Here is a 234,703-nt window from a genome sequence, read left to right on the forward strand (position 1 = left end):
TTCTTTCACTTCTTTTAGCTTTCATTTCTACTAGTCAGAAGTAATAGGATTAAACTGGAACAGGATGTGCTGCAATTTGTATATACCCACAGCAAATTATCATTTCAGTAGAGGAAGCAGCAGAAATCTCACGACTTAGCAGGGCATCTGAGGCACAATACCTACAAAAGATATTATTGAGATGACAGGGCTCAAATACCACTCCTTGTTCAAAAATCCCCCTGATCATTTTAATTCCCCCTTTCGTGCAGAGCTCAAGATCGAGTGCTGTCTTCCGACCCAAGCCTTTTCTCACTTATGTTGCTGTCAAGCAAACGACCTAACTGTCTATACGTATATGAACAGCCGTGTGGGGGCTGGCAAAGGAAGCTCATTTGCATACATACAGTCACACATGCAATCGCATCTAGGTATCAGGCCCTGTGCAGCCCTTGCCATCTTTATATGAAGAAAATTTCTGCACAAAGTTTAATTTAAAGCCAGTTAGAAGCAAGCAAGCTCTGTTAATCTCCTTTGTTATTTTCTTCTTAGGACACATCATTTCAGCCGCAGACCTGACCGTGCATATACACTGCTTGCCACATCCAGCAGTAGGCTTTAGACGGATCACTTGCCGGGTGACACATCTGCCACTTCCTCTCAAGGTTAGCCTCCAGTGACTCTTTTGATCAATTAAACTCAACTTTAGAAAATGATCTTGTTACAGGGCTGATTCATGTTTGGCCTCTTTATGTGGGTCTCTGATACCCATGTAATCAAATTTCCCAAGAGCCTCCTGAGTAGGTGTTGCATCAGTCTGGTCTGAACCACTGCCTGGAGTTCAGCAGATCCCAAGCAAATGTTACTTTATTTCTGTATCAGTCGTGGTTTCCATCACGCAATTTTTGCTAACTGCTTCTTTTACAACACATCATGTTTCACAACATATTGAAGGGGAGGATTGCCTCTGCTGCAAGCACAAAACCACACATCGCCGAAGTCCTCCCAGACATGCCAAATCTTCTGAGAGGAGCCTCATCAGCGCTGCAATATTGGGGAGATGCAAAACCCACCGCTTCGCTGCAGCAGCGAGCCCCGACTGCTGCTTCAGCTGGGAGCCGAGGGAGAAACCATCCCCCTCGCTATCGCCTCCTGCCCATACATGCGGCTGGAACGGGAGATCTCTCCCTTCGCCTCTCATCTCCGGACACTTCGGCTCCCCGCGGCCCTTCCACAACCCGGTCTCCCGGGGCGGGGAGCCGACCTCAGACCCAGCCACCGCCGCTTCCCGCCGCCCGGGCTCAGCCCTCGCCTCACCCCGCGCCGCGGAGGCAGGTGAGGGAAGCCACCCGCCTCAACCGCCCCTCCCGCCCGCGCGGCGCTGCGCATGCCCAGCCCGCTCCCAGGCATGCTCACTGGCGGGGGCGGGGGGGGAGCGGGACGCGGTGGCGCGGCGCTGCCCGGCTCGCCTCGCCTCGCCTCGCCTCGCCTCGGCTCGCACCATGCGGCGGGCGGCCGCGTGCCTCCGGGCGCTGTGCCTCCTGCTCCACCTCCGCGCCGCAGGTGAGCGGGGGCGGCCGGGGCCGGGCGGTGGGGCGGAGAAGGCGGCGGGCGCCCGCTCGCTTTGCGCCCGGCGTCGCACCTGTTGTGGCGGCGAGGGGGGGGGAAGGCGGCCCCGCAGGGGGGGGAGCTCGGCGCGCGCGCGAGGTAACGGCTGGCCGGAGTCCGGCGGCCGCCAGCCCCGGGCGGGCAGCGGCGGGCGGCGCGAGCGCCTTTCAGCACCGCGGACAGCGGGCGGCCGCGGCGAGGCGGGCGGCGGGCGAGCCCCGCGCCACGCGCCCCGCGCCCCGCGCCCCGCGGAGCGGCCGCCCGCCCTCCGGCCCCGGATCGCGTGGACCTGGCCGGGGCTTGGGGCAGCGAAAGAAAATCGCGCGTCTTTATCCCTTTTCCTTCTCTCTCTTTTTTTTTTTTTTTTTTAAAATTACTGGGGAGGGAGGCGTTGCTACTTGTATTTGCTCGTGGCAGCAGGGTTTTTAGAAAGGAAAATTTCAGCTGCGACAGCAGGCGTTTCGGCTGTAGCGGTGTAGCGGTAATAATAAATCCTCTCTCTGCTTTGCTAGCAAAACGTGTGCCTCATTCAGAAACGCGGTGAACGATGAGCGCCCTAGTACATACTTGAAGTTCCACTGCCAGTTTCGTTCTGGAAGTCCTAGCTTATATTTCTGCCGTAAATCTCAGGCTTCTTTTAAATCGTGAAAAACTGCTTCTCTTTCAGTCTCTCTCTCTCCTGTGCAGATGTAAGCATATATCTTCTTAGGAAGGAAATAAAATCTGGGGTAACTGTATAATTGAATTAAGTTCTCAATTAGTAACGTTGAAGAGTTTCTTTGTTTTATCATTTATGGCAAGCATAGCTACTTCTGAAGTAGTAAATGGCTGTTGCATCCTGCTTTTAACTTCACTGAAGTTTAATTAAGAACAACAATTAAATGCACAGGTACTGATTCTTTTGCTCCCGGGAATGTTGTTTTTAGGAGAGATTTTTAAGATGCAACTAATTTGCATTGTTTTATTGCAGAATCATTAAAAGTAATAACTGAACTTTATGTCTCTTTTAATGTGAAAGCAGTGCATGAACATGTATGCCCCCCCCCCCCAATAAGCTGTGTTATGAAAATAGTCGTTTATATGGATACATCAGGAAGCGGGCACTGCATTCTTTTGTTTGCTGTTGTCAGGAGAAGTGGTTTGCCTCGATTATTGGTATTTTATTGCCCTGGAATATTAGGCTACACTTCATAAAATCTCAGGAAGCTCTTTTCTGTGTATCTATAGTTAGGAAGCTCATGCTGTTATGCCTTATATTCATATGTGCAAGAGATTATTGACTGAAAGATAGGGAGCATTTTGTGATCCATTTTAATAAAAGCCTTAAGCTGCTTTTAGAGTGTTCTTTTACCACGCGTGTTAAAATGATCATCTGTACAAAATTAGTGTACAGCCTCTATTTGACATAACATGCCTTCTAATCTCAATGTCTCCTCTATTAATAGTGGATTTCGCATTAGTTTTGATGTGCTTCATTTTTCTATCCTACTAATGGAAACTGGGTTTATATCCTGCCAGTAAGCCATTTACTTTCCTTACTAAGTTTTACTTGTTTCATTAAGTTACTGGGAATGTTTACAAACAACGCTTGGCCTTTGTTATGAAGCTGTCTCTAATCGTGAGAAAAAGAGAGGAAAATAGATGTTTATATGGTGTTACTTTGTTCCCTGGGCAATCCTGGAAAATAATTGTTTCAGAGAAGGCAACGGAGAGGATGGACAGGAGCTGAATTCAACCTCTGCGTGTTGGGCATGGCTCCCATTGAGTGCAAGAGCTGTGCTTCCTCTATGGCAGGGCTGCATACAACTTGCTCTTGTTGGAAGTCATTGAAGATGTCACAACAATGAAATCATATAGCAAGCTTAAACTGCTAAGATTTCTCTGTTTCATCTGATGCAAGTAGAAAATTTGGTCTTACACAGGCTACCACTACGGACATCTTTTATGTATTGCCTAAACTTATGAATTATTGACGGTGATTTTGCAGCTTTGGTTCATGTGGAATCACAAAATGCATTCCACTTGCCACTAGTGCTAGGTCACAAATTATATCCCGAATGTCAATTTTTTTGTAATGTGATGGAAACTGCTTGGCTTTTTTGTTCAGTGGCTGAATTTATATGAGGCATGTTTCTAGGGAATGCTGAAGACACTGTCAGCAGATATTAACAAAATCTCCCTTGATATCAGTTGGTGATAATAGATTTTAGAGAAAACATAAGTCTACATTTACTTGAGCTAATGCTACAGCAAAAAGAATTAATTCTCTAATGTGTTTAAATAGCGCTTTTTAATGGAAAGGTAATGCATGCCATATAGCAAATCTGGTTTCCTAGGGAAAGACGGTTCTACTACAGTTGTGTTACAGTAGCCACATATGTATTCATACAAAAAATGGAAAATATTCTTGTCAAAAATATGATCAGGAATTTTCATGTGCTTAAAAGGGTATGGTTTTACTAGGTTAATTTAGATACCGAATCCAATAAAGCATGACAGCTGTGTAAACAGAAAATTAAATCCAATTGTGCTGTTGATGTACCCATATATTGCTTGCTGAAATCAAAGACACTTGTGTGTGCATCTCTGCAAACAGAATTAGGCCCTTCTGCTGAGTGCAGCAGGTGAAGTAATCAACCTATATAGAGCTTGCTGTTGGGTGAAGACCTAAATCTGTAGCAACTGATTACAGGTCAGCATGAACCTTCAACTTACATTATGTGTTGCATGAGAGAGTGCATGACAGCGCAGGTTATACTCTTTTTTGGTAGGTATGATCTAATACATGTTCTTGCAATAAAAAACTAATGTCTCCCAAGATGACTAGGAAGCATTGTTTCCTTGTAAAAGAATGGCAGGTGGTAGCAAAAACACGAAGTGATGCATTAGACTAACTTGTAATTAGAGAGCCATTTGAGTCATCCAGATTACTCAAATAATTAACTATTTCACCTCATTTTCTTTTTCAACAAATCTCATGAACAGAATTAAAATATATGATGAAATAAATATCCAGTCACTGGAAATAGGCTAGGAAAATCAACTAGACTAGAAAAAAACTTACTTAGTTAACAATCACCATATCAACCCGCCACCTGCCTTACGTTAAAAATCTCTCTTTAAGAGAGCATTTTTGCAGAATTTGCTTTTAAGATGAACAAACCCTGGTCCTGGAAAAGCAAAGAGTTAACAACTGAAGATTTGGTCAGGTCATCTAAGTCATGGTTTCTTGAGCAAAGGCCTTACACTAGCTTGCTAAGTGCTTCTATCACCTCATTTTATTATTCTCTTCATCAGTGAAGAGATGCATTGACAACCTTAAGTCAGTATGGACCAATACTTCCCTACTAGCCTTTTCAGAGAGGAAGCATGTAGATCCTTGTCTCGACCTCTTGATGGAACCATTCCCCAAGCCTGTCAGCTGAATCAGGTAAAATTCAAGGTAGGAAATAGTGGCGTTTTATCTTCTTGGGGCAATGCTGTAATAACATGAGGATTGCTTATATCAAAACCGAAATTTCTTTGACCACAGACTAACACTCCTTTGGGTAGAATTCACTAGGTGTAGAAACATATGTTATAAATATGCTAGACGGGTTCTCAGTTAATTGCTACCAAAGTCCACAGGGTGATTTTACTAAGTTCTGCTGAGCAGAAACTAGTACTTCAGCTTTCCTGGTCAAACATGCGCTGCGTGGTACTCTCATGGTTGGAAATGTCTTGAGAGGACTGTGGTTTCTACTTAAGTCTTGGGGGGCCTATTTTCTATAAAATGCACAAGCTCTGTCACAAAAATAAGAAAATCTTGGCACTGTACTTCTAGGGTTGAGGTGAGAACGGCACAAAATGTATCCACAATCAGATCCATTTCAGTAACCTCATACTAATGAGTGAATAATGCTATCTTCTAAATACATTTAGAGTGAATGTGGAGCTATTGATTTAAAAAATGTATTGGAATTCTGCTTCATTACACTAACAAAATCTAAATGAAGCTGGTACTTATAATTGCCTTCTTTAGAAAACATATTGCTGGCCATGAGTGGGTGTTTTTACTAGAATAGACATTTGTACCTTTTATTAGTAGACTCATGGATAATCAGAGGGTAGTCATCTGTCTCTTTAAAGGTTCTGTTGGGGAGAAATAGTTTTATAATTCAGTATCTGACTTCGTATTTTTGAGGAAGCATTTAGTTGGAAAAGAGGCTCTTGTCATGTTTTTACATGTGGAAATTCTTACTATTCATAATTTTGAAAGACATCATCTTCTACGAGAGGTTTATGTTCAGTACATCCGTTACGAAATTATTAAGGTTTGTGATCTTGGAATCCCTGCCTAATTTCATTTGGTGTATTATGAGAAGACTGAAACATCTTAGACAGCAAAGGCTGGTTCCAGCTTCTCTGGAGAGTGAAGCAGGAGACTTGCTGAAAAAACATGGATTGGGCTCTTGGGGGAGTGTGTCTCTCTAGAAGGAGGCTAATGAGATAACAGTGGGTGGCCATGTTTGGTGGTGGTCCCCCTCCATGGGGATGTTATGAGGCTTGATGTGGGGGACTAGAAGAAGGGGTAAGACTCTTACTCCATAAAGTACAGTCATTGTCCTGTAGGATTTTCAGCATGGCTTCAGAATAAGTACTTGGAGAAGCTTAATAAGCTCTGCTCAGAAATCCTCAGTGTGATTTCCTGGAGCAGTATTACTGCAAAAAAACCCAGCCAAAACTTGAAGACTGAACTTGACTTCCCTTCATACCATCTACTGATTGCCGTGAACATACTATATATTTCTTGGAGATACTATATATTTACATCCACGTTATGCAGAGCAGAACTTAGCCACAACCTTCATTTGGAAAATGACAGTAATCACAAAATTAGCAAATTGATGCAGCACTTTCTCACACCTTCTGGAAAAAAAGTCTGATGTGAGACTATACGGTACATTAGTGCCAGGGCATAAGTATGGCAGAATACTTAAGTGCCTTTGGGACCAATGGCTCATCTCTTAATTCACATGAGTAGACCTAGTGAAATCAATGGTCTGTGGTATCCAGTTTCATTATTGACATATCAGGCAACAGGCCCATACAACGAGACACAAAGTGTCTTTTTGAAAAAGATACCTCTTGTGTTTAATTGAAATTCACTGTAGCTGTGGATATTTTTGGCCAGAGCATTTTTTTTTTTTCATACTGAAAAGGACAAATTCAGCAAAAATGAATTTGCAGTTGTTTCTATTCTCAGCAGATTGCTTATTAGAAAAGGAAAAAAATTCCTAGCAATCATGTCTCTCTCCCTCTCCCTCTCTTGTGTGTACTCCCTCCCTCTCTGAGGGGGGCTCTTGCAGTCTCTCGTGCGTGTGTGTGTGCGTGCGCTTACTCGCTCTCACACACAAACACACACAGAAAAACCAATTGTACATACACCTGCACACACACATACATACATTTTGTACGAATTGGTTTTGTCTGAATTTTTTGTTTTGGTCAAAAGTTCTGAGCATTTTGTTTAAGGGCAAATAAAAATATTTTTCCAAATTTTTACAATTGTCCTGTTATGTGCTTGCTTAGCTCTGGTGTAGGTTACTTGCTCTGAAATTACTGGACCTAGCTAGGAAAGTGCAGAACCTTTTCTATGAAGGACTGTGACCTTGTAGCCCTGTAATATGGTGTTGCCATTGCTAGTAACAAAGTTGTAAGCTTTGTACGGAGTTTACAAGGCCTCATGACTGGGGCTTGTCAGGCCTGCTCTGCCCAAACTTTCCTTGACCTACCTGTTTTACTTGGTTTAACTCTGACAGCAATTTCTCTAATTGACCAAGCATCTATATCTGTTTTAAATTTGTTTATCTTTGCGTGGTACAACTCTAGTTTATACAGGTAGCAGTAACACAGGCTTGGTAGAACAGCAGAGGCACTGAGAGTGGAGGCACAGGATGCGGCGTAGAGGAGCGCAGGCGCAGGATGACAAGAGATGGGGTACAGGCTTGGCACTGAAGATCCCATGCTATAAAAAGCTCAGTAATAGGTAAGAATGCAGACCTGGAGCGTGAGAAAACTGGTTTTAGGGGTTAACAAAGAGAACAAAGAAATAGTATCTAACATATGTACATGGCACCATTTATATTAAATTCAGATGTAACCTGAAGCTGCAGACCAATTGAAGAAAGAGAAAGGTGTAAATGCATGTTAGCAAACAAATATATGCATGGCCCTAAGAGGAAGGAAGAAGAGAGGAGGAAGAAGAATCCATCAGCACAAACATCATATTCCTCCTGGCGAAGGACTCCAGATGCTGACAACTCCTCATAAAATCCCCCCATTGCCAACACCAGTGTAAAACCACCGACCTTAGGAGCCAGAGAAGCAGTGGAGGGGTGACCGTAACACCAGGGAAAGGCATAGACAATTTTAATTGTATTATTGCTATTATTGTGACTTCTTCTGTATTATTATTCTTTGTTTTTCTATAAAAATTAGGTCTAGACTAACCATGCTTCTTGAATTAGATTGTTAAGATTTTCATTATGCTAACAATAAACTCTCGGCTTTACTTACGTGTATAATACTCGTATATACTTATGTGCTTCATCTTTGTTCACGAACAAGACTTTGAATGTTAACAGGGCTGAGAAAGTCTTCTAGCTGAGAGCTAGAAGAAGCTATGCAGGAGCGTGCCCAATGAAAGATCATTAGGTCTAGCAGCCTACTTTGGGTAGGGAATAGCTTCATTTGTATTGCTCTAACAAGTTTTGTCTTAAGAGGAAGCTGCAGTGTGAAGGAAGGATCTGATCAGGCTTTGTGTTTTGGCATTATTCTCTGAATGATGGAAACAGTTACAGCGTGCAAGTCCCTCTGCTACAAGGACTGTTACATGCGGGAAAGTATTTTCCCAGGTGAATTCTTTTGTCAGTTCCCAAACTTCCAATGTGTTGCTTCATGCATGTGCTACCAGACCAGCAAATGGATTCAAATTTTTTCCTTTTCAGGTTTGCCTGGTTAGCCTCACAAAAGCACTTTTGAAAGTATGTTCTGTTGTCCAGCTAATGGTGAAGTCATATTTTAGGCACTGTTTAACTGCGTTTTATTGGTAATAAATTTTGGTCCATCTTGCTAAAGTTGAACAGTAGTTTGTGTTTGGCTAAAACCACGTAGCCTATCCTAATGAGATTTAGATTTGATTGATGTACTACTTCACTGACATTAAGACATACTGTTAACTAGACGGTACAGATGCAAGGTATATTGCCTCCAGACAGCTTTTCTTTTCATTCGTGCTTTCAACATTATTTAAAACATTTTTATTTCCCACCAGATATGTTGACTCCTCTTGATATGTTTTGGGGTTTTTTTCCTGGTAAGATAGATGAAACAGGGATAAAGCAATAGATTCTGCATCTTTTAAAGTCACAGCCAAAGGAAGGTCCTGTTGCCTGCACCAGAAGGGACAAACTTTACAGCCCAGAGAAGACAGAAGTCTTTTAAACCTATAGTAGTGTTTATCCTATGTCTAGAAATTACCAGTATTTAGCATTTCCCTTAGTATCTTTGTCTTTGGGACTCCTGAGAGTTAGACCCATGCTCAGAAATGGCTAGCATGATATTAAGCATTTTAACACAGATGCTAAGAGAGATTTTTTTTTCCCCTTTGGGCCAACATCTGCTTGGCCCTTTTATAGACAAGAGAGAACCGCAAACTTTGCTCTGCAGGGTGTGAGTCCATTTCCATCTCAATGGACTAAAAAAAGGCAGGCAATGAATCTCCTAGCTGTAGGAACACTGGCATTATTGGAGAGGATTGATCAATGGTCTAAGTAAGTACATTGACCTGCCTCTCACAGTGACTCTGGGTGGCTGTTCAAGAAGAGATGAACCATTGTGCAAGAGGTGATAAAGACTGAGCCTCTCCGAAGCCTGAGGCTGGTTTATAGGGTGTGAAGAAAGGTTGTGTGGGACAAAGCATCTTTCAGAACGGTGAGCTAAACAGAAAGGAAAAAAGCATGGGGAGCTCAGGATACAAAATTTAATTACCAAAGTTTAGTAAGTGTTTTTACTGAAAATGAGAAATTATTTGGCAACAGCAATAAGTACTGTAACTCAAATTGCATTTGAGTTAAATTTATCTTTTAAACCAATGAGTCAAGTTTCAGCATGTTTTTCCCTTATGAAATGACTCTACATTTTCTGTCTTTTTTCCTCCAATTTCCAGCTTGTTAGCATGAAAATCTCAAGCTGTGTAATATACCAAGATATCTGTAACTATAGAGACTTCAGTGTTATTATAGTGCTAGTTATAGTATTGTGTGAGTTTTAAAACGTGCACTATGTGTCTGTATTCACTGGTGCATTTTACTTACTAATCAGGTATAGCACAGCAGTTCTGTCGATGGATTTGGGGTGACTGCACTACTTACAAGTAGTAAATATACCATATACATCTCATTACAGAAAATGGGAATGTTCAGGAACATACCTTATTATGAATGTAATTTGTTCAGATTAAAACAAATAATAAGCCTTAAGACAATTGTTTTTCCAGACACACATCAACACTTTAGACACCATTATCTTGATCCTATCAAGTTTACAAAAGAATGTTACGTCCCACTGGGACTCTCCTTTTCCGGTTGAATAAAGTTCTGGTTTCTGGCTGTAGAGTATGTGAGATAAAAAAATCTGTAAAGCTGTGATGTCTTTATGTTTTAAAAAGAGAAAACTGTGCTACTGTGTTACTGGCTTATTAATGGATCTTGACTATCTTGAAGTTTTTTATCGGTCTATTTTAGAGAAAGTGAAGGTATTTGGGAATTGGGAGTCTAACAATTTTCTGGCAGGTTCCTTTACAATAAAATGTCAACTGTCTGAGACTATTCAGGGAGTCAAGACAGTCTAGAGAAATCTTGGGATTTCTCTATTAAGCAGAGGCCAACTGGGGCAGTCAAAAGTGCACACAACATCTTTCACATCAGATTTACTATTTATTATAGGCTTTCATTTCTGCATATGTAATACGAATTTGCAGTGTAAGACAGGCTCAGCAGCATGTGCTATCTAGCATTCTTGTGATTTACCCATCTATTATTGTGAGAAAATTTTGTGCTTCCCATATACTGGGACCATGTGGGTATCTCACATGGACTTCTACTGACCCATCCGTCATTCTTCTGTAGATTGGATTTTTTTTTTCTTTTTAATTCAGGACAGAAATTGTTTTTTCTTGTATGTTTCTGCAGACAACTAAGAAAATCAAGTGAATACATAGTCTGAACGAGCAAGCAGAACAGTTGGAACCAGCAGAACAGGGAGTTTCATAGGGATTTTTCCAATTTTCCTTTCAGGAAGGATGATGAAGACAAAGATGGCAATTGGTGGCAACAGTGGAAATACTGAAGTTAGTACAAGAAGTGAAGATGTTCAGGTGTAGAAAGTGTGCATTCTACATCACCCTGGAGCTTCTTGTTGCATTTTAATAGATGAAATGTTTCAGTTGGTAGAGGTTCTAGAAGCAAAGCTCCAGGGATTGGAAATGCAACTAAAGATAATCTGAGATTTTGAGGAAGGAGAATACTGTTGTACAGGAGAAGCTAAATTAAAGAGGAGGGTTACAGTGGAGGAACATGAAAGCAAGATCAAGACAGGCTTTCTTGTTAAAAAAAAATTCTAAGGAAAAGCAGCAGCAGCAGGTGAGGAGTTGCAAGGAAGAAGGAAAAGTCAACCAGTAGGTAAAGAACAGAAGTAGCAATATTCATCAGGAGCCGAAGCCTAAGAAAAAGAGTGGTGACCAATCACTACCTCGTACAGACAGAAGAACTGGAAGTCGGAATCAACAGATCATACCAGTATAAAGTCACAGTGCAGCATCTGTTACTAAAGGGAATAGGAATGGTTATTACGTGAGATGATCTAGATGAAGGAAGGGTAGGCTGTCTTCCAGGAGCAAAGATAGATCCAAACCTGCTGCTAAAACAAGTTCTGATATGAGTTTGAAAGTAACCATTGATTATTGTTCATTTTGGAACAAACAATGAAATAACATTTTCCATTGACATAAAAGTAGCTATACTTAGCTGAGAAATAAGTGAAGTCTCAGCGTCTTTTTGATTAGAAGAAATAGCATGGAATCACAATCTGAACATGTAGTCTGTTCTCCTCAATGCCAAGGCAGAATAAAATATAATTCTTTGTAAATACACTTGAGAGGAGGGAATTTTAGGAGAAGGAATAAAATTATTTTAGTTGAAGGGTGATATCAGCACTGGGTGAATATTACAAGTCAGTCACGAATAACTCTACATTCTGAAGTAGAGTTCAAACAGAGCAGTGTGAGCAGAATATCAAAACTCACTTTAGGATCAAGTTTGCTAAGCTTATGGAAGAGATACCTCTAGGAATTCTATTTTTTGAGCCTTGTCCTAAGCCCCATTTTCTGAATTTCTGTGTGTGTTGGGGTATCTGAAGCTTAAAAGGCACCAAAATCACTTTTTTGCTATCATACTTCAGTTCTTCATAGCTTCTGATGGTTTCCCTGGGGGTCACAAAGGAGCATTTGCTTTTTATGTATAGGTACAGAACTTGATACAGGAATCCCAGTCTTCTCTCTCTTAAGGGCTCAAGACCGGCAATATTTAAAGGTGAAGTGTAGCAGAAGTGCTGGTGTTTCTAATGACTCACTTCTCCAAGTATCTCATTGGTGCATACTGCTTATGTTCAGAGCTGAAGCCTGGGGGATCAGGAATGAGTATTTTCCCCCTTCATCAGATTAAGAGGAAGCTTTAGATTCCCCTATAGTATCAAGGGTGGCCCACTTCTTAGGGTCACCTGAGGCATCCGTAGCAGTCTGGGAGCCAAAGTCTGACTGTGGTTAGGGCCTTATCCACAGTCTGCTAAGATCAATGAAGTTCTTCACATGGGGCACTGTAAATGCATGTAAGCTACTTAAGCTACTGGGGCTGTGTGGACTTCTCAGAAAACCAAATTCAGCCTAATAATTTTCTTGGAACATATTTGAACTTCTGCACTGTCAGATGGTAAAAATAGATCTGTGTGAGTGCAAAGAGTATGTTGTGTAATTAGACTTGTTAATTTCTCATTTCTACAGGTTGGGCCATTACTAAAATATATTTTGTTGTCCATCTTGAAAATCTGCTGCAATGGACCATGTGTCGAATCTGCTGCAGACACCTGTGTTACTGACGTGATTTTTAGCATTGTAATGGAAGCGAGCCTGCTGGGATTTAGTGGGAAATGGTGATACTGCTGTTGAAAAGTACTGAGATTCATGAGCAGGCAAGCTTTTCAGGGAGTTCCTTTAACTATTGTTTTATCAAAAATAAGACGACCATTCAGGTTTTTCTGTGTTACTCTGGATTCAGTCAGGATTAACTCTGAAGTCATACTTGGGATTTACCTTAATATTATTCAGAGAAGAATTTAGGCTAGTACTTAATATTATTTTTTCTGCTTCTTTCAGTAAAAATAAATGAAATAAAAGGAGAATTTGGAATATTAAAGTGGGTAGGAAATGCAATATAAAGAATTCCAGGAGAATCACAGTGGTTTTGATTCCCTCAGAAACAAAGGAGTAGGAATGAAGGAAGCAAAGAGGAACCATAGACACCAAATATGTCTGTAGTTACATTCCTGTATATTATCTATGATCAGTTTTGGAATACTGGTTCTCTGTGAAGGAGACATGAAAATAAATCCAGCAAAGAGGTGACTGTGAGAAGTAGGTGACTGTGAGAAGTTCTGATGTTTCTTTGTTTTTATTTTGCCATTAACACAACTCTAAATTGCTAGGTAAGACCGGCCCTCAGGATTTTATCAATGAAACCGGCCCCCACAAAGCTTAATGAGATCCCAGCAAGCTTAACAAGCTTTGAAATTCAGTTATCTTTAAGGCTATACTCTGCAGTTTCTCTTTTTTTTTTTTTTTTTCCTTCTCCTGGTCTCAGTCATCTTCCCAATCAAAACCTGACAACAGCCGTACACGTGACCTCAGTGGTCATCTAGGAAATTGTCAGTGTTTCTTTTTGCCATTTAAAAGAGTAGCCTTAGGTTTAGCATCATACTTTATAGTAGGAGGATCTCTAAGTGTACTGCAAAATGTACTGGATTCAATGCAGGATTCTGTGTTCTGTCTTCTTCCTATTGACTTTCTGCTCATGTATGTTATGAATTGCTTCACTGCCTACTGACATGGACCCACTTTTGGCAGAGAATGCATTTCCCAATGGTGCATAGCAATACTATAGCACAGATAAAGTATTGTCCTTGATTTTCCTAACTGAAATTTCATGAGGAAATTAGGCCAACAGAATGTAATTACCTACACTGAAATGTCCTAAGGGCACTGGGTAGAGCTGTGCAAATGACTGATTATTTTGATTTGCTTACAGAAGCAAAAAAATCAGAGGCAAAAATCAGTCTGAATAGAACAAAATGATTTCTTGTTCAACCTAAATTGAAACATGTTGTTGGTTCTGAGCTGATCTTCACAGCTCATGAGAATTAAAATAACATTGATTTTATATTTTTTTTTAACTAAAAATCAGCACACAAATTCAACATTGCCATTAACTCCAACAGCTTCTGAAGAGGAAATTCCAGGATGATCAGAACGAGCTCTCTGGGTTCACTTCTCTTAGAACACAAAGTCCCTTTTGTACCACAGTGAGTTTCTTAGAGCCCTCTTCCAGGAGGTGACTAATGCAGCTTCAGTTACTTTTTATCTATGAGGGAGCTGACCCTTGCCTATTTTTCTGCTCAGAGGGACAGCCTGTCTTCCAGACTGGGAGCTGAACTGGGCTGTTGTAGCTGCTCTGTTCTTCATAAAGGCACTGAAGATTCACTACGTTTCATCCATTAAAAAAAAAAAATCAAATAAAACTTTAGTTCTGGTTCTTTTTATAAAGACATCATTAGGAAGAATTTTGACTATCAAAAGAAAACTTATTTTTTACTAATACATAGTTTATTAAAACTATGTAATCGAAAAGAGTTCTTTGTGCCCAACACCAAGGTATGCAAGGTATGGCTAAATCCACACACCTGTATCTCCTCTGCAGAGAGCCAGGTGCTCCGTTGGCTGGCCAGGCAGTGCTTGAGTGAAGGTTGGGTCATAACAAGAGTTGGCACAAGGGACTATAAGGCCTCCTGATTTAAGCAGCTGAACAAGGAATGCAGAACTATGATTATGGACTCAGGCATCTGAACTTTACCTTTCTGCTCTTTCTTACATGTTTAAGTCTGATTTTTCGATCTGGTTCTTGGCCTTTTCTCCTCAAGTCCCCGTATATAAAAGACGATCACAGCAATTCTCATCTTTGGTATTACTGGGTGATTAAATACATCAGAAAGTGGACTGCATGTGTTTTCCTGTGGGAGTTGATATGGATACAAAAGTTGGACTCGGCTCAGCAGGGGCTCTGCTCTTGCACATCATTTTTTAAATGTAACCCTGGCTGGAAGTATAAATAACATTTTAAAAAGCCCTGTAAAAATGAATTTAAGAATGTGATACCTTTCACATACTTAGTAGACTCTCTGTAGTGTTGTTAAGCTATTGCTATAGAAATTGCGTTGTGGGATTTTAAGGGAATTTTTGTATTCCACAAATACTCTTTCCAAATCTTGCAGAACCCAAAGATCTCATCAGATTTCCAGTGCTGTCTACAGAATATCCAAGAGAGACATTCTAAACTTATTCTTCTCTTTCTACAGGCTGCTTTTCTGGAGACAATGACCACTTTTTGGCAATTCATCAGCGAAAGAGTGGAAAACCTGTGTTTATTTATCACCATGTGCAGAGTGTGGAGAAAAGTCTGGATACAGACAGTTATAAGAATTCCAAACAAAATTTCCATTCTTCTTCCCACACCAAAATAAGCAAGCTGCACCCTGCAATAATTGTTAAATCAACCTTCCCCAGACCTGCCTACGACCCATCCCTCAATCTGCTAGCTATGACTGGTCAAGATTTGGAAGTGGAAAATCTTCCCATTCCTGCAATGAATGTGATTGTTGTGGTAAGTGCCTTTTTCTGGGTTCTGGAGGTTTTTTATGAATAAATATGCCTGTAGATAAATACAGACAGATTGTAATGTGGGGTATCCAAAGTTCATATTTCACTGCCTGGCTGATCATCTAAATCTAAATAATGACCACACGTCTTGAATCTCTTCACTTTAGTGGAATTTGCATTCATATAGCCTCACCGTGATCAACAAGCAATCTGATGAATCAGAGTAGAATATAGCCTCTCTGTAGGTAAAGAACTTACCTTTGCTTCAAATGCTGTTAATCCTCTTGTCTTGATTGATGTTTGCACTGCTTTTACTGGATGGGTTTTAAACTTATTCTGTATAGGGCACAAGAAAATGTACTTCAGGGAACAATTCTACAGAGGCAAGGAGATTTTAAAAGGCTGACACAAAGGTTTTGTTCACTTCTATTTCTCCAGTAAATCCACCATTATGCTTACATAGCTGTTTGAAAACAAGCCTGTTTCTTGCAAAGAATAAGAACTATGTTTTTGTTGGTGTAAGCCATATGCGCTCCGTCTGGGACATATGGACTGGGACCCTCCTGGTTTCAGTTAACTGTGTGTGATCTTTCCCATTCTCAAAAAAGTGATGACAGTGCTCCCTCCTGCAGTGGAGAGCATGTCAGTGGAACCGTATACTGATGCCACCGTGCTGCATCCTCACCCTTCATGCCAGTGGAGCAGCATACTGTCAGTAGAGCTGTCCTCTGTGGAGTGCACAGCACAGTCTGTATATGTTCCGCACAGACACTGCTCTGCCTCACCCTGGTGCGTAGGTAGCCCTGCTTGATTATGGAGAAGAGCATTGGGCTCATCCTTCTCCTTCCTGGAGGGAAGAACAACCATTCATAATGGCTCATGCACTCATTAGAGTGAACTAATAAAGATTAAACTGAAACAATGTGACTAATTACAATCAGCAACTATTTGCCTAATTCCATAAATTACTCTGTACAGAAGATGCTGGATTAAAAGAGAATGGCCTTTACAGACAAGGAAAGAAGATAGAGCATGGAACACTAGGGCACGTTAGCGCACAAAGTGCTTCAGAATTGCGTACAAGTTCCTAGTACTGTTGGTACCTCTAGAGATCAGCCCTCATGAATGCACCAAATGCAATAAAGGCTAGTGACACAGGAAAGAATAATCAGGAAAAAAAAAGGGGTAGTAATTTTATTAATCTAACATTAAAGTTTTAGCAGTTAAAAAATACTATCAGGGAACTAGGCTCAAACAGCTGTGCTCTGGACTTGTTGCATCCCACATGAACAAGACCTCCTAATCTGAGGTTAGGTGGCTAGCATAGTCAGTGGCCTAGGCTTGGTTGTATCTGAGTGTCCATATCAGAGCACAATAAGGTACTGACAGCCTTGCTTCACTGGGGACATGCCAACTGTACACAGAGTCACAATACTGAATGGTACTGATCAGGAGGAGGAGATGCCAAGCAAGCTGGATACATCTATGCCCCAAGCTAGCCTAAGCCAGCAGGGCCAGCTCCACAGTAAAGGTACCTGCTCTCTTTTTTCCATAGCAAGCATTATTTCACCTCCTGTGAAGGTGAAACCTTTCTGTTAGTGCAAGGAACTCAGAATATGCATGGCCCCTCATTTTTTCATTAAATGACACTGTTACCTATGGTCTGTTATTTTAGTAGGGCTTTGCACACTTTTGGAGACCCACAGTCCTCAACTTGGAATGGAAGAATCCTGCAAAATATTCTGGGACTACCCTGTTTTTAGCTGACTGGCTCTGTGCCTGCATTAAAAGCTAAATGAGGCAAATTTTCGATTGGCAGTCACATAAAAAAAGATCTATTAAATCTACATTAAGTTCTCATTAAGTGACTTCGGTCTGAAGCTTTGCTACTGCATTTATAGGATGGAGCTGCTGCTCTGAAGCCTTCTGTTCTGGCTGAGAACCATATGTGCTTTTAGGGGGGCATAACAGCATGAGCTAATCATGACATGAAAGCTGTTTGTTGCTTGGGATCTTCAGCTATCTCTGGATGTGTTGAAGGACAGTGGTTTTGGTTTGTTTTTTAATGTCATCCTTTCAGAAAAACCCTTTGGGGAAGCATAATTTTTAAAGCCAAAGTGCTGAGAGTCAGACAGCTCGTTGGACTAATCCCACCATAAGAAATTTTGAAGGTGTCTTCCTCCAAAGGGCAGCTGTTCCACAGCAGGGTGGTTGCCATAATCCAAGCACAGCCCTGCTCCTTCCAGGTCTCTGCACTTCAACGTTTTGTTTCTCCCTCTTGAATGTCACCTGAAGTAGATTCTGAAGTTAATGTAATTGCCAAGGGAGTCTGTTTTGTTTTGAATGCACGAATATCGCTCCCTCTTTGTTTCGAACTAGCACTTACTGCTTGTTGCTGCTTTTTGGTTTTTATCATATAGGGCAAGCGGCAACATTTGTTGTTTTGCCCTGGCTGACGCTTTTTGTTCCAGCCTTTAGCAACGTTGTTGGTTGCTCAACTTGAAAGGGCAATTGCTAGTGTTAATGCCTCCTGTAATCCAGTTACGTGATTAGTGCACATTGTGATTTAGTATGAAAGCCAGCAAAGGGGGTTATTTTTTAAAATAAATCAATGCTGTTGCGGCTCTGCAGAGGGGAGGAAACTGAATTCAATCTAATTTCAGTGACTTGAGGTCCATTTTCTCCATGATCGAGGTGGAAATGTAGGGTGAATGGATGCCTAATGTAGAACTATTATAGGGTTACATTCTGTGCCAAGGACTAGACCATCTGACAAGCAAAATGTTGCCAATGCATAGCAGAGTGCTATGAAGCCAAGAATTCTGCAGGTATTGCGTGAAAAAGTGATGTTTTGTGACTCTATCAATAAAGAACGCATGTTAAGAAGTAATTTTACTGAACCTGGGGAAGTTGTAGTGCTTGTTTGCCTAAGGGAGGAAGAGGAGGGATTTATTTTCTGGGAGTGAGTTTTATATAACTGAAGGCTTTCCATCACGTTACCCAATATTAAGTTCCTGTCAGGTTTTTTTTGTGTGTGTGTGTTCAGTGCGCATTGTTTGTTGAGGGAAGTGAGGACAATCCAGAGCTCTTAGAAGCATTTTAACTGTTCTATAAATGCCTTAGTGCTTTCCCATATGTTCTGTTTAGCTGTCTTGCTAAATGACGTGAGACCAACTCATCTGAAAATTGCTTGGTTAACATACGGAATTACATAATTTTTTGTAATACTTGAGAGTTTTCTATTTGTATGGGTTTATTTTGGATCTCAGAAACTGTACACTCATCAAACATATTAAAGAGTTAGCAGTGAAATGAACAAGTTCTCCAAATGTTTATTTGTGTTTGTTCCAAGTCTTTCCAATACTGAATCTGAGCACCACCAAGGTCAAGGCAGTACATGGAAAGTAGAAATAGTCTGTGGATAACCACTTATGATTAAAAATGTTCCTGTCTAACACACTTGTTAAAAAACCCAAACATACATACATACATATATATAGTTAGGGCTGAATTTGAGAGAAAAGCAGAAGGACTTGTAGTAAAGGTTACAGCTCAGACTAGGTCTAAAGTATCACCTCATGGAGGTGCTAAAGCATCATCCCTTGTAACGTGATACAGTTTGGTCTGTCCAAAGTCTCCTTCAGGCACACAAGTGTGTTGTACTAAGATTGGACCAAGCTCCTCAGATGCTTTTTTCACTTGTATTCTGTGAAATGTTTCAGAAATGTAAAGGTAATAAACTTGCTCAATATATCAAGATTTTCCCTTTCACACCTCGCTATTACTATACAACTTCTTATACGAATGTGAAAATCTGTCTCTTTTTCTGTTGCTTAGAAAGGTCACAGCACTGTACAGTAGCCTAAAATTCAGTGCATCTCTTCAGTTTTGTTTGGTTTACATGAGTGTTACTGAACTGAGTTGATTTAATTGGAGTTTCTCTCAGCTCATGTCAGAAGGACATAAGATTCACAGAGAGCCACACAGAGCTTCTCTTTGCCTTTTCCATGGCATTTTGTGTAAGGCTGAATGCCTCAGAGCTATAGCTGTGCCATACTTTTACATCTATTTTGTCACCAATGTTTGAATCATCTACCTTCAAGCACACCGAAGAGCACAAGGAAGAGCTTCAGGTGCTAGTGCTTTGAGAGAGGATTCAATGGAAGAGTAAAGCACACGAATGTATGTATCTATAAGTAGATATCCAGGTGTGAACTAGATATTCAAGCTTCAGTATAGGCACTGGAAATCTAGCCTATTGGTAGTCTATTAAGCTATCTAGCACTTTCGTAAACAATTTCTGGATAATTAGGGAGTTAATATAGGTCAGGGACCTTATCCAATAGTCAGACTGGATGTGATCATCGTGCTTTGGAGATTAGTACTGACACGGGCCATGTCCACATCAGTTTTCTCACTGCCAGGGAACAGTACCAGACGCATTTAATCTACTAGTAGAACGTAGGCTTGATGTCTGCTTCAGGGTGAGCTGAGTATCTCTCTAATCCCAAACGGCTGTAGTGACAAGATTTCTATTGATGATAGTGGGTGCTTAAGCACCAACTGCACACTGACTGCTTAGGAATTTATATATATTCACACATGCACACAGACATGTACATTTAGTGCTATCTTAATCTGGAGCTGATCCAGATTGTGTTAAACAACACATTTTATATTGAAATAATGTGGAAATCCTTTCCAAATCTAGGCACAGTTCAAGTAGGTGGGATGCTTCTGGGTGGCTTTGGGTAGCTGAAAACCATGAGGCTGTGAAACCACAGCAGAACTGTTTTTACACTTATGTCAAGTTCATCCCACACGTACTGCTATATCCTCTTGTCTAACTTTGCTCATACTACATACTCAGAGAAGATGCATCTTTTGCTTGCTTACTGACATGGCCTTGCATATGTAAGTTTGTTCCTCCATCAGTTCCCCATTTCCTGATGCATCAGGTTTAATTACCAGTGTCAAGGCCCAGAGCTCATCTACCTAATTTGTTCCTATATTTTATTTCATTATTCCCACCACTTTTTTTCTGCTGGAAATGTCTATTTTTCTAATTCTTTGTACTTTCTGTGAAGTCATGGTTTCCATGTGGAATGTCATCTCTAAGTTCCTCTAGTAACACACAGGATGTCCTACTCTCTCCTCCTTCGTGTATCCACTCAAGACTTACTTTTGATGCATGACTTGCTTCTTCCTTTTAAAGATCAGCCAAACAAAGGGAACCAGACTACAAAATATCCTTTCTTCTGAACATTGAAATTGCCTCTACTGACTGGCTTTGTTGGAGTGCCATAAGAAGAACTGTATGAGGAGAGCTTGATAAAAAGGTGGGGGCATCCAATCCTTCCAATAATTTTCAGTCCAAAAAAATGTTTTCCCTATAGGTACATTTTTGTGAAGATATTTAATATAATTTTCATAAAAATGGAACAATGTCTGTGGAATTTGCTTTTTACTTTTCTTTAAATGAAAAATGCATGTTTCTTCTCACTGGTATTTTGGTAATATAAGATGCCCTGTTTTTCAAGGCTAAGTCATAGAGTTTTACTGAATGAGAGGAGTAGGATACAGAGAGCCCTCTGAGTCACAGCACCAAGCTGTGTGTGATCTTTCTGCATACCAGAAGGTAAATGGCCTTCTGAGAATCCCAAGAAGAGAAGATGCTCTGATAGTGTTTTTTCACTAATAACCTGTTTCAGCTTTCCCCAGCTGTCCACTCCACGGAGGGACTGTTTTTCCATAATCTCTTACTACTGTTTTACCTGATGTTTAATACCTTGCCTTGATATAAGCTAAAGTCTCTTCCTTTTTTCAGTTCTTGTTGTTAGGAACTCTTCTGTCTTTCAAATACTATGGCAGCCTCTGCTAGCACAGCATACACCCAGTTAACTGGCTCAGTAAGGCCATGGTGAACAATCTGTAAAGTTATATTTAAATGTTTCTGTCTCAGTCTGATAAAAATGCATAGAAGTCTGTGAGACACTTTGATAGCTGAGTGTGATCCATTAGACCAGAAATTTAGGACTGCTTTTAGGAGACGACAGACCAAATGTCATTCTTCATTTGGGAGGGAGAGGAGGGGAGAGGAATGGATAAGGCTGGGGATGTTCTTACAACAGAACAGCCAGGGTTTCTGAAGCAAGTGGTTTGTTGTTTCTCAAGCACTGTCTGCCTTCCATCATATGTTGTGTGATACGTTATACTACAGTTAGTTCAGAAGTTATTCAAAATGGTAATTTTATCTTCCTATTACACCCTGTACAGTAAAGTCCTAATTGCCACTGGGATAGAAGTAGATGTATGTATATGTAGTTCTGTCTAGAGCTAGATGTAGTTATACTGTATTGTAATAACAGAAGTGACTAAGGAGCTGCCTGTTGAATACTGCATGAACCTGGGGTCTCAGCCTCGAGTCTGTCAGATTCTGACTCCAAAGGCCATTTACCTTCTGGTGCACAGAAAGACCACACGCAGCTTGGTGCTGGGACTGAGAGGGCTCTCTGTATCCTACTCCTCCCGTTCAGTAAAAGTACCCTAAGCTCACTCTCTCTGTAGGCCTTGTGAAGAGGCGGTCAAAATACTTTTGAAAGTATATTAAGCTACAAAATGGGGCAAGAATAAGGCAAAAAATATGAGGAGAACAAGTAGTCCATAAAGTGGCAGATCAACCAGTGCTGGGGCAAACAGCCAAGCTAACTGTCTATGAAACGTAACAAAAAGTCAGATGTCACTTTTTGTCACTTAACATCTGTTATTGCCAGCCTAAGAGAGGGATTGGCACTGGGCCAGGTAGAGGAGGCATAAATAGAAAATCGTGTCTCTACAGTGACTTCTCAAAGGAGTCTTCTGAGGAGTAAGATCTCAAAATCCAGTAAGGTATCAACTGTGTCCCTCTCCATTTCCAGGTCATGTGTTTGTCTGATGCTTGGAACAAGAGGACAAGTGCCATGTTGATAGACAGTGAAGTTTTAAGACCTTATTGTAACTACAGTGCTGAATTGCTAACAACCTCTAAATGTTAGTCGCACATTACAAGAGTGGGCAATATCAGTCAGTACCCTTAGTGTCATTGTTATAATCACTGTTGTGTCCCTTTGCACTTTACATCATGACCCTGAACATCAGGTTTTCCCAGTATTTCGCTTCTAGACTCAAGTCCACCTTCTAATAAGAGATTGATGCTCACCATTATCTTAAATAAGTATTCTAGACATAACATATCTGCAGCAAGCCTTGCAAATAGACCTAGTAGCCTGCAGCTCTGTCATTCTGGATTTTGTTTGCACAAAGAAATCCAGAGAGTCTGCATTAGTTGGCCTCATTTGCTTTCTGCCTCCTTCTGTGCACTTCAGCAGGGATAATTGCATGCTGAACCATTATCATGGTATTGTGTTTGCTGTCAGTCTTTGTGGAAAACAGGAAAGATTGCATTAGGTTGTAACATGCGCTAAAACCTCCTTAAGGCACTTTTTTGTCATCTGACTTGCAAAATGTTAAAAGAATGTTAGTGGGATATTCAGCAACCCATTGCTTTAATTGATTAGCTTACTGCTGTCAACTTTGGGGTTATTTTCTGTAACATTCAGTGGGATGCTGAACTTGCACAAAAGCTAGTCATATCTTTAACAAATTGCGCAGATCCTCTTTGGTCACAAAGTTTTCCTTTTCCTGCATTTTTTACTGAAGGGAAGATGTTTCTTGAAGTAATTTAGTTTTCTTCATAAGCTGCACAGTTTAAATGAAAACTGGATTTCAGGGGCAGGCGTGTTATATGTTTTTAAGCTAAAGCTTAAAGTTTCATTGACACTTAGCATTGTGCAGCTCATCTGTAAGAAGGTAGTGTCAGCTGTTCCATACTTCTTCTTTCAGCTGTATATTCCTATAACTGGCCAGTCCCAGCTATGAAGTAGATACTTGTGTGTAGCAGAACGAAATCTGCCTATGTTTTTCCATTCTTCAAATTGTTGGGTTTTCTCCTCCAGGAAAATATTTATTAATTGGTGGTTTTTTTTTTTTTTTTGGCAAAACAGAGATTTTCCATGAAATTGGGTTGAATTCAGCCACAGCTGCAGCCAAATCAAAGATCTTCACTTTTGCTTAAGCATTTTCAAGATACCTCGAAGGTGCAGGGGAACTCAAATGTGAGAGAAAGCCTATATACCCAAATGTGGGAGACCTGGCTCAAAGCCTTGCTCTAAAGGAGGTAGAGGAGAAAACTGAACCTGCGTCTTTCTCATTTCACATGATCTAGTCACTGAGCTAAGGGGTACAGAGTACCACTTATCTCATACTCACAGGTGAAATGATTTGTTTGACCCAAAACACATTTCAGCCAACTGAAAATTTGGAGAAGTGTTGATCTTGGGCTGATCCAGTACAAATTTCTTGTATGTGTTTTGATTTGGTCTCTGAAATAGGGAAAAAGCCCACAAACAAACAAACAAACAAACAAGCCCTCCTGCTGCCTCCTTATTACTTACATGGCCCCATTTATTCCTTTGATTGAAACAGGCTTCTGTACCATTTCTGTGCCGTGCTGTACTGAATTCCAGGAGAAAAGACCCAGAGATATAGACAACAGCGGATTTTCCATCCCTGCTCTTTGTTTGGCTTCTTTATGACAATGCCCAAACTGCACTTTGGGTTTTTCAGCATTCGGCTTTGGAGGTAGCCTTGCACTCCTTACTGGTTGGAACTGCGCTGACTCCATTACCCTGAACAGTACAGACAGGCTTGTATTTTAGCAGGAGTTCAGGAGATTGCTATACCTCTATCAATGTTCTATTTTCCTTTTGCACGTGAGCTGAAACCTATTACTGCCTAAATTTGAATAAGGAAAGGGAAAAGTTTCCTGGCATGCAGAGTTCCAGGTGCCATCACTGGAATCACACATGCTTGACATCCAAAATCATAAATTAACAAAATGGCCCTACTGGGGTCATGAGACCCACCAATAAACAAATCAGTCACTACTTCCCACAATAAATCTATGCGTTGTGTTGATAATGTTCAGGAATAAAGACTGAAGAAGCACTTTTTCTTCTTTTTTTTAAATTGTTTTAGCGCCCTCAGAGAGCTGTCTTTGTGAAAACCCAAGTCCCCTACAGTAACATTTAAAAGGCAGATAAAGGGCACTCAGATAAAAAGACAGCAAGACAGCATGTGTTTCCTTATCATGTTTTGTTGGATCTGGCAGTTCAGCCTCTGAAATAATCCTTTTGGTTCTTCACTACTGACATTGTTGTTAGGAAAAGCGACAGCTTCTATAAAGTTCCTCAATAGATGATTCATAATGTGTTCTTGTATGTAACCCCTTAAATATTAAGCCTTATAAAAATTGCTTTTGAAAAAGAAAACCAATATTTTTTCAGTATCATCACTACATTAATATGTGATATTTTTAAAACACAGTGACATTTTGAATCAAACAAACATTATTAGGGAGCAGAAGATGATCTTTTGAACACACTCTTTAAAATGCTTCGTAGATCAAGTATTACTGCACTTTGGCATCTCTTCTGCAAAAAATAGATACTTAATTCTGAAATGAAATGCACAGGCTGGGATGATATTGGAGTTTGAAAGTGATCACATAGCTGTCAACTGAATGATTTTTTTTCAGTCACCTCAGTATCGAAATGGTTCATGGAAAGGGGAATAACCCAGGGAGGTAAGCAGAGAGGTACAAAGTCTTTGTCTGTCTTTGTTGTTGTTGTTAGAAGCATTTAGGTGATGTTTTGCTTTCCTTCCTTTGAAGGTCAGTCTTGACTGACAATTCATAATGGAGCTAATTCTTATTTGGCTCTGCATCACAATAAACTGGTGGAAAATACTTTTAGTGGATACAGTGCTTTGAATCAAGTATATGGTAGAAGCATCATGAAAAGTGTTGGGGGTGTATATCAAGCCTGCTAATATAATAGCGTTGAATAGTGTAGGAAAGTGGTTGACTGCATATGTTATATCTATGTTTGTTTAAACATGAATTGAAACAGATTTACATTTCAGCCTTTATTAGCTGTTGGAGAATAATAGTGGAATGTCTGCTTTGTACAGATTTGGCTGAGGATACACATTCTCCTTGGGAATGGCCATTGTGTAATAAACTGTAGCATAGCAATCAATGACAATATAAATCAAGATTTTTACATTTACAATATGCTAAAGTAAATTTTGCTTGATTTACACAATGTCATTGATTGAATTTAATTTCATTTTTTTGCCTATTTTCCTGTTGGTGTTTTTAGGATAAGAGGTTATCTTGTTGCTGGTACTAATTGTATTAGTAATCTTGTTTTCTTTTTGAAAACACACTGAAAGAAATAAGGATCACTTCTGTTACAGTCCTGTGGTGTTCTGGCAACACTTACAGCTTTCTGCACTGTTTAGCCAAATTGTTGCTGATATGCTTTCTTCGTGCAACACATAATGTATCGTCTAATTAAGAACACAGCTCTGGAGGCTAACCTTTACAAATAGATATGATATTTCAATTTCATGTAATAAAAATTATGTCATGTTATAACAGTTTAATTTCAGGTCCTGTACTATGTAGTTCTATAGTAGTGCAGTCTTCTGAGCTGACAGGTCATTAAAACACAAATGTTTTGGGTTAGCGGAAGAATGACCTTAAATACTGCAGTCTTAGAGCCTTTGCATTCTTTAGGCAAAGTAAAGCTAAAACAGTATAGAAACTATATTCCTTGTCTTAAGGTGACGATGAAAAATAAGCATGAAGTAAAACCTCTCCCATAGGCTTTCTCTGGAATGGTGCTACAGGATGCTGTGGCTCTGCCTAATTAGCTACAGTAAAAGTGTATACAGGCAATAGAAATTAACTTGAAAATTGAAAATTAAAAATACTCACTCTCTTTCTCCCACTCTTTTCTGTTTAAACTATAGCTACACTAGTTAAAGACCTCTCCCCTTTGTCCATTGCCTACTGTGATATAAACTTAGTTTTAAGGGTTTCTAGATTAGATTGACTCTGGTAGAAATACTCTGTTAAAGGATGGCTGGGCTGGGAGGAGGGAAGGTGATTATTAGCTGTAGGAACACCTCTCTGGTATGCTGTATACATACTTTTGTGGTTGGAACAAGAGACTGTTGACTGGAGTTGGGAGAACAAGGAAACACAAACTGCAAATTTAAAAGACCACCCAGATAATGAAATAGCAAGAAACCTGTTGAATGTTGACCAAGAAAATGATAAAAAAACCCCCAACAACAACTGACCCCTCTAGAAATAGGTAATAGGACAATAATTAAATAGATAGATAATTTGAAATCCATACACTCAATTAAAAATTTGATTGTAGCTTTAATTTTTAAATATGCTTCCTAAGAATCTGCCTGAAAATTGATATAACCTTTAATGAAATAACTGTAATGTGAGGCTTTCAGTAATGAATGAATTAGAAAACCATATGGATGCATTAAGTAGAATAATAAATGTACCATACACAAAAGTAGGACATCCATAAATCATTTATGATGTCCCTTCTCATCAGTTCTTGGCTCTTTGAGTCATAATTGAAAGCCAGAGTAGCTGGATATTAGAAAAACTAGATTTGTTAGTCAGATAACAGACAACTTTCATTAAAGCATTAATTGATTTTAGAAGGCTGAGGGCCTGATACATTAAAAATACTTGCAGAGCAGTGCTACTTTAGTCATGTTTTTTTCTATTTTAATTACTGTCTTCCTCTGGTCAATGAAAGTTATTCGCATTCTACTTTAACTTGCTCAGCAAGCATGATGGGATACTATTGTGTTTATAGAATTAAGTATTGTCTTGCCCAAACAATTCCAAATGCTTCAAATGGCTGCATGGTAGAGTAACAAAAGTGAGATGGCTATTCTTACAGTAACTGTGAATGAGCTTGTTTCCTCTTTCAAAGGCAGAGGTTTAGAGGACCTGTGTTAGGCAGTTAATTCTATGCACAGTCCTTCATGCCAGTAGAGACAAGGGAACACTGCAGAAAATACCTTTTTTCTTTTTTTCTTTTCACTTTTCTTGTATTTAAACATACTCATTTAAACTCTCTTTTTATCACCTTTAATAGTTTCCTTCCTGGAATCTAATTTAATTAAGAAGATGGCCAAAATAAACATTTTGCATCACTCTTATAAAATGAGAGCACAACATACATGCTGAAATTAATGTGAGACTTAAGCTACAAGCTTACTCTGCCAAAGAGGTACATGTCTGTGCCAAAATGATCAGAGTTGTTTTAATAAAATACTTCAGAAAAAATTTTAACAAATAACTGGATTTACAATATTGGTTCTAAAAATACAGAAGATTCAGTCTGACAATAATATTATTTAGTATGAATAGCACATCCTTGTGGTGGTGATAAATATGCTAAGAAAAAGTAGAGATAGGCAGCTTATTTTCAAGGATCATATTTATTTCTGTCCAGGTGTTAAGAGTAGGATGTTTTTATACTTAATTCTCCATTATTCAAAGTGAGGGACTAAGGGATGTTGTAGATAATGAAAAAAACCCTGATGAGGTAATGTAACAATATAACACAGTAAGATCATGATGTAGATGTATTGGGCACAGAGTTAGCTCACATCTATCAGGGCTTGCTAGCCAAGGCCTAGCATCAATGCACAGAGCTGGCCACCTCTAACCAAAAAGTCCCTTGGAGTCCCAGCACCGGCGAATGTGTTGCGGAACATGAGGAGCATCAGTATCAGCACTGAGTTACAGTATCCTCCTGACTCTGAGCCACCACTGCTTAAGGGCAGCTTTGGTGTTTCCACATTCATGTGCCATTAAACTGAAATCCAAGGGCAAGTGAGCACTGACTGTATTTCTAGTCCAGGGACTGTATTTCTAGGCCAGACTCAGGTGTTCCCAACTGTCCTAGCCACAGCCAAACCCTTTCTCTCGTTCTCATGTAATTGATCTTTCTTCTCCTGTAATGCTACCAGTTTGGCTGGCTGGCCAGCCAGGTGTGTTCAATGGTTGGCAATGCTTTCTCTTGGCTCACATCAAATTCACTTTTGCTTTCTACCATTATCTTTCAGTGGACTGTAAAATCGGCTTGGCTTACAGCTGTAGCCTTTCCTAGGGGCTAGCCAAAATTTCCTTGCGTGCCCTGTTTGACTCATGGGCTGCCAGTTGACCAGTCCTCATCTGTTATGAGCACAGCCCTATAAATTCTTTTCATTAAAGGTAAGAGACTTTAAATGAAGAATCCAGTGCTTTTGGCATGCTGCATATTCATCTCTTTTGATCAATCACTGAAGAAATTAAATACTTCAGAAATACGTATCTGCTGCTTGAAAGGACTGTTCAATCACTGTGGCCTCATTAATGTCTTGTGTATTGCCAATCCCAGTGATCCCAGCCTTTGCCAAACACAGTTGTATAAGTTTGGCAAAGGCTGCTAGCTTTTCTTTGTCTTAATGTTGTTATAATCCTCTCCATCCATTGCTCCACTGCTATTGATCTTTGCTCTCTTGGCCATGTTACTACTATTGTAGTTTCTTCGGTTGTAATAGAAAGGCATTGACTATAATCTTTGTCTCCAATACATAGTAATTTATTCTCTTGGCTTGTCTACTTTAACATATAAGCTACATCTTTGCTTTCTTAAATCTTATTCTGCCTGGAAGCTGACTGAGCCTGCCTCTATCTTTGGCTTTCTTTTTCTTTCCGTTGTCTCTAATTGTGGACTTCTTTCAAAATTACTTTGAGGCTGATGCAATACAAAAATACCTTCACTTTGATATCACATCAGCTGCCAACTAGCTCTCTAACAGCTTATTAGTTATGGAGTGGATCACCCATTCCTTGTAGCAATTGAGCTGTACAGAAGGCTGATCAAGAACCACTGAAATGAAGTCTTCCAAGTCAAAAACTCAAGGCAGAGGTATCCTGAAAACAAAGTTCCTTTTTAAAGAATTTTGAGGTTTGAGGTAAATTTTTGAGGTAAAAAAAAATTTAACTGGGATAAAATGGAACTATTTAGACCCTTTAATTGGGAAGTAAGGAGGAAGTGAGAGTCATGCATCACAAAATGGCCAAGATCCCAGAGCTCAAGGCATAGAGCTACAATGGACGCTCAGGTTCCAGTGCCTCTTTTGCCACATCCTGGTAGGAGCCAAGAGTCACAAGGAGAAAATTAGTTAAATCATCCAAGTCAGGTTATTTGGTGTCTTTGTTTGCATTTTAGGATAGACCTGAGACAGGCTCATGCAGGGGGTATTTTCAGTGCTCTTGAGATTGGTCTTGCCTTCAATATATGGGAGTTCCAGAAGGCCAAGTCTCTTTTAGACACTGAAATGCTTTGTTCCCCTTTCCAGATCAATTTTTATTTAATTATTTGGACTGAGTGGAATCTATGGTGTTGGTGGAAAAAGATTTGTCTGGAAGTCTAGTCATTCAATTAATCATGTGGCATACGGAGGATAAAGCAGTAATTCTTTATTCTGTAGCATGTTCTTTTGCTAACAGCCTGTACTGTTAGCAGTGTACAGGCTGTGTATCGGCACGAGTCTCAACACAGATTATCCTGATAAGGTTATACTCAGTTCCTCATACAACCTAGATAGCAGGGAGTTTCTGCATCCTTGCTAGAGAAAAAAGTTGAAGGAAACACTATGAAGTAAAAATGCAGACAAGTATTTATGTACAGGGAGATAAGACCACACGCAGTTCATGTGCTTTATCTGGTAAAGTGGGAAGGCAGAGTTGGTTTTCAGAGGCAATACCAGACAGGTTACATAAACAGAAAGGAATGAATAAAACTTTAGTGTGGTGAATCTAGCACATTCCATTATTCTCTGTTTAGAAAGATCACTTATCATCCATGGAAGCCTTTTAAAAATTCTCCATGTATAATTGGGAGTCATTTAGTTAAAATCATAATGTCAACTAGACAATCATTTCAGCCAAACTTGCACTACATTACTTCTGCATTGTTCAGTCTTTCCTGAATTATATTTTCTACTGGGACTTACAACCTAATACTACTGATGTGAATTGATGTGAAACTTATGAGAATAAGAGTCCTAACTGCTTGATACGTTTTATGTTGCCTAGTATAAAACTTGTATTTCTCTCCATTTAATCAGGCATGTAATGTATTCAAAAGCATAGATTCAGAAGAACATTGCTGCAGTTTTCATACCTCCTTCCTTTTTTTTCATCCTTTTCTGTTTTGGCTAACCATTCGATGCTTACCATGCAATATTCTCTACCCTTTTTTATCCTTCTCTTTCATTCCTCTAATAGGGTTGCTGGAGTTCTTGCCCCCAAAATACCTAGTCTGTAGTGCCTACTTAAGACATTTGTCTCACCATCCATTCAAACAGTCCCCGATGCTTCTGTTCTTTCATCTGCTCACTCTCTGACTCTGCTGTGTACGAGTCATATAAATCCTTTAATCCTTTCCTCATCCAACCCTTGTCTTGTCTTTTTTTTTAACATGTGTTTGGGTTTCAGGCTATGATAGGGCAAATATCTAATCTTACCCAAAATCTTTCATAATAAATTCAAACTTGGAAAAATACTTTAAATAGCACATTCATCTTCCTTGATCATGCTCCCATATAGCTGCTGGAAGTGAAGCTCTGCTTTCCTCCTTGGGGTGTTGCATTGGTCTTCTGCACACTTCTGCCTGTGCACTCATCCCTTCTTCTCAGACCTTCTGATTCTTCTCATGCTCTACTGTTCTACCCTCCTTTTTGCATCTCTTCAGTGCTACGCCTTACCCCAAGCTACTACCAGGGTCGTGGCTTGCCTTTGTTTTTTAGTCACTTTCACCTTTGTCTTTCTTTTCCCCTTTGTCTTCTGCTCCTTCCTTTAGTCTTGTAGCCTCAAACCATTTTACTGATCTCTTTTTACTCTCCATTTTTACAGATTTCTTAGCCCACGCTTCTCTCTGCTTCCCTTTATAGTCTTTCCCTCTGCTGTGCATGTTCCTTTTTTGCCCAGGGCCTTTCTGTTACCAGGTCTCTGACAATGTGGTGGATATGCAGACACTTTCTTGAACTGTAATGTGCATCTTCTCATCATATATTGTGACAGCATGGCAGGTGTTCTCAACTCTGGTTTTAGTTAGATGTTTTGGTCGGGGGGGGGGGTTGATTATTTATTTTATTAATGGCAAATAACTGCTGTGGTTCACTGTGAGTATTCCTAAACCTATTCGCTTATTTGCTTGTGTTAAGCTAGGAAAAACCAACTAGAGAATATTCCTGCTGTTGGTATAGGGTTACCTTGCTTTTGCTGTGCTCCACAAACTTCTGGATTCCAGGTGCTGTGGGGATTATTGTGAAGCATGTACACCCATGTACTTACAGACCTGGAATTAAATTATGATATAAGTGATTTCTGAAAATCCCATTTAAACTCGGGACCAAAATATACTTTGAAGTCCAAGATTAAATTTTGCTATTTTTGATGAAGTGTTGTAGAAAAAAAATATATTTTCACTTTGAAAAGGTTCACGTTTGCCACATGAGTGGTGACTAAAAGAAACTAAATTAATGTCTGCTCAAAGACAATAAAAAAGTTATCTCACCTGAAGTAAATATTCATTTAAGATTAATTTATTGTAAGGTGTACCTGTCAAAGGTCACTTAGCAGTATAAAAATAGGCAGTATTTTTAAGTGTAGGCCATTGAATAGATTGATTTTATACTCTGTGGAGTTTGGGAGGAAAATGTCTAGTGAAAATACGCAGAAAAATATCAAATAACAATATCATCCACCAGATGTCCCTGTACTCATAGGTGGTAATGAACAATATTCATTCAACTGTCTAATTGCTTTTATTAAAGGCAATTTACACACAGTGTATGTATTACCCAAGTCTCTGTTAACGACTGTGTAATAAGATCATGAATAAATGGCAATTACATTAACAGTATTTGAGAGGTGTAGTTATGAAAATAAATCACAAGAATTCACTGTTAAGTTTCTACTTGCCATCTCAGTTTTGTGTGCTTTTCCTTCTCTTGGGAAACAGTCCAAACAAGACTGTTTCTCTTGGGAAACAAGTCTGCATGCATTGCGTGGCAGAAGTGAGAAATATTGATCTTTTATATTTATAATTTATATAAATTTATATATGTAAGTATAATTAGTCATATAAATATTACCAATCAATATGTTCTTATCTACCTACCTATCTATAAAAGACTAAGTTACTAGAACTGACGGAACTAGTGAGTTGAAGGAATGTGGCTTTTGTGGAGATTTCTTTTAACTGTGGTAGCTATTGGAGGAGACTCTAGTCATGGTACCTGCATTCATGCAGGGTGTTTCGTTTCTGTCAACTGCTCCCTTAGCTTGCCATGCAGCATGCTCCAGCCGAATGCTCGGCTGTCAGCCATCCATGCATGTTTAGGGGCTACAGCAGGACTGTGAAGTATCTCTTCTTGAGTAGGGACTTAGGCTACTGCCCTCAAATCTGCAGATAACCATATACCTGAACATACCCAGTGGGAACTGGGCAGGTCTGCCAACATGTGTGCCCTTTAAGCATCGTGGCCAATTTGAAGACACAACCTGACTTTTTAGTGATGCCATGACACAGGCAGGACATCTTGTCCTCCTTTTCCCTGGGATGACTAAGCTGCCAGAAGATCATCTGAATCCCTGCTGGGAGCAAGGCCCTGGCATCACTGAGAGATCCCACCCCACGCATTCACTCTGGCAGGTCTGCATTAGTGTCTGTCCTTGGAGAGAGAGCCAGCAAACAGTGGTGGCAGGCCATTTGGTCACAGGACCCATGTCCAAGCCTTCCTTTCATTTTCTGTGTGAGTGCCACCGTGGCATAGCCCAGGTTGGCGATGTGCAGTCCTGGCAAGCTCTGCGGACCTTCCCTACCTGTGTGCTGTTGCATATCTTGACAGCTACTACACATGGCCAAGGCCCAACTAACCACAGGGGCTGCCTGGCCTCCTACCCCATCTCTGCAGAGGGGCTAGCACTGCCGACAGCTAGCATGCTTAGGTACAGACACCCATAGGCAGGGAGCAGCACTTTGGCTTGGAGCGGCCTCCTTTAGGGCACAAAGGAGGTACACCTCTTGGGAAAGGCCACGTGCCTAGTGCTCTGACGGCTGCCCTGGGTCATTTTTTCCTCTATTTTTTGCTACAAGGAGCTGGTGGATGATGACAGGAATCAAAGAGGGCTTCTTGGGTAGGACTGTGTGGGAAGGGCACAAGACGTTTGTGTTAGAAGGGCCTGGGACAGACACTCAGCAGACCCAAGCACTCCCTGCAGTGTTGACATACCTAAGCTGATCTGAGGTGCCTTGGGAGCTGTCGTGTAGATCTTGCTTTGGGCCTGAGGTATTCTTGCAAGAATCCAAACAAATGAGCGTGGACAAACTACAGGTTTACAGAGCCAAAACTTGTGTACCTGCTAAACAATACACATGTGGAAATCCCATCTCGAACAGGAGCCATCTATTTATTCTCAAGAGTAGTCCTGTTCTATGGAATTATGCTGGTGCTGAATGCATATTCGCAAGAATGCATCCTGTATTTAGTCCTGATAAGTTAACTTAAAAGTGTGGACAGAATTACAATTTTGTAATTGTAGTTGTGACTCTCCAGATGTCTCTATGTTTGACAATGTATTACTTGATTAGAATGTTTGGCTTTAATAATGGTTTTATAACTAATCTGCTGCTTTTTAATCATAGTTACAAAGTTATGCAAGATGCATAGCCTTGAAGATTTCTGTTGAATGTGTATGAATTTATTTATGGACATTTCTGTTGTCTTCTGCCTTTTTAAAAAATTAAACAGTACCTAAAAAATTCTTATTAAAACCAGGTAAACGTTTATTGCCCATTGATAGTGCCTTCTGATAATGATGATAGAGCAAATGATACAGTTTCTGTTGTTTTTCAATGCGTTTGTGATTCTGTCTTTTAGTATATGCATGTGACTTTCCTGATCAGTGAGCACTTATGTAAGTTTTCGTACTAGATACATAGATTGATTCATCAGTAGGAATTGTGTCTTAATAAGACGACTGCCTTCTGGTGTCTAAGCACTGTAAGCTTGATTAAGTAAGGGGAAATCAGTGGGAGCCAAAGGAGGCAGGAAGTGAGTGAGAACAAATTTCTTACCTAATTTGGAGAAAATAAGCCACTTCTGAAAGCAGCAGACAACCTTATCTTGGTGGATGTGCTAAGAGTTTGCCTTTCCTAAATTAAGATATCAACTAACACTTTATATTTATTACATAAAAATATACCTTCTATTTATGTATATTTGTGTGTATGTATTTCAAAATGGCATATTGCATGGAAAGTTAAGTGTTTTCTTTTGACTTTTTGGTTGCAAAGTTTTCTGTTTCCACAAGGCATTATTGTCTCTCAAGAACAGCTATCGAACAAAATAATAACAAAAAATGTTTACTGCCATAGCCCAGTAAACAACGCATGAAACGTTATTCCAAGTCTGAGTATTAGAAAATGCTGCTCATATTTTCAAATCCATAGACCAATACAGAAGTAATTTATTTTTTAAATCTTTTTTTTCTCCTAAATATATTTATTTTTAAGTATTTTCAGTTTGTGATATACCATGATGTTAAGGTAAAGAAGCTTTCAGGAAGAATATTTAGTGGAAGTAAAAGGTTTTATGTGCATTTTAGCCCAACAGAGTGAACTAAATTCATTTCAGTCCACTGAGCTAACTATATAACTTAATCCTGTTATTTTATTTGCAGTTTCCTGGATTATCTCTAGCTCTTTAATCTCATAAAGTACCGTGTTTATTAAACTGCTTGCATGTGTTGAGGAAGGGCATTGGCTGAAAAAGAAATAGACATCAAAATTTCTTGCACAGCTTTCTTAATTTGAATGTAGGAATGTACACCATCTACTGTAAAGGCAGTAATGAAGTCTGATTATGTAAGTACTTGTAATTTTTAAATAGATTTTGTGCTTTAACCTGGAAGGAGTGGTATAAAATAGGCAAAGGTATAATAACCAAGTTGTGACTTAGATCTATTTTAGCCGTATGTTGCTAATGCTGCAATAAAAGGGCTCTTGTCTGTAGTTACTTGAAAATGCTCATTACGTCTTGTGCTTTTAATGAGCTAAATTTCAGTTTACAGACCAATCTAGCACTGATTAATTCTACAATGATGGTAGTTGTGAAATATTACAATACTTGTGCTAATCTTCTATAAAACGTATATCATACAAACATGGACAAGTTTTGGTCAGCAATGGCCTTTTTTTATAAAATTGCTTCCATAACACTCTTTTTAGAGGAGTTAAAATCCTCTTACTGTGACTTCTTAGAATTGTGTTTACTGACAGTGAGTGTAACACCTGTCTTTAGTCTGGTAGAGCTTTATGAGGAGAGTTGACAGTGGATTTTTGAAGTGAGGGAAAAATATAGGCAATAGAGGAACTGTTTTAAATAACTATTATCTATATACATTTGGTTAACAGTAGTTTATATGCTGTTGTAAAGTCAAAACATAGCTAGAAAAAATGTGGAACAACTCAGCAACTCTGAATATTATCTATGTGATGCCTCTACCATGGAAAAAAGGTCTGGGATAATATATATGCTATTATTTCTTTAATTCTTTTCTTTCATGGTTAATGTACCTCCATGCCTGTGTGTTTTTCTATTACCTTGGTGTGGCTTACAATATGTAGGTGTATGAAAAATACTTGTGGGTACTTCGGGCCTGTAGATGTTTCTGTCCCAAGTTCTAGCCACATCTAGTTTGTGTCTCTGGGGATCCGTTCAAACGCTGGGGCATCTATTTGCCTGTGTCTTACTGGGGGAAGGGAGCCAAAGGTCCCATCCTACGGACACTTGCTCAAAATGACTGCGCCTCAGATAAATAGCTGCACAGGACATGGTACTGTGTTAATTTCTACTTTGATGATAAAAGAAATGGCTCAAGTTCACTGGTAGTTTCTGCCTAGACAGGACTGAGATCTCAGTACACAGGAAAATGAAAGCTACAGGCCAGCAGTGAGTGCAGTATTGCAGCACAGCAGATGAACGAGGAACGCGGAAGGGACTGAACGAGCTCTGTCTGCTTATACATTGTCATTTTAAGTCTTATGAATATGACCATAAGTATGTCATCTTGAAGCTCTCAGATTTCAGTGAGCATGGACAGCTACCTTTTTTTTGTTTTGAACAGCTGTCGGGATTATATCTGTGGTTCCATAATACCTTTCTGATAGCTACAATACTTGCAGTTGATCAGTGTGACACTGAACTCTGCCTGAGAGCTCCCTGCCAAAGTCTTCAGACCACTAGAGCTGCCCAGAATGCAACTATCCTTCATTTCTTGTCTTGTCCTTTCTTTCTTCCCATAAGGGCTAATAGCACTCATGGCATGCTTTTTTGAGGACAAACCTAACGCCTGATTTTCAGTGAACTAATCTGTTTACATTTGGCTTGGCTCCATCAACAACAAAAAATACTAAGTCTATTGAATAGCATCCTGGTATTTTAGAGCATTTGTGCATAAGTTTTGCAAAACAGTGCTTGAAGGTTGTTTACACAATGAAAAAGGCAATTTTCCTAACTTAGCGTATTAATTATTTCTCATAACATTTGGATTGCAGTCCAGGATAGAATTAATATATTCACAAAGGCAAAGATCCAGGAAAAACCTTTCCTTCAGCAGAGTAGCTGAAATGAACAAAATGTTCCTGGTTCTTTAATTGCTTTTCTTTCTATCCATATCCATATCCATTCTATCTATCCAGATCTGCCATATCACATAATAACACGAAATAAAACAAAAGTGCATCTATCTAATCTTGTAGCACTCATTCAAGCTGAACTCCCACGTACTTCAATTTTAACCTCTTCCTTTTGGTTGTGCTCCTCTTGCTACAATAATAGAGGTGAAATACCTGTGACAGAAGTGGTACCAGAGAGGGTAGCACGTGGGAGAACAGTAGTTTACCTGGATAACCATGGCCTTGTCAAACAGCTTGTTTGATTCAATTTTGTGGAGGAGGTTGCGAGATGAATGATCTGAGGTCAGATCTCTGCCCCAGAGCCTGCTGCCTTTGGAGCAGGGTGGCTTCCCAACACACATTTCTTCTGACTACAACCATAAATCTGTCAAGATACACTCATGTTTAAGAAACTACCACACTCTTAGACATTTTAGCCAAGCACCTCCATATTTTCAGCCTCTATAAAGATCATTCTCATGAGCATCTGCTTGCTGGTTTGATCATGTAGCCCCCTTAGAAGCCAGAGTAGCAAATAAGGACATATTTATGGTGTGTATTGCAAAGAGCTAGCTCTAAATGAGCCAGATCAGGTACTGGAAGCAGTGTGGCCATCATCACATGGTAGCCATAGCCGTGGTTAACTTGTAAGTTTCAGGAAGCTATTTGGGTTTCTCTACACTGCGCCTCAAAATGCCGTGACTCAGCAGGTGGCATCTGCGGACATTTGATGCACAGGAAAGGACCATGTGGCCATAAAATCTCTTTTCTTCTGGTTCTTCAGCATGAGTGTGAATGGTGCCACTGAATGTCCTCTGAGGTGCAAGATCATAAAATAGTTAGCAAAATAAGGCCTCTGTCATAAACAGGGTATCAAATTTGGTGCATGATTATATATATGGTAAATAGTATATGTTTATTAATAACGATGCATAAGACGAAAATTCAAGATGGAATGAAATTTTGTTCAGGAACTTCAGCATAAAATGAGATGAGGTACTCAGTGGGAGATGTTGCTTTATTGCTTATAAATTAAAAATGAGTACTTTTTGTATGAGTTTCGTTATTATTTTCTAAGAAAGAATTGCTAATTGTTAGTAACTAAGTAAAAAATACCAAATACTGGTATGATTAAATATTTACTGGATAAAAAACAGGGAACAGAATCCAGGACTTGCCGCCTTCTGTGCCTAAAGCAGTCACTAAATTGCAGAGTCATAGTCACATTTGTTCTTTATCTGTTCCCTCAAAAACCTGGGCTTCTTATCTATACACTGAAGTGGCTTCAAAAGGATGGATGGAGAATGCTGGAAGTCCTAGAATAACCTCAGGCTTGTTAGACAACACTCATTCTTGGGAAATGTGGTTTGAGGTCTCCTTGTAAAAGGGAGAATATTGGACCCACATCTTTTTTACTTTGGATTACATCCCTAATCCCTAAATTACTAGAAGGAAGGAATAAGGGTACAATAACTCACATACTGTATTGGGCGTAGAAATGGGCTAAGCATAAACAAGCAAGCAGAGTCCTCCCCGCGAGCTCTAGGTATGAATCCTTCTGATGTGGAATAGGATTTAAACCATGTAACTCTCCACAATGATCTTAGTTTGGTCACCAGCTACAGCACAGATTTTATGCATGACCTGATTGTTTATGCCTCGGTTTCCCCTCCATTCAGGTAGGTTATTATTTGATTTTGCCACATGCAGAGGTAGCTGCAAATATACATTCATTAACCATTTGTGAGTTTCTCAAATACAACAGTAATGACTTTAGAAAGGAAAAAGCCTTCGAAAAATTAAGAAAAGTATACAAATATGTCTGAAAAGGTGCTTCTAAAGTGAATTTTCTCACACTAACAGCCAGGAAAATCTGTACTACCTGAGTTTCATGGAGAAAAGATATTGATTGAATTGTCTAGCTTTCTGGGTTCTTATAGTTTCAGTTTACAATGGGTTTATATGACATGGTTGAGTTCAGTAGCAAGAAACTTGATCCAGAAATATGGTAGGCGTTTCCTAATCCTGTATTATCTGAAATCAGGTAATTCTTAGTCCACAGCTAAAAGCATAGACTGGTTTTCAGTGCAAACTTTTAGAAATTAATTCAGTGTGTTTAGATTTGAGAAAAATCACACACAGTTTGCATTAAAATCAGAGTTCTAGGAAACTCATTTCTTTTAATACTTGGTACTGTAGAAGATCCAAAGAATAGAAATTTTATATGCAGGATATCTCCTTAAAGCTGTAACACTTGAAATGAAAATCACAATACAGGCTTGTTGGTATTATGTCACAGGTAACACATTCAGTAGGTTGGATCTGGCTTTACCTAATGAAGATGGATCATTGGTTATGAATCCATCTCTTACAAAAACCATGGTGTTAATATAACAGTAAAAAATCTGACATGATGAGATATGCCTCTAGTAGAAACAATTCTACATTTGCTTCTATGACAATTTAAGGAAAGCTTTTTAGTGAAACTATCGGTAAAACTGTGAATCAGACTATAAATACGTTTATTTTTTTTTGAGTGAAAGGCTTAATTTGCAGAGGAGGTGCTGCATGCAGATGCTGCAGGTAAGGCAAAAGCAGGGCATGAAATTACAGGCTGCTATCTGTTTTAACAAATTAATTTTTCAGTTCTGCCAGTCAAAATTTAAAATTCATGGTTAATTCATGGTGCTCAGTTTGAAGCTGTTGGAATGACGGACTGTTCAGCACTGAATTCTACTACAGCTAACAAGGCAGATCAGGGAGGTCAAAGCTTATTTCTTGTCATCTTACACAGGCAAGGAAATCCTTCTCCTCATCCTTAGTATCTTGATTTCAGAAAGCTCGCATCATCTACAATATGTTTTCTTGGAAAAGGGAAGGCTATGAGAAAGAGATGATTGGTAAGACTCTATTCATGTTATTACATGTCTTTCAGTATTTTGCAGAGGTTGGTGGTTAACACTGTAGATAATCATCCTAAACCAGAGAAACTCTGTAAGCAGTAGTGATTATAAATTGTAACAATTCTCTCACAAAGGATATTAATTATAAAGGTAATGGGCCATGCTTGTAAGCTCCTGTATATCTTTCCTTTTTTTTTTTTCTTTTTAAAGGAAAACCTTTGAAATTTTTTTCTTGTATTTTTGTCCAACGTTGTGGATATTCCATAGAAAATTATATACATTTATTAGATCAAAATTCACTTTCATAATTTTCAACCCCACCCCCCAATTTTACTATTTCTTCTTCTTTTCTCTTTTGCTGTTATGTAATTCAGTAGAATTAATTGTACGTGTACTTTTTTCAGGGTTGTTTTTTATTCATCTTTTTTGCATTTTGCATTCTGTAATTCTCAACAACTTGAAACGATTTGGATAAGTTAAATAAGCAGTAACAAAAAAATACAAAGCACAAAGAGAAAAATAGGAAAACTGGAAAGGAAATGAAAATAAATGGCAAAGCTGGAAATAATTTCTTCTATTCCAGTTGATGGCAAAAAGCTTGGACTGGGGATGAAGAATGAGAGGGGAAAAAGATGTATCATAGTTTTTGTTTTCTAAAACTAAATCAATGTAGGAATTCCAACTGGAATAAGGTCAAGTTTGCCAATTTGTTTGTTGGGGTTTTTTAACTTATAAATTTCATATTAAAAACATTCAAAGGTTGGGGTTTTTTGGTAAAAAGTAAGACCAGGTTATTTTTCAATGGGAAAACTTTCAGACAGAATATGTCATCCAGCTCTTCTGGGGCTGACGGCTTTTTTGCTCTTGTGGATTACAATCATGATTTGGAAAAGTTTAGGAGCTGTTCTGTTTGCAGTGATCTGAGAAGCATCCCCAAGCTGCCAGGTACCAAGCTGCAGTTCTGGCACAGACATCAGTGCCAACAGTCTATTGATCACCAGCTCCATCAGCTAAATCAGCTGGGCAAAAGGAATTTCTAGGTTTCATTTGCACTGTTGTGCACTGTCCCTTATTTGACATAATGATATTGTATGTGGATGATGCATAGTTAAGGAAGAAAAATTAAATCTACACTAGGAAGAAAATATTGTCATCTCTATCAAACTTTCAAATATTAGACTTTGTATGCTTTCTCAAATGAAAGAAAGCAAGCTACAAGAAAAAACACTTTAAATTATAGCTCATCTTGCAGAGTTTGTTGTGGAGAAACCAGTGAAGTTCTAGGTCTCCCAAGTGCTCCTGGAGGTTTCTACCTTTCCCAAGAACTGTTAATTATATCTCCCATGTTGTCAACTCTACATCCTTGCAGTGGCAATACTGAGGTGAAGAAGGGCAGTACAAGCATGAGGTTTTACAGACAACAGGGTAGTGTTCTGCAGTTACAATCAAAGACTAGTGTGTGGCCTCTGAAGAAAGTGCACTGGCAGATCGTGTACTTGGGGGATTGCTCTGCAGAGCGGCTTCACATGAATGATTCAGGTCAATATTTCTTGGGCAAAAAGTTTGCAGTGGAAAGACATTTGTGATTTAACAAAAAACCATACTTACGTTTTTCAGATTAGCAGACCTTCTCATTATTATTTTTGAAATTTTTGTTAATGACCTTGTGATCCTGTTTCAAATTTTCTAACAGCATGGTAAGAACTTAAAAATGGATTCAATTAAAAATACTTGTATCTTTCAGAGAAAATAATTCCCTCAGAAACAGAGGAAGTCACGTTATCTTGCTTAACTCCCGGCCTTGCCTTGGTAACTGGATAAAAGAACTTGAATCAAAGCTAGTCTTCACACAATGTGTTCTCTACTTCAGAGTTTCTCTAGCTTACAAATTATACCAAATGTATTTAAGGCTTTCAAAGCATGCAGTTTCTTTCTAATTCTAACTGTGCATGTGCGTGTGGATCTGATTTACAGCATAGTCACTTCAGGATGGAATAGAATAATTAGAAAAGACTGGTATGTACGAAAACCACGTATCTACCAGCATGCTGGAATTATGAAAGTACAATTTCCAGCATTGTAGGGAAAAGACGTGATCATTCAAAGCAATACAGCCAATATTTAATACATTCTGTCTCTTGTATGCTTGCATATGTGTGTGTGTGTGTGTGTGCATGGTATCATTCAGTGGTATCATCCATTTTGAAACTGTTCTCCAAAGCAGTTTCCCATGTATGTGGTTTGCCAGCACATTTTCCTCAAAGTAGCACAAAGTCTCCTTGCACAAAATAGCACCTAATTGCCTTGTCCTATGTAACTCCCTATATATACATGTATGTATGTATAGCTATACACATTTTATATATATATTATATGTATGTATTTTTTACAGTCAGTGATATATATCATAGTTAGGTATGGTTGTTATGGTACAAGTCCCTAAATGCTTAATAAACTTAATTTTCATAAAACAAGTCTGTCAAATTAGATTTCAAACACCCCAATTATTTTGGGGTAGAGAATTTTACGGCCACAATGCTCAACAAGTAGTAATTTTTTAAAAACCTGTTACTGTTTCTATGCTTCAAATGTACACTGCAGATTTGCACTGAAGTAAAAAACTAAGATGTTTCTAGGTTGCTCTTCATTTATCATATTAAAAACCATGGTGTATTCTTCCCTGGATGCACACATGTAATTCCCATTAGCATTACAGTATCACACAAGCACTGAGGAGATAGAATAGTTCCCCAAGGCCTTTATGTTATCCTCCATGCATTAAATCATGTGGAGCAGAACAAAATAATCTGAAAATATGAAGGCTTTTGAACTAGGGCTATTGAACTGTATTATCCTTGCTGCACTAATTCCACAGAATCGGCAGCAGCAGCAGAACTGATATAGACAGAGCCCCCCCAAAAAAGCATACAGATATTTTTCTAGCCTTCTGGAAGGCAGTGAGGGACAAAAGGCTGCTCTGCTCTTGTAGATATAGTTGGTAAGTTAAGTTGCAGAAAAACTGCAAATTATTGGATGTAAGGAAGAAATTTTGTAGAACTTTTCTTTTTAAAGTGCTTTCTCATTCAATACTGCCTTTTATCTGTGTATAGGTAGTATACAGGTATTGATCACTAAGGTCTCTCAATAGGTCATTAAAGATAAAATTATTAGTGTTCTTCAGCCTTAAAGCTGGTGGAAACATGAAATTTTCATTCTGAATAAAGCATTATGTCTTTATAATATTAAAGAATTTAGATAATTTGGGGGGAAAAAAATCTAGTAAAGCAACATATTCTACTGAAACAGCCTTTTATAATAATAACTTATTCTGTCAGAGAGTTTTGACCAAGTTTTTAGATTGCTTTTTGAGCAAAACTAGGACAAAAACGTAGCCAAAGCTTTTAGCCAGTGGCTAAATGAGCTCTAAAGATAATAACGTTAGTGTGCAGTTTCCATCCTCCAAGATGTGTCAAACTATTCTTTTAAATGTGACCTCACTCAGAAATATCAGTTATTCTTTGTGGAAAATTTAGAGAAAACTAAAAATTCTAATGAAAATGTTTCTTGGAAACAATTAATTTCTTTGGATTTTTAAAAAATCTTTGGGGTATACTGCATATACATTTATGGAAGATATGCTTAGAATTTTCCTAGCGTATTCTGAATGAAATTAACAGCCTGGTCGGTAATTTAGTTCTATTAATATATAACCTCCGTTACCATGCCTTTATCTGTTTAAAGTTCATATGTCTTCCTGGCTGTAATCATGAACTCTTATGCAGTAACCATAGCTTGCAAATATTTGTTCACTTATTGCTGGTTGTTGTCCTTCTTACCTGTAATAAAGCTAAGTAAACAGCTACAGGCACCATATGCTTATCTCATTGGTAGGCTGCAAAATGATGAATCAAAGTGAATAATTATTTGGAAAATAGACCGCTTCAGAGCAAAGAAAGCCACCCACCTTGTGTCATCTTAGGAACTTTTAAATATATTGGGAGAATATTGGCTAGGAAGGCCAGACTGATCCAAATTAGTAGGATGTTAACATTTCTTTGTAATGTAAAGAGACAGAGTAAAAGGTCACAGAAAAATTTCATTACTGTAAATCTGCCAAAGATGTAGCTTCCCCCTGATATGGGACAAACTGTTCTGTAAAAGAAGTGTGTTCACAAATCTCATTTTTATAGGACTTATTTCATTACTGTCTGAATTCAGTGGCAAATGTCCTGATGGTATTAATGGCGTACAGCTACTTTCCTGCAAGGTGCGCTCATCTCTTGCACCTTCAGGATTTTATTCAGCAATTAATCCCTCCACTGATGTTTGAGGAGGTCATACTCTCATTGGGTTGTCTCAGTACTGGGATACAACGCTGGTATGAGAGGTTACATGTAAGGTGAGAACTGGTGTTGGGGCAGCTACTGCAGGAAAGAAGCTATGTGACAGTACTGGGTAAGAAGTAACGGAAGGAAAAAAAAAAACAAACCACTTCAGGAACATGAGATTTCTTGTTTGGCTTCTTTACTGAAGATCAGGTGGTATGAGTTTAGCTGTTTTTGCATTACACATTGGTGACTAAAGGTCACTTCTTTCTAGTCCTTTTCTATCATTTCCTTCCCATGTTACATTTCATCACGTTTTTTACGCTGCCTCATTTCCTTTCTCTTTTCTACTCATTTCATCCCTAGATAGGGAATGGGAGAGGGGGAAAGGCAATAGTGGCTATCTCTAATAGTATTTCTTCTTGACATTAGATTTATTCATGTGACTCAACTATACTGCTTCCCTAATGAATACTACTGAATTTCTTGACCTTCCACTTCACCACACAGATTGACAGCTGACAGAGACCAGTAGATGAGTGGAAGTTGCCAGTCCATCCACATCCTCCTTTTCCAAAGGTCACTCATTAAGTCCCTCCTGTCTTCTCTCCAGAGGACCTTTTCTGAGGAAACTTGCTGCTTCCTTCTCTGACACCACAGGAGGCTATGTTAGAGAAATGTAGTCTTCAGTCTTCCCCATTTACCCCTGTGAAAAAGCTGCTTAACTATAAAGATTTTAATCTATATTTCTATTCAAAGACATTCTTCGTTTTGGATCTTCTTCAGGCCTTACACTACTGTGTTATACCACCGTGTACTGCCTTTCCATTTTTGCCATATATTCCGTAGAAAATCACTAGGAAATCTTCCAGTATCCTCCCAAATCATGTCATGATTGGATTGCCTGTCCTTTCCATCAAATGTTGTGTATCATCCTATTCAAAAGTGTTGTCCTGCACCCGTCATGGTGTTATCTGTATACCTTTTTCATAGCAATTTGGTAAGCATCTGTCAGATGAATTACTTCAGTGCTCCCATGTAAGTATGTGTGTATCCTAAAGCTATGTGAAAGCAGACAGTCAAGGAGGTCCACATGAAGAATCACTTTGAAACAATTTCTGTGTTTTTCTCTATTCTTCTTCCCACTCAGTTCTCTAGTGAGCTGGGGAAAATGTTTCTGCAAAATGGTTTAATTTTTTATGAAGCTATAGAAAGGTGCAAAAGTTATATTACCTGCTGAGAAAAGAAAGCCCAAGTGGGCACATAACATTATTATTTGAACCTGTCTGCTTTACCAGGAAAACATGTATTGCATACATTTAAAAAGTTGTCTTGGCCTCCCAGGGTGAGCTGAGCTGTTCTCACTTGTTACTAAATTTAGCATGACTGCACGGAAACAGAAAGAAAAAAAGCAAATAAACCTTGAATCTTCACTTCCATTAATAGTTAATTGTTAACTGCATAATGTCTTACTTATGAGATGATATTGGACAGATATTCTTCCTTATTACCAGTGCTGTGATATTATTAGAGACAGGAAAAAATCATGGAAAAAAATCTGCAAATAAATGTGGTCCTCAGAGAAATAAAACCTGAGATTTTTGTTCCTCTTACAAAACACTTAAGCTGGCCATCAGACTCTACCAATGAGTACATCTGGGAAAGTAAATCAATGGTAATGTTTCATAAAAAAAAAAAAAAGGAGCTCAGATGCTCTTTAAAGGTTTTGTGGTTCTGTATTGGTTGTGTTAATGAAGTTCATATCTCTGTAGATATAACTGCACATGCTAATGCTTCCTGCATTAGTGAATGAATTCCGTTTTCTCTTATGGCAGGGCAAGTCTCTGGTGAGAAGCTGAATTCATGACAAGATATAGGTCAGTATCTCCCATCTGACTAGGGCAATCCTCCCACCAGCCTGCAGAGAATGTGGGTGGTAATGAGAAGGGTGCAGGTATTAGCAGAGATTAAAATAAATGAAATGAGCTCTGCTTGTCAGCAAAATTATCAGTTATTCTAGTCTTGCAGACCTGTTGTTAAAATGAGTAATAGGAACATCTCTGATGATACAGGATAAAATGGAAAGTGGAGAAGCAAAAAAGTCATCAGCTTTTCTGCTTTGGCACATAATTCATGCTATGCCTGAGAGTGTTAAACAGAAAGCAACCTTCCTTTAAGTGAGGATGCCCATTTCCTGACTTGCTTGTGGCCTTCTGGCTCTCCCAGAACTGACAGCTTCAAAAAGCAGAAGAGAATACAAATGAACTAGTGTCAGTAAGTTGCTGGTTAGGCTGGTGCCAGTAATGGCAAAGGTGATCCCATGCAGAAGGAAACATCAGGCACTCAACTATAATTATATCATGTTTGAGATGATGGCGAGCAAAAACAGATATGTCGATGAGAAGCAGAGGTTGTGATTACCCTTCACAACATCATCCAGCTCTGAGAGAGTGGCCTTAAACTGCCTCTCCTTCAACAGGTGATTTGATTTTTATTATAGCAGTAGTTTCTAAACCTGATTCCTACTGAGAATATAAAGGAAGGATTTAAGCATTTCCAAGGACTCTCTAAATTTGCATGAATCAAGAGTTGTGAGAAAAAAAATTTAAGGTATGGAACTTTAAACGGTGATCCCTTCTTAGCAGTGACAAGATTATTCGTATGTGAATAGTTTATTTCCTAGGGCTCTTCAGTAAAATAAGTAATATGGATAAATGCTCTAACACACACTTTCATTGCCAGCAAAGAATAGTTACTTCACCAAGCTCTGAAGAGCTATGATGAGATGCTGCATAGAGATACATTTACTATTAGAGTGCCTCTTTGCATGTTCAATAACGGGCAATGCCCACTGTATAACTGATCAGTTACCTCACACCCTCTTTAGTGTTGACGTGACTTGCTGCAACCCAACTGTCACAGTGTGTTTCAATTAGGCTTGATTCCCTTACCTAAAAAGGTCTGAAAAGCTAATTGGCACAGAAGTACTTTTGTCTCCCAGTTGCAGGGAAAGATACAATTATGCAGCAGACAGGGGAGAGGGAATACACAGGGCAATGATGTTTCCTACTGTCATTAAAATATTAGGTAAATCTGGAAGAGTAGGGATCATTGTAGCTAGAGATAAAAGGAGAAAGTGGTTAAATTTCTCCTTGACAGGGACAGGGCTTTATATTTCATAAGACAATCTCAAAAATTAAAAATACCCTGTCATAAGCAGAAGAGCAGTGCTATGATACATTCAGGTATTTTGGAAACTGTTATTACCAGTGAGCAGCTGATGATAATATACTTATTTAAATGTTACGTTTAGAAGAATTGATATATTATCCTTCTTCTTAAATACAAACATTTTGAAAAATATATGGAGGATTCATGGAAAGCTTTCACTTCTGATGCTTGTAAATAATTAATTAGTAGGGATAATTTACTGCTTTATGTTAGAAAGGGTTTAAAAAAATCCACCCTTCTGCTTTTTGCCAGTGGAAAGTAAATGCTAGATGAGTGGCTATGCTCATTTTCCAGTCTTATATCTTCCTATTCAGGACTATAGAGAGAACTATTTTTTCATGCACTGCCGCTACCATCTAGTGTCATGAAAAATGCTAAACAGGTTTATTGTGTGTACTGAATTAATATCCCGGGGTACTTCAGCATAGTTTCTATAACAGAAGACACAGCCATTCAGTTACAGTATTTGTTGTTACAGATTTCTGGTTTTGTGACAGGAGAGAGGGAAATAACCAAAAATAGTTTCAGGGCAGATCTTCTGATTTGCAACTACACCATATGCCCACCACGCACAATATGTCTGATTATTCCAAAAACTGAAGTGTAGATGGTAAAACATGATGAATGAAATATATGGCTGGTATAGCACTACTGACTTCAGAGAAATTCCACTAGCAACAAATCTAGCCCAATGACCTAACAGGTACATCTATTTTCAGGCACCTACCTGTAGCTCTTTATCATTTCAGTACAGTTCAGTGTCATATCAGTGTAATTGAGAGGTTCTCTTCCACTCCTAGAGAGCTTCCAAACTGATTCTGAAACTAATTGAAAAATCACTCCTCTGTTTTTTGCTCTCAGTTTATGAAGAAATTGAGCCTGTCTGGTGTATGTCCCTTTCATAACAGCATCCTCTGTGGGGTTTTAATCGAATCTGCATTCTAGCAAGATGTTCTAAATTTCTGCTTGCTCTCTTACAAGTAAAAGCGTCCTTGTGTTCTCAGGGACACTGTTTTTATTAGATCACTGTTAAGGGTATTAAAGAAAAAACTCTAGAAATAGTCTCTCACCATCCCTCTAAAAAGTTACATATCTGATTTATATGTTATATATGAAACCACTGCACACAGTCCACCCCATTAGGCTATGTGAGGACATGTAGCATAATATCGTCCACCAGCAGGCTGTTACTTATTCCGTAGTTCATAAACTAATAGACTTTAGGAGGCTTATGCAGAAGTGATTTAAATCCTAACGTTACAGCTGTCGATAAACAATCCCCCCGCCAAGAAGTAGCCCACAGAAGTGGCAGGTTGCGACAGGGGCTTGCATCTGAAAAAGGAGGGATGTCTAAAGGTATTAGGAACAGACCAGAGAGGAGATGCACAGTGAAGAGCTTTGACAGAGGTAAATGACACCTTGTGAATGGTTTTTTTGGCTTTTTCTCTGACAGAGAAATAGCAGTTTTCCTACTGTCACATTTGCTTACTTAGTACAAGCCTACCCCAAATCCATCAGCATAAAAGGAAAGATTCTGACTGAATTCAGGCAGCTTTGGTTCCAGATTTTTAACAGGTCTGTACTTTGTGCTTTGTTTGCCTAATTCTCTTCTCTTTATTGCTGCTGGAGGAACACCACAGCTCCTTTGTCCTCCTCTCATAAGCTGAATACTTGACCTTAGCAGAGTCTAGTTGGAAAAAAGAAATCTATAGCTTGTGTCTGGTTGTCAGAAAGATTAGCATGAAAATCAGTTATTCAAGGACCCATGTTTGACCTTGCCATACTTGTCAAATCTTTCACCTGTTCCTTTAGAACTCTGCCTGATCTTCTTTTTTATGCCTTTTATTAAATCAGCACTAATAGATTTGATTATGAAGATGTCTAGAACAAAGAAAAACAAGTGCCTTCACTCACTGACCTAAAACTAGTTTTTAGAGTCTAGATGAAGGAGAGAAGCAGTGTGGGGCACTGAGATGGTCTCTGCTTTAGCACGACTGAAGAACAATAAATCCCCTGGAAGTGTAAATCAGCAAACCCTGATCAATGGCTCCATGTATACTTTCACCACCCAAAGATCTGGCCAAATGACATGAGCAGATTAAACAAATCTTGGAGGAAAGTGTCGTCCCCCCCCCTCCCCCCCCTCCATCTTTCAAACTCAATATAGCCAAAGTGGCAGATACTGTGTGGCAAGCCAGTGGCAAGGTCAGGTTCTGCGTCACTTCATTACAACAGCAAGCAGACAACTCTGTAGCTGTTCCCCTGGATTTCTTAAGGTTCATTTTTCTTCCATAAGGATGAAATGACCATCACAGTGCCATCTCTGTTGTTCTCATTTGATATTTCTTTCTGTTTAAGTCATTCTCATTTTTATATGGAGAAATTCAAGACTGTTGTATAGACTTTTCTGGGAGGTTATGGGTCAGCTAGGGAGCAGAATGGGTTTTGGCATCTAAAAAGTATACAGGAACATGGGCTTGTTGGCTTAAGTAGATTAGCAAGAAAGTGAAAATTTTAGCAGTGCTTAATGATATCAACAATGACATTTTCAGCCAGTGTCCTAGAAAGACAGATGTAGCAGTTAATGCTTCCCAAAGAAATAGTAGAGACTGTTTGCAAAGCTCAGGAAGACAACTTGGCATGATTTGAAGTTCATTCATGTTTGAGGAGGATTATTCTTGACCTTGTAAGTCCAGAAAGCATATTTTTAAAAACAAAGTCAAAAGTGATGGAATAATTGCAGGAGGTGGTTTTAATGCACAGACAACTAAGGAAATCTTGGGGTTTTAGCACAGTCACTATTTTAAGAGACTCTTCTTTGACATCCCCAGAATTTCCCAGGCTAATAATTAAAGTGAGCCAGGCAATTAAAGATAATAGATAAAAGTATATCTTTGTGATATACGCAAATATAAAGGAACATTTCTTGCTGAGATAATAACGGGAATAATTAACTGTGAAAGTCAAGTAACAGTGCAGAACTCAATATATTCCAGCTCCAGATTTTATTCAGAGCCATTTTACTTTCATCCTCTGGTTTCACCTGCGGGGAGTATACAAGTTAGCAGCACTATCTTGAACTGAAGTAGAAAGTTCATAGCAAAAGTTAGTTTTAAAATGCAGATCTTTCCTTTTTTCTGAAAGTTCAGTTCCATTAATATAAAATTGATTTGTGTTCTAGAATAGAGTATTTTTAAATTAGTGCCTCTTATTCTGATTTATTTAAGGAAATGCATTCTTCTACCAGCAGGTTTCAGAAAGACTCCTCTGGCTGAGGAAGTGATCAGTGGAGAAATAAAAATCTGTGCATTCCCCGTGTCTTCTGACCAATTCACACTTCACAGGACAAAATGGTAATGAGAAGACGAATTCTTAGCTGTATCGACATTGCTAAGGCTAATATGGATGTCCGGAAATTAATTTTCTTTTGGACAGATTTGTTTTTAACCCACGTCAAATGAGCCAGAATCAGTAAAGCTGACTCAAGTATTTTTGGTAAGCAATAAATTTGTCACCAAAAAGTCATCCCAAAGAGAGTTCGCATTCAGGTCTAATTCGGTAAGTAGCTTTCACTGAAAAAACGAGCTAGTGGGAAGGGCAAAGAAGAGGACACAGAAAATCCCCTCTATGCAGCAGCTGAGTCTCTAGAAAACTTCCCAGGGTATGGAGACCCTTCCTCATCTTCAGTGGATTTTGAACTTAGTTTCTGGACTATCTGCTTTTCTGCATTAGATGCTTTCATTGTCTTCCCTTGACAATTTTTTACCCAATGTGAGCTGATTGGAGATTTACTAGAAAAGTAGCTGTAGCATTCAAGCACTGTTGGTGTCCTAAGCACCAGGCTAGACTAACTTTCTCTACTGTTTACTGACTGAATGTGCTTTATTTAAAATGGAGGAGTTTCTGAAAGAGAAATCAGGATTTCCTTCGCCAAGGGTGCTAACTGACTCTGTGGGTGTTACTTTCTCCTGGGGGCCCGGAGATGAAAATTAAGATCCCCCTGCCACAAGCGCGGCAGAGTGGTGGACCTTACGTCTTGCATTTCCCGTGGGAGACTTCTGACTGCTTTGCTCTTTCAGCATAGATGGTAACATCGATCAAATCTAACTTTTCCTTGTCTTTATTTTTTCTGTAAGTGCCCAAAAGTGAAATGCCAAATGGAAAATGTCAGTTAGTAGGAAATGCTTTTTTTGGTTCCTCATTTCAGTGGGAAGTCAAAATTTGTAGTTTTGCTTCATTTATGCAGTTTGTCGGATGGATGAAAGCATTCAGTATTTCTGCAACCCTACAGTCAGCGAGGGCCAGAACAGAAATGCTGAGCTCCAAAATGCACACCTCTTCCACCTGAGCAGGAAGGATAACTGCTCTCATGGTATCAATAACAGCAGGCATCCGTTATTCGGTGGCAGACAAGCAAAGTGGGGGGATGTGGCAAACATTTTGCCATTTATTACATGTAATGTGTCAGAAAAGAGGGCAGCTCTTAGGCCTGCTGAGCTCTGTCTTGCAGAAGTTAAACTGCCTGCCTTTATTGCAGGTCATTATTCACCATGACCATTAGAAAAAGAGGAAGATTCGCTGGAAACATACAGTGTGGGTCTGTGGGGACAGGGGTGATAGAGCACGTACTCTGTATTTCCTGCCTTCATTACTTGTTCTGTTTCTCCCACTGATAGCTGGATTTCTGTGAAAAATGGCAGCATTGTGTATAATTAATACTGTGTATAGTTTGTAAATCAGTTCGTAATGTACTTAGACATCCTTTTAGATGAAAGGTACTCACTGTTATCTCTGTGAATCACAGGCTCCTGTCTTGTCAGGAGATACAGTAAGGCATAAACTTTTTGCCACAAATCACATTCCTCCCACGCCTTGCAGTTTTAGAAAAACAAGGCATCTCAGGAGTTCCATGTTTCATTTTTATATCATTAAACCAAATCTTTACCTCTCACTCTTTTAATAATTTCCCTTGTCTTTCTTTTCCTCACCCTGCATCAATCATGTTAATTTAAATAGTGGAAGGTCTGTACAACCGCTAAAAAAAGAACATCTCAGCTCCTCTCCCTGTCCAATTCATATTTTGTGATTCAATCAACTGCTCAAGGTATTAATTGTTAAAATAAAATAATGGCACCCATGAACATTGTATCTGGATCTTTTAAAAAGTTCGCTAGTAGTTCAGATATTCATTACATATAGAAAGCTACTCAAAAAAGTGATGATACACCAGTAAATGACATGAATCTTTTAAAGCGTGCTTTGAGTGGGAGAAATATTGTAACACACTGATTGTATTTGGATTAATATGGTTAATCACTATGCACAATTTACGATGTTTTTCCATATAGTAGTTTTTTGGAGATCAGTGGTCTCGCTGGAGAAGAGGGGCGGAGTAGACTGTGTGGAGTAGTAACGTCACAACTGTACTGCCCCACCCCAGCCTGCAAATTCTCTGGACCCCGTTTGCCAGAGCTCTTCCGTGTCATATGCCATATTTTGAACCTTTTTTCCAGAGCCACAATGTATCTGTTATTGCTAGAGTTTTTCTGTGGAAACAAGCATACTGTTCAGCTGGTGCTCGTCCAGGTTAGGAAGGTCGTTACATTTTTAGAACTTAAATTGCTATTTAGCATTGATTGCTTGGATGAGGGCTTTTGAATAATGAATATTGCTTAATTGTTGCCTCAGATTGGAGGCAAGTTATTGTTTTCTGACATCAGTTTCTGAAGCTTGTCTCTCTGAAACCTTGATTTTCTCCCACCAAGATATTGACAGATGGAAAAAAACACATTTGTTATGGAGATTAATTTGTTAGTATATGTTCTGTGTACCTTATACAGAGAGACAGCTGAGCAGTAGGAGTTAAGTGATAGTAAGTCCATAACAAAGATACATGCTAACAGTGGAGAGCTGTTATCGTACACAATCAAAACAAAGAGATTTTTGTCATTACTTTTATTTGTGTGGAACAAGATAATATACATTTTAGCCAGCTCTTTTTGTGCTATTTTTGCAAAGATGTTGATATAGTTATGAATAATTTTCTATGAGCTTAAAGCACAAGAGTGATTTCCCACAGTAATCACAGCAACATTACCCTGATAAATTGTCACGATAGGCAAAGTACTCTGTAGGCCTCAGCCCTAGTGAATGAAGTCATTTAATGGTCTTATATTTTATTTTACATCATTTAAAGTTTATTTATTCAGCACTGAATGACTGACAAAACTTTTATCAGGCCCTGATACTGCAAAGACACCATGTCATTGTGGACATAGGGTGGTTGTCATCTTTATGTCTCTGAACTAGTTTGCAGTTACGTGAAAATGTGGATAATTAAATTGTACATGAAAACTTTGTATCCTTTTCTAAGGACTCTGTGCATTCAAGGTCAGTGCATGGGTAATTTTCAAATTATTCTAAATATACAGAAATGTACTTTTGAAAGATGTCTTTTTCTTATGCCATTAGAGGCTGTGAAGGACGTGGAGGGGAAGGATAGGCAACATCACAAGACACAGCTCTGTTATCATCTCTTTTATCATCTCCTAGCTGCGATTTTCCATTCCATTGTGCCATTTCTCAATCTCTGCAATGGCTGCTAATCAAATTCTAACAATGTGGTTGACTTGATCAGTTGAATGACTAAAGTGACTGTTTTTCTGGATATCATGTTGTCATATGTTTGAATTGCTCTATTCTTAACTTGATGGGGGGGGTTGTATATGTGAAATGATTTGGATGCGTTTCACATACAGAAGAATAACAGCTGGTGAGGGGGCGAGGAAGAGTAAGCTGTAGCTACCAGAAAAAGGGGATCGCTTTTATCATACACCATTATGTAGAGAGTTCTTGTCTTCAAACCACATCCTATGCAACTCTTCATCCTTTGTCTAAAAGATCTGCATGCCTAAATGTGTCCTTTCCAGAAGGCAAAAAAAAAATCTGTTAGTGTCCTGCTTTGCAATGATAGTAATTCTGCTGAAATGAAGTAGAGTTAATCCTAGTGTAATGATTGAATTAGAACAAGCACCAGCTCAAACAATTGTCTTTGGCATCCTGGGTCTAAGTTCGATCTCATATTCCGTGAACTATAGAGGGAAAGGACTGTGGTCAGAAATGATCAAGCAGAAAATCTCTCTGAAACCATGTACTTGCATGGCACCTTTATGGCCCTGCATCAAAAACACTGGGCAGGTGAGAAGGCAGGAAACTGGGTAAACTTCAAATCATATTTAGGCTTAGAAGCTTATCCCAATCTGACAGCTTCTGCAGAGCGCTTTGATCTCTAGCAAGTTCTAAGCAGAAAAAAGAGGGGGTTTTAATGTCAATACCTAAGGAGATAGCCTTCCTGCAGCTTCCGTATGCTCTCCTGCTATGCTCCTAATGAATGAAGCAAAATCTAGGGTTGAAACCTGTATTACAGAAGCTATTGGGGGCACTGCTATTGAGTTCAGTAACTGCAAACTCATGCTTACATAATTTATTTAATTATCACCACTTTCTAAAGAGAAAGAGAGTTTTAAGTGGCTTTCTTCAAACTGTTTAGAACCTCTTACACATGACAAAATTTCTCTTTTGAAAAAAATGTCAGAATTTTGCAACTGTTTATGACAAGAATTAATTCATCGACAAAATGCTTTTATGGTTGAGAAACGATCCTAAAAGAAAGCACATAGAAAAGAAAATACGAAATATTGCAGTAGTTAATTGTAAAAGGGTTTTTTTGAAACCAGATGAAGAAAACTTGCTTGAAGCACAGTAGAGCATGTGGAGCATATAATGTCAGAGCATGTTCCGAGGTTTTTTGGGGGAAATCAGAATTTTGTAGTATTAGCACAGCCTAGAGCAGCTCTGTAGCCTAACCTGTGCACTCAGTGCCCCAACTCACATCATGGGAATGGCTGCACTGTGGTGTTGCCTCCTCTTCACGTGACGGCTTTATCCATCTCAGAAGGAGCTAGGTTCAGATCAGATGATGAAGGTGGTTCTCCAGACAGCAAGCAGTAGATCTTACCCAGTGTTGCTGTGGGCACAAGAAGTTTGCTCAGGTTCACAGAAGGAACTTTGAAGAGAGATCTGTGGAAGGTTATTATTATGGCAAACTACAGTAGGCTCAGAAAATCCCCCAAGCCAAAAGTGGTTTGACACAGGATTAGTAGCAGGGGAGAGATTTCATATGCTTGCCCTGTCCTTACTCTTCCCTTCATGTCTACTTATGGCTGTGCACGAGACATAGTATTGGGACAGCTGGACATTTGGTCAGAACGAGTAGGGCTGTGTGCTTCTGTTGTTGTAAAATGTAAGCGCTGGCACAGTATAAGTAATGTTTTGATTTTATTTCCTGAGAGCTATTTTAAGATTTTATGCCAATTTATGCACAACTAAGCATGAAATAGAACACATATTTCAGAAAATTTTATGCTGTGAAGTGATATGAAGGAGGTGCCTTCCTCCTTGAAGTGTTACATGCATAACAGATTTGTGAATAGTGATGGAGGCCGTCGTTGTATACCATGCACTGTCCATGATCCAATTATAAGTGTTCTATAAAATGCAAAGGCTAATAAGCAGCAAGGCAGCAAAATGCTGAAGCATAATGCTGAATATGTGAATAATTTTCTGGAAGTTAATAGGAGCACTCATATTCCTTGAACAATCATAACAGCTGCTCTGGAAAACGATTGCAAAATGCCACTCTTGTTCTTGGCAGGTCTGTGCCCTGTGTTTATTCATAAACACAGATGTTTAATATTAGATACAAAAGTACGTTTCTCATTGTTTTATTGTTGTCAGCCCTGTAGCTTTGGGAAAGTGATCTGTATGAAGCACTTAAACAGCGAGCAAGAGAGTTTCTTACCAAAAGAAAGAAATATTTTTTTAACTTTCTTACTTTACTGATTTTACTTTTTCCCTTTGGAAAAAGTCTGTGTCATTTCCCCTTACAGAATTACTTCTAAATTTTTGTTATGGGAGAGAAGTTGCTGTAAGTCTGCACTACAGGTACAATGCGCAGAACAAAACCACTGATTCTGGCTAATATTTAATGTCGTGTTTGATTTCTTATCATAGAATGGTTGAGACTGGAAGGAGCCTCTGGTGATTGTGTAGTCCAACCCCCTGCCCAAAGCAGGGTCCCTCAGACCTGCAGGTTGCTCAGGACCTTTTCCATTTGGGTTTTGAATATCTCCTAGGATGGAGACTCCACAGCCTCTGTGCACAACCTGTGCCAGTGTTTGACCACTCTCACTGTAAAAAAGTGTTTCCTTCTATGTAAATGAAACCTCCTGTGTTTCAGTTTGTGCCTATTGCCTCCCTGTCTTGTCACTGGGCACCACGGAGAAGAGCCTGGCGCCATCTTCTTTACTCCCTCCCATCAGATATTTATACACAGTGACAAGCTCCCGCCTGTACCTTCTCCTCTCCAGGCTAAGCAGTCCCTTTTCAGGAGCTCCCATCAAGTTCCAGCAACTGCTTTGGAGCTGTTGTCATCACGGAGGTGAAGTACTGTTGACTTTGGTGCTTGTGTGAACAGCAGTGGGTCCCAGATTGCAGCTCTCCGTGTATTTGGAGTTCATCAGGAATAACGATCCCTTTCATTCACAGCCATAGTCTTTCCAGTTCAACAGAAGCCTAGAGCTATTGCCTGAATCAAACCTCTGCCACTGCCAAAGGCATCTGCACTTCTCCCCCAGCTCTGGCTTACTTCAGGCTCAACAGAAACCTGGAGCACTTGCTGATTTACAGTGTCTAGCCTCTGTAAGGTGTAAGGCCAGGAGCTAACCTGAGAAACTCAGTTTTCCTCATTTTGATGACAGAGAAGGCAGTATAGTCCTGTAGGCATAGACCTGGCTCCTAGACTTTTTATGTTGCATGACCATAGGATTCAAAAGAGAGCTTTTTCTGGCATAGATATTCACTTCAGTATGCAGGGTTATGCGTTTATGGACTATGCCTAAAAGCTCTGGACCAGGGACTGTGAAGCACCTGTTAGTTGCAGGCAGGTGAAACAGGATCCAAAGTAAAACAGGGACATTAAAGCCCTGAGTAACCATTGAACACCTTACCCTCTTCAGTGTACATCTACGTAGAGTAGCAAAAAGAGTAAATAGTGCTCCCAAGGCCTAACTCACTTCTAGTTCATTTCTCCATGCACACTCTGCATCTTTACACTGTTCTGTAGGAAAACACACTCTGAGATTTCCCCAGAGGAGAACAGTTTTTATTAGATTGTTATATCTGTCTGCTGACCCTAGACAGAAGTAGGAATTACCATTTAATGTGAGGAACTGTTAAGCTTATCCAGCAGAGACACAGCATAAAAAAATGTTTTGCTTACGTTATTTTTGTACTTCAAAATCATTTATCCTTGGCATGTAATTTAGAAAATAGGGTTTGATGACTGTTGGTAATTGCCTGTATTTTCTGTGATCAGTGTGTGTAGTGTTCAGAATTGATGTTGCTAATTAAATAACAGAAACAGGAACCAAGAGTTAATTGCAGTCTGTGCAGGTTGCCCCTCAGGTGTTTTGTGTCACCTGGTAAGGCTCAGCTCATTAGCAGAAACAAAGACAATAAGTGTTTACAGAACGGGAAGCAGCTGGAGAATTAGAAAATCACCATGTCCCATAGAAGCTGTGTGCATGTGAATGTGTGTGGTCAGGGTCTTGGTCATGCTCCTGATCACCAGCATGAGCGAGACATTAATGAATTGAGAAGCAGTAGAAATTGACAGCCTGCGTGTAGTTCTCTCTGTTGATTACCAAGATACAAGATAAAATAACTGAATTTTACCACCTCTCTGATGTGGCTATACAGCTTCCAGTCGATTCAGAGGTTGAGTAGGGATTGTATTCACATAACCTTAGCCTGCATGTTGTCCTGGGAGTATCTGTTGACTTGGTTATGAGATATAAACCTTGACTCACTGAGTCACTACTTTTAATAATATATTTCTTTGCAGGTGAACTACATACGCTTTTCCAAGATTTGTATTGTCTTGAGTTTAGCCATATTAAGTACATGATGTTCAGGTGAACTTCACCTGAATCACTCGGTGCATCTGACCTACCTTATTGTTTATCCCGTGTTCCCTGATTCTGAGTTACCTTCAATCTTCTGTGTTATCTTCAAGCTTCTGTATGACTTTGTGTGGCTCAACAGACCTCTAATAAGGGTGTTGATTAGCACAGAGCTAGGAGCAACTTTCTGAAGAAGGTCGTCTGTTCCAGCGTATTTACAGGTTTACCCTTCTACTTGCTCTTTCAGCATCCAATGTGATTACTTCTGGAACAGAACATATACAATATACATCACATTACTATCACCCCTTGATTTCTTATCCCTCAAAAGATCTCTAGAAGTGGTTCCTTCTTTCTTTTCTCTATCATTATGAAAATTTTGCCATCTCAATGTGTATCCCTGTTGATATTTAAACAAAAAAGCTTAAGTAGACTTAGGTCTACTGGCCCTAGATATCCATTGATAGTTTTTCTTCCTTTAGCCATTGCCAGCAATTCATGTAGACTGTTTTTTCCCCATTACAGTATTTACATGGTTATCTAAAGGGATAAAAATTAGCCTTCTTCACAGAAACATAATTTCTATTATTCTATTTCTAGTCTTTTCACAAGCTTTGCAGTTTTCTTCATGAAGAAGCACTTTGGGTTTTCATAAATGGGGAATCTCTAGATGTCAGCACTCTCTGGATTTGAAAGTAGTGCAGCAGGCATTCCTAGAGGGACAGCGCATATTTGTAGCTCACGAAGTATTTTTCTGTCTCTCCTAAAGGGGCTTTTTAATTGTGGCCATACTCAGCAGAACCATTTACAAGTTAGAGCTGTCACGGGCAGACTATCTTTTCCAGATCTGTGGAATATGTGAGACAAGAGCCTTAGGCTGGGGTAGCACTGCCACTGCCACGGTCACTGTTTTCAGAATTCAAAGCAGCCCACAACTGGGTTTGCACTGCGGATAGATGGGCAGCCCCAGCCTGAGGTCATGTTCATTATGAGGCTCTTTAGGAAACCCTGATTTACAACCTTTTTATAGAGAGGGAACTCATATCCAGAAAGACAAAATTAATGGCACTACAGAAGTGCAAATATCACTAATGGTGTGAAATTATTCCTTTCATCGAGTTTATTTAATGAAATTTGAATGTTGGAGGAAAAGATGAGTGTAGAATTCCCACTAGGGAAGCAAACTGGATTGATAACATTAAATCTGAATTCCCAGTTCTCTTTCTGCTTTTCCAAGTTTCTAAGCCAGTCTGTTATCACTTCTTAGTACCAGCTCTCATCACCTACCTTCCCATTATTTCAGCTCTGAAGCAAGAATGGCACTGCTGCTTCTCTTTACATCCAGATGTAATACTTCTTCAGTCTAAAGTAAACAACCACATGCTCTACTAGTAATTAAAGCTCTACATGTGTTCTGTTGTACTTGAAGTTTGAATACACAGGTATGCATAAATATCTTAAGGATATGGCCTTAACAAGTCTCATATATCCAAATAATCATCTTCCATAAGGATGGAAGCAGCTTCTTTCTTGCACAAAAGTTTTGTGAAAAACATCTTTAAATGACAAAAATTGTCAGCTTTCTTATGTAGGTGTATATTCTACTTTCTTTTACTAAATCATCTCAAAAATATTAAAATTAAAAAGGTTTGAGTCACTGCATGAAGATTCAGTTTTTTGACTTACATAAATTGCAAAATAGTTGTTCAAGTAGAAGATTAAGTCTATTTGGACTCCTACAAAATGGAAAGAAATTATTTATTCATTGCATTTTGCAAAATATTTTTGCAAATGCATTTTTCTCATTTGTGAGCTGCTCTATGATCTGTCTAGTCTATATATGAACTGTTAGTGCGGAAGATGGAGGAGAAGCCACAGAATACAGAATTACAATGAAATTTAAGAACTTCACAGTTAGTTGCAAGATTACAGCTTAGACTCTCTAATCACAGTCTAGCTTTAAAAGACCGATGAGTCATAAATATGTTTTCAAATTATATTAGGTAAAAAAAGACACCATTCAGCTGACATGACAAAGTTCCCATCTTATTCAGGTTATGCAAATAATTTAAATGCTTGTCTTGTATTTTGCATATTAGTTATGTAATATATTATAATATCAATTAACTGCAAAAATTGTTCTTAAAACAGAAGAATCTTTAATGGTATACAATACAGGCTTCAAACAGAAAAGAACATGATGAAGTACATAAAAGTAACTCAGGATGAAGTACATAAAAAGAACTTAGATTCAGTGATCTTTGTAAATGATATATGGGAAGTCCTCTGTTTCTGTACTTTAAAATCTATGTAAATCTTAAAATTTTGGACCTTTGTTAGGGTTAGAATACTAACATTTTCTGACATAAAGTATAAAGAATAACCCCAAAACTTGGAAAATGAGATGGCGAGGGATGTTGGCTGGAATTGTGTGTTAGATGTCAAAATCTTCGTTTTTACTCATAGCATTGACATTACATACCTTCTTCACGTTTGTAAGATAAGCACTTTGCCGTGATGCACTGCTGTTTCTTCAGACCTAATGAATATTCTTAATCCCCGTTGTTAGATCCTTTGGTGTGCCCACATGAAAAGAACTACAAATGTAAGCTGAGAATTATTATTTATTACTAAAGTGTTCTTTCTGTCACCCAGCATGACATAAATCCTCACTGTGTGTTTGAAATTGTTTAGGAAGAATACAAGCAATTCTGCATTTAACAGAGGAGACACCATACTGGACCATGTTATACCTGCCTGACAAAAAAGACCTGACCCAGGAAATACGATGTATACAATAGTAAGGGAAGAAATAAAATTACCATATAGATGACCAAAAGATGTTAATACAAATAACAACAATACCATCTATTACAAACTCATGCTGTTGGTTAGATCAATGTTGCAGCTGTCTAAAATACCTCTCAGGAAATGCATACCAAGTAATTCGGCAGGAGCTGCTTCAATCTTCGTGAGGCTAGTGAGCTCTTGTTGAACATAGGTCCTGCTCTTTGCCTCACTTGCGTAACATAACTTTATGTACCTGTTTGCACGGACCTGTAATGACGATGAAAGCATCCCTTTTGTACAGTCCTGTTCTAGCAGGACACAGGAAGAGCCGCTGCCCACCTGCAGTGTCTTCCCAGGGGAATGCACCTCAGGAGGTCTGGGGCTGCTTATGTACCTGCAGGGCTAGCTGGCAGTGAATGAATGGGATTTGCTTTCCTTTCAGCTGGCTTGCTTACAAACATCCCTGATTAACGCAGACGAAAATGAGATGCCTAAAGTCATGCACATGAATGTGACCCTGGCAGCAGAGGCTGATCAGCTCTCAGAAAAGTAAAAGATACCAGAGAAAGTTATTGAGAGACAGACATAGGTCTGTTCAATATGACAGGCTGTGTTGATGAGAGGATAAAATGCCTTGTGTGTAGACGGACGGAGATGAGTTTTACTGAGTAGGTTTTGTCTAACATGGCAAATATGAAGCATATGCTTATGGAGTTGAACAAAGAATTCTCCCTCATACATTCCTGTATTCTGTGACAAGAGGTAGATGAAGAGTTGAGGGCAAAGGGGTCTCAGCTATGACATTCAGCTTCACTGATTTTATTTCTCTCATTTCTTGCAGTACCAATTTGTGGAAAAATCACAACTGAAAAAAAAATCACATTTTTAAAACCTTTTTGCTACAACAACAGAGAATATTTAAGAATGTTTACTTTCCTCTTGCTGTTTTCTTTGCTTAAAACACTCAGATTTCTTTAGAAAATGGTAATTTTGATTTTTTTTTTAAATTTTATTTTCCTCTTTTCCCTCCAGTCATTTAATTATGCAATTTCTGGAAGGTTTTCTGAGAATGTTATATTTAATGGGAAAAAGATCATAGAAATGAGAAGCTGTAAAAGCCATTTAGTTAATCTTATGTTTCTTTGTTCATCCCAGTGTAGGGTGGTTCTGTTTTATCATCCATTATTTTTGTTCAGCTTTGTTTCAGCTAGTGAAATGAGCATTCCTCCAGTACTATAGATGAAATCTAATTATGAAGCTGGAAAGGCAAGTTTGTTGGTTTTAGTTCTAACTCAGAAAAAAGGCAGAGGAGGGATTAATTGACAGACTGAGGATGAGCCCTGCCAACCCTAATGACCTTGGCAATCAGCTACCATGCTAGCAGTAAACTACCACATTTTTCATTGAGGTAGCACGCTACCCTGCTGCTTTGGTCAAGTAGTAATAATGGTTTCTGGATGTCCAGAAATCCTGTGAGCACATATATAGAGCAATTGTATTGCTCTTGCACAACTGATCCAGCTTGTTCTGGTGAAGCTGAACTTGCTGCTGCTGTATGCAAAGCCATGATAGCAATGTTATGGTAGAAATGGGGCTGAGGCCCTTGCTGTACACCTCTGGTGCTGGGTCATGTAGTGGGACTACACGCTCATGTTGAGTTGTATGATAGGGGCTGTGCTGTGCAGGGCTGACAAGAGAGGGGGTGAATGGATATCATATATACATTCAGACTGCTGCACAACACTGTGGCTTCTCTGTCTTTGGAGGAGTGAGAAATGGGACATGAGAGCACTCCAAAATATATGATTTGCCAGCACTGCACGAAGAGAAGGGAAAACACAGCAGGGAAGTGGAAAGTGAGGGCAGCGCAGGAAATACAACTCTTTCAAGCTCTCCAGTAAATTTACATCTGCATCTTAGAGAGTATAGTGCATGTTTAGTCCGGCAGTGATGGGATCCATTGAGTTTGCTCCTGTGCACTGACCAGTAGTTGTGCAGGCCTGGCACGTCTGTGTTTAGCTGGGTGCAGAGCTGCCCTGGGGGCAGCCTGCATCTCCCAAGTAGTCATATGAATTTCAGTGGGATAATGTCAGTGGATTTTCTTCCCAGAAGCATTTGCTGGTTAGGACCCCTTGCAAAATGGATTTCTGTCTTATCACAGCTAAAAGGAACAAGACCTTGTAAATGATAGATCATTGAGATATTTTCTCAAAATAAGCTAAAAGTCAGTTGCTCCCATTAGATTTTGTGTATTAAAAATAGACAACAATAGCCACAGTCTCCAATGAAATTCCTGTCTTTCTTGCATGACACTGTCAAAAAAAGTGTAACATATAAATATGCAAATTTAAATCATGTTCCTCCACTTTTCCTGAGGCTTTGTAGCTTTTTGTTTTGTTTTGCTTTTACACTTAACTTCTGAACTTGTTTAAGTAGACACACCTCCACTGATAAATTTAGGCCCTAAGTTTTAGCTGTAAAGCAACTGAGATAGAAGCCATACAATCTTTTATTAACAGGCATAGATGCTATCGCTGTGTCTCTTCTCTGGGGAATAAGGTAGGTGTCCTGGGTTTTTTTATGAAGTCTACGAGCCCTCTTGCCATCATTTGCAGGACTTGTGTTTTGATATGACAGGTATAACACAGATATTGCTCTGGATCGGCGCCATACACTTGGTTTCTGAGAAGCTGAGTATTTCTTCCCGAGTGTCTCTTCCTGCCTGCACAGAGCAGCAGCCGCAGAACCACTGGGAACCTCCTGGGTTTCCAGGGTGCAGGAAAGAGGCAGGAGATGTGCATAAGGTTCACTCACTGCATTTGTACAGAGGAGCAGTACCTCTCAAACACAAATGGCACTGTTTGTGGTCACTTGGGGAAATCTGGAAGATTACTTCTTGTGTGTTTAAAGAATATTGTTAAAAAATAAGAAAGGAAAAAAAAAAAAGGAAAAGGAAACCTCACCCACCAAATTTGCAATTGCTATTTCTCACTGAAAGGATTATGAATTATTTTGCTTTTGTGTATGTGTGAGAATGAGAGAACCGCATGCAAATATTTTTTAATATTCTCTCTTAAGGGTGATCAATTCTGAGTATAAAAGGTGAAAAAATGCATTTTTCTCATTCTAAACATCTGAGGTTGGCTTTGACAGCTGTGTTGCCTGTTTAAAAAAAAATGAACACAGAATGCTCTTCTGATCCTAAACATAAAAGACAGAAATTGAAGATCCATGAACTGGGCTCTGTCTCCCAGTCATTTTAGAGCAGTAATATCCCATAATGCAAGGCAGCACAGCTTCTTCATCTTTGACCTCACAAGTGGAGTCATGTCTAAAGAAAAGTCCCCCAAATTACCCTGAAAGCCATTTTCTAAAACTTCTTCCCTAATGGTTGAGTCAGAGAACTTGTCCTATATTAGGACATTTGGGACAGTATATGTGTTGCGTTTCCAAAGCCAGAAACCCGAATCTTGAGCCACTGGTCAAAAATACAATATTGTTATTAGCATTAACAGGAATCATTGAGGTAAAACTCTCCTTAAATCTTTGAAGATTTGATGTTAATGTTTCCCTTAAGCTGTGCCTTCTCTGTTCAGTACTAGACAGAAGAGGAAAATCCTTCATCTGCCCAGCTGCTCAGGAGAAAGGGAATTTGTACCTCGTAGCCTCTGAAATACATTTTGTATTAGCAGCCTCAGGAGGTCAAAGATCCTGAGACAGCTGCCAAAATCATGAGATTGTCTTTTCACCTACTTTCTTGTTTCTGAGCTTATAGGACTCACACACAATCATTAATGGTTTTGTTAAAACTTTGAGACAAAGGGACATATCCAGTCACATGAATCCATGACAGGATAAAACCCAAAGTAATGCAAATTTTGTCTAAGAAAAAATGCAGGTCCCCAAGGGTTTTGCTTGATTTTGCTTAACTTTGTTTCAAGTTCATAATAGTAAAAGGAACGTAAGGCAGAAATTACAAGGGTGCCTTGTATTGTCTGCACTCGGTTCATGTGGATTTGGAGTGCTAAAGTAGGTAGGGGAAAGTCAGTGATACAAGTTTTATTCCAATAATTTGTGATTACGGTGACAATAATGGCTATAAACAAACTTCAGTGGGCTAAAAGGCTGAAAGCAGATAAAGACTCAAAACATACTGGTGAATTTCATCACACTAAAGAGCCCTTGTTGTTGGACATTTGTTTCCTGAAAACGGGATCCTGGTCTCTCAAGAGCTGAGGTGTAAGAATCGCTTCTTTGAAAGTCTTGGCTGTGTTGGACAAATAATCCAGACTGTCCTGGGACACCAGCTGTACTCAGGAATCGCACAAGAACAGTCTTTCATGTAAATATTTTTATTTCAGTTGAGCCAAATGTATTTTAAGACTTTTTTTTTTTTCAGATGTATTTCGAATTTTCTTCTTCATATGCCCAGGAACGGCAGAGAACTATGATTATGTGAAAAAAGGGAAAGCCTCTTTCTACAATATTCCCATTGTATGTGTTCAAGCAGATTTTGCTCATCTGAAACTACCAATAAAAATTGTTTCTGAAAATAAATGCATAAGAAAGCTAGGGCATCAGGTGTACTGAAATCTTACTTTGATTTTCAAAGCAAAGTGATAGGTTACTAAGGAGAGTAAGTCAGTGGGAGTCTTTTGGCCACATCAGTTCCTGAAAGATGTGGAAGTTGCTATATTGTCTTAGGTTTCTAGTTTTGTTCTTCATTAGTTTGTAAGGTTACATACATATATATATATATATTTGTCTGCTACAAACTAAATTTAAAATTCTGAAGATAAAAAGAAAATGATGATTTTGGGTTAGTTTTTTATGTCTGACATTTTTCTGGAAGGCATTTTGATGTACTGAAGACCATTTTACAAAGTCATAACAGGAATTTAAACTTCAGTAACTAAGAATTGTTTGAAACATAAAACTAGCTGAAATGAGGGTTTTACAAAAGGAGCAAGGAGAAACAATACTGGTTTTCTGGCATTTAGAGCTTTACGCTGGCTCTACCTAGAGATTTAATAATTGGACCGAAAAAACAAACTTATAAAGCGCTGTGCTGAACAGGCTCAAAAGGGTCTGTTTGCTCTGAGGATTACAGCTGGCTTTGGGATGATGAAATAGGATGTGACTGGTACAATCATGCTGTGCATAAAAGTTGTACCGGACATAATAGCACCATGCATTTCTTTTGTAATGGAAGGAATAATTTTTTTGCTAATATTGAATAAGGACAGATAGGACAATTTTATGGAGCTCATTATACATGCTTCTCAAAGAACAAAGAGGTTGAAATAGTGTTCAGCTGAGCTCTTCCAGCTCTCCTTGTGTTTCCATCTCTCTGTATTGTCTTGTGCTTTTCCACCATCTTGTCCTTTTCAACTGTCTACCGTAAGGGAGGAGGGCAGGGAGAGGTGGATGGAGGAAAGAAAAAGCCTAAAAAACTATCAGAGCTTTGAAATGAACTTCAGCTGTTATTTTAAGAAAACTGAAATACATTGTGATGAAGTAAATCCCAGTCCTTGAAGAAATGCGGCACCAAATTAAAAAGACAGGAATTAACTTTTGGGGGCAATGTTAAAATTATCTGTGAAAGAAGTTGAAAAGTTCCATCCTACGTATCTGCCCCCCCTCTTCTTACTAAAATGTGTAAAATCCTGTGAAACAGTCAAATACTGTTGTCCCCATTTTATAGACATAGAACTGAGGCAGATTAACTGAGGCAGATTTGCTAAGGCCAGAGGCACAGCAAAATTTCAGCCTCTCATCCCTACTGGTAATCAATTTGCAGTAATTGCAAATGCTCCCAGCTTAGTACTCTTTAAAATAGATGTAATATCATTGTGACCAATTTTTAAAAGAGAAATAATATACTTCCACACGCGGGAGAAAACTGTCTCCTTCCATCACTAGGTACTTAAGTTCCACAAGGTGATGAAGCAGAAAGTTCCCTCTGTCCCAAAGAAGCTTTAGAAAATCAGCGACGAAGTCCAACAGAACTACTGCAGCCTCCTGCCCCTCTCCTTCCCCCTTCCAAAGGGCTCCCGCAGTAGAGAGTCTTTCTGGGACTGGTATTATTTAATGACAAGGCTGCGTCGAAATTGTGTCCCAGGGACAACACATAACCTTCCCTTCCCCTGTCTTACACCCCCTCAGAAATGACAAGCGTGCATCCCATGGGCATTTAGGATATGGGATTCTGCAATCCTCTGACTCAGAAAAAGTCCTATTAACTTTACTTGGCTCTGGATAAGGTTATTCCCCTACTGACGTGGGGCTGTGGGATAGTAGTTTCATACAATCTATAGTAGATTAGGTATTTGGAAGCTGTACATACTTTCTGACTTCCAAATATATAATGCATGATTAATGTGTTAATGATACCATAGGAAAGAGGTAAAGGGAAATGAGTACAATGAGAGGACAAGTTTAACCCACACTCTCAGACTGTCACTCCACTAACTACTACAGGAATGACCCACACGACTCAGAAGCCAGGAGAATGAAATAACCTACCTTCTGAGATTTCCTTTAGAAGAGAGAAGACTATTCTGTGTCTTCTCATTAAATGTGATCAGTAAATCCCCATTGCCTTGTGACATAATGGTGTCAAATGACACTGAAAGAGCTGACCCTTGTCTTTGCTAGGAGATCGCAAGCCCAGAGATTAATGCAAAGCATAGGACTGATAGAAATCAAAGTGTGCCTCTTGAAGACAGGCATTAACAAACCTTATCCTTAATGGGCTGAATGCATTCTCATACGCTTTAATCATCCGTGAAGGTCATAGAGACTTTCTATAGCTGACTGACTCACTGCCCAAGTGCATGTAAAAGCTCAGCAAGGGAATCTTGGACAAAAGCCAGACCTCACAGATGGAGCATTTCTCACTCTTGTGTTGGTGCTTCCTACAGAAGTGGTCAAATCAGCCCCAAATCAGCTGATCTCATTTGAGAAATTAGTTCTTCTCCCTGCAAAAAGAAGTGTAAATCTGTCGCATAGCTAAGACAAGCCAGTTTAGTCATATCACCCACCCACCTCCAGAGTAGCTTTGCCAGTCTGAACTGTGGATGCCAGCGGAGTGCCCTGGCCTCACCTCAACACCTAGTACAGCATCTTCATCCTGTGCGATGCAGCAGTCTCTAGGATCATCCTCATGTGCACCCACACGTGCAAACAGGACTCGTATGAAACCCAGGATCTAGTCCAGGATGATGGCCAGCACTCAAACCTTTTGACAGCAAACTGAGAAACTTATCCTTTTATTGCACTAGGGTTTGTCTTGGTTTCTGATAGTTAGAGGTTTGGCTTCAACTGTATGACAAGGTTTATAGTTTCTCTTCTGTACAGTTTTCAGGGACACTAGTGACTTTCAATATCCATCTAAGTATCCAGCCCTTTTTCTGCCTCTTGTTCAGTTTTTGGCCTCAGCAACTTCCTGTGGTAAAAAGGTCTGTGGTTTAATTGCATTGTGTGAAAGACCGCTTCCTTTTATAAATTTTGATTTTCTCATATTTTAATGAACATTCACTTGAAAATCAGTATGGGGGGAGACCATACAGCTGTCTTAACTAATTAGATTAACCCTACATTTCCCATTAGTGTTACTTATGTCTTTGATTTCTTTCAGAGAGCTCATAACATGCATAAATATTTAAATGTATATGCTTTCATGAAAAATTGATCAAGAGCCAAAATTGTTCTTTAATGCTATATGAGAAATGCATAAATCCAGGAAATATTATACTTACTTTAAACAAAGATTTTCCGTAAAAGATGTGGGGTTTTTTTCTCGAGCAAAAATGTGAGTGAAGTTGTACAATGTTACATCTTGAAAAGCAGCATCCAAATATACAAAACCTCCCAGGACTGAAACAATCAAAATATCTCATTCCTATCACTTTTTCCTAATGTTTATACAGAACTGATTTAGAGTTCTTCTCATCACCCAAATACTCTTTGGACAAGGACACTTAAATATTCGCAGGCTACATGTGAAATTTGGAACTGTTTGGCAGATTTGCGTATTCTGCAGCCTCGGTGTCTCCTCATTAGAAAATGGGTTACTTAGAAGCATGTTCCAGGTCCAGAGCATTTCTCAATGCTTTTCACTGGTTCTTGTAAACTCAAACGTAGGCCTGTAATTTTTCTACTATTTCAGGTGATTTTCACTACACTTTTGTAGAATAGCCAAGACTCCCCCTCACAATTTTTCAGTAATTGCTCCCTGACCTTAGAAGTATTTAAATGTCCCAAGATTTATATTTCTAGTCACATTGTGTTTTAGCAGCAATATATTATGTATGAAAGTTTGAGTAGGTCACTGCAGGCAACTGCTAATACATAGAAACATGAAGCTTTTTAATTAATCACCAAGAATAATTGATTTTATACTCAGGAGAATTTTATCTTAGTTTACAGACATGATTCAAAGTTTAATGTGGACTTCATAAAAGGGCAAGTTTCTCCTCTTGGAGAAAATAACATTGTAGAGGGAGAGGTAAACGGGAGAGGAGGAAATGCGACCTTGGACACCAGTTTGGTTTAAGGCAAAGTGCCTTCGGAGTGGCACTTGTCTTGGCAAAATGCTTTGTTCTAGTTGCATAATGCTGGCTGAGGACATGCTGGCTCCCGTGCGATTCATGGACTACGTGAGACACTAAACTTGCTGTGACACATGACACACATAATATTATAAAAGCCAAAATCTTCTGTGGGTGTGTATTAGGCACCTGAGCCAGCCAAAGGGGCTAACCTGATGCCCAGTGCAGCTGCGATCTCAAATCACTGAACGGCAACAGGAAGGCAAATCTAACGTGTTTAGGTGAAGAAAAGAGAAAATGCAGATATTTTCACAATTTGTTGCCAGATTTTTTGTAGTCCTGTATTCAAACTGTACAAATACAGCTGCAACACTTTCACCTTCACTACTGATAAATACATCCTTTTTTGGTTGTACCGCTGAGGCTGTCTGCTGAGGGTGACAAGATGAAACACAGTGACACTAATTAACTGTAGACACTGTCACTGTGCAAGCAGCAGAGCAGGGTGCTCAGATGGAGGGACCCACCCACAGCCTGGCCACAGTCCAGTATTTGCTTTAGCGCAAAAAACATTTTATAGCATTTTTGGTGGCTTTCTTAAAACATAAATAAAAAAGTGGAGCACAGGCAGGTAAGACAACTCTTTTCTCAGCTTTCTCTTTTGTTTGGCCTAAGTAAATAGGGGTGATTATTTTTATTTTCATTTTTAGAGTTGGCTTTCTTTGGTTTTAGCACAAAATAGAACTTACTACCCAATGGCCCTTAAGTATGTAAAATTCCTAGTACGTATAATTTGTTGATTTACTTTTAATCTTTGTTCATAAAAGTATTGTGAAGACTTATACTGTAACCTTTAACCTTCTTCATCCTTGATTATTTTTCTTCCTGTATATTCAGGTTAGCTGGAGGTTTGAGAAAACACCTGTGATGGTAAGGTCAGAAGGAGTTTAGAGGGGAGTAACCAATGTATAGAAAAGGAACGGTATATTTGATGCTCATTGCAGAAAGAATATCACTGATGATAAAGCAAATATAAGAAAGGGAGGCATCTCTGAATTTTTCTTGAGAAGCAGAACTTGACTTGGCAAATTATAATTTATTGTAATATCCTAAAAATATTATTTCGGAAACTGTGTTATACAGTCATCCCTTTCATGTTGGTTTTTTTTTTTCTTTAACATGAAAATCTTTATCAAAAAGCCCCTGTAGGATCTCAGTTGTGAATGGTCTTTGGTGTTTTTCTGTGCTGAGTTTCCTTTTCTGGAACTCGGTCTTCCCAAGTTTTCCGCTATAAGCAGAAAACTCCTTCCCTTCAAACTACCTGTTTTGCTTGGATCAGATAAACCTAGAAACTGTCGCTGCAGTTGCAATATCCAGGTCGGAAATTGCTCAGGGAAATGAGTCCTCCAGGGTGTTTGCCTCTAGGCTCAACAAGTCGCTATTGCCAACAGTGGTAGCGGATTCAAAATTGTAAACTCCTTGGGGAGTAGCTTGCAATCCATGATAAACACTGCAGATGAGCAAAGGGTAAATGATTAGTGCTGTCTAACTGGGATGCTTCAGCCCTTTCTTTTCCAAAGCAAAAGGAGCAACTAGAGGAACACAGTAAGACATAACTTGTGTATCTACGCTAACACTTTATTTATTTCTATGGATTTACTTTACAGGGGTTATTTTCACGTTTTATTACGGGTGGTGTTAGAATGCATAATGATTTTGTCTGTGTAATTATAACCTGTAAATGGCTGGACAGGTTTCCATTCTAGGAGTGATTCTCTTAATGACAGTTTATATTGTTTGTCTAACGTACAGGTATTGCTGCATTTGTAGTTCATCCATTATCAGTCTTCTATCCTAATCTCTTACTATAGTCAACACAGTATCTAGGCATGCCATCAGAATGGCACAATAATATTAAAATAGTAACATTTTAATAATGTTTTAGAAATTTTCTACTGATAGGAATAGTTAGAACTTTGTTTTTTCTTTCTTTTCTCTATCTTCCTTTTTTCTTTTTCTTTTGTTTTTTCTTTCTCTGACCAACTTTTCTCAAGAAAAATTGTCATAGTTAAGAATTTGCGGAAAGGCAATTTTGTACCAGACCCTCAAGTCAGACTTAAATTTCAGTCACCTTCGGGAGGGCACATGCCAGAGTTGAGAATATAATGCCCCGAAGTGTTGCCTCCATCCCAGATCTTGATAGTGTCAGTATGGGTTATTGTATGATAACATTCATGCAATTGAGGAGACCCATTGCCTTTTAGTGCTGAGTAGGCATAAATTCGCCTGGATCTTGTCAGAAGGAACTTGAGAAAAGAGTATAATCTTGCCCTGTTCCTATCATTTTCCATAAGCATCCAGAGTTGGCCACAGGATACTGAACTTGATGTGTCTCCAGTCTGGTCGACTCTTGCTTTATCCAGTACAAACAAGGGGGTAATAGAGAGCACAGAGCACATTTGTGATGTGCTGCTTACTCTAAAGCAGGTGCTTTCAGGGTCCCATCGACCATTACTATACATTATCTTTCACTGATCGAGTTAGAAATCCCATTCCTGAAGTGGCAGATTCTGGATCACTAACTTTCCTCTTGATAGGAAGAGGCAAATGCACTCTCTCGTGCTGCCTGATGTAGAAAAAGGCGGCCTATGTTACTCTTTCTTAATTTTTACTATAATTGCCAAGGAACTAAGCTTCACACTGACACTAGCAGTTGAGAAGCAGAGTCCTTCAATGGACAGCAAGGCAAGGTTCTTATAAAAAATGTGAGCTTTTTCTTCCTCAGATACTTCTTGGGGGTTTTTTGGATGAATAGTCACAAAAAAATCTTTATTGCTGCACAAGAAGCACCCTGAGATGAGGCTTAAGGACAAATTTCTTCCCACCCACTTATGAGACTTCCTAAAAGGGTCCTGAAATCTCCAGCTGCAAGGCCAAGTGACCTTTTTAAGCAGGCTGACGTTAGACCAACAGAGTGAGTGCTGTGGTCTTCAGGCTTCCCCCAGAACCACCAAGGACAGTACAGCTGTTACAGAGACACACACACACTGTGCAGCCTTTTATGACTATTTGTTACAGGACACGGTGGACCAAATTCAGACCTGGTAGAAGGAAATGTGACTCTCCTGAAGATAATGGAGTTTCAACACATTTTATTGTCCCTGGATATGATGAACCACAATCCCAGTATACTAAATCTATAAGAATTTGTTACCTCCTTATAGGCTCTTTAAGATCTTCTGTTTCATCTGAAGCTAGGTATTTTTCTGGCTGTTTCATTTCTGTGTCTTTATCAGTGAGCTCTTAACACATTATTTAACATCTGTATTAATGTGATCTGATCCCACACTCATGTTTAAAGTATGTTTAAATGAATGTATTTTGATTTTATGCCTGCTAATTTTGCTCAGTAACAACAGTTAGCATTATCCCCGTAACTCAGGGTCACTGACTTAGACAAGCAGTTTTGCACTCTTCATACCATCCTGATGGATCTCTAGAGACCCTCACGACAGCCTTCGTATTTCAGCAACAACTCCCTTTCTCATTTACCCAGGATCCTCAGACCAGGCTGTCGACTTTCAGTGTAGTGATGGCTTCACAGCTCCAAACCAATTCTCGTCTGCTGTATTGCTCAGGTGCGCCGTGGCTGGAGCAAGCCAGTCTGAGGAACAGAAATGGTGCTCAGATCTGTTAGATCTCCATATGTCCCCTCTCAAGACATTTCTCTGTTTCAATGACAAAGCTGGAGCAGTTTTGTAATCACTCAGGATGTCTGTCTAATTCAAGAAGAAGCAAAGAGAAGAAGATTTTGCATTTTGAAAATGCCAGGGTAGAAAGGGTAATTTAAATTGAAGAATCCTATAATACTTCCAGCTGAATTAAAGCTCAGCTGTGTGGTAAAAGCAGATCTCAGCTGATGTGTCAAGACCTGACAATCCCATTAGTGTAAAAAAATGAGAAAAAGGGGAAAAAAAATGAAAAACACTCAGTACTGATGGAAAAATCAAGTTGACAGTGGAAAAGGAAAGCAAATATTTTATGGTTTTACATCATAACTTGTAAATACTTACTGATAAATAAAGAACAACAGTCAAAATATGTGATGCTGTTTTTCTTTGAGAGAAAAGTTGCCTTTCTTTCTAGACCATAACCATGTTCCCAGTGTGATGTCTGACCCATGGATATTTAATTCTCTTTATGCAGCTCTGGTTAGGAAGGAAGAATACTTGCTTGGATCCTCAGAGCAGCAAGGTGGCCTATGGCTCTAAATAGGAAGTTTAAAATAAAAAATCTTTTTCAGCTCAAGTCAACTGGCTCAGTCAGAACTCACTAACTTCCTAAGTCAGAAGTTGCCAGAAACATTGGAAGCCTTCTGGGACTGTCTGACATACTCCTCTTCCTTCTCTTCTCCAATACATATTGTTTGCAAAGGAGACATGGAAGCGAAGAAAGGGACCCCAAAGTACCACAGGGAAGTATTGGCCACCAGGCATCATGTGAAGACCCCATATCTGGGTCTTCCTGGAAACAGAAGATTTGAACCTAAATTATTTCCTGGGTAAAATTCCACTGACTTCACAGGAAGGATTTGAACTTGAGGAAAGATTTAAATTTCACTATGATTCTAACACAGAGAAAGAAAATTGCTTCAATGATCTAGTTGGTCTCTGCTGAGAATTATAGCGTTCTCTGACTCACATGAGCAAGTTTTAGGAAATTCAAGCATGTGGAATATATCCAGAATGTTTCTTTTTTGATCTCAGAAACAGCTAATCAAAATTAAAATTGTATAATTTCACTATGTCTGACACATTCTTCACCTGCAGGGAGAAATGCTAAGATAATATTCAAAGCAAATCTTCATTGTGCAAATCCAACATCTCATTCTTTAAAGGTGAATTGATGTTTAATGCTTAACTTTCATTTTTAATGTAGTAATTGTGTTATCTGGAACACTGTGACTTGTCCAAGGAATTTAGCCAAAAACCTCTGGAACCTATCTTGAATGTAGTTGAGGAAAGATGGTACTTTGCTAACGAGCAGCATTTAAGATGCTTAAATTTTCCTTTGGATTTATTCTTTATTGCGATGCAAGTAGATTGCACAGATTATCATTCTGGGAAAAAAACAATTAGCAAGGAGTCCCAGAGATCAGTCATCCTGAGAACTGAACGTGTTGAGCAAGGGGTTCATTTGAACTGGTTTTGTTTTTCAGACACTGCAAATGGATGTAAACAAGCTGAATATCACATTGCTTCGGATATTTCGCCAAGGAGTGGCAGCAGCACTGGGACTGTTACCTCAGCAAGTTCATATCAACAGACTCATTGTAAGTAACAAAGGGCTGTGTATAATAAAATGTACCTGGTTATTTTGAATTCTCTTAAATTTATTCTCCTGTCACTATGGAAAAGTACAATAAAATAGGACAAAGAAATACTTTTTTTCCAATTTTTTTTTAAACTGCACTACAGAAAAATAGATCTCCATTACAAAATGATTTAAATTTTCTTTTCAAAGGAAATCATTCTCAGTTACGGTCTAAAGAAAAATTAAGTCAGATAAATCTCTTTTGTGTCCTGTTCAGAAGCAGATTGCTTATCCCTTAGTTTTCATTCCAATGCAGTTCTACATCACATTCATTAAGAAACACTTATTCATGTTTTGTTTCTCAGGAGTGGAATATTGCTCAAAAAATACATGTGATTCTGCCTTTTAAAGGCATCTTCACAATTTATCCTCAGACTTTCCATTAGTAAATTAAATGTCTTCTCACATATTAATATTCATGTTCTTCTATTCAGCTATAACAATCTATACTCAGAAATGATCTTGTAGACTATGGTATCATATTTGCAAAAGGTGATGACAAATTTTCTTCTAGCAACAAAGACTTTTTAAAAGCAATTGTCATTGTATGGTTTTCTGTGTATGGTTAAGAGCATACATTCTTAACACTGTTGTCTTTTTATGGCAGTTTTGCCATGAAGCAAAAAAACCCAGCATCATGTGTGTATTGCTAACATTCAATTCACACTGAAGAGGGAAGAAGGGTTATTTTATTTTATTCTACATGCTGGTTGAATATTAGGGAAGAAAACCGACAGGTTCAGCATAAAAGTATTTCCTGCCTTGATAGCTTGATAGGATTGTATACATCAAAAAGCATTATAAAACTCCTTCAAATAATGTCTCTGTGAGAAAGGATCACACAAGAAGTACAGCGGAAAAGATCAATAGGAATGCAATGCAGCCCTTTTCATGTTCGCCAGGGATGTCACTCATTCGTGACAAGTGATGCTAAATCTCCTTTGTCCCCTGCATTAACCAGAATGAAAGGCTGAAAGATATATTCAGAGAAAAGCACAGTTAAATGAGAAATGTTCCAGAGTTTGGGATGTGTATTTCGACATACTAAGTCACTTAGTAGCTTTCTCACTATGCTCTGTGGAAATTATGTAACTAAGCAGAAGAAATATGGTGTTTATTTTCCCACTGGCTCCATAGCTTTTCCCTTTCTCCTCTCATTTGTGATCTAAGGGAAGAGGTAATGTCATTTGGCACCTGCATACAGCTCAGAATACAGTAAGTACTATTAATTAATTAGTCTTCTCAACATCTGTGAAAGTCTGCTATGAGTTAATATTTTAGTGATATAAGAAAGAAAGCAAACTTTTGCCCTATTTGCTCTAAAAATCACACACAGTCAAAATTCACAAGGAAGAAAAATACGTTATTCCCACTTTGTATCCTTCTAATATGAGACAGTTCCTCTCATGCATAGTGCTGGCAAGCAAGCAGGGCACATCAAAATTCATCTCACCTCACTTCAGCCTAGTCTAAGCTACTCATCTAGGCTCCCTGTAAAAGCAATATAGAGAAGGGTGACTGGAGGAGGAGAGGCATTGAGATCCCAATTATTTTAGGATGGATTAAATCATTCTCTAGATATGCCAGTCTCTCTCTGCTGACTTTGGAGGTAGTTTAGATGACTGAAGTGAGGTAAGCTGACTCCCTCCCAAGTGAGCAGCTCTCAGAAGTGATCAGGAGCCTAGCAGCCAGGATGTGGTTGGGCACACGGAGAGCAGGGGGCCTGCTAGCCTCTTACATATAACAACACATAGTGTGCCAGGAAACAATGACTGGGCATTTCCAGTGTCTCCTTAACCTTACCAGTAAATCCTCCTCCCATAAAGGCCTTTTAATGGTCAGAGGAACTCCTAAACAGAGGAGACACGAAACACTGGGAATGCTGTGTCCCCACCAAGCCTTGCCTTGTGCCTGCCACCTACACCCAGAACCAGCCACCTACCCATGTCAGAGACCAAGTAGGACTGCAGCTCTCAAATCAGCTTCTTCAGCTTGACAAAAGTCTCTGCCTTGAACTGACGCTTCAGACCTGTAGGTCTGTCTTCACTCCTTATAACCCTGCTGATCTGAATAGTCCCACTGAAAAATGCCCAGTCCCACCAGTAGCCAATGTCCTTACCAATCTTATCAAGCAGATGGACCAGCAGCACATGTGAGAGCACAGAGGGCAGATTTAGGGTAAACATGTTTGAAAGCATCCCTTTCTGTGCAGCTCTACTTCTGAATGCAAAACTAGATATTTTAAGAATAGCAAAAGATGTCTTTTTCTTCACTTCAGTAAAGATAATGATGCACATTCAAGGTGAGGGGAAGGAATCGGGAAAAATCAGAATTATCCCAGTTTGAACTGATCTCTCCCATCACATAACGATGAATAGCAAATAACCAGACTGGTGAGGTTCTTGCCTGTGCAGGCAGCAATGCAGGTAGTAGCTCCACGCTTACCTTGGGTGTGTGGAACCCCCCAGGTCTGGACTTTACATCACAGCCTCAGCCAAATTGGCCATAGCCCCGGGGAACCCGGGTTCCCACACCCTGTTTGGACATCAACATTGTCTGGAGCGCAGGTCTCAGGTGCTGTTCTAGTCTGTGACAACCAAAGGAACCCTCTGGCAGTCTCTCCTTTTGCTCCCTTGTGACAGAGTAAACATCATTGACATCTCTAATGCAGCACCCCTTGGGCTACCAGGACTGCATCAAAGACACCAGGGCAGGAATTAATAGAGGGGAGAGTAGTCATTCTTAGCTTACCCATTAAATGTAAACAAATGGGTCCTTTCATTTTGTTGTGCCATTTTAAGGAGCTGCACTGCAGTCAACTAGAAGGACTTTATACCTCATTGTGGTATGTGTCTGCAATATGTTGACACAGGATTAGAAAGCAGTGCCAAAATACCACAGCATTATACTAAGCATTCCTGTTTAAGGACCACCTTCTAAAACAGGGCTGCATTTCAGCTCAGATCAGTTGAACTATCTGCTAAAATCCCTGCTGGCACTTTGCCCTTGACCCCATCCCATGGCTCCTCCCCTCACCATGTTACATTGACCTGTCTTGTTTAATGGTAGTAGACTCACGAAGAGGGTACCTTGTCAATAGTGAACGAGACGAAGCACACATGCCCACGTACGGTATTTGCATTTTCTTGCACAGTCAGCTGGGATTTAAGGACTCAAGGAATAGGTATACTTTCCTCACAGAGCAGGTTGCAGCCTTTATATTCCATGCTTTTGGTTTTGGAATTATAGTTACAATCTATAGACAGCAGAGATTATCTAACCTCAGACACTTCCTGTGATTCTGCATTTTTTTTATTTTCCTAGGGGAAGAAGAACTGTGTGGAACTGTTTGTGTCCCCACTGAACCGAAAGCCAGGAATTTCTGAGGCGCTCCCATCTGAAGAAGTGCTGCGTTCCCTTAATATCAACATTTTGCATCAGAGTTTATCCCAGTTTGGAATAACAGAGGTCTCCCCTGAGGTTGGTTATCAATTTTCTAATCTGTAGTTTGTTACAGATTTGGCAGTTATTACATCCCTGGTAGTTTTCAGGCTGAGGTTCTCAAACATGAGGCAGGAAATGTATAAGCTAAGATGGCATTACTGCTATAAGGCAATACAGCTAGCTCTGTTAAATTACTTTAGTAGTGCTTCATTAAGCTATTTAAGGATTAATATCCAGGTCCTCCTCACACAGCTGGGCTACCATTGAAATCAGAGATTAGATCCTAAGCATGCATCAATTGTCTTAAAGGAAGTGGGCCCAAGGACTTTTTGTCTATTAATGCAGGTCGGCAGATATAACAATTTCGGTAGAGAGATAAAGGAAATGCAGATGTCAGCTGTGAGCATTACTACCTGTGTAACTTGTGTCTGACATGATTTTGAAAAACTGAATTTGTATGTTGTACCCGTGCTTCTTTCTATTCTCAGAAGTGAGAGATTTATTTTGTTTACCTGCTCCAAAAAGAGGACAAAAATAAAACTTGTAGCTATTATTTGTATGACTACATCCATTTTTTGGAAAAAAAAAGATCTATTTCAAATCAGAGACTGCACTGCCATCTCCACAGTGACCCAGATATTACCAGTGAGATGGACATCTAATTCTGGGCTGACCACTTGAGCTATGCATAGCAAATGAAAAAAACCAAAGGTCTTTAGGAAAGGAAATCACTGAGCTCATGGACATGGTCACATCACATTGCATTTTATTTAGTGTCTTAGAAGCCCCTGAGGGTCTAAAGACCCTCAGAATTCAGTGCAAGGTCCGAATAACTTCAAACATGTTATCAAGAATCAGCATTTTCCATGGAAGCTCCCATTTTGACAGAGGAGATGTCTATGTCCAAAAAGGTGGAAAAAAAGGAGAGGTTCTGATGATCTGTGTTTCCCCCTATGGGTAAAGAGTTCCTGTATTTTTTACATCCAAACCTATGTTTGAGCCATTGCTGAGTTAGTACTGGCTGTTATGTTCACCTGCATTTCTACTGATTAGAAATGCTTTTGTTCATTTTAAGTATTCTAAGTCTGTTTAAGAATCTGGAAGATGTCTTTGGTACAAAAAATGAAATATAAAAACAAGGCCAGTTTAATGCAATTTTACATGCTCTACTACAGCAGCCTGCCACTATGAAAATGAGCGGATTCTCAGGTTTTAGCTGTTCTAATACAAAACGAAGCCAAACAGTGCTGTCCAGACATCAAATCAGGTCTTTGTATCACCCATCAGCAACCTGAGCTGAGCTTCCTTTAGGTCAGAATTTCCTTTGTTACTGAAGCATATGAGTCTGATGGTTGTGATAGATGCAATTATCTGTTCCAAGTACTTCAGTTTCAAATAACACTTCAGGTAGACATGGGACAAGAACATATATGAATAATAGATGAATGGAGAAATGTCATCAAGCTATGAAGAAATGCTGGAAAAAAACACAGCGCTGAACTCAAGATCTGATCTTGAGTTAGATACATTTCAATAATCTGGAGTGCTCAGATATTCGAATTTTCTCTCTGGAAAAAAAGTGTAGACAACCAGATGGAATCATTTAGAAAAGGATTATTAGAGTGAAAGTTGTGCAGACTCTAACTCCTTCTAATACTGTTGGAGAAACAAGAGATTATTTTAATATTTCAGTTGCTAGCAGATTATACAGCTAAGGCCCTGATCCTGGAAAAATCATGCAGCTTTACACTAATAGGTATTCCTTTTGGATCTCAATAAATCATTTACATGTGTAAGACTTCACAGAAAACAGCAGCTAAAAGACAACAACATATAATCTTTACTTGCTCAGCTACTAACCCGTTATTTACTCTTCTCTCAACTTGCTCTGAGAACAAATCTTGTCAAACAAAGTAACAGCAAAGAAAATCAAAACAGGGAAAACTTTGAAGGAAGATATAGTTATACAAAGCTTTACATAGCTTTGACACATTATTTTACCCATTGTGTGTGTGTATTCCTGAGCTATCAATCCTAATTAAATCATGAGCTAATAAACTGTACACTCTTCCACCAAAAAGTCTGAATGCTTCACAACCAGTATTGTATATGCACTATCATTGTATCTGTACAGAAAGGAAACATTGTCCACATCTTTCTAGGTGGATGGCTGACACAGAGGTGTTAGGGCTGGAATTTGCCTCTTTTTTTAGCTGCTTATTTCAGTATGAGCTGTGTAAGGCTTGAAAGTCTACTGGCTCTCTCTACAGTAAACAGAAAGAAAGAGATACGTTCAGCAGGCAGTTCACCCCATCTCTGAGATACCTCTCCTGAGATTGCTTGGTTGACTCTTCCTAACAAGGCTTAGCTTAAACTAGACCCCTAGCTGTAGGGGGTTAATGGTGGGGGAGATTACCCTGTCCTCAGAAACTTTACCAAGATTATGTAGGAAAACCCAAGTGGAAGACTGAAGCTCTCTGCTTAAAGTCTCAGCCCATGCCATACCATAAACAGCAAAAGTCTCAGTGGATGTAGGTGACTGGAACTACATTTCCATTCATTCCAGTAATAATTTGTGAGTTCACATCTGCTGATGCATTAATCACTGATTGATCTATTTTCAACTAAATTGCCTGTCTCAAAATTCATATCCTAGTTTCTTATTCTGCAGTAGCTGAAAGAGCAGATTTCCTATCTGCCTTTGCTGTAGGAACCACTGGAGTCCTTTGCTGCCTGATGTAGAACGGGATATGTACCTGTGGGAATGTGAAAATTTAATTTAATGGAGTCATTGCCATTTCAGGGGTCCAGGGCAATGGCAATACCTTCCATACCTTTCTCTTCGAATGGCCTATTGTCGTTGTAGCATGTGCTCTTTTATTATGGTCTAAAGTTTGTATCTGAAGCGGGATTTAGGATTGTGTTCTGCTCCATGGTATGTATCAGGGCCAGGAGCAGACTTCCCCAGAACAAACTACCGAATTGGTGCTTGTTGGTGGGACTAAATTCAATGACTCGGGCAGTCCATGTTATTATGGTGTGGGAATCCTGACTTCCCACACCATAATATGTCTTTAAATTGTGCTCAGAGAAAAAAAGAAAATACTACTGGATTTCAGAGCTTAGCAGAGTAGAAGAGAACTTGAAGTGGTTTTGAATGACAGAATAACTGAAGTTACAGTAAATAAAATAAGGGTTACTGTCTTTTGAGAGATAAGCTAACTGCCAGCTGGGAGATGTGGCACTAAAGGAGAAATTTCCAGAGTTCATGCCAAAATTATCCAATCCCAAAATGTACCATTACAGCCTCCTTGCACAAGGCTTCTCTTGGTTGCCTTTGAAGTGTTTGATATTAACTTCTTAGAGAAGAAATCAAAGGAAGCAACCATGCACTTAATGCATACAGAAACCATAAGCCATTTTAAGGACAAGTGATCAAAACCAATAGCTTAGAAATTACAACAGCCTAGACCGACAGAGGTGCCTGGGAACAAAGCAGAGCACAAGGACATACTCCTGTGATCCGGCAAGGCAGACGTAGTGTTACACCTGCACGGGCGCACCCAGAGCACCGCAACAGGGACAGGAGCCCTGCAGGCCTGCCAGCTTTGTCATGAAATCACAACACTTTATCGCACATGGTAGAGTCTTTGGGGAGGCTTTGTCATGGGAGACGGTAAGTGGCTCCAGTGTCCTGGGAGTCTGAAAGGTCACCCACGTTCCTGCATGTTTTCACTAGGAGTGGAAGTCATTTCTTGGCAGACTTTCCTAACCTGTGTTAGCTAACATAGTTCAAATAGCAGAAAAAAAAAGCAACTCGGTGTGAACTTCGATGAACCCTTTTTGATCTTAAGTTCGATTCCCAGCTCTCTGTAAGCTTTCCTCTGAGCTCAGAACTACAGCTTGCCGTGCTTTCATTAGTGTTTCAGCCCAAGGAACTAACCGGGGTTAACTGACCCAATTTGCAAATTCACCTGTTTTCCAGTGAAGACTTATCTTTCCCGGCAGCTCCTGATACGTTGGCAGGATCTTTCAGTCACAGATTTTACAGTGACTACTTCAGGTCAATGTCTCTCCTGTTATTATCAAAAGCTGGCTGCTCACTTTACCTGTTTGTAGAAATATATCCACTAGTTTTCCATAATAAGACCAGAAAGGCCAGAGTGGATTTTTAATGTCTTTTTAAAAAAAACAAGTTTATAAAAAATCATTTTTCTAAACAGATTTGTTCTAGTTCAGAGCAAAGCAGATACCTGTGCAGGCACTCTTCAGTAAGGTTAGCGATAGCACGGGATTGTTAAGAATACATTGATTTTTCCCCACCTTGAATTATGCTGAATTTAAACTGTTTAAATTAACCTGGCTAATTCTGCCTGAATGACTCACCTGAGTGTGGAGACTCCTTAGGGAATGGAGTCAAACATTGGGGGATGATGCTTTTGATGATGTACATGTTGATGAGCCTTCCTCCCTGTAGCCAGGTTTGCTCTGGGACCTGATGGTGCCTGAGCTACTGGAACTCCCCTGCTGTCCGACCTGCTCTGGTATTCCCCTGCCTTTATCAGCTGTGGCTTTTTGCAGCTTAGTTTGAGTTTATCTTCCTTCCCTCTGATGGCAGTGGTACATTCTCACTCCTCAAAAACTATCCAAAAGTCTTAGCGGATTCTCAGGCAGGAAAAGGTTCCCAACTGAGTGAGAGAAATGTGGAGTAACGTCAGTCAATTGAGACACAGCACATCTCTGTGCAGGAGACTCATTGCCTGTGGTCGTGGACAGAAGTCCTCTCTTTTTTGCTTTTTCCCTAGCATTTGGCCATCCTGCGAGCTTGTTTCCTGGGCGTCAACAATTTGTAGTGAGCGTGGCAGTTGCCGTCCCTCTTATCAGTTCTCCCAGACCAAGGAACAAAGTTCTGAATGAGCAGCACTGACGTTTCAGAAAGCAATTCCTTATCGTGGGCGTGAGATGACTCAGTTACTGTAGGTCACAGCCTCTTCTGTCATTAGGGAGCAGCTTAAGCAATGATTCTGCTGTCCTGCAGTTAGATCCAGGGGAGAGATTTCCTTGGTTAGGTGAAGATACTACTAAAGTGTTTCAAAATGGTGTGTCAGATATGTTTAAGTTGTGGCATACATTTTTTTACCCTTTTTACAGCATTTGTTAACATTGTTTGAACTTTTTTTTTAGAAAGACAAATCAGGGAAAGACGTATCCTGAACACACATACCATTAGACATCATAGAGATAAATTCTCTTAGACTCAGTTATGTATACGAAGTCTATTATAAAATATTTTAAAAGATTTGTGACACTAATGAATTACAGTTAATTTAAGTCTCTCACCCATTGAGTCAAAAAATCCTATTAGCTCTTCATTTACTTTTTAGTGTATTTGTCCTTTCAGTGAGGAGGTACAAAAAAAGCCCGTTTACTCACTTACAAAAGGTCAGCACAGCCAATTCTCCTTCAGCTCCTGCTTTTTATCTAGATTTCCTCCTGAGAGATCTGAAACACCGGAAAGCCATCAGGTAACCCACCCAGGGTCAAACAGTTTATAGCTAATGGGCCAGAGCTGCAGCTGCTGCTGTCGCCATGGGATTCCCATGGAGCTCAACAGGAGCAGTCCCGAGCACGGAGCAGCTGCAGATTTGGGCTCTGAGCCAGTACTGGGACTTGAGTCCTGTGCCGTGAGCACAGCAGAATAACCTTGCTGTGCTGAGGTGGCAGATTGCACGGAGAGCTGCACCCTGTTAGAGTGGCAACGCTGTTTGAATATGTCTAGGAACAATTTTTGCAGAAATATTTGGCAAGATTTCCAGCTTATCTTTGAAAGCCCTGTTTTTTAAGTTGCTCACTGAACACCAGACTGACACTTATAAACCTTGTTAAACTGTCAATACCTGCAATACTTTTAAGCCCAGATCATGAAACACTGTGTGATTACACACCCCCACACAAATACACTAATTTTACAAGGTCTGTTTCCGTAGTTTAGCAGAAGAGGGTACAGGTTTTCCATTCTGGTCCCTAGGGCTATGACTTCCAAAGGAAAACTCTTCTTTATTATGCTTTCAGTTCCAAAGCAGTCAACTCCCGGTTATACACATGCATTTTTTTAGCAAGCAAGTCTCTGTAAATTAACCATGCTACCAAATACTTCTCTAAATGTTTGCATTTTGTGGCAGTATGATCTGTGAATTGTCTTGCATCTGCATTGACTTTAACCTGCATTGCCCTGGCCCTTTTCAAAGCAAGCAGGGCACAAACCTGTGCTGAAAGGAGGACCATGAAAACTATATTGGGATCCAGCATGCAGCAGGTTTTTGGCAGCTTGTCCTCTCTTCCGCAGGCCACGATCTCCTCCTCCTCAGCAAGCCTTTCCACATGAATTCAACTTCACCAGGGCTTTCTATGTTTGGGAGGCTGATGGACACAAGGAGTTTGCTTGATATATTAACTGTTCAAAAGAGCAGGCTAATCGGTGGCTAAGCAGACTTTGGAGCATGAAGTACCCATGTAAAGTGCTAGAGGGTCCCTGCAGTTACACAGGTCCAGTGAGCAGCCACTCATCTTTGAACAGAACTCTTTCCTCTGTGGAAAACTGGCAGTCCTCTTACACAATGTCCCCAGAGAGGAAAAAAGACCACCTTGAGATGGGAAGACAACTCACTAGTTAAACGAGAAGTTTAATTAAAGCCATTAGGGAATTTCAGCAAAAGGGAAACACCAAGACCTGGAACATTTACAGTGGAAACCAGAATTTAAGAGAGTCGTTTTTACTCAGTCTGAGAACTGTACTGAAAATACACAATTAAGAAAAGCAAAGCAAGTAGCTGAAAATTGGGAGAGCAATATCTACTGAACTGCAGTCACGGAAACACAAGATGACATACTGTATTCTAAATAATATATTGCAGTTAGACTGAGGGTACATGTGCCCTGTTTCTACTACCAAATCTCTATTTCGAAACAGTAAAATTCTGGTAATTTAATAGCCCAGCCAAGTCCCCACACTGCAATAAAGCCAAAAATAAATGCTTTTACAATTATTATTACTTCATAATCCCCAGGAGTTCCCCGGGAGTTCTGGAAATTTTAGTGTGCACAGCTGTTTTAGAAATGTACTGTCAGCAGGAACCCAAAGATAATGAGATTACTTTAAGCATAATCAGAATTATAGATAGACGGATAATGAGATTACTTTCAGCATAATCAAAATTTTTTACATATGCACATGTATGTGTGTGTGTACTCTAAAGGTGACAGTGTCAGGGCTTCCCAGCTCACGAAGGCAAACTGGCAAGTCACCTGCTCTTTGCTCCTGTGTCAAGTGTAAACAGTCCCGAGGCTGGCACGTGGGTGCTGGGGCCGGAGATAAGCACTGGGGAGAAAGAGGCAGGGCGAGCGGTTCCCGCAGCCCACGCAGGAGCGCTGCCCTTTTACTTGATGAGCCAGGTAGTTTCCAAGAAAGACCACAGGTCTTGTTTGCTTACCTTCAACCAGCCCATGACTCCTGGTGGAGGATTATCTCAGCAGGCACGGAGAAGGTCCTAGATCATCTCGTGTAGCGTTGGGACCCCTGGGTCGCACGCACGCACACAGACACACAGTGCAGGCGGGGTGCGTAGCTAAGGTGGGTATGCAAATAGCAGCGTTCAAAGTGAGTGCCATATTCTGTGGAATGTGAATTGTGACAAAGCTGAGGAGGGTGATTAATGCCTGACGAGAGCTCTTTAATCTGCGCACGCTACTGTGTAACTTTTTTTCTCTTCCTCTTTCTGTTTTATTGCTTAAAAAGAAAAACGTTTTGCAAGGCCAGCATGAAGCAGACAAAATCTGGAGCAAGGAAGGATTTTATGCAGTTGTCATATTTCTCAGCATCTTTGTCATTCTAGTCACTTGTTTAATGGTAAGTTTCCTTTTTACCTTTTTTTGCTGTTCTTTACTTCATGCTTTTCTCAGTCTGAAGGATAGAGTCACATATTCTTTACATGGGAGGTGTTTTCTCAAAGCTATTAAAAACTCAGCTACAAGGTAAGAGTTGGTCACTCTCATAATGCTGTGAAGCCAAAGTTTGAAGAACCACATTTCTTGATATATTCGAGTCCAATTGAAGACTGTAACTAGAAGGAAGCTGAAGAAATAAATAATGGGCTCTTAAATCTGCAGAGTAACTGTGTAGTGACGTGAGTGATGACTTCTCAACCTTCTTACTAAGGTCCCAGGATCCCTGAACTCATGTTAGCTGCCTGTATTTCAGTTTTATTGGATAGTAAAAACACCACCACATTGATACAATATTGTCAATGCACAGTTGTTAGTGTGTCGATATTCATGTATCGAATATACAAATTTTAAACTGAAATGACTAGTAAGTACATGAAGGAGTGATCATATTTTTTAACAACTTTGCCATTCACATTGTATGAGTTCAGTGGCCAGGTTTCTGGGCATTAGACATACTTCTAATACACTGAATATGAGATGTGCAAGGGTCACACAGAAGATGAACAACACTATGCCACCACTGACTTTCATAGGGTAATTTTTGAATTTTTTTCAATATTGTTTCTCACATGTTTTCCTTCTCTGAATTGTATATTTCTTCTGTGGTGCATAAATATAAGGGTTTACTGAATTCTATGACAATTCTCAGGATTTATGAACACATAGTACCTTGGAGTCTTTTGAGATATTTTGCTTTCAAACACATTTAATTTTCTTTAACCTAAATGGATTTCCCACTTGCAACCTTAAGATGGAAGGAATGTTTAAACTAAAGATATTAATGAATTATCACATTTATAACAAAATCTTATTTAAGCCTTTAAAGTCTCCTTAAGGTTTGAAAAGCACTTATTTTCTCACAAAAAAAATTGTTGCTTTATATGATTTCTACTTCTTAGTCATCTCCATTTCTCCATGCCATCTCACTCAAAAATAGGAGGGTAACTCTAGAAGTACTAACTTTTACTCAAATTTTTTACTTTGGAGAAGCAGATATTTTGGTCATTACTGACTGTTTAACTGGAAGGGTATAGAAAATGCTGTCTGTCCTTGTCCTGGTACTACATAATATTTTCATTAATTATTTGGAATGCGTAGGCGGTATTGGGAATTGTAAGCATTGTGGAGGACAGTATCAGAACTTAAAATATTCTTAAGGTGCTAGAGAAAAGATGGGAAGTAACAAGAATGCTGCTTGGCAGGGACAAGAGCTCTAATCATGTGCATCAATACAACATAGGAAATATGTGGCAAAGCAACAGTTCCGTAGGAAAGGTTCCAGCAGTACTGCAGAGCACACACTGAAGTAAATGAATAACATCACATTGTTGCAAAAAATACACATCTTGCCCTGGGATGTATAAATGAGGATGTGATCTCTAACATCTGCATTCAACTTGGCTCTGGTAATAATTTGGGTATAGTATCGTGTCTTACTCATTCTCTGTGGTCTCTTTCGGGTACCACACTTGTGAAAAATGTCAGGCAATTATAGTAGGGAGGAGATACAAGAGTGATCAGAAATACAGAAGACATGAAATAATTTGGTTTATTTATGACAGAGGAAAGAAGAGCAAGGAGAAACATGATAGTTCTCAAACATGGAAAGATTTCAAAGGCTGTGGTAAGGAAGAAGATAATATTTTCTCCACTGGGGATTGGACAAGAAGCAATTTTTTGTAAGGGTGATTTGGCTGACTCATTAGAAAGAACTTTGTTATTGCATGGGTCACTAGACTCTGGAGTGCATTGCTTGGGGAAGCTCGGGAGTTTTCACCCATTAAGGTTTTAGGCAAGCATCTGTCAGGAATAGTTTGGGTGTAGCTGATCTGGAGTTAGGGCAGAGGTGAATACTAGTAGACTCCTTGAACTCCCTTCCAGATGGATTTACTGTGATGCTGTGGTCTTTTCTGCAGGCGTTCCCCTTTCTGTCCCCTCCTAGGTCCAACCTATATCTTTACGTGTGCTACTGTTTAGACTGTGTAAATGGACAATCTCTCAGATTTTGCCAGGACCTGCTGATACCTGGAGTATGTGCAATCTATAAAGCTATCAAACAGCTCACATTGTTTTTCATCCCACTTTATGTGTGTCAGAGTAGCAGATTTATGAAAAGTAGGCATTCATTATTTCAAATTCAGCCATTGCAGTCTATCAGACCATTCAGCTTTAGCGTAAGGCATTAGGGCTCATCCTAAGTAGCTTTGGCTGTAGCAACTATATGAGACCACCAAAAAGCGGCCTCTTTTTTAAAGTTGCAGGGTAGGCACCTCTTTGTCCATAGGTGGTTGTTTGTACTTTAGAGGGTCCGAAAGCAGAAAGCTTAGCCTGCATCTGTAGATGACATGGAAGTATCCTTTAAAGTGTGGAGTAAGAAGTGCTTTAAGTGATGATTATGATGCTCAACAGTGCTCAGTATAAGGCAGCTGAATTGTCAGTGTTATTGCTTTGTTCTGTGTAATTTCTACAGAAATTGTAAGACGTGCAGCCTTGTCTCTTAACTGGGTTTTACAAATCATGATGCTTCCCTGTGCTGAGAACGCACTGTGCATTAACAGCTTTTAGGCTTCTTCATATTTGGCTGGAATTTAACAAATATCTGGCCTCTATACATGAAAATCTACAGTGCAGAGTATTGCTAAGCAGTGTAATACAGCAGCACATGAGCTAAATTCGAACTTGTAAATTGTACCTCTGAGATTATTTTATGTATTTACTCAGCTAGTCCTTGTTGTCGTGGTATGGGAACCTCTTGCATCCCAGGAGCGATTCATCATATGTGGAAGCCAACACACAGCTCATGGCTATCCTTATGATGAGCTGACCATGGGCTCACTTCCACTGGGAACATTGTACATCATTTATAAAAGTGCTAAGTAAGAATAAATATTTTTAGAACTCCTATGTGTAAAACGGGTCTCTATTTTTTATTTTACATAGATAGAGAAATAACTGAGCCATCACCAAATTTACTAAATAACACAATATTTGACAGTGGGTTAAATTATTTGCTGTCATATTTCATACTAATTTTGCCTGTTCTAATAAACCAGTATGTTTGTATATCCTTTTTTTTTTTTTTTTAAATATGTACATATAAGTATCTGTTGAGTAGTCTGGAGGTATCACCTTCAGATTACGAAATATTTGTAGCTAGTTGTGATAAGAGGGTTTTCTAAATGTTTTTCTTTTTCCCACTAAAACCAAAAAAAATCAAAAAGTAGGACTTTTTTCATTTAAAATAATGACAGACATGAACTTTGAGCAACCTGACCCGTGAAAGATGTCCCTGCTTATGGCAGAGGGGTTGGACTTGGTAATCTTTAAAGGTCCCTTCTGACCCAAACTGTTCTATGAATCTATAATTCCATGAACTTTGCCTTGTCAACAAATTGTGAGGATCTAAATTTTTACTACCGTCTCCAGTGTTTTATGAGTTATGAACAGTTATTTGATGTTTTGGGGAGATAGTTACTTAAAGGACAAATATTTTTTCAGCTTCATGGTTGTATTTTGGAATTTCTGTAACAAGAAGAATATTGAATAACAACAAAATGCATTCCAGCATCAAATTTTCACATGACCTATCTCTTGTTCTTAAACTTACAAGTTTCAGGATTCATAAAGTGGTGCAGGACTTCTGAAAGCACTGTATAGAATATATACAACTAACTAATATCAGCCTATCAACTTCATCTTCTACCAGTTTAAAGATTTAAATCAAAATTAACGGTATGTATTTTTGTCATACTACAAGAGTGTTTAAGCCAACTTGAAATCAGGGGATTTGTCTATAAACTAGTCCTAGATTGTCTGAGTTCTTTTATTCTGCTTCTATAGAACTTTTTATAGTGCGTTCAAATCATGCTATCCAGTTGCCTCCCAGTAATGCATCAAACAACATGACTAACATCTGTCACATTTTTGTTCTTTCATCCCTTCCCCAGGGTTTGAGAGAAATTTTGTTAGCTGATTTTCTTATGTATACACATGCACAATAGCTCTGCTCATGCAGAGACACACACACAGCCTCACACACATGTTGATAAGTGCTTGTTAGAGAGAACACTTTTAATTGGAGTGGACTGTCTTATTTTCCATGGTTTCTGGGAGATTTTACTATAAAGTCCTGGGTGCCCTAAATATCTCTAGGCAGATGAGTTTTCGTATCACTGCTCCACATAACCATTGCCAAGATCTTCATTCTGGAGACATAGTTATCTCGTTGGGATTTCCTGTCGATCTCTGAAGATGAAAAAAACCAGTTTCCACTGGTATTTTGAATGGGTGGGTAGGAGGTACTGGCCAAGCTAGGGCGTAACATGTCAGCTTTCCTTTGCAGAAATCTGAGCAGATATATAAAGAGTGAATGTCATGCTGTCAGCACCCTGTCATTCTTCTATATAAACTGAGTCAAAGAGGAGGCAGAAAGAAGAGTTACTTTCCTTTTGGACTGTGACTTTGAACCCTAGGCTTAATATATGAAAAAATTACAGGTGACCTTCGTGGTGTTCAGTTGCTCCATGCCTCTTGATTATCCTCACAATGAATTTTCTGGGGTATCAGTAAAATGTCAGTTTTCCTAATTTAGGAGCTTCATAGCTGTTTCCATCCGTGCTGACAGATATGTTTAAACTGATTTGAAATATGAGTACAACTAAGTTGTTCCCTTTGCAGAGCTTGGTGATTGGGTTGATCACTGTCTTTTTGGCCATTTCTGTTTGTTTGACTTTCACCTGGAATTCATTAAAAACATGATGGCCCTGACCACACTTTCTGAGGAAAGTGTGTCAGCTCTTAGATCAAATGTGGTTCTTTAGCTTCTTTTAAACTTCTCCTGGTGGCAGTCTATTTTTTTTCCTAAGGTCTAATAATAGGGTATTAAAAAGGGTATGAAATAATACTCATCCAGGTTTTTGGAAGTCAAAAACTTAACTCCCTGGGTCTCCAAGGGACAAAACTATGTCAAAATATATCAGTGACAAGAAGGTATGGTTAACATTGTCATGACCGTGAATGTCTGATCTGTGTATCTGTGGGTCACCAGAAACAAATGAGACCAAAGCAATCACTGGAGGAAAAGAGGGTTAAAATATTTCAAGCCTCTGTTTTGTCTTGACTGATACCTGTGTCCTTACTTCACGGCAGGGCTTTTTTTTCTGCAAAATAATGGCAAAGAGCAGTTTATCTTATCCATGTAATTTAATTCTAAACTCTTCTGAATGAACAGATGGTTTACGTAGCTAAGCCTTGTTTAATGGGTGTATTGCTAATGACATTAGGTCAGTTCCTAGCTAAACTTCTAATGCTAATCCTTGAAAAAACAAACCCATCAGATATATCCAGTCTTCACTGGAAAGCTATGGAGTGATAGATCTTTATGCGGTGCTAGCGGGGCAACAGCTGTCAGCGAGCTTCTGACTTGCAGCGGAAAAATGCTTTGGTCTAGGCTTTGTCTTTATGGCTTTGCAAACCAGGATTCAATTCGAATGCTTTACAGCAACAGATAAAGCAGTTGAGTAGAAGGTATAAGGGTATCTGCAGACACCTTCAAAAAGCTCTGTAAGTGCCTTTCACCCACCTCCACACACAATACTTAGGATAGTAGTTCTCATAAGTTGCATAGGTTGTAAGGCACATTTTGAAAATGGCACAACTACGGCTCAGAAATCGTTTTTTGCATTCCCCTCAAGAGAGATGTGTTAAATAGGCATAACACAGGTTCCTCTGGAGTGACATTACTGAGCACACGCTACCCGCCAGCCCTCGCCAAGCCGGCATACAGCAACATCAGTGTGGAGTTCAGTGGAAGAGGATCAGTACATCTTCCTGGAAAGCTTTTGCTGCAGATATCTGACATCCAAGTTCATAAGCAATAGGTGGACAGACAATCCTGGTATTACAGTATGTTCAGGCTTTATTGTCTTGGTAATTGTAAAACACACTTTTCTGAACAGATGCTGAAATAGCTTCATAGGCCACACATCACTTCAGCTTTATTACAGAACAGGTTATGTTTCTCTGAGGATATTAAGCGATATCCTTATCCTGAGGAGTATTTCCGAGTAGTCGCAGCCTACCATTACAAAAGTGGCCTAGTAAAGTTACTCTGTTCAACCATCAGCTCCATGTAAAATGAGTAAGAGCTTTTAAGAACATCTGCTCTAAAACAAATTGAGGCTGCTATAATTAGAAACATGTACCTGGATTTATCATGAGCATCTATTTTATTTTGTGCCATTGTCTCTCTTGTGTTAAAATTCTTACAAATTTTTCTACAATTACTCTATTTATCAGTATTTCCTTCTTCACAGTGTCTTTTGTAACTATTTTCCATTCTATGTTATTTGCCCCTTTAATTATACAATGGCTGGTATTACAAATAATTACTGGCTCATAATGAGAACTGTTAAAATCCCTACTGCCCACGTGTACACACTGTGGTTTATGTAATGGAAATATTTATCCTGTTGTGGGAAACACCGTGTAACACACCTTGTGGCTTACCTTCTAGGAATGAAAGCCACGTATAGCAATCTTATCCAGCATTTGTCATACTTTCCTTGCCTTGTTTACCAGGGAATTAAGATTAGGCTTTCCTCTTTATTTCTGTAGGTTCTGTACAGATTAAAGGAGAAGATCCAGTTGTCACTGAGACAAGAGAAGGAAAAGAAGCAGGAGATCCACCTCTCGCCCCTTCCCCTGCAGACATCTCAGTCCGAGTATAAGACCACCAACAGCATGGTCCAGCCTGAACAGGCTCCAAAGGTTGTCAACGTTGTAGTGGACCCTCAAGGCCAATGTGTTCCTGACCTCAAACCTCCCCTGTGTGCCAGTCCGTCTCCTTTCAGAATGAAACCTGTGGGGCTCCAGGAAAGGTAGGATAGTGCCCAGCACGTTCAGGATTTATTCTGCTTTGTTATACTCATGCTGCATGATTTCATATGTGTCTCTTCTGTCAGTGAATGGGAGACTTTGCCATACGGACATCTGAGAAGTGGGATTTTGGTGTATTAATATCTATCTCATGGGTATTCCCTCCTTTCCTTTTCTTTTCATATGAGCAAAGGTCCAGAAGTTTGGGCTGAGATTAACTGCAGTACTGAATTTATTTTTCTAATTTGTTTCTTCCCCTTTCCAACAATTACTCCAAAGAAATAATTTTTCATTTTCCATTGATTTTTGCCTGTTTTGATCCTGGCAGAGGGCACAAGGGCTGGTTATGTTTTGTCAGCAAAGGGCGTTCTCATTGTCAGGGAGTCCCTAGCACATGGGAAACTTAGAAAGAAGAGATATATACACCAACTGAGTACATTTACCAATCTCATACAGTGTTTCCATTATCACCTTTAGATAATTTTTCTTCTTAAATCCAGCTTTCCGTGATGGTCGGGATACAGTCCAAGGTCTACAGGCTTTACAAAAAAGAGAAGGAAGTGATTAGTAATGAAACCAACCCTTGTGTGCAGCTCCTCAGAAATACTTGGGCACCAAACCTTGCCACTCATTCTACCTTTCAAAAACTGGGCCAGTGCTCTTTTTAAAAAACTAGTTATTCATCCCACGGGAGAATGCACACTGACATCTGTCTCTCCTCTGTTAGAAACCTATATAATTTCTTGCCTGATGGCTGCAGGCCGCTTTCATAAAACATCAGTGCTCTGAATAACTAACGTAGCATGCAGCCGTGCAACTGAACTCTTCTACCCTGGCACAGACGATAAATGAAAGAACAGACGCCACGCAGATATGACGGGGAAATCAGAATGAAAAGAAGACCAAGTGGAGCCTTGTCTGTGAGGACTCTCAGAGTTAAGCAGTAACCCTGATTCAGCTTGACCCATGGGATTTCAATGACAGAGATTTTATCAATGGCTTTATGAGCCACAGGCAGAGCTAAGGGAGGAGGATTGATTCTTCCATGGGTAAAAGATGCTGAAAGGCAGAGCTGTCATAAAATATGTAGTGATATCACTGCAGCTAAAAAAATAAGGAATGGAGGAAGCAAGTAAACACGTTTTGATAGTTGCTGTCATTCCACAAGACCCTAAAAATAAAGCACACTAGCATGGGGATCACATAGCTAGTTTATAATACCTAGTACCTAACATAGCATATGTAATAGTTGAGAGGGATTGGGGTGAAGGAATTTGTAGAGGGAGTTTGTACTTAAGGACCAGGGAATAAATTTTTCCATTGCTCAAAGAAAATAAAATCTATTGATCTAGGATCTTAATTTCCACCACTGCAGATAGGAACTCAGCATGTAATACTCCTAAACCAAATTTCATCCTTTGGAAGGACAGTTCTGAGTCAGATATGTCAAAATGGAGAGCTGAGATGATACAAAGAGGAAACTAAATCTGATGTTTGATCAAATAAACCAGGCATTTCAGCTTATTTCTAAGGAAAAAGAAGTTGAAGGAGCTGAGCACTTCAGTTTCTACTGTAGAAGAACACTAATAGGCCATTGTGAAAAAGTGAAAGCAATTGTGATAACGTCCCATTCTGCAGTTCTTTTTGTCATGTTGAACACCATTACACTTTATCAGCCCAAGTCCACTTCTAAGAAATGGTGGTTTATTTCAAGCTCAGTGATACAAAGGTCTGGGGATGTGAGGGAGAGAACTTTAGGGAATAGGTTGTCTTCTCTTCCTCTGAAATAAGCAGCTATTATTATATATATTTCTTATTTATTTACTATAACCTGTATGATGAACAAATTTACACACATTTTGACGCACAGAAGCATTGGAGGCAAAAAGTAATAACGCAGCAACACATTTTGCGTCAGACATCATCTAACGACCAGGTATGTAGACAGTTTAAAACCGCTCTCCACCTTTTTGCCCAGCAACAACGTTGCACTAGGCAACCTTGGGCCATCCTCATTACACATGGGAGAGGTGGACCTTACAGCATGGGTCTGCACACTGCAAGCAGCACACTGTGCACAAAACAGTCTGCTCGCAGCCCTTTTTCTGTCAGTACGGAGTGGGATCAAGCCTGGAGGTCCCTTGCTGCTCATAGCCACAGCTTGGAGGCACCCATTCAATAATGTTTGCTACCCTGATTTTGGTTTCTGGCAGAGGAAGGAGCTCTTGGCAGGCTAGTGTGGATATGGGAACTCCTTGACGAACTTAGCATTGAGATTCCTTTGGCCAGATGGCTTGACGGTGGTTCCTGAGCAGTATTTTCTAACTATCCAAACTCCCTGGTTTGAGTCCTTAAGTGTGATCCATAGTCATGAAATGCCTAGTATGATCCAGACCGAACTGTAGCTCTTCAAAGAGAAATCAATGGACCACAGGCCAAACCAGGGAGTGAGCCAACTGCTGTGCCCAGCCATCTAGATGGGAAGTTTGTGACAGTATCTCTGAAGGATGGGGCAGAAAAGCCAGATGATGTCTGCCTCTCAAGCTCTCCCTGCTCTGCACACTAGGTGCTGCTTTGAGGAGCGTATCTAAATGCAAAAATATGGTGGAACTGAGTTTTCACAAAGCACCACATCAGCATCTGGCTCTCTGAACCCTTCCATTTTTAATAGGAATAGCATTGGCTGGTACAGAGGCAGACAAATTGTTAATCGACAACTGTCCATAGATCAAAATGTTTCTGGGAGTTTGTCCAGCTTCTTAAAACGTATTTTGCTTTTGAATACTAGAGCCAAGTCCATGTCCATTTTTTTCTGCGTATCTGGAAAGGCTCTTACTCAGCTATTTCTGTCAGACACAGCTTCCCCGGCAGCTTATGCAACATTTGCACTCTCAAATGGGTAGAATGCCGCAGACGATGATTTTTAACATGTGACACACACACACCCGGGTGCTCGGTGCCTTGCTGGATGCAGCTGTGCGTGAGCCCGGGCGCGGGGAGGGTGACACCTAGAGCCGGCCGGCGGCACTGCCGCCCCCCCCGCGCCCCCAGCCTCCCCGGCTCTGGCGCCAAGGTGGCCCGCAACGCTCTCCTCTTTGGCCGTAGCTCTTGGAGGAGGGAAGGCGGTCAGGAAGGTAGCTGGTCCGGCGGCCTCAGGAGGCGAGTTATTTCCCTGGATGCTGATCACGGATGTGTGCCCATGTGCGGCGTGCTGTTGGGGGAGGGACGGGGCGGCGGTGGCCAAGAGCGGAGGAGGGACCGACAGGTACGGAGATGAGAGGGCTGTTAGAACAAAGAGGCACTGACTCCTTTCTTTTACAATTAGTGATAGATGCCGGGGCAGGCAAGTGAAGGGCTCTCTTCAGAGCCTCCTGGCATACTCCGGATCGTTCAGCACAGAACACTTGAAAGTTGCTCTCTTCTGGTGTTTTCACAACTGCTGCTCCTTTGCAGCAAAGACCTCCTCCATCGGCAACCCACACAGTGCTATTACTGACCGAAGGAGCGGAAGAGCTAATGTTATCCCGTGGGGGAGTTCGGTGATGAACTGTCACAATATCATAGCGCTGATGCCTGAATTTAAGACGTAAATGATCCTTTTCTCTTCCGTGAGCATATCCAGGAATATTGCATCAGTGTTTATTTTTCTACTTAGGCTTTTATAGGTTTATATGAATAATATATACTTTTTCCTTCAGCAGAGTAAGGCTTCCTTTTATTCTGCTGGTTGGCCCAAAATTCATCTTGATATGAATGGTCCCAGCCAAAATCAGAATGTGGTGAAGTGGGATGTGATATTTTAAATTTCATTCTGACATGTCAAGCATTGAAAATTCTTAGTACAAGCAGTGAGTTGTTAAAACACAAGCATGGTGGGGATATAAATATAAGTAAGTTACCACACCAGCACGGTATTCACTTGTTTTACAACTGGATTTACTTTTCCTCCAGCCACTGCTGCTGTGAGTTTTAGTTCCAGTATTATTTGTGACTAGGACAACTGTATTTCAACTAACTAGTGCATAATATACTGTTTTGTTCAAATTAGTTACTCTCTATCATGCAAAAGTACATGGAATAAAAGAAAATGTGGACAATAGCTAAAATAGTTAAAAAACACAAACAGTGTTTTGAAAAGTCTTCTCAAGCATTTGTATGCCATCCTAGCCACAAAGACCTAAAACTGTGGCTATTACATCTAAATAATCAGTGGGAGAAATCAAAGTACTATGTTTTCTCAGTCTGTGACATAGTAATTGGAAAATTATTCTGTCTAAAAGAGAGAGGTCCTCATGTTCACATATCAGGATGCTAGGGGCATGCAGGACTCTCATTCAGACCAAGTAACATTTTACATGCGCTTTGTGCTAATTTTTTTTCTCTGCAAATAAATACAAGAGAGTGGAGAATATAATAGGAAAGAAGTTTGGCAAATAGAGCAAAAACCTGGCAGATAGATAAGTGAAATAATAAAATATTTTTTAAATGTGAAATAAAAGAATCGTGCAATGGTATGGAAGCACTGCTGGGACACAGGAAAACAGAAGATACTCTGTGAAAGGGAAGGCAGGCAACGCCAGCGTGAGCAAAACTGGAGGGGAGAGGGCTGCTCACTGACATCATTTAACGTACGCTGTGCAACCAAGTCTGCAACCTCTAGAGAAAATCAGTAGGCATCAGAATAGAGAATAGTAGGGGGAAAATCACCTAAATCAATGATGTCAAGTGTAACTCCCTACAAACGTAACAGATAGGACTGAATCTTGGCTTGAACTCTGATTGCAAGAACCGAGCGTGATGTTACTTTTCCCCACAAAGCAGAGCAATACTATAAAAACCCTATGCCACAGTTAATAGACTGTAACCAGTGAGATTTCTCTTACCATCCTGAAGATGCCTAAAAATTGACAGCAGAATTATTTTCTCCAGTTCTAAGAAGCATTCAGTGGACATACAGTGAGTATAGCTCACTGTAAGTATAATGAAATAAAAGTTAAAATAATGTGCATTATAAAGCTGCTAAAGGCTGACCTCTGTCCACTTCCTTATAAGATGAGAAAAAGAGATATTCTGATGGAAAAGAAAGGCAATATATTTTTAAATAATTAAAAAAATATATATTCAGATAACCCATAGTAGTCCGTGGAACTCACTGCCAAAAGATAAAGTTTGAATCAGGAATGTATTAGCAAGAGGTACTCACACATATAGTCACACAAATAATGAGAGCAATTGTTCTCTGTCTGCCTTTGGCATCCTTCCTCAGAAACATCTTGTATTTGACATCTTTACAGAGAAAATCATGGACAGTTTGGGCTTCAAGTTTGGAGGTGGAAGAAAATTTCTGTGTTAATGTTGATAACTATTCTCTTTTATTAGTTATTCTGCATAGACACACAAATTAAACTATTGTTCCAGCCACCTACACAATTTCTGTGCCCTGTCAATTGCCATCTGGATGGCAAAGGCTGTGGATGACAAACGCTAACCGTAATACCTATTCTCCTGGTGTTAGAAAAGCAGTATCCGTTAAAATGAATCATTATCTTAACAGTACTGTATACCAAATAAAACCTCCTAAGAAATGTTGGAACCAGGGTAGAAAACCTGATGTGCTCTTTGTTTCATTAATATAACGGCAGCTGCATCTCAGGATATCACTCTTCAACAAAATCTCCGCTCTAATAGATGAGAAAAATTTTCAACAATTCTCTCTGGTTCTGTTCTGATTTTTAGATCACAGAGCACAGTTGCTGCAAATATAATTATGGTGTTGCTGATCTGTTATCTGTATACAAAACTGTCCATTGTGAGTAATCATTTCAAGTAATGCTCAGAGGGTAGCACCTTGCAGTTGGACTACTGTAAATATGCCAGGTTTTGTAGTTTATGACACAAGCATGGGAACTTAATATATTTACAGGAAGGGGCCTTGAATTTCCTGGCTAAAATATACTAGCTTGGCATAGATTTGGAGGATAAATTTACCCTATTGTGTGGAGCTGAATATGCTTTCTGCATTCTTAATTTACATCCTAGGGATTGTTTTCAGGAAAATGTCAGTGTAATTGTTCAAAGCACAGCTTATGCCAACACAAAAGTACTAGCTGGAGAACAATTTTATGGTGATATCCTATCAGAAGGAATTTACAAAGCACTAGGGACTGGTAAACTGAGTTTGAGGTGGGAGGCAGGAATTTTTGTGCTCCGATCCGTCTCTGCCACCGACTCATTAGAGCACTTTGGACATGGCACATAAACCTCCTCCAGCCACGCTCCTAACCACTGGATTGAGACTGGCTGGCTGGTGTGTCCATCTGAAGAGATGTAGCAAAGATGAGAACCTTAACCTGAAGTACAGTAAAAATCCTACATGCTGCTATTAGTCCACATCATTTAAGAAGATTGAGAGAATACAATTTAAAAAAAAAACACTTTCTGAAGGACCTGAAAATGCATTTCTCTCATTTGGCAGACCTCTCAGCTATATTCTGTCATGGTCTGTAAGATGCACTAATAAGTTCAATATACCCACAAACACTGCGCTGAGGCCAGCTAGCAGAGATTAGTTTGTGTCCATACTGCCAAGCTCCTTTTACCTCCAAAAGAGCAGGGGCTGGATGCAGACTGCCTACTGGGAACGGTTTGTGCATGTGCTGGTTCCCAAACTGTGCCAGTGAATTGCTTTGGAGCACTCTTGTTGGCAAAGACTACAAACAAGCCAGGGCTGCAAGGCTTGAAACGTAGCAATATCCATTACCGAGTTTCAGTGCCTGGGATTGTTTCCTGGCACTGTTGAACTTCTTTTTCTAGATGTAGCTTGCACATGAAGAAGTGCACAGCTGGTGTAGCAGCTGACATGAGGGGAGCAGTCCTGATCGCGGGCAGCTGTTTACGGGCTGTGCCTTCTAGTAATGCTCCTTTCAGCGCAAGGTCTCCTTGCAGCCCGGCATTGTGGATTCTCTCTTCCTCAGGCCATCTCAACTAGCTCGAAAGCCACACTGTGACTGCTGGCACCTACACTCTGGGTGACAGGGTAAGGGCAAGGGCTGAAAACCTGGGCTACCAAGGTGGGAGAAACTGGTCTAAGTAACGGGAACATGAAGTGGGATCCAGCTCTGAGGGTCTCCTGCTCAGTGCCTGAGAGGTCTGTTTTAGCACATGGATTCATGCCTAGAGAGAGAATAATGCTTTACCTCCAACTTGCATTTGTGTAATGTTTCTGTTAGTGCACACAGTCACTCTGAAAACTTTTTGCAAGTACTGGACCTCCAAGTTGCACAAACGTCTGTTCTGTCCAACCCATTACAGACGTCTTTGCTTATCTGCAGTGTAGGAAGAGGGCAGGAATGTGAATTGTCCCCTTTCTCTGGAGGGGAAGTGAACTCAGGCACCAGCCTAACAAAGACCCTTTAAAAACCATATTTTAACTATTTGACTCCTGGCTGGTTGAGAAGGTGTTTTGGTTGTGGTTAGAGCTCTTTGAAGCAAAACTCGGTGGGAGTTATGATCTAAATAAATAGATGCAAATAACTATGTACCATCGCCCAAACTTACACCCACAGTCCGTTTCCCTGTGTCTCTAGCACCTCTTGCAAATTACTTGAGATTAGCATGGGTAGATGGTACGTTACTGCTCCTAGCTCCATCTCTGCTTTAAATTGTCCCACATCCCTTCTTTTTCCTCTTGCAAAGAACTAAAAGCTCTTCAAAGCACGTGACAATCATTTCTGGGAGTGGATAATTCAGGCAAATTAGCCCACCCTTGTTTGGAGAAATTCTTCTGGCGCGGCTTCGTAGTCCTCTTCTCTCAGATGCCGAGGAGTGCTCAGTTTAGCATGCAGCCCATGCCTACTCATGGTTTTGCCTTTACTGTCTTGTGAGGTTTAATCAGGAATTTTGTAATAATTTTATTGTACTCCCAGGTCTCTTATCTGGCGTTTATTCTTGTTACTCCAGTTGCTACTGGTTTTAGCTTGTACACAGGAAACCGCAGTGCCAATCAGTGTCGTTCCCAAGGTGACAGGAAACCCTGTTTGGTCGGATGTTGATTGTGCTTGTCTTTACTGCTCCACCCATCGCATTTTCTTCCTTTTTGGCTTAAGTTAAGACAAATTAATCAGTGGCCGCCATCTGGTAGACAGTTTTGGTGGTTTTGCAGTGATTTGTCCAGCTGATCTTTTGAAAAGTAACACACAGCACAAGAAACTGAGGGGAAATATCCATGTTAATATTTAAATGATTCTCAGGCCTAGGATCAGACAAGCCATTGTTGCCCTGGGAACATGAGTGATTTGAGTTTTGTGAGTAATCCCCTTTTCTTGTCCAGCAGCGGGTTTGGGTTTTTAAGTGCGATTCGGTCAGAGGGTTAAACTCCAACACAGCTTTCCAGTGGCTGATTTCCTCAGCTCCTCTCTGCCTCTGCTTCATTTCTGTGGTCAACAATCCCAGGTAGGGTTTCTGTGACTGTTTCACCAGCTGTCCTAATGTGCAGGCAGAGTGGGACATCTGGGAAAGTGAGGAGATGCACGTTAGCTGAATTTGAATGCTCCGAGTATCTCGGCTCAGCCCGTAGCAGGATACGTCCATCTGTGACATTACAACCAAATATATCACCTTTTCACATCAGCAGGTTGGAAATGCCATGCTAAGGGACAAAGAGAGGGAGAAGAGAACCAGTTTCATTATGAGATTGACTTACAAACAGGACGAAGTACATTGCATCTCATGAATCCTTGACTAGAACCCACAGGTACTGATTTCAGTAAAATAAACAACTGATGTAGAAGGGAGCATCCCTATCAGATATACAGGGTTTTGAAATTTACAAGAAAGGTTGATTTTTCAGATTTGGGGGCTTTATGGAAGTCTCCTTGAATGCTCCTATTAATGTCTGAAAAAGGCCAATGCCTCAAAGTAAAACAGAAATATTCACCTTTCCTCTTGTTTTGGAATGTATTTCTCACTGATCATGCCATTCCTTCTGGTCAACTGTTCTGCAGGGCAGCCTAAACCTGAATTTAGCTCAGGTCCCCTTAACTTAAAATGGTAGGAATAGACACAGAATACAGTTAAAGAAAGAAAAGAAAGCACCTCCAAAACTGCAATATAAAATATCCAAGTATATCTTTGAATTGCAGGAAGCCATGTACTGGACAGTACTTATTAAGCATCTAGCTTATATTGTAGCCATCAGTTAATATTCCAGGCCATGAATCTCTTCTTTGAATGCAATCATAATTCATTTTATTTCTGTGCATTGTCAGGAGAACACTTACAAATTATGACAGTTGACTAATTACACTTCTTTTCAGAAAAAAACGATTCTGGAAATTCAGCAGAGATCTTTTACGCAGTCAGAGCTACTATGTACAGAAAGCTTAACACTGCTAGCTAGCAGAAATGTCCCTTGTTTGCAAATACACCTTTCCTCAAAGAATACTGCATGTAAAGCTGTGGGTCAGACTATTTCTCAGCTCTTGTGGGAAATTGTCTTTAGCATTTTTGCTAATATAGTACCTGAGAGCCTCGGTCACAGATCAGGATCCCTCTGTGCAAAGCTCCGTAAACACACAAAAATGACATGATCCTCTATCCAAAAAACTTACGATCTAAACATCAGACAAGGTAGTAGATGCATACAGACAATCAGGCAAGCCTCAGGAAACGCAGAAGCACTAGCATCATGGCAGAGATGAGGATGCCCAGAATATGCTATGAGAATGGCTCAGCCCAAGAAATACTGCCCAGAGGCAGTAACTGATTTCATATGATACTGACATTTCAGCCAGGTTCTTGCTAGAGTTGTTTGTCTGCTTTGATACCATGACATCCAAGCTGATACATCAGTTTGGTTTGACTTTGAACCTTTGCTGAGTGTGGCCAACATGTTTCAGGAGCTCTTTTTGTTATTTTCATAGTAAGGCAAGTGAGACATTAATTGGTTAAGTGACTGATCCAAGATGATATTGCGAATCAGTACCTTATCTTCATAAAATACCTGGACTCTTGAACTCTTCATTCAGTTCTCTAACTGGTAGAGTCTGTAAGAAGCTACGACAGTGATATTTCTTTCTGGGACAGGGACTTCCCTTACGTTCCCTATCAAAGAATATACTTTTGATGCTTAACAAACTGTGTGTATTGTTGCTACTAATTTATGGTAGCTATAATTATCCCTGTTATGTTAATACTGTGATTTGATAACAGGAGCAAAACAGAACACAGTGACTTCAAATGACTGCTCAAATATGCGATAGGCATCAGAAGGGGAAGTACTGTATATAATTCCCACACAGAAAAATGTCGTTAAGTACAATGTTTCTCTAGGGAACTCAGTCCCGATGCTCCGGGATGTCCAATAGCAGCTCCCTGGAAAGCTGTGCTGCCAGCGAGAGATGGGGCTGGTGCTGGGCAGGAGGCAGCTGAGCCTGCCCCTCGGCCAGGGCTGGCGCTTCCACTTCCTACCGTCCCCCTGGCAGCCGCATCTCCTGTCTTTGAGATGTCTCAAATCCTTCCTGAGCTGTAGCAAATTCCACCAGAGGACTGCTGCATAGTCCAGAGGCTTTCAGTTCCTTTCCCTGGATTTGATAGTGGACGTAACAGCGTAGCCTTTCAACAAATGAAGGAAAACAATCAGAACGGCAGGAAAGTACACAACAGCTAATAAATCCAACTTGCATGGTCTCGTTTCACTTTAGACTCTATTTAGCTTGTTTTGCCTCAGTGGATTTATAGAGATATCTGGGAAGAGAATTTGGCCCACAGAGCACAGTACTGAATAGGTTTGCGAAAGAAGGCAGCATTGTGAAAAGCAGAAAGCTGGTATTGTAATTAATCCCAAAGGTAATCCTCTGGCTACAGAGAATGCATTTGCAATTTACTGATAAGATTAGAATAAAATAAATGTTTTCTGCTTCATCACAAGGATTTTTCCAAATGTAGATGGCCTAAGTACTCCTCTAGTCCCCATGTCTAGTGTTCACTATTGCCTGGCTCCCAGCTACGGAGCTCATTGTCCTGGGACAGTGCAGAGGTCATAAGGTGGGCTAAGAAAGCTGTCTGAAGGAAAAATCACAGAAGAGAAGACACCAGACACAAAGATGTGGAAGCCACCTTTGGTTCAGGACGTTCCTAAACTACAGATTGCCAGAAGCTGGAGGGCATACTAAAAATAAGTAATAGTGTTAATTAAGTAATCAGTAATTCCTGCTTGCTTTGTTCTTGCGTTCTTTCCCTAAACCTCCTCTTGCTGGCCATTGTTGAAAACAGGATACTGGTCAACCTTTGGTCTTGCATAGTACACCAAAGTTACATTCATATTTCTACATCACTCCCTTCAATGTATGTTAATCTATGCCTTGTTACATCATTAGCTGTATGGAGCCCTGTGTGTTGAGAGCATTTGTACTGAGATCAATGGGGCGGAGGTCAGGTTGGGAGGGAGTTTGGTTTGTCTTTCAGATATGACTTCTCCTCCTTTCTCTTTATTTCATAATGCAATGTGCATTTAGAGGAACACTGCTTTTATCAGAGTCCTCACATTTCCCTCCTCTATTCAAATTCATAGAAGTGAATTTAAATCAAGTGGTTTAAGTCTCTTAATGCTATGAATCATTTGCTACTAGAGAACTATGAATCTGAAGCAATTATAATTATTTCACTCTGAAATTTCCAATCTGTACTGACTCATTGATGGTGTGTATGAGCAAGAGTAGATCCAGAAGGCCTTCGCTCTGGCCCACGCCTTCATCTCCGGGCACAGGTACAGATGCATTTCCCTTCTCTAGAGCCCAGCCTATGCACTCCCCTATAGGAATGTCTCTGATGAAGGCAGGCAGTGGCCAGGGCTGTGGCCTTCAACAGATCTGCTGAGCTCTGTAGAAAGGAGCTCCAGGTCACTTACCTGCCCGTTCCTCATAAGCTGCTCAGCCCTAAATGGGACTGTACAGCTTGGCAATACCTCTTTTAAAGGTCTATCTAATCTCTGAAGTGTAAGATAAAGTACACCTTGGTATGCAGACATTTACAGCTGTCTTTTAAAAGCATTCAAGCATTGCTCCATTTCAAATTACAAGCCTAAGTGGATTTCCTAAACTTCATTTTCAAAGGGAATCCAGGCACTTTGCACATTAATATACTTGTTTGAGCAAGCCTTCCCATAGAAAGCAAGGCTGGAAAGCCAGACTACTAAAGTGAACCAAGCAGAAAAAGCTGGGAGGAGAGAAAGGTTTATATACCTAGCCTAGGTGTCAGCTCTGGTAACTTCAGAAGCAACTAAATGGCAGACCTAAGTGCACATATATGGTTCCTGTCTCTAAGAGCCTAAATGCCATCAACTCGTAGTATAACTTAAGCACATCAGTCACTCTGGAAATGAGATTGTGCCTTCCAAAGTGTATGAGCTAAAAGGAGTTTTGGTCTGACCAGGCAGCCCTAGATGCTTTGTCCACTGTGTGACTGAGTGGAGCAGTTTTTCTGGCTCCCTTTAGAAATGTCCATAGATGGCGCAGCTCTGTTGAGCAATGGTGTGGGTCTGGAGGTTTTACATTCTTCAGGAACTGCTGCTGTTCAGTAATTTCTTCAAAGTGCACTAACAATTCATTTGTCTGCTTAGAAATCTTCTGTGTGACACTTGCAGTAGTTTAAAGATAATGAAGACCAAGTCAAATAAACAAGGAATGTGCTTTTTTATTATCTTAAGGTTGACAGGGTGTAGTAAGCGCCTTTTTTTCCCAGATGTTCCTTCCTGTCTTTCCCAAATGGCACACTCACCAGGAAAGAACTCATTGTACTGATTAGTCTTCAAGTCACAATAAAAAATCATTTTCTCTTACTGATACTGTCTGAAGATACTGCCCATTTACATTAAGAATACTCCTACCCATGTCTTTTTCCAAGTCAACTGGTTTTGGTTAAAGCCTCAAAAGAGTATTGAAGGACATTAATGTGTGAATAGATTATATATTTGCTTGTTTGGATTTAAGGGTTGTAGATTATATTCCTTAAATGAGCAGCAGGTGCAGGATGGAGGTAGAGTTTGTGCTTAAGAGATTAATTAGTATGGAATACATGAAGCTAAATGGACTTATTGATAAGGCTCCTGTTATGAAAAAAAAAAAACCACAAATTTTTTTTTCATCTAAAAGCTGGAAAATCTAAGATCAGTCCATTATTTATTTGTTTACCATAGGGCTGACCAACTAAATAGCAAAAAATCTCAGTTAAGCAGTCTTAAAAAAACACTTCCTAGAAGCTATTGCTGTAGTGTTGCACCTCTCCATTCTCATTTATTAGATAAGTTCTCTTAGATAGGCTACGGTTCTCTGAATACTGCAGGCAAGCACCGTCTGGGCATGCTGTAGTGCTCAGCAAAGAAGTAAGCCTTGCTGGGAAAAGTAATCAGGCTTTGCACCTGGACAAGAGACCTACATGGGAACTGACGGTGCCTGGCTACAGCTTCTCTGAGGCATCGTGGAGGTACTTATGAACAGAAATTGTAGAGGGGCAACTCGTACAAGTATGACAAAAAATAATTTGCAAATTGATTTTTTTTTTCCTAATTTTCAAGCAAAAGATTCAGCAGACAGAATATGTGGAGTTTTTAATGGTTCTTGTTGGCTTACCTTAAATAAATGCATTATCTGAGCTCACTAAGTTGTGCATTTGTTTAATCTGTGCAGCCCTAGCAGCTAATTGTTATTCCTCTCCATTCTCTTTTCCCTTTCCCTATTCTTTTAATCCCTTTTGTTTATATTCATTGTAGCTTGGTTTAAATTAGCATGTGCATTAATCGGAGAGAGAACAGGTCATCCAGTATGTTTGTGCAATGAGGCCTCCAGTATGAAACAGAGCAATGCTGCAATGCAAGCAGATAATAATAGCAATAAACAAGACTGCATTCAATTAAAGCTCTACTATCTAAAGCAAATTAACCATAAATTGGTAAACATTTATTCAGCTCTTCAAAAAAACAGCTCAAATAAGCACAACAAATTAGCATCTTCATTTGTTTTTACTTCTGAACATTTAACTCAGTTTTCACTCATGCTGAAAACACGTATATGAGAATATGAATCAGAAATAGAGCTTTATGTTACCATTCAAATTTTATTGGAGAGAGAAGTTTGCGTGACAAAATGCAATTTGATTGTAGAAATAATCTACAGGAAAAGATGGGAGTTTGTATAAGCTTTGCATTTTTGAACAGTCAGTTCCCGTAGCCGAGCGGCGTAGCCTTATCGAGGGCAGAACAGGAGTGAATTGGCAGTACATTAGAAAGCATGATTAAAAGAGGGAAAGTTGAAACTACTCTCATGTCAGCTGTTTTCCTCTACAGGATATTGAGCCATTCCTGTCCTAACCAGATACTGATTGCTTAAAACTTAGTCCAGAAGTACTTGTCAAGACCGTTTCCTCACTTCATTTTGACATGCTGAGCTGTGAGTAGATCCTGAGAATTGTTTGCAATTTAGTGCTAGAGGTATTGGCCTGCTCTCGCTTGTGGCTGTGGGAACAAGATCAGACCCTCTGGAGAGAATATGAAGTGCCTCCACTTTCCAGAAAAGCCATTTAAACTTTATAGCTGAGGCTCCTGATCAGTTTCTATGGACTCAGAGAGGTCTGGAGGATGCTGCCAGGTGCTGCCAGGAGGTTTCTTGTAGCTAGGAAGCTGCAGAGGATTGGAAGTCTTGCCTCACAGCAGCCATATATTCCTCTTCTTTCAGTAGGCACACAGCTTGCTGTCGTCACTTCCAGAGCCCTTCCTCAGCATGAACGGCAGGAGGCGTCAGTTTTTCAAGTGGCAAATAAGTGGGAAAAAATCATAATGCAACACTGGAATACTATGAGGAGAGTTGTGTGATAGAGCAAACATGAGCAGAAATGGCAGCTGTTCTTTCCAAGAAGATGCATAGGATCAGCATACTTCATCCTATTGCCTCCCTTATAGTCCTGAGCTTAAGTATCTTCCACCTATGGCTTTCTGGTGATAGGTATTAGCTTCAGTGTTATATCCAGATTAGTCCCTCTGCACTGTAAATGAGGTCCTCTGGTTGGTGAGATCGGGCTGCCCACACAAATGGCTACAGGATTCATCTCGGGTGCAGGTGACTGTGAGGCAGAGTAGAAATATTATAAATATCAGTAATATTAACAATTGAATTGCTAAGCATGCTTGTGGAAACATCGGGCTAATATCTACTTATCTGTCCAGGATCACCTCTTTGGAGAGGAAAAATCAGAGCCAGAGGAAGGTTAATCTGTGAGAGGAATAAGGCTTTGGAAATGGGGCCAGGAGCCTATAGAAAAAGAGAGGTCTGCTGTTCCTAGGCATGATAGGAGGTCAGTAGGTAACTTCTGGTGTTTTAAGTAGCACTGGTACGTCAGGGGATAGCAGGAGAGGGGGGAAGATCAAGTTTTGACCACCTGCACACCAAAACGCTGAAGGTGGAACTCTGGTCCTGCATTTTTTTTTTTTCATGCATGGTGAAGTTGCTGCAAAATGACAAAACATGAGCTGAGTGGAACAGGTCCCTCAAAGTATCGGGCTGTATCAATTTAGACTCGCCATAATGCATACTATCCTTTAATGCAAGGTAAATCCGTCATTTTATATTCATAGTTGCAGATTTTCTATCAAAATCAGTTTGTATTCCTCTGCTGTTGTTTTTTAAGTAAATGATTGACATAAATAACACTGAATCTTGAAATCAATTGAAGAGTAATTTTCTTTAGAGAAGAGTACCTATGACAATTGATTGCAAAACGACTTAAGGTAACTTGAGAAATGACACAGATTTAGGGAACCTTGGGTTTTAGTCCTGCTTCTAACACTAATTCTTCTTTGGCCTTGTTAGTTGGTTGATTGCAGCTTCTGATTTTTGAGTACTTCGGTTTGGCTGTGAGGTAGGTTTGGTTTGTTTAAAAGCGTTGATAACCCCAGGTCTGAGTGAGTTCCTAAAAGCTGCAGCACTTGTTCAAGTGAAAACCAACGGCAACCCAGAATAGTCAGCAAGCAAAGCATAGATCATTTGGGAAACTGAGTTGTTGTCATCATGGATCTGCCAAGCATAGCATCTGTATAACAATGCTTCATAGGGCACCTAGAAGTGTAAAAATAAAAAGTACCTTATATGCAATAAGTACTGTGTGCAAATATTTATTTATTAGGATGACATTCACATAGTTACATAATGAATTTTTTATCCATTATTTTCTCAAACTAATACTGATGATATTGATTGACCTTTGTTGAAAGTAGGAGTAAATAAGAGGATAACTACATTAATGGGTATTGTATATTATCAGAACTTGTGGGGTTTTCTATCAGAATATTCTCTAATATGTGCTGCAGCACAACAGAAAACTGAAACTTATGAGCTCTACATTTCCAAGAAAAGAATGTAGACCTAGGAAAAAATGAATCTTCTTTTTTCAAGTTTAGGTGGTTAATAATGGAGTTTTACCACATGCTTAGAAGACTTGTTTGAGATAGTATGCTGATGATCAGAAAAAAACTGAGAGATTACCACACCCATTAATGTAACCATTCAGCTCTGCTTTCCCAAGACACCCAGTAATACAAGGAGTACAAGGTGATGACATATATTTCAGGCTAGCATGTACAGAGCAAGAATCATATATAAGCATTTGTGAAAAATACATAAACGATTCTTATGCTTGTTAGAAGCAACTATTAACAATACTGTGAATGTTACTTTAAAATTTATCAAATTATATTTCACTTCAAATGAGAGTCATCTCTTAACCTTCTGAGGACTGACTGTAATGGATATTATAAATCTGGATTTGTGAAGAAACATCTCAGTCATATATTAGAAGATCTGTGTTACTGTTTGCCCAAGGCTGAAAAAAAATAGCAGTATGTTCAGTCCTTTGCAAAGATTATTTTAACCCCTCTGTATTTCTGCTTTTCTACTTTTTCTTTTTTCAACACTGTTTTTTCTTGATGAAGTCAATGGGAGTTGTTATGCAGTATCCTATTTTTATTTGTTTTATATTGAAATACAGCATTAATAACAACAACAACGTTATGTCCTTTTCTGATTTACTTTGCTTTTCACACCCCACCACAGCTTTATGTATCACATTTGTTCATCTACATGACAAAATGTTTTCTCTTAGCTATTTTGCTAAAAGCAGCAGGAAAGCTGAGACCTATATTTTTTTCCATTGTCCGTTTTTACAAATTGGTATTTTTTTTCCTTTGAATTACTCCACTGAAACATAAAACTAGATAAGCAGGTGAAGTCTGGCACCGGTAAGGTAGTAAGTAGTGGAAACCACATGCCTAATTGTGCTCTCCCAGTGCAACTGCAGCAGTGCAAAACCCACCTGAATTCAGTGCATTTGCTGATGAGATGGACCAGCAAGGGAGGAGTATCAGGACCCATGTCTAGACCTAGTCTGTGAGCACTAGAGAAATAAAACGCACGAGGGAATCGCGGTGTTTTTCCCACCATCCCTGCAGTAAAACCCAGGGAGAGTAGCCCTGCGGAGCGTCCCCTGGTACAAGCGGGATCTGAGGACCCAAAGCAAACTCCCTCCCCAGCAGTCGCAGCCAGCGCCGCTCTTCCCACTAATTAATGGCTTCCTTCCACCTGCACGGGTGACACAGCTCCCGCCTCGGCTGCGCAGAAGCTCGGCAGAGGGACAGAGGACCGAGGGTGCAGAAGGAAGCGCCTCCCGCGTCTGCAATGCTGGGGTCGAAGGGCAATGGCTCTTGGAGGGCAGCAGCCGTCACTGCTGCTTCCAAAACCACTAGAGAGAATGAAAAGCAGAGGACTGGGAATCTGGGCGTTGCATTTTTCAGGAGTGCTGAATAAACATGGGAATGTGTATTTAAAGAAATTACCCAGTTTAAATAAACAACTGGGAAAATGTGTCGGGTAATTGGATTTTCATAATCACCAGCTATGGCTTAATTTTAGGGTCAGGGAAGACCTGGAAATGACCTCGCTAATGATTAATAGGCTTTAGTAACGTGGTGGCCCTCCAAGGTGGACAGGTGGAGCTTCCTTTTGAGAGTTTTCAAACAAACATTGCATTAATCTTTTTTTTTTTTTTTTAAATCATGGTCTGTAATAAAATCTGCTTCTATAAATGTATTATTAAAAATACTCCAGTGGATTCTCGTCAATGGACTTGTTCCTATTACCCAATTGAAAAGAGGGCTGTGAGTATGTAGTAAGACCCCCCTCTGGGATACTAGACAATACACAGACACAAGTGGTTTCCTGATTGCACTTATTCACGTACCCAGTGATGAGGTGGCTGTCGCAGCTGGTGAAACTTCGGAAGAGTTAGTCTCATGCTGATTTTAATGTAATGTTGTCACGAATGTTTACAATTCCTCAGATTCCTCACATGATGCTCTTCCCCATCAAGACACAACCTCAAGGGCATGCTGAGGGAGGTGTATCATAACAAAATCTTCTCTAATTGGCCCAGACTATTAACACGGGGAACATAAAGATTATAAAGTTATTTAGAAGGTAAAAGAGAGTTGTAAATATTCAGAAATAAGGGAAAACCCATGTGTATGGTTCCTTCACTCTAATTTGAAATGGAAAGATACCTGTATGTAGTCAGGAGATAGATCTCGAAGAAGAAGAAGAAGAAAAATGAGTTGTCTGACTTGAAGTGTCACTGGTCTGATTGTGATTTCTTTATTCAAAACCTATTGGAGACAAGGGATAGTTACCAAAAATGGGCTTTGCTTTAGGTGGTACCTCCTTGTTGCTCTGTGGCCAGCCTTGTGCAGTCCCTCCAAGAAGGTGGGAAAAGGTGGGCTCACTACCTAACCTCTTTCCACCCAGGTAGCAAAAGAGAAGAGAAATCTTGCTTTCTACTCTTTTCTACAGAAAGTGAAGAATTTAACTGTTGGAGGAACACAGAGAATCCAAGGAGTCCAGAGCAGGACCTGAGACTATAAGTATCTTCTATTAGGACACACAAGCTCATGATGGGTTCAGGCCCTCCCTCATCTTTCAAGACAAGGCGATATGTCTTCTATTCCTCAGCATGGTCTTGAATGCAATAAAGAAGTCTGTGTGATTAATGTTAATATTGGCAATAGTTAGTATTGCTAATGTAAACATTATTAAAATATTTTTATTAACTGAAGCACACTTCTTCAAAAGTGTTCTTTGAGATGCCTGTTTTTATGGAAGAATTGCCTTCAGAGCTATTATCTATTGTATATCCTCTTACAGACTTTCTAAAAAGACTGCTATCCTTTAGGTAATTATTTTCTGCCCTATATTCAGTTTTTATTCAATGTGTAGCTTTTAATGTGTTAAGTACACAGCTAAATACTATTTCTTCTTTCCAGGGTAAGTTATTTGATTCTCAACACTGGTATTCGTCAATAATCCCCATAAATGGTAAAAGCTGTAAACTCAAAGTTATAATTAGATCAGGTATATTTTTTGTTGTTGTTAAAAAGGAAATAGCCTTTTTGCCAAGACTGTCAGTTATAACAATGTAAAAGCCAAAGAAAATATTAACATTTTCACTCAACTTTGTTACTGAACAATGCGAATACTTTTCCTCTATATTAGGAAATCTCAGTAGGCTCTCCCACAAGTATGTATGGGTCTAAATCGCTACCCATTTCTCAACCAAAGGTAGCCTAAACAGTTTTGGAGAGGTTCATTGCACACCTCTTCTGTGGATTTCTGGATTGTTTTCAAAAGATTGGATTTGTGATATACGCCCTCAGAGCCACCTGTTTGAAGGACTGCCTTTTTCCGTGGAATAAATTGCTAGTCGTGGTCAGAAGAGGTGCTTTCGCAGGAGGGTTTTTGTGAGAAAGCGGTCTAACAGGATGTTTTCCTTGAGAAGCGGCATGGAGCTGGGGGACTGGCTTCCCCCACAGGCAGGGGCAGTCCCCAGGGAGCTGGGATGGGTACGTGAGCCAGGACCCTCCCGCAGGGTCCGGCAGAGAGCAGCCACCACAGCCAGCTCGCGGCTTGCCCACCTCTCAGGCTGTCACGGCTCTGGATTTGGGTATGAGCACTGGTACTGCCGGCTGGGGCTTTGGTATGGTGCAGGGTGTGTAACGAGCCACAGAGCACTACTGGTAGCCTATGCACATATCAGTTACTAGTCATTTCTGCTCAGGATGCTGCTTCACTTCTGCCTACCTCCTAGCAAAATTAGCAGAATCATACCCCACCTACTTCCCTCTGCCAACAGAAATTGTCCCCATCTACCCCTGGAGGCAGCCAGCTGCCTGCGGCCGCCTCGGCTCCATCTTGCCTCTCCCACCTCTGCTTCTGTCGCTGACTCACTGTTAGCATCTGCGAGCCTGGGCAGCAAAGCTCTCGCTATCACCCACCCATCACCTAAGCTGAAATAGGCTTATGGACACTGTGGCACAATGTGAGATTCACCAGTTCCACCAGGTGGTCTTGTCTCTTGGCCATTGTTGCTTTGTGTTCTGCTAAGTGACAGGTAAGTGACTGAAGTCATTTCTATTCATGCAGACTGACATAATAGAAATGGTTTAATTTACAATAAAATTACTGAAGGATCTGCTGACATGTTTAAGAGGAAGGGAAGTGCATCAAAGTTGTGTCAGAACAAAAAAAAAGTGTTATGTTCATATGCTTACAAACGAAGAAGAAAGCAATAAAGCCAAAGAGTACTTATTCTGGTGGCAGAAGATCAGAAAACAGAACAGCAACACCAGCACTAAGTAAGGAGTCACAGTGTCTGAAAAGACAAGTAATTTGCTCAAATATGTGTGCATACAAATACCTATGGGCCACCAATAAATAATGAAAGGGTAGTAAAAAGCAAGTATTAACATAAGCAACTTTTGCTGCAGACTAGAGGAACGCATTCCCCCGATATTAATAGCACTTGCCTCACAGATACTATCTGATGATGTCTGTATGATGTTTATAATAATATGTGTTACTACTGTAAAAGGGACAGTTGTATCTTAACAACATCCCAGCGTCCAGAGCGGTGTGCAGTCACACTCACCCAGCGGGAGTTCTCCTGCCTGTAAGAAATGCACCCAACCACACAGAGTTCTAGCAGGAAAACTGGAGTCACTGGATAATGGATTAACCAGTAAATGGTTAATCACTGGCATATGCGACTTTAAAAATCGGCAAACTGTGGAGTTGTATTCTGATGTGGCAGAATGACTATTAGGAGAGACGGGACAGAGATCTTATGTTGTGGTTGTATGTATCCGAGCATGGTAGAGCAACTAAGAGCTTGAAGAACTCCCCTGTAAGCATACATTAACGGAGGGACGATAATGTGCACAGGTAGGAATGAAACTTGCATTATCATATCTCTATATGTGCATAGCTGCTTGGTAAATGTTAGAGACGTTTACTCTACCTGGGCATCTGTAGCTGAGTTCAGACAGCTGAATCTTACAGTCTTATAGTACCAATTTCTGATTTATAAACACAAAAACTTTGATTAATGTCTACAAATGTGTGTTTAGTCATCACAATTCACAGAGCATGGATTTATTGCAATCAATATGCCTAAAGTTAAAGGTTGAATAGATAACATTTGATCGATGGGTTGAAACTATGAAAAAAGACATTTTCTTCAGTGTTGTTTGGAGAAAGCGACAAAGAGAGTAGCGCTCGTACCAAGCATACAGAAGTGTGCTTTATTTGTATTTTCACGGCTCAAAGGTGTTGTTGAATCCAACTTTATTTTCCTGTAGAAATGTGAAATGTTGATGAATTTGATTGTCCTGCAAGAGATGTTTGGCATTTCCAAACAACCCCTCTAAGTCTGTGACCATTCCTCCTCTGGATGCAGCTTATTTATTGTGGTTTATTGCCTTTCCCTTCTCTCCTACCTAACATGAGACATTGTCCACTGTCTTGGTAGTCACAACGTTTGCACTGCCTTTCCACTTATTTCTGCTGATTTTATCACTTTTTTCCCCTCCGTTCTGCACATTTAATTTGAGTAGATTGTTAAACATATAGCTGACGTAACTGTGAATTTATTTCCAGGTTGTTATATGTATCAGTTAGAAATATATCCCCTTTTTTTTCTGTGAAACATTTCTTCCTTACTAAGATATCACTTTCACATTTGACATCCATAACGATTAAGTAGCATATAGGGAGCAGTTTCTACTTCTAAGAATAATCCAAATCGTTGCTCCCTAGCACACTGTTCTTGTAGCATCGGTTGTTAGATTCAAGAGGTAGGATGATACGTAAAATCTTGGTTTTCTGACCACCCAGTGCTTCCAGTGAAACCAGTCTTGCAGTCTTGCATACCCAAATCTCCCAGTGACTATACAGAAAGTCAGGGTGCATAAATAACTCAGGATCAGCTACATGAGTGTGGGACCTACAGTAACACAGATCTGATATAACTGTTCTAATTATTTTCTAACGCAGACGAGGATCCAATGTCTCACTGACTTTGGATATGAGCAGTTTGGGAAGTGTTGAACCTTTCATCGCTGTGCCAACCCCGCGAGAAAAAGTAGCGATGGAATACCTACAGTCAGCCGGCCGTGTCCTGACACGGCAGCAGCTTCGAGACGCGGTGGCATGTTCGCATTTACTTCAAACAGAATTCATGGTGAGTTTAACAACAAGCTTTAAATGAGGATTTTTGACATAATTGGCATAACAGAAACTGTGGGGAAAAAATAATTGGGCAACGCTTTAATGTCAAGGTACAAATCATTTCCAAAGGGCAGATTAGATAGTTTCAAGGTGGTGTTTTATGTTTATGCACTAAAGACAGATAAGTCACTCAGTTATATCCATGGATAATACAGATTCCTCTCAGTTTGAAGTCCCGTTCATAGATGGGATAAATGTTGTATTAGAGCTACAGTACAAACAGCCAGGACTGTAACACTGTGACAGTTTCAAAGAGATCATAAAGTTTATGATGACAGAAAATACAGTAATAATTGGAGATTTTGTTTATTCCCATATAAACATCATGTATGTTTGCAATTTGAAGACTAAATTTTTAGTCACTATAAATGACTTTTTAGAGCAGTCAGTCAGTCAGTCCAAAATATCTTTAACAAGCACTCCATACAGCAAGCCTAATATACTCAAGACCAAAAACCCTGAAGTGTCCTTATTTAATATTAAATACAAGTGTATTTAATATTAAAAAGGGTAAGAATCTAAAATGAAGATAGTGGCTAGGTAGAAACAAGTCAGAGCAGAAAAACTCAGTCAGGGAAAACACATTATTACATATTGCTTTAAGAAGACCTGAAAAAGACTGGTATTACAAAACAGCCAGATGAAAGAGGCTATCAGAAATAAGGAGACACTCTTTACAAGGGAAATAGAACGTAAACTGAAGCCAGTTGAATGTGAAAGCTGAATAAGACAGGCCAAAAAAGGTTTTGAATTAAAAAAAATCGTAACTTCATTTTTAAATAGATCAAAAGCACAAAGCTTACCAAAAAGTACAAGTATCAATAGATGATCAAAAGGGTAGAAAAGGGATTTGGAGAAGTTGAAGCAATAGGAGAGAAGTGACTGCATTAGTTGCATCTGTGTTGACCATAGAAGAACTTAGGGAATTTCCTACCTCTGTGGCAGGAGTAGATTCAAACAGGTCACTGGAGGATCTGTCTAATATTGAAGTATTAGTGCAATTGATTCTAGAACAAATCAATAAAATTAATAAAAGCTACTCACTGGAATAAGCTACTATCCACCCAGGAATCCTAAAGGCATTCACATGTGCAATTATTGATGTATTAACTGGGCAGGCGTAACCTAGCACTTGGGCCCCAGCAGCTGAGGAATCAGAGGGCCAGAGGTAACAGGAGTTTTTCAGAAGGGCTCCAGAAGAGATCCAGAGAACTGCAGGCCTAGAAATCTGATGTCTAAATCAGAGAAATTGGAAGGAATTAGAATAAAGAAAGAAGCCAGTAGATATATGAACAAATGCAATGCAGTGGGGAGTAATCAACACAGTGTAGCACTGGAAGGATTGGTTGCTTCTCAGAGTAAAAGGAGTTCACCAGTGGAGTCCCAGAGGCACCTGTTCTGGAGCTGATACTGACCAAGATGCTCTTAAGTCATCTGGAAAAGGGAATAAATAGGTGGCGAAGTTTGATGATGACACTGAATTACTGAGGGTAGTAAAATGAAAAATAGACTTCAAAGAAATTACAGAAGGATTTTATAACGGTGATGAGGCAGAGGAAATTCAGAGTTGATAAATAAAATGTTATGCATCTGGGAGAAAGTAGTTTTGTATACCACGATGGGTTCTGAAATACAAAGCTAAAAATCTTGGGAAAATAACTAGAGAATAATATAGAAAACATATTTGTGACATTGGAAAAGTCTATATTGCATTCACAACTGCATGCTGCTCTGATCTCTCCATCTCGAAACACATACAGAAGTATGGCGAACATAATCACAGACTAGAGCAGCTTCTGTATCAGGAGATACTAAATAGACAAGGACTCTTCTGCCTAGAAAAGAGACCGTGAGAGGCTCTAACAGAAGCTTGTAAAATTATGATAGCAAGGAGAAGGTGAATATGAAGTGATTATTCATGGTTTTTCATGCTAAAGGAACAGTACCAGGTGTCCAGTGCAATACAAAGAAAAGCTTGTTGCGTTCTAGTTCCCTCAGATGCCTTGCTACCAACTGCTATCACAGGGTACCAGAGAGGAGGAACCTGACATAACCAACTATCCAAACCAACCTTAGCCTAACTTTTTTAGCTGTTACAACTCATTAGCAAACTAAACTAAACAAGCAAAGCTTTTTAAGACTGGTTTAATAGCTCAAATTTAATAAATAGAGCCACACAGAAATGTATATCCTAACAAGGCATGTAAGAGCAGGAAGACCTATACAACCCCTTGAGCATACTACAGGTCTAACAAAGACATACAAACAATTCAGTTCTTATTAAACATGCCAGAGCACGTGATCCCTTGGGTTTCATTTTGTTTTCAATCTGTGCATGTAAGTCAATAGAATAGATGATGAGTGTCGTCTTACTCTAAAAATAGTTTTTCATTATGAATAATTGCATCCTACGAAGCAGTCCTTTTATTCACCTTTAAAAAGCCAGGGTTTATAGTAAAAGTCATTTGCTTAAGAAAAACAAATCCCTCAGTTGTTTTACCAAAAATTGGTCAAACACTGTACATGGAAAAAATTCTAAGCGTCCAACATACTTTTATCACCAGTTACGCCATCGGTTCTCTGCCATTCTGCTGCTTAGGCAGGAAAGCCAGAAGAAATAACTTCATTGTGCTTAAACCCCCCACGTTAGGAGACAGTCTGTACAGACAACTTGGCACCTCCGTAGAATCCTATTTACCCGAATCCTCTCACACAGCATCCGTGCATGGCTTTGGGGCAATACTCACATTTTATTTGTCCCTCAGGGGGGCAAACATGACTTTGGCCGTTCAGTGTTTCCACAGAATTTTATTGAAAAGATCATGACTTGTCTATTCCATTTTTAAACCATTTTTTAAAATGTGTTTTAAGATGAAGCTGTTGAACAGTATCTGTTTAATATCTTCCTTGCTACAGATAATAGCTTTAGTAGGAACTTGAGGCATGCAAAGAACGCAATATATAACCCTCACTCGTTCTGCTCACTCAGCTTGTTTTAACTAGCTAAAGAAATACAATAAGACAGTCTTCTTGAGACTAAAATTATTAGTTCCCATTAAAACCTTCCAAGTGTGCAAAAAGTGGAGAAACGTTCAAAGTTTTCAGTGGAAAACTGAAAAACTGAAACATGAGCAGTTTCGGGTTATGTTTAGTTCTTTAATTAATATTTAATTCTTTGATTAATAGTTAAGGGGGCATTAACTTTATTTTTTTCTTGTAAAAAATGGTAAGTTACCATCAAAATATTTTTCCATAATATTTATTAAGAAAAAAGAGCTATTTTCCTTTTTTTTTTTTTAATGCTGACAAAAAGGTTGGCTACTTTTATTTGGGAGAATATACCTGATTTGCAAGGAGGAAGAAACACAAATTGCCCAGCATATACTTCTTTAGTAGCCTGAGCTGCTACTATTCAAAAGACAGAATGTCTGAAGTTGGTGACAGAACAGAAGAATTCATTATTCCCAAAATACTGGAATGTCAGAAAATACAGTCCTGCATGGGAAAGTACCAGATTGTTAAATCTATAAAATTTGGTTCTCATAAAAATGGAAGGATGAGTATAATGAATATCTGCCTGAATTTTTCTCAGTTTTGCCACATTTTCTTGAATGCTTTCAGACACCCAAATCATATCTCGTCAAGTGTATGAACAGTTGTAGCATTCAAAGGCTAATGTGAGCCAGAATAGCTGTTATTAGAAGAGTATCGCCCAGAGAGGTGAAGTAGCCCATGAACAAAGGCATATATGCATACGCATCTATAATTGCATGCATGCAACTGAGCTAATGAATGTGTGCAGCTTATACATTATTTGTAATTAAATAATTATATATAATATGTATACGTTTAATAAAACAAATCGCTATATATTGCCTATATAGCTACAGAATTTGTATGCTAATTTGCACATGTTCATGCTATTTACAATCTGCTGGGCTTATTTTCCCCCACGTTAGCAGGAACGTTATCCCCATAATATCCTGATTTTTTTTCTGGAATAATCTCTTGCTTTTCACAGCCAGTTTCAGAATAAGTGACTTGTCTGTGGCTGTGATCTATGGCGTATTGTCAGATTTCTGTCTGTGCCCTTGGCCCAACAAGTACTTACTACTGGGAGGAGCCCACCGACTAGAAAGTGTTTACAGGATGTAAGTGGTTAGTATTATTAATTGGCCTTGTTGGCCCAGATAAATGCATTTCTGTTTTCAACTCGGTGGCATTTCTGCATCTGTCAGTAAGTTGCCAACTGATGAACTATTTTAAAACTTCAGCAGGCATCGAGAGGGAGACAGCCAGGTGGCTGGAGGAGCCCCACTGACCACCGTCTCTTCTTGTGCAGGCAGAGGACTCTTCCTCACACATCTTTTTCCAGTCTCTGTAGATGACAGATGTAGATCATATTAAACATAGGTTTAACGTATTGCTCTCAGTTGGTATATAGTTCAGCAGGGAAACCTTTCAGAAGCCATGCACTGGTGGTGTTTATACTAATCCAGAACTGAACCAGGGAAGCTCTAGGTCAGCCACTAGCCCATACCAGAGACAGTTAGGACAATTCAGAGCCCAAGGGCCAAGAGGAAGAGTCTCGCAGAGGTCACCACTGGGAAGGGGTGAAAGTCAGAGGTGGGTATGAGGGGGGTGTGGGAGCTCATTTTGTAGTTCCGTGGAGGAGGAAGGGGCATCAGAAGCAGGACAGAGGTGAGATGGTTTGACCTGAAGGAACGGGGATGAGGTTTATGCAGGAATGGAGTCTTACAAGTGAGAAGATCCTGCACTTAGCATAGGCATCACATGGATCGCAGTACAGGGAGCTGAAAAAGGCTTGGGTGAAGTACCTGCAAGGAAGGTGTATCTTAGCAGCAGCACTTTGGCTGGCCTGAAATGAGAGGTGGCGAGTCATTCTTTTGAGGAGTTAGCTGAAGAGCAAGAGCTCCTTGGGTCTGAAGGACAGTGGCCATGCATCTCATCTGTGCCAAAGGCCTGGGCAGGCCTGTGCCTGTGGAGTTAGAAACCAGCTGATTTTGGAGGAAAATCCTTAAGTAAATTTTCCAGTGGTACAAGTCAAAGGAGGTTTGCACTGAATAGGGTAGGAACATATCTTTTGTGCCTCCTCATGTTCCTATGTGTCTGTAAGAGGCAATTATTTAATATGCCACTATCTCTTTGGATAAATGTTCCAGGCTAGCAACGAAGTTTTCAAGTCTCTCTAGTAATGATTGTGCTTTTAAGTAGAAGTATTGATTTACTGAAGATCAAATTCCTGCTTACCCTAAGATAATTTAAATAATGGTGGCCAAAAAAAACCAGTAAAAAATGAAGATTTGAGTCAACTGAAGCATTTTTTAATGTGATTTTGCCAGATTGTTTTGGTTGGTAAAACATCCCACACAATCAGGAAAAAAAAAAAACCAACCTACATGTTTCATCTTGCCATTTTCAAAGGGTTGTTTTTATTCAACTGTAAGAACACTAACAACGTTTCAGAACCTCAAAATCAAAATTATTCTTACCCCCCTTAGACTAAGTGAAATGTTTTATTCAATGAAAAATTGGAGGATGTTTACTTTTCATGCTGACAAGCAATTTGAAAAACAGTAATTTTAAGTTGATCAGGAGTTTATCACTTGTATATTTTTCAAACTTCAAGCAAACTGTCACATTAGTTACTTGCACATCTGCGTATTTAAAGAAGACAACGCAGATCAGTCACAAAGATCAAAATGAGAATCAAGAGAAGTAGCTTCAGATTTTTATTACATTTTGAGTCACTGAATGCAAAACACTAAGGCACTTCATTCTAGTAGTTTCTATAAAAAGCAAGTGAGGTCTTTGACATTGTTAAGAGCTTTGCACAAAATTAAAAAAAAAAGTTTGCCATATATTAATATTTAATTATTTTGAAAGTTCCTCTCCTAATTATGTAAAATGTTGTACTTTTCTGCTACAGTACTGCACTTTTCAACTCCACTTTTCTAGAACTATTGTGCATTTTAACCTCTCTCCTAATCCTGTAAAAACTTGGCTTTTAATAATTCATCAGAAGTGTTCCTTGGAAGTCACCCCTTCAATATGCAACTCCCTGTGTTTATTAAAGGAAGGGTGTTGACAGGCTTGAGGTGGGAACCACTTTTTTTCTTAATAACTTTGATGTCAAAAGACAGTTGTGTAACAGCAGATGGCCTTCTGGTGATAATTTCCTGCATGGCTCCTTTGGAAACACCAATCTGATTTAATTTATTTTTTATAGGAAATACCGATGAATTTTGTGGATCCCAAAGAAATTGACATCCCAAGTCACGGAACTAAAAACCGCTATAAAACAATTTTGCCAAGTAAGTGAGTTAGCCCATGGTTTCCTACTATGACATTTAGTCCTGCTTTGAGAACGTATTGCTGTGAAAATCTAGCTGTCTTTATCTTTGATCGTTGTGTACCTATTCATAAGTGTATTTATAGCCTATGTAGAAAGATAACAAAAGCCCAGTGCTGTAGGACTGCCAAATGCAGAACTCTGACTGGACGCCTTAGTAGGTACACACTTTGGCAGCATCCCCACCACGTACTGAAATGCAGCCTGGGTGCATGCTGGTTTTCTGTGGAGGACAGCTCAGGCAGGTGGGTAGAGAGAGGTCTTCCATGCCTCGCAGTAGCTCCCCCGATCTGGAGGATGAAAGGACCAAGACTGTTGCCTCCATCACAGCCCACACCGTCTTGCAGTCACTGAATTCCCTCTAGTTGGGTGAAGCTACTTGGGATTCTGTCCAACATTAAGTGGCCCAGACAAAAAAAAGCAAGCGCATCCTATCCTTTCTTGTAGTGGACTTCCATCTTTATGAGTCCTCTGGTGGTTTTTTTTTTTTCTTCTCCATGCGCCAATTGGCTTTGTGGAAATCTGCTTACATTAGTAAGAAAACCACTCTCACACAGTGCTGCCTCATCGTTGCTGTAAACTTGTTACTGCTTTGCTATACTGCTTCTGTATTTTTGTTGGCCCAAATTCTTTATTTCTGACCAAGCAACAATTGCTTTGTTATAATTAGAGGCGATTGAAAACTTTTCAGTGGAATAGTTTTCCTTCAAAATATACATTTCTCTGAAATGCAGCTATTTTCATAACATTTGTGGGGGATAATGAGATATTCCATTTCTCTTTTATTAATCATTTTGTTTTGTGTTCAGTTTCAAAATAGGTTGCAGACGTTTTAACACTAAATACAGACATGAATATTTGAGTTTTTATAAATTTTGACATCACCAAAGTGAAAAAGTTCAGTGATTCAAAATGTTGGAGGACATTCCCACAGAAAAATGTAAACACATCCCTTTGCTTAGGTTTGGAATGAAGAACACTTTTAAAATGACAGCATATCCTATCAACTAGAAATTTGTTTTCTAATCATCTCTATAATGTCCTTGTAGGCCTATGTTATACGTTAGTCATGCAAATTCACACACTTTAAATGACAAGATTTCTCTCAGCGAGCTGGAACGCATTGTAATTTGTTCACATCATACAAAGGCCTTGCAGTCAAATTAATGAAAACTGATGGCCTTCAGCCGCTAGATTAGTCTCAGAAATGCGATATGTAGCTGGGAAAGAAACTCGTTGTGTGGAGTCCTCGCTTCCCTTCAGCCCTCAGTAAAATTTCCATTGTCTTCAAGGTTAGTTCGTCTATTGCAACCAATAGCTGTGTGCATCTGAGTGCAATCGAGGAATGTTGAAGGGAATTAAAGAAAGTAAGTAACTGAATGCAAGTTATATACCAAGTAATCAGAAAATTCAGCGTCCCTTAGAGTCTGGCCCAGTGTCAACAGGATGTACACAGAGGGTGAAATCCTCATCCCTTTGACGACAGCAGGACTTTTGCCATCAGCTGCAGTGGAGCCAGGATATCGCCAAGCCTCCCTCCGCCTGACGGGCAGATTTTTGGAAGGAGTTCTCCCTTCCCATAGCATCTTGCGTCCAAGCTGCCCCAGCCACCATCAGGTTTGCCTTCAGCAACGCCTTGCAAATGTGATGAGTCCTATTTCACTGCAGCATGTGTTTTGAATCGGGACATGACAGCTGGGCCGTGGTTGATGCTGATGAGCTTTGAGAACCAGCATGCCTTTGTGTTTTTACCTCCAGTTAGCTAGGACGTGCCACTAACTCCGCAGCACATTTTAAGTCCAAGCACGCTGCCAGTGTGCACCACAGCTACTCACTGACAGGCACTTTGTAACCATCCTTGACAGAAATCAAAAGGTCTGCTGTGTGTTAGCACCAGGCTTTTTCAAAGAAGATATTTTGAGGATTGAGGCACATGCTCATAATAAATACTCGCGCACCCCACACCCAGTCTGAGAGGGTTTGGAAACGATTTGAGTGATTAAATAGAACAGCCTTCCTGGTTTCCTGCTCAGATGATATCAACCTGCCGCTTCATATAGCCGCATCAGCTTTTCCATTCCCAGTGCTGGGTGTGTCCCCTGAATCGGGGCACCTGTGGTGACAAGTGACGTTTGAGCTGATGGATTATCTCCTAAAAATGCCCAGTCCTGCCAGCTCCACCCTCTGCGCTGTGGAGGATGTTCTCATTTTCTAAGAGATAATTCTGCAACAGGGTGCATGAGGGCAGGTTCACGTTAATAGATATTACCCAGCCCGACACACTCGTGAAATAAAATGAATGCCTAATGAAAATTATTCTATATGGAAAACTATAAAGTGCAGGAAATGTTACATTTCTATGGAAGATGTTTCAGTTGCAGTATAACATAGCCAACGCTCTTATGCAAACACTAGGACGCGTCTTTAAGTTTTCTAAGTATTATTTGCTTTATAATAATATGCTAATACAACTAACTAGGGGACAGTGTGGGATCAGAGGCAAGTGGCTAAGCAGTTCCTTAAAAATCACTGGTTTTCTGTCCTTCCTCCTGACTGCGACCCCACCCACTGGTCCTGTTAAACCCTGCTCCGTATCTTCAGCTGCATTCCCTCTGCCATCCACCTACAGCATTTCTCACTCCCTCTGAGCAGGTTCCCAATCCTGCACACAGATTTCCCAGTCTCTCACCACAGTCACATCCTTGTGGCAGAACACCAGCCCCGCTGCTCCCTCCTCATCCTCTTACTCCACATCTTCACCTTTGCCTGCTTGTCTCCTGTAGCCCCCACTACATGTCCGTGCAGCAGGACCTCAGCTTCAAAGCCCTGTATCTTTTCCCCTTCCTATCTCACTTTTCCACCTCAAACCAGAAGCAGAATTCCTGTGGTACTTCAGAACATGCATGGGCTCTTGCTTACAAAGGAGCAAGTGGCTTAACACTGTTCTGTGGGTATCTTCGTGCGTGCAACATGTCCAAGGTACCTGGAAGTCATTCCTTACCCCTTTCTGAAGAGTACCCTCGGGGCAAAAGCCTACGTGAAAACACTCGCAGCAGAACAGCAGATTCACAGTAACATGGAAGTAGAAAGCACTTGGCGGGTCAGACCCACAAATCCACAAGCTGTTGCTTGAAGTGCTTGTGCTAAAACTGGCTCTGGCACTCCAGCTAAAGACAAGGGGAAAGTTAAATCTAAATCGTATGAACAAAGCACTTTATTATGCAAGTTTATAGACAGACGCTGGAAAACCGTTCTCTTGATTTTGAGAATTTTCAAGCTCCCTTGCACTACAGTCCTGACTATGAATGGTCACGTTTGCTCCAGTCCTGCTCCCTAATGAAGGCAATAGGATCACCAGCGGGCTTTCAAAGACTAAAGAAAAAAATCGTATTTACAAAGCAGGAGGAGAAAAACTGTTTAATCTTAGCGGAATTCAACATGGGTTCATGAAAGCATTTTTGTATATCCATGTGAGTCGACAAAATGTGTCCTAGTTGTGGTCACCAGTATCCTAACATCTATAATATTTGTAAATAGCCAGTATTATAATAATTTATCTATGTTAGACTGCATAGTTAAAAATGTAAATGGATATCAGGCAGACCTTATTTTTAGTAGATAAGAAAGATTCCCTTTGCATGAATGAAAATGTATTTTGTAATGCTGAAGCATGTTTTAAAATGCAGAAGCACTCACCATGATAAATCTGTTAAGTTTTCCATTGAGAAATCCTGGATTATATTGGAAGTGCCAGGAAATGATTCAGATGAGATTAAAAAATGATGCATATTTTACAGGTGTTTTATACATGAGGTGTTTTGAGGCAGTTGTATTATTTGCAAGTCTAATAGCCTATTCCCCACCTGGCAGAGATTGGGAATGCAGTCTGGTATGATTCTTCCACGTTCTGTGTTACAATGTTTACCAAATAATACCAGTATGTGTAGTTCATTTACAGACTGCAAGCAAAACCAGGCAAAATAGAGGTGGATGAATTTCAAAATGTTTCAATATCTGAAAGATTTATGATCTTTTGGGCTGCAAGTGTGAGAGCAGTCTGCCTTACAAAATTTTCGTCTTCCTTTCCTGCTCACAAAACAGAAATACCTGAAGGACATCCCTTCTCACAGTATTTCAGTCCTGCTGTTGGTAAGGCAACTAGGACTGGACTAGGAGTAACAAATTACTTGTCTTGGAAATGCTACAAATACCCATGCCCTAAAGAATTCAGAGCATAGTAGCAGTTGAAATGGAAGAAGAAAAAACAACCACAGCACTTCATACCCACCATACAACGAATACAGCCTTTGCAATGGGACAAAGCCTCATGTTTTCATGACAGAGTGGTGTTCATGGAGTGGATGAACCTCCAGTATCGATGGCAGCGGGGGAGGCTGTCCAGCAGTGCCACCATATAGCCCGGCTTGTTCCCTGCACCAGGCAGTCTCATGGGGGCAAGCTACAGCCCCTTTAACACCCTCTTATTCCTCCAGACTGGTAAATTCAGGCCAATATTCATTTGTTAAAGATGGAGTTAGAGGAAGCTTCTTCTACTCTAATGGGAAAGCTATTCCAGACTTCCTAGATACATGGAAGAAAACAGCAGTAATTTTGCCTCAGTCAAAATTGTAGGAGACATTTTTTATTAGTAATTATAAGTGCTTAACAGCTCTGCTGCGTTTCAAGATGCTTTACAAACATTGATGAATGCAGCCTTGCAGCCACCATCTGTGTCTTTCAGCTGTAGCTTCAGACTCTCAGACTTTGCCATCCATGAGGAAAAGATTATTACCTCCAAGGTATTTGTCATTCAGGAGGAAGCTAATTACTTCCATTTGTGTCTGATGATTGCTTAGTGGCTCTGGATCTTTAGTGGTGCTCAGGTTTTCCTCATTTCAGAGCTGAGTTTACAGCACTTACCTATTTCATAACTGATCAAGACTGTTAATTTATAAAAGATTCCCATTCGGAAGCAGTGTTTGTTTCGTTCATTGGAGTTGGAAGGTCTCAGAAATTGTGAAACTGATTTAGCTGCTCCTTAGTAACAGAGGGATTTATCTCAAGACATGGTAATTAAACTGGATGTTGAGTCTGCTTGAAAGAGGTTTTTTAAGGTAGGGGTCAAGCTACACCAGAATCAGAGGCATTGTGTGAGCTAGAGGAAGCCGGTGTTTTTTCAAGGCCACGTAGCCTGAGGCATTTGTGGAAATGGCTAATAATCACTCTGTGCTGAAAAGGAATGAGAGCTTTCCTGTCCTCATATTGTTAAGGGGAAAAAAAAGCTCTAAGTGAAAAAGTTGGGAAAGCTAGTACAAAGAGATTTTAACACAAACTAACTAGGGTTCATGTTGTGCTATTAACGCAGAGGACAAGACTTCCATGCACAGACTTTGAACTAGAAGTCATGCATTCATTTGCACATTTTAAGAAACGTAGTTTCAAAACACCAGCCTGGGTCCTGCAAAGGCACCACTCCTGTCCAAGATGCTCCTGTGACCTCCAGTGGGAAAAGGACATAAAGTATGTTTGGGATCATCCCTCCTTTTCCTTTGATTTGCAAAGGTTTTATCCTGTTCTTACGAACAGGATGAAAAGTCACAAAAGAAATCCAAAAGCAACTCTGAAAATACCAGGTTTTGCTACAGCATATGTACATCAATTATGTATTTCTTGTGTAAACAGCAGGGCCACATAATAAATAGTGTTTTCTTACCACTCTCCAGTTCAGCATCCACATATGTATCTTTGAGCATATTGCCTAGATTGCACTCAGCAAAGCAGCTATCCAGAGACTATTTCCAAACCAATAGGTGTCTGTATACTGTCAAAAAGCTGCTGATTCTAATTAATTATTTAAGCAAACTGCCAGAAGAAAAGATTTTTTTTTCAGTACAGAAATATTTCCATATCATTTTGTTAACAGTAGAAGATTTTTTCAGAAAGGGTGTGAAGAAAGTCAAAGTATGCCCCTAGACAGCCACAATATAGGCCCCTCACTCCCGTTCTCCTTATCCCTTTCTGTTATGCTGTGTAATTGAGAATTTACTGGCTTTAATTCCAAAAGGGTAATACATGGGGCATCACATCATCACAAATGAGCAAGCAAAAACTTCCTTTGCAGGAGGGATTTAGTAACCCCCAGCTCTATACTCAACAGAACTGGCCCCCACTGTGTTCTAGATCATCCAAGACAGTGAAGGAAAAGAAGAGCTTGAAGGAAAATGTTCCTGTAATTTGGCATTGCGTCTCCAGTCTAGTACACATGAATGGTCACAAATTGTGTCAGATGAGAACACAGGACTGAAGAGAAGGATATGGATTACCTAGTCCAGCCCCTTACAGTGAACTTACATTGGTATAAAAACACATAGCTGATTTCATCCCAGGCAGAAGGAGCTTTTCTTAATTTAAATCCAACTGTAGTCATTGGAACAGAACAGCTTCAGGCAAAGATATCAAAGTTGAATCCAAAGGACTTGGTGTAATTATCTAGCATCATACAATGATATGACACAGGTTTCAAAGACAGTCTAGGCAGGTCAGCTTGATACTCAACACAGGCAGACTAGACCTTGCTGAACATTGCCTGGACCTGATAGTGTTGCTTTAATGCCCACAGCTTGCTGAGATGCTTCTACACAGCCCAGCATTGTGCAGTATAGGTGTACCTTAGTTACATGTGATGATCCTTTGTAGAGGGAAGAATTTGATGCATAATGCTTTAGTGCTTGACAACCCCGAATAACAGTAGATTATTTCTTCAACAAGTCTTTGATTCTCTATAGAAATCTTCTAATTATGGGTTTTCTTTTCAATTTCCATCTTCCTTGTGCTCTTAGATCCTCTAAGCAGAGTGTATTTGAAACCAAAAAATCCATCTGACTCCTTGAGTACCTACATAAATGCTAACTACATTAGGGTAAGTAAATGTACACTCTTCATGTGCTTTTGAGACAATATTTGATTTTCCACATAAATAAATGATTTTGCCAAGGTGCCACTCATTTTATTCCTGCCCATCTTAATTGATAATTCCTAATCTTTTTGTCTACATTGGTGTGACAGAAATAGTTTCATGAGCTGTTTATAACAAAGACCACATAGCCATGAATATACTAAAATGGTTGCAATAAGAAAATAATTTATCAAATAGTTTATAAAAAACATTAAGAATCACATGCATTACTATTTGTTTACTTCAGTATTTACCATTTAATATTGTCTTGCTGCCTTACAGTAAGGAAAAGAGGGTTACCTTTTCACAGCAACAGAGATACCGGTATTTTGGTAAAGAGAAGATCAGAGTCAACAGCAATATAAGCTGTATGGTTGCAGTCATGTTATCCACAAACAAGCTCAGTGATGATGGTTTTTTTTCCATGCATAACTATATCAATTGATAGTCCTGAAATCATCAGTTAAGTAATTAAATAAATACTGTAACAAGTTTGTGAAAAGGAGCATAAACAGATGTGTTAAATATCCACATGTGCACCAGCACACACACTTGTTCACATTCTACTCCCTATATTGAATGGTTACATGATACAAAGACTTTACCAGCATGAACCCTGTTGGAAAGCATTATTCTAAGTGTCCGCTACATTATAATCCTCGATCACACACACACACACAGAGCCCTCTTGAACTCGTGGCACAGTGTATGCTGAATAGACTACTAAGAAACTACTTCAGTCATGTTTTAGGAGTGTAGTCCTCTACCTGCAAAATTAAATGTTTTGATAAGAGTTATGTACCAGATCCTCAGCTGGAATAAATGTAATAGTGCAACTGAAATTTGGCCCCAGAGCTCTACAATGATGTTGCTTATTTAAAAAACAGTACATGAATATATACGTACACATCCCCCATGCCCCTTACCCTGCCTCACTTTACATCCTGTGCTTTCATTGTTTCGTATGAAGCCATCATCATGTAACTAAGCATAGCAGTTCTCTTTGGAGAGCAACTCTTCCATCAGCCAGGCCATGTTTTGAGTCCTCTGAGGTCTCCCTTTTCACCATGCCACCACCCTTCAGGCCGACATATGGTGATTTCTCCTGCTGCTAATACCAGTTGAACTGTCAGCAACTGCAGAAAAAATACAATCCAGCGATGAAATGGAGTTTCACATCCGTGTATGCAATATCATTAGGCTTGCTGGGATCCTGACAGTCCTGTCTTTGACAATGTTCAGGCAGATTGGTGAGTAGAAGGAGGACTGTTTATACCAGCTGAGGATCTGTCCCATTGGTTCATGCAATGAGTAACAGCTGTCAGGGAGAAAGGCACCCAAAATAAGACCCATGGCTAGAGGCTCCCGCACCACCTCCAGCCGTTTTCCATACACTCATCCCCTTCATACATTGCCAGGCTCTCCTGATCTGCATTACTGTTGGGCACCCTGTCACTGCACAAACTCACAAGTTCTCCTTCTCACCCGAAAAATAAGAAGGCAATCTCTTTTTTTTCCCATTTCTTCTTGCCTTTCCCTTTCCTCTACTTCCCCACTGTTCGCCTGACCTTTCTTTGACCTCCTATACACTTGTGTGTCTCGGAACTCCCTATACTGATATGCTATCCCTCCTATAAGGTCTCATAAAGGCGCTTCTCCCTTAGCAAAGATGCATAGCAGAGTCTTTGACTCCACAAGCATTCATGTATTTTAAATCTTTTTTCCTGTCACAAATCGTCATAGAAACCAGTTTTATAGTTCTCATTTTTTTTCTGTGGCTTGTTGACTGTAAACTATCTTGCAAACACTGCAGCAATATAAATCATGGATTAAAGTACCACTGGATGATGGAAAGCCCCAACAACTTGGAGAACAAAGTAAGCTAGAAGCAGCCAAGTAAGCAGGGAAATTTGAGAGGGTTTGATGTATTCTCAGGACCATTTCAGTCCATCGAATCAGTAGTTTCCGGAGGAAAAACTGTTCTACTGAAAAATTTCTGATCTGCTCTATTGTTAGGCATAACTGCTTTCCGTTCAGATAACTTTTTTTTTTTTTTTTTAATTCCAGATTCATTTTGCTGCCTTTTTAGAACATTCACCTGCAATTTTGGTCGACTGCATGAATTTAAAGTAAATGCTTTTGTGTCTGTTTCTAAACCAGGGATATGGAGGTAAAGAGAAGGCTTTCATTGCAACTCAGGGACCCATGATTAATACCGTGAATGATTTCTGGCAGATGGTTTGGCAAGAAGACAGCCCTGTCATTGTTATGATCACAAAGCTGAAAGAAAAAAATGAGGTATGACAACTAGCCAAACTGAGAAATTATTCCTATGGCTGCGTACTGTAGAAAGAACCTTAGCAGATATGGAAGGAAGCTAGCAGATAACCAGCTCTTAAATACTCTGGTAATGGGCAATGTGAAAAGTAATGCTGGGGTAGCCAAATACACCAACTGCAATTGCATAGCAATCATAAGAGAAGTATTAAAAAAAGACAAAAAGGAATTCCATTTTCTGGATCTGTGCTGTTGGATTCATAATTTTTTAAGAAACACCTCATTTATCTGTTCGTCACCTCTGTATTTCTTGTTAATTTCTGGTATATAAAGAATCATAGAATCATAGAATGGTTTGGGTTGGAAGGGACCTTAAAGATCATCTAGTTCCAACCCCCCTGCCATAGGCAGGGACACCTTCCACTAGACCAGTTTGCTCAAAGCCCCATCCAGCCTGGCCTTGAACACTGCCAGGGATGGGGCATCCACAACTTCTCTGGGCAACCTGTTCCAGTGCCTCACCACCCTCATAGTGAAGAATTTCTTCCTTATATCTAATCTAAATCTACCTTCTTTCAGTTTAAAGCCCTTACCCCTTGTCCTATCACTACAGGCCCTGGTAAAAAGTCCCTCTCCGGCTTTCTTGTAGGCCCCCTTTAGGTACTGCAAGGCTGCAAAAAGGTGTCCCGAGAGCTTTCTCTTCTCCAGGCTGAACAACCCCAGCTCTCTCAGACTTCCTTTATAGGATTGGTGCTCCAGTCCTCTGATCATCTTCATGGCCCTTCTCTGGACTCATTATGATTAGAAGTTTCCTTATATGGTTGAAGTTTGCACTTTGCTATAATGGCAGGTTTTGAATCCATTCCAGAAATTACAAATCTTCTGGACCATCCCAGAAATACAGTTTGGGCTCCCAAATGCCAATACCATGGAGGGACTTAGCCAGAATGGAAATACGTGGCTCTTTACCTTAGCACCAAGTAGAGATGACAATTGCATTCTAATTGCTAATGGCCATCTAACTGCCTGTTATACATTCTGTGACTTTTGGATCAATTCCCAACTACATCTTTAATAGCTTTATTTAGTATTCATCCAAATTGTTGCCAAGCTTTCCTTGATAGTGCCAGACTCCATATTTGTGACTGCCAGACATTAGGAACGAAAATCACTGTCCCATGCAGAGGGCCAACACAAAGCTCTGTTCTGGAAGACTGAATGTTAAAGAAGTGGTTTACAGAGCTTGTGGACAAGAAAGAGACAGACATAAAGGAGTTTGACTTTTTTCTTGAGTCCAAACTGCTAGACTTGGTAGCAATTCTCAACTCCAGGTAGGTGCCTCAACCAAGTCTCAGCACCTTGCCAGGTAAGCACCAGGGCCATATTGCCCCTGCTCCGCTCACACCCCTGCTCTTCAAACTCAGATGCATGTGACGATAGAGAAACAGAGTTTATTCAGGCAAAGTTCCCAGTCTGAGTGATCAAGGGACCAAGATCCTGAGTGTGTTCCCAGGGCTCAAACTCACTGCTCCATTTAAACGTGGACTCAGTAGACATACTTTTCTTTCTTCTGCCCTTGACTGCTGCTTGGCCTTTTGTCACTGTGAGTTTGAGCTTCTAACATGAACTTAAAATCCAGTGGATTTTAAGAAAGCTATATGTAAAAAGTAGGTTGGTCCTGTAAAATATCCCAAGGCGTATTTCCAAACTAGGTGCCATTTTGCACTAGGCTGTTCAAACAAGTTTCCAGAAGCCTACCTTAAAAAGATTACTCCTGAAAATGTAGAAGACTTACCCCAGCCTAACTGGCCAAAAGAATAAGTATTTCACTGAGGAAATGCTGACTGTTTAAACACTCACATCTGACAATGTGTAAGAAGAATGACTTGAAAGAAGTGCCCAGTGGTTTCCATTGTGTCAGGAAGCCCTGTGTTTACCTGAGTTACGCAGGCTCTAGGCACTGCTGTTTATCCGCATTGGTGTGGCCTGGCAGTGGTAATTTCCTCCTAATAGAAAGGGCGGGGAATCTCAAATCGTTCCCAGGCTATATAGAGAGGCTGTGTTTGCACAAGCTGTCCTGCCCTGTCTAGAAACCTTAGGAACTCTCCCACCGTTAGCGGGTTCCTCCTGAAACCTTGGTTGCTATTGAGAAGAAAACAGCTTAGCTAGTGGCTATGCTCAGCATATTAACTTCGCTGTTAAAGTATTTGCTCTCTATAGGGAAGGCAAGAGCAGATGTTATCTAGTATAATAGCACTTGATATTTTTTCTTCTCCGTGGTCTGCTTTATTTCCATCATTTTCAGAGAGGTACATCTGCAGTATACACACATACAAATACCTTCATATTTGAAAGTGTATTCATCCACTCATCTGCATCCACCCCTGCACAAATACACCCCCATACCTGACTCTCAGGTATAGGCCCCATTCCTCAGTTGGTATAACATCAGTCAGCCTCCATTTGAGCTATAATGTACTATATTGTATAAAGTAATTTATAATGAGGGAGCTCTCAAATGAGAGACACATGAAAAAGCTTAATCTCAACAATAAATTCATTTATTTAGCATAAGTAAAACTATCTGGGACATTAGTGTCCTAGTTCAATATACTGATGTGATGAATTTGCAATAACAATGGGAATCGTGTGAAGTGATGATAAACAAAGGTTTCTATAGAGTCACTTCCTTCCATGAGATGAAAAAATATTTAAGACTCGCTGTGGTAACAGTCTTTGTAAGATAGATGAAGATATAATATGAAAGTAGAGTGCTGAGCAAAATACTCATTTCAGCTGTATGAAAAAAATGTGGAGCATTAAATTATTGGATTTTCTTTTTCTTTTTGAAGTCTGATTAAAAAAAGGAGATTGATTTGTAAGCAAGAATAATGCTGAAGGAACTATGGGTGCTGTGAGTATTTTAAGCAGAATCTGTAAAACCTGTCCTCAAAACTACATAATGATGTCTGAAAAGATTGGAAATCTTCCTGTGCAAGAAGAGTCCACAGCAAAGGAGCTTCTGCCTGAATAATGAGAAACTTGGAATTCTAGGCTATAATTTTAGGGTTAATATCTCATGTAGTGATCTAGGTACCCTCCCTGGTCATTGAAGAGCAGTAGTCACCTCCAGAGGGTGATCCATCCCACTCTAAGAGAAGGAGATAAATCACCCACTGAAGGTGACCATCTCTAATTCTGTAGTAATATTTTAGGACACGATCTTACAAAGCTTCATCCATGAGGCACATATAAACTTCATATATTACTGAGTTTAGTCAAGACAACTGAGCAATGGAAATTAGACAAATATGTGGAGTGTAAGAATTTTATAGACTTCTGTATAATTTTATAGAGAAGTTTATAGACTTCTGTTGTATCAGCTGTTTTTTGTAGTTATGCTGTGTACTCCATAGATAATACACATTTAGTTTGCCTTCAAAACTTACTAGCAACGTTACCTGTTAACCAGCAAACATATTTGGGAAGCATAAATAAAGAATACTGTGCAGCATTCTGCAAGAACAAAGGACTAGTACTGACAGATGCATTAAACAATGTGTGTTTATTCAACTCAGATAATGTAAATCTTGTTGTCAGTAATTATCTAGGACAATCTTGTTAACTCACTGTTTAAAGCTCATATTATTTTTCATGTAACATTTTTTCCCTCAGTTGGTCCACAGCCACGCTTATCCACACATAGCAAAGGAGATTTTGGAATTCAGAAATCCTACCTTTTACAGAATTCACATAAGCCTCTTTGAAGATTACTTGTTAGTTAAGTTAAGTATTGGCACCATAGATATGTCTTAGGTTTTGGAAAAACTTAAGAAGATTTGGTCCTAACTTCGAGGATTTTAGTATATGAAGGCAAATCCCGCAAGCCCTCTTAAAGTATACCTCTCATGCTTGAGTTACTAGTGACACTAAATAGAGGGCAGGAGTAAAAAGGGATTCTGGAATTGAAGCTTTGTTGTAATTATTCATTACTGTTGTGTGTTGGCCTGGTTATTGGGACATTTGATGTGTAAATTTGTTGGCATAGCTATATGGAAAAATAAACAAGAAGTGGAGCTGAAGTAAAGCAGCTTCACAAATATTTGAGAATTGTTAAACTAATTTTGTTCAGAGTCCAAATCCAAGGAAAGTAAAGCAGGTAGATAACACGTCAGCTGAGAAAGCCTTCATCCGTTCAGCAGAACTGGGGGACCAGGCTGCGATAGGAGCACTTCTGGCAAGTTAAAAAAGCCTGTGCTCCTGAGCACAGACCGATCGTGGCAAATAGCAGGTGCCAGCCCCAGTCCGAGGCAGGGCCGGATCCTACTCAGTTATGGAGATCCACCTCAGGAGCGGTCCCATGAAGCCTGGCACCTGGCGGGCATGGGATGGGGCACGCAAGGAGACAGGACAGGGGATGGAGGGAGCCTAAGCCTGCAGCCCTGTCACAGGGGGAAGTGCAAAGGCTGAAATCAATTAAAGGTCATGCGAGATACTGTTTCTTGTATAAACTTCCTGTTCGGGTCAAGGAATGTTGTTTTTTTTAAAAAAAAAAAAAAGGTCAGGCAGCAGATCAGAAATAAATAATCATTTATTAGCAAAAAGCTAACCAATGGAAATGAATAGAAGGGGGGAATTTGAAAGATGGCAGGAAGATGAGATTTTCCATGTGAAAGTAAGATTCCCAGGCATCTGGCTGCCGTGGAAGTTGGTTAGGATTTCTTTTTTTTTTTTTTTTGAGCTTAAGCATCTTTTAAAAAATCCTGCTTATAGCTGTTATATGTTTGCTGACTACATAGAGGATTGTACGTTCAACCCCAAGCTCACAAAATACGTGACTTATTTAGAAAGTGCTGTTACAGATGAATATGCTGAAAGGGAAACTATGCGGCCTGAAAGAAGAGGAAGGAACAGACTCAGGACCAGGACAAAGAGTGGAGGTGGAGGACTATGTGGTGATAAGAACAAGTGAATTCTTCCTTTTTTCTGATATATACTATATGCGATAAGCTTTCACCGATTACAGACATGAGGCTAGAGAGTAGCCTTCTCAACCACTGTGTTTGGCTTTTGAACAGGTTTAAAATATACCTACTTGAGACCAGTGGAATTTTCTTTTAGGTTCAAGTAATAGCTTGAGGCAATTCATTCTTTTTGCCGATGCTCCTGGGATTTTCTATATTATTTTCTCTATGTCTGATATCTTTATCCATCCCATATTTATCTTTATCCCTTTTTTACAATTAACTTTCAAAAACATGTTAATTCCCCCAAATATCTGTCTCCTTAGCAGTGCCTGAACCAGCTGATCCCAGCTCCGTTTTCAAGGCTATTTTTTAAAGCAGTAACAAACGGTATTTTTAAAAGATGCACGGAGACTGTGTTAAAAATAATCCATTGTATCTCACTAAATGTAGACAGACTGTTAAATGAAAGTTATTTTAATGAACAGCCCCATTTCATTGTCCACCCAGCGCAAGTTGCCAATTCTAGTTCTGGGAAAGAGTCAAGAAAAACACTCTTCTGGAGTGCCTGAAGGCTTTGTAGTGAGCGTCGCATGCTCGCATTTATCAAGAAGTCTCAGGGGTTGACTCAACTATTGTTGATTGTCAGGGTACAATTGTGTATTTAGACTTTTCTTTTTCCCATATTAGCACTGAAAACTACACTCCCAGGGAGGGGCATGAATAGCAGATCTGCAGATGATAGTAGCTATATGTGTCACATGGGGGGACTGTGGAACTTGTGAACACTTTTTTTTCGTACAAATTTCTGAGTATTTTATTGCCATTCTTGATGTCTTCGGGGAGACAGCAAATTTAGGATGTTCGAGTAATTCTGCAAAAGACAGGATTTGAACGAAACCAGTCAGATTGGCCAGCATTATTTCAGAAAATGTGGCTTTCACACACCTTACACTATTAAGGTAATGAGCATCTATTTTTAGAAAAGTATTTATACAACAGCGATGATTCGGTTCAATCAGCTATTGGGTTATCAAGTAGAGTAGCAGCTTAAAGATCACACCTGGTGGTAAAGCCTTGCATTTCACTGGTATTTTTTCCTGGATCATTTTTAGCAGGATTTACTGGGAGTTATGCTTTATGGCAACTAATTATATTAAAGGGATTGTTTCATTTTGTTGTGTAATGTAGGCTACTGTCTAAATATATACCAGTTTCTTCAGCAAGAGTTTGTGAGGAAATACAAACAAGTTCTTTCTGGGATTCCTATTATTGTAGAACTGTCTGTTCTCTTGGTGGTTTTTTTAGCTGTGCATTGGATATTAAAAAGAAGTTTTTCTTTAATTGTTGGATATTTTTTAATTTAATGAACAAGTCAGATTGGCCAGCATTATTTCAGAAAATGTGGCTTTCAAACACCTTACACTCTTAAGGTAATAAACATCTATTTTTAGAGAAGTATTTATACAACAGCGATGTTTGCTTTCAGATAAACTATAGAGATACTTTAATGGAAATGAATATGAAGTTGCAGTTGACTTAAAGATAAGCAAACTATTGCAGGGGAAAAATAAAATGGTTCATATTATAAATACTATTTCTTCTCCTTTTTAGTAGCTGCTTGTCAGATACATTGCTGAAATAGTATAACAGTACTGATTCATTAAGAATTCTGTATATAATTTTGTGTAGCTCTAGCAAGACTGATAGATTTTTTTAACATTCATTTCCAGTAAGTTATATAGTAGACAACTCAGATTTTGCAAAATACTTTAACATGCACATTAAGTCCCATTGAATTCAGTAAGATCTAAGGGCACATTTATATGCTTTGTTGTATCAGGGCTCAGGAAAGTAAAGAGGATAAAAAGTCTTGTGAGGAGAGGATGAATTCTGAATCTCTTGCTCAGAAGGAAATCCCATTTGGAAAGCGTAAACTTTATAAATTTAATTCTATGAATTAAAGAATGTTCTAGGAAAAAGAATCTTTAATTTTGAATGTGGAAAATAATTCCTTTAACTGAACTTCATTGAGATTTTAAGACTAAAAACAGCTGTTCAAAGTGTTCAGTGATAGAGATCCATACTTGAAAAACTCAGATCCTGAAAATCAGGCCTAAGTCATTCATTAAGAACCCTGCAATATCTTATTTAGGAATGCTTCTGACATGAATAACACCTCAGTTGAATTCATCTGAACTTTCCAGACAAATGTATTCTGTGCAAAAATGAGATATGAATATGGCTCCAGGATCCAGTTTGTTGACAACACTGATGCTTGCTTTCCAGAAATGCGTGCTTTATTGGCCAGAAAAAAGAGGAATCTATGGGAAGGTTGAAGTCCTTGTTAACAGTGTGCAAGAATGCGAGAACTATACTGTCCGTCAGCTTACAATAAAGGTAACAATCTGCATCTGAGAAGCATTGTTCCTAATGCTTTATTTTTTTAATGTTAAATGAAGTTAAAGTGTTTTTTTTAAAGGGCATAATTTTTTACAGGAGGAGTAACTGAGCTATGAAGCTCACAGCTGCAAGGTATGATTGAGACCAAAGCGCTGGAACACTTATCGTATTGCTGCTTTGTATCACTCTGGCAATAAAAAAGGCTTCAAAAAGAGTGCAAGCTTCACTCTCTTGAATTACATTTGCTTTGAGGCCTTTTTAGCATTGCCAAGGCGATGTAAAGGGATTTTAGTTAATGAAAGAACTAGCATAGCATCATTCTGAAAAAGATATGCTGCTCATGTTGTGTGCCGAGTGCATCTATAGCCCATTTGAGAAGCTAAAAATATAAGGAATATATAAGGAAAGCTTCATGCTTTCATGGTTCTGACTAAACATGAACTGTACAAAATAAGGCAGATGCTCCTCTTCTAAGTTACTCCCTATATTACACTTACGTGCTATTGGATTGCATCATCTGCTGCTCCTGACAGAGCATTACAATAAATAATGAATCGGGAGAATTTGTTTGGTGTTTCAGCCCGGGCAGTGAGAAGTGGGCAGAACTCATATCATCCAACAGAAATTACTCTAGCCCATATTTAGCCCCTTTGCTTGTTGAAGTAAGTGGTAGCAGCCTCTGTTGGAGAGAATAACTGGACAAACTGGGACGTTTGTTTAATCTAGAAGGGCAGTTCTTCTGCACCTTTAACTTAAATACTCTTGTAGTTTTAGTGTCAGACCCTTATGATAATGTCCTTAAAAGGTAGAGGAAATATATAATAATTTAGAGATTCAGAAGCCCAGATGAAGCTAATCTCTCTAGATCTTATTGCTGATCTAACACAGACCTCTGACAATGCCCAACTGAAAACACAGTCAGCAAGTCAGTAGTCAGATGGACAGAGCAGAACTTACATAGCTGGAAAAACAGCTAGGTTTTCAGGTGCACAAACCCTTCTTACAATTGGGTCCCTGGAAGCACGCCTGTTCTCTGCAATTGCATCCTCCGAGTCTAATAAAAAAAAATTGTTAAATCTCTCTTAACATTTTTACTGTCTTGTTACCATGACATTGAGAGAAATAAAAAGAATTGTTCACCACAAGTGTGCATATAAAATCTTCATGTTATTTTCAGCAAGGGAGTCAGTCCCGGAGTGTGAAACACTACTGGTACACATCCTGGCCAGACCACAAAACCCCTGACAGCGCTCAGCCTCTGCTGCAGCTCATGCTGGATGTAGAAGAGGACAAGGTGGAATCACTGGGCAGAGGGCCTGTCATTGTGCACTGCAGGTAATTTGCAATCCTTCTCTTAAATGACTGCCCAAAGCAAGGCCACAGCAAATCACATCAAACAGTCCTCCTCCTAAACAAAGAACGTATTTGGGGAATAGTAAAATTCCCCAGATCCTCTTCATGCTAATTGACTCTTTCAGTTCATATTTGAGGATTTGAGTTTTGGAGAGAATTCCCTTGTTGCTAGCAAATCGTTTCTGAACCATTCTCCATTTCTGCTAATGAACTCTGTTTCTGAAAGACCAGCTGGAAAAATTATTTTGCTACTGTTTCTTATTCATGATTTGCTTTCTTTTTAGTCTTGTTGCATAATTACATACCTAAAAGTCAGATGCAATACCTTGTGACTGGTTGGCTAAAATGTTGTAAAGCAAGTCAATTTTGAACAGCACGCATCAGGTACAAATTTGGAGACCAAAACACACCAGTACTAAAATTTGTGAACATTTTCACAAAGGCAGTTGGTTTGATACTCAAGAGCAAAGTGTCATTCAGTACTGAAGAGCAGAGTGTTATTCACACAAATTGTATCAAACCAGAGAATGTCCTTCTAATAATTCTAATGAAATTCCATTTTATTGCTTGATATTGATTCATTGCCCCATGTTGCAATTTAAGTAGTAGGAAGTAGTACTGGATTTGTTATATTGGTGGAAAGAAGCAGGTGAAGCAAAACAGAAAAAATAAAATTAAAATCAGCGTTTCCTTACTTGCTTTGTCTCATAACTGTGATGATACATCTCTTACAGTTGGGATAGTACTTTTTTTTCCTAGAAGTACATCAAAACAGAACTTTTCATCTTGAACCACTTCTTTTCAACTCCATATTTAGGAGATTTAGAGAAATGGAAGCCAGATTTGAACCATCCATCATTTTTCAAAACCAGAATGGGATGAATAAGGAACTTTCCCAAATTTTGTGCAGTTTTTTTATCAGGAATTGTAGTTTCCCTAAACAATGCACAAATCTGTGGATGGCTATTGAGAGTCTCATTTTTCTAGTAAGGATCCTCAGTAATGAAGGTCTTCAGAAGAACGGAGTGTCTTTCTGACATAAGTGATATGACAGGTCTGTAATCATGAGCAGGAATTTATTCATGATTAAAGACCCAGATATCATCTCAGTTGTGATTAAAATTAATAGTTCTTCAGTGACAACTCAGCTATCTATACGCTCACTACACTATGGTCTACAAAATGGGTAAACTCACGCTCCATTTTCTAGTCAGATAGATAGTTTCTTCCCTTTTAATCTGAGTTGCAGTTGAGGTCTCATAGAGCCTGTGCACACTTTTAAACTTGGACCTCAGATACAACTGCACAATTCTCAGTTATTTCCAGAGGACCATTACGGTGCACACTCAAACAATGATCCTTAATCTGAAGCAGAAATGCTTTAATAATCTCTGAATATTGGGAATTATGGCACTAGTACAAAAAAAAGTTTTTTGTACGTGTCTTCTTGTAGCCTTTCAGCATAGGGTGCTGTCTTACACACTTCAGTGACGAGCCCATTCAGGATTCAGGATATAAGAAGGACTTGACTTCTTTTTGCAAAGTAGTTCCTGTTCTGCAAGAGAATAGGAAAAAGAGTAAACATTTGTTTTGGTCCTTGAAATCTGATTACACACATACCAAGGACACAGATTTCCAAAGGAAGAAAGTTTTAAATTTTTACTAATCTTTATAGTAGCATTCACTGGAAAGGTATATGTTTCCTCTCATGTCACTCATCGAAAGCATGTGGTAAATATGGAAAATGTCTCCTTAATCTGTCCTTTGGATGTGTAGTTAGTACATCAAAATAAATTTGGGTTTAATGGCAACTAGGTGGTTTAGGATCAAATAGAAGTTTTAATTGAGAGATTTCAAATACAGAGGGAAAAGATTTTTTTATTTAAATTGAATCAATAAGGAAGAGTTAGAACACAGAATTATATTCTGCAAATGTAGAACTAATTTAGCCCCATTTAGTCAGTGAAACCAAGCTGACTGAGAATCTGGACCACAATGCCATTTTCTACTTCATAGAAGAACCAGCAATTTGGCATATTGGAGGACTTGTAAGAGTTTCTTAAATGAGAATAAGGGATAAAATTTTCATGCTCAGAAACTTGACACAGTTATAGTTATTGCTGGAAATTTTTGCTTTTCTTTCCTCATCAGCTAGTGCATGAATATGTTCTATAAAAAGCATGCTGCCTGCATCTCTTAATCCTGAAATCGTAACAGTCCAATATTCCACACTCCTAATTAACAGACCACAGTCATGATGAGTGAGCTACTACACCATAAACTAAAAAAGAACGGAAAAATGGAAATATATATAATAGAAATATATATATACACACCATGTTTGGGTGCTTGAAAATACTTCGAAGTAGCTCTCCGTATTTTCTGGATATACCAGGAAAGAAATGTCAGGCAAGTGAAGAACAATGTCATTTTTATCTTGCACTGTCTGAAATAAAGCTATGTAATAAGATAGGACCGGCACGCCTGAGCTGAGGAAGAAAATACATTAGAAAACCCTAGTTTTTGTTTAATACATATTAAGAACTTGTCCAAGAACACTTAATCCACCGCAAAAAAAGGGAAAAAAAGAACCCTTCATTATAGCTAACTTCACTTACATCTGAATTGTTTAAACTTGTTAGCCCCGCTTTCAAGGTTTTCAAAATATTTGAGGAAGAGAATGGGGGTATGCATTAGATTGCTTTCTCCAAATCCCTCTTTGTAAACTATGTCCTTCTCCTTTTGGATATGTTTATCCCATAGATATTGATGTCCAAGGAGACAGGCTGTCAACTCAGGATCTTCATCTCACTCAATCCTTTCTTACGCTGCCAGGTTTACATCTCATTATCCTCTCATGGTTGCCTTAGACATCCTCATATATTTAATAGTGCTGAGTCCTCTTGGAAATTTTCACTTCCAGATGGGAGAGCTCTTGAGTCTGTAAAGCACTCCTATCTTTCATTCCGTGGTGAGTAGATTGTGATTTGTCTCAGCTGTAGCAAATGGACATAACTCCTGGTAACACTTTGCACTCAGATATATCAAGCTTCCATCTGAGACACTCAATGTACTCTTCCTGGCATTAATTTAAATAACTCTTGCAGTGCTCTTATTAGGCAGGTAGCATTCATACCCATTGCAGAGATGAAGAAAGCAAGGCACCAAATGGTTAAGTATTTGCTATAAAGCCAGGCATGGAGATCTGGACCCCTGAATCCATGTTTTAACTATTTTCCTCATATTTTCCTGTCATGCAGCATGACAGGGATGAGCTGTACTGAATTCCACATTACTTAAGCAAGAAACAGAGTGGGACAGAGATTCTTAAAAGCGTTGGAGGCCCAGGGAGTAAAAATAATGCTAAAATGGCTGTTTCCAAGCAGGCATCAAGAAAACCTGGAGAGTTACAGCACCAAATCCTCCTCGCTCCTGCAGAATCACAGGAGAGGGAGTTAACTTCTTCAGCATGGTTCTAGGTCCTTTTTACCTTCATGGTTAGAGGTATGGTTAGCAGAACCCTTGTATACTTTGAGGGCTTCAAACATAAAGCCCCACTGACTTTTGCCTTTAGGTGGGCTTTTCCCCCATCTCAGTGCATATCTCCACCATTTGCTTGGACTGTGCCAGAGACTATTTGGACTTTGTGGTGCTAATGGAGATTGTTTTTCTTACCATACACTTGTGTGCAAACTGGAAACATGTAAGCCTCACAAATTACCCACAACAACTGGACTGCTGGAACAGTGCACCCTTTCATTTCTCTCTAAGAAAGTGAGCTGAGAAGTTACCCTTGCTAGACGTGCACCCAGGAACTGTGGGTTCTAGCAATTCCATGTTTCGTATTTTTAGTGTTTTCACATCTATTTGGTGTTTTCCACTTAACTCCTTTGATCTGTGAACTACATTCCCCTATTAAATTTTGCCTTCTTTTCAGTGCTGGTATAGGAAGAACTGGATGTTTTATTGCCACAGCCATCGGTTGTCAACAGTTGAAGGAAGAGGGAGTTGTAGATGCATTGAGCATTGTCTGCCAGCTACGAGTGGATCGGTGAGTTCCAGAACTGTCTTATACTTATACTTACTTGAACATAAATCAGTCAGTGATTCTTAAAATCAGTCAATGATTCTGAAATGATTCTGAAATCATTACTGAAATGATTCAGTAATGATCAGTAATGATTCAGTAATGATTCTGAAAACTTCTTCACAGTTGAATGTTGCTTTACATGAAATGGCTGCCATCACTTCTGCTGATTCTTATGACAGCATTAGCTGAATATTCAAAGTAACATTTCTATTTAGATCCTGAATAAGGAATATTGTTTTCTGGGTGAAACTGTGTGAGACTCCACTGAATGAAATTCTCCTGAGATGGCAACCCTGTGGTTGCTGGGCACTTGGCACTCCTCTTTTCCCCTCCTGGAGCTTTCTGCTGTCTGCAGCATCTCACTAGGACACAAGAGAGACAGGGCAATCTGGAGGCAAGGGATTGTCTTCGAGCCCGGATTGACAGGGACATCCAGGCTCACTCAGTGTGTAGTTTCTTTATGCAGCTGCGAGCACCAAGTCTGGTGCTGTTCCTATTCCCCCAGTTGTGCTGGGGGTCCTTTTGAATTGGGTTGGCAAACTTACCCAGCTTAAGAAAATAGCAAGGCATTTGTTGCAGAATTTTCTTAAGTCAGATCAATTCCCTGATTGAATTCACAGCTTGGGAGCAGGAACACTGTAAGCCAGCATTGTTGCAGAGCGCTTTGTTTTGTGAAACCATGGCTGAAGAGAGATTTGTGTTGGAAAGGAGGATGTGGGTATTGTGCACAATGGAAGCTGTTGGTTTGGTTGTACTTTTCTTTCTTATTCTGCTTGGGGAAACAGGATTTTGTATAAAGTAAATAAACAGGGTTGCGCCAAGAATAAAGTCTCGTTCCTCTCCTGCTGTAGGTACCAGCTCATATAATCTCCTTGCAAGCATCTTAACTGCCTCTGACATGCATTTCTTCTTTAAATGGAAACAACCCATACGGGTGCAAATGCTGAAAAAGAGCTTAGGTCAAAGGGACAATACAGGATTTTTGTGTTCTGAAGAGCTCTGAAAGGTACTGGAACCACGAATTGCAGAAGGACCAGAATCCATATAGTTGACTGTGTTTATGGATCATCTCCTCTGCCTTCCCCTCCCACACGCCTTCATCATACTAGAGATTGTAATGTGATCCTTACAGGGCAACATGAGCCACTTGGAGTGTAAAATTCTCCAATGGGAGTTCCTGACCTAAAAATCTCAGCAACAAAAAAGATGGAAGAGCTGAGGGAAAAATGCTTACTCTGTTTTAAATTATTAACTCCAAATTTCCAACACTCTGTTCTGATTATCTGTTCATCTTATTGAAAAAGGTTTGTAGTGTTCTCCCCCATTTTAGTATTTCTATTATAAGCTAACCTTTTTCTTATTGCTTTTACACTCCATTGTAGAGAAGTGGAAGCAAACTCTGGTCTCACCTACATCATTTTTTATGTCATTATTTCAGCTATAGAAAAAATAATCCAAATTTTCAACATTATAACTGACAACACAATTTCGTCAAGCATATCTGACTATTGAACTTTCTTGTATGTATTAGTATCCTAGATAAACTTGGAAAGAGAATGGAAATCTGACCCAAATTTAAACATTCATAACAGCAATCTCAGTGACACAAAGCTTGTTACAAAAATTGTTAAGTCTTGTGATTTGCGCATTTCTGTATTTTGTTGAGTTTCAGATTATATAAATAGACTCCAGAGATCTTCCTTAAGGCGCCTCAGCTCTTCATATTCTCAGGCATTGCCTGAGACAAAAAGTATATCTGTGTTTTAATTTTTAAAGACATTTTTCTGGGCAAAACTCTGTAACCAAAACCTCTTTTTCTTTTCTTTTTCCAATTGGCCATATTGCAGAATGGATCTTACTCACCTGGCAGTCAGTTTATAGCAAGGATTGCTAAGGCAGAGCTTAGCAGCCCCTAAGACTACAGTAGCCACTGCCAGCCCAATCAGATCGCAGGTTCATAAAGTGGTCGAGTATCACCGTTACATAGACAAAGCTCAATGAGACCAGCTTCCCCTGCTGACCCAGTCCTGACATGGTGGTTATTGGCAGGTGGCCTGTGAGATAGGGTCATTACATGTGGCACGAAGCTGGCAAAATGAACTTAACGTCCCACTAGACTTGGCTGCAAGAGCTGAGTCTGCCATAGCTGTGTGGAACTTCAGTTACCAGCGTGGCCAACATTAACAATGGGGTACAACTAGGAGCAGAGCAGGAACAGCGATGAGGCTGTCTTCCTCATGATGCTGGCCAGCAGCTGAGCTCAAATTTACTCTTTGTACATCAGATTGCCCTCACAAAACAGAAAAAAGAGAGTTCAGCAGAAAAGGATGGTTTTATCTGACCGCCTGGGAGCCAGAAACCTGCCTAAGAGGTACACTGAGTATTTCATCCCTGCTACCTCATCTCCACTAGGTTCCCAGCCAGCCTTGCTCACGCTCAGAGCTGCACCATCCAAACGCAGACCTGCTAATGGAATGAACACACTCAATGGTATCCACTTGTGTGTGAAGTTTTTGTCACATGGGTCCATGGCCACATTTCTACCAAGTGAATCGAGCAATAGGAGAAAAGGAAAGAGCTGCGCTTGAGGGACTCACAGTGATGCTGTAGTGATTTACCAAAACGTTCCCATTGCCCAGCACACTCCGTGAGAACCAAACAAGCATCTAGACAAATTGCAGATGGTGGCAAAAAGTTACGCTGAAAAATAATTTAATTAACTGCCTATGTAGCCCCTCTGGAAACAGAGTTTAAAATAGAGCTCCAACAGGGAATGAGACAGGAGAGAGCTGTTCCTACGTAAGGTATGTCCAGGTGCCACTTTCTTCTTAGCTGTTCAGTGTAAGTTAAGGGGTGAACGGATCTGGCAGTAGTCGTCTGTGCTGAGCTAACATGAGGAAATGGACCGTCCACTCAAAATCTTGATTCAGGATGGAGATACAGCCATGCTCTCTGTGGATTCATAGAAAGACAGACCCACAGGTCTGCTCAGCTTACTTTTTTTCCCAGTTCATTTTTTATGTTTTGCAACAGAAACAGGAAATGTTTGATGTGAGGCATCTTCAAGACTTAGTGTGATATCGAGAAACTTTGCACATTCTTAACCTTAAAGGCACATTCTTGGAATGACGTCCGATAACTTTGCTCTTGGCTCCTCAGACAGGATGAAAAGAGTTTCCAGTGTGCGTCAATTCATTGTTTAAGTGTTTTGACTAATTGTCTCAGGTTAAAAAAAAAAATCCCAAACCTTGCATCACATTCATTCTGGAGCAGGCTGCATCCAGCTGCACTAGCAGCAAGCCAGAGGGCAGGGTAAAGGACCCTTCCCTCCCCCACGGCTGCCCAGGCAGAGCTGGTCACGGTCCCTGAGCCCTCAGGATACCAGGGGCTGTTTCTTCCGAGCAACACCCCAGAGAGTCCCAAAAAAGCAGGGAGCCCAGCAGCTCGCAGAGGAGCTGGCAGTGTGGGCTGGCAGAGGACGAAGGCTGCACACTCAGCGGAGGTGCTGTAGCTGTGGGTACATCCCTTCTGGGCACTAGGGACGAGGGAGAGGAAACCTCCTTCCTTGAGCAGATTTCCTCCTGAAATGCTCTTCCACACAGCCTTTTGCACAAACCGATGTCTTAGGGTCAGAGATAATTCCTTGCTATTAAACATGAGCCTTGCACAGGAACAAAGGGGAGAAGGACTTGGGGATATTGGTAGATGAAAAATTGGACATGAGCCAACAATGTGCGCTTGCAGCCCAGAAAGCCGATCGCATCCTGGGCTGCATAAGAAAAATTGTGGCCAACAGGTCAAGGAGGCAATTCTCCCCCTCTACTCTGCTCTTGTGAGGCCCCACCTGGAGTACTGCACCCAGGTCTGGGGTCCCCAGCACAAGAAAGACATAGACCTGTTAGAGCGGGTCCAGAGGAGGGCCACGAAAATGGTCGGAGGGCTGGAACACCTCTCCTATGAAGGAAGTCTGAGAGAGTTGGGGTTGTTCAGCCTGGAGAAGAGAAAGCTCTGGCGACACCTTTTTGCAGCCTTTCAATATATAAAGGGGGCTTATAAGAAAGACAGAGAAAGCCTTTTTACCAGGGCCTGTAGTGATAGGACAAGGGGTAATGGCTTTAAACTGAAAGAAGGTAGATTTAGATTAGATATAAGGAAGAAATTCTTTACTGTGAGGGTGGTGAGACGCTGGAACAGGTTGCCCAGAGAAGTTCCAGGATGCCCTGGCAGTGTTCAAGGCCAGGTTGGATGGGGCTTTGAGCAACCTGGTCTAGTGGAAGGTGTCCCTGCCTATGGCAGGGGGGTTGGACCAGATGATCTTTAAAGGTCCCTTCCAACCCAAACCATTCTGTGACACTATGGTTCTATGAATCCCGTGTATAATAGCACTGACAAGACCAAGTTGTCTGAACCTCTGCCCCTAAGCTGACAGGGATGTGCATTGGTTTGCCCATACGGGGTTCAGAAGCATCATAACATCTTGGTTATGCTTGCTAACACAGGGCAAATGCGGTAGTGCTGAGCTCAGCCCCAGCCAGTCTTATCCATGCCTTCTTGGGGATTTTGTATGTTACTTCAGCACCAAAGAGGAAGGAGCAAGGGTCACCCCCACAGACAGCCTAGTGCAGCCAAACTTGTTTTAACCTGCTCTTCCTGCCAAGTCCTTCTCCCTGGATATGTTCCCTTCCTCCACCCCTTCCACAGGGCGGATCTAACCTGGGAAATGCACTCCCTTAGAGAACATCTTGGGGGAACATTGATGGGGGAGACAGAGAGGGAAGCTGGCTGGGAAGGGGTTGCGTGGGCAGGGCAGGACGCAGCAGTGAGGAGGAAGGAAGGAGGCTAGGCAGCACAGAGGACCAGAGCAAAGCCCTCCCATCACCTTTAGACTCTCACTGGATCTCCAGGCAGGGGACAGGCACAGAGGAGAGCAGCTGAAGGCAGCAGGCAGCCAAGAGTTATGAATTTGTGGATGTCTTTGCTGGCAAAGCTAAAAGGCTGCTGCATTTTGCACCGGATGGGACCATTTAAGAGCCTGTGATTTAATTCCTAGGAATAGCATATCATAATAGACACGCAGCTCACTAAAAGGTGTTCTACAGTTGCCTGAGCTCACTGGAGGAGCACAGACAGCTGGTCGCTTGCTTAAAGAAGTAGGTATTATTTTAATTATGTTTTTCCTGCCACAGCTATTTAACCATGCAGTAGCACTGAGGAAAATAAAAGGACCTTATGGTTGTAGATAACATTCTCTAATACCAAAGGACAATATTTGTTGAGGCAGTTTTACCATTTTCCATATAGCTTTGTGTATCAGTAGACCCTTTTGTTGCCAGGGTGTCTGAAGGGATCACATGGGGGTTTGTCAGACCTTCTCCTGTAAGATGCCTGGCTTCAACACTGCTCTGGATCCAAATCCCTCACAAATTTGATTGTTTCAATGAAGATCTAGCTGAGGCCAAATACAATACACATCTTAATGTCTTCCTTCCCACTAAGGCCATTTAGTCTTTCATCCCCCCAAAGGTAACTAGCTGCTCCACGGTACACTGAGGATGAACTGGGGGCTTGGTTCTAGAAGCCGAGTAGGTAGCTTTGAATACCCTGGCAGATGAGATAATGAAAGTGGAATTAAGTAAACTTGAGGCTTCACTCCATGAGAAGTGAGACCTGGAAGACCTTAGTACTGTCAGAAAGAGGCTCAGTTTAATTTCAGAGCTGAATGGTACCACTCTTACTAAATACCACACCTACCTCCTGTAGGACATCATCCCCCTCCTACCACAGTGCAATTGGCACTGGAGTACGTGGGACTTGATCTTCATGCTTAGACCTGACAAAGGGATTGTTATCAGGTGAATGTATTAAAAGTAGGCATCTAATCCACGCTGGCTGTAACTAGTCCTTTTTATGGTCAAGTTAAACTCTTTTGTATTGTTGGTGCTGAAATGAGTCACTGCTGTAAAATTTCTTAGGTGGCTGCTGTTCAGACAGGATGCATCGTAGGCGTTAGAAAGAGGACAGGAAGAGCTGTTCTCTGCACAGGCGATCTGAGGGTCACCAAAGGTTACATTTTTAGTAAAGGACAAAAATGAAAGGCCAGATTCTGACTACTCCCTTGCTCCATCAGTAGCATTGCTGCGTCCACGTTTCTGGCCTTCCTTGCCCAAGTGAGTGAGCAAAATTCTCTTTGAATGTGTTGAATTTGAAATGTAGGTTTTAACAATGTAGATGCCAGATGTTTTCCTCTCTAGTTCTTACCCTGATGGAATCGGGAATGGTGGTTCATGCTGGGCATGTGCTGGATGGTGTAAGTTATGAAGCAAGTATTTCTGCTCAGGCAAATCTCCCACTTACTCAAGCAAACTCTTAAGTCAAAAATTAAGAAAAGGGCTTGTATTATCTGGTGGTCACAGGGTTGGCAGGGGCTGGAGGTTGTTGCATTCTTAAGAAATAAGATTTCATTCTGATCTGTTTCCTTTTCAGGGGTGGAATGGTTCAGACCAGCGAACAGTATGAATTTGTGCACCATGCACTGAGTCTGTATGAAAGCAGACTTTCTGCAGAAGCTGTCCAGTGAAGCCAAGGGGGTAAAACCAAATGTCAGTCTCTTGAGGTAATTTGTTTCATTACCTACCAGCAGCTTCTTCAAGGAGTTTACTGCAGTGGGAAGAGCGGCTTTGAGGCCAACTTCTGAAAGGGTTGTGGACGGTTTGGCAAAAGTATAGAGATTGCTGGACCCTTACTGTAAATGAATGTATTGTGAGCTTCCCAAAAATGATTTCTAAAGAAGGTACCGTACTGAAACTACACATGGATTTCACATATATATCTAAAGGTGGGTTTAATTCTGTAATACTGATATCTGCCATATGGAATGTATGTATGTGCTACTGCTGCAGTCGAATGGACATTGGAACTTCTACAGAAGAAATGTTTATCAAGTGTATAAATGCTTTAACGTTTGCAAACTGTCTTGTGAATGGACTGTCAACTGTACTGTAAAGTGCTACTACTGATTATGTGGTGAGCTTGTTTCTTGGCCACATAATATTCTTGCTGCTAAAATTGCAAGTGTTCAATTATGGATTAAAAAAAAAGATGATGAGATAATTAAAAAATTGAAAGTCTTGTTTTTGAAAATATTCAAAAGCAGTTAATATTTTATATGGAAATATATGTTCTTCATACTATTAACTATTAAATGTGTATTTACTGTAGGTCTTACAGAGCAGTTGCAGAGCACAATGTCTGTTATTCAGTGTGTATGTATTTACCCTATACTGTTGATTGTCCTAGAACATGCTTCTGCTACAGACCCGAATCCAGTGTATTTGTAAATTGTGTAAGTCATTTTACTTTTAAAAGAAACTTTGTAGCATATATTAAATGGTTAGGATTTTAAATATTTGTCTTTCTTTTATTAATACAGAATTTTTTTGCTTATGTTGTTTATCTGCTCTATCTCTTTCAGTAAGAGATAGACGCCTTTAGTGATATGGACTGTTCCACGACAGCTTATACAAGAAAGAAAATGCTGCTATGACTGTTTCCTTTACTGTTCAGTAAGAGTTTGTTTTTAAGAGAAATGCGAAGTTGGCATTATGACTTACAGCACTGGGAGGTCTGTTTACAGAGTATAATGAGTTTTTAATGCAGTGATGTTGACTTTGCTTCATACTGCTAATAAATTACACTTGATATAAAATATTTACTGAAGTCTCTATTCTTGCCTGAAGTAGTTAATGCACCACACACTCTTGCACCCCCATAAACAGGCACAGCCCAGTACAGTTTGGTTAGCCTCCATCATGGCTTCAGACCACTGGAGAACCAATCCAGAGGACACAGGCAATCTCCCACTGACAGGGAGCAAGGTGGATCACCTGATGGGAAGGGAAAACCAACATCACTTGATCCCTCGAGATGAGTTTGTGTAAGACCAGGTGCAGACCTCAGAGCTTTGCCTCCTCCTCTTCCCTTTCTCTCCCTGCCTCTCCACTTGGCTTTTAGAACTTGTGGAGTTAGAAGTATCAATATCAAGATTTTGCTTGATTACGTATAGTTACAAAAAATGTGTGTTTGTTCCCTGGATAATACAGTATATACTTACTCAGCACCACCCAGATCACCTGCAGACTTGTAATATTTCACAGGCAACGAATTACACAAAAGTATAATCCCTCTTCTTTTAGTCTAAAGAGATTCAATATTATCTCTTTTCGTTTCCCAGGTGTTTGAAAACCTCTCTCTCTTTTGCCTGTATTTTTCCAAAATAAAGCAACTAGTAAACTCTGAAGAATCATATGAAAGGACAAAGTGGTGTAAAACTCCCCAAAACAATTGAATAGAAGGAAGTGCTCGTCACTGACTTTTTCCCCCTGTGAAGGCACATTTCCTTCCTAGCCTTCGCTTCACTTATCTGAGGTGGTTTTTTTTAAGAGAAGCATGGGGAGTTGCTAGAGGGAAAATGGATTCTTTATTTCACGTCCTGGTTTCTACCTGTCTTGCCTTGACATTCTCAGGTAAGTGTCTCTCCCCACTTCCCCTCTGCCGTATTGCTCTTTCTGCCGCTGAGCAGAGCCCTCCGGCACAGCTGGTGACTTACAAAAACCGAGTCACTTCTTCGCTGGGATTCATACAAGAGGAATGGGGGGCAGGGCCAACATAGCCCGTTCTGTTTAGATTTCTTTCCAAAGGAAAATAAACTGTCTCCTTCTATGCTGGAGATAGATACCTCTTCTTTTTTTTAAGAAGATCTCCTGCTAGACAATCCAGTAGCTGAGCTTTGGGACAAGCTCTTCGAAGGGGAGATTCCTATTTTTAATTCCTACTTTGTGAAACTTCCAGAGCCAGGAGCTTTCTGCGATGCTTAGTTAGAAAATACCCAGATCTGTAAAAACAAGGGGATGACAAACCTCAACCAAGGGAAATAAATACACATGTTGGGTTTAGCACTTTGTAACTAATGAGGCTGGAAATGTTTGAGTAACTGAGATGATTAAAAAAAGAGAAAAATCTAAACAAGATGTGGCAGGGAGGCTGCATTTGAAATAACCAGTTCCATGTTCTGTAACAAGTACGGATTTTGCATTGGTAACTTTGGGATTTTTTGATGAATGCATTGTAGCTCTCTTCATTTGAGTGTTTGGTGTTGATCTTTAAGTGTGGTGGCACAAAGAACTAATCTAACGTGAATTAGGATGGTCACAAAACTAACAGCTAGAGATGTTGGAGTAAATCCAGTAAAATAGATGTACTTCCTATCAGTAAAGAGCCTCCATTCCCGTAACGGCACAGGCACTGAGAGGCACACAGATCTGGGAATGTCCTCTTACATGTTTTCTTGAGAAACACTATGAGTTTTACTGAAACAATTTCCAGGCAGTAAATTATATTGTAAAAAGACGGTGTCGTAAAACTGAAAAAAAGACTGAGAGCTCGTGTAGATCTCTGTATGCTTTCAAGCAAGGGAAGTGGGGTATTTAGAATTGGTATTTAAAGTTAATAGTTCTTGGATTTCTTTTATATCCAGTTTAATTTCTTCTTCATTTTTATATATAATGAAGGTCAAGGTGACCTTTGCCACAATAGTTTGCTTTTTGCATTCTCATTCTTTACATTACCAGCACTTGCATCATGTGGGTTGTGCATTTGGGGGTTTTTTTAAATAGGTTCAACATATGGGAAGTTCATGAAAAGTTCAACACATAGAAAGTAGGAAGAGAGATTTATTTGCTGATGTATTTTAAATCATCAAGAATTTGCTTTTTGTTAAATAACCATGTGTAATCCATTGTCTTTTTCTGGAATTTTCCTCTTCCAGAAGGGTTTCTGATTATCCATGTCCAGAAACAGCAGTGTCTTTCAGAAAAGAGAGGAGTCATTATGGAAAAGTGCAATATGACCAACCTCAACCAGCAGTGGCAGTGGACGGCAGATGACAGGCTCCTCCATGTGAAATCTGCCCAGTGCCTGAGCATCTCTACGCGCTCTGCCCTGTCATCTCGTAGCATCATCGTTGATTGTCCCCAGGCAGTCAGGTGGACTTGCCACGAGGAGGATGGGCTCCTGAAGGTGGCCAACAGCTCGCTCTTTCTCACAAAGCAAGGTCAGAAGGTAATGGCCAAGCAGAGTAAGAAATACCTTCATACATGGATGCAGCTAGAAGCCAGCGAGACGGGAAAACCTGTTTATGTAAATCTGTGCTCAAAGAAAGGTGAGCTACTCCTTCAAGGAAGTATCCTGGAAGTTTGGTAACAAAAATGTCTCTTTTATGCTAACTCAAATGTTAAAAATGATGATATTTTATTCATACAGAAAAACGTTTTTCGTAGTTGAAAAGAGTTTAGAGAACCATAAAAAGAATAGCTGAGATGAGTGCTGTCTTTCTCACAACTGGTGGGGTTTTTAAGCCATTTTATATTTTCAGGATGTCTCTCCTTTTCTCTACTCCCAATCTTTGGATCAAAGTGCTTATGTGTAAGCTCAGCTCACTATTCTTGTGTCATTTCCTTTTTCACTTTTAAACAGAATTGTGGGTAGTAATTCCTAGTACTTTTTAAAAATATGGATGTATAAAAGTCCTTACCCTCCCCATTCATTTTATCATACAAATCCAGATTCAATCTGTCAAGAGCAAGAAGACATCTGAAAATCAAACACATGCACAATTATTTCTCTGATTAACCCAAATGCATAATTAGAACAGACATGGCTTACACATTCATGTGTTTACACAGTGTCACTTTGCCCTGAGATGCAACGTATGTGAGAACACTCAAAATCCTGAAAATAATGAACTGCATCAAAAATCTCAGAAATTCTTGCAATAGCACTTTGAGATGCATGGGTCTGTGCACATACTTACAGACGTGTTGATATACCTGTGTGGTTATGTTTCCATATCCATAGCAAAAGGGAAGGTAGAACGATTTGAATACTGCTTAATAATACCTCCCTTGATGTCCTGTTGTCAATCCTTCCTGTCAATCCTGTTGACATTCTTCTTGTGCACTATTAAGCAGTTCTTCATGGTAAATAAGAACAACCTGCAGAGTTAAGCTTTTTATTGGGGAACACACAATTTATTCTCGTCTTTACAGGATTACAAAAAATGTTTTATGACCCAATACTTTTGCATATGGCCAAGTTTTCAGAATGTTTAAAACAAATCCTTGTTCCTTCTAACCTTTCTAACCTCCTATTCATTGTAAGGCAGGGTACCATTTTTTTCAGCAAATTTGCACTTGCAGAATTCTACTCACAGCAGCAGGACTACTCACCTGAGTGGAGGTCTGAAAGGACAGCTTGCAGAATCAGGGAATGGAAAACTGGCCAAGATGCCATTCCAGCCCTCCCATATATTTTAGAGATTAAAAAGGCAAAATCATTTGAAGTCCTGTGTATAGGGTGAGTATGGCTTGCTTATTCAAAGACACCATGAAAAGTTAAGATGAGGTATGCAGGCAGTGTTATTTTCTTTAGATAGCTGGATGAAGTGCGGCCTAACAGAGTTAAAGTAACCTTACATCCTTTTCTTAATCATCCTCAGAGGAGAAGCAATTTAAGACCAACGAGTACTGAGTAAGACAATTGTCATGGGGTATTAAAGCACCTTCTCATCTATTTACTGTGCTCAGTCCTTTAATGAATTTACCTTAGTTTTCCTGAAATTCTCTCCATAGACAGGCCTGTAGATCCACTTTAAGAGTCTCACTGTGTCAGTTATCTCCTTTTTGACAGCTCTGGGAAGCTTTGCTGAGAAATCAACCATACATTATGATCCTCAATACCTAACTAAGAATTCCAGGTATATAAGAAACTCATAAAGAGTTGAAGCACTGCAAAGAGATTAATTTTTCAAATAATAATAATAATAAGTACTACAAGAACAAAATCTAATGCCCACAGTCCTGGTCTTGACATCCATATGCATGTAAAAATTTTCAATGTTGAATGCATAAAATTAGTCTTCCAAGAACATCTGTCTACTTTCAGTGAAAGCAGCAATGGATCAGCCTAAAATAACATATTCAGGCTATATTTAGCTAAGATAGTAAAAACTAAGCAAAGTCTTTGGAGCTGAAACGGCTGTAAGTTTTTCTACTCCTGACTAACACCATATTTTGATATAATTTAATACCTTCTAGCCTTTGTTTTCATAGTACTCATAAAAACAGTTATATTTTGGCAAAGGAGTAACTCACTGAATTGCATCGCAAACATCTTATCAGCCCAGATATAGTACAAGCTCCAAACCCAACAACTGCAACTACCTTTTATTCCGGACCTAACTCAAATGCCAAGCATGATTTTTCTGAGCCTGGGGAAAGTCTGAGCTTGGATTTGGATTTCAAATCAGCCATCTGAGATATGTTTGGATATACTTTTTTTGCCACAATCCTGACCTAAATGAGTCTTTGAGGAAATCAGGATCAGTTTAAATATGTATCCCATCTCTGTTCAGTCAGAGATCACTTTAAATCTAACAGCAGACAGTCCTCACACAAACCCGTGGCTGAATCTGGCATCTGGCTGAAACAGCTAACATGAAGAAGGGCCATGAGGTATCAGTGTCCCTTGAGATGTTGACACTTCAGTTCTCATCAGATTCACGAGGGGATTCTGGGCAGAGAGAGGAACAGTCTCTATAGTGCTAAGGCCTTCTTTTCACTAGCCGGCTGTTGGGGTCAGAGCTTCTCTAAGCCCAGGATCCAGGAGAAGGGACAGGAATGGAAACAGAGAAGAGGAAAACATGGGGAAGGTGAAGGCGTAGAAGGCAGGATGGCTGAAAAGAGCAAAAATTGTTGCATGTAAATAACAATTGCAGAACAAACACCATCACCTCTTGTATGTCTGGAAAGCACCCAGAGCACCGCTAATGCTGACACACTAATGCTGATGTCACTTCTGAGTTGTGTAAGCAATTCTTACACGCTTCTTTTGTTCTGGGTAGGTTAGTTTCAATAAAATATCCAATTAGAGAACAGAGGCAATGCTATGTGGCACCTCGAATATTACCAACAAATCTCAAAACCACTGCAGACCAAAAATTATTTACTAAAAGTGGAGAATGACTTCAAACAGGGAGACACAAGTCCAAGCTATATGCTGCAGTTATTCACTGAGATCTAGAGACGGTCACACAGCCTGTAGAGCAGTCTGGGTGCAGAAGGTGACATGAACTGTTTTGTAATATGATGCTCTGCATTGCATTTCTCTTCTACCATATCATACATAGTAGGGACATCTCCTGAAGGAATTGTAGCTGCAAAACACTTGAACTGTGGATATCAAGACAAAGCCCTATTCAAAAGAGTAGCTGATTTTGTGGAGGAGAATGGTTTTATTAATTACTGTTATATGCCAAGTACTTAAGAACCATGGTGGGATCTACAAAGATATAAAACAAGTTGGACAAGGAATTCAAATACCAAATACAGCATCTTTTTATCTCTTGTTTTGTTTGCAGTCTAAAATAGACAAAATATCAGATACTATGTATGAGCCAAAGCCTGATGTGCCATCTGACGTTCGAACTGTTACCTCCACAGTCCTTCCTCCTTTTCTACCCCAGTTTCTGGCCCTGCATCTTCTCTTTCACGTGGGGTTCTCTCTTCCCCTTATCCCATTTTCAGTTTGCCTGCTTCATATCAGAACCTGAGCTTATTGAGTTCACATCCCACTGCTGACACTTCAGTGGGTGAGATGGAAGCTAGAAGAGACCAGAGCAGTGCACACTCAGAGCATGCTCCGAACCGCTGGAGCAGCAGTAGCAACTGCAGAACATGGTAAGGGAAGACACGTGCATCTTCTTGGCACTTTTGGGAAAGCGGAAGAGCACCAAAGAAAGGTGGCAGAAGCACAGAAAAGGCAGCAACTCTCACCCATTTTTGCGATCATGTTAGTATCTCTGGGCTTTAATTTTTCCGCGCCTTCAGTGTTTGTAATGACTGCAACAATCCATCCATAGGTTCACAACAGGTTGGATTTTTGTGTGTGTAACCTTTACAAATTTCTCCAGGATAAATTAGAACAGTGAGAATCAATATTTTTATTCCACCTTCGAGTTGACCCAAAACTTTTTTCCTAAAAAACATTCACTCAAACCCATTTTTATCTCCCTGAATTATTATTTTATAGGCTTTTGTAAGTAAAAGAGTTTGCTAATATCTATGTGAACCCATGAAATACCAAAAATTACTTGAATCTTCTTTCTTTGGTCAAAGCAATACATGGCTGACCACTTTTGCTCAGCTCCATCTGGAAAAAGAAAGGCATCAATGTCAGATCCTTGGACATAATTACAACACCTTGTACAGAAGCCAATAGCATACTGACAGAAGCTCAAAGATAAATGTGGTTTTACATTTTGTAAAAAGAAATGGAAAAATTTGCAGTGTAGCCTAGGTCTTTGGTTTTCATAAATTTTCAAAGTCTCAGTGAGCCACAGCGCAGAGAGTATAGAACAAAATCAGCTCAGCCACTTTCATAGGCAAAAAATGGAACGATATGAACAGCTTCCCAGAGCAACCAGGAGGATGGCAAGTCCTGCTTTACTATTTCATCTTCTGCTGCGAGTGCTAACAAAGATGCCAGTTCCAGACAACTATACTGGATTTTCATGATTACATTCTCTCCCTTTATTTTATATGGATCTCTGTGTAGAAGCTGGAGTGGGTTTCAACTTCTAGGTGTCTAAATGTAGGTGTCTGAAGGAAGGGCTTATTTCAGTTGTCTCAACATAGGTGCTTTTTGCCATTTGAGATGCTCTGGGATATCCCACCTGACCTCTGATTGCCTACCCAGAAACACATAGGTTTCCCATAGGTGCTATAAGAGCCCTGAGCAGATGTCTCAGATGCCCTAGGGCAATTCAGATTGCACTAGGCAACTATGTTTAGGCAACTGAACCAAGTCCTAGGTGTCTACATAGTAGCTACCTTTCTGAGCTCACTTCAGCAGAGATGTAATCCACAGAGTTCATGGAGTCTAGATACCTTTCAGTGACCAAAAATCCACTTCAGGGTGTGCCGGGGCTATCCAGAGTGTCAGAAATAGGGCTGATAGAGCTATGGTATTATCACCATAGTTATCTGGGATGTGCTGCTACCACTGGTGCTGAAAGAGCTTTTAAGTCGCTACTTCAGCATTTCAAAACAAGCAAGTAAAAGAGCAGCTCAGGATTAGACTGGAGTTTGGAGACATTTGACCTCTCTGACATGAGATACAAATATTGCTAACTTCAACAACATTTCAGATAAAGAAGGTAAAAATTTTTCAAGTAGCACAGATTTTGCAGTTTTTAAAAGGTCTACATTGAATGGGAAAGAAAGGACGTTTAGTGGATTTTGTTCTTCTGTCACACTCCTACATACAACAGAAATCTGAAGTACGTTTTTTAAATAGAGTCTTTATTTTTGCAGTCTATTTACAAGTAGTTAGGCAGGTAAAAAGATAATTCATTTTGTCCTGCATATACAGAGATTTTAAAACAACCCCTTCTAGTTTCAAGTCGTGCCATCAGTGAGTTAGATGCAGTCTTACAGAGTATTTTTTCTTATACAATAGATTTCTGATTCATTTATGTTTCACTAGCAGTTCAGCCTTATTTTTCTGAAACCATGCTTTAATAGGGTAGGCAGATTGGTACGATGCAAGCTATTTCAGAAAGCTGCACCATGCCAGCTCATCTGAGTCTGAAGGCACCACTGCAGGGTTCTCAGTACTTGACAACTCATCAGCGCTCTTGCTCATCATACATGCAAAATGTATGGATTTCCTTTTCTTGTAAGCGGCCTGCTGCTGTGCAGATGGATGCAGTCTGCAGTACGCTCCATGGATGAAATATGCGCTTAGTCAGAATGTCATAATTTCTCCTGGGTGTGCTACTGATGATTACAATGGTATGTTCACACCCTGTATATCATTCAGCCACTAGTGATCAACGTCAGTGTCAGTGCTGCAGTTCTGTTCCCATGAACAGTTTTATGACTGATTTCCAAAGAGGCTGTTAGAACAATGCTAAACACTTCTGAAAAATCCCACTGTTGAGATTTCTGTGTACTTTACTGATGTCCAGACGGGAGGTGAGTTTTTTCTGGTTTAAAAATTTGGAACTCAAGTTGCATAGAAAGAAATCTGTTTGCTTGGGTCTTATAATATGCAGTTTTCTTTTATAAGTGCCTGCTATTGAAGAAGGGCTATGAGGGTCCTTACGGTAGGACCATAGTGGTTTTCCTTAGAAAGAGATTATAAACCGGGATCTTGATTTTCTTGAAGTGAGGGCAGATATGAACCCTATTAGTCAGTCCAATGTAGGATACATGGAAAGTGCTGGTACATATATCTGAAGTTCCAGTATGGCATAGTGCTATGCACAAGCCACTTCCATCCATAGGTTACAGGTCACAGACTGTTGTCGGTCTTTGCTGGGAAAGATCCTTTAGCTGGAAACCCAGGGTAGCCCTGAGCTTAACAAGAGGAGTCGGGTTGTGCAGTGACCAAGTGCTTGTTCATGGTACCTCCTCGGGCTGGCAGAACATTTCTGAGGACCAAGCGTTTCACTTCCAGGAGGGTCGAGCTCTCCCCTCAGCTGCTGCACCAGGAATGCCGGTTATCCCCTGGCGTGTGAGTCCCGTAAATGTTGCTGGCAGCACCAGCTTCCCTTTTATGGAGCAGCAGCTTTCCTAAAGCACAATTGCACTAGAACGCAAATGTCTTCCTGTTGGAATCGCTGCTATTTGTCTGTAAATAAAGCCAAGATTTTTTTTTTAATGTGTTTTTAAGTTGGGTGTGTAAATCTATATTTAGGAACCCAACTGAGTGGCCTTTTTTCCTAAGCGGCTGCTGACCACTCAGATGGACTTTTTTTTTAGCCATCTTTCTATCAGTAAGTTCCACTCCCTGCTGAACTTGGAGTTATCTGAGAAGCACAGAGCCAGCAAGCCTAATTCTTTCCAAGTCCTTGGGGCTAGCATTTCTAGTTGCCTACCACAGACTTTCAGAGACCCCCGACTAATAGATCCCCAGGAACAATGACTGACATGGAATTTAGACTAAGTCTGGACTTGTGTCAGCTAATGGGTTTGTTTCAGCAGCTGACGACAGCTTGAGCACACGGCTGCCCCTGCCAGACTCTTCCCTGTCCTTTTGGTGGGGGCCATGAAGGCATGTGACGTAGGACCACAGCAGACTCTGCACCATAGGCACTCTGCAGGGGATTCTGCAAATGAGCAGCATGAGGATGATCATGGAGTGTTGGACCAGCCCCGAGGGTTCGATGAAACCCTTTGCACGGGTATAAGACAGAGCAGAATTAGATCTGTAGTATTGTTTTCAGTGCCTTGATTTGGAAAAACATTTGATCAACATTTTTTGTAATTAAATGGAGACTTGGAGATTTTTATTCCCAGAGAAGCACAGTTAGATAAAAGGAGGGGAAACATTTAATCTGGGTATGAACCCATTCCAGCAAACCAATCCTTTTCAAGAGGATCCAAAACCGAGTACCAGGTGAACGCACTGTGCTGTGAAGCACAGGAAACACTTGCATGAAACTTTCTCTTACAAGGGCTTACAATCTCACTTTTATTTCTCAATGCAAATGAGAGCACTGCAAGTTTCTTTATATAAACATGTTAACGTATATATTTACACATATACAAAAAAACCCATCATGTTGACTTCATGGAAGCTCACCCACTGATCCTTTGGGTAAGAGGTAATTGCACATTGGCCTGCTAAGACATTATAATTGCACACCAAGTAATTACATTTGGAAGCTTCTGCTGCAATTTAACCCAGTCATTACGTTTTTTTCAGAGGATTTGTGAGCTAAAACTGTTATAAATGGCAACCAGCCCAGTGGCTCAGCAGCAAAACAAGGTTCTGTCATGCTGGAGACCCCGGTTCAAGGACAGACAAAGTGTCTTGGGCATTGAGCCAATGCACACTAGCTGTGATCCAGCAAAGGCAGGGCAGCTTTTTGTGAGGCGAACGGGCCAGTGAGTAATTCCAATCGCTTAACTGAAATGTGATGCTACCAGATGTAGAGGCCACCACAGCTTGAACCCTGCCCTCACAGCCACAAAGAAAGGATATTAAATACATACCAATGGGGAGGAAGAGCCATGAAAATGTGGAGGAAAAATGTGTAGTAAAATCTTTCCTGCGATCTAATTGCAACTTTGGCGTTCTCTGAAGGATACGTGACTAAAAAAGCAAATCCACCATTATATTTGCAGACACTTCAGTTAACTGATACAATTGTTAGCTGAACCTTGGGAAGAGAGCAGTCAGGGGTTAGCATGGTCTCTGCATGGGACTGATTTAAAAATGCAAGAGGAATGTCCCATGTGGGCACAAGGAACTTATCTTGAACAAATATCTTGAACAAAAAAATTATCTTGAACAAATTATCTTGAACAATTTTCTTGAACTAAGCCATATTTTGAACTTACACCAGGAAAAAGGCAGATGAGAATCTGGCCCATGTACTTACAAAGGAGGGGAGGTTGACCATATAAAGCTGAAACTGTGTGCTGTTTGATAGACTCAAGCCAGTGAAAAAGCTACGAGTGAAAACATTGTGCTGTTCATAACAAAGTACAACCTTTCTCTTCACTTCAGAATCATTGATGGACTGTATTTAAAATGAATGGTATGAATGTTCAGGGAAATTAATTTTTTTCTGCTTTTATTTTGCACAGATTTTGGTATTGATGCAAAATACATGTTTGCACTGAAAACAAAAAACTATAGAACTGACAGGTGCACTTAAACTACTTAGAAGTCATATCAGCCACATTTATTGGCATCTAAAGAATTGTTTATAAAAACGTAGAGCTGTTTTTAATTACTTTCCTTTATTTGCCTTAGATCTCCAAGATGCAGACACTTCTGTATGGAGTACTAGAACTACATCCCCCCCTTTAAACGCTGTTACCTCTGGGCCTGAAAATCTGCTGAAGAGTAGCACAGAGATGTTCATCAGAAACGTGACTGAACACTTCAGTAAAAATCTCATTGAAAACCTCTACTTTGACTTGAAATCTGCAGTAACAGAGAAAGCCTGGATTCCAACAACTACTCTTCGATACTCTAGCACTACAGAAGAGGTAAGGCAGAAGAATTATTGATTGATTTTTATTAAGCCTGCTCCACTCTGTGGAGCCTGATAGCTATTACAGGTGGATGTTTTGTGAACTAAAAAAAACAGCTACAGGACTAAGGTTTGTTCTTTATTTTGATGGGATGCTTTGTTCATGCTGATAGTGCCCTTTGCTAGAAGCACAGCTGCAGAAAAATTCTGCCTCTTCTGTGCAGCACAATCCTGGTGTGCACAATGCATTGGGAAAATCTCGAAGCTCCAGGGAAATGCTCAGGATACATGAGGAGCAATGGAAAGCTCACGGATGTGGCAGGAGCCACAGGAGCCTGGGTATCTGCTCTCAGTGACTTAGGCTCTGCCATTGGTTTGCATGACATGAGGGTCTAGCTCTACGCTCCAAGAATCACAGTATGTTTTATGACCTTATTTAGGATAATTGAGTCCTAAAATTACATACATGGTTTACAGACCAAAGCAAGTGAAATCTGAATGCTTTAACTTGCCTTACAAGGAGCCGTGGCCTTGACCCTGGTCAGCTTATCTACTGACCGATAGGTGGAGTGGAGACACACAGCCACTTCTTGATCTCTGCTCTGTCCAACCACCAACAGCCCTGGCAGAGGAGGGGAACGGGGATGCCAGCCCCATCCATAGAAGGAGCAAATGGTGGGCATTCAATACCTCCACATCAGTTTCCAGTCTTCCTTTTCTGCAAGGCACAGTTAAGTAATCTGAGAGCAAATCTGGAATCACCATTGGCAAAATGTGCACGGGCAGTTAGAGCTAAAGCATGCAGGACACTATTGGTCACTGTAGCTCTCTCAACACACAGTGGTTTAGAACTGAAAATCCCTAAATTCCCTGTGGCTTCTTCTCCAGGAGACCACACTGCACTCAATGTATTGGGGCAGGCAAACATGTTGTTTCAGTTACTACTTCGGGTGTCAGTGTTACTGTGGATAGGACTAAGAAATTTGTTTTGTATTTGGGAGGGCCGTGGACAGAGCAATCTGTACAATCTGGTATGACAACATCACTAGAGACAGGGAGAAAGGAGAAGTAGTGTCACCCAGGACTATGTTGACCCAAATAACCAACCTGAAGGTTTATGGACCCTGACACTGCTGTTCTAGTGCTGATGAGGGGAAGGGACTGAGCCAATGATGGATGCACTGCACCCCGTTCCATAGCTGATGGAGACAGTTCTTTTAAAATACGATTATTCTGGCTTGGTGCAGGCAGGCTGAGCTTATTTCCCCGTGCCCTCTGTCCATATGCATACCTCCTGCACAGAATACTGGTCTCCTCCAAATGGAAATGTCCTACATAATCTGTTATTACCCAAACTGCCTCCAGCACTCCTACGAAATAATCCCACCAGTGCTAGAGAAATGGCACCGTTTGAACTGAAGCTACTGCCTCCTGTGTTCCTACCCCAGTTCACCTCCTGATTCACATGATTTGTGCTGAGCAAGTTGCTTAGGTCAAAGCTTTCAAACCAGAATCCTGATGATAAGCACTCTAAGCATATCCATGAAAAAAAAAATTCGTATTTGTCCCTTAGAGCCTCCAGCCGGGTCTGGACGTTTGAATCTAGATACACCAATTTAGACACACAAACTTAAAATGTTTGGCCTCCATCTCTGTTTCCCTGTCTTTAGAGTGAAGTTAAAAACATTTTTGTCAAACTAGCAGGGACATTTAAAGGATTAACCAGATTTAACATGATACTTTGAAAACACATAGACTAAGCAAGTGCTGAGTATTGTTGTGAGGAAGACAATACCTTCTATGAACTGCATTTGCCCAGGCTAGGTCCTCTTGTTCGTAGGAGTAAAGCCTTGATGTTATTTGGCTGTGAGCATACCCATTTTGCGGGGGACAATGGTGACACTTCAATCGAACAAAATGTTTAGTTTAGAGCAGCCTTGGATTTCAAGTAAAACTGCAGCTTGCACTTTCAAACCATGACAAAAGCTATGCAAAGCCCATTTCCTCTTCATTAGAGAGACAGAGAGAGAGGTTGGTGTTAAAAAAAAAAAAGTCAGGAAACCTTGGGAAAGTGTCTGAAAGGGACTTTGGAGCCTGCTATTAGAGACACGTCCGGCCACTCCCAAAACTCACTTCCAGTTCTTTTTTGTTGTTGTTTTTTCTTTTTTCTTTTTTAATTAGTTTCTTGGCTTGCCACACAGATCGGTAAGTGTTAAAGGCTGTGTGACTGCTGATTTGCTAAAAGCCCATTTATTCAATACCAGTCTGGAAATAATTACTTGTATTATGTTGGCTATTCCATATAAATATATTGCCACCAGTGAATGATGGACCCCTCCTGTTTTATTCCAGTGCTGGCATAGACATCTGTGTCAGACCTTACCCTTACAGCAGCTTTGTGCTAGATAACGTACAGAAGGAAGTCTCAAAACCCTTAATAAACCAGTACTTTTCTACTAATACAAAAAAGGTAGTTTTAAAGATTTTACGATAGCAAGAATAAGAGTAATAAAGCAGGAACTTCTAAATTATGGGCATTGCTGAGAAGAAGCAACATCCCTTTTCTCCACACATTATTTTATGTTAGCTGGAAGAGACAGACAGACATTTCCAAGAGTCTTTAAATTTTACTTGTGGTAGGTTCAATTTCTCTCCTGAATTTTATAAGTTTGCACTGTTGGTTGTTTTTTCCCTTTCACATATTACATCTGCTTAACTAACTTACACCTACATATCTGAATTATATCTTTCCTGCAAATTCAGATTATGGATGTTTTCAAAAATCCTTACAATGTGAGCTCCATTTTCCAAGAAAAGGCAAGTTACTCCGAATATTGTCATCTTCAGAGAGGGGTTTGAAGTAATCCAAACATCCCGATAAGCCTTCAGATTTGCTCTTCTCCAGTGCTGGAAAAATATTGGTATGGTTTATGCCATTAGGTCCAAAAAGCACAATCATCTAAAGATGAATTTACACTGTAAAACTCTCTCACCTTGAACTGATTACAAGACACCTATATGTCATTTTAGTCCCAGTTCAGGTCTAATACACACACCTTGTGTTTTCCATCAATGGTTTGTTTATCACTGTACGAGCTCTTTGGGGCACAGACCCTCCTTTTGTCTGAAGTATGTAAAACATCTCTTCCAAAGGAGATCTTGCTCTGCAATGGGCTTGAGAATAGCATAATAATCAACACATATTTATATCATCACTTAAGGTGATGTTCATAAAGTTATTAATCATCCTGAGCTTTGCAGAGTAAAGCCCAACACTTTCAGTGCCATGTCCCCAGGACCGGGCATGGAGCTCCACTGGGACAGATGAAGCTTTCCATAGGTGCAGGTACCACCCACGAGCGCTCAGACCTGCGGTTTCTGAGTGGAAGAATGAGAGCTAAGGTTTCTCTGACACTTGCATCTTGTTTGACAGGCTGATGCCCAGAAAAATCCTACAGCAGCAGCTCCCCTAAAAGGCGGACTGATGTTTGTAAACCCCAGCACCTTTTTCTCCCTAAACTCGGGTAAAAGTGAAAAAGAGATGGTGTTGAATTTGCTTGAGGAGCTACTTTTAAAAGTTAAAATCCCATGTGCATCATACAGTACAGAAAGATGCAGAAAAGCGCCATTCCCATTGAAGAAAGTAGATGTCAAATTCCTCCCCCTTTATGCAATCTCAAATTTACCCCATGGCTGCTAGATTATTGTCTATTTGAGTATCTGAAGGTCCAAAACACTTCTGGTTATGTTTCTTCTCCCTCACCCCACCCCACACACACATATACATGAGTTTTAAGAGGCTGAAACCTGAACAAGAAGGAAATGGGCACGCATGACAAACGAAGAGGTGTGCCTGGCCGCAGCCGATTCGGAGTTGCGCACAGCTCGTTTGGTGCAGTCTGAAAACAGGGAGACTTTCTTGCTTTCCGTGGTGTGTGTAATTTTAGCTTGGGAGTTATTCAGGGGATGTGGGAAGGAATTGTTTCAAGGACACAAGTCGAGGCGGAACAAAACAAAAAGCTGAGATAACTTGGCCGCCTACAGACGGGCTACTCCTCTGCCAGGGTGTGGGGCTGCGAGCAGCAGCTCGGCGTTGGGCTCTGCCGGGACTCTCCTTGTCGCAATGCCTCCGGTCATGGTGCCACAGGGCCGGGGAGAGGATGGAGGCCTTGGTGGTCTGTGGCTAACCCCTAAGAACATCAAAGTTTGGGATGCAGAAGCTGGAATGGCAGTTCAGTGATGGCTGAGGCCAAGAGGAGGGTGGGCCAGGAGATGGGGCGGGTATGAGGGGTGGCAGGCACAAGGAGAAGCGGGCATGTGAGGCGAGGTGGCCAGGAAGCGAGGCGGCCAGGAAGCGAGGCAGGCATGAGGAGAAGGGGGCATGCAAGGCAAGGCGGCCATGAGGCAAGGCAGGTGTAAGGCGAAGCGGGCGTGAGGCAAAGCAAGCATGAGGCGAGGCAGCCATGAGGTGAGGCAGCCATGAGGCGAGGCAGCCATGAGGCAAGGCAGCCATGAGGCAAGGCAGACGCGAGGCGAGGCAGCCATGAGGCGAGGCAAGGCAAGGCAAGGCGGCATCAAGTGAGGTGCAGCCGGCGTGAGGCGGGAGTGCGGCCGCCCCCCACTGACACCGGCACCGCCTGAGGGGCCGAGGGGCCCCCATGAGCCAGGAGGAGCGCGGGGAGAGAAGCCCCCGGGGAGAGCCGACATAGGGAGGAAGCGGCGAGGAAGGAAGGGAGGTCGGGTGGGAGAGGAGCCGGGAGGAAGGTGGGACCCACAAGGAGCGAGGGGCGGCACCCCGGGACCTGCCGCCCGCCGCCGCCCCGCGCCCCCCGGTCGGGGGCGCGGGGGCGGCGGCGGGCGGCAGGTCCCGGGTCGCCGCGCTTCGCCCCCCGCAGCGAGACGCGAGGAAATCGCCTCTTGATTGCGGAAGTCGGCGGGAAGGGCTCCGGCAGAGTCAGCCCGGGTCAGAATGGCAGCGTGGGAAGCGGCGGCCGCCTCCCCCGCCTCCTCCGCTCCTCCTCAGCCGCGGGCGGGCGGGCGGGCGGCGGGCAGCCCCCCCCGCCACCCCCCCACCCCACCCCGGTGGCAGGGAGGCGGCGAGGCGGCCGGGGCAGCCCCGAGCGCATGCAGCAAGCGGGCGGCCCGGCAGAGGGCTCGGCGGTCCGCCGCGCGGAGCCCGGCGGGGAGCGGGGGCCCCCGGGGCCCGCCGCGGCCACTTCGCTTCTTCATACCCCCCCCACACCCCACCCCACCCCGCACCCACCCCCGCCGCCTCCCTTCCCCTCCCCGCGAGGGTTTTCGGGGTTAAAACCTGACGGCGATGCTGAGCTATGGAGCGGGATTCGCCCTGTGGACGGCGCTGGCCCTGACCAAGGTGAGCGGCTGGGGGGCTAGTGCGGGGTCGCCCCTCGCAGGTCCCAGCCGAGCCCGGGGGGCACAGGCGGGTTTGCCCCGCACCGGCACAGCACGCAGCGGGGACGGGGTTAGGGGTGAGCCCGGGGGCTACCGGCGGCTTGGCGGAGCCCGGGGGGGGGTCTCTCAGAGCTTTCCCCGCTCTCCGCAGGCCGCGCCGGGGGAGGCGGCGGGATGCAGCGCCAACCTGACGGAGCGACGCGTCGCCGGGCAGAGCGTCCGGCTGCGGTGGGGCGCCGCGGGCCGCGCCTGCAACTTCAGCCTGGCCGGGCGCTCCGAGGACGGGGAGGCGGCCGGCTGCCAGCCCGCCCCCACAGGCAACGGCTCCTACGGCTGCACCCTGCGGGGCCTGGAGGCCGGGACCTGGTACCACCTCCGCATCGAGCCGCTCGCCGACGGGGAGGCTGTCAACATCTCCGTGCAGACAGGTACGGGCGGAGGGCACGGCAGGTGCTCGGGGAGGGTCGCCGGGCTCTTCCTTCCCGTCGTCTTGCTTCGGCCGGCGGTAAGGGGAGGAGGGCGATGCGTTTTCAGCTACTGTGAACCTGCAGTGTTAGCTGAAAATAGCTATCCTGCGCTTGAGTTCTCTTTATCCTGCTGCCAGAAATAACCGCTGCCAAAAATTATCCTAGCAGGCTTGAAAGGAGAAGGTGCTGTGAGGAGACTAGTCAGTGCTGGGAGTACGTTTCTGCTGCTCCCTTAAGCTGCCGTCCAGCAGAATGCTTTAAGTAGTAGCCCGTAACATCCTTTGGGCTCATGCAAACCTGTTGGCTTCATAGTTCCTCAGGTGACAGCTTATTTACTCTGTTTAAAATACAATCTGTTTCATGGCAGGTAGATCCTGTTCAAGGATAACTTACTGTTTCAGCCCATTTCTATACTTTTATTCTATCTAACCAGAGTCTAAAAGTCAGAAAGTAATGCTGAAACTTCTTGCTTGTGTGTTTTCCTTGAATACAACCAGTGAGGTGTTACGACGTACAGTTGTGTGCAGAGCACTTACAGTGTCACATCCATAACTGGCTGTAAAAATGTTCCAGCAGCCTGCCAGAGTGCTGCCAAGGAAAACCCCCTTTCTGCATGCGTGTTTGTGTGTGCATGTGAACTACTCGGCTGTGAAGCAATGGATGACATAGAGCCACCAGCTGCGGTGACAGAACTGGACTCTTTCTACCTGTATTAGTGTTTTTTTAAAGATGATGAAGTAGAATATTGTCCAGCCTCTTAATGGTGGTAACACAAGACTCAAAACAGATGTCTTAAATGAGGTCCATCATTAAATGCCTCCCTGATTTGCTCCTAAAGTGTTAGTTTCGGAGAGGTACTTTGCAGTATTAGTATTGAAGATTACAGCAGCCAAATACTTAACAATTACCGGTTCAGAGACATCGTTTACTGTCAGACCCTTTTCCCTGCATGAACCATACAAATGCACTAAATACCATCCTTTAATTTGCTTTGGTAACTCAAGTTAAAAAAAGTCTAGTGACAAATCTGCTGGTGTGATAGCTATACATTAAGCACAAGTCATGTCACTTGGTAAAAATGAGTAATGGTTTCTATGCAGACAGTGATTTAAATCCGTGTCATGCATCATGCCAACTGTTTTTAATATTGATGACTTGTAATTTGAAAATTGAAAGAATAAATGAACCGTTACCAGAGTGACAGGTATAAATCACCATCGTTACTGGATAGTAGAGATCTATTATTGAACACTTGCGTAGAAGTAGAGAAAAAGATACCACTTTAGGCCGCATTTTGATTAATCATTAATCATTTAGACAGTAGCTTATACATGTCATTTATGACTTTTTTATCAGTAAATAGATTTTGCAAGACTGTAAGATAAAAGTGATTGGAAGCAACTGCTGATTATAGTCATATGATATAGCTGACATCAGAGTGAAAAGACTGATTAAAGTTTAAGTTGAAATACTGCAAATTAGTGGACCATAGTTGAAGTGAGGTTTATGTTTGGATTTTGGATAGCAGAGATCAGTCAAAAGCATCAAATAAGAGTAGAGGAACCGTGGAGGTTTCCTGCAAAGACAGCTACTCAGATTGCTGTGTGGTTCCTTGCTTCCCTTGATTCAATCACATCAGTTGCATTGCTTGATGGTGTTCAAAATAAGCAATTAGCTCCAAAATTTGTCAATTTATTTTTTTTTCTAAAGAATATATATAGGGTTTATTATGCCTGTCAACAACCCATCTTGTGCTGTCAATAATGTGGTGCATTTCAATGCAGAATGAGGGAGGATTATTCCTCTGTATGTTTCCACTAGGGGCAGCATTTTAAACCAGTTTTCTGGAAGCTCTTTTTCACCTGTTCCTTTGTAACTTGATGTCAGTAGTTTTGTTTTATGATCTACTGAGCCTGAATGTCCATAGGCATGTGTTCCTGGAGACTGTCCTGTGAATATGGAAGTATGAGCAATATTTTCAGCCATATTGTAAACAAAATTCCCACTGATTTGAATGGTAATGGAAATGAGCTATCATGGGCCGTCTAAAAATATGATGTCTGGCCTTGGTACTCAGTGAGGTTCCCTTCCTGAGCTCTTTGTCTAAGAAAGACATGCTAAACTGTCCTTTGGAAGTGCCCAGCTTTCTCCACTGACTATAAAAGGAGCCTAGGTTAAACCAGGCACCTGAAGTTTAGATGGTTGAAGTGGTGAGAGGAACCTCATCTGATGTGTTTACTTTTGCAAAATGAGGTTTTGAACATCTGCATCGTCAAATGTACACAGAGAAAGTTGCAGATGCGTTTATCTACCTAGTTCAGAAACTTTAACTTTTTGCTCATATTCAATCCTGTTAAAATTTTCGTGTGCTCGTTCCTGTTATGAGTTCAATTTTCATCATGTTTCTTATACAAAGTACTGGACTAGCTAAGCCCATAAAATCCAAAATATTTTGTTAAGTTTTGAGTGTGATCTGTTCTGACTAAGGACTTAAGGTGAAAGCGATGAATAATGCGTACCATAGTTGCAGTTGTAATGTGAAGGCTTGGAGAGGAACAAATCCCTAACTTAATTTGGCCTTTTGAGTATTTAATCTCACGTTAAAATCATAGTTATGACAATGAGTTAAGTCTATGTTGTTTGCAAGTTTAATATTCCAATAGGGTAAGTGCGCAGCTCACCAAGACTGCATAAACTCTCAAGTGACACCAGACCCTTTGTGAATCTTTTGAGTAGAGAAGCAGCTTCTGTTTCACTTGTGGATGCATAGATCTGAAATCTAATAATGTATGGAATACTGGTACAATAATCTGCACTAGTCCGCTAAGGTGGAGTCTCTTCACTCAAGAAATTTTGGTCTATGGGTTATCAATTTAAAATGGCAAGTATTTAATCCTCTAGAGCAGAACTAAAATAGGTCCTCCAAAACGATGGAAAATACAATCACATAGGTACTGTATAAGCCAGGTATACACAGGCATGCAAACTCACATACAATGTTGGCCGTTGTGCTATTTTGGTAGAATGGGAAATGAAGAAAAAGCTGATAACACCATTTATCAGCTCTGAGCTACAGATAAATTTTCCACTGCAAACCTGAGATTACAGATGTTAGTAGGCACAAGTCTGTATATTTATTTCACATTAATATTTACCATTTGTTATGTTATGTGAATATATATACATAAACCAGCACATAAACCCATACAATTAGTCAGCATGCTTGACATTGTAAAGTTGGGACAACACATGCACCTGTTGGTCCTTTCATGTTATGTTCTTTATTGTTCTCAGTAAACCTGTTTCTGTGATTGGGAGCTACTCTGTGACAACAGATGGTAGAGTTGTGTCTTTTCTTGATTTCAGATAAAATACTTTTTAAGTTCTCAGTTCTCCAAATGTCTGTGCACCAGCATAACTGTGTATTTCAGTAGTGTATTTTCAGTGAATGACTAGGTCTTTAGTTAAAATTCTAGTTAAAAACAATAGTATATGAACAGATCCTAAATTACAGTTAAATTTATGAATTTCAATTCTGAATTGAAATTCAGATTTGAAATACTGGTCTTGAGATCCATGAAAAACAACTTGGCAATTCCCCTGCTTTCAAATATATCTTCTAAAATAGGCTTATAAATGCCATTTTCAACATTGTTTTCTACAAAAATATTGCAGTGATATATTATGTTACTGCCTAATCCAAGCCACCTGTACTGAGAGAACTAACAGGTAAATAAATTTTTGTCAGAAAAATTGCTAAATATTTGAATGAAAAGAGGTTAAAAATTCTACCTTCTAAGACAGACTGGTAGAGTATTTTTCCATTGTAATATGTAACTCTGTAAATGCCAGAAGCACGGCTTGGCCATGTGTTCACTCCTGTAAATTTCAAATTATTTGGGACAAATCTGATTTATTAGCCATCTGTAGGAATAACTACTGTGACATGGCTCTGACTATAGGCTGTATAATCCTATCATCCATAATCATGTAATGGTCGTGATCTTCATCTCAAAAGGCAGAGTACAAGAAGAAAATAAATAACTGTGTTTTAAAGATTTTCTAGGTTGCATATCATGCCAAAGAAATGAATATTTTTACTTAATAAGGACAATGTAATCAACCCTCTTTCCTTAATCTTCAGAAAAGTCCTTGTGAAGTAGGTTACTGTTTTATGAATAGGGAAAACTAGGAAAAAACCAGATAATTTGGTAGGAAGATGGCTGAGACTGGCAGAAATTCCCCATTACTCAGTCCTGGGCTCAGATCTCTCAGGGTTTTTTTTTTTCGTCTGCTTAAGGCACGGGTGTTTCTGTGCCTACAGGCTGTATTTGGGAGTCATGTCATTGGGACTGGACATAACCATATCTATCATTTCTATAAAACGTATCTGTAGGAGCTGTGCACACAAAGCATATCCTCTTCCCAAAAAGTGAAAATGAAATAGTTCAAACAACATTAAGTCTTCTGGAAGATTCCTTTGTAGACCAGGAGACATTAATTCGTATAGTATCAAGTGGTGTAAAAATATCTTTGTGAAAATATTTTATTTCTGTGATATATCAGCGTTGTATCGTTGCCAGCAGAGACTTGTATAACAATGTAAATGGCTTTTTAAGTGTTTGTTTCCATCCAGGGCTCTTTCAGCCCAGGCACTTCCCAATCTCATTGTTCCTTTGTTCTAGCGGATGTACAAAGCACTGAGTGTTTTGTTTTCTGGACCAGATAGATTAGATAAAGCCTGAATTTCTGAACTTCACCTTCTAGACACGCAACTCTTTTCTTTGCTAATGCACCTTAGAAGACAGATTACCCAGGACAGTATAAGCATTTCTAAAAATGTAGATGTCTTCTTTTGTAGAATTTGGCAAATAATGCAGATTACAATTTTGATTACTTTTGCAGGACTAACAAGCAGTCAACCTTATCCTAACTTTGTCAGAGAGAGAGTTAAACTTCTTGACAGTTACCATGACTGTTCTCTTGATATCAGTCAAATTAAAACTTTTTCAGCTGGCTGTGCATCTGACCATATATAGTGCTGGAATTTATTTCTGACTCCCAAAGTTTGACCTTTCTGATTAGAACAATTGCCTTCAAGGAACAAGATTATACCCCCACTATTCACTTTTGCCAACATAATAGTCTTTAGTGGCTTAGTATATATTATAGGTGGAGCTGGTAGTCAAGCCTATTGTTAAGATTTCCTGACACTTTTCATTAAAACCTCCTGTTTCAATTGCTGTAACTGGATGAAGTTTTAACTATTTGGCCTGAAGTTTGATGTCTTTGGTCTTTGACTTGAGTTTTAATTTTTATTTTTTTTTCCCCCCAGATTTAAGCAGAGTTAGTTTGGCCTTTAAGAAAGAGGTCAAGAAAAGAAGATAGTTATTTTTATTTATTGATTTTGTTAATTTAATTTTCATCTCTTTTTCTGAAGAGCACTAGCATCCCTGTGGTCCAAAGCAAGAATCTGAATTTAAGCAGAGACCTGGGTTCAAAGGGACACAGTATTTTTCACAGAGTCACAGAATCACAGAATGGTTGAGGTTGGAAGGGACCTCTGGAGGTCATCTGGTCCAAGCCCCCTGCTCAAGCAGGGCCACCTAGAGCCGATTGCCCAGGACGATGTCCAGACAGCCTTTGAGTATCTCCAAGGAGGGAGATATTCCCTGGAAATTCCTAATGTACTTGATTAACAGAGCATACCACCAAAACCTGGCACCAGTATGTTCTCAGCAGAGCTTTGTAAGAAGTGATTAAACCCTCTGCACCATCTAGGCTTTGAAGAAAAAACAACTTAAAGACTACTAGCCCCATGATGCTCCTACCACTGTGTTCGTAGGGTGGGGGTAGGTTCGACTTTGTCCTTTCAGCCTTTACAGTGCAGTTTTTAATTATGTGATCTCACACTCTTTCATCTGCCTTGTTCAGGGAACCAGGCAGCAATGACTGCATTGGAAAAACAGTCTTATTCTTCTGTGTTTAAGGCACTGTTCATATGGAAACCTCGATTCTCAGCCTGGATACACCATACACTCCCTGTCTGATGCCAGGCAAGAGTAGCACAAAGTGTACGCATGTGGAAGCCAAATTTAGTTGTTAAATTGTTGGGAAACCTTTATTCTTTAACTCTCCAACTTGTGACTGCTTGATTTTGCTGCTTTGGGTTGTTTTACGATACCTTTTTAATATGCAATTGCTTAACCTTATTGGGAGACATAAATGTCAATACCTTAGTACATCAACATGTAATACATTTCTTTTGATTTGCATGAAGTCTTGTGAGTGATGAAATACACCTGGAGAATACAAGCAACCAGAGTCTTTTGTTTTGGTGAATGTTTGCCATCCCTTTAGAGTGTATCGTATTTTATAGGTGATTTTACTTGAGAGCTCCTTAATAAACAACGTAATGAATGCTGAGAGTTTCCCAGAGAAACAGTCCCAATTAAATATAGTTCCTAAAAGTTTATCCAATGTACTGTTTGGGGTTTTTTAAATGTATATGAACAATACTACAGCAGAGCAGAAGCGTATTCTATTGGAATCTGTTTGAAGTGGTTGAAGTTAATACTAAAAACAGAGGATTGTTGCCCTTAAAATTATATAAATGCTCATGCCCATTAGTGATAAAGTGTTTAGCGTGAGTGCTAGGAAATGAAAGCCACTGGTACCATTGTATCTATAAAGCTACATTATACTGAGGCATTGAGTGTAATTTGCTGGGGTTTCATGTTTGCTGTTTCTTATTAAAGTTGTTACAGTTTTACTATCAGCAGATTTCCAAGCTTGTTATATACATCCACAACTGGAAGTGTTTTTCTACATATGTGAGTATGTGTGAGTGAGTGTGTACACATATACACAAGTAACATTTCTGAATTCTGCAGGATGCTCTTGTAGACAGGTTTCAGTGATATGTTTATAAATGGAAAGAAAAAGACTTTTTGAAAAGCATTGGCAGCATGATGATGATAAAGGGTTTTGGAATGGTTTCTGTGCTGCTGTGTAAAACTTCAGACAATCCCAATGCAAGAAATACTAGTTTATGTTTTCTGTTTTTTTTTAACTACAGATCCCTTACCACCACCTCGTTTTGAAATTAATAAGGAGAAAACTACACTCACAAGCTTGCAGGTTCAGTGGGATCCTTCCTCAGGAAAGGTGGACTTGTATAACCTAGTATTATTTGATCATGATAATAAAAAGATACAAGAAGTCTCCATACCAGGAAGAATTTCAAAAACAGAAAATACTTTTTCCGGTCTCATCCCTGGGAATAAATACAACATTGTCCTCAGTGCAGTTGCTGGAAATAAGAGTACCCCAGAACTTCACATAAGTGCATCTACTGGTAGGACTTCTTTTATTGTAGTTCATCTAAATAAAACCACTTATGGTATTTTGCAGTCTGCATTTTGAAATTAAAAAATATATATAATTCTTCTACCTGGCAAGATATATATATATGTAAGTATCTATTGATTGTAAGTAGAAATAAACAAAACATGAATCTCTGACTAACATAAAGAGTTGTTTGCTAAGAACGGAGGCATGTTGTTATGGTGTATTTGGACTTAAATTTGGGGTTGGATTTTCACTAACCCTAAAGAAACTCAACATATTTCAAAAGTAAATCTGTTCAAAATTGCTGAAATTGTGGAGATAACCATTAGGCCTTAAGCATGTGTTTTTTATTCCAACAGTGCCATCCCCTGTGAAAAATATTCAAGTCAGTGTCAAGACAGACACTATCCATGCTTCATGGTCTCCTGGCTCTGGGCACGTGGATTGTTACAGGCTGGTGTTACTGGATAATCATGTCCCAGTTCATGAGATTCACCAGGAAGATCCTCTGACCTCCTACACTTTTTCAGGACTTACAGCAGGCCACCTGTATAACCTCTCTATCATAACCCAGGCTGCGGGATTGGAGAGCAGCAATTTTCAGACAGTCAGGACAGGTATGATTTCAGAATTCGTCACAACAGAACAAGAAGCTAAGGCCATAATCTAATAATATTACAGGACATATTTCAGAATAATAAATGAATCATGTTCCAAGTGTATATTCCCAGACTTCAGTGGCTGAATTACCCTTGGCAGGTGTTTCTCTCCAAAGGCTGTAGAGGGAGTTAGAGACACCATAACCTTATTTAGCTCCCTAAGTTAGCACTGCAGCAAAGTTAGTGGCTAAATTTAGCTTGTAGGGTGTCTGCAGCTAACTTAGCTGCACTGCTTAATGTGGGCAGCTCCATTAAACATGTAAAGTTAGGTGTTAACAATCTGAGCCCAAGTGCCCTAGTATCACCTCATACCTGTGAAAGAGGTTTATCTGACTCCTGTATGAACTTCTTCAGTGAACTGAGGCAGTGTGTAGTCTGGTTATTTCACAGTACTCAAGACAGTTTAACTCCATGATTCTTACTTAGCTGAATGGGAGATGTAGAGCTTGTGAGTTCTGCAAAAGAATATTTTCTGTGACTTAGTTCTCTGGATTGCAAAATAGCTGCAATTCTGAAAAGGAAGTGAAAAAAAAGAAGTAGAGGAGGTTAAGAACTTTAAAATTGAATGTTGGGGTTTTTTTTCACAGAGAAGTGTTGATTCACAGAACCAGAGTTTTAGAAATGAACTTTTTTTTCAGGAAGGTTTTTCAGGATACAGTTCTGTGGTCATAGAGAGAAGATAAGATGACATCCTACTAGAGTCCAATGGTTAAAACACTCATGTAAGCAAAAACAGGGTCATGCCTTTGCTTTCCTTAATTTCTGGGAAACATAAGGTGCAGTTTCTCCTACAGAAATCTCACCATGTAAACATAATTTAAGTGAACAATATTGTGATGTCTAGGGCACACAGATGAGTGCTGTTGTCACCTAGCACTGGCTGTTCTGGGGATTATACTCTTGTTTCATTTTATTTCTTCGGAATTTTTTATTTCTTCCTATTGTGGGGTGCAAAAATTTTAAATCTCACAGGTTTTCTCAGAACATAAAAGCACTCCATCTAGCTGCAGCATGGGCCTCCATTTGAGTACCTAGTGTGCCCCAAGCCTGAGAAATGAAGATATTGGAGGTGGCTATGCTTTTCTTTTGGTGGAGCATTTGAATAAAGGAGTTTGATTCCAATCCCTTCTGCACTGGTGTAAATCAGGCATAGCTCCAATGATGCTGTAGTGTTTACTCTACCAAAATGTACGCAGGCATCTCTGTACTTAGGAGCATGTGCCTGGTCTGTTTTATAGTCAAAATGACTAGTGTGAGTGCAGACATGGCTAACAGATTTTCTATTCTGTGAAACAAGAGTGGGCATCGTAAGAGGTGTCACTCTCAGCAGCAGAATATCTTAAACAGGGCTGGGTTCAGTTTCACTGTGACCAGACTTTGCCCTTTCACTGTTCAGGCACAATCGTTCATACTCCATCTCATATAACTATTCAAAAGCAAAACTTAAGTATTGCAGTTTGGAGGCAGCAGGTCTTACGTGTTCTGTGGTGGAAGTAATTTATTCTCTTTCTTATTTTCTTTTTTTAGCCCCAGCTGAAGTCTTAGATTTGACAGTAACTAATGATGACAGCTTAGATGCTTTAAAAGTTAAGTGGAGAAGACCTTCAGGAAACCTCAATTTCTATAATATCACTCTGTCTCATCTTGGATCAGTTAAAGAAGTCAAAACTCTGCGACCGCCGGTCACAGAGACTCACTTTGACAAGCTAACTCCAGGACGTCTTTATCAGGTTACTGCCCGCACAATCAGTGGTGAACTGTTTACTGATCGGATGGCAACTGGCAGAACATGTAAGTCTTCTGCTTCAGTACGGACATTGTAACCAATGCTATTTTTGCCTACATTGGCCTTGTAGAAAATCATAGTAGGAGACAAAATGATTTGGATTCCAGGCAAAATAAGATAAAGAGCACAGTATTGTTCTGGGAGTACCCCTTCCTGACTCTCTGGCAACAGTTAATCTGGCAGCCAAAAACAGCTCCAGCATAGTTTGGGAGCAGGAAACAATAATGCATTTTGGACCTTATAGTTGGGTGAGTCTGTTACAAAACTGTTCCACACTACTGCACTTCTGACCAACTTTGTTATCTTGAATTCAACTCATCATAGTATATAAAATGAGTTACGTTATGGGGAAGTCTGCAAGTAGTCAAATTGTTAACGGATTTTTAAGTAATTTTGCAAGGTCTAATATCCCTTGCTCCAGACACAAATCTACAAATAGGAAAAGACTAGATCTCAGCTTTCTTTACTACCAACAGCATGGACTAAGGAAGGCATGTGGCAGCCTGGGTAGAGCTGGGTTCTGTTTTGTTTATCTTCTTTCAGAAGTATAATTTTCTTTCAGGTATCTCTTGTATGAGTTCTGAACCTGAAAAATCCTGCCATAACTCTCCCACAGCATTACTGGCCACAAAGGCATGTCATCTTCTCCACACCACCCTAGCCCAGGAAGAATTTAGATGGTAAAAAATATGTAAGTGGGTGAAGAATACATACCCAAACTCTTAGTAGACTCAGAGCCAAAAAATATAAAATGTGTGTGTGAGAGAGAGAGAGCAGAGTATTTATTTTAAAGAATATATATCATCTACAACTAAACATCTCATGTGAAAGGCACATCCTTGACATACCTAGCTGCTACCCCATTCTCAGTGCAGGCTGGAAGAGACCTGAAAAGCCTTTCATGTCCAGTAAGTACAAAGCTGGACTGGTTACATGCATGTCTTTTTTGTTTGTCTAGCCTGCCATTAAAGACCTTTAAGATTACCATTTCCATCTGAAGGGAGAGCTTCAGGCCCTCACTTAAACCACTGGTCCCCAAATTTGGGACCTAGACCCAGTACTTTCAAAGTTGGGGATCTAGAAGTCCCATTTCCAAGGATGCTGATCATGTGCAATTCCTTCCCTTGACTTTTCTGTAGATACCAGGAGCTTTGAAAACAGAGTCACTTCAGCAGAAGCTTTGTGGCCTAAAGATAAATTTGTAAATCCAGGCTGTCAGGTCTACAGATACTGAAGGGGTTAGACTCCTGGGATCCCTCTGTAACTCACAGAGAGAGCCGGGTGCCCAAGAACATAATCTACATCGCTCTGTATTGAGAGGGTGCCTACAGGACCAGAACCTGCTGAGGAGTGTTGTGGCAAGGAATATGGACATCTCAGGGACTGAAACTTTGTACCGTAAGGGTGTAATGATGTCCAGCCAGTCTGACAAGGCTGAACTTTATCTGTTATGTTGTAAGTACATCTGTGCTTCCTAACAAAACACTGGGTGCTTTTATCCACTCACTCATCAATTGAAACACATCTCCCATATTCACTGGCATGTGGGAGATCTAGGTTTGATACCCAGCTGTGCCTGTGGGAAGCGAAACTGGTAAGTATTCTGTGGTGCTGGTAAAAGTTTCTCAATCCTTTGCTAGGTACTGAGCCATTAAACATTAACTAAGCCAGAGAAAACATGAGAGCATGATTCTAGCCTTGTAGTTTACAGTTAATACTTGCTGATGGTCTCAGGGCTCCAATGCTGATCTCTGAGTATCTTAACACTAAGCTATAGGTATCCTAACCTAAGGGTCTGCACCTGTCTTCCAATCTCTGCTTGGTGTGGTTAATATTTAATTATTCCATGAAAATCAGAAAAGCTTCAGTGATCCAGTGTGACCTGCAGCAGTAGGGCAGGAAGGTTGAGCATGTAAATTCAGGACCCTTGAAGTGGAGGACAGGACGGAGTGGATGCTTTAATGGACTTCAGTTTGAATCTCGGTGCCTTACAGCTGGGAGGGACTGGGACATACAAAGCCTTTGTGGAAGAAGCCGTCAGACTTTGCATTTCTGCTGCTGAGACCAGAATTTGGCCCATAGCAATTGAAGTTTTGGCCTTAGCTTTGAAAAAATGGTTGACAGTTTCTAAGTGAACTTAAGTCCAGGAAACAACTGGGAAGCTAACTGAAAACTGCAAGATGCATCCGAGAAGTACATGGGGGAGATTTTGCCTAAGAAGGGCTCCCCATTTCTGATGTCAGACACCAACAGCGAAAAAGTGAGTGGTTTGTGTGGGGAAGAGTAAAAATTATCTTTAAAATGAATGCCAACCTTTGTAACAAGATACCTCACGCTGCTCTAACTGATCCAAGTACTTCTACAATAGCTGTGCTGCGAGACAGGTTTTGCCAGTCTGCCGTTACGGCTTACCAGAAATGCCCCGCTTCAGAATTACTCTCTCGATCTCTGTGTTTCAGTTCCCCAGAAAGTTTCTGAGCTGCAAGCCGGTGGTGGTGGCTGGCAGAGGTCCCTGCGAGTGCACTGGCTGCCCCCTGCGGGAGACTGGGAGAGGTACCGCCTGCTCCTGTGGAACCGCTCGGCCCTGGTGCTCAACACCACCCTCGAGAAGGGCACCACGGAGTACCTCGTCCACGACGTGGGCCTCATCCCGGGGAGGCAGTACAGCGTGGACGTCGTTGTGGAGAGTGGCGATTTGCAGAGCAAGGCTAGCTGCATGGGGAGAACAGGTCAGCGTGCTCGTCCGGGAAGTGTGAAAGTGCAAAATGTTCAGCTGGGCTCTGTGGACAATGAGAAAGAAAAAGTACTTGGGAATCCACAGATGAATTCCACTATTAATACAGTTAAAAGGAGCTCCCTTGTAAACAACAGAAATAATTATTTTTAGCAGTTCTGTGAAAACTTTCAGGGTTATTTTTGTGGTAAATGTTTTGTTAGTGAAAGTTTTGGGAATTATGTCACCTTTCTGTCATGACTGAGGCATTACACTACATGTACAACATTTCACTGTTTTATTTTATAGCTGATTGTAGGCACCGTTCTTAATATAGTTCTTAAAGAGAGCAATATAGATCTTCCTGTATTGTTCATCACTATTTTCAGTGGCAAACTGGTTTCCTTGCCAGCCTGTATAAAGAATATCAACGGTGTTAACCAAAGCTGGCTGAGGTGTGTGTTAGTGTGGCTGTTCCATAACATCCCAGTTCTTGTTCCCGTGCTCCAGAAAGAAAATGGAGTTAGTTTGTTCAAGTCAGCCTTTCCAAAGGAAGTCCATATACACTGCAGCGACATGAGTGGAATTCTTTTGCAGCACGTTAGTCAAAGCCACATCTGATTGCTTCAAGCTTAAAAAATAATTGCAATATAATTGTTAATGTTTCTACTCTATGAATGCAAAATAAGTGCAATTCAGACGAAAAGACGACTTGGAGGAGGAGTATCAGGCAAGGCTCAAGCCTGAGCCTTATATCACTGGAGAATGTGAGATAAGATAGGGCCACCCTACTTCATCCTCACCCTTCCTTGTGCCCGTCTTTCCTACTACACCCTTACCTGTCATTCCTTGAGGGCTTCATTTTGTTAATTTTGCACAATGGCAAGACCAGTGGAAGCTACAGAACTGAAGCTTTCTCTAACTTCTAGCCAACTTGATCAGAGCAAGGCACATTCTCATCTTGCTTACTTTGTTATACATTACAAATAACTTAAGTTTGTGGTGTTACTTTTAATTGACGCAGCTAAGCGATGAGAACATGGTCCAATAAATAATATCCAGCAGTGGTTATATCACAACTGTGTTTGACCCACAGTCAGGTACATAATGTACCTGTTATGAAGCATAGGTGTTACGCCCTATTCTGACTTAATTTTCTCTTACATAAAGCCACAGTCTTGGCAAGTGAGTTGTATTTCAACGTAACAGGGACAAAATCAGAGCAGGGGACTACGTTAGGTAGCAGATGCCTTCTGTGTGCATGCATGCACACACACATGAACACACACAGAAATTCACTGATCAAATTCTTTTTTTATACCACTGTAAGTTTGGAGTGTCTCCCAACTTGACTGAGATATGAACCAGTGCAAAATCAATGTCACTCTGACCCTATAATTTGCATCCTTGTTTGTTACAGCTAAATTGGTATAGATCTGTTTTATGGTACAAATGTTTTATATCCCTGTCTAGCACCCACAGTTCAAGAGGAAGCTCGCTGACTTCACTGCACTTCCATTCATACTAAAATATATATCCTGACATAAGTTTAAACCTAAGCATTACAGCCATAATGCATTGCTGAAGTCTGCTGCTACAGCCATTTACTGGAAGAGTAGCACAAATACTAGATTTGTAAGACTGGCTTCCTAGAGAATGGTAGAGAGTCTCCTCTTGGTTACAAATACTCTGTTGCTGTCACATTTCTGTCTTACAGACCATATTCCTTACAGCAGCTTGAGATATGGCATGTGTGTTCACTACAAAGTCCTGTTCTCGTCGTAATGTTTGTATACTTTTACAGCTCCAGAGCCTGTTCTCCAGCTCCGTGTGAAGCACGCTAATGAATCTTCACTTAGTGTCATGTGGATGACCCCTGTTGCGGAATGGGACAGCTATGTGGTTTCACTGGGAGACAGAGATCTTACTGTCATAAAAAAAGGGCTTGCAAAAGAAGCTAAGGAATTCACTTTCACTGACTTGGTACCTGGAAGAAAATATACAGCTACCATCACTACCATTAGTGGGATTTTAAGCAACTGGACTTCAGTGGAAGGAAGAACAGGTATCGTCCTGTCAAACTATTTTAATCTTTACTTCTGTTAACCATTAACAACTTTCTTTGCTTTGTAGTGAACTGAATGAACTCAGTGTCTAAATCTCAAAAGTCTTGAATTTACGTTTGTTTCCTCAATAGAAAAGTTATGTTTCTGAGTCTCTCATTTCTGACTGTCAGTTGTCTTGCAGTATTTATTTAAGGTTTTGAGGAAATGGATATGTAATTCCTGGCAAAACAGTTTTCTGAAATACTATGTCACGTCTGATCAATCTACATTAGCACAAGATTCCATATAAGAACAATTTTCACTGGGTATCTTCAGGAAGGTCACTTCCTTGATTCAAAGCATTCATCATCTGGGAAAAAAAGAAAACACCACCACACAGGAAAATGTTGCTTTAGGGGGAACATTCCAAGGCTGACAGACACAAAACATATGTGACCTTGAAAATGTATTTTGAATCTCTCTGCTCTTGTGATTCCAGAATCTATTCTGTTAGTTAGGATGATGACTGTGACACAAGGAAGGTCCCATTCCCACCCCCTGCAGGGTGCTAATTTTGTGCACGTGTGCAAGTTTTAAGCCATATGTGTTGCTTTACTCTGCTTGACTTATGCATTCTCCAGTGCAAGCAGTCTTAAAACGTAGCTCTGGTCTGGCACAGCACAGGGAAAAACAAGCTGCTAGTGTATGAATCTAATCATGCCTATGGCTTGATAGTGGTCCTTATTTAAATGTTGTAACTCCTTCCAAGGCCTGAAAAGTTTGACTTACACTTTCATTTCTCTGCTATGTGATTAGATAGCTGGGATTTCACTTCCTTCTGCCTTATGCCCCTTTAGGAGGCCTATTCAGGCATAAAGGTTACAGTGTCCCACTTCACTGGTATGAATCAATGCTTGAAAACACATCAAGCAGGGATAGTGTGTCAGCATTACATTCAAAGTGATAAAGAACGAACATCAATGAATTTGAACATAGGTCTTAATAAGCATTCCAAACCTCTGAATCTTCTTTGCAGTAGGACAGCTAACTAGGCTTGCAAAATACTGCTGTAAATATGACAGAAATAGGTCTTACAGGCTTCACAGATTGGTCAGCTTCTAGTGAAGCCTGAAGCATCACTAAAAGTGCCCTTAGCACAGGAATGTGGCACTTCAGTGTCTTGTTGGAGCTTACTATGTTATGACAGCCTTATGAAACAGGTGGGATTTTTGCTTCAGTTTTTATCATTACATTTTTTTCAGCTCTCTGCCTAATTTTCTAGCTTTTGTTAATGATTGCTAATCCAGTGCTATGTGTGCAAAAAGGTTGATATAAAACAAGAGATGAAGCATGCAATCACATTTTGTAAAGTTAGAGTGTTCTTTAATTTCAGTTGTTCTTGATCATGTAAGCAGAAATACTTAGAAAGAAGTAACTGTATTTCCTTGCTTTGACCAAATATTGTCTAATTAAAAAAAAAAAAGGATTTTGGGTAAAATTTGTGCTAGATATTCCATTCCTTTTGTTCTTTCTTTTTCATTTTTGGTCTGGCTAAATTCACTAGCTTATACTTAGATAAATGTTATGTTTGTTTAACAATTAATTCATCTTTTGATGCTGGAAAAGTTAGTATCCTGCAGATCTTCTGACGTAAAAAGTAAAACCAAAACCATCCATCTCAGTTACCCCCAGAATTAAAGGGTCTGACACTTCTCTGAGGTGTAGATGACTGTGCCTGAGGTATTCATCAAACTGGTTTGCCATTTAATAGGAATGAGAGACAGGGAATAGGAGAGGAAAGAGAGACTGAAGGACACAGACTGTATTTGAAGTAGTCATCAAAAACTCAAGTGGTTTCCTAAATTGATGGCTTTTGTTTAATGGTATTTATAAAATGTCATCTCTTCCAGTTCCCTGATCTTGAATCATTTTGGTCTGACTGAGAAAAGCTGTGCTAAAGCCTGAAAGACCTTTCTGTGCCTTAGATAGTTTCCCATAGACCACATCCCATCAGACAGGAAGCAGTCCACAGTTAGATTATTTTTAGTCCTGTTGAGTCTGGCTGCAAATTGGAATGTTCTTTTGATGCACTTCCTCAGTGTGACTAAACTTGGGTTATTTGGGGGATTTTGTTTTGTTTTATTTTGTTTCTCCTCAGTAACATTAAGACAATTTTCTTTGCAGTGCCAGCCCAAGTGACTGGTCTGACCGTGGCAAGTCAGGGATCAACAAACAGCTTATTCACCAACTGGACAAGAGCGCTGGGAGATGTAGACTCATACCAAGTGCTACTGATTCATGAGAATGTTGTTATTAAAAATGAGACTGTTCCCAGTGAAACCAACAGATACCACTTCTATCCGCTGAAACCTGGAGGACTCTATTCAGTTGTTGTCACCACTGTCAGCGGCGGGATATCTTCAAGGCAAACAATCGCAGAGGGGAGGACAGGTAAAAAGGAAAATACTCCAGCATGTCTTTTGTCGGTTCCTAAAAGCTGAATTTATTAAAGAGAATGCTCTTGTGATTAAGCCACTGCACTGAGAATTCAGAAATACAGGAGTTTCAGCCATATAATTCCTGTATGTGGCCTCAGGCACACTGTGGGTCCCAATTCATGTTAATGTAGCTTTAGGGAGCTAACTGCTCTGCCTACAACAGGAACTCTGTACAACAGGATCACTCTGTAGTGAAGACAAAAATATGCCCTGAATGATGTACAGCTGTGGTAGGTGAATCACTCCTTGGAAGGCACTTTCTTGTTCCATTGACTAAATGGCAGCATAGGGTGATTGCTCCTTACTTAGGTGTGCAAATTAGCTGCCTAAAGGTGGTGGGATGAATTTGTGTCTCATGACCCATTCTTTCTCTCCAATCCAACATTAAAGAATGTCCACCAGGGTTAATTACACATTATAAGGCCCTTCTATACTGCATAGGACAGGATTTACTATTGCATCAAATTCTGTAATTTTAATGACTCATGAAATGTAATACCAGTCCTTTGGATATTTAGATAGAGGGAAAAATTGACAACATAGTGCAATTTCACCCTTTATGTGAATATCGCAAAGGCCAGGCATTCTGCAGTTTGCTCCAATGTTCTCCTTGCAAACACAACTATTTTCAGGTTTAAAAAAAAAAGAAAAAGAAAAACAATTGGAGAAGAATAACACTAAAAGGCTTAAAGTACATAAACATATTTTGTAAAATCTTCTAATTTTTTTGACTCTGACAGCTGATGGCCAGCGCCTCTACTGAGGTAAGTCAGTTCAGTACATCAGAAAATGTGGCAGTTCATTATGATTAAGGTCTGCCCCTGTAATAACTCTGATATAGTTTTGTACCTGAGTGATGGTAGTTCTGGCTACGTGGAGCCTTTGAGCTCATCTTGCTGGCTTGAAAAACAAATTGCATTCATGTTTCGGCCACTAGGCGTCAGAGAACTCATTGTAAATGAAACACATTCTGCTATGGGCCTCAACTTCATACAAGCCTCAGTAGTTATTGCTGTTACTGATGAATGGCAATTTGAGAGGATAACTCATCTTCTGGGATTTTAGAAGTGCTGGGATCGTGCCACCAAAGACAATTTCCTTCACTGTATTCAAAAAAGCAGATGAATGCTGCTAAGTGGGAGTCAGTGCAGAGCTTCTCAGGAGTCCCAGACTGCTTATTTTGCAGGCTGACATTCCAGACATTCTCTCAACAATAGGAATTGGCTAGTTAAAGCTCTTCTGGTTTTTCCTCTTTGTTGCACAGTTCCTTCCAGCGTGACTGGAGTAACAGTAAATAACTCAGGTCGCAGTGACTACCTCAGTGTTTCTTGGCTGCCAGCTTCTGGAGATGTAGACAGTTATTTGGTAACACTCTCTCACGATGACCAGATTGTTCAGACTCTCACCATTTCCAAATCCTTCAGTGAATGCTCCTTCAGCAGCCTTACCCCTGGGACACTTTACAATGTGATGATAACCACGAAGAGTGGGAAGTATGAAAATTATTCCTTCAGCCAGGAACGAACAGGTAAAGAGAACCTCTGAGCAAATCCAGTCACCATAACCACTTTGTATAGCCATTATCAATGATCTGTCAATGTCTGACCAAACTGGGATGGGTGAGTAGGGGTTGGAGGGTCAAACCATAAAATTACAGCTTTCCAGACTTAGTTTTATTCTTATGCCCCTACTGCTGCTTTATGTCATACAAAATTACTTTAGCATGAATAAAAGTCATGTGTCAGTTCTTGTGAATGAGCAGAAATCATGTATCAGTTTTGGCTCAAATGCATTTTCCTGCCCTTAACCCCTCTACTTGGCTCTTCAGGTGTATCCTGCAGAGCATTGCCGCAAAAAGTTACTCAAACACTGAAAGAACAGGATAGGATAGACTAACGACTAAAATATTAGTAAGGTGTCACATAAATGAGTAACACCCACGTCTGTTGTTTTTGGTCATGTAACGCCCATGTCTATGGTTTTGGTCATGCAGTGTTCAAGGAGTTTATAACAGGAATAGAGAAATTTAGAGAAGAGTGGCAATAATGATGGAAAACTTTTTAAAACTTCCTCAAAGATTGAAAAGACTGAGACTTTACACTTGGTAAACCAGTAGAATAAAAGATGGTAAGGGGTGTTAAAACGACAAAGAGCATCAAGTTAGTGCAATTTTAGTCTTCTCATGATGTAAGTGAAAATTCAAGGGACAGCCATTTAAATGAGGAGGAGCAAATTCAGGATTAGTGTGAACCTGTGGAACTCACTGCTATAAGCAAAACTGACCAAGTTGCAAAAGACCAAAAATTGGAAAGTCAAACCATTGTCATATGACGTAAAGCAGCCTGGAAACTGCAGTTACTATTTTAGAGGGTAGGGTATTGCTTAAATCCACATTGTGGTCTTTTTGCAACTTCCTCAGAAAAGTCTGGTAATTACCACAAATATAGTACCACTACAGCAACTCCTGTTACTTTAGGAAGTTACTGCTTTCTGAATCTTTAATTGTGTTTTTTTCTTTCAGTCCCTTCAAGTGTTCAGGGACTTACTGTCAGCAATTCAGCCAGAAGTGACTACTTGAAGGTGTCGTGGTTACATGCCTCTGGATATTTTGATAATTACGAAGTGATCATCAAGAACAACAATGATTTCATCCAAACAAAAAGTGTCCCAAAGGATGAAAATGAATGTGTGTTCACTAATCTGGTCCCAGGGAGGCAGTACAGTGTCACGGTCAGCACAAGGAGTGGGAAATACGAAACTAGTGAAAGGGTCTATGGCAGGACAAGTAAGTAAACACCCTGGAAACATCCCGAGACACTCCAGGATTTTTTTCTATTTACCATAACTGGGCTTAAAAATCTCATATGTTTTTAACATAGAATGTTGAATGTGACTCTTTGAATGTGTGTCTTTCCAAATATGGAAAGCAGTATTTAGTTTATGACCAATGTTTAAGTTACAGACATATAGAAAGTGAAAGAAAAGAGACCTGTGCAGTGAATTTGCAAAGCAAATCTTGAAACATGGAAAACTGAAAAACAGTTGTACAGATTTCCACATAAGCTTAGTATTTATGCTTAAACTATGCCAGAATGTACAAGACAGTTTTTTCTGGTCATGGAAATGTATAAGGAAGAAGATAGGCTAGACCTCACTTTACTCAAATTATCCCAAGAACTGGAGCTGGAGAGCATGGTGGTAAGAGCAAGAGTGGTAAGGTGGCTAGTTGTGAGCAAGCAGGGATCTGGATGCAATCTGCCTGTCTTCACCTAGCGCTACATGTAAGCTAATGAGCCATGCTAAGAAACTGAGTTTTATTAACACAGATGTAGCACTGGGCTAAAATAACTGACCTGCGTCTGGCAGGAGTTGGGAACTGCGTGGTGTGGTGCTGCATCACGTAGATGGATTGCCTCGGGTCTCCACTAGCTGAGGCCTCTTTGCACCACGTTTGTTGTACATGCAGATCCTACTCAATTTTTGTTGGCAATGCAAATTCCCTGCAGGCTCCGTTATTATTTGTTTATTATTTTTATGCTGATAGACTGTGGACTCCCTGTTCTGAAATGCAACCTTCTAGTGTTAGATATGGTGCAAACCACAAACAGCAACCCTTGCAAATAAGTGCAATCTACTGCTTTTCCTAGGGAACTGAATGAAAAGTTTTAGCTCAGGAGCATGGCTTCAGAGTTGTTATCTTTTTGCTGTGATCTGGTAATAAGTACTGAGAAGTTTCCTATCTTTCTTCTCACCTCTTCAGTGCCAGAGTCAGTGAAGGAACTGACTCTTAGTAACAGGAGCACAGAAGATCTGCAGGTAACTTGGTCAAAGGCCGAGGGGGATGTTGATAAATATGAGATTCAGCTCCTCTTCAATGATATGAAGATCTTCCCACCCATTTTCCTTGGGAACACCATTGAGGAGTATTGGTTCACAGCTTTGACTCCAGGACGTCTATACAAAATTCTTGTCTTGACCATCAGTGGAGATGCACAACGTGCTACTTTCATAGAAGGCCTGACAAGTAAGAAATAATGCGGTATTTAAAATGTGTTGAGGCTTCTCTAGAGGAAAGAATGAGGCACAGAAAATCAAGGGTGAACCATGATCTTATTTGAGCTCCTGTAACGCTGGCACAAAGATAGCAGATCTCATTGAAAATCACACTAGTACTTCAGCCAGCTTGATCTATGCTTAATAAACAAATGTCATAGTTACCAATATATAACTGTTGGCAGATAATCTGATTTGTTGCATAGGAATGGTATTGAGATGTCACTGTTTGGGTTTCTGTTATTCCCATGCATGCCAGTTGTTTGCTTAGTATCTCTAGCTAAATCACTTAAGCTATTCTACACCTCTGTTTACCCACCTGAAATGAATGGGTGAGATTATAACTGCTAAACAGCCAACTAACTAAGTGTATATAAAGAGCTTTGATTTTCTGAGATCTTTCTAAAGCATCGTTTGGAGAAGAGGGAGGTTATCCAGATAGAAACTTTTTTCTGTTTAACTTAAGTTTTCTTTACTTTTATTCCTGCAAACACATAGAATTGCTTTTCTAAAATGGCACAATCGTACACAAATGTCTTCAGCTTTACTTGTATTCACCCATGAGTGAAATTACTTGTACCTGTAAATGTTCTTTGTCCTTTGAATCATTTGCTGTGGCCATAAAAAAGTAGGAATTAAAAAGTCTGAATCAAACAGGAAATTTGTGAGCAGGTGCCTTTGTGTTGCCTTTTTTTTTTCCAGTTCCAAGTGTGGTCAGAAACATTCATGTGTCACCTAACGGCATGACAAACAGCCTGAAAGTCAGCTGGACTCCTGGAGGTGGAGATGTTGATTCCTACACAGTGACTATATTTCAGCAAAACCATCAGCTTGATTCCCAGAGTGTCTCCAAACACGTCTCTGAGCACATGTTTCACAAGTTGGAAGCTGGGGAGCAGTACCGGGTGGTGGTGCAATCTAACAGTGGCACCTTGCACAACAGCTTAGCAGCTTTTGGGAGAACAAGTACGTTTCTTTTGAGACAAGGAGCAAGTTGCATTATGTCTTCCCAGAAGCTGACCCTTATTTAGTAATGTTTATGAACGTACCATTGGGTGTGAGGACACCCAGACTTGTGAGAAGTTTTTATCTCGAAGAGCGTGAGTCCTCACTCTTGCAAACACTTAGGCGTGGGTCTGTTAATACAAGTGAGATCTGTCACGTGAGTAGCTTTACCTGGGTGAATGTGTGTGGAATTCAAGTCCCCAGCCCAAAGCGTGCCTTCATAGGATGAATGCAGTTCCATCCCTCCCCAGTCCTGCGCTGGTACCCATCTGACACATACATCTGCTGGGCTCCATGTAGTCAAATACTGTGTTCTAGCAGAGCCCATTGCATAGTCAAGGCTTACTAGACAATGTATTGCCTCAATATACTGCGTGTTGGAAACACAAAACAGTGGAACACCTTGTTTTTAATCCATCCTCTCTCTTTAGCACCTGTGTGTGTTTGCTGTGGCCTTGACTTTTGTGCAACAGCTGCTGGCTAACATTTTCTATTCGGTGCCACTATTTTGCACCAATTTACCACTTCTTTACTTTTTCAGTTCTTTTTCACATGCCTTTCTTAACTGTTTCGGTCAGTTCATCTGACTCTCCTCCCTCTTTTCATGATAATTTATATATATCTATTGCGTCTCCATGCCCAGTTCAAATTTCCATGGTGCTCTGTAACTTCATCTGATTGTATTTATGTCTGGGAATTATTTGCTTGGGTAAACATGTGCACAGACATTCCTTTCCCTGCAAGTGAACATGCAAATGTATAAAGATATTTTCTATTAATTACTCTGTTCACAGTTGTGTATTGAATGGTCCGTATTTCACCTGGTAATGTCCTGCCTTTAATTGTTGCTTCCAGTTCCAGCCTCTGTCCAGGAATTATTAGCCCATCATGCTTACAGCAGTCATTCCTTGTTAGTAACCTGGCAGAAAGCTCCTGGTGTAGCTGAAAGGTATGACATTCTGCTCTTGAACGAGCAAGGAATCGTCCTGAGCAACAAATCAGAGCCAGCTACTGCCAAACAGCACAAATTTGAAGATTTATTACCCGGCAAGAAGTACAAAATACAAGTTTTGACAGTCAGTGGCGGGCTCTTCAGTAAACGAGCAGAAACTGTTGGCCGAACAGGTAATTAGAACATCTTGCTTTATTTATAGTTCCCTCAGTCAGATATCAGTAAATACGTCAATCATCTGTATATCTTGGTTCTGAAAAGATTCTAGTAGGAACAGACTCCAGATATGCATCATTTTTCCTGATATGTGCTTAGTATGTGAATCTGAAATTTGTTAGCATAATAATATGGCCATGGTTCATCATAAGGATATTAAACCAAAGTGCTGAATGCTTCCCTCAGTCTTATCTGTTACGGAACTACCTGAATGCTTTATTGTCATCAAGTTTTTAATTCACAATCTCAAGGCTCTTAGCGCAGGATTTGATGTGAATATACACTTCTAAACTTAGAGCCAAGTCTTGCAGTCCTGACTTAATTAAAGCTTCTTCTAGAAACTAATGGACAGTTCTCTGTGAGCACAGGCTGGGGAACCAGGCCTGCTGGGAAATACAAACATTGTATTGGAGAGACTCAGTGGCACCTCATAAATGCTTTCCCCTTGCTTCTGAAAGTTGCTGTTGACATTACTTAGCTACTTGTGGCTTAATTGAAATGTATTCCAGTCATGAGTTGTTACTTTATTAAAGGTTCAGCTTAGTGGCTAGGCACTTTGATATTTACTCTTGCATTTATCCTTCTTTTCAGTTCCAGCAGCTGTCACAAATCTGAAGGTCACAGAGAACACCACTGACCGACTGTCCTTCAGCTGGACCACCTCGCAAGGGGAGCTTGATTCATATGACATCTTCCTATACAACCCAGACAAGTCCCTTCATGACAGGATTTCAGGAGGGCAGCACCTCCAGCAGTGTTCGTTCCAGAATCTGCGGCAAGGCAGGATGTATCGAATGGTGATTGTTACCCACAGCGGAGACCTCACTAACGAGTCGTCTGTCTTCGGAAGAACAGGCAAGAACATCTAAGAAAACCATCTGTGGTGCTCATGGAGGACACCAGTGAGCTGGTCTGAGTCTGATGCTCATGCTAGATTAGAGCAACTATTAGAAATATCAGAATTGGCTCTTATACATGAAAAGCATTAGATAAATAAGAAGGTATATTCTGAATGATGTGGTTACAAGAGGAAAAATGAAGCAAAGGCCTTTACAATAGTTCCCAGGTACTCAGGTCAGGAGAAGGACATCCCAATGTATGCTGCTTCAGCCTTAAAGGAAAACAGCTGTCTCCCATCCTAAAAGCAATATTGGTCTAGGAGTGGAAAAGACAAAAAGGCAAAGCAAGTAGGGTTAATGGGGTAGACAATCTACCGGTGAAATAAAACTTGTTTCCCGTGGGGAGCTCTGGCTGCAGCTCTATGTTTGTTCAGCCACACGTGGAAAGCAGAGTTTCCTAAGCAGCTCTAGCAGCCCTGACACTCTGTGAAACCTTTCTTTATCCTCTGAGGCACCATATAGTAACCCCTCTGAAAAGACTGCCTCTGGACAGTGGTGCACTTTCTTCAGCTACCTCAGAATTGGATGTTTCCAGACACTGACTGGGAAAAAGCTGCTTAACATTTGCAAAACTATCTATTATAAACATTTCAGCCTCTTTTGAGGACAGTGGCAGTTCAAAATAAGAAAGGAAGCTATTGAGATAGATGTACTTCCTGATGCTTCCTGGCTTTTTGGCCAGCTGTGGTGGCTGTCTAGTTTATTACATGGCTGTCATTACAGGGTAAGTGTAAGGTCTGCTTGACCTTGCTGCTTCTCCTCACCCTAAGGATGTTGTACATAAAGTAACATTCATCCCATTTTTTTCAGTACCAGCCCCAGTTGTTGGTCTCAAGGCATCCAACCGAAACATGACAGACAGTCTGTGGTTCACCTGGGGTCCAGCAGCAGGAGATGTTGACTTCTATGAGCTGAATCTTTACAACCCAAATGGGACACAGAAAGAAACATGGCACAGGAAAGACCTGAAAGAGTGGCATTTCCAGGGGCTCGTTCCTGGCAGAAAATACACTCTGGTTGTGGTGACTCACAGTGGTGACCTGACCAATGCGGCAAACACTGAAGGAAGAACAGGTAAAAGACATAAAAGCTTTGGGGTTTTTGTTTAGTCCCATCTGTCAGAATTCATATTAGTTCACAATTATGCAACAGACTTATTCTGAGGGAGGATTTGTTATAAGAGTCACTGAAGGTGTAAAGATAAAGGATATCCTTAAGGGTATTAAACGAATAGAGTGTGATTTTGTTTAGCACTGTTTTTCTTTCAAAGGCTCGGGAATATGTAATGTCTGTGAAAGTCACCAGCATCAGCACAGATGCAGTAACTGGCTGTGTACACAGGATAATATAAACCACTTCGTGATGCATGAAGAAAATAATGCATGTTTCATGTTATTTGTCTTGTGTAAAAATTTGTTAATAATCTCTTTTGTTTTCCTTTCCCCCCCTTTCTGTGTAGCACCCAGCCCTCCAAACACTGTGTCATTTACTGATGTTGCAAACACTTCTTTATCAATCACTTGGCTGGGTCCTCCAGACTGGACAGACTATGACGATTTTGAGTTGCAGTGGCTTCCAAAGGATCCCCTCACAGTATTAAATCCCTACAGCAGCAGCAAATCTAAAGTGCGCATCATCTATGGCCTGCGACCAGGAAGACTCTATGAGTTCAGTGTCAGAACTGTCAGTGGCAACAGCTGGAAGACATACAGTCAGTCACAGTCTGCAAGTGTGAGAACAAGTAAGTAACAATTTCCGTTGCACCCTAACACTCAGCTGGAGAAGATGCAAAACTGTTAAATCTTGCCATTCCTTTTGCAGTCAGTAATTTCCATTAATAAATTCATGAATGATGGCAATGAATTCAGCTAGATTCTAAGCCCTTGCAGTGTGCAAGATCAACTGTTTAAAGATTGAAAATGGACGTACATTTACAATCTTCACATCCAGAGTCGGGCTGTTTGGTTGCAGAGCCTGAATCAATCATCAGTTTCAGGGGTAAAATAACGCTGAATATCCAAAATTCTCTGACAGTAGGATATTGAAATAATCAAAATGTTTCTGAACGATCAGACAGGAAGGATGAATGAAACCCTGCTGTATTAGATTTGAAACTGGAATCAGAGTGTTTCACTGCTCTGCGTTTCTGTCTGTGTCTGTGGATCCACATCATCTCTAGCTGTCTCTAGCAACCTCAGTAGCAGGCTGATTTGAAAAAGTGACCTGGAATTGTAAAAATAACTAAGCCTTGGCAAACCCTTATGTCACTTGGGCTGGGATTCAGTTCTGAATTGACATCTATGTTTAGTAAGCTGAGTAGCTCTTTAGACTTCATTCAGCATATTAATTAAAATGAGAGCATAGCTACCTCTTTCCCCTGTATTCAGTCACTTAAATGTACATGTCTGCCATCTGAAAATGAAGTCCCATCTTTGTTACATGTTGCATGTTATAAACGGTGCTCCAATATTACATGGATAAAGAATACTTCTGTGGTATGTTTTAGTAATATGAACACTCCACATGCTACCCAGGAAACCAGATCACTCATGAGATGACAGTACCAGTATTGACTGATACTGTTGACCACATGTAACCTCCAAATAAGTTGTAACAGAGTTCTAGAAATCCATTGCTTTGCAGTGTTGCTGTTCTTGTTAAGACTTCAGCAAGTAGTTTTGTTTGCTTGTTTTTGCAATTAATTACTGAAGCTTCATGAACCTGATGAGGCCGATGTCACTAGATCCGATTTCAGATGGCTAAAATGAGTTAGACAGCCTTGCCTAATAATCAGGCAGCGCACATTTGCAGGAGCGGTGGGAATTCTGGCTCCCAGCCTCCGGCTCTGATCAAACGGTTGATGCAGAATCTAGGGGCCGTAGGGTGAGCAGAGAGTGTATGATGCCTGTCCCTTTTCCCACTGAGCTTCAACTTCTCAACATTCCTCTAGAACCAGACAAGATACAAAGTCTTCATTGTCGGCCCCAGACCTCTACTGCCATTGCATGTTCCTGGACTCCTCCTGATTCTGACTTTGATGGCTATAGCGTCGAATGCAAAAAAATGGACACTCACGAAGTGGAATTTTCTAAAAGGGTAGAAAAAGACAAATCTCTGCTTAATATCATGACCCTCGTTCCCCACAAGCGATACCTGGTGTCCATCAAGGTGCATTCTGCAGACATGACGAGTGAAGTAGTTGAAGACAGCACCATCACAATGATCGACCGTAAGTGGAATTCAGAGTTGCCATGAAGGGAGGCAGTGGGCAGCAATAAGCAATTGCTTGTGTTGGTTAGACAGCAAAAGGAGTTCTGAACTCCACAATTACCAGTGAGTGGCACTCGTAATCTGGTGGCCAAAATAGAGCGAACCTGTCCTTTGGTCCCTGTTGTGACAGACAATGCAGGATTTTAACTATATTGCCTCTCATTACATTGCCAGACCTGCTTATTTGGCTCATTCACGAAATATAGACTGAGAAACATGAAAAATTATCCTGTCACTCTGATGTTCAGCACCAAACATGTCCTCATCATCACACACCTTTAATTGTCTTCATGGTTGCTACTTGGCTTCCTGTGCCTGGCTGTTTCCCCTCACAGATGGTAGCCATCCTCAACACACATATCCATCAGTGAGGACATTGGATTGTGGCACTGGGTCCTCTTTGGGCTCTCTATACACTCTTCTGAGGTGCTACCTGACGAAATCACCTGTAGGAGTTATACCTGAGGGAGGATCACAGATTTCCATAGCATGTGCTTTGAAACAGCTTCTTCAATTTCTCCACCCATAGGCTGCAGAGTGGAGGGTAGCGGTATCATCTGCTGGTGCCTCTGCACTGCCAGGCATCACCGCAGTCAACAACCTGCCATTGCTGACCCTAGAGCTGCTCCAGTTTTTGCAGTACCTCTGGATTCAGTGGCACAGCACAATGCAGAGGCCTGAACCACTCCAGGGCTAAACTTCACAAAAATGACGGAATGGCCAGGAGTCCTATAACCAGGGATGCCTCTATAGCTGCTTATTAAAAGCCACATTTGTGTGAAATGCTAGATCATAAAAATTATGTTTTATTTGGGAGCTGGTGAACTAAGCTACAGAGTTCAGTCACCAACCCACCTTCTCCTTTCCCCCGTCGATTGCCTTTTAAATGCAACCATGTTATCTCCTTCCTCTACCACAAAGGATGGTACAAATTCAGGTGTAGTAAAAACTAGCTACTCATGTCACAAGAAGTGAGACTGAGTCCTATTTGAAGGTTAGCTGTTTCATGTTTGTTCTTATTATTTTGAACACTGCTGCTTTCCCAGATGCTGGTTAACACTGGAGGCCCTACCTCAAGGGAGCACAAAAAATTGCAGCTAGGCTTTGTAGATCTAAGAGGTTTAGCTAAACAACATATAAATGTGTGAATTATTGGTTCTTTTTGCAATCTAAAACCTTTTGAAGTTTAGCCACCTGTTTACATATTTTGTATGTTTTCCATACATGCAATATAGTTTCAGTAATACCGATTTTTAAAAGATTCAGCAATGTAGATCCTTAAATTCTCCACTTTTGCTGCACTGGTCCTCTGAAGGTTTTTCCCTACGTACTTTGCTTTCCAGTTTACTTCTGCTGTATCACTGTTTGAGGTATAGCTTTCTATCATATGAAGAACATTTCCTATGGAAATTCTGCAGTCAGTCTGGAAAATGGTACTCTGTAGTTGAATGCTATGTCTGGCTGACTCAGAGCTGTTCCTCTGGAAAAGGAAGCAGAAGTTTAGATGCTTAAAATAGGTAACTTCATGTAGTGAGTGGCCTCCAAATACCTGGCTTAAACCTGTGTCATTTTTAGCAGCTACAATTTCTGATTTCCTAGATTTAGCAAGACTTTAATGCATTTCCATGTGGGCTTCTGCAGGAATTCCTACTGAGGAGCTGCCACTGTTATTGTGGTTAACTCACTGCTGGCTTGTTTCATCCTTTGGCAGTTTCCCTGTGGGAGGTAAAGACACTTTCTTGATTGCGAAGAGAATAGAATCAGAGACTTGCGTCCAGTCAGCTGACCTTTATTACGAATTGCATTTCCCTTACTAGGTCTAGCTCACAGGAAATACATAGGTAATGCTTTCTCTCTTTTTTTGTTCTTTTTTTTTTTTTAATTACTCAGGTCCCCCTCAGCCACCTCCAGACATACGAGTGAACAAAAAAGAGGTGCTGATTACCAAATCCTCCATCAACTTTACTTTTAACTGCAGCTGGTTCAGTGATACTAATGGAGCTGTGAAGTACTTTACTGTGGTTGTGAGAGAGGCTGATGGTAAGTGTCATGAGTTAATACCGTTCTCTCTGTAGCCTATAGGAGTTACATGGGGAGGTACAGCCCTATCACTACACAGCAAAGGAGCTTCTCCTCATCTAGTGGCTGGTTTTCATAGAGGTTTTGGATCTGTACGTGCTCCCTAGCCTGGGGACTTAGGAACTCAGTCTTCTCCTCAGAAAGTCAGTAGCAACTGCAGAGCTCAGCCAGAAGCAGTAGTTAGCTTCTGTACTCTAGATTATGCTCTCATGTATGTTCAGGAAATTTCCGCAGTAGGAGACTTATGTTGGATGCCATCAGCAGTGAACACAGAAGAAACTGCGTTGCTGTGCACAGATCTCAAAAGGTAGTTTAAATGTTAGGTGGGAACACTAAGGCAACTCTTTTGGAGAACCTCAGTAAGCCATGCTGAGAACACAAAGGTAGCATCTCCCAGGTGGTCTTTGCTTACTGAAGAAAATGACTTTGCATGCAGCACTGTAAAACGTAACAGAAATTGCCCTTGTAGCATGCATGTAAACCTCCCTTTCTGCAGTTGACTTATATGTGACAAAACAGATGTATGTCTCAACAATTCATACCTTGTTTTTAGGAGTGGCTTCATTTACAGGCATGCCAGGGCATATTTTATGACCCTTGAGAAAGTTTCTTAATCTCTCTGTCCATCAGCCCTTAGGAAAAAAAGCAGAGATAATATTTCCACTGTCTACTCTGTCCTGTTTGTGCAGACTATAAAGCTCTTTGAGAAGGGGACTACTCATTGCCATGGCTTTGCCTGCCTGAGTCTTTTACACATTATTGTGAGTTTCCATTCAGGGGACTCCTGTCATTTCCTATTGCAGCTTTTCTCTCTATATGGTAGACTTGTCAGTATGTGGATTTTTTTTACTTGCTTTTTGAAGTAGCTGGTGGTAGGATCCACGAATCTGGATCACAGAGATTCCCACCAACAGCACAGGAAAAAATGTCATAGCATTGAATTCCACCTGTGCACGCCTTGTAGCATTGTATCTGGAAAAGTTACGCTGAGGTCTTGTGAGGAAATCTGTCTGAAGTTCCCCAGAAAAGTAATAGCAAGGTTGGTACTAGAAACAAGGTACCCTAACCACTGTGGCTTTGTATTCACAAGGTAGGCTGTGCAGCCTCCAAGAAATGCTAGAAAGTTGGATAAGAATATGTCTGTCAACAGCTTCAGCCTATAAACTGCATCACATTAATGGCTGTGATGTGTAAACCTTCTGTCTTTCTCTGCACATGATGTAGGTAGTGAAGGACCAAAGCCTGATGAGCAGCACCCATTACCTTCCTACCTGGAGTACAAACACAACAACTCTATACGCACCTACCAGACAAATTATTTTGCCAGTAGATGTGCTGAAAACCCTGACAGTGACTATAAAAGCTTTGACATTAAGCTTGGAGGAGAAATGGAAAATCTGGGAGGAAGGTGTGATCCAGATCAGCAAAAATTCTGCGATGGACCTCTAAAGCCTCGTACTGCTTATAGGTTAGATTTATGTTGGTAGTTGTGCTCTGTCACATTATTAGGCATGGTGCTGTCTGGATGCCTGATACACTTGAGCTTCTGTAGATGAATAACTGGGTTGTATGATGTTCTTTGTGTTTCACTGTGAATTTATAAAAGCTTTATCCATGCCCCTGTTCCATAGATATGAACCAGTCCTTCACTAGCATGGGAATGGTATGATTAATTATGCACAAAACTCTGTGAAGTGAATAGGTTTATTTATTTCCCTCAACTTGATGGGGAGCTCTCCTATAGCTGCTAAACGTTTCTTTGGAAAGACTTAAGACCACCATCTAAGTCAGAAGAGTACTTAACAGGAGAAGGCAAGGATGCTTCACTCAGTCTGTTTGGCACCACTACCCCACACCAGTGCTTTGGAACAAGCTAGAAAAACCTGGAGGTTATTCCAACCTGTGACACCATCCCAGGCTCCAGAGCTAGGCCCAGATTAGCTGATGGGTGTAGAAGAGGGCGACTGCCAAGACCAGGCTCAGCAGTTATGCAGGCTGTGAGACCAAACGTGAGCTCCAGTGCAGCTCAGTCACGCCCCTCCCACAGGCAAATGCTCTCCCAAGAGCTCTGCAAGCTGCTCACTGGACAGCCACTTGGACAGAAGGCATGTGCCAGGCAGTGCACATCATGCCTCTCAGCTTCTTCATCATCGTCAAGAGAGTGCTACTCTACCACAGTCTGCTCTCATTCGGGCACATTTCCCAAAAATTCAGTCTGGGAAATACCCACGTTACCAGGAGAACCAAGAGGACTGTAACATTTCTCCATTAGCACAGCCCCGCCCAGCCACATGAAGGGAAAACGTGTCCCCTGAGAAGCATTTCTGAGTCCTCTCCCCACTGCAGCTTCTGCTAGTCCTGCCTTCAGGCACAGTCAGGCTGTGTGTGCCAGCAGCCAGAGCCCCATCTGTTACCTCTGCCAGGGTACCTCGGAGCCCTCCACCTGTACTAGCTGGGCTCTCCCAGCTATAGCATTTAACTCAGATGCCTGCATTAAGAACTGTCTGTGGTCAGTGGAAAGGTTTTAGTTATCTCTAAGGGGCAAATGAGTTCTTACTTTTCTGCTGTTGGTTTTGAACATCTGCTGAGCTCTAACTATAATGGTACTGGTTTTTTAGGATCAGCATACGGGCTTTTACCCAGCTCTTCAGTGAAGACCCAAAGGAACTCCCTAAACCACTCTTTGCAGACACCTTCTTCTCTTTACCAATCACTACAGAGGCAGGTTAGTTTCAGGCTTGTTTTTCAATGACTGTAGCATGTGATTATATATTGTGCCTCAGAACACTCTGGTATCTGGAACTATTTGCAAGGAGTAGAACAAAAACAGATTGTTGTGCATGTCCTGAAGGCTGCTCTGAAATGAGGCTGGAGCCATGGCTTATCCAGCCTTAGTTTGAAAATTCAGAGGACTGCTTGATGGAGCTGCTGACAGTAGAGGAAAGGGTGAATGCTCAGTGAAGCTATCACCAAGAAAGCTTCAAAGTGCAAGAGAACCAAACTCCCATATAATGGGGCTGTGCTTTCTTTTACTGTGGTTGGGAGTAAAAGATTTTGTGTAATACTTGGAAAAAATAAGGACAGAAAATCAAGACCAGGTTTTAGCTAAGTGTTTAAATGCCTTACATTTCCTTGTATTTAACCATTTTCTTTAGCTGATAATAACATATCCCCTGAAAGTTATTGATTTTTTGTTCTTCATATCTTTTCCTCAAGATATATAAATACACTGTTTTGTTTCTAGAGCCTCTGTTTGGAGTTATTGAAGGTGTGAGTGCTGGCTTGTTTCTGATTGTGATGTTAGTTGCTGTTACTGCTTTATTTGTCTGCAGACAAAAAGTTAGGTAAGTTGAGTCCCTTTATCAGTCTCTGTTATTGAAGTCAGGTCAAATTATAGTCATTTAAGCAATACAATATTTAAAGCGTAACTGTAAAATTGGAGGAACGCACTGAACATTTATTCAACAGATAAAATCTATGTCCCCCAACATCTGTACATACTAAGTATAGAACTAATGACATACATAGTAAGAGATCTATATATTCTTGATTCAAATATCTACTGATATTAGTCAGAATTATCTCATAGAGGATCCTTGTAACTTTTAGTTTTCAGTAGGAGTCTGAATATTTCTGAAAAACTGGTTTATCATTCAAACTGAATGTCTTTTGTCAAAAATAAAATGTTTCAAATTAATTTCATCTGTGTTGTAGATGGGAAGCTCTTGAAACTGTTCATTTAGACTTTATCATTTCAGTTAAAAAATCTTAAGGTGTGGCATTACCTCAGTGTCCAAAAGATTAGTTCAAACTTTACTTCTCTTTTTTTTTATCATAGTTGTATATTTCACATTATAGATGAATCTTAAATAGTGAATTTTAAATATGTTTTTAAAAAGTGAAATACTCTATCACAACTTTGAAAAAAACTTTATCCATTTAAACTATTTTGCACGACTGAAAGAGATATGACATTATTGATGTGAAATTCCTCGTGGTTTCTGAAATAAAAAAAAATCAACATTTCCATTACATGGGAAACTCCGAAAATCTGAAATTCAGTTCTTTTACTGATACAAGATTAGGTCTATTTTGTTTTGAATTTGCTTTTCAGATGCCAGAATTTCACTTTGAAAAAAACCTGTTTTCTGACTAATCGTAGCTTTTAGCCAGAATGGATTTACCCTTTAGCAATGCTGTTCTTAGGCTCTATGAACAAATTCAGTGTATTCCTCTATATGTCATCCAAAAAAAAGAGGCATAAATCGTTAGCAATAGTAAATAAAGTTTGGTTTCGCATGTATAGACTTGTGCACTCCTATCTCAGTACATAGTGACATATAGAACATGAATAAAGTGCAGATTGATGTGTTTTCCACCTTGCACATCTCACTGCATTTTTTTAGTGTAGATAAACTTCAGATAGAGTGTGGTTTCTTGTTGTAAGTTACATAGTCAGCAGGCTGCAAGTACACCAGTATGGTTTTCCCTCATCATACATAAAGAGAAAGTGTTCTCTAAGGGAGGTATGTTGAAGGAGGAGATGGCAGTGAAAGAATGAAAGGCAACAGTAACCGTATGGAGTCAGTACCACTTCTGCAGGTTTCCTGAAGTCTGCTGTGGTGCTGCCACTTACTCCTGCTATGAACCTGGGCATGTCCTAGAGGCCTGGTCTGCAGAGTGGATGTGCTGGAAGCTGAAAATTTACCTACACGTTCCTCTCTGCATGTAGAGAATCAACTGATTTAGGGCCCGTCTTAGCCTAGGACACCCTTCTTAATGATAGGCTGGGCTGAGAGTGTTTCAGGGCAAGAAAGAAGTCTTATTGCCTGTGCACATGCATACACTCCACATCACTATTACCAAACTAAAATACAAGAAAACTCTGTGCCACAGCTAAGAGCAATGTCACATGATCAGAGCCACAAATCAAAACAGACTTTCTTAAATTCCTTTTTTCCAACTTACCAACTTTTTTCCATTGTAAGTTATGTTATTGGCAGCTCTTACCAATATCAGAACATAACGGTAAAACAGAATATCTTCCTTTTTGTTCCAGCAATGGCCACGAGAGACCAACAGCAAGGCTGAGCATTCGCAGGGACAGGCCACTGTCAGTCCATCTGAACTTGGGGCAAAAAGGGTAACATCAAAAGTTTTGTTTCTAAGAGCAGTATTTTAACATGGCATCATGGATGAACAGTCCCATGTAGTCACTCACTGATGAAGTGTTTCTTTTTCTTTTGAAATCATTTCTAGGAACCGGAAAACTTCCAGGTAAAAAGAAAAAATTAATACCTAAAAAAGCTTCTTGATAACCAACTGGATAAATTATGACTGTGATTCATCCTGTGATTTTCTTCCTCCTGTTGAATATTTTAGTCCGATCAAAGTCAGTCATTTTGAAGCACACTTCACCAAACTTCAAGCAGACTCCAACTACCTCCTGTCCAAGGAGTATGAGGTGGGATCCTAACCTAGGCAAAGGACTTGTTTTATGAAGGGGTGGGCTGGCTGAATCAATGGGTTAATGCATTAGAAAGGCCTGCATTTGTTTGTCTTATTCACACAAATCCAAATAAGTTTGACAGCCTCACCTGAACTCCACTTGTCTTGGTGCAGAAACCAGCTCTTCACTTGGCATAGCATCTTCTGGTTGGCAGCCTCTGCCTGATACCTATCTGGCTGAGGTCAGGAACATTCATTTGTGTGGCACATCTGTGTGATAAAGCATGGAAAGCACCTGCCAGCCATGTGCTTGCTTTAAACCAGTGTGATTAGCGATTTAATTTCAGTTCGTTTTTTTAAAAAACCACCCATTCTCTGTCCATGACCTTTGAGAGCTGATAAGCACTGTGCCCCCCTCTGTTGTCACGTCCTTTAATTATTTTCACCTCACATTTTATTCCTACTTTTTTTTGCAGGACTTGAAAGATGTGGGTCGAAACCAGACATGTGACATAGCACTTCTGCCAGAGAACAGAGGGAAAAATCGATACAATAATATATTGCCCTGTGAGTTTTTAGGTTTGGTTGTGTAATATTACATCACATCAGCTATTTTTCACTTTTTTCAGCAAGCCTAGTGGAAAAGAGAGTGCAGCCAATCCCTTCCCTCCTTCCTGTCAGAGATGAAATACCTCTGCCAGCTCAGGTTCTGGTGCTTGGAAGCAGATGATGTATGGCCCTGAATGGCTTCACATAGACCAGTAATTTCATTTCGCACTAGAGGTGTAATGACTAGCATTCAGTCTAGAGAGAAAAAGCTCCAGCTATTAGGGGCATTCAGTCACTGCTGATAACAAGGATAGTAGAAATAACAGTAGGGTTGTTTACATATGGGTATCATCTATTCAGTGCTATTTGACAGCTTTGCCAAATCTTTCTTCTTAGAGGACACAGCAAACCTACTACACAATGTAGAGCTAGTGTGGTTCTGCATGGTAAGACACCCATGTGAGGTTAGCCCTGTTCTCCTGAGGCAAGACCTGTCATTGAGAGTTTCCCCCTTTAATCTCCTATCTGGCAGTTTTGGAGGTAACACATGCTGTGCATTGAGGAGGAACACCACATGACTTGCTGCTCCACATGCTGCCCTGCTGCTGGATGTGGTATGTGCTTGGAGCACAGCCTCACAGCATCTCCTATGTTCTGCCTGTCATGCCGGGCTGGGGAGCATGCCCGCGATGTGCAAGAAACAACACCTGACTGACATCCAACATGGCATTATCTCATGAATCAGTGACCTGGTGGCTTAGGCACTCAATACCTCTCTACAGAGGGTTCTCTGCCTAGGGAAGATGGTTGGCCTGCTCACACATGTTAGCTCGGAAGCTGTGCAGACCACTGAAGCACTACTGCTCTTTCAAGGGCAGCACTGGGCACTGCTCTCCAGTACAGCACACTGCTGTCAGGATCAAAGGAGGATGCTGTTGTGGCTCTTTTGTTGCCTTAATAAATCCTATGCAACTCAGTAGAGGAATTTTGGAATATTCACTGCTTCCTTCTACCGCATCCATCTCTTAGTCTTTGGAACACTCCACAGCACTCATGGATGAAAGAGGCAGTACAAATATAAACAGTTATCCCCCTAAATTAGCCCTCCATATGAAATCCTTGTAATAATGCTGCCAGTCCTTTTGCAAATGCATTTCTGTAAATGGGAGAGGGACTGGAAATCAAGACCTAGCCATAAGCCTCTTGTAATCAATTTCTTCCTAGATGATACATCAAGAGTGAAGCTTTCCAATGTGGACGATGACCCTTGCTCAGACTACATTAATGCAAGCTACATACCAGTAAGTGACTCAAGGATGGTATTTTACAGTCCTCCCTCCAGTGGTAATTTGTCCTTCATCTAAAACTGAATATAAAGCTGGATGCTTAAGGCTCCCCTCCCCCTTCTTTTATTCACTTGAGCTAAAAGTCTGAGAACTCATTTTGTGGGTGTGCTGAAAGGCTGTGTCTGACTGCCATTAAGTTAACTGTGAGTGATTTACCCAGCACTTACGGACACTTTCTTAGATTGCTATAGTTATGTAAGATAGCAGGTCTAATTGGCCAAGGACACATTTTTAAAGGTCACTGATTTTATACAGTGTCCACAACAACTATAGCTATCACTGCAGGTGGCATCCTCATTGTGGAGCTGTAGCTCATCCTGACAGTGTTGGCACCTTGCAGGGTGGTGAAACTGGCTGAGATTAAAATAATGCCCTTTGCCGGAGTTGTGATTGATAATAGCAGTGGCTTTAGCAATCCAGATTTCAAGCCGAAACTCAGCTAATTTATTAAAAACAGTAAATAAAACAAAAACCCCTAGTAGTTCCAAAATTGCTTGAGACTGTGCTGAACACAATAGAACAATGAAAAGCTTTGGCTGCCACAAAAGGAACAGTATTTAGATACACTGCCGCAGTCTCTTCCTTCTCTCTGCTCCAACCAGCCTTCTGCTTTCAGGTCCAAGGCAACAATTTAGCTCTCAAAACTATTGTCCCAGCAAGGGCATTGTTGCTGCAGAGCCCTGGCTGCAACCCTGTGGCTTGTTCAGTTGCTAGATCTTTTTTTCTGCCTTTATGGAAACTAATGGAGTTCTCTTTACTTGCAGGGCAATAATTTCCGCAGGGAATACATAGCAACTCAGGGCCCTTTGCCTGGCACCAAAGACGAGTTCTGGAAGATGGCATGGGAGCAAAATGTTCACAATATTGTCATGGTAACCCAGTGTGTTGAGAAGGGCCGGGTAAGCAGTGACTCTTCTTTATTATTGATGACTGTTTTAACATCTATTAAAAGTTTATGCTTATTATTTGCATCACACTAATGCCAAAGGCCCCAGTCAAGGAGATATACAGTAAGAGATAAGAGGTGTAATCTAACGACTGGAGACAGATTAAAGCTGTGAAGTGAGGATGTAGTGACCGTCCCAAGATCATGCAGCATGTCAAGGCTAGAGTTAGGAACAGAGCTCAGTGCTTCTGGTCTCTAATCCAGGACTTCGCTCACTAGTACTAATACAATCCCCTTAAGCATGCAGGACAGCCACCAGCAAAAAATGCCTGTTTATCACATCAACTCTGATCAACTAGTACTTAAATATAAGCTCTAGAGAGCAAATGTTGATCATTAAATACATGGAATTCTCTCTGATGCATAAGCCCTGATGTAGCAAGCGAAGAGACCGCTCACGCACTTAACAGTCTTACTGAGTGCAAGTGTAGGGGTTATTTAGCTGTCTCGGCAATCCACCTCCCCACGTATGACCGTATCCTGCACCTTTTGTAAGACGGGGACTAAATCTGTAAAAAGATTAAACAAACGAAGCATTGATCATCTCGTAGCACATATGGGGATATTTCCTTTCAGTTTGCCATTTTTTCTTGAGGAGATGGTGAAAGCAGATGCAGGACAGGCAGCCACCTGTCTCCTGCACGTCACTGGCTCTGAGTGGGACCCCACTGTCATGTCTCAGCAAGAGGTGGGCAAGTGGGCACTGGGGGCCTAGCTCTCATCCAAGCAGAGCTCTGAGAAGAGTCGGCACAGAAAATGTTGTGGCATCCAGAAGAGGGCATCAGTGAAGTGCTTCCCATTCCCCATCACAAACATCTCTGATGAGAACTTCCACTTCCCAGCCCCATCCTAGCCCGTTCCCATCCCAGGCCCTGTTTGTCGAGCTGACATGGCAGGGGGTGGCATGTCTCTCTGAATTCAGCTGCTGCCTTTCTTCCTTCATCCTCAGGCACAGGAGGTCTGAAGTCTGCTTCTGCCAGTGCTGGATGGAGGCATTTTTTACAGCTGTTACTGACACTAAATCTATCTTTTTCTGTGTCCCTGCAGGTGAAGTGTGATCACTACTGGCCCCTTGACCAGGATTCCTTGTACTATGGAGACCTGATCGTTGAGATGCTGTCTGAATCGGTGCTCCCAGAATGGACGATACGAGAGTTTAAAATCTGCAGTGTATGTTTGCGTTCTTCTTTTTTTTTTTTTTTTAAATTAATTGGCTTAAAAACACCTGCAAGGCTAAATTAGGAAGATTTATTCTGCTGTAGCACAGTTGCATCAGGCCCAGCTCATCTCTGGTGGCAGCTGTAGCATTTGCTCTGACGGTGCATGTTGTGTGTGTCCCCTCCTCTCTTGTCTGTTCTGATGACCCACACTTTGTATCCCAACAGGAAGAGCAGCTTGACTCGACGAGGCTTATTCGTCACTTCCACTACACTGTCTGGCCAGATCATGGTGTGCCGGAGACCACCCAGTCCTTGATCCAGTTTGTCAGAACTGTAAGGGATTATATCAACAGGACCCCAGACACAGGACCAGCTATTGTGCACTGCAGGTATGTGCAGCAGCAAAAGGCCAGCAGCACAGAGCCTTTGTGCGTACCCTTGGGAAGATCCCAAATGTTCATCCCTGTTAGGCCATGGACAGCCACAGAACCTGAGAGAGAGCTGATGGGCTTAAGTCTCCAGATACATCAGAGCAGCATTCCCAAGGCACATGCACTGGCTCACAACCTCACCCTGGAGATGCCCCGAAAATGATTCTCAGGGAACCATTGTGTCTCTGTGGGACCACTAGAGAGCACTAAAGGTGTCAGCAGCTGCCACTGCTCATAAGCTTTTGCATTCCTAAATTGCCTGTGTGCTGCTGCTGTGGCCCAACATCTGAATCACAAAGGGGTGTTCTGAAAAGGTAAGATATAGCCAGGGGTGAATCTGACTACGTATGGATGTTGAGGCTAGCTGGCAGATCCATCCTTTCCCCCATTCTAAGACTCCTCACTGCCTTCTGATGCTCTTCTGCTGTTGTGCCATCTCTGGCAGCCATAGGGCTGCAGTTTTTCCTCTGCTCCGTGATCCACCTCTACACACGTGTACAAAAAAGGCAAAACTGGACTGCCTGATCCATGATCCACTGGCCAGCTGCAGCAGAATATAGGGTTACAGAGTGAGAGAGAGAGTGCAGTGTGGTGCTGTGCATATCTTCTGATAAAGCCATATGCTCACTGGTACTACCTGAATGTAGTATCTGACCCCTCCACCCCATTATATGGGCTGAGGCATGTATTTTACATGACCCCACCTGTGTCTGCCTGTACATCATGTGCTGCAACATGTCAGATGTCTACTGTATCACTGGCAGGTCCACTTTCCTCTTCCCAGCTGCCTGTCTCCAAACCCCACCTCCCAGCATTTCAGGTACTGGGGACTCTGGAATACTTTGCCTTACTCTGCCCTTCCACAAGGCAGAAGCCAACTGATCTTTTAGAATCAAGCCTACTGGTTCATCCCTAGAGAGAAGAGGTTTAAAAGTTAGTCAGGTGCAGTCTCTCAGAGTGTCTCAATGACTGAGTTAATCCAAAGCAGAAAGCAGTACGGGCAGTAGCAGAGATACATACCTCTACCATCGCTATCCTTTCCTCCTTCCTAAACAAATGCCACTCGAAAGTGTTTGAAGTCCCAGAGATGCCATTTGAACAATGAGCTTCTGACCTTGGAGATCTGAACTTTACAAAAGTATCACACGAAGATAGTGAATGCTTTGATCCATCTCCTTTTAAATCTTTTGGGTTGTTTTCTTTTCCAGTGCTGGTGTTGGCAGGACTGGCACATTCATTGCACTGGACAGAATTCTGCAGCAGCTGGATTCAAAGGACACTGTAGACATTTATGCAGCAGTACATGATCTAAGGCTTCACCGGGTTCACATGGTTCAGACAGAGGTAAGTTTTGGATAGCCTACAATACAGCAACACCAGCTACAGTATGTAATCATCAGTCTCTCATCTTAAAGGCTCTCAAAGCACTTCACAGTTACTCCACTGTGAAATACTAGTTAGATATATTTTAGCTCTGTGAGAATTTCTAGTTCAGGATTGTTTCCATAGGCTCTCATACAGTGGGTCCAAACCATAACAAGTGGTAGCTATGCTTCCTATAGATTTCTCTTGTTGGCACTGGCCCACAATCACCCCAGCAGTGTTATGCAGCAGACACTTAACAGCACATTGTTGTGTTAGTGCAGTGTCCAGTAAATGAGCTTTGAGCAGAGATAGGTCCTTCAGGTATGGGTTTGGAAGACAAGCCTGAACCAGACAGATAGGTCGACATAATAAGGAAAAGAAATGGAGGGCAGAGAAAATTAGATGTACATAATTTTAAAACTCTAAGCACTGTGACCTTGTGGCTTTGCAGTTCATTTTTTATTGAGCTGCTCTGTCATTTTCATTAATGATATTGGAAAGTTGATCAGCATTCTCCTAACATACTATGCCAAAGCAAGTACATTTATTCTCAAAGTGCAGAAAAAGTACGTGTTTGGGATTTCATTCTGTGCTTTTAAAACTGCAAGAAAATCACGTTACACTAATAGCAGCTAAACACTTAGGAGCTGATTTAATAAAGGTGACTTGTGGAGGCAGTCTTTACATTTTCCCTGTGAACTGTTAATAGAGAAATCAGAACAAGTTTGACGGGTCTGCCTGTAGATTGATACTAATGGAGCTCTTTGTTGCAATTTGGAAATGAAAGTATCAGTGACAGTGCTTCCTGATAGATGTAAAAGTCACACATGGGTATAAAGAGAGGCTCAACTGGGAATGCAAAAGAGAGATTTCCTGGAACTATCTCAATCACAGAAGACCTCCTGTTGGAGGGGAGACAGATTCTCAGCCTGGTCTGGGCATCCTCAGAGCCAGATCCATCTTACCTTCTACATTCCCGTCAGCCATAGTCAGCAAAGGCAGACAGGCATGTCAGGAGGGTGGCTCTTTTTCTGTAGCTGGAAAAAAGAGGCAACTACCTCAAGAGCCTAAATTTGACACGAGGCTTGTAGACAACTAAAGTTGTATGATACAAAGCCCACCTTTGTCATGAGCTTGACATGACATCTAAGTCAAAAGGCAGCCAGACCCAAGCAAAATATCTACAGCAATAGTGAGGAGCACCCCACCTTCCCACTACCAGCACTACATGTACTTCTGCCCCAAACCAGCAGTGGCGCAAGTCTTACCCAGATCCCTGTTGTAACCAGTCCCGCCCCTGGAAGAATTCACAATCAGCATCCCAGAGACAGGTTGACAGAAAGCTTTTGCAGATCACACAAACTCACCCCACTTGAGCTGTAACATGCTTGTAGATTGACCGTGTAGCTGTGTCAGTGCACAGCCACTGAGCTGCTGTATTCTCAGCAAGTCTTATTAATCTGAACTGTCACTTGCATCTGTATATGGTTTCTGATTTGGAAGTGCCTTGCATCAAGGTAGCTTGGAGCACAAGCAATACAATCTCTCATCCTTCTGCAAGAAAATGAAGTAAATTTATCCTGGAGTTTTATGATGATTCAAAGTTTGCAATTAGCAGTGAATTATGAATTAATTCTTACACATCTTTTAAGAAAAAGTAAAGGACATAGGGAGAGGGGGAAGAAAAGATCTGCTCCAGAAACTCCATTTGATGTGTGTGAAGACCCTAGTTCCTGCTGTTACCGTTTATGTCTTGGCTTCCACAGTCTGTTTGGGGGTTGAGATAAAAGCTAGGTGCCCATCTGTTGATGTGGTGGAAGCCAAATCCCACTGGGGAGCACAGGCCAGCAGATAGGACTGTTTGCAATGAGGTGCTTCAGCCAAATGTCACAGCATCGTCCTGCTTGACATTATGCAGTCACAGTAAAACAGCAGCAACAAAACACTGGCCCTGCTTCACACTTGGCTGAAAGCTGTTTAAGACAAGAGTCTGCAGCTGGAGACATGTAGAGGAGTAACAGAAAATTGTGTCCATCAGTTCAAAAGGCAGTGGGCTCAGCACAGCAGCTGTAACACGGGCAGAGAAGCTGTCCATCTTTTCAGTCCCAAATGGTCTCTGCCAAAGGAAGTCTCAATGCCTTGGCCAGCTTTCCACCGAATTGGTGGGTGGGGTGCAGGATTTTGCTCCACAGAGGCAGCAGCCGTATGTGCATAACAGCAGGTATCCTTACTTTCTCAGAGTGAGAGCACTGAGAAAAATGCACATAGCAATAGCTGAATTTCTTGTGAAAAACGAGTAAAGAAGATGGAGGAGAAAATGCATATGCTTATTGCAGAAATTATGTCTTTGAGATAAAGTAATATTAAAGAGGTACACCTTGATATATAAAGATGCTCAGCCTAATTTGGGGGTACCATGCTACACTAATCAAAAAACAGTAATGACCCATGTCATAAACCACAAAGAGTAGCAAAGCACGGGGATTTAATAATCTATTCTATCAAGGTAGTTTGATAAATAGTCAATAACATGCTGACCCTCCCTAATTCGGTTGTGAATGTCATCTTAGCTCCCTTCTGTGAAAGGCACTCTTTAGAAACGACAGTCTGTCATTCGCCACATAGTCAGAAGTAATCTTGTAACTTATACGGGATCAAAAAAATACTGCTTTTGCCAGAAAATTTGGGTTCATCAAAGTTCTATGAAATATTTATATATTATGATAAAATTCTGTGGAAAATATTTCTTTTCAGAACAAAAAAGTCAGGAAATAGTTTGTCTCTTCTGTGTGCTTCCCTGTACATATTAATTCTGTTACATGTACTTTATACCAAAGCATTCAGAAGTAGCTATCCAACACAGCGTCATGTCAAATTATGCCTTACAGTTGATAGAGCTTTCACTCACAACATGATCTGTCAAATCATATTATGTTCATTTATGTTTTACTGGTAGCATTTCTAAAAACAGGTGATCACAAAAGTTTACTATATTACTAGTCTGAAAAGGAGATTCATTCTAGAAGTATCTTTTCATTTTTAACACCACCCTTGATTTTGTGTGAGGGAGTTAGCCTGTAATGATTTTTCACAATACAGAAAATGAAATTACAAAATTTCCCAGAGTGACTTAAAAAAAATTCTTTGGCAGTGTCAATATGTGTATCTACATCAATGTGTGAGAGATGTGTTAAGAGCCAGAAAACTTCGCAGTGAACAAGAAAATCCCTTGTTTCCAATATATGAAAATGTGAATCCAGAGTATCACAGAGGTGAGTGCAAGTTTATTAAATTGTAAAATGTTTCAAATGTCATAGCTCATTGACAATGTAATTGAGGGGGAAAATTGTGCTATCCCTTGCCATCAATATTTGTTCTCTTCCTGGACCTTCATTTGTGCACTCCTCTGCTCTTGTCACTCTTGCAATTGCATCTTTATTTCCTCCATTAGTAGTCATTATAACATCTCTTCCTGCTCCTACCTTACCTTCATGCTCTCCCTGTCTCACAGTTCATGATTCCTATGCTGTTGGGGGAACTGAACCCCTTCCCTATGATGATATTGGCTTCCTCCTTTACCTCACCCGTGTTTACACCATCCACTTTTAAGCACACTGAGGAAACTGGCTGGGCTCACTGGGCTCTTCTGTCATTCATGGAGTTCGATTTCTGTCCTGAATCACCCTCATTTGCTCTTGACCATATAGGTGGCCTTAGGAGACTTCCCATCTGCCTTGACTGGATGATGTAGGTGTCCAAGGCTGTGCTCTGTCTTTCTCCCCCAACTCTCCATCCTTGTAGGCTCTTTTTCCTGGCCTGTATCCAGTCCCTTGGCAATAAGAATTGCAAGAGTAGCAAACCTGACACTAGCACTGCCCTTCACCTCCTCTTCTCATGGCCAGAGGACCAGATTGGAGAAGTTGTAAGCAGAGGTGGCCTGCGTGTCCTGGTAGAGCTGATTCCTAAGGGCTGTAGTAGTTTTCAGAGTCAGACAGCAGGATCTCGGTAGCTCCTCAAATTTGGACATTAGGAATTGAGATTATATGATGAGAGATCAAAATAATTTTCTTGATCTAGCCCGTAGAAATCAGAGCTGTCATCAACAGGTAGAGCAGGTTGGAGGAGGCCAAGGACTCAAATAACCAGGGTTCCACAAGTTGGGAGTGCTAGCAAAAGCAGAGGTGGGATCTGCTCTTCAGCTGTCACAAGAGTTACCAGCCAGCGCTGCTGCCACGCAACCACCTTTCAGAGCACTGTAGTCAGCTGGCAGAGTTGAACGTGAAGCCACCTGGGTTGTTTTTTTTTTTCTAATCTCAGTTTTCCTTGCTTTCAGATGCTGTTTATTCAAGGCACTAAGAATGTTACAGACATCTGCTTTTGTGACCACGTTTGTTAACTAGGGGTTTTGTTTGGGGTTTTTTTCTGTATGTATTTCATGCACTAGAAAGGTGCCAGACCTTTCTGTTGAGACTGTGTATAATTTATTAGTCTGGTGATTTTTTTTAAAGATATATAATTTAAGTGTAATAGATATTAATGTATATAATTGTATTTTGACATTATGTAAATATGTATTTTTTCTATATTGTTTATATTAATATTAAGCTTCAGATAATACTATTTTTTTCTTATCACAGTTTTTATGAACTGTTCTACATAAACTATATTAAATTGTATGGCTAACAGGACTGCTGCGTTTAGGGCAGTATTGGCATGTAACACACAGGAAAAATCCTATAAGGAGAACCTCATTTTTTTTAACTAGTTCAGTGTTTCTGAGATGAAATAAGCTACTATTAAGCAAGGGAACAGTAGTCCTGTATAGGAATTACGATGCTACTCTACACTTCAAACTTACTGCTTTTGATCTGACAAAAATGGGTATAACCCATAACACAATGGCATACCTTTTACAGAACTCATTAACAGCCGAGCAAAACAGGGTCCACCTCACTAGAAGCAACTGTTTCAGTCTAATGTGACATAGTAGAAAAATATCAAACAACATACGCTGCCGTGAAGTCTAGCAGACCTTTCCCCCCCCACATGCTTTGAGGGGAGACAGGTCACATTCCGATTTCTTTACACTGGTTTAAGACAGCAGAATCAGACCACAGCCTGTGTCTGTGCATTTTCACGTGCATATAATTATAGTAAGAAAGGTGTTCAAGGAAACGCCTCAGACATTCATGTTAACAGACCTGTAAGGATGTGAAGTCTGGCAACTTCCATAGCGCATTAAAAACAGTGCTGTACCATGACAGCTAAAAAAGTAGAGAGATTGTAAACATATTGCAATAAAGTAATATAAAGGTATATATCCCACAGTTAATGCAGCTGGCTTCAGCCTGAAGCTGCTTCGAGCATAGCTTCCTAGGCCCAAGTGTTGGTCTCCTTCGAATGCCACTTGCTTTCACAAAGGGAAAGCATGACCGCAGCATGGCAGCATAGAAAGACTCCTCCACTGAGATGTTGCCTGATGTCACCACCACAAGGGCAGCTGGAATAGAAAAAGACTCAGCAGTAAATCAGGGGATGTAGGCTGGCAGGGCTGTGCTAATCATTAGGTGACTCAAAGCATTTAGTGATTAGCAAGAAGTACAATTGAAGAGCATTCACCAGGTATCCTGCCCAGGCAAGCGGATTAGGCACATCCTCTCTCCTCTGCAAAGAGGCTTCTCATTCAAGGGACTGAACACTCTGTTCAGCTATTCTTTGTGTTTATGAAAAACTCTTCAAACAAATAGAGAAGAGGCAGTACACAGTTCTTCTCCATCACAAAAAGAAGGAAGGGCATGATAGTTCTCCTTTCATATATCTACCCATACTTTACGTAGAGAAAACTTAGCCTACTGCTGAAGACAAGTGCCTAAATTCCACTTTTATTTTGGAGAGAAATAAGTATTTCTGAAGGCCTCCTGAGAACCAGCCAATACACGTAAGTGCCTAACTGAGGAACTGCTGTCGCCCTGGGCCAAGACTGCTGTGATTTCACCATGACTTTTTGGAGCTGCACTCTCCTTGCGGTAGGAACACCTGCCTGACGATGGCTGAAGAAATCTGCTAGGCAGCTCTGACATAGTTTTCGTAAATCGTTCTAAAGCAGAACCGGCAGGACTATGCACATCCATGTCACTCTGGTTTTCCTAGAGAGAAGGAAACAGCCTGATAGTCACTCTTCCTACTCCATCTGGAGTCTCATCCTTTCTTGACCAAATATCCTCATGTGCCTCAGAAGCCACGCTTCATATCAGCTTTCACAGATGCTCAGAACATGTAAGCTTGGTTAACCTTTTAGGTGTCTCTGTATGAAAATACTGCTCATTCCTCTTGTACATCCTCTTTGGCCACACACAAACCTCAAGATTCACCACTCTTAGTGGGCTCTGAAGAAGAAGGGAGCTAGCATTATAGTGGAAGCCATTTTCACAGAGGGAAATCTAAGCAAAACCACAGAGAAATGTGCAAATTTTCTGCAGGCCCCTTCTTTCTCTGTTTCCTTTGCTAGATAGATAGACTCTAGGTTAGCAAGCAAGGACAAACAAGCATGGCAGCTTTAGATCGATCATTGACCCCGCTAATAACAGCTGAACTTAGGGCATCACGAAAATTGATGTTGTGTTACGTGCACTGCATTTAGTCCTTTCTTTTTGCAGCGGTAGCTGAGGAACGAAGATCACCATGTTAGTTACCAGCAGTACAATTACACTGTGAAGGCGTACCAAATGTACCCTATAAATTATCTTACACTGTATATCACTGTGTCATTTTTTATGCTGAGGGAAATGGAACTCGCTCAATAATATATGATCTGAGGGCAAAAGTCTGATTGTATACTATGTATGCATGTTGTTCGTCATTTTCAGAAAGACACACATCGTTCTGCTCTTTATTTTAACATTGTTTCTCAGCTCCCTCCTCCACACCTACAGAGTGAGTTCACTAATGTGCACCCAAAATGGTGATGTCATAGCAGACAGCTATTTTCATCTTTTCTCTCAGCTAATAATGGACACAGTTCATAAGCTTCTTCCTCCTCATCACTTAATAACGAGACAGATGACCTTAAACGCTCTGGCACAATGCTCTTGAGCAGCTTTACATCTCTGCCTAGCTAGGTCACACGTGAGACTGTACACACACATTATTGCTCTGGTTCTGCTTTCTAGCCAATTCTGCTCATATGAAACCAGTGTATATCCACTGAGAATAAGTAAAAAGTATCTATGTAGCATTTTGTTAATATAAGACACCTACTTATCACTATAATTAATTATATTTACTGTGCCTCTAAGCTGAATAATGGGACTGATGGGAAATTGTTAATGTAACAAGAATGGACTTGCAAGAGCCTGTGTACTGAACAAAGACAGTTCTTAAGGAAGAAGACATCCTCCGCTGAAGAGGATGTTTCTCTTTTGAATGTCCACGAATGATGTTCAGAATTCCCTTCTTGATGTTTCCCAATAATAATGTTACAAAGCAAGGCTAGTGTTGTCGCTGATCCATAAGCTAAGATTTGCACACTTGGAGCCCAGTCCTGTGAATCTCTGCATTGTCCACAAAGCTACCTGAGTACTTTCATGAAAGTCAACTGGAATGCTTGCCTGAAGAATACCATTCCACTTCTGAAGCACTTGCAGGGTTGGGCTTTTAGGTTAATTCAAATTTTTGTATTGAAAGTTATTTAATAATGAAAAAATTGTAATAAATGTTTTTTTTAATCTGTGCAATACAATTACAAGATCCACTACCGATTGTAGAAAAAAAAAAGAAAGATTTTGCATAGCTGGAGTTGGTAAATGATATTTTTTGTTACTAATGGAACACAATAGTGGGTGAGAGAAATAGGCATACTGTGAAGATGTCATAAAAGTGCAACTTTATACATTTTTCTCTGCTGCTATAGTTATTTATACAGCTTATATACGTGCCTAAAATTGCCAGAAATATTATTTTATGCCATGATATACTATGAATTTCCTTTCAGTTGTAGAACAGAGAAAAGAAAATGTGTGAGCTTTAAGTTTATATTATGTATTGTATAAGGTTATTTACGCTTTGACTTTGAAAGCAAAAAGTTAAATACTAGACAGATAGGAGTACATTAGCATTTAGCCGTGCTCCTCAGCCTGGGAGTTAATGTGTGGGCTAGCGGGATGAGAACAATAACCATCTAATCGCTATATTAGCATCTCCTCCCGGGGCCACAGATCGGAGAAACACGTCTGACGTTCAGAGACAGAGCCTACTGCAGCCACAGCTTCGCTACCAAGGAGTGGCATGGCAGGTGCTTACATTTATTCAGATTTCTTTCAGTACTTCAGACGTGCAGTTTGTGTGAAGAAAATGCAATACAGAATGACCGTCACTCCCCTGATGGCCCTGTCCCAGACGTTCGGGCTCTGGAGGTGTGAGCTCTGGGACCTATAGTCCCCGCAGGCTGCAACTTTGAATAGAAGATGAGTGTGCACCCCAGTACTTAGGCAGCTCGCTGTGGACCCCGTGCCCTCGACTGTCCCTCTCAGGCTGACGAAGTCAAACTCCAGACCTGTTGGTAGCACCACTGTGGCCAAAGCAAACTGGTCTGTTATCAGTGACCTCGCAGATCAACAGCTAGTTCAGACTGGGATTTGGTTTTTAAGACTGGCAGGAAATACTGGAGACTAGGGACTAGCTAAATTTAGCAGATACTGTGGAATTTGGGCATATACAGTGTCAATGATGCTGGTAGATTGATATGCGTGATGATTTGGTTGTTTCTTGGTTTATTTGAAAGCTGAAGAAATACTGTAAGTAATGTCAAGTAGCTAAATATATATTGCTCTACAGCAGGGCAGTATGTTATAGAGAACAAAACCACAATTTTGAAATGTGGCTAGCCATAAATTCTTTGCCAGTGCCTGGAGTAAAGTGTCTGAAAAACATCTTCAGCACATATTCCATTCTCATATGCTATATAATTACTTATATTTGTGTTCCTAACAAACACTGGGTGAACACAGAATTGTGCTACTATTGTCAATTTAATTTATGCATTTGTTAAGTATATTTTTATATTTTTAGCTACAGTCAACAAATCAAATATATTTGAGTGTATTTTACACATTTTTATAAATAGTTCATGAATAAACCATTCATTTAAAAAAAATGACGTCCTCATCTTCTGTTTGACTGCCTTTGCATTATGGATTTTGTTGTCCTGCTGCTCAGAGAAAAGGTCATAAGTGAGTTTGATTTCAAGTGAGATGGTCTTCAGAGAACATTAAATTCATCAGAAGCCTCAGCCTGTTGGGGGAAAAGGGGGCTCTGCTGTTGCCTGCCGGCTGGATTAGTGCCCATGTGGAAAGATACCGTTGTTCCCTTCGCCTCCCCGGTTCTCTGCTCTCCTTCTTCAATAACCCAAATACTGTCTGGGTTATACAATGGGTATTTGAAACAACAGTGCGTCTTGAACTTGAGTGCCTGTTATTTTAGAGACATTTTGCCAGGCAGTTGTACCAATTAACACCGCGCTGGAACTGTGTCACTGCCTACCACCCGAGGATCTGAACCATGCTTTTTAACAAATACATTTCTTCCCCTCCCGCTCTCCACAATGCTTAAAAACCATTAGCATTCTTGTGGGTTCAGGGTGCTTGGCAGTAGCGTGCTTATTGCCTCTGTGTCTCAGTTATTCCTTATTTGTCATCAGAAGTGTTTAGGACAAGTTAATTCTGTTTATTTAAAAGGAAGAATGATTTATTAGCTTCTATTTTGTACTGTGAGCTATTTGCTGAGGGGATGTGTACTGAAGGCTGAGGGAGTTGTTAGATTTTCTCTTTGTGATATAAAAGCTTACCTCTGAGCTGTACTCTGTCCTGAAGCCAACACAGACACAAAAGAGCAGCAATAAAGATAAAATAATGTACAGTTAGTATCTCCACACAGGAGAAACATGGCCAGCATTACAGACAAGAAGAAATACAAGTGTTTTTACAAGGTACAGCACAGAAACTGAAACACAGAGGGTCTCTTCTAGTTTGGCAAGAACACAGTGGTTGGTTCCCGTTAAAATATTGCCAGAATCAAGTTTTTAACTTTGGACTTGATTTGTACCTGGGCTTCATACCTGTGAGCTGGCTGTTTTGTCTGGTAAGTCATTTCCTATACCAGTCCTAGATAATAATTTCCTTTTTCTGCCAGTCACGGTCTTCACGATCAGCTGGCTTCCCAAGCCCTAGAAATAGCTGCTGGTGCCAGACATCTTACGGCAGGCGCAACGTGGTAATACCGATATGTCAGCAAATACCACAAGTGAAAATTTCAAGTGTTATTAACCAAGCCTTTGCACATCACTTGGGTACAATACCAGTCCTCACCTGTCCAAAAACCCCCAGCAGCAACAAAAGAAGAAAAAAAAAAAAAAGGAGAAAAACAGCATTCCAATTAATTTGTGGAAAATACTGCATTTTGGAGGAGTTGCAAAAGCCAGACCCACTTTGCCTGTTCTCGGGGTTAGTGATGCATGAGGCTGTGGGACACGCCTTGGAGCAGCTGCCGACAGGCCGTGCATGGCCGCCCGATTGCCGGGAGGAAGGCGGCATTGACGCCATGGTCACCGCCGCGGTGGCTGGGCTGTATCGATCGCTGAGCCGCCGATGGCCACCCCTTTGAATTGATCTGCTGGTTTTCGTCACGCAGCAGCTGCGGGTTGCTGTCTCTGTTTGCTGGGCATGCAGCCACGCTGGGTATGCACGTCCAGGGGCGTGCAGGGCAGAGCAGGACCCAGCAACGTTGGCAGGTGAGGCTCTTCAGGCACAAACAGCCCCAGGGTCTTCATCGCTGCTTGTATCTGCATGACCAGATGTGTGTGCCTCATGCTTTTTGGGGTCTGGCTCCTGCAGGTATCTGGTGTCCTCTTTATACTCAAGTTAGATGCTAACCGTCATTTGTACCATGCGAAACATCTCCACAACAAGCAGCTTTGCTTGGGATGAGGGATGATCCCTGCTCCCAGAGGCTTGGAGTAGTCAGCAGCACTGAGCAGGCATGGAGGCGCCAAGGTCCAAGAGGGCGGGCAATGCTTTTTGCAGACCAAAGTCTTTAAGTCTCCAGGTGAAACATTACCTTAGCACCTACAGCTTTGCTATTGCAGAGGTTCCGGGGCCCCCAAAAGAGGCTGAAGTCCCGCTGAGGGCTGTCACTGACCAGGCAGGGTCCTCACCATCAGCACAGGGAGGGTCCATGCTGAGCCCACCTGCAGGCTGCCCTCCCCACCCCTCCTGACCCAAACTCGGGGCTGGGAAGGGTGGCAGGAGCATGTCCTAGCCCCTGGAGATGCTCCAGATGGGCACACACAGCTTCAGGGGCCAAAGAGAGAGGAAACTACGAGGAAGCCCAGCTGGGGTTCAGCACCGGTGCGGTCCCTTGTTCCATGCTGAGGCCTTCCGTCACTGAGCTATGGGGCCATGGCACATGGGGGTGACTGCAGAGGTGCGTGATGGGGACACACCGGCTCTACCAGCTGGCAGTGCTGTGCGACCGATGCCTGCCCTCCCATGGGGCATACCACCCCACCACATGGCCCGGCCCCAGGCTCGCAGGGATCTGCACGCTCCAGAGGGCCGAGAGCATGAGACTGCTGCCAAGAGCCGGGCCGAGAGGGTGACAGCCATGGCTTTGTGCAGCAGCCGAATGCTGGGCACTGAGTGTCGCTGGCAAGTGCTGCGGCGGTTGGGCCAGACATTTTTGTACACGGCCTCCCCCGCACTCGTGCCAAAATCCCTGCCAAATTACGTGCCGTGTCCTTGCTTGTCTTTGGTGTTCAAACAGCCAGGTCTGCTTATGTGCCAAATCAATAGTGGAGAGCAGCTGGAGCCGCTACCTCTTACCGAGGGTAAAGGCAGAGTTTTCCTGCTCTCCCCACAGCGGTGAGGCCACACAACCTGGTCATTGAGTGTCGCCTGAGACCTGCAATTTGAGTCCTCTCAGGACAAGAAGGGGCCCAAAACCAGGTATTTCTGCCCCTACAAATCTTCACCCGTTGCTCAAGGAGAGGCACTGTTCTCTCTAAAAGACAGGGCACGGGCATAAAGGGGTGAGCTGGGTGAGCCCCTCCTGAGGGTACGTGTCTCCTGGTAGCCCTGTTTCACAGTTTGGCTCTCATGGATGCTTTTTCTATGTATCTGTCTCAGCTGGGCTGGTTTGCACCAGGCCTTAAAACTACACATGTTTTGCTGAGTTATGCCCAGGTGCACCCTCCTGCATAGGCCCAAAACATGGGCAGAAGAAAGCTGATGATCGGACTAATATAATACCTCCATAAAAAACCTTTGGTGGGTTATCAGGAGCATAAATTTGGCTTTCGTCTGGTCCTTCCTTCTTGTGGAGACCAACTACATTCATTAAGTCCTTGTCTCCACTTCTAGTGGAGCTGTAGCATTTCCATCAGCTCAGAAACAATTGCTTTGCCCCTTGGATGTGGGAGCTAGGCACCTAGATAGTATTGAGTTATACGTGCCGTATACAGGCTGCACTCAAGAGGCACTGACGAAGCCACTGCCTAACCCTGACTCCCTCCATCTCCTCAAACCTGTTGTGGCAATCGCCTCTGGCATCTCAGGTCTGAAGTACCTTCAGGAGAAGCTCATTGACTGTGGAGAAAGAGTGAACATGAGGAGTGTTTCCATCTGATCACACAGAAACATTTCCAGCAGAGAGATGTCAATCTATCCGGGGTAATGGTCCCAAACTGCCCTTATGACTGCTTATCCCCAAGCAGCCAAAGGGGTTTGGAAAAACCATACCCCAGAGGTATGTCTCTCATCAAAGACACAGAAAGTGGTTAGATGATTGACAAAGCAGTCATCTTAGTAGACTTCTACAGTGCCTAATGTAGACATCCATGGGCTTAAATGAACTGGTTACTACCCCTGTATCCCGGTCACATTTGGGGATGGACTAGGAGTTGAGCATGTTCACCCTGCTCAATGGAGGTGGTCCTGGGGCCTCCTCGGGGGCTTCAGACCCTTGCAGCTCTGTAGGAGCTGCTCTGCATTTTCAGAATAAAGCTCTGAATTTAAGCTATACCCTTTGGAGTCACACTTAGAGGTTTGTCGCTAAACTACAACCCAAGCTCAGTTCTCACGCTAGTTGAGCTTCTTCCCCAGCACTGCAACTGGTGAGCACGAGAGATCTGCAGCTGAAGTGTCTTCGTTAATCATCAGAGTAGCAAAGTGCTGGGGGAAAATAGTGCCAGAGGCCTCTTCAGAGAGGAAAGCAACTGCGTTGGGTGGCTCCACAGGACACTAGCACTAGATCCCTGCATCAGTCTGCAAGCATGAAGGAATCGGCAGAGAATATGTACTCCTTTAGAAATTATCCCTATCCTTGGCAAAGACACACACATACATGTCAATAGGGACAGGGATATATTTCAAATCCATTTGTTTGCATTGCCACATGATGCAAAGTTACAAAAATAATTTTCACTTTGCAAACTTAATATTAGAAGTTTTAAAAATGATCTTTTTCCACTATAATCACAAGATGTCTCCCACTCCTATTGGATACATGGGACAAATGCTTCTGGTTTTTGCCCAGACCAAGTTTGAGGCTGTAGTGCAGCCAGCACAGAAAGAAGGCGCTTCAATTCTGTTTTCCATCCCACAGAGTGTAGAGAATCTTGAAATTAAAAATGGGACTAGTGGCATTACGGATAAGAAAGCCCAAACTTCCTGGAAAATCAAACACAGACCAGATGGCATGTAGTAAAGCTACCCAAATAGATTCGGTATGAGCTGAGCTACACTGTAAAAACACAGAGTAAAAATAATTGGATGCAGAAAGCAAAGTGAAGGTGGTCAGAATGCTCCACGCAGTTTGGCTAGGGAAGAAAACGTTATGCAAATAAAGGACAGCTACAGAAAGGTCCATGTGTTAATTGGGGGCATTTCTCCTGCCTGTCAATGACTAAAGTAGCAGTAATGAAACCACTAGGAGAAAAAGACAGACACTTGCAAAGGCAATGAAGAGGTATATAATGTCCAAAGTATCAAACAGATCAGAAAAGATATGCTCAAGACACCACACATGATAAATGCCAGCATCCTGTTATCTTATCAGTGGATCTACAAGGCACGTGGAGCCAAATTATTTGTGAGAATCCAACTTCGAGAGAACGAACTGGCAGACAACTGGAATTAATTAATGCCCTACAGATCTGTGCTAGAAAGGTTGGAGAGCACTAAAAATATCTGAGGAGCCTGTTTCTTTAAACATCTTGCCAATTAGATCTGGTCAGACTGTGACAAATTTTCTGTAAACATTCTGGTGAACAAGCAACTCCCCCAGCCCCCTCTGGCAGCTCCCAGGGTGGTTGAAATCTTGCCTTTAAGATGCCCGAAATTTCAATGGCAAAAATGGAGGAGGGAAAAAGCAAAAGGAAGAGCTGGTGTCATGTTGTGGTTGATGAACCAGGGCAGGTAGGAAAATTTCAGATCCTTGACTTGGCAATGCTCTTCAGCATGGATTTCTGTTTGCTTTGGTGGGATTAAACCTAAACATCTTGTTGTACTGAGTCCATTAGAGGAAAAGGAGAAAAGACAAAAAATATGGTGAATGAACTTCTGCTGTTGTCTAGGGAAGACACATCCATTTCAGTGGGGAAAAATGCACATACATCCATGCTGGGATGGGAAGGCAGCTAGGAAGAAGGATAAAGCCACCAAAGACCTCCACCAACTTTGTGGTGACATCTTTTATTTAACTTCCCTTCTCCATCTGACATGCCATCAGAGACCAGATGAAAGAAAAACCTGAGCCTGTGAAGGACCATACGGTGCGACCACTGGGGCTGGACCCCGTTGTGCTCTGAGCAGGGGGCTGAGCTGCTGAGATCATGTGGTGCAAGCGGGAGCAGACACACCTCGCCCAGGAGGTCCTTGCGCCGAGGTGGGACTCACTCCTCCTTCCTCACTCAGCCTCACCAGGGAAAACCACACTTGAATCATCTGTGCGAGCTGCTGCTGTCCCCGAGGAGGCTGCTCTCGCCTGCCTCCTCCTTTCCGGCCCCTGTGCCGCCCACTCATTCCCACATCCCTCTGCTTATTGCCACTCGGCGCAACAGACTGGGGAAGTGATCTGTGTTAAAATTACCTTATCATCAACACAAACAAATGGCTATTTTTAATCTCCCCAGTCTGTTGCAGGAGAGAGAGTCTGAGGTTTTCATGCATACACAGGCTGGCAGGGATGGGTTGTCAGACATGGCTCTTTTTGCTTCTCAGACCTTTCCCCGCTCCCTTAGCCCAACCGCTCTGGCAGAGCGTGACCTGCCCCTTGCAAGTCCCACCAGGCTGCCCCCAGAAAACAAGACTCAAACCCAGTTCGGTCCCCAGCCTGCCACCTCCATCTGTGAAGAACAAGAATAATGGATTTGAAAAAAGTGGGTCTAACCCTGGCTTTGCCATAGGTGCAAGTATGACCGATGGCTGGGAAGCAGCCTCAAAGAAGAGGGGACCAGAAAAAGGGAAAGAAAAGCTGTGGACAGCAGGAGGAGGAGGAGGGGTATTTGTTCTTGTCTGTGTTATGCCAAGCACATGAAACCCTGATGTGGTGATACGCTGTTCCCTGCATGGACATCCTCGAGGGAGACGGGGAAGCTGAGGGTCTTGTTAGTGTAACCAAGTCCCCTTTGCTCCTGAAATGCCACTTTATGTCTTCTAGTACCCACACACTGAAAGGGAGAATTGGGTGCAGACACTTCACAAACAAATTTCCCTTACCTACATCTCCATATCCTCCCCGCCTCTAGTTCTTATCTTGGTAATTAAACTATGCAGCTGAGGAAAGTGATTTGGAAAACAGATGGCATGCAAGATGCTATAGAAAACAGTGGTGCACTTTAAACCTCACAGCAGAGACACAAACAGATTTGGGTGGTATATGGGCCTTGAAGTAATTGAACTTCAAAGGCTGCTTGTGCAATGGCCTTTAACCAGAAGAAATGAATGGCCCTCTAGCCTCCAAATTGATACTCGCTATTAAGTATTAAAATCAAGCTTTTCGCCAAACATTGTGACTGGTCTAATTTGCCACACAAGTTGGTGTGACCTAACCATGGTTCCTGGTAAATGTCAATGGTAGGAAATACGAAATTTGGGCAAGATGGGATCTTGAAGCAAGCAGTTTAGCCTAGCACTAGTCTGAAAAGTAAGGGAGAATGACACAAAAAAGAGCAGATCATTGATTAATCTATGGGAGGCTCTAAGCCCATTCTCCCACTGTCCTCCTTACATTTAAGACCACGGCATGAACTCGACGGGGCAGGGCTGGGCGAGGACCAGGTGCCACCGCTGCTGGCGGCGTGAATGCCATGTCCCCAGACCTGCGGGAGAAGCACCACGTGGTGGGAGCCCACCGCTGCCTCCCGGCCACTGCACGCCCAGCGGGAAAGGAGAAGGGGAGCTCTTTTGCCCACGTAGCTAAGGAAAGGGGTTTGCCAACGGCATCTGCCTCTGGATCAGCATTAAAAATGTCTTCACTCAAAACTTAGATGGTAAAAGAGATTGTGCTAGCTTGTGTTGGATGGGGCTGCTGTCTCTTTCCAGGAAAATGGCATCAAATCCCACCCTCTGAAACTGTGCTGGAGATCGCCTTGTTGTAATGAAAACCATCACGAGAGGAGCTAGGGGAGCCCTACGGCTGGCAGCTGTTTCCACCGCTGAGTATATTTCCACACAAAGCTGGAGGTAATTCTCAGAGAGACTAATAAATTGAACATAAAGAGTTTAAACTGTCCGGATAAATAATGGCAGATGTTTAGGGAAGGAATAACAGGCAAAAGTATGCGTTATGCAGTGCCTGCAGCTCAAAGAAAACTAGTTCAAACTACGACGGCATTGTTCAGAGGAACAGTAAGGGATAAAGCAACTGGGGGAGGGAGGAAGGGGAGGAAAAGCTGTCTCCCTTCCCTCAGACACGCAAGTACCATCCCCGGCTAGCACGGCGAACCACAGCTTCATCGCCAAACTAGCATCCAGTGCTTGCAGTGGAAGCAGAAGCAAGCACCGTCACTTGCAATCGCGCATCCCGGCCTGCAGAGCTGGCTCCCCCAGAGCATTATTAGCATTTAATGGGGCTGCTGATGTGCAGAAATGCTGAATCTCACCCCAAAACCTGCATCTTCCTGCGGATGTTTTCGGCAAAGGATGAGAAACTGGGCTGGTAGCTGAGGTAGGGACTGAGGAACCAGGATCCCTGCATTTCGTATCCATCTGTGTTTTACTGTCCAACCTTGCAAGTAACACCTAACCTCTGCAGGCAGCAGTTCAGCTGCCTGTAAAAGAAATTCTCGCTTCCTGGGGATGTGAGGAGACCTACAGTCCAATTAATATCCCTGTTTGAAAGACGCTATGAAAAATAACTGTGCTGCCAGCCCTGTTCTTCCTCACCCAAGGACAGAGCAGATTTTGATATGGTACGTTTGCCAGAAATTTACTCTCTTGAAAGGGGAAGCAAACGCTTCACTGTCAGAAAGGCTGCAGCACTTCTTACAAGTTTTTTTCTCAGATTTCATAGGGGATAATAGGTAGTGTTTAAATGGAGAGGGCCAAATTATCAGAACACTTTTGAGCTACACAATGAGTATTGCTAATAACAATGCTTGACTTGGCAACACAGTCTTCAAGGTTATTTAGAAAAGCATAGAATGTACATCAAACAAAAGAAAAAGTTAATTTTAATATGTCTTTGCAAAATAAATATAAAACTAATCAATTTGGCTTTTCACTTTTATTTTGGCTTTTTGTTTTGGCTATCAATAAAAGCAACCTTGAAAATTCAACATAAGAAGCGTTAGACAGGAGTGATAGAGCAACAATAAAACAAGGAGGAATGCAAGTTGGTACAGAATGTCTTCGATCGTTATGAAGCTAATTATTGAGACAGCTCAGTGTGCATGAATACAGAATAATGATGAGTTTGGTAAACCTTTACCACACAATACATATGTATTTGTGTGCCTGGAGAAAGGGTGCTTAAGAAGGAAGCAACAGAATGAAATCAAGGAGTATGTATGTGCATCACTCCAATAGCAGGATGGAAGGAAGGAACAATTCCCAATCCATCTTACTTGGAGGCACAGTTAATGCTGCAACGAGCTTCCACTATGCAGCCATACATTAGCTGCCCTATTGCTACAAAAAGGGCTATAAATCTGTACAGGTATTATGGACAAAAAGAAATCATTCCCAAAAAGTTTCAAGATAGGGCAGGAAACAATTTAAACAGTAGGCCATTAAAAACTGATTTGAAATATGGAGTTTTGCCTAAACCACCTTTAATTTTGCTCACTTTGCACAGTGAGAACTCCTTGGGCACACATGCATGTCCTGTAAGTGAGGAAAACAGGTTACTGTCAAGTAACTTGTGTGCATGACTATGTATTTTATGTCCAAAATATCTCTGGAGGAAAAACCAACCTAACCCCAAACCTGTTGACATTGACACCAATTAATTTTGAGATGTTCAGCCCCAGCAATGTCCTGCTTGCTGCATCCAGTCGTGCAAACTCCTTCTCCTGGGGAAGAGTTTAGGCAGGGGTTCTGTGACCATGCATAGATTTGCAGCAGAAACGTATCGCTTTTTGGAAAGAAAAATCAGTGTGATGGTCCTGATGCAATGACAGGGCCTGAAGCCGGCAGAGCCCAGCAGCAACGGCTTCAGCTCCATCCCCCCCATGCTGGCCCCAACACGCAGCCTCAGGCACCCGAAACTGCCCGAATTGCTGCAAAAATCCCGTGCAACACTGCTTTAAACTTCCCAGCAACTTCAATGTAAAAAGAATGGGAAATATACATTGCTCTGAGCAAAACAGGTTAAAAAAATAGATTGAAACAGGTTAAAAAACCCAACATGGTACCCCCATATTCCCCCAAGAAGTCACTGAGTGACAGCTAGCAGAGAAAAGGCTACGGTTTCAGCCCGACACACCGGCTAAATGCCATCAAAGCCAGGGTTAGTTAGTGATGATCACACCAGCATGCTGTCCTGCATCTATTTGAAGGTTTTCCAGTCACATTTTTGCTTGCCAAGACGTTTCCTCCCACCAAACTTTATATTTGCTCTGTCCCTCCTGTCCTCATTTATTACCTTGCATTTTTCAGGAACAGAAAAGACATTTTATTCTTCTGCTAATATTCTTAGCTCCTCATGTTTGCTGTTGAATCGCCTGCCTGTCAAACTGGAGCTCGCAAACCTCCTGATCTGGCATATTTTTAAAAATACAATTAATTTGCCCTTTACCTTGCCATTTCATATCATGAATAAAGCTACCAAGACACCTCACCCCACACCTGCGCTCGGTATCTCGCTGTTCATTATTGCTTTGTGTTGACAGTTCTGCAGCCCATTTTCAATCTCCCCTTGCTTGTTGCCAGCCTGATCTAAATTAATTTTTTAAATAAGATCTTGAGGCATTATTTGAAATGCTCCCTATGGTGTATTGCTTCCCGTATATGTCTCCATTAGTCTCCAGTTTGGCTGTAAAAAAAGCAGCAAAGTTCACAGGACGCTATTTGATTTTAATACACCAGAATCATTTACTGGCTGTGATTCACTTGTCCGGATATTTGTAGATTCATAGCATACGCTCTATATTTTCAATAAGGATTGCAAATTAATCCATCAAAAGCAAGAGACGCTAGCTAACTCCAGGATTTCCATATTTTTTTTTTCTTTGGTATCAGACCCATTTTTCATGATTTTTCAGAAAAAATAAAATAGTTAGGATCTAGGCTATCCTGCCATTTAGACGTACTGACTGCTGTATATTTGGTCCTTCCAAACTAGTCTCCCCCTGCCTAGAAACAGACTTCCTGACAATTTCACGGTTAATTTTTAATCGTCTCAAACATTATTCTTCAGAGCAATAGTGCAGGAAAAGATATTTCAGCCCTTTTAATTCCACAAAAGGTTTCACTTGTTGCCGAACCCATGCCCCTTCCAGCATTTCACATTTGCCCTTAGGTAGGAGCGCTCTCCGTGACAGCCCCGGGTCGTGCTCTCGCCCCGCAGCCCCACACCCTGGCAGGGTTCCCAATATCCAGGCCCCCAGTAAATGCCAAATCTTACGTCTTGGAGATGATGCTGCCTCCAACCTCGGTGGGCACGGCAGCGGAGAGGGGATGGCCACTCTGCCCCCTCTCCTGTGGGTATCGCAAGCCCAGCTGGATTGCTGAAAGGGAGGAAAGGGGCCAGGGAAGAGCTGCTCTCCTGCCAAGTGGAGAAGGGCTGTGGCTTTGCTTGAAGCAGCTGACCTGCAAAATTTGCCCCACAAACCTTCGGTGTAGTAACCTGTGTTTCTTGCCTTGAAATGCATTGAAATTGCATCCTTGCATTGAAATACATTGAACTGAAATGCAGCCACGTGCATATGTTGAAAAGACACAGACTTCAATCTTGGCACATGCTCTGACAGGTATGATCAGAAATTGCTCCTTATCTGAAGTCTGGATTTGTCCTAATCCCACAGTGAGGGAATGGAAATGTCTTAAAAGTTGGCTCTTTGGGGCTTTTGAAACAAAACGTTAGCTGCTCGCATCTCTTTTTGAACTGATCTTGCTGTACGGGGTCCAAATAGTTGAAGTATTTTGTCCAGAAACCACCAGTTGCTGTCAGTTGCTGAACAAGCAATTGTATGAAAGAGATTAATAGTTGATTTTTCCAACTGCTTTTAGTGAATGGCAATTGGCATGCAAATAAATAAAGAGATAAAACTTAAGTTAGCTGAAAAGTTTTTAAAAGGCTACGTTATGTAAGGTAATGTTTGACACTGCATTAGCTCATTAAATTAAATTACAGGCAGATTGCTTTTTTTTTTTTAAATGCAATCTCAAAGGTGATTTAAGTAACTTTTACTGCATTTCTGGGAGAGTTGTTTCAGGTTGATTGCTATATGTGCTGTTTGGAAATTGTTTGTGTATTGTGGGTGTGTATGTAATTTTACAGCTATGCCAACATATTTTATAATAAATTTTTACATCCAAATTACGGCTATATAATTTAATGGGCTATTCTTTTTCTTCTTATTGCATCTCCAGCCATGCATCCAATGCACGCAAAGTGATTTCTTGGCTTACAAGACTTAAAATGATTAGACCACCAAAAAGAGCTGTGAATTAAACGCAGTGCAAGTAATGACGGCATTTGTGCTAGCATATCAAACCAGGAAGAAAACTGCACAGCCTCTCAAATATCAAACTTTGGGGTTGATTCATTCGGTGGGTCTGTGACCTGACACGGCAGTATGATTAATTGCACATGTATTCCCTTGGAGGTTTTCCTGTTCATGCTTTCTGCAGCAAAGATTGTTAGCTTGACAGATCAGCGTAGCAACCTCTTAAGATGCCAGAAAGGGAAAGGGTTGGCTTCTGATTGAAAGTTAATGGAGGAATAGCAGCTGCTCCAAGCTGAGAAAAAAAAAAGCAGCTTTTGATTCTTGGAGAAATCACACACAGAAATAAGCTGATTTTTCGATAACTCAGGCTATAGGATTTCTGTCAGGGACTGCAAGAAAATATTCACATGACACAATAGGCTTCATAATTAGGAATTCTGCTGTACTTCCTTTCATCTGATTACCTAAATATAAGCCATGGCCTGAGTATTTTTCCTTTTCTTATTGAACACCGTTCTAGGTGTCTCCTCTGCCACGTGTTTATCCTTAGCTTTAAGGTACTTTTGGCCATTTAGGCTAAAGTTTGCAGAAGCACACATTCAGCAGGCAGCTCCCATATTTGCAATGCTGAGCAAAGATGCTTGCACAGCATGTTCCTTCTGTTAACAGGCAATCCACACTGTTCCAGCATCGTACTAGACCCACACAGATGTTGACTGCCCAATTTAAAATAGTTCTAATTTTTCAAGTAAGGCCTAAACCCCTAGCAAACTGCATTAGACACTTCCTCAAGGTTACTTAATCCCTACACCTTATCTATGAAAAGGTTTTAAACATTCACCAATGTTTCCCCTTTCACATTTCCCAGCTGGACTCCGACAGGATAACACACGCTCGATGGATCCTTTCACGTAGTGCATGAAATGAGCTGAGATGCCTGATGGCCCTCCGCAGACATCCCTGCTCCTCTGGGGATGACACCGCAGGCTCGGGAGCGGAGGCGAACAGCAGCCGGGAAAACCCTGCGGGCAGCAGCGCCGGGGCTGGGGCGGGCAGCGGCGGGCTGAGCCGAGGCGGCAGATGCGTGGAGAGCTCTGCACTCTCATGCCTTGCAGACTTCTTTGCTCTGATCTAGGACAAATCCCTCAAAACACACCTGGAAGTGCGAGTTTGGAAACTCAGACCTGCACTGCCTCTCCACCACGCCTCCCAGCTTGCATCCTGAGCGGCTTACCGAAGAGCCCAGCTGGTAAAAGCCCTTCAAATCCAGCAGACTGTGCTGGACCCCCGTCAAAGGGCTACGTTTACATCAGAAATGACAGGTAATGATCTTTAAAAATGCTCCTGGATACCCCCATGACATCCCTCATCTGCTCCAAGCATTGAATTAAGCTCCTCATTCAGTAGCTGAATTTTCTAATGCGTTGTGAAATCTTGTCTTTTACTGGCAACACAGAAACACAAAAAGCAGGAAAAATGCAACAAAAAATGCTCCTATTACTTCAACTTTTAAAATGAGCCTAAGAAGCTGACAGAGAAAGATACTGTATAAACAAAATTATTTAATTGCACTACATGAAAGAGAAGGCATGTCTTACTGAAGCAGAGCAGCAGACAGCACGACGGAACAAAATTCCTCAGAGCAATAGCATAAAAATATTGAATAAAATGCAAAAGTTGACTCTGCAGATGGCTCTGGAATAAAGCAGCCGCTCTGGCTGCAAATATGCTTCAGAGAATACGCCGCAAAACTGGAAATCCACAAAGCCAAGGGGGAAATCAGTGAATAATCCGCTAGAAGGAAATCCCCAGCTTCCATGATCAAGCATGGGGATTAGAAAGACATTACTAAATCAACGAGGTGCAGGCTGGGACAGAAGAGTGAATTTTAGGATTTTTTTTTCCCCTCAGCATGACATACTGCCAAGCTAGGGAGATACTTACTGCCTGTCTTTGCACGCCAATTTAGATGTTTAATTTGGAATGTTAATCTCTCTGCAAAATGATTTAATGTCATCCTTGTAACCATTATTTACTTCTGGAGGCCTTTGCAAATGGCTTTTCTAACAGATTTAAAGATATCATTGTCGATCAAGCGAGCTGCATCAACTCAATTCGCTTCTTGCCTTTTGCTCGGTGAATCAGCTGCACAATTCAGTCACAAAAGCTTCTGGAGCAAAGCTGGAGAGGATTTTGTTAATCTGGATTTGTGAGCCCCAAGCTACTGGCTTAAAAATCCATGATGAATCTGTGTCACCATGTATTTCCTTCTCCCTTGGTGAAACAAAGGATGTATATATGCAGAAAATCAGGGTTATTCCCCTTACCTGTAAGAAGTTACCAAGAACAAATAGAGGAGGGGAACTTGCCACTGCCTTACCCAGATAACCAAACCACACCACAGCAGCAGCTTTCTATGATTTGCAGAGTGTGAAAAAGTAATATATATATATAAAAAAAAATAGTAACCAACCCCCCCAAATCAGACGCAGATGTGCAACGTTTCTGTGGGTTGCCGAGGCACGAGCACCGCAGAGATGCGAGCGAGGCCGCGGCAGTGAGACACGAGTGAAAGGAAACACTGTGTCCTTTGCAGGACAGCACTTCCAGAAGTCGGCAGGCTTTCATCCAACAGGCTGAGCACTCACGACCTCTCTTCATCCAGTATATCCAGTGCTATCTTTTTCGGCAGGCTGAGACAGCAGGTACTTGTGTGAACCTGACAACAGGCACCTCCAAAGGGGTGATGTTTAAAACAGAGAATTGGGACGTTTTCATGCAAGCAGCACTTTTCATCCACAGAACTGGAAGTGCTTGAACATGTGCAACCACCACTAATCAGATCTTTCCTACAGAGTAACTAGCCAAAAAGCA

General features: G+C 40.8%; 2 protein-coding genes across 2 annotated transcripts; both read left to right on the forward strand.

Moving 5' to 3' along the window:
• The first annotated feature begins 15,536 nt into the window (after positions 1-15,536).
• PTPRR (protein tyrosine phosphatase receptor type R) lies at positions 15,537-151,572 on the forward strand. Its single transcript, XM_050904872.1, has 13 exons — positions 15,537-15,614; positions 75,373-75,486; positions 78,852-79,007; positions 86,767-86,877; positions 93,591-93,853; positions 116,270-116,456; positions 122,754-122,838; positions 129,716-129,795; positions 131,992-132,129; positions 139,362-139,472; positions 140,653-140,810; positions 144,766-144,879; positions 151,402-151,572. Exons 1-13 carry the CDS (start codon positions 15,552-15,554, stop codon positions 151,493-151,495), a joined length of 1,674 nt encoding a protein of 557 aa, XP_050760829.1. The 5' UTR covers positions 15,537-15,551; the 3' UTR covers positions 151,496-151,572.
• A 1,813-nt stretch (positions 151,573-153,385) lies between these two features.
• Positions 153,386-215,185, forward strand: PTPRB (protein tyrosine phosphatase receptor type B). Its single transcript, XM_050895244.1, has 34 exons — positions 153,386-153,440; positions 154,742-155,134; positions 163,798-164,036; positions 169,584-169,860; positions 176,978-177,256; positions 177,609-177,866; positions 179,436-179,699; positions 182,154-182,423; positions 184,212-184,472; positions 186,637-186,903; positions 188,215-188,478; positions 189,472-189,735; positions 190,711-190,974; positions 191,706-191,969; positions 192,864-193,133; positions 193,768-194,031; positions 194,886-195,149; positions 195,535-195,816; positions 197,026-197,304; positions 199,236-199,385; positions 200,649-200,892; positions 202,043-202,149; positions 202,669-202,768; positions 204,484-204,567; positions 204,684-204,701; positions 204,807-204,888; positions 205,349-205,439; positions 206,646-206,722; positions 207,532-207,666; positions 208,761-208,883; positions 209,099-209,262; positions 210,513-210,648; positions 213,821-213,941; positions 215,003-215,185. The coding sequence occupies exons 1-34, from the start codon at positions 153,386-153,388 to the stop codon at positions 215,023-215,025; spliced, it is 6,633 nt and encodes a 2,210-aa protein (XP_050751201.1). The 3' UTR covers positions 215,026-215,185.
• The last annotated feature ends 19,518 nt before the right edge of the window (positions 215,186-234,703 follow it).

This window comes from Gymnogyps californianus, chromosome 1 (assembly GCF_018139145.2).
Source record: "Gymnogyps californianus isolate 813 chromosome 1, ASM1813914v2, whole genome shotgun sequence".
In the NCBI taxonomy this organism is placed as follows: domain Eukaryota; kingdom Metazoa; phylum Chordata; class Aves; order Accipitriformes; family Cathartidae; genus Gymnogyps; species Gymnogyps californianus.

Excerpts from the sequence above, each read along its gene's own strand:
- PTPRB (XM_050895244.1), top strand. The coding sequence starts at position 153,386 with ATGGATTCTTTATTTCACGTCCTGGTTTCTACCTGTCTTGCCTTGACA. Across the intron at positions 208,884-209,098 it reads GAGAGTTTAAAATCTGCAGT|GAAGAGCAGCTTGACTCGAC; the intron begins GTATGTTTGCGT and ends GTATCCCAACAG. Across the intron at positions 209,263-210,512 it reads CCAGCTATTGTGCACTGCAG|TGCTGGTGTTGGCAGGACTG; the intron begins GTATGTGCAGCA and ends TTTCTTTTCCAG.
- PTPRR (XM_050904872.1), top strand. The coding sequence starts at position 15,552 with ATGACTGGTCAAGATTTGGAAGTGGAAAATCTTCCCATTCCTGCAATG. Across the intron at positions 86,878-93,590 it reads TTCTAGTCACTTGTTTAATG|GTTCTGTACAGATTAAAGGA; the intron begins GTAAGTTTCCTT and ends TTATTTCTGTAG. Across the intron at positions 93,854-116,269 it reads CCTGTGGGGCTCCAGGAAAG|ACGAGGATCCAATGTCTCAC; the intron begins GTAGGATAGTGC and ends TTTCTAACGCAG.